The following is a 243,793-nucleotide window of genomic DNA, read 5'->3' as shown; positions in this document are numbered from 1 at the left end:
GAACGTCTGTTGGTGTGTGTGTGTGGGGTTGGGGACAGAACACATATGAGGCACATGTACATATCAGTATGTACATATGTTATCCAGTGGTGGGCTTCAAAATTTTTTACTACAGGTTCTGTGGGTGTGGCTTGGTGGGCGTGGCATGGCTTGGTGGGCATGGCAGGGGAAGGATACTGTAAAATCTCCATTCCCTCCCCACTCCAGAGAAAGGTTACTGCAAAATCCCCATTTCCTCCCGATCAGATGGGACTTGAGAGGCAGAGAATGGATGGGAGTGGGGCCAGTCAGAATTTCTACTATCAGTTCTTTGGACTACTCAAAATTTCCGCTACCTGTTCTCCAGAACTGGTCAGAACCTGCTGAAACCCACCTCTGATGTTGTCCCACTTCAGCCCCTTGGATGGTCAATTTTCAGACTTTTATTGAAGGTTTTAGCTTCCAGTCCCCTGATCATCTTTGTTGCTCTTCTCTGCATTCTTTCTAGAATCTCAACATCTTTTTTCTATAGCGACAAAGTAAATTGGATGCGGTATTCCAAATGTGGCCTTAGCAAGGCATTATAAACTGGTATTAACACTTCATGTGATCCACTGTTCATGCCAGCTCCCAAGAGTCTCCTTGGCATAGAACAGGAGTGTCAAACTCAAGGCCCCGGAGCCAGATCTGACCCGTGGGGTGCGTAGATCTGGCCCACGGAACCACCCTGGAAACAGCAAAGGACCGGCCTGCGGTGCCTCTGCCAGCAAACACGGAGCTCAGTAGGGCCGCTGTGGCCCTCGCGAGTTCCATTTTGGCTGGCAGAGGGCTGCAGGGGGCTGTCGCAGCCAAAAACGGAGCTCGCGAGGGCCGTGGGCAGCCCTCCCGAGCTCTGTTTTTGCTGCCAGAGTTTTGCAAGTGTTATGGAAGAAAGGATACAAGAGACATCCCTTTGGGTCAGCCAGAGCCAGTTTATTGCGCAGTAGATTCAGAGAGGTATGAGTACCAAAAAATCTGAACAACTTTATGATCCTGAGACCCCAGTTTTATACATTTTCAAACAAAGGATTCTGTTAACTCAGCAGTTTATATGGTCATATACATTTGTTATATTTAATTGACATTTCCTAATTACTAAGTTTTACATTATTCTTGCCAAACAATCATAATTCTTCTGTAAATTACTGGAGCATAGATTCAAATTATCTTCTGATGATAGACAACTTTTAACTCATGTGGATCCCCTTGACCTAACCAACCTTTAAGTTGTATGTCATTAGAATGTTCCTTTCTTCTGACAACTTAGAGGCCTCCTAAAAGTATCAAAAGGATTTTGGCTGAGTTTGTACTTTTTCCAACCGGATGCATTTCCTGCCTTTAGAATAGAGTGAATAGAAAGTTATCCAGTGGTCATCTATCAGAGCCCGCTTCATTTACATTACAAGAAGCTGTTGCAGCCAAAAACAGAGCTTGGGAGCCCATTTTTGCTGGCAGAGCACTTGGGCCTCCACAGGTGCCCCCGACACAAATGACGTTGAGCTGGCTATGCCCACTCTGGCCACGCCCTCCCCCCGAGGTCAAACACAATCCTGATGCGGCCCTCAATGAAATCAAGTTTGACACCCCTGGCATAGAATATGGTTAATAGAATTGATAAGTAAGTAAATATTTTCATTTCCTCGCTGCTAAAAATGGATCCTGAACTGATGAATGACACGAATAAAGTGCTAATACAGTATTATATTATTGTGCTAATAAGGATGGCGTTGTTGCACATTTATTTAATTTGTGCTATGACTTTTTCAATGATTTTTATGGTGCCTTGATTTTTTTTTTTTTACGGCATTCCAGGAATCATTTTCTAAATGGTTCGATCACTCCGACAATAATTTAAGGTGTTAGGGCACCATGCTTCTATCCATCTGCTGACTTAAAACAAGAAGAAAAAAAATGGATTCAATACAGATATATTTTCCTTTAAAAAAAAAAAAACAGATGAAAGGACTTGGGTTTATTTTTTTTTTTTTTAAACTGGTGGTACATCTTTCATTAGTTCTTTTTTAATAACTGCTTGCCTGCAGCTAAATATGTCTTCTCCGTGACAGTGTTATCATTTTTAGTTCTAGGTAATTAATCCTCCAATTGATTCCATTCTTCTCCAGAGCATAAGATGCTTGTTCTGCTGAACCAAGAAGGTTTTCCATTAATAAGATGGGGTTGTGTCCAACATGTGTAAGGGGAAACAAAATGAAAACAGGGAAAACTGTGGCATGAACTTTAATATACTCTCTTGAAAGCGCTGCTGATGTTGAAAAGGCTTCCCTAATAGCAACGACTTCATTTTATCAGTCGTACTCACAGATTAATACCTGAGTAGAGATATAAATGTAATCTGTTGTCCCTTAAGGAAACAAACAACAGTTAAGCAGGGAAGAAATGTGTGTTTGTGTTTAAATGACAAGGAGAAAGAGACTTGGAGGAACCTGCAAGGGTGATCGTAGCTGCAAAAGTGTGATCTTGTAAATGTGTCACATAGAACAGGGGTCTCCAACCTTGGCAACTTTAAGCCCAGCGGACTTCAACTCCCAGCATTCCCCAGCCAGCAAAGCTGGGATTCTGGGAGTTGAAGTTGGCCAGGCTTAAAGTTGCCAAGGTTGGAGGCCCTTGACATAGAACATAGAAGTCTGTATTATTTACTTATTATCCGAAGCAGCCATAAATCTACGCATCAGCAATCACAGAACTGAGGAAGGTTGTTTAGCTAAGATAATCTTATGAACTAGAAAATAATGAAGGAATTTAGTAATTAGAAAGTGTCAATTATAATGTAACAAATGTATGTTAACCATATATGGAAAACTGCTGTGCTCACAAAATCCTTTGTCTTGGGTATGTATAAAAGCAGTTGTATCAGAGCTCTTCTTGGTTCAGAATTGCAGATACAAATCTGATTCTGAAACTGCGCAATAAACTGTCTCTGGCTGACCAGGAATGTTGTTTGGTCCCATCATTCCATAACACCAGAAGACCCTGGAAAGATTTAAAACTCTCCCTTACTGTTTTCAAAATAGGTACATGTTATAAATAGATTCGTTGCTCTTCTAGCTATTCTAACAACAAATCTTGACAATGTCCGTAGAACATAATTTCTCCTTTTATATGCAAATCAGAGGTGGGTTTCAGCAGGTTCTAAACAGTTCTGGAGAACCAGTAGCGGAAATTTTGAGTAGTTCGGAGAACCGGTAGTAAAAATGCTGACTGGCTCTGTCCCCATCCCAGCTGATCGGGAGGAAATGGGGATTTTGCAGTAACCTTCCCCTGGAATGGGGTGGGAATGGAGATTTTACAGTACGCTTCCCCTGCCACGCCCACCAAGCCACACCCACAGAACCAGTAGTAAAAAAATTTGAAACCCAGCACTGATGCAAATGCTTCCTCGCCTTATAGCTCTTAGCAACTTTTCTGTCAATAATTCGTCTTAAATTCCCTTTATTCGGAGGACTATGGAGTAGAAATTTGATTATACTGCCCTACCAGCTATGCTGTGTGAGCCACAACCTCACATTAAGCCATAATATGGTTGATTTGCTCAGGCACAGCATGTTATGTGTACACAGAGAAAATAAGGAAGAGGTGGAGGAGTGATAATAAATTGGCTGGAGGTTATAGGTGTCTCATGTTAAATAAAATGAACATAAATTGGAAATCCACTCCAAAGGAGCCTAGAAACTAGGCCAAGTAAGAATTGTGCTTCGTGCTTTGTTAACCGGAGTTTATGGTTTTATCCTGTTGAGAAGCTACAGAGAACAATACGCTTTAAAAACCCTCGAAGCAAATTGCAGGTTGCAACTTTAGGTCCTCCAACTGTTTCACAAAATGTCAATTTCAGCCTGACAGCTTTTATGGATTTTAAAAGCAAACATTTTTTGGGGTCTTTCCTTTCTTCTGTATCATATATTTCACCTATTGATATCCTCTTGCAGAGTGAGAACTTATGGCCTGGTGTGGTTTGAAAGATCTGGAAATGGACGATGTATATTTCGTCCTCTGATTTTTATGTTTCTTTCCTCTGTGAGGTTGATAAAGTGGAGAAGTGGGAAAGGCAAAACATTTGATTATCTGGATTGGATTATATTTCCCTGCTACAAGCTGCTGTTGGGGAGACCAAACATATCCTGGGTGATATACAATACAGAATAACAGAATTGGAAGGGACCTTGGAGATCTTCTAGTCCAACCTCACTGCTGAAGCAGGATGCCCTATGGCTGTGATGGTGAATCTATGGCACGTGTGCCACAGGTGGCATGCCGAGCCATGTTGCCTGGCACACCAGCTCAGCTCTGGTGCGCCAGCTGATTTTCGGGTCTTCTGGACCCACCAGAAGTAGGGAAACAGGCTGTTTCCTGCCTCCGGAGAGCCTGGGGGTGGGTGGGGAAGGCCCGTTTTGTTGCTAGTTTGGTTATCCTGGTTAGGCCCATATATAAGAGACTGTAGGCTTTCTTGTAATAGTAATATTTATTTCTTTTCTTTCTCAGGAACACAATTAGACAAGCACTAATCTGGGAGGAACAAGAACTTATATACAGAGAAGGCGGGGCTAATGGTAAGTACTAACCAATGGTAAGTGACACAATGACATCACATAATGACATATAAACAAGCACACATATTTACAGATATCAGGTTAGGTATTTTCATCTGTAACAAATCCCCCTCTAAAATACCTAACTAATGGTGGGTTATTAAGATTATATATGCACATCAAGTTTGGAAGTCAAATACATATGTTGTTTGGTTGGCAATGGCTTAGTGAGGATATCAGCAATTTGTTCACTAGTATTGCAATGGATAGCTTTAATAAATCCTATACTTGACAGTTGTCTTACATGTTTATATTTTATATCGATATGTCGAGATCGTTGACCTATTGCTTCGGAAGCTGATATATCAATTGCTGCCTTATTGTCCTCATTGATAATAATTGGATAAACAGGTTCATCCCACACATTGGTTAACAAGTCATCGAACCAAGTTAGATTGTTGACCGCTTTGGATAAACAAACATATTCGGCTTCCGCTGTGGAAGTGGCAATTAAATTCTGTTTGCCTGTGTACCAGTGCACCGCACAGCCATTTATAAGAAAAACATATCCAGAAGTACTTTTTCTGGTTTTTGAATCAGTAGCCCAATCAGCATCAGCGTAGCAGGTCAAAGTTGGTTTTTCAGAAATGAATGGTTCTAAGAATAAGCACATATCAATGCTAGACTTTAGATATTTTAGAATCCTCTTAATTCCTTCCCAGTGGTATGAGTTAGGATTGCTTACATGTCTTGACAACAAATTTACAGCAAGGGTGATATCAGGCCTGGTCCAATTAGATATGTATAATAAGGACCCAATAATTGATCGATATAACGTGTTATCCTTGAATGGTTCGTACTCATTATACACATTCCTATAAAAATCAGTTGACATAGGAGTATCACAAATTTTTGAATTAATTAAGTTACATTTTTGTATGAGTTCCATAATCTTGTCTTTCTGAGATAATTTGAACCCCTTATCTGTTTTGTCAATTTGGACTCCTAGATACTTATTTACCTTTCCTAATATTTTTAAGTTGAAATTTTTGCCTAGTTGTTCAGCGAAATTATCACATTTAATTTTGTCGTGTCCAAAATACAATATATCATCAACATAAATCAAAACATATTCAATAGAATCATTATTTTTTTTTTTTGTGAAAAAACAAAAATCAGATGAAGTAGCTACAAAACCCATATTTTTAAGTATCTTTGATAAGCACTCATACCACCGCTTACCGGACTGTTTTAGTCCATAAAGGCTCTTGTTTAATAGCCAAATTTCTCCCTTTTTTGTATCCTTTCCTGGGGGTGCTTTCACATAAATTTCTTTATCTAGATCAGCGTGCAGATAGGCTGTCTGCACGTCAAATTGATATACTTCCAGATTTAAGATAGAAGCTAACACTAGTGCTGTTTTCACGCTTTCTGATCTAACGGTTGGGGAGTAAGTGTCTTCATAGTCATCCGGAAATCTTTGGGCAAAGCCTTGAGCCACCAACCTGGCTTTGTATAGGAATTTACCATCCTCTAGCTCCTTGATTTTATAGATCCACCTAGTGCCAATAGGGGATTTCTCAGTGGGCAGGTCTGTTGGTGTATATACATTTAGTTCTCTCAAACTGTCCATCTCTTTTTTCATTGCTTCCTCCCACTTACTTTTTTCTTCTAGGGGTAGCTTAAGTATGTCATCATATGTGTTAGGAGTCAGGTGTTTAGCTTGGATAGACAGTACGTAATCATCTAATCTTTTAGGAATTATGCCCCTATTGGATCTAATGGGCCTATTCTGGGGATGTTCATCGCTATGCATATACTTAGCTTCTTTTTCGGTTAATTGATCTACTTTCAAAGTGGGGTGTCCTTTTTTCCATTCATCATTAACTATTACTGGGCATTTGATTCTGTTAGTAGATGTGGATTTGGGGTTCGTATCTGATGTGTGATGTTTTGCGTGCGTGTGTGTAATATTTTTTGATTCTGGGTAAATTTCATTGAGATGTAATTTTGACCAGTTCATGTGTTCATGAAACACGGCAGATCTGGATACAATGAAGTGATTATTTTTATCAATGAAGCGATATCCCTTGGTTCCTGATTCGTACCCCATAAATATCAGTCTTTTGGATACTTTCTCTCCTTTGCGCCTTAACTGTGAGGGCACATATACATCAGCAGATACACCAAATACGTGTAAATGCCCAATTTTTGGTTTCCTTCCATACATGAGTTCGTATGGGGTCTTATTGATTGTACTGGACCATAAGCGATTTATAGTGTAATTGGAATAATTAAGGGCTTCAGCCCAGAATGACTGGTTTAAACCAGCATCATCTAACACACATTTAACCATGGTTTGTAGCAAACCATTCTTCCTTTCAGAGACTCCATTTTGGAATGGGGAAAATGGACAAGATTTAAAGTGCAATATTCCTTGTGATTTTAGCCAAATTGAAAATTCGTTGGATAGGAATTCCGACCCCCTGTCAGTCATTATTTGTTTGATTTTGGTATTGTGTTGTGTTTCTACCATTTTAAAGAACTCCTTAAATTTTTTGAAAACCTCACTTTTGTGGTTAAGGGTGTATACAAAACCAAATCTACTATAGTCATCGACTATGGTCAGGAAGTATCTTTTTTTGTATTTAATTGAAGGTTTTAATGGGCCTACTACATCCATATGAATTAGTTGAAAGGTTGATTGTGTGGTGCGAGTGGCTTTTTTGGGTTTTGGCTTGTTTTTAATTTTGGAAGAATTGCACACAGAGCATTCTAAGTAATTTTTACAGTTCTTTATCTTTAAATCTTCGGAACACTCTAACATTTTTCGTATGACTGGAAAGCTCGCGTGTCCTAGCTTTCTGTGGAGTAAGTGACTACAATTATCGTGAATAGGTTTTCCATTGTTTAAATTTTCAGACATATTAGTATCAGTGTTTGATGCATTCTTATCATTATTTTCATCATGGCTATCTGAATTTGGTTTTTCGTTTCTTAATTGATAGTTTGCATAGACTAGTTCGTTATCTTGTGGCAGTAGGTATGTTAGTCCATCATTTGTAAATAGTTTACCTATGTTTCTGTTGTTCTTAGTCATGAATACCTTTCCACCTCTGAAAGTGGTTTCTATTGCATTGTCTATGCTTAACTTTAGGGTTGCCAATATGTTATTTGGAATTTCGGGCACAAATAGTACCCCCTCTATTTTTCCTATACCTTTTATATGCGTGTCTCCTATTCCTCTCACTAGGACTCTATTTTGGTTTGCTACTTTAATATAATATTTCTTTTCAGTGAAGTTACTTAATATTTCTCTATTATGAGTTGTATGGCATGTGGCTCCTGAATCTATGAGCCAGGTGTTGAGTGAATCAGATATCAAAGTGTTATTATTTCTTATTCCATATAGTGATCCTTTCTTATTTTCTCTAGGGTTATTTCTGTATGTTTGTCTTTCTCTAGAGTGTGGTGATTCTCTTCTCTTATACCTGTAATTTGGGGAGGTTCTGTCTAAAAAGTGTATTCTTCTATCCTTGTGTTTATATGAGTCACTGTATCCTATATTCTTGGGGCAGTCTCTACTCTGATGTCTTTCAGATCCGCATGTGAGACATTCATGTGGGTATCTGTCTCTGGCCCTGAAATCAGTCCTTCTTTGATTTCTACCTTCTCTTTGTTGTGTATATCGCTCTCTTCTAAGTCTATCTTCAGTAATAAGCTTATTGGTAAGGTTTTCTAAAGTAATTTGCTCTATACTTAGGTTATCTATTAGTGTAATGTAGTTATCCCAGCTGTGATCTAGTGAGTTAATTATAATGCTTTTCATGGTGTTGTCAGAAATGGTTTCTCCCCTTTGAATAAGGTCTGCTCTTACAGCGTTTAAATTCAAGATATGCTCACTCATGGATGTATCATGTTTTAGTTTGGCAGAATAGAATTCCCTAGAGATTTTTGTGGTAGTGGCTACATTTTTGCTATAGAACAGTCTGAATAATTTTTGATATACTTCAAATACAGTTAAATTATGCTCTATACTGGGGAGTATACTTGGGGAAATAGAAACAATTAACATATAGTATGCTTTGTGGTGGAGGCAGTCTATTTCATAGGTCCAAGGCTTATTTGGTGGGTTATCAATAAAAAATAAAACATTTTCTTTCATATATACAATCTGTAAACACTGATCCCATTCCATTAAGTTGCTTCCATCTAATTTCAATTTTATAAAGTCTGGAGGTATTGTCCCTGAGTGTAGTGAGGTGTTATTCATGTTTAGTAGCTGTCCATGATTTAAGACCTTAGCATACTCACAATAAGGCCTGGGTATGGTAGATGTATGTCTGTATTTACTTATCTCTATGTTGCGCTGACTTGTATTTATGTTTCCTTCTTCTTTCTTTGCAGGCTCGTTCTGGGCATGCTCAGTCCTCATTTTTCTCCAGCAGTCGATGAGGGAGGTTCCTGTGTCTGCAGCTCCTGGGGTGAAGTCCCAGACGGCCTTCTGTTGCTCTGCTTTGTTTCCGGAGGGCCTCTGGTGACTGAAGAATGCCTGGGGTGCTGCTCTGCTCATCGGGGAGTCTTCTCTGAGGTCGTCAGTAAGTGGAGCTTGAGGCGGGCCGCCATTGCCAATGGAGCCGGGTTGTTCAGGGAGCTGCTCTTCAGTAGGTAAGTATGATTGCCAGCTTGTCTTTCTTCGGGTGGCTAGGCCTTTCTTTAGACAGTCTATTTCTTTTTGGCCTTTGGTAGATGGTAGTTTAGAATTTTCTATTTCATTTTCTGGTTGTTTGTTTGGTATTGTTAGTTTAGTCCCGAGTGCTGCAGTTAGCACCTGTATAGCATTGTCTATTTCTACTTCAGTAGGTTGAGCTTTGTTTTGTTTAAATAATTGTTTTTTATTTGTTTTTGGACTCGGGTAATCATCTTCTTGGTAGGTTTTGTTTTTTATTTCGTAGTTTGAGGTTTGGAATTCTTTTAGTAATTGGTCAGGCATTTTAGAGGTATTAGGTGGGTAAGATGGCTGCCATGAAAAAGGCGGGAAGCTGTCGCCATCTTTGGTGTCATTTTTGAAGTCAGGGGTTGAATTTCTTACCTTGCAGTTTTCTTGTTTGTTATTTTCGTTATCTGCTGCTGTTCCGTGGTCGTTTATTATGCTGCGGATTTTCACAAGCAGATTTGATTCAGCTGTAGTTGTTTCTATTAATTCTAGTATTTTTCTTTTTACCTCATCTTCTTTGTTTGGTGTTAGCAGTTCATTTTCTTGTAATTGCGTTTGTTTCTTAATATTTTCAAGTGGTGTATATTTGTCAGGAGTTAGTTGAGCTGCCATTCTTTTCGTTATGTATCTGGTGGCAGGTCTTCTTTTGTCGTTATGTGAGTCTTGCATCTTTATGTTCGGTTGGGCCTACCAAACCATCCTCTTGCTACCAATTTGTTGCTAGTTTGGTTATCCTGGTTAGGCCCATATATAAGAGACTGTAGGCTTTCTTGTAATAGTAATATTTATTTCTTTTCTTTCTCAGGAACACAATTAGACAAGCACTAATCTGGGAGGAACAAGAACTTATATACAGAGAAGGCGGGGCTAATGGTAAGTACTAACCAATGGTAAGTGACACAATGACATCACATAATGACATATAAACAAGCACACATATTTACAGATATCAGGTTAGGTATTTTCATCTGTAACACGTTTGTCTTTATCATCTGGCTCCAGATCCTCTCTATGCATCTGGGGAGGGCGAAAACAGCCTTTACCATCCACTTGGAGGCCCTCCAGAGGCCCAAAATGGCCTGTTTTCCAACTTTCGGTTAGACAGGAAGTGACTTTTTTGCGGTCCCCAGCCTCCAGAGCCCCTCTAGGGCCTCCAAAGGTGTGAGGAAGGCCTACTGGGCCATCACGTGCCAGAAGTGGGGGGGGAGGGGTCGCGTGCGCATATGCAGGGTGGGGCACATAGAATTATGGGTGTGGGCACGCGCACACATGAACCTCCTCTGCCCCCCCTTTCCTGGCACATGATGGCAAAAAGGTTAGCCATCACTGCCCTATGGCATTCCAGACAAATAGCTATCCAGTCTCTTCTTAAAAATTAGTTATTTTCACTGTCAGGAAATTTCTTCTTAATTCTAAGTTTGATCTCTCTTTGATAAGCTTTCATCACTTACTTCTTGTCCTGCCCTCAGGTGCTTTGGAGAGTAGGTTGACCTATTCTTCTTTATGATAACCTCTTAAATATTGGAAGACTGCTATCCTGTTACCTCAAATCCTTCTCTTCGTTTGACTAAACATATTCAGTTCAGAGGTGGGTTTCAGCAGGTTCTGACCAGTTCTGGAGAACCGGTAGCAGAAATTTTGAGTAGTTCGGAGAACCGGTAGTAAAAATTCTAACTGGCTCCACCTCCATCTATTCTCTGCCTCCCAAGTCTCAGCTGATTGGGAGGAAATGGGGATTTTGCAGTATCCTTCCCCTGGATTGGGGAGGGAATGGAGATTTTATAGTATCCTTCCCCTGCCACGCCCACCAAGCCATGCCACGCCCACCAAGCCAAACTCACAGAACTGGTAGTAAAAAAATTTGAAACCCACCACTGATTCAGTTCCCATCACTGTTCATCATACGCTTTTTCTTTGTAGGAAGTTAGCACCCACCCCACTCCTGGAAAAGTGAAATATTTTAGAAAATATTAAAAGGGCAGAATATTTCCCCTAAACAGGAGGCAGAAACTCAGCCCCCCCCCTTTGTCAATGGGCCATTAAGGCCTGGGCCAGTCTATTCGGCATAACAAAGATCTAGCTCCTTCAGGCAGAGCCATTTAAATTGTCCTTCATTGTATCACCCAGCAAGATTCAACCAAACTTAGCACCCAGACAACCTACAAAGCTAGCCATGACCTTTGAAAGCAACGAATCAGGATACTCTTCCTGTGTCTCAAGCCATGTGATCCTGTTCATCAATAAACCTTCTTTCCAAGCAACTTCCACGAATCCAGTGTCTTTTTTTCCCCACTTGGAACTGAACCCAAATGGACATTTCTTCCAACATCTTTCAGTCCCCTAATCATCTTTGCTGCTCTTCCCTTTTTAGCTCAGGGTTGAACTGTGGGTCCTTGGTACTGAGATACTATGTTTTTTGGTCTGTGTTCCTTTCTCATAGAAATCTGGATGCTTTTCTAACCTCTTTTCCATCCGAATATGCATTCTATAGGCATGCAATGTTTGGTGGCTGAGGAATCCATATTTATTTAGATGGCATGCAATTCAGAAATAATTTCCCTTTTTCCTGCACCCCAATGTGGGTGTTAGAGTCAGTTTTTTCAGTTTGAGTTAGAAGCCCCCAATCCTTCTTTACGAATGAGCTCATTAAACTGGGATCTGTTCGGAACTCTGGAATTTAGGTGAGAGGCTAAAATCCATTTCTTTGACAGACCTTGAATGGTTTGTCCATTCAGATGCTTCTCCCTGGCTCAGCCTGCTCTTTCACAAGAGTACAATTCACTCAATCAGAATAGAGCTGGAAGGGACCTTGGAGGTCTTCTAGTCCAGCCTCCCTGCTGAAGCAGGAAATCCTATTTCCGTGATGGCGAACCAATGGCACGTGTGCCACAGGTGACACATGGAGCCATATTGGTGAGAACATGAGCTTAGCTGATTTAGCCAGCTGATTTTCAGGCCTTCTGAGCCCACCGGAAGTAGGGAAACAGGCTATTTCTGGCCTCTGGAGGGCCTCGGGGAGGTGGGGAAGGCCCGTTTTTTGCTCTTCCCAGGCTCCAGAGCCTTTCTAGGAGCCTGGGGAGGGTGAAAACGGCCTTCCCCACCACCCCAGAGGCCCTTCGGAGGTCAGAAATGGTCCATTTGCTGACTTCCAAAGCTGTTTTCACCCTCCCCAAGCTCCTAGAAAGGCTCTGGAGCATGGGGAGAGCAAAAAACGGGCTTTCCCCCCCGAGGTCTAGAAAGGCTCTGGAACCTGGGGAGAGCAAAAAAGGGCCTTCCGGTCACACCGGAAGTCGGCAAATGGGTCATTTTTGCCCTCCCCAGGCACCTATATAGGCTCTGGAGCCTGGGGAGGGCAAAAAAACGGGCCTACTGGGCCCACTGTGCCATCATGTGCCAAAAGCAGGGGGAGCACAGAGGGGGTCACACACGCATGTGCGGGAGGGCGGGGCGCATAAAATTATGGGTGAGGGCACGCACACACATGACCCCCCCACTCCCCCTGCTTTTGGCATGCGATGGCAAAAAGTTTAGCCATCCCTGTCCTATACCATTTCAGACAAGTGATTGTCCAGTCTCTTATTAAAAACCTCCAGTGATGAAGCACCCACAACGTCTGACTGCAAACTGTTCCATGAGTTAATTGTTTTCACTGTCAGGAAGTTACTCCTTAATGCCAGGTTGCTTCTCTCCTTGATTAGTTTCCATCCATTGTTTCTTGTCCTGCCTTCAGGTGTTTTGGAGAATAGATTTGACTACCCGTCCTCAACAAGGCCTAAAGGATTTGCTTTAGAAGGCAAGATACAGACTGTGGTGAAAGAAAGGCTGTTTGGTAGGTTTGCTTCTTTCCTCAGTCACGAAATCAGATAAATATCTTTGCAGTTTCTTTGTGTATCTGAAATGACTCAGACTATGTTTCAAATAATGGCTAGCTGGAGCAAAAATTCTGTCACCCCAGAAAAGCACTTTCAATTATATATAGAGGAGCAGTAGGAGCAGAAGGTCAGCAGAAGGATGTGTGTGTTTGTGTATGTGTATTTGTGTGTGAAAGAGAAGAGAGGGAAAGGATTAATAAAGTGGATTAGACAGATAGATGAGCTGGATTAAGCTCACAAACGAGAGGCTCTCTGTGTCAGCACTTCAAGCTGCATTTACTCTAGTGCTGACATAAGAAGGAGAAGTGGAGGCGTCTGGAAAGGGACGTTTGACTTTTCACCTACTTATTTTCCCTGGAGATAATATCCCCTAGGAGATGGGATGGGAGGGGGAAATTCCTTTGAGCTGGAGTGGTAGATTAGGGGTAGAATGACTTGGAAGATGGCCAATGAGTGCAGGGGAGTGGGGAACGGAAAGGGAGGGTTTTGGGTCTGGAAGTCAGTGTTGGCTTCGATGGAGTCGGGTTTTAGAATGTCGTGCTTAATAAATGGGAGTTTTTCATCAAAGACTTTGTTTGAAATGCAATTTATTTGAGACGACCTCGAAACTTGACACTTTGAACATGCTTTTGTTCAATCCAAATCTTTTTAGTGTAAAACTTATTTTTTTTTTTAATATAACAAATCTATTTTGGTCTCAGGACTGAACCAGACAGTTGCATTAAAGTGCAAACTACCTTGAACCAATAAAAGAAAAATAGGCCAGCACTGAATCTGCTGCCTGGCTACTGATAGGCTGTCCAGTCTTTTTTTAAAGGAAGCTCAGAACTCCTGCTGCCCTGATCATATTGATGAAGGCCATCATTTCGAGGAAGCTATTGGTAGATTTTGCTGACTTTGTCTCTCGTCCTACTGAGGATTACCTGCAGGTGGGGAAAAAACCAACCACCAACCATTTTCCTTAATTGGGGTGGGCTGGCACGGGAGGTGAGTTTCGACAGATGGCTAAGCCCCTGGTTTAGCCTTCTGTTAGAGCCAGGTGTTGAGATTTTGGATCAGTAGAGTGAAGTTGCCAAGGTTCAGGGGTGGTATTCTATCGGTTTAGACCGGTTCGCCCGAAGCGGTTCACTCTGACGATCAGCTGGGAGTGAACCGGTTCGCTCCAACAATCAGCTGGGAGCGAACCGGTTTACTCCAACAATCAGCTGGGCCTGCCCGCCCCTGCACTTTACTTACCTTTATCTTCGCAGTTGATTATTGTGACAGAGCGGATTGCCGTGCCTCAACTGTTTTAATTCCCTAGCACTAACGCAGAAGGTGATTTTTTGTTGAACCGCACACATGCACACGAAGTGCACGATCACCAAACCGGTTGTTAGACTGGACGGATCCCACCACTGCCAAGGTTCCTGGTCCCTCAGACTTCAGAGGCTTCCCTTATCTGCCACAACGATGAAAGTGTCAATCTATTCTCCAAAGCACCTGAATACAGGACAAGAAGCAATGGATGGAAACTAATCAAGGAGAGAACCAACCTAAGGATAAATTTCCTGATAAAACAATTAATCTTCAGAAGTTGTGGGTGCTCCAACACTGGAGGTTTTTAAGAAGTGGATTGGATGGCCATTTGTCTGAAATGGTACAGGATCTCCTGCTTGGGCTAGAAGGCCTCCAAGGTCCCTTCCATTTTTCTGTTATCATGTCCATGGCAAAAATTGTGTTGGTGGAAGAAGGAAAACACTGCAACCACCAAAGGTGCTTTTTCTGGAGGCAATTGGACTTTCCTTTGGGACAACCAAAGGAATCTCTACAGACTTCAACCACCAACGAATAGTTAAGCTGTCTACATGTAGTCCTTCACTTACGATCACAATTGGAACCGGAATCTAAGCAAGGCGATTGTTGAGTCGCATCCAACATTACCACCTTCTTTTGCCATGGTTATTAATAATAATAATAATAATAACAATAATAATAATAATAATAATAATAATAATAATAATAATAATAATAATTTTATTTCTATACCGCCCTTCTCCCGAAGGACTCAGGGCGGTGTACAGCCTATTTAAAAACACAGACAAAACAATGATATAAAATTTAAAATAATTAAATAAGTGGCTCAAATTTAAAACCCCAATAAATTTAAATACCCCAATTTAAAACTATTGTGTTGATAGTCCGGCCTGGTGGAACAACAGGGTCTTCAATGCGCAGCGAAACACCCGGAGGTCGGAGATCTTACGAATTTCCGGGGGCAGTTCGTTCCACAGGGATGGGGCTCCCACAGAGAAGGCCCTCCCCCTGGGCGTCGCCAGCCGACATAGCTTGGCAGATGGCACCCTGAGGAGACCCTCTCTGTGGGAACGAACTGGTCGGTGGGAGGCTATTGGTGGCAGAAGACGGTCTCGGAGGTACCCGGGTCCTATGCCATGGAGCGCTTTAAAGGTGGTAACCAACACCTTGAATCGCACCCGGAAGACCACCGGGAGCCAGTGCAGCTCGCGCAGGAGGGGTGTCACATGGGCATAACGGGTTGCGCCCATAACCACCCGCGCGGCCACATTCTGGACCAGCTGGAGCCTCCGAGTGCTCTTCAAGGGGAGCCCCATGTAAGGAAATCACTGCAGTTGTTAAGCAAATCCAATTTCCTCCATTGACCTTGTGTGTCAGAAGCTAGTCACATGACACCGGGACTCTACAACTGTTGTAAATACACACCTGTTCCAGTGATGGATTGCCTCTGGTTCAGACTGGTTCACAAGAACCGGTAGTAACACCAGCGGGAGGCCCCGCCCACTGCCCCAGATGTCATTATTGGTGATCTGCGTATGTGCAAAAGCTTCTGCACATGCGCAGAAGCAAGGAGCGCACACGAGTGAAACGAGCGTGCATGCACGATCCTGTTGCGAACCGGTAGTAAAGGTAAGTAGAACCCACCCCTGACCTATTCCCAAGCACCTGAATTTTATCATGTGAATGTGAGGAGGCTGCAATTGTCATAAGTCGAGGAGGGGTTGTAAGCTGTGGTGAAATCCAAATTTTTTTACTACTGGTTCTGTGGGCGTGGTTTGGTGGATGTGGTGTGGCTTGGTGGGTCTGGCTTGGGCATGGCAGGGGAAGGATACTGCAAAATCCCCATTCCCTCCCCACTCTGGGGCCAGCCAGAGGTGGTATTTACCAGTTCTCTGAACCACTCAAAATTTCCGCTACCGGTTCTCCGAACTGCTCAAAATTTCCGCTACCGGTTCTCCAGAACCTGTCAGAACGTCCTGAATTCCACCCCTGGTTGTAAATCACTTTTTTCAGTAACTTTTTGTAACTTTGAAAGTCACTAAACAAATGGTTGTAAATACCATTTAGAACATGACATCTAAAAGTGGTTCACACAACATGTTTGTGTTGGAGTTAGGTGTGTGTCAAGATCAGCCCTTAGAAATGAGTGAGGTGTTGCTTTAAATTACTATTACATGCCTAAGCTTGTGAGATGAGATCCAGGAAAAGTATTTTTGAACAGAAGGGCTCCAGGTTAAGGCTGGTCATCCCAGCAGAACTTCCAAATAATTCCAGGAGTGTGTTCCATTAATTCCATTAATTGCTCATTTGGAAGACTCGAAGACACCCTTTTCAAGGAGCTGTTTGAACTTGGGGGAATGAGAATGATGTTTGAGCCATTCCTTTTCACTGGATTTTAATTGCTTTATATTTTATTTATGACAGTTAGCAGTCGTAAATAAAATATAAGCTTTCCACTGAAATAATACATTGAGTCTACAGTACAGTAACACAACCGTGTGTATTATTAGCTCCATAATCCTTTTCAACCTGATTAGTTCCCTATTTGCTGCCCCATTCATTTTAAAATGAATTTGTTGTGGTTATTGTGTTAATGCAGCCAGCATTAGAAGCCAGGAAGCACTCGGCAAACATATTTATTTTTAATGAAATATGTATACCAGATTAAAACATTTGGTAGACAAAGGAAGATAAAGAATTACTTTGGTCTAGTGTCTAAGGCAGCAGGCTAGAAAGCAGGAGAGTGTGAATTCTAGTCCTGCCTTGAAAGCTAGGTGGGTGACTTTGGGTCAGTCACTCCTTCTTTGGGCCAATTACCGGGAGACTGTGAGTTCTAGTCCCACATTAGGTACTAAAACGAGCTAGGACCAATTACTAGGAGACTGTGAGTTCTAGTCCCAGTCTTCGTTCTTAGGCATGAAAGTCAGCTGGGTGGCTTTGGGTCAGTCACTCCCTCTTTGGGCCAATCACCAGGAGACCCTGGTGTGAGTTCTAGTCCCGCATTAGGTGCTAAAACAAGCTGGGTGACTTTGGGCCAATCACTAGGAGACTGTGACTTCTAGTCCCAGCCTTAGGCATGAAAGTCAGCTGGGTGACTTTGAGTCAGTCACTCCCTCTTTGGGCCAATCACCAGGAGACTGTGAGTTCTAGTCCCGCATTAGGCACGAAAATGAGCTGGGTGACTTTGGGCTAATCACTAGGAGACTGTGAGTTCTAGTCCAAGCCCTAGACATGCAAGTCAGCTGGGTGGCTTTAGGCCAGTCACTCCCTCTTTAGGCCAATCACCAGGAGACTGTGAGTTCTAGTCCTGCATTAGGTGCTAAAACGAGCTGGGTGACTTTGGGCCAATCACTAGGAGACTGTGAGTTCTAGTCCAAGCCTTTTGGATGAAAGCCAGCTGGGTGGCTTTGGGCCAGTCACTCCCTCTCTGCTCCACCCACCTCACTGTTTGTTGTTGATGTTGGGAAAATAGAGGGAGGAAAGTGTATTGGATATGTTTGCTGCCTTGAGTTATTGGTAAAAATAATAAAGACGAGATGCATACAAATAAGCTAATAAATAAAACCCTACTTCTTGGTGAGGCTGTAACTATGGCATCTGTTCAAAAGTTAGTCCTGCTGAATTTAACGAGGCTCAATCCCAGAAAAGGTTGTTCATTTAAAAATAATTTCTATCTTCCCCACTTTTTTTTTTTACTCACTTCAATGTAATTTTAGGTGAGAAACAACTGTTGGCGATCCTTAGCTGTGAAAAATTGCTTGCTTAGCTGTGAAAAATTACTTCTACATTCAGCTGATAAAGCCAGAGCACTTTCAATAAGAGAATGACAAGTGCTACTTAGGGTGTCAAGGCAAGGAACGAAAGAAGAGAAGTCACTGGAAGCGATGCTATTTCGGTTCACTTTGTGGAACATATGAAATTATATCGGAAAGTTTGACAACCTCTGTTGTGTAGGAGAAGATTCAGAGCAGAATTTGGTGGCAACACAAAATGAAGTGGAAAGTTTTGCCGTTCAAGGCAGGGTTTCGCACAACTTCGGCAACTTCTAAAATGCAGATTTCAGCTCCCAGGATCCTCAGTGATGGTCCTACTGGCAGAGGAATTCTGGGGATTGAAGTCCATACATCAGCCACTTGCCAAGGCTGGGAAATTTGCTTAAGAATATATAGTCTGAATGGGTTTCCTGTTCTCTACCTTAATTCCTGAAGTTTGATGCCTAATGCCCCTGCTTTCAGAAATTAAATCAATTGTGGTTTCTATTGTTTCACTGTGTGATGCGGAAAAGGAGATTCTGGGGGCGGGCGGGGGGGGGGAATCAGAATTTACCTGTTTGGTAGAAATACTATGGGGTCCTTCATGCTCTCTGAACTTTGTTGCTTTCTGGCAGACGTTTCATTACCTAATTAGATAACATTATCAGTGCTAGAAGGAAGTGGGGTTTGCTCAGGGGTGAAATGTAAAATGTGTTACTACCAGTTCTGTGGGTGTGGCTTGGTGGAGGGGATAATGTGACTGGGTGGGCGTGGCCAACTTTTTTTTTTTTTTAACTTTTCAAAGCATTTTTTCGAATGCTTTGAAAAGCCTCTGGCGATCAGGCAATTCAGCTGGGATCGTTAGAGACTTTTCAAAGCATTTTTTTTTTACCACCTCTTCAGCCAAGAGGTTGCAGAAAAAAAATGCTTTGAAAAGCCTCTGAGGATCCCAGCTGAGCCATGCGATCATCAGAGGCTTTTTTTTTTTTTTTACTTTTAAAAGCATTTTTTCATCGGAAGAGGTTGTAGAAAAAATGCTTTTAAAAGTTTTTTTTAAAAAAAAACCTCTGATGATCGTGTGACTCAGCTGAGCATGATGGTGGTGGTGGGGGGGAAGGCAGGGATTTTTGCTACCGGTTCTCCGAACAACTCGCTGCCATTGCTACCGGATCGGGCGATCCGGTCCGAAACGGGAGCATTTCACCCCTGGGTTTGTTCTCTGTTACATATACTGGCTTGCCCTGCCTATGGAGATGCTATTCCAGAGGAAGGGGACAGCAACTGCAAAACTATTGTTTTTATGGCCCCCTGATGACAACAGTCTCTGATTGAGGGAACACATAAAGACTCATCCCTATTAGATCTTAGCAGCTTGCAGAGGTTGCTGGAACAAGGGAATTTCACAATTATGTGGGCCCTGAACCCTGATCAATAATATTTCCACTCAATAATCAATAATCTTTCTGAAGGATTCTTGGTGCTCTCTGAGCTTCTTGATTGGGGTATTGTTTACTTGATTGTTGGTCTGGTGTTAACCTTGGAGTTAATCTATGCTGATCTGAGTGCTGATGACTGGTGGGGAGGTGCTGGAGTCTGTTTGTTCTCTTTTGGTATGGTTGATTGTCACTTTTGCACAGTCTCTAAAGATAAAGGTAAAGGTTCCCCTCGCACATATGTGCTAGTCATTCCTGACTCTAGGGGGCGGTGCTCATCTCCATTTCAAAGCTGAAGAACCAGCGCTATCCAAAGACGTCTCCTTGGTGACATGTGGCCGGCATGACTAAACGCCAAAGGCCCACGGAACGCAGTTACCTTCCCACCAAAGGTGGTCCCTATTTTTCTACTTGCATTTTTTATGTGCTTTCAAACTGCTAGGTTGGCAGAAGCTGGGACAAGTAACGGGAGCTCACCCCATTACGTGGCACTAGGGATTCAAACCGCTGAATTGCCGACCTTTTGATCGACAAGCTCAGCGTCTTAGCCACTGAGCCACCGCGTGCATAGTCTATAGATGTTGTTGATGTCTATGTGTCTATCGATGGCTGATTTGTCAGAGTGCCAGGCTTCTAAAAATTCCCTGGCATTTTTGGACCTGGCCTGGTCTAGGATGGTCACATTTTCCCAGTTTGAAACTGTGATTAAATCTGTCTATATGTTGTGAAATTAAAGAATTTTCATCATGCCTTCTGACTGCCAGTTGGTGTACATGGATGTGTTCTGCCGGTCTTCTGCCTGGTTGCCCTTCATAGTAGTTATTGCAGTTCTTACACTGTAGGTTGTAGATGACTCCTGTTTTTTCTTCTGGGGTTGCTGGGTGTTTTGCTTAGGATGTTTTGAAGGGCTTTAATCTTTCAATTTCTAAACATCCACTCACCAGCAATCAACACCCAGATAAGCATATTTACCATGATGTTAAAAAAAAAAAGCGGAGACTCTAGAAAGAGTGCAGAGAAGAGCAACAAAGATGATTAGGGGACTGGAGGCTAAAACATATGAAGAACGGTTGCAGGAATTGGGTATGTCTAGTTTAATGAAAAGAAGGACTAGGGGAGACATGAGAGCAGTGTTCCAATATCTCAGGGGCTGCCACAAAGAAGAGGGAGTCAAGCAATTCTCCAAAGCACCTGACGGCAGGACAAGAAGCAATGAGTGGAAACTAATCAAGGAGAGAAGCAACTTAGGAGCTTCTCCTAAGATCCTTAGGACCTAAGGAGAAATTTCCTGACAGTTAAAACAATTAATCAGCGGAACAATTTGCCTGCAGAAGTTGTGAATGCTCCAACACTGGAAGTTTTTAAGAAGATGTTGGATAACCGTTTGTCTGAAGCGGTGTAGGGTTTCCTGCCTAAGCAGGGGGTTGGATTAGACCAGGTGTCAGCAACCTGCAGCTCCGGAGCTGCATGTGGTTCTTTGGGCCCTCTGCTGTGGCTCCGTCAGGTGATCCCACCACTGGATGGCTCTGCCTCTCGCCCTCCCCTCCCAGTCACTCCTTGCCTGGCCTGAGAAAGTAAGGGCGATGCCGGGTGATGGAGAAGTGGTTGGGGCAGAGACAGAGAGACATAGAGAGGGGGAGAGAGAGAGACATAGAGAGATAGAGAGAGAGAGGTGGGGAGGGAGGGAGAGAGAGATGTCAAAAGGGTTTTGTGGTTCCCGGTGTTTTTTAACAACCGGTTCTCTGCCCTAATGACCGTCTGGGTAGGTGTGGCTAAGGGATGGTGGTCATGTGACTGGTGGAAGTGAGTGACGTCGAGTTGGCCACGCCCACCCAGCTTTTGTGGCTCCCGGTGTTTTCATTTCTGTGGGAAACAGGTCCAAATGGCTCTTTGAGTGTTTAAGGTTGCAGACCCCTGGACTAAACGACCTCCAAGGTCCCTTCCAACTCTGTTATTCTATTCTACCCCAAGATATTCAGTTGTTCTATGCAAAGTAGGATCTTTAATCTAGAGACTATTTTACCAGCCAATGTATTGTTTGTTTGTATTGCAATAAGCTGCCCAGAGTTATTTACTCTGTGGTAAGATGAGTGGCCAATAAATTTTTAAAAAGGTAAAAGTTTCCCAACCAGTCATACCCAATTCTAGGGGTTGGTGCTCATCTCTGTTTCTTGGCTGCTGGAGCCACTGTTGTCTGATATTGCTTCTGTGGTCATGTGACTAGCATGGCTATATACAGAGGCACATAGAACTCTGTTACCTTCCCATCAAAGTGGTACCTATTTATCTACTTGCATTTGCATGCTTTCGAACTGCTAGGTGGGCAGGACCTGAGGCAAGGAATCGGAGCTCAACCCACTTGTGTGGCACTCAAATCTCAAAACTGGTCCATCAGTTTTCCATCTGACAAGCTCAGCATGCTCCTTTGATACATTTTACAAATAAATAAACAAATGATGAGGCCTATGCAGTATCTTCACATACATTCAGGATTCACACTCTGCATAGTGTGCACTTGCTTTATGCACTTGCTTACTGCATAAAGGAATAGCACGAATAGGTAGTTAGCCCTCAAGTTATGACCAGTCACTTAATGACAGTTCATATGTATGCTGGATCTACCTAGGGGCTTATCACCCTTCTACCCGTGGCCCAGCTTTGAGTGTTCAGAAACAGGGCTGCATTTACAACCATTTGCAGCATCCTGCGGTCATATGACCAATGTCTTAGGATGGTTTTGCCCAAACCTGGCATTTCTTTCCTTTTTTCAGCAAAACCATGCCCCATAGTGAACCATTCATCCACTTAGTGGTCCTTAAGCGAATATGACATTAAGGACTGTGGTGCTGTTTTACAGTCACCATGTTTGCTTAATGTTGGCTCAGCCTTCCCTCCTTCCGAGGTCGGTAAAACGAGGACCCAGATTGTTGGGGGCAATAGGCTGACTTTATAAACCGCTTAGAGAGGGTTGTAAAGCACTGTGAAGCAGTATATAAGTCTAAGCGTTATTGCTATTAATGTTAACATATTTAATAGCTGAAACAGTAAATGTTATAATGGCCCGCAACACGCAGCTGGAATTGATTGATTGGAGAGTGTGGACTCCTGCACGAGGCAATCTATGTTATGATTGGTTGTCAGGGGTAAAGGAGGTGTTTCCCTTTTTCCCGCCTTTTTTTCTTCTGGGTGCCGTTCTGCTATTTACCTGACAATTTACCTCATGATGTAGTGAAGTGACTATCTTGTTTGCTGCAAATATAAGTGTAAAATATATTTATTTATATAAAACTACAAATTCATCTCAGCACCCTTGACTCCATTTGGACACTGGCTGTTCAATTCCCTGACACTTAATGACCACTGCAAACATGGTTGTAAAATCAGGCGGTGATTGTTTTATGATTGTCACAATTTATGACCCTGATGGGCAGGCTCCATTACGGTTGTATGTTGAGGACTAGCTGTATGTTGAAACCTCAGAGGCTGGAAAAACATCTAACCTTTTCTACCCATCTTGGTGAATAGTTAAAAAAGGACTTTAGATCTTTTCAATTCAAAGCTTAGTCCAGTCACCGTCTGCCTAATCCCTACCACATGGGGTTTTTTTAGCACGGAAATGTGTGGGAGGGAATCAAATCTCAGATGTCCCAACTCCAAAATCAGAACCTGGATTTTTGAATTGGAGAGAGACCTTTGAAGCATTGCTAAAAGCAACTTTGGATGAGCCACCGCTGGAAAACTGTGCGGCTGTGGATGCCACGGACCCCTTTTAAAGAAAAAGAAAAAAAAAAGCTTGTTCTAAAAAAAATTAAAACATATTTATTTATATATTTATTTCATATATAAAAGAAATTAAAAAAAAAAGGAAAGGAAAGAAATCACAAGGAAGATGCAGGCTTATGGCAAATCCGTCTTGTCGGCGGCTTCTGCTTGGGCAGCTGACTCGGACCCGCCCGGAGTTAGTAAAGTCCGCCGATTGTAATGACCCTTAATGATGCCCGAATTATTGTTCTCATTTAAAATTTGCTTCTGCTTTTGCCTGTTCAGAGATTGCACGAGCCCCAGCACGACAGCAGCTAAGGAATATTGTCCTGTTAGTTTTCTTGGTTGCATGGTCAAAGGGTTGGGCTGGACTCTTTCCAGGAGGAAGTAGGTTTTGATTTTGCCTTCTTGCTCGCTGATGCCCTTGACGTAAATCTCTCCCCGATAGTCAAAGGCGAATCCCCGGTCCTTCAAGATCAGATAGGTGTCCTCAGGCACTTGTATTCGGCCACTAATTCCAGTACTGTCCATTCGACTAGCTAAATTAACAGTTTTGCCCCAGATATCATACTGTGGTTTCTTAGCACCAATGACCCCAGCTACAACTGAGCCCTGGCTGATACCTAAAAAGAAGAAAAAAGCAAATTACGGTTATGGTACAGAGCAATCCTATGAAATTTGAGGTCTCCAGTGAACCAGCATTGCATATCGGACATTAATACAATTGAGCGAGTCCAGAGATATTTCACAAGAAGAGTCCTCCACTCCTCTGCTCGCAACAGAATAGTTTATGCCACCAGGCTTGAAATTTTGGCCTTAGACAACCGTCTTCGGTCTGACCTAAGCGTAGTACATAAAATTATCTGCTACAATGTCCTACCTGTCAATGACTACTTCAGCTTCAGCCACAACAATACACGAGCACACAATAGATACAAATTTAAGGTAAACCGCTCCAAACTTGATTGCAGAAAATATGACTTCAGCAACAGAGTGGTCAATGCCTGGAACGCACTACCTGACTCTGTGGTTTCTTCCCCAAACCTGCAAAACTTTAACCTTACACTGTCCACTGTTGATCTCATCCTATTCCTAAGAGGTCTTTAAGGGGCGTGCATCAGCACACCAACGTACCTACTGTCCTTGTCCTACTGTCCCCATTTATTCGTATCCATTTCATGTATTCATAATCATGTTTATACTTATATCTGTTATCTAATACATGCTTGACAAAATAAATAAAAGAATAATCAATCAATCAATCAATCAATCAATCAATCAATCAATCTAACTATATTGTGACGACTTGCTTGCTCACATCAAGGGGGAAGTAACTTTAGGTTTTCAAAGGAATGCATCTGTACGTTTCGGTGACATTTCTACCTATGGCAAGCAGCACTGAAGCGATTCAATAAATAAAGGCTTTCTTTTCAGCTGATGGGAACCCTGCTCATCTGGGACACTGTGGAGGTCACTTAAAAACGTTCAGCAGATACCTACCAATGCGAAGTTCAAAGTTGTTAAAAGAATGCTTGTTAATCTCTTGAATGCTTTCATTCAATGCAATGGAGAAATCTGCCAGGGCGCATAAATGGCCCCACTTATCTTCACACTGCTGAGGAATGAAAGACAGAATCAATGCATCATGTGTGTTGGCTGATCAGCTGCTCCATCAAAATGGAGCCACATTCTGAAACAGTTCAGAGAATTGAAGTTAAAGGTTGCAGAATATTAGTCAGGAGAGAAGCTTTTCTCTTTTTGGAATACCACAATATCGCAACACCACAACAAAGAGAGCTTTCTTTGAAACATAGGAAGATTCTAGTCCTCTTCGGTTCATCTATCTAATTTGTCCTTGGATGCCATTTTATAATAGAATAGATTAGAGCAGAGTAGAGCAGAACAGAACAGAACAGAATATTGGCCAAGTGTGATAGACACACAAGGAATTTGTCTCTGGTGCATAAACTCTCAGTGTACATGCAAAACAACAAAGTAATTATAATCATAACATCCAAGTAACAATAATCATAATAATGATACCAAGAAGAGAAGGTAGTGGAACAGTTGTGAAGGATAAAAATAATGCAGCCACACTACACGGGTAAATATACTTAGACATAAGACCGTTTTTGGGGAATTAGGTTTCTGAAGAAATATTAAAGCAAACAACCCCTCTGCGCAATTCACAACTCTGCTTTATTAGGATCTCAAACTGGCAAAGAGTAAGAGATGGGACCGGAACAAAATATGCAGCTCTACCCCACATCTGCTTACAAATCTTCCTTCGTCGGTGTCTTAAATCAATGACGAAAAAATAAGAAATGGAAAAAATGAAAAAAAAAATGCTGGCAATAGAAAAGTATTTGAAATCCATAGTTGGAAATCTATGTAGCTCAGATTTCAACTGTTGAGTTCTTGGTGTGCTCCAAGCTTGTTGTTTCCTATATGTTATCAGGCTAGGTGACTTCATTTGTGTGAGGGAGAGTGGAATTTGTGGGTTGTTTATATACAATGCTTTGCCCTGCTAATCTTGGTTGGGCTGTGACTTCCTTCTTGTCCTTCTATTGAAACAAGACAAATATGTGTTAGAAAATCAGATTAGCTCCTTACCTGTTTTTCAGGCGATAGCCCTGATACCGCCATATATGTGCTTCCAATGGTTTTAATTTTCTCAATATCCTGAAATCGTTCTTCACCTAATAACTGAAAACATGGATTACAAAGTCATGGTTATGAGTTATATTCTTGCTAAATGATTTCATTTTACATCCTTCACCCCAGGGGTGAAATCCAGCAGGTTCTGACAGGTTCTGGAGAACCGGTAGCGGAAATTTTGAGCATGGGGATTTTGCTGTATCTTTTCCCTGGAGTGGGGTGGGAATGGAGATTTTGCAGTATCCTTCCCCTGCCATGCCTACCAAGCTACGCCCACCAAGCCATACCACGCCCACCAAGCCACGGCCACAGAACCAGTAGTAAAAAAATTAAGATTTCACCACTGCTTCACCCTGTGATTTATTGCTTTTGAGTAATGGACAATATAGGCAGTCCTTGACTGATGATAAGTGCTGGTAAGTGAGACAGTTGTTAAGAGAGTTTTGCCCCATGTTATGATTTTCCTTGCCACAGCTGTTAAGTGAATCACTGCAGTTGTTAAGTTAGCAACACGGTTGTTAAAGGTGGCTCAGTGGCTAGGACACTGAGTTTGTCGATGAGAAAGGTTGGTGGTTCGTATCCCTAGTACAGGTCTCCTGCGTGAGCTGGGGGTTGGACTAGATGACCTCCATGGTCCCTTCCATCTCTGTTACTGTTATAGAATCTGGCTTCCCCATTGACTTTGCTTGTCAGAAGGTCACAAAAGGGGGAATCACATGACCCCAGGACACTGCAACCGTCATAAGTATGAGTTGGTTGCCAAGTGGCCGAATTTTGATCACATGACCACATGGGGAAGCTGCAACGGTTGTAAGTGTGGAAAACGGTCACTTTTTTCAGTGCAGTTGTAACTTCAAAGGATCACTAAACAAACTGTTGTAAATTGAGGACTATCTGTATTGTATTGACCCAAAAGAAAGATGATCAGTAAGCCTGAAGGATGCCATTCCCCTTCATAAAAGGAAGAAGAGCTACAAATAATTATTAACAGACAAATTGTTGCATAGTACTTACTACCCCTATTGAGTCTGAAAGCAATAGTGAAAAATTCTCTCTCTTTTTTCAATGAAAATGTGAGAGTCAGTTTGATGTTGACTGGAAGCTCAGGATTACAGTATGTCTTCTACATCCCATTGTCAGGCCTGGAAGCCATCTTTTTTCGTTGGGCCTTCAGGCCTGCCACATTTATTACTGTGGGAAACTGGGAGGGGGGAATTGTATGGAGCCAGGATGATATGTAGGCAAAATAACATTCCTTTCTCTGAAAGTCAGGACATCTTGCCCTGCAACTGGAGGTCTGGAACTGGGAGGCATCTCCAGTTGGGACGGGGCTTGGATTAGACCATTTGATGGACATGTGGATGCAGGGGGAAGGGACTTGGACTTTCCTTTGGGTGGGGAAAACCTGGAAGCGTTCAGATTTGGGTTTTCCCAGATGTGCCAATATGACAACTCTAATAAAATGTAATTTTGAGGAAACTTAAGTCTCAGAGTTTTCTTTCATTTGGGGGTGTTACTTGGAACCATGGCACCCATACTGACCAAAATCATAGATCACGGACCATAACCCTCAATGAAAAAAACCTTCCGTTTATAGTTGCCCAATTCAGGCTGATCATGAGAAAAGTAATAACGATAAACTTGTGCACATCTGTGCATCCTTGTGTAGCAATCATCTTTCCACGCAGATGTTACCAGGGAGGTTTTCATGAGATGTTGGAATATTAGTGTTGCTCGTTGTTACAATGAGGGCTTGTGGCGGCTCTATTTTGTTGCTTATGAGCTTCGTTTAATTATTCTGTTGGTTGGGTTTATTGCCTGGTTTTAATTGCATTGCGGTTTTTATGCTTTAACCTTTCAGCAGCCCATGTAGGTTGCGAGAGAAATAAATAAGGAACCCGGGGTCTTTTCTATAATCCTGCAGAACATCTAAACTGGATGGGGAGGAACAGGCTTCGGCTCAACCCTTTCAAGACCGAGTGACTGTGGATGCCGGCGTCCCGATATAGCCAGCTGGTGCCATCGCTGGCTATTGGGGGCGAGTCATTGACCCCCACAGAGGGGGCTCGCAACTTGGGTGTCCTCCTGGACACACGGCTGTCTTTAGAAGAGCATATGACGGCCCGAGGGGGGGCGTTTTATCAGGTTCGCCTGATACGCCAGTTGCGCCCCTTTCTGGATCGGGACTCCTTATGCACAGTCACCCATGCCCTTGTCACATCTCGCCTGGACTACTGCAACACTCTCTACATGGAGCTCCCCTTGAGGAGCACCTGGAGGCTCCAGCTAGTCCAGAATGCGGCCGCGCGGGTGATAATGGGAGCGACGTGGCGCTCCCAATTAACACCTCTCCTGCGCGAGCTGCACTGGCTCCTGGTGGTCTTCCGGGTGCGCTTTAAAGTGTTGGTTCTCATCTTTAAAGCGCTCCATGGCTTAGGGCCAGGGTACTTATGAGACCGCCTGCTGCTACCGATAACCTCCCACTGGCCAATACGCTCTCACAGAGAGGGCCTCCTTGGGGTGCCGTCAGTCAAGCAATGTCGGCTGGCGGCCCCCAGGGGGAGAGCCTTCTCTGTGGGGGTACCCGCCCTGTGGAATGAGCTTCCTCCCGGAATACGACTGATCCCGGACCTCCGGACCTTCTGTAAGGCCCTGAAGACTTATTTATTCCAGCAAGCCAGCCTAGCCTAAAGGGTTTTTAATGGGATTTTTAAAATTTTATAGACTTGGGGTTTTAAAATGGGAGGCCGATTGATTTAATCTTTTTTAATTATCTTAATTTTTGTATCGTATGTATTTTAATTTTGGCTGTTCACCGCCCTGAGTCCCCTTGGGAGAAGGGCGGTATACAAATATAATAATAATAATAATAATAATAATAATAATAATAATAATAATAATAATAATAATAATCATCATCGTGGTTGTTTCATTAAATTATGATGCCACTGGACCTTTGAGATTTTTTTTGATAGTATTCAATGAAGAATGAGAGAACTATCATCTCTTTCCTGACCTTGAGAGAATTGTGTCCATTAATTGTCTTTTATTTTTCAATCTAGGCAATGTTTCTCGACTTTGGGAACTTGGAAGATGTGTGGACTTCAACTCCCAGAATTCCCCAGTCAGCATGGCTAACTGTGGAATTCTGGGAGTTGAAGTCCACACATCTTAGAATTTCCTAAGGCTGAGAAACATTGATCTAGGCTCTTTCCTAGGTAGACATTGAAGTTGGATGGTAATTAATTGGCAGATAATGAGGAAAATCAAAGCAGAAATCTATTTCTAAGGCTCTTTAGAATAATTCAAACGAATACAAGTATCTTATGACCACAAATGAGCCCAGAATTTATGTGGCTAAGTGAGAAATTTGTGAAGTGAGTTTTGCCTCCGTTTTACAACTTTTCTTGCCACATTTGTTAAGTGAGTCGCTGCAGTTGTTAAATTAGCAACATGGTTGTTAAGGGAATCTGGGTTCCCCATTGACTTTGTTTGTCAGAAGGTCTCAATACATTGCTTCTGGCATTCTTTTTTCAGCTTTCCTAACCCATATCCTTGTTCTTAATTGGATTATAGAATTGAATAGAATAACAGACTTGGAAGGGACCTTGGAGGTCTTCTAGTCCAACCCCCTGCTTAGGCAGGAAACCCTACACCACTTCAGACAAATGGTTATCCAGCATCTTCTTTAAAACTTCCAGTGTTGGAGCATTCACAATTTCTGGAGGCAAGTTTTTCCACTGATTAATTGTTCTAACTGTCAGGAAATTTCTCCTTAGCCCTAAATTGCTTCTCTCCTTGATTAGTTTCCACCTATTGCTTCTTGTCCTGCCCTCAGGTGCTTTAGAGAATAGCTTGACTCCCTCTTCTTTGTGGCAGCCCCTGAGATATTGGAGATATTATCCTAGCTGCTTTCCACCATCTACTCAAGCTGGACTCATCTCCATCCTGGAAATCAAACTGTGTGCCTCAGAATTAAAAAGAGATTAGCTGCTAGCTAAAATGGCACAAACGCAGAGGTTAATGTAATCGATTGGCTGACAAAATGCCAGGGCCTATTGGCTTGGCCAGCTGTTCCTTAAATCTCTCTCCCTCCCTCTCCGGGTCCTAAAGGTTGCAAAATTACCTCGTCGAAGTCAGCGATGATTTCGTTCAGCAGTCGTAGGCATTCCACGCCCTGGTTGTTCATTTCGGTCTGGGAATAGAAGTCGGCAAAACCGGGGATAGAGGCAAACATGACGCCAACAGCATCGTAGGACTGAGAGTAGAGATCCTAGAAATGATGAGTAGAGCAGAGGAGAAAAAAAGATGCCGTTAAGGGACATTTTGGAGGGGGAGAACATGGGCATTTTTTTCTTGCTGTTAATATGTGTTTATTTTGAGCGGCGTGGTGGCCTAGAGGTGAAGATGTTCGCCTACCACTCGGAAGGTTGAGAGTTCAGTCCTAGGCAATGGCAGATGTTTCTCTATTAGGGAGCTAAGAGAAAATATCTGCTGCGAACTCCGTATAGGTGTCACGAAGGGCATCCGGCCAGTAAATGCTCAGCTCCACCCGGACTCAACCCCGAATTAAGGATTACAGGGTTGCAAAAAGGAAAAAGAAAAGTGCTTATTTGTTTGCTTTAGGTAGCTGCTTATCTCATTTGACCAGGATGGTATAAGATATCCTCCTTAAGTAGAGGGTTGGACTAGAAAACCTCCAAGGCCCCTTCCAGTCCTATGATTCTATCTTCTGTGTTCACCAAGGTGATACTTAGTGATATAGGAAGATGAAACCCAAACAAACAATAGAACTGTCCATAAAAGAATATACTAAAAAGCAGGGGTGAAATCCAGCAGGTTCTGACAGGTTCTGGAGAACCGGTAGTGGAAATTTTGAGTAGTTCGGAGAACCAGCAAATGCCACCTCTGGCTGGCCCCAGAGTGGGGTGGGAATGGAGATTTTGCAGTATCCTTCCCCTGCCATGCCCACCAAGCCACACCATGCCCACCAAGCCACGCCCACAGAACCGGTAGTAAAAAGAAATTGGATTTCACCACTGCTAAAAAGCCAAAATATATTTAGAGGCTATAAAAAAAAAATCACATCATCATTACAACAATCATTGAACAGCCAATGGTGCTTCCTCAACCTCCCAACCACAGTTTCTGTAGGAACATCTAGGCTTTAAGATGTTATGAAATGTCAAGAGTTGGCACTATCCCGATCTCCAGGAGAAGGCTGTTCTACAGGGCCAACTTGCAACCTTGCTTGCAGAAGAGAAGCCATTTATTTAATTTGCTCATCAATCTAACCTTCAAGAAACCACGCTGGTTGGCCTGAGGTTCAATCTTACAACACATGGTTAAACATCCAAGAAGAATTAGGAATTTGTTTGGGGGTTAACCATCTAGCACTGATAATGCTACCTATCATTGGGTAGTGAAGCATCTACAAGAAAACCACCAAGCTCAGAGAGCCTTAAGGAGCCCACGGTTGAACCCGGAGCTACAAAAATTCTCTTCTGTTGGTAGAACAGTTTGTTTTTTGCATACACATTTCTTGATCGTGATCATGTGGGAACTTGTTGCTAGCTTCCCAGGGCAAATGCATCTATATTTAGAATCTATTGCTGGTAAGCTCATGGTTGGGGTGCTGATCCTTATACAAACAAAATAGCATCAACCAGGAACAGGGATGAGGGTACTTGGTTGAAATATTCCACATCGCCATCAGTAAATAACCGCAAAGAACAGAAGATCACAAACACCAGTGAGTGTGCACAGTGGCTATTGAATGTTGTATGAGCATGCATTGTGAGTAGAGTAGAGTAGAGTAGAGTAGAGTAGAGTAGAGTAGAGTAGAGTAGAGTAGAATAGAATAGAATAAGAGTTGGAAGGGACCTTGGAGGTCTTTGAGTCCAACTCCCTGCTTAGGCAGGAAACCCTACACCACTTCAGACAAATGGTAATCCAACATCTTTTTAAAAATTCCAGTGTTGGAGCATTTACAATTTCTGGAGGCAAGTTGTTCCACTAGTTAATTGTTCTGTCAGGAAATTTCTCCTTAGTTCTAAATTGCTTCTCTCCTTGATTAGTTTCCACCCATTGCTTCTTGTCCTGCCCTCAGGTGCTTTGGAGAATAGCTTGAGTCCCTCTTCTTTGTGGCAGCCCCTTAAATATTGGAACAGTGCTATCATGTCTTCCCTAGTCCTTCTTTTCATTAAGCTAAACATACCCAGTTCCTGCAACTGTTCTTCATATGTTTTAGCCTCCAGTCCCCTAATCATCTTTGTTGCTCTTCTCTGAACTCTTTCCAAAGTCTCAACATCTTTTTTGTACTGTGGTGACCAAAAGTGGATGCAGTATTCCAAGTGTGGTTTTACCAAGGCTTTGTAAAGTGGTACTAGTACTTCACATGATCTTGATTCTATTCATTCGCGGAAGCAGAGAGTGCGTGTGTCCGCTGCTCACACAAATGGAACTGTGTGCGTGCACCTGCCACTCACATGCCCCCCCTCCTCACCCCCTAGGCTTGGCCCCCAAACTGGAAAGGTTGGGGACTGCTGCCATGGCCCACAGCTGCATAATGGGTGGAGAAAAAACAGTGAAGTGACACCCTCTTTCCCCAAATTCTCAGACTGTAAAGAAGACAGCGGGAGATTTGTACTTTCAGACTTGCAAGATTGTGACAATGTGACCTTACAATTAGGTAGAATTAGCTCATGTGGCCCTGTCTGGCCTACTTGGGAAATCTGACAAAATCTAATTTTAGTTCCCAAAAAGGCAGAGTCCAAGAATTAACATCCTATAAAACACCTGACTCCCTTACATAACTGCGGATTAAACAGGAGCTGCCCACACATCTGGAGAGGCTGGGAAAGGTTGAAATGCAATCTGTTTGCAGTCGCTTGTTTTATTGATTCGGAAGCTTTCATGCGGCGAGCCTTAAGCCAATCTGTGCAGAAAGGAAAGCATTCATTTCCCTATTCACTTCCCTGGGGAAGAGGGAGGTTAGCATATTACGTAAATAAGTGTTTACTGTATTGAACCTTGAATGATCCAGGCAGCTGATGCAGAAACTCTCTGCAGGTATGATTATTCAATGTAACAGCAGGAGGGGGAAAAGCCTGGGTGGGTTGGGGTGGGATGCTGGGGAGAGAGATCAAAGGCAGCGTTACAGAATTACTCTTGCAAATAGCAAGTATGCTTTCAGTGCTAAGAACACATGTGGCCAGGGGTGGGCTGCTGGGGGTTCGCAGGGGTTCGGGAGAACCTCTAGTTAAGATTCTGTGCAGTTCGGAGAACCCCCAAATCCCACTCCTGGCTGGCCCCGCCCATCCCATCCCTTCCAGGAGTCCCCACCCAGCCAATTTTGGATGCAGGTAAGTGCAGGGCGCGTGTGGAGGCTTGGGGAGGGTGAAAAACGGGCCTACCGGAAGTTCGGCAAGGTCAGAAATGGGCCTGTTTCCAGCCTCCAGAGGACCTCCGGAGCCTGGGGAGGCCGTTTTCCCCCTCTTGGAGACTCAAGGAAAGACTCCGGAGCCCGGGGAGGGCAAACACCCCCCCCCCCCGCTGTGTTGCAGGGGGCCAACTAGGCCACGCCCACCATGGCCACACCCACCCAGCAACCAGACAGAGAACCCCTTGCTAAAATTTTTGAAGCCCACTCCTGCCTGTGGTTTACCATAAGGAAGCAGGTGATGTCTTCTACCTATATACTGTAGCTACTTCAGAGGGCAGGAAAGAGTTAATATCGCAGGCTTGGAAGGGACCTTGACAGCTTCTAATTTATTTCATTTATTTATTTCTAAAATTTATCTGCCACTCATCTCATATCTAGTGACTATGGACAGTTTACAACATAAAAAAAAACATAATTTAATCCTTTGCCCAGGGCAGAAATCTGGATATCATCCTGGACAAACTGTGGCCCAACCTTTTGATGGTTCTCAGTTCTCCTATGTCTATAATCTGTAGGTGCTTCCGATACAAATAACAAAATGTCATTTTGCTTGGAATAACCAAGGAGACCACACCCTTATCAATACTGGCAAGGCAATTCCCATATATAAATGGAGCAAACCCCACTCTCACCAGACTGATGATGTTACCTAGTTGGGTAATGAAATGTCTGCAGGCAAACAACCAAGCTCAGAGAGCACCAAGGATTCTACTGTCCAAACTTTGTCTGAAAATGTTCAAGAATGGAACCCCCATAAACTCCAGAAGGTGGGCTATTCCAATATTTATAGAGGATTCCCCCCCCCTTTTTAAAAAGGATGTGTTTTAAGGTACAATGACAGAATGTTGACAGCCTGATAAAGATTCTCTTTTCCTCCCCTGCATCAAGACAGGCCAATTTTGAGTTTTTTCCTCAACCTTTCCTGTCTTTCTGGGTTAAGCTGATGTTTTGGCAAAGGGTGCCACATTACTTTCCTCAAGGCGCTATCCATTCTTCTTGACAGCCTGCCAACCTTTATTATTAAAACCAGAAAGCAAACTCTAAAAAGAAGCTTAGCTTTTTTTGCCATGTCCATTACTAGGACCCAGTTCTTACGTACTTCATTATCTCGATCCTTTTCCAGGAAGTGACGGGCCACGTGGCTTGGCAGGATATTGCGTAGCATATTTTCGTTGTGTTCTCTTAATTCCTTCATCTCGTTGATTTCTTCTTTGGCCTGGCCACGCCACAGAAAGTCAAGCCTTGCTGTGTATTCAAGCTGCAAAGACAAGAAGGACTCTTACATATGTGCTAGTTGTTCCCGACTCTAGAGGGCGGTGCTCATCTCTGTTTCAAAGCTGAAGAGCCAGCGCTGTCCGAAGACGTCTCCGTAGTCATGTGGCTGGCATGACTCAACGCCAAAGGCGCACGGAACGCTGTTCCCTTCCCATCAAAGGTGGTCCCTATTTTTCTACTTACATTTTTTACATGCTTTCGAAATGCTAGATTGGCAGAAGCTGGGACAAGTAACGGGAGCTCACCCCATTATGCGGTATTAGGGATTTGAACCACTGAACTGCCAAACTTTTGATCGACAAGCTCAGCATCTTAGCCATTGAGCCACTGCATATCGGTACTCTTAGCTTCTTTTTAATTGAACGTGGTCCATCCTTAAGAATAGGCATCTAAGAGAAGTGTGGGTAGATATCAAATCAATTCTAGGCTGACCCAGTAGAGAAGCACCAACTTCTATATTTGGGCTTAGAAACAGTCTGGCCCTTAATGAAACTTGGTTCAGAGATGTTCAAACTAGACCAGTGATGGCTAACCTTTTTGCCGTCGTGTTCCAAAAGTGGGGGGAACGCAGGGGTGTGTGTGCGCGTGCGTGCCCACACCCATAATTCAATGCACCCCACCCCCCGTGCATGCGTGCGCAAGCCACCCCACCCTCCCCATGCTTTTGGCCTGGTGGGCCCGGTAGGCCTGTTTTTCTCTCCTCCCAGGCTCCAGAGGCTTTCTTGGAGCCTGGGGAGGGCGAAAATGGCCTTCCCCACCCTCCCAGAGGCCTTCCGGAGACTGGAAACAGCCTGTTTCCTGATTTCCAGTAGGCACGGAAGGCCCGAAAATCAGCTGGCCGGTGCATGCATGTGCGCTGGAGTTGAGCTACGGCAACACTCGAATGCCCACCGATATGGCTCTGCGTGCCACCTGTGGCATGCGTGCCATAGGTTCGCCATCACGGAACTAGACTGTTGGGGGTGGTTTGTAGACTATCTTCAAAGACAAACACAGATCTAGTATATTGCAGGGTAAGAGAAGATCAGGCAGAGTTGGGTGATGGAGTGAAGTGCATCATCAGCTTAGAGATGTTACATTGCCACAAATGCTCCAAGTTCAACTCCTCTTGAATGTTGTTGACTTTTATCCATGATGCCAATTTGGTGTTGAGCTTTAGTTGACTAGATCTTGTTTATGGGCTTGTGCAGTGAATCTTGCTGAACTACAACTTAATGTATGGTCCTGATCCTTTGTGTCTGATATTAATCTAGTCAACTAAACATTTGGGATCAGAATCTTGGGGCATAAGGAAATATATTTTAATTCATTCCTCTAAACATTAGCCATTTCCATGTGTGTGTTTTTTTTTCTTTGTAAAGTAAAAGTCAATTGAGAATCTCCATTGTCTATGGAGATTCTCTCTCTCTCTTTTTTAAAATAATTTTTATTGAGTATTTTACATTTTAAAACCGAACACACAATAGCAAAAGAAATAAGAGACAAAAACAAAAAACAAAAACACGCACCCATCAGACGTTAAAATACAATACTAACAACAGATATATACAATTTTACAACTTTCTGCATCGACTTTTGTCTTTACTCTTAGCTTTTATCCTCCCGCTCCTTCTCTTTATTTTTAAATATTCGTAATTAACTGTTTTGTTAGCAGGATCATTATTTACATTTATATCCAGTATGTTGATATCAAATTTCACTTTATATTCTTATTTCTTAATTTGATTTCTGTTTTCCAACCATGTATAAAACCTATTCCACACTTTATAATAATCCGAGTTTTCTCTTTCTTTGATCTCCATCATTAATTTATCCATTTCGGCGCATTCGAGGATTATCTTTATTATTGTTTCTTCCAATGGTGTATTGGTCAACTTCCACATTTGCGCTAGAGTAATTCTGGCCACCGTTAGAATATACAATATAATATAATAGAGATTTTTTTCCATTTCTCTATCAATCATTCCTAGGAGGAGCATCTCTGGTTTAAAATCTATCTTTTGGAGTGTAATCTCTTCCAACCACTCTGTCTATAGAGATTCTCAGTCATCCAGATTGTCCCAAAGGTGTTTTTTCAAGAAGCAACTGGACTTCCTGGTTTTTCTTTGAAGATGTTTCACTTCTCATCTAAGCTTCTCATCATTCTTCAGCTCTGAGTCCCCACCATCCAGTCAGAGCTGAAGAAACTTCTTGGATGAGAAGCGAAACATCTTCAAAGAAAAACCAGAAAGTCCAGTTGCTTCTTGAAAAAAACACCTTTGGAAAAGTCAATTACGGCGGCCAGATTGGCTATAGCACAATTGTGGAAAACAGATTGTATGCCAACAGATCAGGAAGTAATACAAAAAATGTATACATGCGCAGAAATGGATAAGTTAACTCTAGAATTAAAAGATAAGGAAGACTCAAAATATTTTATAGTATGGAACAGATGGTATAAGTGGATAAACCAAAGGAAAAAAGGGTAAAGATAAGAATTAGAGGAAATGCCAAAAAAAAAAAAAAAAAGCACCATCAGATAGATAGTAAAGGTAAATAAGTCACTGTTTGTAGATTTGTATATACGTGTTTATACAATTATATGTACTTAGTTTGTTAGTGTAATTATGGATCGAAAATGTAAATTTTAAGAGAGAGAAAATTTGTATATTCTCTCTTTTCGTTTTGTTTGTTAATATTTTTAAATTCAATAAAGTTCATTTTTAAACTTAAACAAAAAAGAAAAGGGAAAAAAAAAGGAAAAGTCAATTGAGTCAATTTTTCTTTCCTTTTAGCAGTAGGACTTAGACTTATATACCGCTTCACAGTGCTTTACAGCCCCTCTCTAAGCGGTTTACAGAGTCAGCATATTTCCCCCAACAATTTAAGTCCTCATTTTACCCACCTCAGAAGGATGAAAGGCTGAGTCAACCTTGATTCTGGTGAGATTTGAATTGCCAAATTGCAGGCAGCAGAAGTGGCCTGCAGTACTGCATTTTAACCACTGTGCCATCACGATTCATTTTAAAATGTTCCCTGGGGATAAGCTAGAGAGGAAAGGGTTAAAACTCTTCTCCCTCTCTGAAAAGATCCTGATATGGATCAACACGGCTGCATAGGTACTTTGAAGTAATTAAAATTAGAACAGAAGTTGCACAATATGTAATTCATGCTCCCGATCTCCGCACTTTCCGCGCTGGCCTGAAGACACGGCTGTTCCAGCAAACTCCCTGATCAACTACGAGGTTTTAATTTTGGGGATTTTAATTTTTATATTGGTTTTAGGTGTTATTGTTGTTGTTTTGTTTGTGTGAGTCGCCCCGAGTCCTTCAGGAGAAGGGCGGCATATAAATTTTAATAATAAAATAAATAAATAAATAATGTAATGTGCAATTTGTCCTTAAGAATAGCCATCTAAACCAAAGTTTTAAAAGACATCAAATGAATTCCAGTGTGAAAACTTATAAATGTCATTGCACCAATCATGGTGCAATGTCCTTTGAATCTCTGGATGTGTAATTTAGCAAAAAAAAAAAAAACCCATGGGCATCATTGCACTTTTACTGCACTCCATGTTAAACTAACCTTTTGTGCTGGAGTCACAGTTTAGTTATTGGCTGGACGAAATGAGCTGAAGATAAACAAGGAGTAACAGAGTAACAGAGTTGGAAGAGATCTTGGAGGTAACAGATTAACAGAGTTGGAAGGGACTTTATAGGTCATCTAGTCCAACCCCCGCCTAAGCAGGAGACCCTGCACCATTTCTGACAAATGGCAGTCCAATCTTTTCTTGAAAGTCTCAAGTGATGAAGCTCCCACAATTTCCAAAGGCAACTTCTGTTCCATTGGTTGATTGTTCTCAATGTCAGAAAGTTCCTCCTTATTTCCAGGTTGAATCTCTCCTTGATCAGTTTCCATCCATTGTTTCTTATCTTGCCTTTTGGTGCTTTGGAAAATAGCTTGACCCCCTCCTCTCTGTGGCAGCCCCTCAAATATTGGAACACTGCTATAATCTCTCCCCTGGTCCTTCTCTTCACTAGACTAGCCATGCCAAGCCATTCTTCATATATTTTAGTCTCCAGTCCCCTAATCATCTTGGTTGCTCTTCTCTGCACTTTTTCTAGAGTTTCAACATCTTTTTTATAGTGTGGTGACCAAAACCGAAGGCAGTATTCCAAGTGTGGACTTACTAAGGCTTTATGGAGTGGTATTAGTACCTCCCTTGCAGGGGTGAAATGCTCCAGGTTCGGACCGGCTTGCCCGATCCGGTAGCGATGGAGGCGGGTGGTTCGGAGAACTGGTAGCAAAAATCCCTGTCCCCCCCCACATGCCCAGCTGAGCCGCACAATCATCAGAGGCTTTTTTTTTTACTTTTAAAAGTATTTTTTCTACAACTTCGGCCGAAAAAATGCTTTTAAAAGTAAAAAAAAAAAAGCGTCTGATGATAGAGAATAGGTTAACTGTTAACCCCCCCCCCCTTTTCTTTCTGGCAGACCCTCAAATATTGGAACACTGCTACCATGTCATCCCTAGTTCCTTTTTTTCACATACCTAATTCCTGCAATTGTTCTTCGTATGTTTCATCCACCAGCTCCCTAATCATCCTTGTTGCTCTTCTCTGCACTCTTTGTAGAATCTCAACATATTTTTTAAATATCGTGGTAACCAAAACAGGATGCAGTATTCCAAGTGTGGGCTTACCAAGGCATTATAAAGTGGTATTATCACATCACATATTATTGGGGGAGATGGGTAATGCTTATTTATATACCACCAAATGTGAAGACATTTGAGTGCTAAAGTTAACTGGAATTTCTGGGTATTGCGTCCATAGAAATATTGCCTTTGTCCTTCTTATATTTGATACCATCTGTTGTGGCTCCGTTACCTGATCCTGTGTCATTGGCAGGAGAGGACTCTGAGAGTGAAGGAGAGGAGTTGGCAAGGCCTCCCTCTCCAGGACCCTCCTCTCTGGCAATGCCTTCGGTGTCTGCCGAAGGTCAAGAGATAGGGGCCAAGCACGTCCACGCAGCCACAGGTGGACAATGATGAGGGAAATGAGTCTTGGTTGGATCCTCGGCAGCGTCGCAGAGATAAGCGCGTGCAACAGAAGAAAAGGCGTGCCAGAGATTAAGCTGAGTCACTGGACCACACCCCACAGGGTATAAAAGGGGGTGAGGTGGCCATTCAGACTCTGTGATGGACAAAACTAACTACTATCGAGTCACATTGCATCTTTGGAAACAACATTATCGGCCTTGGATTTATTTTACGAACTGGACAATTCTTGACTGTGTATATTTTGTTTGTGAGTAAAGTTCTTGGCAAGCAGCTACTGGGTTGCTGCCAAGCTTCTTATCGGAAGAATTGGTTGTCTGCCAGTTTATTTAACCCCCGGCTGTCTGTTTGTGTGCGTGTGTGGGACGGGGACAGAACACCATCCCTTTTTCATATGTTATATTTCTGATTCCTAAGCAGAGATAAATGACAACTACAATGCTTAATGACTATGTGCCACAATAGATGTACAAAAACATAGGTCTAGTGCAGTGATGGCTAACCTTTTTGCCGTCACGTGCCAAAAGCGGGGGGAGCGCAGGGGGTCATGCATGCGGGTGCCCACACCCATAATCCAATGCGCCCCCCCATGCATGCGCGCACGACCCCCCCGCATTCTCCCCACTTTTGGCACACGATGGCAGGGTGGTGTTGTGACTCTGACCCCCAAGGCCGACTTATCGGAGGGAGAAGGCTCCGAACATGAAGGAGAGGAGTTGGCCTGGCCTCTCTCTCCAGGACCCTCCTCTTTGGCAATGCCTCAGGTGTCTCCCAAGGGAGAAGAGATTGGCCAGGAGCCAGGTATCTCCTCACTGTCGGACAGTGATGGAGATAAGTCTTGGCTGGCCAGCGTCGGAGAGACAAGCGTCAGCGTCAGCGTCGCCAGCGTCGGAGAGACAAGCGCACGCAGCAGAAAAGGAGGCGTGCCAGAGATTAAGCTGAGTCACTGGACCACACCCCACAGGGGATAAAAGGGGGTGAGGTGGCCATTCAGACTCTGTGACAGACAAAACTAACTACTAATGAGTCACATTGTATCTTTGCAACAACGATATCTGCCTTGGAATTAATACGGACTGGACTTGACAATTCTTGAACTGTGTGTATCTTGTTTGGCTTAATCTGTCGGAGGAACAACCCCTCCCTTTATGGATAAAGTTCTTGGCAAGCAGCTACTGGGTTGCTGCCGATCCTCTTATCGAAAGAATTTGTTGTCTGCCAGTTTTATTTAACCCCTGGATATCTGTTTGTGTGCGTGTGTGAGACAGGGACAGAACAGGTGGGCACGTGTTCTGCCCCAGCTACGGACCCCAAAGAACACAGCACACAGGCTGCTGACAGGCTACAACAGCCCGGTAGGCCCGTTTTTCGCCCTCTCCAGGCTCCAGAGGCTTTCTTGGAGCCCGGGGAGGGCAAAAACAGCCTCCCCCCCCCCATCCAGAGGCCCTCCAGAGGCTGGAAATGTCCTGTTTGCTGACTTCCGGTGGAACAGGAAGGCCCAAAAATCAGCTGTGCACGCCGGAGCTGAGCTAGGGCAACACTTGCGTGCCCACCGATATGGCTCCGCGTGCCACCTGTGGCACGCGTGCCATAGGTTCGCCATCACGGGTCTAGTGCATTACGTTTTTTTAACCATATCAACTTCTCCAAGCATGCTGACTGGGGAATTCTGGGAGTTGAAGTCCAGGCACCTTAAAGTTGCCTAGGGTGAGAAGCACAGGTGTAGTGGTTAAAGCGTTGAGCTAGGAATAGAGAAATGTGAGTTGTAGTTTTGCCTTAGGCACAAAGCCAGCTGGGTGACCTTGGGCCAGTCAATCTTTCTCAGCCCTAAGAAGGAGGAAATGGCAAACCACTTGCAAAGTCTTGCGAAGAAAACTGCAGGGACCTGTCCAGACAGTTACTAGGACTCAACATTGACTTGAAGGTTTCCCCCACCAACATATACAACATACACACAGATACATACAAACATACACAAACATACACACACATTTATCAGGGAGACTCCATACCACATGAAAACTGAGGGGAAAATGCTTGTCAGACATCCCTTGTCCAGTTCATAACTGGAATAAGTGGGGAGCAAAAAAACAGTACCTTATTTATGAGATTTTCACTGAATATTTGTTCTCCCTTGGCAATTTTTTATTGTCTAACAAATGGATAGAAAACCATCTCTCTTTAAAGAGCCACGAAAGTTTTACCAGACACTATTTCAGATCATTATGTGCTCTTTAAACAAAGTTTAAACAAAATGAAATCTCTTCCAAGTTGAACTTGACTTCTGGTGACTTTCATAGACACGTCCATGTTGTTTTGTTTTTGGCAACACAAAAGTGGTTTTCCATTATCCTTTTCTGATTCCACCCCCTTTTGTTACTTTATGTAGTTTACAAGCCTGGGGCCATCCAAATACTGACCGCATAAAAACCTTCTTATGCTATTGAGATCCATTAAGGTCTAATAGATGTTGCCAGCTAGCTAAACTTCCTTCTTGTTTGTTTGGAAAAATATTGTAGGTTTATGAGTTCCTTTTTGCTTTAGTGTAACTTGATTATGTTCCCAGACACCAGAGTGCAACAAAATGATTTTAGAAGCATATAATATTTAAGTTCAAAAGCCACTGCTTCTATTTCCCAACGACTGTTTCAAAGGATATCTGATTTACCACAAGGCTAATGAAGTCTAATACAGTCCTTGTTAAACATTATTTTTTAAAAAATATAAATTGAGGACTTTGCAGAAGACATCATGCAGACCTATTGACTGTGGGAGAAGAGACCTCTAGAAGAAATTACATTATGGTGGGGAAAAAAGTGCCAGTCTCAGGATTTTCTAAAAACAAATTAAATAAAAGTTTCTCATTAAGGATGAACCTGAAACCAAAGCAGGAACAAAAATAGCAGACTGAATAGAAGATTGCAGCTTGAGTGGGAAATCTGACAGTTGTTTGCTATGAACTCCCTTTGTGAATTATGGGTAGGACATTTTCTCCCTCAAAGGACTGGCTCGTTCCATTTGAGAACGCTTTGAAAACATAGAGCAACGTTCAGTAGCTAAAAGCTCTGATAAATCTCAGCATGGATAACAGCCCGAAAGAATCTTTTGCACCTGATTGTTCCTCTCATGAGAAATTCATTTCCTCCAGTTCTTTTTTTCACAAGAAGGAGAAAACGGTATGAGCAAATATCTCATTTTTAAAATGATTCCCTTGGGTCAAGCAGCAACATAGGCCAACGTTTTTCAACCTTGTCAACTTTAAGAGGGGTGGATTTCAACTCCCAGAATTCCCCAGCTACCCTCTTAAAGTTGTCAAGGTTGAAAAACACTGACATAGTAAAGGTAAAGGTTCCCCTCGCGCATATGTGCTAGTCGTTCCCGACTCTAGGGGGCGGTGCTCATCTCAGTTTCAAAACCGAAGAGCCAGCGCTGTCCAAAGACGTCTCCGTGGTCATGTGGCCGGCATGACTAAACACCAAAGACGCACGGAACGCTGTTACCTTCCCACCAAAGGTGGTCCCTATTTTTCTACTTGCATTTTTTACATGCTTTCGAACTGCTAGGTTGGCAGAAGCTGGGAGCTCACTCCATTATGTGACGCTAGGGATTCGAATAGTTGAACTGCTGACCTTTCGATCGACAAGCTCATCGTCTTAGCCGCTGAGCTACTACATCCCTTACTGCCATCTTTACCACCATCCTTTAATTTTTCTGGGCAGTGATGCGGAAATCATTTGCCCTTCTTCTCTCCATACTGGGAGGTTTTCCAATTTCCTAATCTAGTCCACAGCCTGTTTTTCCCAGTTGCAATATATGGCTGTGAAAGTTGGACCACAAGGAAGGCTGAGCGCCAAAGAATTGAGGCCTTTGAACTAAGGTGCTGGAGAAGACTCCTGCGAGTCCCTTGGACTGCAAGGTGATCAAACTGATCACTCCTAGAAGAGATCAACCCTGACTGCTCTTTCGAAGGTCAGATCCTGAAGAGGAAACTCAAATACTTTGGTGACCTAATGAGAAGGAAAGACTCCCTGGAGAAGAGCCTAATGCTGGGAACGATTGAGGGCAGAAGAAGAAAGGGATGGCAGAGAACGAGGTGGTGGCTGGATGGAGTCACTGAAGCAATCGGTGTGAGCTTAAATGGACTCCAGAGGATGGTAGAGGACAGAAAGACCTGGAGGAATGTTGTCCATGGGGTCATGATGGGTCGGAGACGATTTCGCAACTAACCACAAAGTCCACAGCCTGAGGATTTCATGATGGTCTCACATCTAAAACCAGGTCAGATCCTAACCGTGACTTAACCGTGTGGGCCAAGTCATCATGGAAAGCGGTTGACTAGATTTTATTTGGTTCTTGCAGGATGTTTGAAGAGAGAAACTACTGTAGGTTTTCTCGGCCTTCAGTGAGATTTTAGCTTATTGGCCATTCAATTCCTGCCAAGATTTTATACCAGGAGCCCTGGTGACACAGCGATTAGAATGCAGTATTGCAGACTGACTCTGCTCACTGTCAGGAGTTTGATCCTGACCAAGGTTGACTCAGCCTTCCATCCTTCCGAGGTCAGTAAAATAAGGACCCAGATTGTTGGGGGCAATATGCTGACGTTGTAAGCCAATCAGAGAGTGCTGTAAAGCACTATCAGGTGGTATTTAAATCTAAGTGCTATTCCTTCTCCCTATATTCAGAGAACGGGCAGGGTGGAGTGGGAGGCAAGTGCCAAAATATGTGTCACAGTGTCAACTTTTACCCTTTGCAACCTTACCTGTGATGCTGCCACTTAAAGAAGAAAGAGTAGAGCTTACATTATGACTTCACGAACCATAATTTGTCATGAAGGTACCACTGCAGACCAGAGATGGAATTTAGCAGGTTCTGACCAGTTCTGGAGAACCGGTAGTGGAAATTTTGAGTAGTTCGGAGAACCGACAAATACCACCTCTGACTGGCCCTACCCCCATCTATTCTTTGCCTCCCGAGTCCCAGCTGATTGGGAGGCAATGGGGATTTTGCAGTATCCTTCCCCTGGAGTGGGGAGGAAATGGGGATTTTGCAGTAATCTTCCCCTGGAGTGGGGAGGAAATGGGGATTTTGCAGTATCCTTCCCTTGGAGTGGGGAGGGAATGGGGATTTTGCAGTATCCTTCCCCTGGAGTAGGGAGGGAATGGGGATTTTGCAGTAATTTTCCCCTGGAGTAGGGAGGAAATGGGGATTTTGCAGTAACCTTCCCCTGGAGTAGGGAGGGAATGAAGATTTTGCAGTATCCTTCCCCTGCCACGCCCACCCAGCCACGCCCACCAAGCCACGGCCAAAGAACCGGTAGTAGCAATTTTTGAATCCCACCACTGCTGCAGACTATACTGGATATCTATACAATTAGTCCTCAACGTAGGGCCACAACGGAGCCCAAAATTTCCATTGCTAAAGCAAGACAATGAAGTGAATTTTGCACCATTTTACGACCTTTCTTGCCACAGTTGTTAAGTGAATCACTGCAGTTGTTAAGTTAGTAACGTGGTTGTTAAGTGAATCTGGGCTTCCCCATTGACTTTATTGGTCAGAAGGGCGCAAATAAGTACATGCCAGTTGCTAAGCAACTAAATTTTGATCACGTGACCACAGGGATGCGGCAATGATTGTGAGGAAAAACAGCCGTAAAACACTTTTTCCCAGTGCTGTCATAACTTTGAATGGTCACTAAACAAATGATTGTAAGTTGAGGACTACTTGCATATCCCATTTCTAAATATGTGATATAATCCCTTCCTCCTATATTCTTTACCTAACATTTTCTAAATTAAAACAGGCCCAAGAATGGCCACTCTGGGTCATAAAAAGAGTCGCTCCCAAAAGTTATTTCTGGAAAGCCTGCACTTCTCTAACTTTCTAAGAGTTTTGAAGAAAATCTGTAGCATAAAATGGACAGATTAGAAATCATTCCATCTGAAGTATCTGTTGGAGAGTCGGTGCGATGCAACGAAAAATGGGGCGGAGCTTTAACGGCATGATTGTGGCTGCCATCTTGACTTTTTTGACCTACACCCTTTGACCTACACCCAATCCCATATGTCAGGGGTGTCAAACTCGATTTCTGTTGTGGCCCGTCAGCGGACTGTGCGGATTGTAGCTGATTCGGACAGCGAGGAGGCTGGTGTGGTGTTGTGCCAGCAGCCTGTGCAGCTGGCACCTGAGTCAGACAATGAGGAGGCTGGAGAAGATGTGGTGCCAGAGGCAGGGATTCAGCCAGGACCTTCAGAACCTCCAGAAGCTCCTTTAAGTGAAGAGGACGAAGAGGAGGAGCCACTTCTCAATGCACGGGCGCGCAGAGCTGCCAAAGGCAGGAGTGGCTCTTCAGGAGGAGGTCTCCTCGAGAGTAAGGCTTGGGGCTAATTGGCCACTCCCTTAGCCTATTTCAGGAGGAATGCCAACTGAAGCAAGTTGTAGGGAACAACTTTAGTTCACTCTACTTCGCGTCTGGATTCTCTGCACATTGCTTCTGGGCTTTCTGCCAACCTTCGTAAGATTGTGATTACTTTATCTTTGGTTTCTTGTAGGCTGTTAAGAAAGCTTATTAACAGCCTTTGTTTTGAAAAAGACTGAGTTATTTTAGTAAATTAAGTTTTGTACAAACTTTGTGTATGCTGTGTTCTTTGGGATCCGTAGCTGGGGCAGAACAATTTCACTGAGAGCTGCATCAGGGTTGTGTTTGACCTCACAGGGCTGGGTGGGCGTGGCCAGGGTGGGCGTGGCCAGCTCAAGATCACTCATGTCGGGGGCGCCTGTGGTGGCCTGGGCGGGGTGGGGGAATCCACTGTCTCCAGCGGAGGAAGGCGAGACCAGGGAAGGCGCCAAACCCTTATTCTCCAGAGGAGCCTCCCTGTCTCTCTCAGGCCACATGGAGGACCCCGAATGGCAGTGCAGGCTGTCCAGAGCCCTAGGCAGCAGAGGGCAAGTGCCCAGCTTGGCTGTAAGCTCCCAGGCCACTGGGACCCCTCAGTCCCAAGCTCAGTTTTCGGCTGCGACAGCCTCCTGCAACAGTCTGCCAGCGAAAACGGAGCTTGGGAAGGCGGTGCGTGGCCCTCCCAAGCTCCATTTTTGCTGGCAGAGGCACCGCGGGCTGGTCCTTCGACGTTTCCAGGGCAGGGGTGGGTTCTAAATTTTTTTAATACCAGTTCTGTGGGCGTGGCTTATTTTGTGGGTGAGGCTTGGAGGTCATGTGACTAGGTGGGCGTGGCTAGCTGGTCAGAGTCATTTCTGGAAGGTCCTCGCACTTACGACCAGTCCTCGCACTTACGACCCGACTCATTTGTTTGCTTTTAACACTGATCAGCTGTAGGGCGGCCCTTTGAAGCCCCGCGGCAAGAGTTTAAACAGTTTTTTTCCCTCTAGTCATCAGCTGGGACTCAGGAGGCAGCAATAGATTGGGGGGTGGGACCAAATAAAAGGTAAGAATAACGGGGGTGGAGGGGTGGGGGGGAGAACTGGTTCGGTGACGTCATACCGTCACCGCTACCGGCTCTGCCGAACTGGACCGAACCGGGAGGAACCCACCACTGTTCCAGGGAGGCCCTGCGGGCCAGAACTAAGCACCCCGCGGGCAAGATATGCCTTGAGTTTGAGGCCCCTGCCATATGTAAATAAGATATTAGCTTCCTGCAATTTTAATTTTTTTTAAAATCCTTTTTTCTACAGATCCCTAACAGGAAATCTGCCAAATCTTGTAGCATCTGTGCGCCCTTGGATTTTGTGTTCATTTTGAATTTCCCAACTAGAGCAAATTGAAATAGAGACAGATAAGATGTTCTGAAACAGCTTTCTATTTAAAAATATTTTCACAGCAATAAAAAAAGAAGCTGCATGGACCTGGCTGCGTGTGTTCATTTTAATTGGCCCTTTCATTAAGGTTAATCAGGTCTTCAATTATTGAAGGTCATAAAATACTCTAGACTGATATTTAATTATTTGCTTCAAAGGGGAGCCGTGATTGGCAGGTTCTAGCAGAGCAAAGGGAGATATTTTCTGCCGGGAGAATGTGCAAATGGAAAAGAAACATTTGCCTTACCTGTTGGCCGTGATAGAACACAGCTAACAGAAACATGGCCATGAGGAGCAAGGAAGCTTCTTTCGTCCCCAGGAAATCCGTGCTATAAAGAGAGGGGGGGAAAAAAAGAGAATGAGGAGGCGATTAAAAACAAAATAGAGAAGGAAAGCTTAAACTAAAACACATTTTCTATTGTTTTGTTTTGTTCAGGTGTGAAAGTGGGCTGGGTAATTTTGGGCCAATAGAATAGAATAGAATAGAGTAGAGTAGAGTAGAGTAGAGTAGAGTAGAGTAGAGTAGAGTAGAATAGAATAGAATAGAATAGAATAGAATAGAATAGAATAGAATAGAATAGAATAGAATAGAATAGAATAGAATAGAATAGAATTCTTTATTGGCCAAATGTGATTGGACGCACAAGGAATTTGTCTTGGTGCCTATGCTCTCAGTGTACATAAAAGAAAAGATAAGTTCATCAAGAATCATAAGGTACAACACTTAATGATAGTCATAGGGTACAAATAAGTAATCAGGAAACAATATCAATATAAATCGTAAGGATACCAGCAACAAGGTTACAGTCATAGTCATAAGTGGGAGGAGATGGGTGATGGGAACGATGAGAAGTTGAGAAGATTAATAGTAGTGCAGACTTAGTAAATAGTTTGACAGTGTTGAGGGAATTATTTGTTTAGCAGAGTGATGGCGTTCGGGGAAAAAACTGTCCTTGCGTCTAGTTGTTCTGGTGTGCAGTGCTCTATAGCGTCGTTTTGAGGGTAGGAGTTGAAACAGTTTATGTCCAGGATGGGAGGGAATATCTGTAAATATTTTCACAGCCTTCTTTTTGACTCGTGCAGTATATAGGTCTTCAATGGAAGACCGTGAATTCTAGTCCAATCTTAGGCATGAAGCTGGCTGGGTGACTTTGGGCCAATCACCAGGAGACTGTGAGTTCTAGTCCTGCCTTAGGCCTGGTCCAGGGGTGATATTCACTTACCTTCGCTACTGGTTTGCAAATGTGAGCGTGCGTATGCAGGACCTACCGCACATTCACAGAGCATCAAAAGCGAGATGTGATGATGTCCGGGAGGGTGGGCGGAGCCTCCCACCGCTGCTGCTACCAGTTTGTCCGAACCGGATAGAACCGGCTGAATACCACCACTGGTCTGTTCATGTGTGAATGCAGGAAGGAAAGCATCAGAGAATAGGGTATCGAGTGCATATGGAGGTGTTATCAGGAAGTGGATGCATTGGTTCCCTCTCAGACAGGGGTGAAATCCAGCAGGTTCTGACAGGTTCTGGAGAACCGGTAGTGGAAATTTTGAGTAGTTCGGAGAACCAGCAAATACCACCTCTGGCTGGCCCCAGGGTGGGGAGGGAATGGGGATTTTACAATGTCCTTCCCCCCGGAGTAGGGAGGGAATGGGGATTTTGCAATAGCCTTCCCCTGGAGTGGGGAGGGAATGGGGATTTTTCAATATCCTTCCCCCAGGAGTGGGGAGGGAATGGGGATTTTGCAGTATCCTTCCCCTGGAGTGGGGTGGGAATGGAGTTTTTGCAATATCCCTTTCTCAGGAGTCGGGAGGGAATGGGGATTTTGCAGTATCCTTCCCCTGCCACGCCCACCAAGCCACACCCACCAAGCCATGCCACACCCACCATGCCACACCCACCAAGCCACACCATGCCTACCAAGCCACACCCACAGAATGGGTAATAAAAAATATTTGGATTTCACCACTACTCTCAGATTCTATTTATTCGCAGAATAACAGAACAATAGAGTTGGAAAACCTGTCTTGGTTTTCCACCTGATGCTAAAAAAAACAACAACCCTCTCTCCATTTCCATGTTCCTACTGAGATGACAGTCAATGAAAAGCCCCTGACAATAAAAGATTGACACATCAAATACAAGATTGACACATTAAACCAGCCGTGATATTGCTTCCCACTTTGGGGAGCCATTATAAAGGCTTCCCACCCCCCTTTCATTTCTGCCGATCTTTTTTTCCGGCTGATGAGATATTTCTAGCATCTTTGCAGAATTATCTTGTCTAGGGATGAGACAATTCAGGTAAGGCTCTCTGCTGGTCGAGGCTATTTTGGTTCCATTGTTCTGACGAAATAAGAAGAGGCTGCGGAATAATTGCAGGCTGATATGCATGGCATTTTAGCACACTTTTTTTTGGGGGGTAAATTATTTCCCTGCATATAGAAACCTAGCATGCCAGATACCACCCCTCCCTGGAAGGTTACTGTAATGTAATAGATGTAGCTGGAAGGCATTTGGCTCCAGGCAACTGTCATGAAAATGAGTGACAGGCTGGGGGATGTGGAAAATTGTAGTGACTCTGTTTTTGATAGTTGCATTTTACTGTGTGGAACTATTTTATATAAGGAATATTATGCAGAGCAATGGAATATCCATTCAGGGTTATTTACTTATTAAATGTATATTGCCACCAATCCCAGTATGTATGTATGTATGTATGTATGTATGTATGTATGTATGTATGTATGTATGTGTTTATGTATTTATTTATTGGTTTGATTTATATGCCGCCCTTTTCTGGAGACTCAGGGCGGCTTACAATGCGTTAAGCAATAGCCTTCATACTTTTGTATATACCTGCTTAGTAGGGCTTTTGTCCCCCCCCCAGCGGTGTTCTTTTTTATACAAAGTCAACTTATTGCCCCCCCCCAATCCGGGTCCTCATTTTACCTACCTCGAAAGGTAGGTAAAATGGCTGAGTCAACCTTGAGCCTGGTGAGATTTGAACTTGCAGTAATTGCAGGTAGCTGATGTTACTTAAAGCACTTAACAGTGTTTGAGTCTGCTGTGCCACCAAGGCTTCTAAAGTGCTTCTGTGTGGCTAAACCTTTGTTAAACAGGTCCAATTAAAAACAGTTATGCCCAGTTAAGCTGCAATTTGGTGTAGTGGTTAAAGGTCCTGGATTAGAACCAGGAGACTGTGAGTTCTAGTCCCTCCGTAGGCATGAAAATGTCAGGGTTTCCCATCCCCGCCCGGCTTATGGCAACTCGAGAGCAGGCCAGGGATGCTTTGAGAGTTGACAGAAAGATGGCTGGGTGACTTTGGGCAATCATCATGAGACTGTGAGTTCTAGTCCCTTCTTAGACATGAAAGCTAGCTGGATGAATTTGGGCCAGTCACCAGGTGACTGTGAGTTCTAGTCCTGCCTTAGACATGGAAAGTTGGATGGGTGAATCTGGGCCAATCATCAGGAGATTGTGAGTTCTAGTCCCTTCTTAGACATGAAAGCTAGCTGGATGAATTTGGGCCAATCTCCAGGTGATTGTGAGTTCTAGTCCTGCCTTAGGCATGAAAAACTGGATGGGTGAATCTGGGCCAATCACCAGGAGACTGTGGTTCTAGTCCCTTCTTAGGCATGAAAGCTAGCTGGATGAATTTGGGCCAATCATCAGGTTAATTGTGAGTTCTAGTCCCTTCTTAGGCATGAAAACTAGCTGGATGAATTTGGGCTAATCACCAGGTGATTGTGAACTTTAGTTCCATCTTTCCCACTTGATAAAAAGTGTCCACAAAAGAGACCTAAAACAAGATGGATCGATGACATCAGCAAGTATTGCGGGCCCAATTGGCAAAAGAAAGCTCAGGACCATATTGGTTGGGAACATGTGAATAGACAATGGTTAAAATGTTGTTGATGATGATGATGATGGGTTCCACCTGAAAGTCAGCTGGATGATTTGGGACCAATCATCAGGTGATTGTGAGTTTTAATCCTGCCTTTGGCATGACAGCCACTGGATGACTTTGGACCAGTCCCTCTCTCTTGGCCCAGCCTGCTTCATGGGATTGTGTGGAAAATAGGAGGAGGAAGCAGTATTACACATGTTTGCTCCCTTGAGTTACCGTATTTTTTGGAGTATAAGACACACCTTAGTTTTTGGAGAGGAAAATAAGAAAAAAGCTGATTGATGGGTGGATCGGCCTCCCGGAATACCCCCAATCAGCTGTTCCCAGAGGTGAATTTTAGAAACAGGTTCATGGGTTGTGAGCTCTGCGCCTTGCTTTTTTTTCTGCCTCTGAAAGCCTCTGAAACAGAGCTTCAGAAAAAAAGGCTTTTTTTTCTGAAGCTCTGTTTGGAGGCTTTTTTTCTGAAGCTTCTTTCAGAGGCTTTTATTCTGAAGGACTATCTGTACTCTGTTCAATCTCCTTTCTTTGGTATTGGTATGTAGATTAACCTCTTCCGATCTGTTGGTTAATTGTGTCATTCTCCAGATTTGTTAGCATAGGTTGGTTAGAACCTTTACTGATTCTTCTTTTGTTGCTTGCCATATTATTTTAGACAAAAGCCTTTCAGAGGCTTTTTTTTCTGAAGCTTCTTTCAGAGGCTTCGTTCAGTCTCTGAAATCTCCATTTGGAAGGCTGGGTGGGGCTACATTCAGAGTATAAGACGCACCCAGATTTTCACCCCCTTTTTTGGGGGAAAAAGGTGTGTCTTATAGTCCTAAAAATATGGTATTTATAAAAATAATAAAGGCGGGATAAAAATCTAATGAATAAACCAATAAGTAAAGAAAGACTTACTCTCCGTTATGATTGATGTCATCGTACTGGAGAAAAAGGGAAGCATAAATGGACTCGGTCAGGAAGCAGTAGATCGCAATCATGATGAGGAGCACGGCCAACTTAAGGACCGAATTGAGACGGAGAAACACGGCACAGGTCACCATAGCCAGGATACCAGTAAAGACGAAATACTTAATAAAGAAAATTGGGAGAAACATCAGCCTTTAGCTCAGCGACCTAAACTAATATATTCAATATCTCATATAGAACCATGTAAGTCTTTCAAGTATTGGAAGATGGCTATTATTGACTCAGCCTTCCATCCTTTCGAGGTAGGTAAAATGAGGACCTGGTTTGTGGGGGCAATAAACTGACTTTGTATAAAAAAGAATACCGCTTGGGGAGGTACGAAAGCCCTACTAAGCAGGTATATACAAAAGTATGAAGGCTATTGCTTAACGCATTGTAAGCTGCCCTGAGTCTCCGGAGAAGGGCGGCATATAAATTGAACCAATCAATAAATCAATAAATAAATATGATGTCTCTCTTAAGCCTTCTCTTTGTTAGACTTCTATGCCGCTTCACAGTGCTTTTACAGCACTCTCTAAGCGGTTTACAGAGTCAGCATATTGCCCCGCAACCATCTGGGTCTTCCTTTTACCAACCTCGGAAGGATGGAAGGCCGAGTCAACTTTGAGCCTGGTGAGATTCGGACTGCCAAACTGCTGGCAATCGGCAGTCCGCGGAATTAGCCTGCAATACTGCATTCTAACCACTGCGCCAACACGGCACATGTTAGGCTAAAACATACCCAGTTGACTTAGCCATTCATCATACGATCTAACTTCCAGACCCTTTATCAACTTCATTGCTCTTCTCTGCACTCTTTCTAGGGCCTCATAATAATAAGCAACTTCATTAGACTAAATTAGACTTTGCAAGAAAAAAAATATAGAGGGATTTCTCCGCTAACATATATGTCTATGAAGATTCTCAGTCATCCAAGTCATGGTTGTCCCAAAGATGCTTTTTCAAGAGGCAACTGGACTTTCTGATTTTTCTCTGAAGATGTTTTGCTTCTCACCCAAGAAGCTTCTCCAGCTCTGACCTTCCCTACTCTCCAGTCACAGCTGAAGAAGCTTCTTGGATGAGAAGCAGGGGTGGGTTCCTGGAGGTTCGGCAGGGTTTGGGTGATCCTCTAGCCAAGGATCGCCGGAGTTCGGTGAACCCCCAAATGCCACCCCTGGCTAGCCACGCCCACCCCTTCCCTCCCCTCCCCTCCCAGGAGTCTCTATGCAGCCCGTTCAACATTCCAGGTAAGTGGAGGGGCCGCGCGGAGGGTCTGGGAGGGCAAAAAACGGGCCTACTGGAGGTTCCAGAAGTCTGGAAATGGGCCTGTTTCCAGCCTCAGGAGGGCCTCCGGACCGCAGGAAAAGCTGTTTTCACCTTCCTGGAGGCTTGAGCAAAGCCTCTGGAGCCTGGGGAGGGCAAAAAAAGAGCCTCCTGGCAGTTCTGCAAGTCCAGAAATGGCCCTGTTTCTGGCTTCTGGAGAGCCTCCAGACACCGGGGGAAGCAGTTTTCGCCCTCCCAGAGACTCGAGGAAAGCCTCCGGAGCCTGGGGAGGGCAACCCCCACCTCCCGTGGTGCAGGCAGCCGACTAGGCCACGCCCACCATGGCCACGCCCACCCTGCAACGGGGCAGCAAACCCTTTGCTAAAGGATCTGAAGCCCATGCCTGATGAGAAGCGAAACGTCTTCAAAGAAAAACCAGAAAGTCCAGTTGCCTCTCGAAAAAGCACCTCTGGGTCTGCTAACGTATACATGTACAATAGCTGATGACATTTTGAGAGCTCTTGAGAATGTACGAATGTGCTGAAGTTACTGAATCAGCCCTAAAAGTCAGCTGCCAGAAGGCCTTCTACCACAATGAGATTATTGATCACTGACAATCTGTTTTTTTCTCTCTTATAGAGGAGAATTATAGAGGGGAATTCCTGCATTTTAAGATTGGAATATCATGTCCCTGCCCTCTGGCTGTTTTGAACCACACTCCCTATATACCCTGGCAGTAGACCATGGGTACTCCAGAACATCTGGAGAGCATCAGGATGCAAATGGTTTGAGTTAGAGACAGTTTGGAAGGGATCTTTCAAACCCACTTGAAATGAAGCAACGTGATATGGGTAGTCCTCGACTTACGACCACCATTAAGTCCAAAATTTATATTGTTAAGTGAGACATTTGTTAAGTGAGTCTTGCCCGGCCTTTCACGGACACAGTTGTTAGGTGAATCTGGCTTCCCCGTTGATTTTGCTCATCAGAAAGTCACAACAGCGGATCACGTGACCCCTGGAACACTTTCAACCATCATAAATATGAATCTGTTGCCAAGCAACTGAATTTTGATCACGCAACTATGCGAATGCTACAAAGCTTGTAAGTGTTAAAATGGTCATAAATCCCTTTTTTTCAGTGCCATGGTAACTTCGAACGGTCACTAAATGAACTGTTGTAAGTCGAGAACTACCTGTAGCTTTGCTTTGAAGGTTCACATCATCCTAAAATTTGTTATCAGCCATCATTGCCTAGCCTAACATATTGCGTTGGCTTTTCTCTGTGCAAAATGATATGCTTAGGATTACCTCTGGATACGAGCAAATATCTGTAAAATATACTGAAGAGTTGAAAGTTTGATTCTTAAAAGGCAGTTGTTTGTCCAAGTCACACCAGAGCTGTGGATGAAGAAAAAAAAAGACGAATAAGAAAAGCAATGCAATTGTTTTGTACAGTCTGTGTTGAGAAACGAAGGAATGAGAATACTTTATTGGGAGAAGGAGAAGGAGAAGGAGAAGGAGGAGAAGAAGGAGGAGGAGGAGGAGGAGGAGGAGGAGGAAAAGAAGAAGAAGAAGAAGAAGAAGAAGAAGAAGAAGAAGAAGAAGAAGAAGAAGAAGAAGAAGAAGAAGAAGAAGAAGAAGAAGAAGAAGAAGAAGAAGAAGAAGAAGAAGAAGAAGAAGACGACGACATTAGTGTTAATGCCTCCAACCTCTGGAATAAAGAACCACTTGAGAAAAAGCAGAAAAATAACCCTGTATCTTTTTAGAAGTCATATACTGAGGGCAAGAGCGAACAACTCTTTGGAAAGGATGAAGAATCTGTATGGGTTTACAAAATGCTTCCATTGGAAGACATACAGTATTAAAAGCATCAGCCACTCAGGCATATTAGAAAGCAAATCAGACAGTTCCCAGTTTCTTTCCTCCCTGTGGGAATTTTATGAGGCTCACAGACAACCTTTCCATGCTGCATGGTTCTAGGACTGGGATTTCCCCCCCCCCCCTTGTATTATGTCAGATTTCTATTTTAATATTTCAAATATGTATGTATGTATGTATGTATGTATGTATGTATGTAGGTCTTTGGTTATTCGGGTTTTCTCCCGCGTAAAATTGGAGGTGTCTTGGCAACGTTTCGACGAAGTCTCATTCGTCATCTTCAGGCTGGTGTTCTCGGCTTCGTGCTTCTAGGAGCAATGTGTGTGATCACAGCTGTTTCTTCCTTTTAACTGCCAGTGGTGGTGTGAGCTGATTGGGTGGGAGCTTGGCTGTGTTCTGATTGGGCGGAGGTGTGTTCTGATTGGTTGGGGGTTTGGCTGTGCTCTGATTGGATGGGGGGTTGGCTGTGCTCTGATTGGCTGGGTGTGTGTTCTGTTTAGGTGGGGGCTTGGTTGTGCTCGGGTTAGTCTGAGTAGCAGGGGGATTTGAGCTGGTGAGCTGTGTTGCTGTTGTTTGGCTTCGTGTTCGTGGCCATGCCATCTCTTCATGTTGGGTGTCAGTCTGCTTCATGTATGGATTGGAGGGGTTTAAAGTGGCTAATGATGCAGCTGTGGTCTGGCTTCTGGTCCGTGGTCATGCCTGATCATCACCCAATCAGAACACAGCCAAGCTCCCACCCAATCAGCTCACACCACCACTGGCAGTTAAAAGGAAGAAACAGCTGCGATCACACACATTGCTCCTAGAAGCACGAAGCCGAGAACACCAGCCTGAAGATGACGAATGAGACTTCGTCGAAATAAAGAATGTTTTTTTTAAGCCACACTCTTGTGAAATGGGAGGCCATATGATACATGATAAATAGATGATAGATAGATAGATAGATAGATAGATAGATAGATAGATAGATAGATAGATAGATAGATGGGTGGGTGGGTGGGTGGGTGGGTGGATGGATGGATGGATGGATGGATGGTTGGGTGGATGGATGCATGGATATGATGACAGCTGACAGCTGACAGATGACAGACAGACAGACAGACAGACAGACAGACAGACGGGTGGGTGGGTGGGTGGGTGGGTGGGTGGATGGATGGATGGATGGATGGTTGGGTGGATGGTTGGGTGGATATGATGACAGATGATAGATAGATGATGGATAGATGATAGATAGATAGATAGATAGGTAGATAGAGATGATAACAGGTGATAGATAGATGATAGATTAGATAGATAGATAGAGATGATGACAGATGATAGATAGATAGATAGATAGATAGATTGATGGATGGAAGGATGGAGATGATGACAGATGATAGATGATAAGTAGATGATAGATACAGATGTTTGATAGATGATAGGTACAGATGATTGATAGATGATAGATACAGATGACTGATAGATAAATGATAGATGATAGATGGTGATGGTGATAATGATGATGAATAGATAGATAGATGATAAATAGATAGATGCTAGATGCTAGATAAATAGATGATAGATACAGATGATTGATAGATAAAAGATGATTGATAGCTGATAGATACAGATGATAGGTAAATGCTAAATGATTGCTAGATTATGATGGTGATGATAATGAATAGATAGACTAAATTGGTTGCCTACATATGAATCCACATTCAGAAATATTAGTTGTGTATAGAGCAACAGAGAATTAGGGCCCTCTGCCAATTTCAGCTAATTTGGATTAACAGTCAATTTAACAGTAGCAGAGTTGGAAGGGACCTTAGAGGTCATCTAGTCCAACCCCCTGCTGATGCAGGAGACCTGTACTAGGGATTCGAACCGCCAACGTTTCTGATCGACAAGATCAGTGCCTTAGCCACTGAGCCACCTAGTCAGGATTATATTTATTCTACGGTAGTTCTTGAGAAGTATTATCATGGCTGACCACATGTAGCTGGAAATGCCAATGTATTGTATAGAACAAAACCATAATTAGGGAAGCAAAATCTTCTCAAAGGACAAAGACGTCAGTGTGTCATCTGAGGCCCCCTGAAAGACTGAATAATCTGGGGTTTGATTTCCTCCCTCCCTCCTCCTTTCACTTTCCAGAGGGAAAGTATATTTAAATGCTTTCAAGTACAAAATATCAGAAGCTACTATCCTGGGAAATCAGCTTTTTTTCCAATCTTTCACTTTGCCGATTTTTAGATAGAACAGAATTATTTGTAGCTCAGACCTCACAGTATAATGAAAGGTTTATAGTCCAGCATATCTGAAAGGCATCACTTTGAGTAAAGTTGCTTTTAATAACTAGTTTCTGCTTTTTCTGCTCCCTTCTCCATTCAGACAATCTTTCCCTTCTGAAATACTTACAATATTGATGATGGCTCCCAAGAAATTAATCATAATTGAGGCAAAGATGATGACATTTCGGGCCAGGTAGGTCTCATTAATCCAGCAGCAAGTTTTCCGGAGCACCAGGGGTAAGCATTTGTAATCCTCTGCAGTGGTTATCAGCACGAGAGATGAATGTAATATAATTAGAATTGAAAACTGGACAATCATCGGAATCATTCTGGAGAAGGAAGACAGACACACATCCTTAGAAGACAGAAAAACAGCCTTCTTCTGCATTTATAGGAAGAGTAAAATCTAACATTTCAGGACTTCATAAAATCTTCTAATTTCATGTTCTCAGGACAGGTCATCCTGGAGAATGTCTACCCAGATAGTCCTTAGGAGTTGATGCCAACTTAATAGCACTTAATCTGTTAGTTTTTATTCTTGTGCATCTGCATGCAATATACTTGTAGATGTAGGAGAGGAGAAGGCAGAGCTGGTGGTGGTGGGGGAGTTAAGTGTGCTATCAGCCTAGAATTGCTATGTTGCCACAAATGGTCCAACCCTCTTGAATTCCATTGACTGCCAATTTAGTATTGAACTTTAGTTGACTAGATTTTTGTTTACAGGTAATATATGGTCTGATCCTTTAGCTTGACTGCAGGAGACCCATGCAAATATAACCTGTTCTTATATGACAGGATGATTTAAAACAGTGCTTCTCGAAGACAAAATGAAGTATATACATAAAGAGAAACATTACCAGATAAACATAATACTGCTTTAGAACTAAGATTCTAAGTCTGTCATCTGCACCTCCATAACTGTCTGGTTTGGCTCTGCAACCCAACAAGACAGACACAGACTTCAACATATAATTAGAACTGCAGAAAAAACAATGGCTACCAACCTGCCTTCCATTGAGGACCTGTATACTGCACGAGTCAAAAAGAGGGCTGTGAAAACATCTACATCCTGGATACAAATTGTTTTAACTTCTACCCTCAGAAAGACTCCATAGGGCACTGCACGCCAGAACAACTAGACACAAGGACAATTTTTTTCTCCGAATGCCATCACTCTGCTTAACAACTAATTCCCACAACACTGTCAAATAATTTACTAAGACCGTATTACTATTATTCTTCTCTTCCTTACTAGTATCTATCTCCCCACTTACTATAACCATGTTGCTTGTATCTTTCAATTATATTGTTTTTATTAGTTTCCTAGTACGATTTGATAGCTTATTAGTAACCTATGACTATCACTAAGTGTTGTATCTTTTTATTCTTGATGAATGTATTTTATTCTCCTTATGTACACTGAGAGCATATACACCTAAGACAAATTCCTTGTGTGTCCAATCACACTTGGACAGGAAAGAATTCTCTACATGGGGCTCCCCTTGAAGAGCACCCGGAGGCTCCAACTGGTCCAGAATGTGGCCGCGTAGGTAATTATGGGTGCAACACGGCGCACCCATGTAACACCTCTCCTGCGCGAGCTGCACTGGATCTTGATGGTCTTCCGGGTGCGATTCAAGGTGCTGGTTACCACCCTTAAAGCGCTCCATGGCTTAGGACCTGGGTATGTACGAGATTGCCTTCTGCCACCGGTTGCCTCCCACCAGCCAATACACTCCCACAAAGAGGGACTCCTCAGGGTGCCGTCGGCCAAATAATGCCGATTGGCAACACCCAAGGAGAGAGCCTTCTCTGTGGGGGCACCTGCCCTCTGGAATGACCTGCCCCTGGAGGTTTGTATGCTCCCCGACTTTTGTACCTTTTGCTGTGCCCTTAAGACCCTTTTGTTCCAACAGGCCAGGCTGGCTTAGAATATGAATTTTAAATTGGGTTGTTTGTCAATTTTTAATTTTATGGGCCAAATTTTATATATTCATTTTAAATTGTTTTTAAATTTTGTGAGTTTATGTGTGTTTTAACATGGCTGTAGTCATCATTGAGTCCTTCGGGAGAAGGGCGGTATAGAAGTTTAATAAACTAAACTAAACTAAACTAAACTAAAACTATTGTTCAATAAATGAACTTTGGGGTGCTAGCCAATGGACCCTGCTCCTGGCAACTTTTTTGAAGCTTACTAAAACCACCTTTGTACTGTTGTGTGCTTCTAAGCCAGTCCTATCTTCTGATGACCCCATGGACAAGTTCATGGAATCTTCTCAGTTGCGTCTGTTCTGACAGTAAGAAAAGTCAACCCATGGAACAGAAGTTGCCTTCGGAAGTTGTGGGAGCTTCATCACTGGAGGCTTTCAAGAATAGATTGGACTGCCATTTGTCAGAAATGGTGTAGGGTCTCCTGCTTGGGTGGAGGGTTGGACTAGATGACCTACAAGGTCCTTTCCAACTCTGTTCATCTGTATCTGTATCTTCAGATGCAGTGTGCCACTGACTTCTTTCGAGAACTGTTGGACAGTGACTGGCCCAAAGTCATCAAACTGGCTTAATTTCTCAGTTTCTAGCATGGTCATTCTAGTGACCGTGCGGGGGACTATGGGAGCGACTGGGCGCTCCCATGTGACTCCTCTCCTGCGCGAGCTGCATTGGCTTCCAGTGGACTTCCGGGTGCGCTTCAAGGTGTTGGTGATCACCTTTAAAGCGCTCCATGGCTTAGGGCTGGGGTACTTATGGGACCGTCTTCTGCCACCAATTGCCTCCCACTGGCCAGTTCGCTCCCACAGAGAGGGCCTCCTCAGGGTGCCGTTGGCCAGACAATGTTGGATGGCGACCCCCAGGGGGAAAGCGTTCTCTGTGGTGGCACCTACCCTATGGAACAATCTACCCCCAGAGATACAAGTGATCCCAGATCTCCGGACTTTTCGTCGGGCCCTTAAAACCTACTTCTTTCAGTTAGCCGGGCTGTCCTGATTTTATGGTGGGTTTTTAAAATTTGAAATTGGTTTTAAATTGAAATGTTTTAAATTACGGGCCAAACTTATTTAATTATTTTAAATCTATTTTAACTTTTGTGTACAAATGTTTTACTTTGGCTGTTCACTGCCCTGAGTCCGAAAGGAGAAGGGCGGTATAGAAATTTGATAAAATAAATAAATAAATAAATAATGGTGCCTTTAACCACTACACCAAACTGCCCTCACTGCAACCACCACAAAGAGGTGCTAAATGGTAACTGTCTTTTGCAGGAATCCAGTTTTCCTATGCTATAGAAACTGCCATAAAAAAAAGAGAAAGCTTATCCCAACTCAGATTAATCTCTCCATTCCAAACCATGAAACTCACCTCGAGGACGGAAGTAGACTTTGGATGGCGGTGATAAACACCAAGACAATTAATGCACACACCAAGTTTGACTTGAACACCTCATCCCTCATTTGGGAGTACTGAAATAGAAAACAGAACACAAAAGGGAATCAAGTAAGTGAAGTTTCTAAATTAGTTCTAGAAACAGAGCAAGGCAAGTATATGAGGCTTCTAAGAAATTAGCAAACACAGCTCAGTAAAGGAAGCATATTGCTGGGATAAGTATTCAGTAGATTTATAAATGAGAATATTTGTAGCTCAGGGTTGGAATGGGAGGGGTGGATCTTTTGTGCTCTCTGAGCTTTGTTGTTTTCTTTCAGACATTTCATTACCCAACTGGGTAACATCATCAGTGCTAGTAAGGAGTGGGTTAACTCTCAGTTTATATTCTAGCGGCAGTTTATATTCTAGCTACTAGAATATAAACTGAGAGCAAACCCCGCTCCTTACTAGCACTGATAATGTTACCTAGTTGGATTAGGATCAGAGGTGGGTTTCAGCAGGTTCTGACCAGTTCTGGAGAACTGGTAGCGGAAATTTTGAGTAGTTCGGAGAACCGGTAGTAAAAATTCTGACTGGCCCCGCCCCCATCTATTCTCTGCCTCCTGAGTCCCAGCTGATCGGGAGGAAATGGGGATTTTGCAGTAACCTTCCCCTGCAATGCCCACCAAGCCATGCCATGCCACGCCCACCAAGCCACACCCACAGAACCGGTAGTAAAAAATTTTGAAACCCACCATTGGTTAGGATATGTCTGCAAGAAAACAACCAAGCACAGAGATCACCAAGGACCCCCATCCATACAAAGAAATATCCCATCAAAACAAACATGCTTGCAAGACCCATTAAAGAATTGCGTGCCCCCAACCCTAGGAGAGCAGTAATTCCACGTTTGTGCTGGAGCTTTACTAAGATGGCTTTGTCACCTAATCAGGTGCACATTTTTTTTTTAAAAAGGATGGGTGGCCCATTGAAGGGAAATGGTGATCTAGAAATGCAATGAGACAGTGGTGGGTTGCTACCGGTTCGCACCGGATCAGGCAAACTGGTAGCAGCAGCGGCAGGAAGCTCTGCCCACCCACCCGGATGCTTCTGCGCATGCTGGTAGTAACAGGATTTGGAACCTGCCCCTGCAGTGAGATAAGTAGGAAGGAGGGCATCTAATGGGAATATCTTTAGGAGCTGTTGTGGCTCCGTTGCCTGAGCCTGGGCTATCGACAGATGCAGACTCTGAGAGTGAGGGAGAGGAGTTGGCAAGGCCTCCCTCTCCAGGACACTCCTCTCTGGCAATGCCTCCGGAGAACACCGAAGGCCAAAAGATAGGCCCAGAGCCAAGCACGTCCCCGCAGCCACAGGTGGGCAGCGACGAAGGAGATAAGTGCTGGCTGGACCCTCGGCAGAGGGGCAGGGAGAAGCGTGCGCAGCAGAGGGGAAGGCGTGCCAGAGATTAGCTGAGTCACTGGACACACCCCACAGGGTACAAATGTGGGTGTGGTGGCCGGTTCAGTTTGTGATGAGCAAAAACTGGAAATAATCCATGATCTCTGTGTTACTGGACTTCTGCCTGCCTTGTCGGACTGCATTTGGACTAATCCTTGTATTGTTGAAACTTTGCCTGCTTTATCGGAATGCTTGCAGTCTAATCTTTGTTTTGTGTGAGTAAAGTCTGAATTGGCAGCTAGCCACTGGGTTGCTGCCAGCTTCATCTTCAAAGATTTTGTCATGTGGCTTATTAACTCCGGGCCATCTGTGTGTGTGTGTGTGTGTGTGTGTGTGTGGGACAGGGACAGAACATGAGCTTCCTTGGATTCTGCAGTCTCATCAATAATAATAATAATAATAATAATAATAATAATAATAATAATAATAATAATAATACAATTAATTTTTCATGCAGTCCTAAACACTTGGGAAGTGTTCGACTAGTGATTTGGGATACGAAATCCAGCACGGTCATCTCATTTGCTGTGTATAAAAAATATTTTAATAATAATAATAATAATAATAATAATAATAATAATAATAATAATAATAATAACAACAACAACAACAACAACAACAACAACAACAACAACAATAATGGTATTCCATTATTCCATCTTGATAGATGATAGAGATACATAGATTGAGATAGATCAATACATCTATCATTCTAGTAGGTAGATACATAGATTGATCAATACATAGACAGACAGTTGACAGAACAGAAAAAGGGCGGTTTGTGAAATGCACAAAAAGAATGAACTGATCTCCATATTCAAAACAGCTTCTCTTCTATGTATTTAGCTCTTCCCCCCCCCCCCAAAAAAAAAGGAGAGAGAGAGAAAGGCTAAAGGCCAGGTTGGGGGTGTGTCAGTTGCCCCCAGTTTCGACCGGTTCGCAAGAACCGGTAGTAAAACCAGCGGGAAGCCCCGCCCACCGCTCCGGATGTCATCATCAGCAATCTGCGCATGGGCAGAAGCTTCTTGCGCAATCCCGTTGCGAACCGGTAGTAAAGGTAAGTAGAACCCACCCCTGGTGTGTTTGTGTGTGTGAAAATCAGGATGGGCTGGGGCCACTTCCACACACCGAACTCTGAACGTGACGAGTACATGAAGTGAAGATTACAATGCTATCAAAATGTCGTCTCCTGCCTCCGCTGTGCAAATTTTGTTTTGATCTAAAAATAAGCCTCCCGAGAGCTGTTGTGACAGATTGTTCACCCCCGTCAGCCCTTTAGCTGATTCTTTTTACCTTTTTTTTTAAAAAAAAAAAAAAGAGGGGAAAAAAGAGAAAAGAAATCAGACGGGCTGACACGTTTATAGCTGTGAAGTCATTTGCTGCTCCCTGAAAAGGTTGGCCGTCGAGATGACCGTCGAGATGGCCGAACCGGCCATCTCTTCTTTTCCGTACTTCAGAAATTGATGGGGTTTAAGTGGTTTTGGATGTCCTTGGAGAGCACTCGGCTGTCATCAAGATAGCCCCGAAGCACTGGAAGAGGCTTTCACGAGGGGATACTGTAAGAACCTGGAAATAACAGGCTCCTGGCCTGAAGAGGGAGATGGAAGATCTTGGTAGGATAAATTACCCATCCATTTTGAAAGCTTTAAAATAGATAGGTCTGCTGCAGTGGTGAAATCCTCCATGGATTGCCACCGGTTCACTGCCTGTGCATATGCCAAATGCACGCTGTGCGTGCACGCATGCACAGTGCATGCCAAATGCACACTTTGCACAGAAAAAGGAGGCTTAAAAGGTAAGTAGAACAGCGAGGGGGGAGCGAAGCTGTGCCGTGTGATTTAAATTAGCTAGAAATCAGGATTTCCTGCTTTCTAGCAAATATAAATTGCGCGGCACAGCTGATCGTCAGAAATACCGGTTCGAATGAACTGGTAGCGTTTTTTTTTTACTGCCAGTTTGCTTGAACTGGTAGCTTTTATCACTACTGGTTCGCTTGAACCGGTGTGAACCGGTAGCATTTCAACCCTGGTCTGCTGTGGAGAAGGATGGTAGAGGACAGGAAGGCCTGGCGGAATGTTGTCCATAGGGTTGCGATGGATCGGACATGGTTTCGCAACTAACAACAACAAAAAATACCAAACTGACTGTTTAATCTCCTTCTTCTCAGGAGAAACAAAACTTAATTCCTTGAAGTAGGTTCTAACTTCTTTCCTGAGCTCAACTCATGTTTGGTCACCTAAGAAGGGACACTCAAAGAACATCTGTCCCTTTTCTCTCTGTCTCAACAGAGAGGTGGTCAGTGATCATATCTTAAAAGAAAATCTGTATCATTGTTAATAAAAAATAGTGTCATTGTGTCTGAAAGTAATATATTCCAATAAAGACTTTTTCATGGAATACTTTCCCAGATCTAAGTGGATTTAAGGTCTCAGCAATTCTAATAACAATATTAAAGATAAAGTCAACCACCAGGAGTATAATTCATGTGTAAAATGGTTAGAAAATTATTTAAGGGCACTGTTCTATTGCAAAAAAGATGGTGCCCACAGAATCAGAAAGAAGCATCTCCTCCCATTTTCATCCTTATTTTGGGAAAAAGAAAGAAAAGTAGCAGAGAATAAACCATTCAACACTGTATTTTAGCAGCATATTCTTAGGTGCTGGGGAGGGGGCACAGAATCAGGGCTCAGGGGGCTATTATGACCCTGAGCCCCAGATGTTTCAGCCCATAACTTTGAGTTGCTGGTTTCTTACTATTCCTGCTCCTTCTATATATAATTTATATAGTTATATAAGCTCTGTGTAAGTGTTAACTACTCTGCTGTTCTCTTATCCATCACTTTGCAGTTAGGTTTACAAAACGTGCTAAACCTCATGCCCTACTCCACAAAATGTATATCACACCACACCACATGCTATGCCCAACAAAATAAATTACATTACAACTTCATCTCTTCTTAGTCTAGACTAGCACGCAATGCGCACCCAACCAAACTTTCCTGTTCATTTAACCTTCTTGTTTTCAGACCAAACTTGTTTTCATTCAAGTATCTGAATTCATAACAAGGAAAATTGTAGAAAAAGGGATGGAAAACTTATCTAAGCGAGATCCAACCTAAAACTAAGAAGAAATTTCTTGACAGTAGGAACAATGAATCAATGGAACGTGTTGCCTTCAGAAATTCTGGATGCACCATCACTGGAGGTTTATAGGATGTGATTGAACAACCGTTTGTCCAGGATGGTTGCAAGGTTGAGCAGGGGGTTGGACTCGGGTGAAATCCAGCAGGTTCTGATAGGTTCTGGAGAACTGGTAGCGGAAATTTTGAGTAGTTCAGAAAACTGGTAGTAGAAATTTTGAGTAGTTCGGAGAACTGGCAAATGCCACCTCTGGCTAGCCCCAGAGTGGGTTGGGAATGGAGATTTTGCAATATACTTCCCCTGGGGTGGGATGGGAATGGAGATTTTGCAGTATCCTTCCCCTGCCACACCCACCAAGCCACCCCATGCCCAGAGAACCAGTAGTAAAAAAAATTGAATTTCAACACTGGTTGGACTAGAAGACTTCCAAGGTCCCTTCCAACTGGGTTTTTCTGTTCTTTTGAACCCCGGGGAGAGACCTTGGCTAAATGAAAAGAAGGGAGCTTCAGGGAAGCAAAGACACCTCAAATGAGACCAAGAAGTAAAGAAGAAATGAGGAAACTGTAAACTTGTAAGTGTGATTGTTTATCCAAATGAAATGACAGAAATTGTAATAATGGCAAGGAGACGCAAGAACAAGGTAGTACATCAGATGTTTACATAGTCTCATCTGTGGTACCTTTGCTTCCCTGAAGCTCCCACTCTTTCACTTACCCATGATCTCTCTCCTGGGTTCCTTGTTCCACAATAACAAGTGAGTTGTCCCAGTGGTGGGATTCAAATAATTTAACAACCGGTTCTCTGCCCTAATGATTTCTTCCAACAACCAGTTCACCAAACTGCTTAGAAGGTTAACACCGGTTCTCCTGAAGTGGAGCGAACTGGATGAATCCCACCACTGAGTTGCCCCCAATCTTACCACTCCCCCCCCCCATAGTCATTAAGCACATCACTGCCGTTCTCACATGAATCATGAAGTAGTTAAGCAAACCCTTCGACTCAACCCAGCCAAGACTGAGTGGATGTGGGTTCCGGCATCTTGTTCCGATCGAGATGTTCCATCGTTGACCATCGGGGGTGAGGTGTTACCCCCTGTGGATAGGGCCCGCAACCTGGGTGTCCTCCTGGATTCATGGTTGTCTCTGGAAGTCCATGTGACGACCGTGACCAGGGGGGCATTTGCCCAGGTTCGCCTTGTGCGACAGTTGCACCCTTACTTGGACCAAGGTGCCCTACGCACCATTACTCATGTGCTGGTCACCTCCCATCTTGACTACTGCAACGCTCTCTACCTAGGGCTGCCCTTGAAAACCACTCGAAGGCTTCAGCTGGTGCAGAATGCGGCCGCGTGGGTTGTGATGGGAGCGCCCCGGCACTCCCATGTTACACCCCTCCTGCACGGCTTGCATTGGTTACTGGTTGTCCTTCGGGTGAGGTTCAAGGTGCTGGTTATCACCTATAAAGCCCTTCATGGCCTAGGCCCGGGATATCTGTTGGACCCCCTGCAGCCAGCGATAATCCCCAATTGCCGGTGCGTTCCCACAGACAGGGCCTCCTCAGGGTGCGGTCGGCCAGACAGTGTTGGCTGGCGACCCCCAGGGGGAGAGCTTTCTCTGTGGGCGCACCCACCCTCTGGAACAAACTTCCGTTGGAGCTCCAGACGGCCTCTGACCTTCGCTCGTTCCGCCGTGAGTTGAAGACCTGGTTGTTCCGTAGCCTGGACTGATGGGGGGGGGGGTGTTAATGAATTTTAAACTGTTTTAAATTGGGTTTTAATTTTATATCGTTTTAATAAGGAATTATGCATTTTACCGTTGTGAGCTGCCCTGAGTCCTCGGAGATAGGGCGGCATATAAATTGCATAAAATAAATAATAAATAAATAAATAAACTCAGCTTACGCCAATGGCTTTGCTTGCCAGGAGATGGCTGAGAAAGTTGCCAATGGCAACCACATGACCCTGGGATGCTGCAACTGTCATAAATAGATGCCATTTGTCAAGCACCCGAATTCGGATCACATGACATGGGGAATGCCGCAACAGTTGTTAAGTGCGAGGGCCAGTTGTTGAGTCACTTTTTTTCAGTGCCGTCGTAACGTCAAACAGTCATGGTTGTAAGTCAAAGATGATCTGTATTCCATTTTGGGGTTCGCACCATAGATCAGGGGTGTCAAACTCGATTTCATTGAGGGCCGCATCAGGGTTGTGTTTGAACTTTGGGGGAGCAGGGTGGGCGTGGCCAGGGTGGGTGTGACCAGCTTGACATCATTGGTGTTTGGGGGTGCCTGTGGTGGCCCGAGCGCTTTACCAGTGAAAACAGGCTCCCAAGCTCCGTTTCTGGCTTTGACAGCCTCCTGCAGCCTTCTGCCACCCACGGCCCTCGCAAGCTCTGTTTTCGCTGGCAGAGGCACCATGGGCCAGTCCTTCATTGTTTCCAGGGTGGGTCAGATCTAAGCACCCCGCAGGCCGGATCTGGCCCCCAGGCCTTGAGTTTGACACCCCTGCCATAGATTAAACTATAAGTAACCAAACATGTTACACTGTTGCACAAAAAGGTCTATCACCATCTTTCTGCATCTCACTCTGCATCTCTTTCTCTCTCTCTCTCTTTCTGTGTCTCTGTCTCTCTCTAGCTTTCATTCTCTTTCTCTCTCTTTCTGTCTCTACCTCCATCTCTACCTCTACCTTCACCTCCGTTTCCATTTCCACCTCCTCCTCCACCTCTACTTCAGTGGTGGGTTTCAAATTTTTTTTACTACCGGTTCTGTGGGCGTGGTTTGGTGGGCATGGCGTGGCTTGGTGGGCGTGGCAGGAGAAGGATACTGTAAAATCTCCATTCCCTCCCCAATCCAGGGGAAGGTTACTGCAAAATCTCCATTTCCTTCCGATCAGCTGGGACTTGGGAGGCAGAGAATAGATGGGCCAGTCAGAATTTTTACTACTGGTTCTCCGAACTACTCAAACTTTCCGCTACCGGTTCTCCAGAACTAGTCAGAATCTGCTGAAACCAGTCTCTGCTCTACTTCCACCCTACACTATCCTCGACAAATGGCTGTCCACCCCCACCTCCACCTCTATCTATCACTCTAAGTTTAGCCTGTTGTGCAAAGGCATCTCTTAAGTCTTTATCTGACCTAGCTAAGCATGTGCAACTTTTCCCAGGGCCACATTTAGCTTCTGGAGGTCACCTGCTGATGACAAAGAAAGACAAAGTTGTCCCTGGGGAAAAGAAGGAAAACCCTACATCTTGATTTAACTAAACCATAAATTTATTAAAAATGCTGACCACCACACCTTCCATATCTTTCAGTTTTCCTTCTCTGATCCCATCCAAGACATCTGGGGGCAACATGTGTTGGGAGCTTTCAGCTTTCATTAAGCTATTTAGGAGCTGCCCACAGATCCCAGATCTCAGGATCTGCGCCCTTTGTGTTCTGAAGGAATCTTAATAGCTCCATCTTTGAGAGATGGAAAGAAAGGGAAGGGGGAAATTTAGAAGTCAAACCCACCGCCATTTGGTCTTTGCTAATCAACGGTCACTGCAAGTCAATCTGAGATGGCAAAAGTCAATCTATCAAGACCCAGCTACCTTATGTTCCAGGCCAGAGTCTTTAAACATCAGGGAAAAAGGCTTGATATGCTCTCTTCGCAATTTATCGCCACTCCGCAAGTCGATGGTGTGTTCTATTCGCTTGTTAATTTCCTCAGGCCCAGACTGGACATGCAAAGCTTGTGCAAGATGGTTTGGAAGCAGATTTATTGAATTTCTTGTTAGGGCAGCCAGAGTCTAGGGGAAAGCACATGCAAAAAGAATAAACCGGCTAGTCCCCTTGTGGGTTAAAAAAAATGCAAAATGTTCTGTTCTTTTCAAAACGATCATGTCGCATTGCAAACGGTTAAACAGCATCCCATGCAATTCATTCATCCAGCCATCTGAACGTTTTAGGAGGAGGGGGAGGAGGCTCAGCTAGCAAAGGGCATCCGAGAAGAACAAGCAAACTCTCAGGGTGGCATCTTTTCAAAGTGGCATCGAGCCTCTTAGCTTGTCTGCTTAACATTCATCTTGCCATTCATCGCTTTAAAAGAGAGAATGAAATTGGGTATGGAATGGGACAACTCACCGCGGCCAACTCGCCATGGTGAACTCACCATGATAAACTCATTGCGGCCAACTTGCCATGGTGAACTCACCATGATAAACTCACCGTGGCCAACTTGTCATGGTGAACTCGTCATGGCCAACTTGCCATGGTGAACTCACCATGATAAACTCACCGCGGCCAACTGGTCATGGTGAACTCGTCGTGGCCAACTCGCCATGGTGAACTCACCATGATGAACTCATTGCGGCCAACTTGTCATGGTGAACTCGTCATGGCCAACTTGCCATGGTGAACTCACCATGATAAACTCATTGCGGCCAACTTGTCATGGGGAGCTCGTCATGGCCAACTCACCATGGTCTATTCTATTCTAACTCTGGTGCAATCTTGAGCTTTGTGGTTTGCTTGCAGACGTTTCATTACCTGACTAGATAACATAATCAGTGCTAGGAGTGTGAAGTTTGCTCCCTGTTTCTATGTAGTAGTTTGCCCTAAATAAGAAGAACTCACCCCAAGCAGATTCTGTGCATCGACAGCCTTGAAACAAGACAGAGACAACCACACCCTTTGACTTTGATCAAAAGACAGGTCTGACCATACTTTCATTGCATATCAAGTCAATGTTTTCCAGGGCTGTGAATTATGGTCTTTTTTTTTTTTTGAAGCATTTTAGATGATTTACGTATCTGGTCAAGGCTGACTCTTTCTAAACCTCTCTGTGAGCATGCACCAGAAGAGTGTACTGGTGGGAACAAGCCTTGGACTTAATGTATCTCTAAGATCTTTGGGCAAAGAGTCATTCTGTGAATGAAATCGGTGGATTAATTAATTAATTGATTGATCGATTGATTGATTGATCAATTAAATAAGCAATTAATTAATTAATTAATTAATTAATTAATTAATTAATTATAGCTAGCTACCTAACTTGCTTGCATAGGTCTCTAAAGTTTTTTTTTTAATTTATTTAAAGTTTTTATTTTTATTTTTCATAAACACATTTACATGTACAGTCATTTCCATCATTTTTCATTCATCTTTTCTTTTAACTTTCACCCTTTATCTTTACTCCAACTTTTCTTCTTCTCCTCCCCTTCTCTTCCTTCCTGTTTCTCCTCCTACTTCCTTCGTTCTTCCTCTCCTTCTCTTTCCTACTTCCCCTTCTCTTCCCCCACTCCTTCCCCCCTTCTAACCTTCTCCTCTACTCCTCTCCTCTCCTCTCCTCTCTTTTCCCTTCCTCTCTCTCTACTCCTTTCCCTCTCTCCTATTGTTTCCCTTTTCAGTTCAATCTAAAGTGGTATTTGAGCAGCCCCGATTTCCTAATTATCTTTATTCTCATTTCAATTTCTTATTCAGTTATTATTTATTTTTATTTCATCATTTGCGTACATTTTTATAATATCTCACTTTTTTCCCTTTTACCCCCCTCCCCTTTCTCCTTTTACTTGACATCATTTGGGTATCTATTTTTCTAATTGTTTTCTCCCATCTATTCTCTATCTATTTTATCTCTATGTCCTTATTCAATTTCTTTTCTAACCAATCATAAAATTTATCCCATGTCTTGAAATACATCAACTCCTCTTTATCTTTTATTCTCAATGTTAATCTATTCATTTCTGCACATTCTAAAATTTTCTTTATGATTTCTCCTTCCAACGGAGCTTGCATAGGTCTCTAGAAGGGTTATAGGCAGCCCTCGACTTCCAACTACCCAACATTTCCATTGCTAAGCGATGATTAAGGGTTAATGATTAAGTTAGTTTTGACCCCATTTTATGACCTTCTGCTGTTAAGTGAATCGCTGCAGCTGTTAAGGGATCCATGCGGTCATTAAGCAAATCTGGCCACTTCTCACATTGACGTTGCTTGTTAGAAACCAGCTGGGTAGGTTTACAAAAGGTGATCGCATGTCAGGTGCCACGAGCCTGAATTTTGATCACCTGACCATGGGATGCTGCAACAGTCATCAGTGGAAAAACCAGTCACTTTTTCTCAGTGCCGTTGTAACTTTGAACGGTCAATAAACGAATGGTTATAAGTCGAGGACTATCTGTACAAATATGATAAAGGGAAAATGCTTACAAATATTCTGTATTGAGGCACCTTCCTGAAGTTCCTGACCTATAGGAATTTCTCAACACCTCCTACTGAATGCACCGTGAACCTTTGTCCAGACCTTCACACTTCAGTGCACAAAGATCTATGCACAACCTTCTGTGAATAGACACACTCCTTCTGTAGGAGTGTGTCCATGCACTGGCAGCACTCAAATGTGTGCTCTGGTTGTATATTGGGAAGCGGGCAGTATCATGTTTTTAACCCTTGTGCAACATTTATGCAAGATTTCTAGCTGGCTTCCTGATTATTTATGTATCTGGAGATGCTATGACCTGGCAGCTTCTCCATATTCTTATGCGAATAACCAGAGTTATTCGTTTTGCAGAGTGAGATGGGAAGCATATAAATTACAGTAAATTACATAGATGATAGATAGATAGATAGATAGATAGATAGATAGATAGATAGATAGATATACATAGACAGAGAGATAGAGATGATAGATAGAGATATGATAGAGAGATAGAGATAGATGATAGATATAGGATAGAAATAGATAGAGATGATAGAGAGATAGATGATAGATAGATAAGATAGATGATACATAGATAGTTGATATATAGAGAGATATAGATGATAGATAGAGATATGATAGCGAGATAGATGATAGATAGAGATGATAGAAATAGATAGATAGAGATGATAGAGAGATGATAGATAGATAGATAGATAGATAGATAGATAGATAGATAGATAGATGATACATAGAGAGATAGAGATGATAGAGAGATATGATAGAGAGATAGAGATGATAGATATATACGATAGAAATAGAGATGATGATAGATAGATATATGATATATATATATATAGAAGGATGATAGATATAGATGATAGAGAGATATGATATAGAGATAGATAGATAGAATGATAGATAGATAGATAGATAGATGATACATAGATAGATATAGATTATATATATATATATATATATATGTTTTCTCAGGTTTTCGCGGGTGTTTTTATGTAGGTCTTTGGTTATTCGGGTCTTCTCCCACGTAAAATTGGAAGTGTCTTGGCGACGTTTTGACGAAGTCTCATTCGTCATCTTCAGGCTGGTGTTCTCGGCTTCGTGCTTCCAGGAGCAATTGCTCCTGGAAGCACAAAGCCGAGAACACCAGCCTGAAGATGACGAATGAGACTTCGTCGAAACGTCGCCAAGACACTTCCAATTTTACGTGGGAGAAGACCCGAATAACCAAAGACCTACATACAAACACCCGCGAAAACCTGAGAAAACATATATATATATATATATATATATATATATATATATATATATATATATATATATATGATAGAGAGATACATAGATAGAGAGAGAGAGATGAGAGATGATTGATAGAGAGAGAGAGAGGATAGAGAGAGATGATAGAGAGAGATAGATGATACATAGATAGAGCGATATAGATGATAGATGATAGAGAGATAGAGATACATAGAGATATGAGAGAGAGTGAGTGAGTGAGTGAGAGAGAGATGATAGATAGATAGATAGATAGATAGATAGATAGATAGATAGATAGATAGATAGATAGATGATAGATAGATCAGTGAAACCCAGCCGGATCTATCCAGCTTGTGCGATCTGGTAGGGCAGGATTCAAAAAATTTGTTTGTATGCTTGTTTGTTTCTTTTACAGATAGAAGCTTATGAGAGAACCACTGGGAGAACTTCAGAGAGTTTAATTTAAAAGCAGTTCAGTCTAATCGCTAGATCAAATTGAATTGGAAAGTTGAATGGTATCATCAAATTAAATGGGATGCCTTTTAGATGGAATCAAACACGCTGGGCTGCTTAACGACGGCACTATTTTTTTTTTTTTACATTTGATATATATAAATACAAGTATACAAAACCAATTCAAAATTCAAAATCAAATCCACCCAATTTGACGGGATATTCAAATCAGACCAATTTTCTGCATGGGTTTGAAGTGTTGAATCGTATTGATTTTCCAAAGCACCAGAAGGCAAGACAAGAAACAATGGACAGCAAATAGCACTTAGACTTATATACCACTTTACAGTGCTTTTACAGCCCTCTCTAAGCGGTTTACAGAGTCAGCCTATTGCCCCCAAGAATCTGGGTCCTCATTTTGCCCACCTCGGAAAGATGGAAGGCTGAGTCAACCTTGAGCCTGGTGAGATTTGAACTGCCAAATTTCAGGCAGCCAGCAGTCAGCAGAAATAGCCTGCAGTACTGCACTCTAACCACTGCGCCACCACGGCTCACGGAAACTATGGTACGATGGAAACTAATCGAGGAGAGAAGCAGCCTAGAACTAAGGAGAAACTTCCTAACTGTGAGAAAAATTAACTAGCGAAATGTCTTCTGAACTTGTGGGTGCTCCATTCCCGGAGATTTTAAAAAGAGATTAGACAATCATTTGTCTGACATGGTACAGTGTCTCCTGCTTGAGCAGGGGGTTGGACTAGAAGACCTCTAAGGTCCCTTCTGACTCTGTTATTCTGTTCTGTTAAAAAAAGAAATGCTTCAAACTGGATGTGGGCTGATTTGCCCATCTCTCCTAATTATGCACAGCCATGCCTGCTGAAATTCCCCATTCTACACATTTATTAAAAGCATGCTGCATTTTAAGCCATGCTTCTGGCTAGGGTTTATTCCCATAACATACCTAATGTTTTTTTCTGAATGTGAATGACTTCTATGTAACTCCAAATAAATAAATTAAGAAGCAAAAGAAGAAAGGAGGAGCGGGAGACGAGAGGGGAGATGCTTGTAAAAACACCTAGAACAGTGTTGGCGAACCTATGGCACGCGTGCCGGAAGTGGCACGCTGAGCCATGTTGCCTGCATGCCAGCCATGTTGCCATTCCTCTTCCGGGTTTCCAGGGTACGCATGTGCACCAGCCAGCTAGTCTGAGGGTTACTGGTGTGCATGCGTGCATGACAATCAGCTGGCCTTTAATGCGGGTGCGCACCGGCCATGCCATCGTTGCCCGCATACAGCCCCGGGATCACCCCTTCCCAGCCAGGAGCACTGCCACCAGTCACTCCCCTATGCCCGGCTGCCTGCTTGCCTCATCACGCCATCGCCACTGCGAGGAAAGGCCCTGCAGCTGCGCTGCCTGGAATCCACGTGGGCTGTCGCAGGGGGAGGACAGATATGGCTGCCTGGACGCTGCCTGGAGCGCGAGGGTGGCAGGAGGAGGAGCCGCTGCTGCCTTATAGCCAGCGCGACCAGCCTGCTGCTGCAGCCTGCCACCACCCTCTCTCCCTCGCCAACTGCTCCTGCCATCGCTGGGAAAGGGGAGCGCAAGAACTGCTGCCGGGTGCAAGGGGGTGGTGGGAAGGATCTGCGATCTGCGGCTTCCCTGTCTCCGCACCCGAGCAGGCTGTCCAGGGAAAGGGATTGAAGCCCCAGCCCGCTGCTTCTGGCGCTGGCACCCCCTCATCCCTGGCAACAGCGGTTCTTGTGGTGCCAGAAGCAGCAATTGGGGGCTTCAATCCCTGCCCCTGGACAGGTCTGGAGCTCAGCTGGGGAGAAGGGAAGCCCCAAAGCAGATCTTTCCCCCACCCCCTTTTTCCCAGCCGAGCCGGTTCTTGCGCTTCAATCCCTGCTTCCGAAAGCCCAAAACAAGTCGCGGTGGGGAGGCACGAAGCGCATGTGGGGGACTGCGCATGCACAATGCAGAACGTATGCATGGGGGAGTGTGCGCAATGTGGGGTGCATGTGTGGGGTGTCATGTGTGTATGCGCATGCGTGGGGGGTCGCATTGCATTATGGGTGCTGGCACGCGCGGGCGTTATCGCGCACACACACACACACTTCCGGCACGCAACGAGAAAAAGGTTCGCCATCACTGGCCTAGAACAACATTATAGCTTTATAAAATGAGGGGGGAAAATAATATTGGTAACTCAGGGTTGAACTGTAGAGTCCTTGCTGTTCTCTGAGCTTGGTTGCTTTCTTTCAGACTGATAATGTTACCTAGCTGGGTAATGAAATATCTAAAAGAAAATAACTAAGTTTAGAGATCCCCACAAAATGAGAAAGCTAACGGGCGCAACCTGCTGTGCCCATGTGACACCCCTCCTGCGCGAGCTGCACTGGCTCCCAGTGGTCTTCCGGGTGCGATTCAAGGTGTTGGTCACCACCTTTAAAGCGCTCCATGGCATAGGACCCGGGTACCTTCGAGACCGACTTCTGCCACAAACAGCCTCCCACCGGCCAGTTCGTTCCCACAGAGAGGGTCTTCTTAGGGTGCCATCTGCCAAGTTATGTCAGCTGGCGACACCCAGGGGGAGGGCCTTCTCTGTGGGAGCCCCTGCCCTGTGGAACGAACTGCCCCCGGAAATGCGCAAGATCTCCAACCTCCGTGTATTTCGCTGTGCCCTCAAGACCCTGCTGTTCCGCCAAGCCGGGCTATCAATTTAATGATTTTTAAATTGGGTTTTAAATTTTTGCGGTTTTAAATTTCAGCCGAATTATGTAATAATTTTAATTCTTTTTAACTGATGTTTGTCTTTGTGTTTTTTAATAGGCTGTACACCGCCCTGAGTCCTTCGGGAGAAGGGCGGTATAGAAATAAATTTATTTATTTATTTATTTATTTATTTATTTATTTATTTATTTGTTTGTTTGTTTGTTTGTTTGTTTATTTATTTATTTATTATTTATTTTTTATTTATTTATTGCATTTAAGGTTTCAAAAAATCAAAAACCAAAAGCCCAATGCAGCATGATTTTGTTCCTTCAAAATGTTTAAACAACAGAGCATGACAGCTACCCAATGGTGACTTGAATGAAAGAGGTAAATACTTCCTTCTCATCAGTGGTGGGTTTCAAAATTTTTTACTACCGGTTCTGTGGGTGTGGCTTGGTGGGCGTGGCATGGCATGGCTTGGTCGGCGTGGCAGGGGAAGGATACTGTAAAATCTCCATTTCCTCCCCACTCCAGGAGAAGGTTACTGCAAAATCCCCATTTCCTCCCGATCAGCTGGGACTTGGGAAGCAGAGAATAGATGGGGGTGGGGCCAGTCAGAATTTTTACTACCGGTTCTCCGAACTACTCAAAATTTCCGCTACCGGTTCTCCAGAACTGGTCAGAACCTGCTGAAACCCACCTCTGCTGCTCATACTGATTAATATTTATCTTTTGAAGGCAGGATGTTGCAAAAACCTGGAGAATTAGCCAGCGTGCTGATTAGAGAATTCTGAGAGTTGAAGTCCGTAAAGCTTAAAGTTCCCAAAATTGAGAAACACTAGCTTGAAACCATCTCCATTCAAAATGAAGATTTTAAAACCCAGGGCTTTCCAAGTTGTGGACCTCCAACCCACATCACTTTTAGCCAGCATGACCAACAGTGATAAATCCCAAAGGTGCTTTGTTCAAGAGGCAGCTGGACTCTCTTTGTTCTTCCTTGAAGATGCTTGGTTTCTCATCCACGTTCAGAACTGAAGAAGCTTCTTGGATGAGAAGTGAAACATCTTCAAGGAAAAGCAAAGAAAGTCCAATTGCCTCTTGAAAAAAAGAAACACTTCAGGGACAACCATGACCTGGATCAGGGGTGGGTTCTACATTTTTTTACTACCGGTTCTGTGGGCATGGCTTATTTTGTGGGTGTGGCTTGGAGGTCATGTGACTAGGTAGGCGTGGCTAGCTGGTCAGAGTCATTTCTGGAAGGTCCTCACACTTACGACCAGTCCTCGCACTTACGACCCAACTCATTTGTTTGCTTTTAACACTGATCAGCTGTAGGACGGCCCTTTGAAGCCCCACGGCAAGAGTTTAAACAGTTTTTTTCCCTCTAGTCATCAGCTGGGACTCAGGAGGCAGCAATAGATTGGGGGTGGGACCAAATAAAAGGTAAGAATAACATGGGGGTGGGGGGGTGGGAGGGCAGGGGGGAGAACCGGTTCGGTGACGTCATATCGTTACTGCTACCGGCTCGGCCGAACCGGACCAAACCGGGAGGAACCCACCACTGGGTGGGACCAAATAAAAGGTAAGAATAACGTGGGTGGGGAGGAGGTGGGAGGGAGGGGGGGAGAACCGGTTCAGTGATGTCATATCGTCACCGCTACCGGCTCGGCCGAACCGGACCGAACCGGGAGGAACCCACCACTGACCTGGATGACTGAGAATCTCCATAGACAACAGTAATAAATGATGAGATCTGACATTTGAGCTACAGAAACAACAATAAACAACAACACTGACCCTAAAAATCACACTATTTCAGTATTGTTCTTCCACTGCAGTTCTACCTTGGAAACACATTTTGCTGTGATCTACAGTTCCTTGAGTTTTCTTTTCACTCCCAACCTTAAAAAGTTATGCTTCATAGCCACAAAGAAGACTGTGCACCTCGGCATATTTGCACAGACCCTATAGATTTCACCTATCTCATGTGTATATTCGACCTTGCTGTAAAGGGAAGTCCTTGAACAATACTGGGACAAAGTATCACTACTATTTTTTTACAGCGCCATTTGCTCCTAACCGTTAACCCTGATTTCAATCAAATTTTCCACACTACAGCACCAACCGGAGGAATTTACACATCGTAAAGGACACAAGCACAGACATTTAAAGCAGAATAATGAATAACAACGGACCCTGTATGAATATCAGATTTGAGCATGGATGAGTCTTTCATGCAGGTATCTTATTAGAATTGCTAAACACATTTCTGCTTTCAGCTGCGTATCCGTGTAGATCTACAAAGTGGATTTTTCAACCTTGCGGGAAAAAGGGCTTCTCTTTTTAATGTTTAATTTGTTCCTGTAATGGTATGTGGGACCTTGGGAGACAGGAGAAAAGGACTTCGGGAGACAGAAGGAAGACTCTAGTCTAGTGAAGAGGGAAGACAGGATAGCAGTGTTCCAATATTTGAGGGGATGCCAACTAAGACAGGGGTCTGCAACCTTAAACACTCAAAGAGCCATTTGGACCTTTTTCCCACAGAAAAGAAAACACCGGGAGCCACAAAACCCTTCCTGTGCCTGACTGTTTCTTGAGCAGCCACAAAACTAGCATATGTAGTTGAATTAAATGTTCTGTTTTCTTCTGAAACTTAACTTTTCTTGGATTTATCCATGGTTGGCCAACCAGGGGTTGAAAAGCTAAATAAATATCATGCCGGCGGGTGTCGCACATTGGCAGTGGTGACACATATTTTGAGTGACAGGGAGCCGCAGCAGAGGGGTGAAAGAGCCACATGCGGCTCCAGAGACACAGGTTGCTGACCCCTGCACTAAGAGGAGGGGATCAACCTGTTTTCCAAAGAACCTGAAGACCAGACAAGGAAGAATGGATGGAAACTGAACAAGGAGAGATTCAACCTGGAAATAAGGAGAAATTTTCTGACAGTGAGAACAATCAACCAATGGAACAGGAGTTGCCTTCAGAAGTTGTGGCAGCTTCATCACTGGAGGCTTTCAAGAAGAGACTGGGCTGCCATTTGTCAGAAATGGTGTAGGGTCTCCTGCTTGGACGGGGGGGGTTGGACTAGATGACCTACAAGGTCCCTTCTAACTCTGTTAATCTGTTAAAGACTCACAGCCAGGGTAAAGGTTAGATAAGCAGCAACATAGCCTGCAGAAGGAATGTGGGCTTGGCAAATATCTCATAAGGGTTACAGAATAACAGAATTGGAAGGGACCTTGGAGGTCTTCTAGTCTAACCTTCTGCTCAGGCAGGAAACCCCATTCCGTTTCAGACAAATGGCTGTCCAATTTCTAAAGAGGGACCCTCTTTAGTTTCTGGGACTGTAAAGATGATAGGGGAGAAATAAATCTCTTGTCTTGCAAACTTGATTTTAGCCTTGTTACGTAATCCAGACAGGAAGCGTGCCCAGATGAGCTAATCTTACTTTATTGTCATAGGATTATTATAGGATTAATAGAATCTTGCAAGTTTGAATGTACATTTATCTCCATCACCTCTACAGCGCAAGAAACTAGGGAGGGTCCCTTGTGAAATATTTGCCATATCCGTTTTCCTTCTGTGGGCATAGCTGTCTCTTATCTAACTTTTCTCCTGACAATGGCTTGCCTCCCAAGGCCATTCTCATTTACAATTACAGTTCCTTATCCCTGTAATCTTCCCAAACTTTTGCTTCTTTTGAAAATTAATCTTCAGCCTCTGAAATCTTTAGCCTCTGGGGTGGGATAGATATTCTGGAGAAATGGTTCTACCTATAGGAGAAGGAGCGGCAGAACCTGAGGGGCAGAGTTAAAAGAGGGACCAGCTGAGAATCTCTATGTAGCCACAAGTAGTCTAAGTTTAACCTCCCTTGGATTTCATGGACCCTTATCTAACTCCAAGCAGATGCTAACCACTAGTTGAGAAGATACTTGTGCATAGGGGTAATTAGCAATAAATAATTTTAATTGGACTTTCACATGTGGACCTGATCGTTCGCTCCTCACACTACCACTGACTTTGTATAGAGCAACCTAGAACAGATATGAAGTCCGTTAATTGAACTTAAGACTCTCTGTCATCTTGAATTGAAGCAGCCTTCTAATAGATATAGAGGGCCGAATTCCAAATTCCAATTCCCTGGGAACCCCTTTCAAAATGACAGCAATCCTTATGGGAAAGGGGCCCCGCCATTAAATGTCATTATCAATGTACAGTATTGAGATTTTCTCAGCAGGCAGGAAAAGAAATAAAGGAAATAAAGGAAGATCCTCTTCCAAGGAAGAGGATCTTTGGACAGGAAAGACAAAAGTGGGTGCCTGATTTTTAAGTAAGGAAAGATTAGAGGGGAATTAGGGTTAGAAAAGGAGAGAAGCTGAGTAATGAGTATTATCACCAGTGGTGGGTTTCAATTTTTTTTTACTACTGGTTCTGTGGGTGTGGCTTGGTGGGCGTGGCAGGGGTCTTACAACAGTTTGTTTAGTGACCATTCAAAGTTACAACGGCACTGAAAAAAGTGACTTATGACCATTTTTCCCATTTACGACCCCATAATCATGCCACCAGAACTCAGATGCTTGGCAACTGACTCATATTTATGACCATTGCTGGGTCTTTCCCAAGATCACGTGATCACCTTTTGCGACCTTCTGACAAGCAAAGTCAACGGGGAGTCCAGATTCACTTAACAACCCGGTGACTAACTTATCAACTGCAGTGATTCACTTAACAACCCGAGACGAGAAAGGTCGTTAAATGGGGCAAAATTAACTTAACTGCTGCCTCACTTAACAACAGAAATTTTGGGCTCAATTGTGGTCGTAAGTCAAGGACTACCTGCATATCACAAATGCAGGAGTGCATTGTTCATGCTGCTGGGGGAAAAAAAAAAACATTTGTTGTGTTGCTGATTGCAGGGAGAACGAAAACAATGCACGTAGAATGCACACAGATGGCTTCTAATCTGATGTTCAGATGAATGCACTTAATCGGAGGCAAGGAGGATATCATGATCCCACTGCTACCTTCCCCTACATAATGAACCCAAAGAACTCAGTCTGATGTTAAATTTATATTTACCAACAAAGAAATAAAGGGAGACTAGTATAGAACTATTTCAAGCTATTTAGCCCTCATAAGCTAGCCAACCCTCCTGAATGCAATAGGTCATCCTGAAACTCAGTTTTGCTTGGACTAGCAATCCTGCCAGTTGGAATCATATTTTTTAAACTATTCAGTTAAAATAACTATTCAGGCCTGCATATTTTATTATGCTTGAGAGGAATTATCCAGTTATCTATGCCATCCTAGGGGACGCGGTGGCTCAGTGGCTAAGACGTTGAGCTTGTCGATCAAAAGTTTGGCAGTTCAGTGGTTCAAATCCCTAGTACCGCATAACGGGGTGAGCTCCCATTACTTGTCCCAGCTTCTGCCAACCTAGCATTTCGAAAGCATGTAAAAAATGTAAGTAGAAAAATAGGGACCACCTTTGGTGGGAAGGGAACAGCGTTCCATGCGCCTTTGGCATTTAGTCATGCCGGCCACATGATCATGGAGATGTCTTCGGACAGCGCTGGCTTTTCGGCTTTGAAACGGAGATGAGCACCGCCCCCTAGAATCGGGAACGACTAGCACATATGTGAGAGGGGAACCTCCACCTTTTACCTTTAACCTTTACCTTCTGGGATTCGGATTGGGGCTGAAAGGCGGAAGTGGAAGCAGTATGCTCCAACCGATATTGTGTAGGCCAGGTTGCCCTGATAAAGAACATTTAATCTCTCTCCCCTGGTATAGCCGTCAAAGCAAGGAGAGCCCGTGGCTTAGAGGTTAATACATCTATCTAGTATGTAAGTATCCCGGGTTCGAATCGAAGAAAGGGTATGGCTAGCTAACGTGAGCTACATAGCTTGAAATAGATCTATACTAGTCTCCCTTTATTTCTTTGTCGGTAAATATAAATTTAACAGAAAAATAGTTTGTGGTGAAAGCAACTGCCTGAGAAGCCTCCTGGATTGGGGCTGAAAGGTGAAAGCGGAAGCAGTATGGTCCATCCCATATTTAGGTAGATAAAAAATCTGATAATTTTTTTTTTATTATTTAGCCCTGATAAAAAATACTTAACTCAGTCTGATCTAACACCCAGGACTGCTAGGATAAAAAGGTGGAGAACTCAATATATCAGCCTAAAGTCTTAAAAGGAAAACCATGAGAGAAAAGAAACAGGTCAGGCATAGGTAAGATTACCAGAAGCAGGAAGAATTAATAGGAAGCATTTATATTCCGTTTGACGCCCTGCAAATGAAGGTGTCTGCAAATCGGCAGACAAAATTGCCCAGCAATCTGTTCTCAATTTTCTCCACTTTTATAATATCTAATTACAGCAAACCACGCTCAATGCAGGAAGCCAGTAAGGAGAGTTGGTCATGCATAGAATGAAAAGGAATCAAAAAAGATTCTTGGAAAGAAATAAAAATGAACCTGGGATAAACCCAGGTCCAAGTCCACTCTCAGTTATGGATGTTTCCTGGATAATTTTGGATCAGTTCAACTCTTGCGGGGGTGGGGTGTGTGTCTTCAGCTAAGATCTATCTCACAGGGTTGTGTTTATAAAGAAAAGTAGGAGGATGGAGGGCTAGATGTGCCATTTTGAGCTCCTAAAGGAAAGATGGGATAGGAATCTAATAAATAAAGATTTTACAGATTAAGACAACAGTACCACCAGCTCTGGGGAGATGTTCCTCAGAGAGTTGTGAAGGTTTCTTACTTCCTGTTGTGGCTCGCCAGCAGATCTGACAGCAGATTCAGACAGTGAGGAGGTTGGGGAAGAACATGGGCCAGTCCTGGAGTCTGGGGAAGGCTCTGATGGGGGGGTCTGCATTGGAGGCAGAGAGGGGGCCAGGGCCGTATGCCAGCTATTAGCTGCCTTCGGAGTCAGACATCAGTGAGGCAGATGAACAGTGTGCGCATGCGCAGAGTTGCCAGATGAAGGGAACAGCTAAAGAACAAGGGTCGACTTGGGAGTAAGGCCACAGGTGGACGAATGGCCCCTCCCAGAGGGAATAAAAGAGGAGCGAAAGGGGAAGGGTGTGTTAGGATATGGTTTGAGCCTAACAAGTTGTCCAGGCAATATATGTGTTCTGTGACTTTAATATGAATATGTATTGTGTGACTTTAAAGTTTTTCTGCTGATTCATTGTAATGCTGAGTCATGCTGTAATTAGTTGTGAACTATTTAAGAAAGGTACTGTAACATATTCAGTTGATGATAAGCTACCATAGTGTGTGGAGTTGCTATCCATTGTGCTATCATCGTTGGATGGATCTGCTACCATCGTGGTTTGTGAACCAGAGTGAGTTTGTTATTCTAACCAACTACTGTTTGTGTGGTAAGAAAATTTTGTATCACTGGACTGATTTAACTGGCAAAGACCTGGATTGATTTAAAGACTATGAGATTGTTTTTTCACTATAAAGTAAACTTTTGATAAACCAGTTTGCACATCTCTTATTCATTGCTCTCAGCAACGTTTCTCTGTGCCCTACACTCTGCTGGTTGGTAACACAACAACAATATCCTTAACAGGGTGTTTACAGGAGACAATTAGTTCATTACTGCATTCTTGCCAAGTATTGCTGCGTCTGAAAGATACTCTCCAAGCCTGATAAAGGTCGGTAATTGTGAACTATCTTGAAAGACTGTGGGAGAGGAAAGACGTCGCTGGAGAGGAATTCACTGTAAATTAAAGGGGTTTATCAGGACGAGGACTCAGCTTCGTGCTGCTGTGGAAGCCTAGGTCAGAACAGAAGGAGGGAGGGCTAGCTGTGCCATTTTGAGCTCCTAAAGGAAAGATGGGATAGGAATCTAATAAATAAAGATTTTACAGATTAAGACAACAGTAGCACCAGCTCTGGGGAGATGTTCCTCAGAGAGTTGTGAAGATTTCTTACTCCCAAGTCAAGGCATTGGATATAAAAGAGCAAAGCAAGATGGCTTACATGACAAAGCTTTAATATCAAGGCATGGAGACATTTCAAAAAAGTAGGACTAAGTTCATGCAGAGAAGGAAGACTCCGATTGTGTGATTTTTGAATCTGCCCTAGCAAAAAAATGGAAGCGATGTTCGGTTGACTTTCTTCCAGACTGACTCATAGTCCATCAAGTGTGGCAGAAAAGACTTGGTGTCTTAGGGCATTTTAACCTTTTCTGCTTTAATTTCTCTCGACAGCCTTCAAAAGGGATTTTGATGAGATAGCTCATAGAGGAAGAGAGAGAGAGAGAAAGTCACAACCCACTCATGTTGAAGCTGCCAAATTTTCTAGTTATGAGGTCAGAAATCATGTCTCTATCTGGGCTGTACAAATTGTTGAAATTGCTTGCCGGAAAAACACAACCACACCTCCAGTGAGCTTCAGGCACTGTTGGGAGAGATATCTGAGATGAAAAATTGCCTTGATCAGAACTTCTATCTCTCTCCCTTCATCCCTGAGGAATTTCAAAGTGCTTGCTTCTGTTTCCATCACCCTAAGTGTTGTGGACTTTTGAGATATCCGTTCCCCCAACTGTTCATTGACTGAACCCAAAGGTTTCTTCAGAATGAGAAGATAGGTGTCATGATCTCGTGGGACAAGATCCGCCCTTTAGGCATGTCCGTGAGATGGCAGAAGACAGTTATAAAAGGGGCATAGATCATTCTCATGATGTAATGATTTACAATTTGACATGTGTATCATTTTCTATCCCTGCCTTGGAGAAACTCAACCACGTTCTGCCATACATTCCCTGCTTGTCACAATGATGGGCTTCAAAGCTGAATGAAAAAGTCCTAAAGGCAGCATTTATATAAAGAAATCTCTCTCTCTCTCTCCCCCCTCTCCTTCTCTCTCTCTCCTTCTCTCCTTCTCTCTGTCTCTCTCTCTCCTTCTCTCTCTCTCTCCTTCTCTCTGTCTCCCTCCCCCTCCCTTTCTCTCTCTCTCCTCTCTCTCTCTCTCTCCTTCTGTCTCTCTCTCCTCTCTGTCTCTCTCTCCTTTTCTGTCTCTCTCTCCTTCTCTCTGTTTCTCTCTCCCTCCCTCCCCCTTTCTTTCTCTCTCTCTCCTCTCTGTCTCTCTCCTTCTCTCTGTCTCTCCTTCTCTTCTTCTCTCCTTCTCTCTGTCTCTCTCTCCTTCTCTCTCTCTCTCTCCTTCTCTCTGTTTCTCTCTCCTTCTCTCTGTCTCTCTCTCCCTCCCCCTCCCTCTTCCTTTCTCTCTCTCTCTCTCTCCTCTCTCCCTCTCTCAGGACAACAAACCTCAAGACAATCAGAATGAGGACAAATGAGGATGTCTTCAGTTTGGGTAAAAAAAAAAGAGACAAAAATCTACCCAACCATAGTGGTAAACAATTTTTTTTTTACGTCTATAAGTTTGCACATCAGTGAAGGTAAGTGGAGGAATCTGGGAGTGATTTTACAGAATAGGAGGTTTTTTTGAACCCAGAGAGCAGATGCTTTCATTCGGTCTATCAGTTCATCACATAGATGGAAAATCATTTTTCTTACCTTTTGCCATAACCCAGAACCATTCAGCTACTGAGCAAAACACCATTTTCAACCAGAGGAAGCTTGAAAACTTCCATTTGTGCTGCAAAATTTATGGGACGGATGGCTGAGATTTTACAACAGGCTAAACCCAGATGAACAAAACTCAGTGCCTGGGTTTTTATACTTTAGGCCAAACAAATGAATGAGATTGATTTAATGTACTGGCTTGATTCATTTTATATAGTAAGAAAAAAACCAGCAACTGGTTACTAAAGCACGCTGAACCACAAATTACCTACCTCCATTTTAGCTTGGTCTAAGCAAAGCCCAAATAATGATTGGATGGCTTGGAATTCCTTGAGATGGGATAGGGGCAGTGGGCATAGAATATAATGCATACCCTAAATATGCCATTTAGTTATTCTTGGGAGGAAAAATCTCTGCAAAGATATTAAGGTGAAATTTAGCAATTATTATAGCAAATGCAGCTATTTTCTGCTGAGTTAAACATAGTTCATATTTGCTTTATTATGCATGGCTGCAGTTCCGCAAAATCTCATCTACGTGAAATCTGCAAATTAGGATCTAGAGCCAGTGTGATCTAGTGGTCAAAGCTCCAGCCTAGAAAATGGGAGGGTGTGAGTTCTTTCATGCCTTAGACATGAAAGACAGCTGGGTGACTTTGGGCCAATCACTGGGGGACTGTGAGTTCTAGTCCCGCCTTAGGATTCAAAGCCAGCTGGGTGACTTTGGGCCAATCACTGGGGGACTGTGAGTTCTAGTCCCGCCTTAGGATTCAAAGCCAGCTGGGTGACTTTGGGCCAATCACTGGGGGACTGTGAGTTCTAGTCCCGCCTTAGGATTCAAAGCCAGCTGGGTGTCTTTGGCCCAATCACTGGGGGACTGTGAGTTCTAGTCCCGCCTTAGGCTTGAAAGCCAGCTGGGTGACTTTGGGCCAATCACTGGGGGACTGTGAGTTCTAGTCTTGCCTTAGGCTTGAAAGACAGCTGGGCATCTTTGGGCCAAACACCGGGGGACTGTGAGTTCTAGTCCCGCCTTAGGCTTCAAAGCCAGCTGGGTGTCTTTGGGCCAATCACTGGGGGACTGTGAGTTCTAGTCCCGCCTTAGGATTCAAAGCCAGCTGGGTGACTTTGGGCCAATCACCGGGGGACTGTGAGTTCTAGTCTTGCCTTAGGCTTGAAAGACAGCTGGGCGTCTTTGGGCCAATCACCACAGGACTGTGATTTCTAGTTCTGCTTTAGGCATGAAACCAAGCTGGGTGACTTTGGGACAATCACCGGGGGACTGTGAGTTCCAGTCCCGCCTTAGGATTCAAAGCCAGCTGGGTGTCTTTGGCCCAATCACTGGGGGACTGTGAGTTCTAGTCCTGCCTTAGGCTTGAAAGCCAGCTGGGTGACTTTGGGCCAATCACCGGGGGACTGTGAGTTCTAGTCTTGCCTTAGGCTTGAAAGACAGCTGGGCGTCTTTGGGCCAATCCCATCTTCGGCTCTGGGAAAAATCACCCTGGTTTAGAGGATGGATCACTGGATGTGGCCCTCCCAAGCTCCGTTTCCCCTGGCAGAAGCACCACAGGCTGGTCCTTTGCTGTTTCCACGGTGGCCCCATGGACCAGATCTAAGCATTCTGTGGGCCGGAAACAGCCTCCAGGCCTTGAGTTTGACACCCCTGCTTTACAAGATCAGGTTGCAAGCAATGCTCCAAGCAACACCAAGAGCCTTGGTGGTGCAGCAGACTAAAGTGCTATTAAGTAGCACCAGCTGCCTGCAATTACTGCAAGTTCAAATCTCACCAGGCTCAAGGTTGACTCAGCCTTCCATCCTTTCGAGGTAGGTAAAATGAGGACCCGGTTTGTGGGGGCAATAAGCTGACTTTGTATAAAAAAGAACACCACTTGGGGGGGCCGAAAGCCCTACTAAGCAGGTATATACAAGAGTATGAAGGCTATTGCTTAACGCATTGTAAGCCGCCCTGAGTCTCCGGAGAAGGGCGGCATATAAATCGAACCAATACTGTAAATAAATAAATAAATAAATACTCTGTGTGATCCTGAAAATGCCCATTTTCTATCATTTTCTATCATCTTTTAGAAACCTGCTTTTTAAACTTAGTCATCCTTTGGCTCAACATCTTTATTCTAGTTTTAAACTCTGTGATTATTTTAATTACAATTAAAACTCTCTTTTTATCTATATTTTTTAATATTATTTTTAGCTATTTTGAACACCGTTTTTGGCATCAAGGGGAGAAGAATTTCCATAAAGTATAGTACTATGGCATTCCTAATTTTATTTTTTTTATCTAATAGGCATGCATAGGATTTTCACTGAGGTTTGCGAGGGAGGAATAAATCCTGCTGGAATACAATTTCTAAACTATAATGCCAATTTTGATTTCTAATAAAACTCAGAAATACCAGAATAGTAGATAGTGGGGGATGTTCAAAAGAGCACAACCTCTTTCTAAAAAGAGCCTTGGTAGTACAGTAGTCTAAGGCACCCTGTTATTAAGCTGGTTATTAAGACCAGCTGCCTGCAATTACTGCAGATTCGAATCTCGCCAAGGCTCAAGGTTGACTCAGCCTTCCATCCTTTCTAAGGTAGGTAAATTGAGGACCCAGTTGTGGGGGCAATAAGCTGACTTTGTATAAATATACAAAAGTATGAAAGCTATTGCTTAACGCATTGTAAGCCGCCCTGAGTCTCCGGAGAAGGGCGGCATATAAATCAAATTAAAAATAAATAAATAAATAAAATATTCCAGAGGAATTTTCCCACCCAAAATGGGCCAGTCTAAATATTCCATGGTCCTTCATCCAATTTGAAGCCATGCAGAACAGGAGTGGGTTCTAATTTTTTTTACTACTGGTTCTCTGGGCGTGGTTTGGTGGGGTCATGTAACTGGGTGGGCGTGGCCAACTTTTTTTTCTTTTTTACTTTTAAAAGCATTTTTTCTACAACCTCAAGAGGTTGCAGAAAAAAAATGCTTTGAAAAGCCTTTGCTGATCAGGCAACTCAGCTGAGATCGTCAGAGGCTTTTCAAAGCAATTTTTTTACCACCTCTTCAGCTGAAGAGGTTGTAGAAAAAATGCTTTGAAAAGCCTCTGACAATCTCAGCTGAGCCGCGGGATCATCAGAGGCTTTTTTTTTTACTTTTAAAAGCATTTTTTCCACTGAAGAGGTTGTAGAAAAAATGCTTTTAAAAGTAAAAAAAAAAAAAAGCCTCTGATGAGGTGGGCGGGGTAAGCAAGTGGCGACCGGGCCGGGGACCAGTGCGGGGGCGTGGCCAGCCAATGTTATTACCGGTTCTCCGAACTACTACAAATTTTTACTATCGGTTCTTGTGAACCAGTGCGAACCGGGAGCAACCCACCACTGATGCAGACATAGTTAACAGATTCCTGAACACACAACTACTGTGGTCACCCAACACACTAAACTGTAAATTTGGATTCACAAGCTCCAAATGCTCTATTTAGGGAATCCTAACCGTAACCCTAACCCTAACCCTAACCCTAACCCTAACCCTAACCCTATACCCAAATAGTAAAACCCTATTATGGTTTCAATGGTGGCTGAAGTCACTCTGAATTTTAAGGTGAGGCTGGATAGCCACAATGTGACAAAGCAAAAACCATCCAGTCCAGTGGTGGGTTTCAAATTTTTTTTACTACCGGTTCGGTGAGTGTGACTTGGTGGGCGTGGTTTGGTGGGCGTGGCAGGGGAAGGATACTGTAAAATCTCCATTCCCTCCCCAATCCAGGTGAAGGTTCCTGCAAAATTCCCTCCCGATCAGCTGGGACTCGGGAGGCAGAAAATGGATGCAGGCGGGGCCAGTCAGAATTTTTACTATCGGTTCTCCGAACTACTCAAAATTTCCGCTACCGGTTCTCCAGAACTGGTCAGAACCTGCTGAAACCCACCTCTGATCCAGTCTCATTTTAAATCATAATAGTAACAACAATAAACTAGGGGTGACATGATAGTAAATATAAAAACTAAGAGTGACATGGTCACAGTATTCTGGTATTTGAGGGGCTACCACAAAGAAGAGGGGACCAGGTTATTTTTCAAAGCACTTGAATCAGTGGTGGGATGCTGCCGGTTTAACAACCGGTCCGGTGATTGCGTGCTTCACGCGCGCACCTAACATGCACACACATGTCTAAGGCACGCTGTGCGCACATGCACAGTTTTACAAATACTATTCTTCCGTGTTACCACTTGGGAGTAACACAGCTGAGGTGCGGCAATCGGTTCTGCCATGCCAATCAGCTGAGAAGTTAAAGATAAGTAAAGCGCAGGGGTGGGGGTGGGGCAGACCGACCTGATCCTCGGAGCAAACCGGTTCGCTCCCAGCTGATCATCGGAGCTATCGGTTCGTCCGAACTGGTTCGAACCGGTAGAATCCCATCCCTGACTTGAAGGCAAGACAAGAAACAATGGATGGAAACTAATCAAGGAGAGAAGCAACCTGGAATTAAAGAGAAACTTCCTAACAGTGAGAACAATTAATCAGTGGAACAGAAGTTGCCTTCAGAGGTTGTGGGTGCTTCGTCACTGCAGGTTTTTAAGAAGAGACTGGACAATCACTTGTCTGAAATGGTATAGGATCTCTTGTTTGAGCAGGAGGTAGGATTAGAAAACCTCCAAGGTCCCTTCCAGCTTTATTCTGATTGAAAACAACAACAACTGGAGCACCTTTTAAACACCATCGGCATTGAGAAGTTTACCATCGGTCAATTGCAAAAGGCAGCTTTACTCAGGACAGCTTACATCCTGTGACAATATCTGTAATACCATCAAACATCCACATTTGCCTAGCCCAGGTCTTTGAGTAGGGCTCGATAGGTGGACAAAAATGCCAAATCCAGTCTGAACTTCTGGCTGACTGAATGACAAATAGTATAATAACTTCAGTGTATATTTCCACTCAATTGTAGGAGATGACCAGGCTGAGCCAGATGGAGAGGGTCAAATGCATCATAAGTCACGAGTCCCTGTGCGCCCACAAGAGAGCTAAATCCACAAAGAAGTGGGAGTCAAACTATTCTCCAAAGCCCCTGAGGGTAGAACAAAAAGGAATGGGAGGAAACTAATCAAAGAGAGAGGCAACTTAGAACTAAGGAGAAATTTCCTGACAGTTAGAACAATTAATCAGTGGAGCAACTGGCCTCTAGAAGTTGTGAATGCTCCAACACTGGAAGTTTTTAAGAAGAGATTAGATAACCATTTGTCTGAAGTGGTGTAGGGTTTCCTGCCTAAGCAGTGGGTTGGATTAGAAGACCTCCAAGGTCCCTTCCAACTCTGTTATTCTGTTCTGTTCTGTTCTGTTCTTTTCTGTTCTGTTCTACTCTACTCTACTCTACTCTACTCTACTCTACTCTACTCTACTCTACTCTACTCTACTCTACTCTACTCTATTCCAGCCCACCTTGAATGCCTTTCATTTCCCTTGACCATTAGTCATTCAGATTCTTGTAGAGAACCTAAGCTTGCAATCAATCTTTATACTCATTTGAACTGCCCGAATCTCCTGGTTTACCCAGCATTTAACATCATTTCCCCAAATCATTCTGGTGGCCAACAGAGATAGTAATACCAGTATTATCATAAAAATACAACAAAAATAAATAACTACATGACAAAAATAAAAAAAGAATAGTAGCTGAGAACAACCATTGAAAATAAATATATAATTATATTATAATGAATTAATTATAATTATGTTATAATTAATTAAATATAATTATATAATATATATTAACTATAACTCACAGGGTCAACTAACCTGCCAATCTGTGTGCCTAGGAGAAGAGCGAGTCTTAAGGTCTTTTGAATAACCACCAAGATTGGGGTCAACCTAATCTCATGGAAAAATCAGGGTGACAGACAAGCCATCCCTAGTATATTGCACAAACCCAGCCAGTATTTTCCCTGTCGGATTATGGTTTAGTTTCTAACATAAAGCAGATGAAGCAACCAATTGTGTCATGACTTGACAAAATCAGTCAGGAAGTGTTCATAAGAGATTGAACAGAAACGAAGCCCTCTCTTTGCAGAAGTAATCTTCTCTCTCTCTCTCCCTCCCTCCCTCCCTCCCTCCCTCTCTCTCTCTCTCTCCCTCCCTCCCTCCCTCTCTCTCTCTCTCTCAAAATGGCTCTTTCTATCTGTGTGTGTATGTATGTTCCAGCATAACTCTGGAATGCCTCGAGCAATTTCAACCAAACTTAGTACACAGATAACTTACTCTCTGGAAAAAAATACTGTGGGGATAAGACACCCTAAAACCCCTTGAGGTGTGTGTGTGTGTGTGTGTGTGTGTGTTCCAGCATAACTCTGGAATGCCTGGGCCACTGAAATGAAAAGGAATGAATTATATCTATAGTGTCAAATCACAGTACTTTTGACAGTGATAGTGTGCATTTTGGATTCAAGTTCTGTTAAGATAGCCTGTTGTGCCTTAAAATGGCTTCTACTGTACAGCACAGTGGAGTTGCCATGGCTTCACATTACTCCACAAGGGGGCTCCCTCTGGTAAGGGGATTGGTTCTGTAAAAAAAACACAACACCCCTAGGCCCTCAGCTTCAAGCAAAGACGGCAAGTTGTCGGGGGAGGTGCCTGCTAATGCAGATAATTACCTCAAAGGCAGGATTGGGATAAATAAATACCCGGGCAATGCCAGGTTATCAACTAGTGAGTAAATAAATCCCTATATGAGACAGGAAAATGGAACCTAGATTTTTCCCCATTGTAATAATCTTCTGGATGTAGAGAAAATGAGCATGTAAATAACGCTTTGTCTCTACATATGTCTCTTAGTACACAGAGGTGACCCTTTTTAGAAATCTGGATGGACCTCCAGAAATGATGAAAATCAGCTTGATGTGAGGGCCAGGTTAGCCAAAATAAATGGTCATTTATTTTTATATTTAATGAGGGGGGATTGGCTTGTTTTCCCCCCCTCCTATTCTATATATTGTAACAGAATTTTTCTTAATTACAAGAAACGGTTGAGAATCTTGATTCATTGCAATGGGTGTTAATGTGATGAAAAAATGGAACAACAAATATGCCACACTGTTTTGCTGCAACTGCCTCCCCTTACTACTTGCATGTTGACATCGCAACACAGGTAGGAGAGGGGTGGAGTTTGTAAGGCAGTAACATGCTCTTTTTGTCAAGTGTCTCTCCTCAGCCCCATGAGGATCTTCTTCATGATACTGCATTGCAGGGAAACATTCTGTTCCCCATCCGCTATCTGAAGAGCCTTCAAGGGTACTTACCATTTGCCCATCTGGGAAGATTATGGCTGGCTTTATGACATTTATGTTGTACTAATAGTTAGGAGTTTAAATTGGCATCTATCTCTCTTTCCATCAATCCAGCTATCCATCATCTACGTATCTACCTAACCATCTTTCTCCATCCATCCATCCATATTCATCCAACCCTGTCTGTCTGTCTGTCGGTCTGTCTGTCTGTCTGTCTGTCTGTCTGTCTGTCTGTCTGTCTGTCTGTCTGTCTGTCTCTTCCATCCATCCATCCACCCATCCATCCATCTCTCTATCCATTTATCTATCATCTATCTACCTAAGCCTCTTTTGTCATCCATCCATTCATTCATCTACTGATCCATCCATCTAGCAATCATGTTCTCTCTCTCTATCCATCCATCATCCTTTTACCTCTTTCCCTATCTATCTATCTACCTATCTATCTATCTATCTATCTATCTATCTATCTGTCATCTATCTATCCATCCATCTATCCATCCATCCCTCATTGATCTACCTCACCATTTCCATCCATCCATCCATCCACCCCCCCCCCCACCCACCTATCATCTTTCTTTCTTTCTCTTCTTTCTTTCTCCCTCTCTCTCTCTCATGCATTAGTATCTAATCTCTCTTTTCATCTTTTCATCCACCTCTAACTACTTATCCATCCATCCATCCATCCATCCATCCATCCATCTATCTTTCTCTCTCTCTTTCTCTCTGGCACCCATGGGTCCACCAAAGTAAAAAACACATTAAGCTTAAAACATGCCTAAAATCTACAGCCCACCCCATTTCAGAGTCTGGAATGACAAGTTTTCAGCCACCGTGTTTTGATGGTGCCTCTCGCGCTTTCTGTGGAGCAGAGCTCTGATATGTTTCCAGTTCAACTAACACTCAGAGAAAAGGGACATTTGGATACCTAGGTTAAATTCTGCCCAGCGGCAGCATTTTTAATTAGCTCTTGTCATTTAGCGGAAAGGCTAAGCCTTTCCTTGGATATGGAAATCAAGTCAAACCTAGGTGGCAGGTAGATATTAAAGAGGAACATTAAACTTACATGCTGCTTTCCCACGATGTTATCAAAAGGCAGCTCGGGGCTCCAGGATCCTTCCGTGAAGGTGGGTCCACTGTTTCTCCTATCCGAAGAAGGGATAGACTCTTTGACAATGTCTTCGGGTAAAGTCAGCAGGTTTTCCTCGGGCTGTTTGATCAAGTAGGTCTCGATGTTGTGCTTCCTCAAAAATTCGTTGCGTTCTTTGCCGTGTCCTTCCTCCACTTTGTAATCCCCATTGAGACAATCCAAAGTCGCCTTGGATATGTGGATTCGCCTACACGGAGAGGGAAAGAAGGAGCAGGATGGATGGAAGGGAGGCACAGGTTGGGCAATTCTGAGGAACGCCAAGTGGCAAAACGTTGCCAAATGCTTTTCTGCGGCTGAAAAAAGTTTTGCGGCAGATTCTGTCAGGAGTGGATTTGCATGTTTGGCTCCCAATAAATCGCTAGGTAGAGTTATATTGTATGTACCGATCAGGAGTGGGATTCAAAAATTTTAAAAACCGGTTCTCTGCCCAGTTGCTGGGTGGACATGGCCATGATGGGCGTGGCCTATTCGGCCTCCTGCATCACGGGGGTGGGGGGGTGTTTCACCCTCCCCAGGCTCCGGAGGCTTTCCTTGAGCTTCTGGGAGGGTGAAAACGGCCTCCCTGGGCTCCGGAGGTCCTTCAGAGTCTGAAAATGGACCCATTTTTGGATTTCCAGAACTTCTGGGATGCCCATTTTTCACCCTTCCAGAGCCTCCGCGCAGGAGCTGCACTTACCTGGCATCTAAAATGGGCCACATGGAGACTTCTGTGAGGGGTTGGGTGGAGAGGGTCAGCCAGTCCTTGCAACTATCAGTTCGGCGAACCAGATTTTAAATTATTGGGGTTTTAAATTTGTTCAGCCAAATTATTTAATTCGTTTTAATCTATTTTAAATTTTGTATTTATATGTTTTATTCTATGGCTGTTCACCGCCCTGAGTCCTTCTGGTACTGATAGTCCCCCACTTACAACCGTTCATTTAGCGACCATTTGGAGTTACAACGGTGCTGAAAAAAGTGACTTATGACCGTTTTTCACACTTACAACCCTAGCAGCATCCCCTTGGTCACGTGATCAAAATTCAGATGCTCAGCAACTGACTCATATTTATGATGGTTGCAGCTTCCTGCGGGTCATGTGATCCACCTTTTTCGAACTTCTGACAAGCAAAGACAACGGGGAAGCCAGATTCGTTTAACAACCTAGCTGAACAACTGCAACAACAATTCATTTAACAATTGTGGCAAGAAAGGTCGTAAACAGGGGGCAAAACTCTCTTTAACAAATGTCTCACTAAGGGACAGAAATCTGGGGTACAATTGTCATCGTAAGTCGAGGACTACCTCTATGTGCCTACTCAATGTTGATTCCTGGCAAATGCCTACACCAGTCCCTGTGGTTTTCTCGGGAAGTGGTTTGCTCTTGCCTGCTTTCTAGGGCTGAGAGAGAATGACTGGCCCAATTTCACCCAGATGGTTTCGCACCTAAAACGGGACTAGAATTCACAATCTCCTAGTTTCTAGCCTAACACCAATATTAGCTGAAACAGTTAGCATTAATTGTTCTCCTTTAAAAAAGCTTCTTTTTGGAAATATATAAAGTCCTTATAGTGGGGTAAGAAAACTCTTGAAGTTTCTTCCTTTTTATTTATTTTATTTATTTAATTTGTATACCGCCCTTCTCCAACAGGACTCAGGGCGGTGAACAGCCACGGTAAAAACATAACATATAAAATTTAAAAGCAATTTAAAAAACATTAAATAATTTTGGCCATCAATTTAAAATAACCCAGTTAAAACCAATTATAAATTTAAACAGCCAAAATGCCTCACATGCTAATATGAGCCACTCTGGAAAGCAATTTATTCTTTTTTTCTTTTGGTACTTCCTGGGCTGATCAAAGAACCACTTTTCACCCTCTCTTTAAATTTTATTTTATTCAAGAAAATGTATAAACATGAAACGAAACAAAACAAAACATTTTAAAAATGGTGCATGTCCTGGATGGATCAGAGATATTGATTGTGGTAATGTGTGGTAGATGAGAAGCCACTATGGACTTTCTGCAAATCATATACAATAACAAGACTGTTAACAGAAGATTTTAAAGTTTTCAAGAGTAATGCTCCTTTCAAGGATTGGGACCGTTTTCTGTATGATGAACCACACATGGCTGTTAGAAAGTAGATAAAAAGATAGAGATAGAGATAGAATAGAATGGGATGGGATGGGATGGGATGGGATGGGATGGGACGGGATGGGACGGGATGGGACGGGATGGGACAGGACGGGACGGGACGGGACAGGACAGGACAGGACAGAACAAAACAGAATAGAATAACAGAGTTGGAAGGGACCTTGGAGGTCTTCTAGTCCAACCTCCTGCTTAGGCAGGAAACCCTACACCACTTCAGACAAATGGTTATCCAACACCTTCAAAACTTCCAGTGTTGGAGCATTCACAACTTCTGGAGGCAAGTAATTCCACTGATTAGTTGTTCTAACTGTCAGGAAATTTCTCCTTAGTTCTAGGTTGCTTTTCTCCTTGATTAGTTTCCACCCATTGCTTCTTGTCCTGCCCTCAGGTGCTTTGGAGAATAGCTTGACTCCCTCTTCTTTGAGGCAGGCCCTGAGATATTGGAACACTGTTATCGTGTCTCCCCTAGTCCTTCTTTTCATTAAACTAGACATACCCAGTTCCTGCAACCCTTCTCTATATGTTTTAGCCTCAAGTCCAGATATTGTGATATGGGATTTTCCCACTTGCTGTTGATCTTCTAATATTATTAATTTGTTTTTTTTATCCTCCCTTTATTATTTTTATACATAACTCAAGGCTTTCATGCTTAAGGCAGAACTACAACTCACTGTCTCCTGGTGTCTAGCCTGGTGTCTTAACCCACTAGATTAAACTGGATTTTATTTTTATTAGTGGTTTTTATTGGTTTTATTACGACCCTATGTAGATAAGAACCACTTTTGAACTATGCCTGCATTACTAGCAGTAACGCTGAAATGGGACCGGTGGGCTATGTAATTTTGAGCATATGGCAGCTTTCCGCCTGGGTAGTAAGTATCGTTATTAAGCTATCAGCATCTTTTGCAGAGAGGCGTTCTTGTTCCGATGACTGCAACATTTCTGATTATGCAGAGATCAGTGACAAGCAGTTGAGTCCGGCCGGCAGGGAGATAAAGGGCTTTGTCCGAAATTATGAAATGCCAGAAAGAAAAATGGAACAGAAGATCAAGCAGTCCAATGTCTTGACGCTATTATACTTCAGAGCATTATTATAACATTGCAAGAGCCTTGGTGGTGCAGCAGACTAAAGTGCAGTTAAATAGCACCAGCTGCCTGCAATTACTGCAAGTTCAAATCTCACCAGGCTTCCATCCTTTCGAGGTAGGTAAAATGAGGACCCAGATTGTGGGGGCAATAAGCTGACTTTGTATAAAAAAGAACACCGCTTTGGGGTGGGGGGCCGAAAGCCCTACTAAGCAGGTATATACAAAAATATGAAGGCTATTGCTTAACGCATTGTAAGCCGCCCTGAGTTTTCAGAGAAGGGCGGCATATAAATCGAACCAATAAATAAATAAATAAACATTGTGTGTTGCAGCAAAGCGAGATGGATTTTATAACAGAATCATGTTTTTGGGTTCTGCAAGCATGGAATTCTAAAGAGAATTTTGCAAACTCTGCACTATAGATTGCTTCGTCGTCTTCTCCAGAGTGACATAGGAAAACATGTGAAGAAAGGTTGCAGGAGTTGGGTATGTCTCGTCTAGTGAAAGGAAAGATGGCGGTGTTCCAATATTTGTGGGGCTGCCACAAAGATGAGGCGGGGTCAACTTCTTTTCCAAAACACCAAAGGGCAAGACAAGAAGCCATGGATGGAAACTAACCAAGGAGAGAAGCAAGCTAGAACTAAGGAGAAATTTCCTGACAGTGAGAACAATCAACCAGTGGAACGGTTTGCCTTTAAAAATTGTGGGTGCTCCATCATTAAAGGCTTTTAAGAAGAGTCTGGACAGCCATTTGTGTGAAATGATATAGGGTCTTCTGCTTGAGGAAAGGGTTGGACTAGAAGACTTCCAAGATCCCTTCCAACTTTGATGTTCTATGATGTTCTGTGATGACGTTCTATGACAGTCACTGACTTCCCTGATGAGAAAAGATGTCTAATAAATCCATGGCCCTCTGTGATATGTATGTACAGGAGAACCCAGGGGTGAAATGATCCCGGTTCGGACCGGATCAGCTAATCCGGTAGCGATGGTGGTGGGTTGTTCAGAGAACTGGTAGCAAAAATCCCTGCCCCCCCCCCCCGCCCATGCCCACCCAATCGTCTGGTCACCCGCTTGCCCGCTTCTTTTAAAAAATGCTTTTAGAAGGTTAAAAAAAAAAGTCTCTGATGATTCCAGCTGAGCTGCCTGATCGTAATACTCTGTATTACGTACGACCCCACCATCGAGGACTTCTACCGCAAGGAGATCGAGGTGGACTGCTCGCCCTCCGTGCTGGAGATCCTGGACACGGCCGGCACCGAGCAGTTCGCCTCCATGCGCGACCTCTACATCAAGAACGGCCAGGGCTTCATCCTGGTCTACAGCCTCGTCAACCAGCAGAGCTTCCAGGTGAGGGAGGGGGAGGGGGGGAGGGAGGGGGAGCAGGGGGGGGCCTCGCCCCTCCCCCCCTCATGCACAACACAGACACACAACACACACACACACACACACACACACCTCTCTCTCTCTCACACACACACAATACACACAATACACACCCCTCTTCTCACACACCTCTCACACAATACACACAAACACCTCACACACACACACACACACACCCCTCTCCTCTCTCTCACACACACACACAATACACACACACCTCAGACAATACACACCCCTCTTCTCACACACCACCCGGCCTGCCTTGCATGGGGATAGACCCCCCACACACACACTGTTCACCCCCCCCACCCACCATGTGCGCACACACAATACATACAAACACACACACGCCCCCTCCACCCCCGGATGGGGAGGGACTGCTAGGCTGTCCTGGTGGGGAAGAGTGGGGGGGGGTTGAGCCTACCCGGCCTGCCTTAGACACCCACCCACCCCACGTTCCCCCCCCTGCCCTCCACAGGCCTGTCTGGAAGGGCCTGGCCTCTCCCCTCCCCCCAGCCCGTGTGGGGAAGGCTGGGCCCCATTTGGGGACCTGGGAAGATGAAGCCTCCCCCACCCCCCTTCCTGGGGATCTGGGTTAACCCGAGGCCACATTACAGTAATACTCTGACAATGTCAGCAGATGGCTGACGAAAGCTTAGTAAAATAAAATTTTAATTATTTTAAAATTTTAAGTTCTGGAGCTCGCAGGATGTCTGCTTCTTTTTTTACTAATATACCTGGAACTCGTCTGCTTTTTTCTTTATATGTATGTATATGTATATGTGTGTATGTGTATAAGTATGTATACACATACACACATATGCATAGAAGGAAGGACTCACTGGAGAAGAGCCTAATGCTGGGCCTTTGAACTCTGGTGCTGGAGAAGACTCCTGCGAGTCCCTTGGACTGCAAGGCGATCAAACCGGTTAGTCCTCGAGGAGATCAACTCTGACTGCTCTTTAGAAGGCCAGATCCTGAAGATGAAACTCAAATACTATGGCCACCTAATGAGAAGGAAGGATTCACTGGAGAAGAGCCTAATGCTGGGAACGATTGAGGGCAAAAGAAAAAGGGGACGGCAGAGAATGAGGTGGCTGGATGGAGTCACTGAAGCTGTAGCCGTGATCTTAAATGGACTCCAGGGGATGGTAGAGGACAGGAAGGCCTCGAGGAACATTGTCCATGGGGTCATGATGGGTCGGACAAAACTTCGCAACTAACAACAACAACATGTATTTACATACACACACAAAGCCATTTCAAGAAGTTCTCGACTTACAAATACTTGCTTAGCAACAGGCTGGCTTGATCCCACAGTTTTGGGTTAAATTTTAATTGATTTTAAATTGGGTTTGTTTTAAATTGCGGCCAAAAATATTTAATTATTTTAACCTGTTTTTAAATTTTGTGTGTTTTGTTTTTATTTTGGCTGTTCACCGCCCTGAGTCCTATTGGAGAAGGGCGGTATACAAATTGAAACAAATAAATAAAAATAAATAAACCATCTGAGGTTACAACAGATTCTTCTAGAAGATACTGAGATAGTGTTCGACGTGTGACCAAAATTTCTGCTGCTAAGCAAGATACTTGTTAAGTGAGTTGTGCTTCATTTTATGACCTTTTTTTTTTACCATAGTTGCTAAGTAACTCACTGACATTATTAAGTGAACCATGCCGTCGTTAAGTGAATCTAGGTTCCCCCATTGGCTTTGCTTGTTGGAAGCCAGCTGAGAAGGTTGCAAATGGTGATCACATGACCCAGGGACAGCGCAAACATCATAAATAATAAATAAGAGCAGTGGTGGCACAGTGGTTAGAATGCAGTATTGCAGGCTAATTCAACTCAGTGCCAACAGTTCGATCCTGACCAGGCTCAAAGTTGACTCAGCATTCCATCCTTCCGAGGTGGGTAAAATGAAGACCTAGATTGTTGGGAGCAATAGGCTGACTCTGTAAACCGCTTAGAGAGGGCTGTGACGCACGCTGAAGCGGTATATAAGTCTAAGTACTATTGCTATAATACATGCCAGTTGCCAAGTGCCCTAATTTTGAGTACATGACCATGAGGATGCTGCAAAGGTCATAAATGTGAAAAATGGTCATAAGCACTTTTTTTCAGTGCTGGGTGACTTCAAACCATCATTAAACAAATGGTTGTAAATCAAAGATTACCTGTACCTGATTCTGAAATTCTGATGTCTGCCCCCCAGGATAGGTGACCACATTTCAGGCGCTTGGTAACTGGCCCACATTTATGGCCATCCTTAGTGTCCTACAGTCATATGATCATAATTTACAATACTTTGGCCAGAAACTGGGTTTATTTCTGGTTGTGGTAAACATGCCTCATAGCAAACAGTGGGTTTACTTACCGTATTTTTTGAAGTATAAGACGCACCTTTTTCTCCCCTAGAAGGGGGTGAAAATTTAGGTGCATTTTATACACCAAATGTAGCCCTGCCCACCCACTGGCCCCCACCTTTTGGCCTCTGCCTCCCAGCAATTTACCTCCCAGCAAGCAGCAAGAAGAAACAGCTCCTTTCAGCTTCAGCACAGCCTAATTAGCTCAAGTTGATTGGATCGGCCTCCCGACTCTCAGCTGTTTTGCTCTCAGCTGTTTTGCAGGGGCCTCTGCTGCTTGCTGCAAGGAGGTAAATTGCTGGGAGCAGATTTTTTTTTTCTTGTGCTAATCAGGCTATGCTGAAAATGAAAATGAAAGTAAAGCAGGCTGTTTGCTGTTTGCTGCAATGTGGCAAAATTGCTGGGAGGCAGAGGCAGATTTCTTTTTCTTGTTTTCCTCACCAAAAAAAGAAGACGTGTCTTATAGTTCGGTGTGCTTTATACTCCAAAAAATATAGTAATCATCTTCTTTTAATGACCCCATAATCCCTTGTGGGATGGAGTTTGGGCAACTGAATGGAGCTGAGTGTTTATTGGCCGGATGCCCTTCCTGTCGCCAATGTGGGGTTATATTCAGCTGATATATTCTCATCGTGCCCAGAGAGAGAAATATCTGCCTCTACCTAGGATCGAACTCACAGCCTCCTGATTGTGAGGCGAGAGCTCCACCTCTAGGCCACCGCACCACTCAATGGGTTTACTTAATGACTGTGGCATTCATTTAACATCACAAAAACAGGTTGTAAAATCAGAACCATCACAGCTTACAACCATAATGGAAAAGTTCCTTTACAGTCATAAGTCAAGAGCTATCTGTAAAGTTTAAGAAGGGAAGCTATGAAGAGGCTAGATTTCAGGAACTTCAAGCGATGTACATATGATGCCCATGTTTTTGCAACTAGAAGTCTGTGATATGGGCTGAATGACACATCAAGACTTCTGTCCAAATCACCCAGTGAGTTTCCAGGGCTGAAGGTGGACCTGAATTTGGATTTTCGCAGAATGTCCAAATGTCCACCACTAGGCCATCCTTGCAGATCAAGGTTCTCCAAACTTGGCAATTATAAGACTTGTGGACTTCAACTCCCAGAATTCCTCCGCCGTTCCTCAATTGTGGGAGTTGAAGTCCACAAGTCTTAAAGTTGCTAAGTTTGGAGACTCCTGCTGTAGACCACTGTTGGCATAAAGCTTGATTGAGAAAATCCTTCCTTATCAGAACGATGAGCAAATCCAAGAAAACAATGCTTATAACCGAGAGGTTGATTTTGATTTTGTCTGGTTTTGATTCCAGACAGACAGGGCCTGGGAAAAGCCCAAACTTCAGTATTCTTGCTGTAAGAGTAAGACTCAAAATCTAGAACATGATGACGTCATTTGACCAGATCCCACTTACCCAGGTATTCCACCTGACTCAAGTTTGTTCGCAATGTCTACATCCCACGACCAGACATCAAATTGCCACTTCCGCAGACCCAGGACCCCACACAGCACAGATCCAGAGTGTATGCCGATCCTCATGTCCACATCATGCTTTGTCCTTGACCGAACATACCTAAGAAAAGATTCAATTCAATGATATGAGATATATTTATTTATTTATTTATTTATTTATTAAATTTATATACCGCCCTACTCCCGAAGGACTCAGGGCGGTGAACAGCCATAAAAATAAAACATGGAAATACAAAATTTAAAATAGAGATAAAACAAATTAAATAAATTTGGCTGAACCATATTTAAAACCCCAATAATTTAAAACCAAATTTAAAATTCCCATTTAAAAGCGGAGAAGTTTAGGTCAGGCCGGCTTGCTGGAATAGGAACGTCTTAAGCGTGCGACGGAAGGTACGCAGATCCGGAATCCTCCGTATCTCGGGGGGGAGCTCGTTCCAGATAGTAGGTGCCCCCACAGAGAAGGCTCTCCCCCTGGGGGCCGCCAGTCGACATTGTTTGGCCGACGGCACCCGGAGGAGCCCCTCTCTATGGGAGCGTACTGGTCGGTGGGAGGCTATTGGTGGTAGCAGGCGGTCCCGTAGATAACCAGGTCCTAAGCCATGGAGCGCTCTAAAGGTGATAACCAAAACCTTGAAGCGCACTCGGAAGACCACCGGGAGCCAGTGCAGCTCGCGCAGGAGGGGCGTTACATGGGAGCGCCACGTCGCTCCCATCACCACCCGCGCAGCTGCACTCTGCGCCAGTTGGAGCCTCCGAGTGCTCCTCAAGGGGAGCCCCATGTAGAGAGCGTTACAGTAGTCCAGACGGGAGGTGACGAGGGCATGAGTGACCGTGCGTAACGAGTCCCGATCCAGAAAGGGACGCAACTGGCGGATCAGGCGAACCTGATGAAAAATCCTCCCGGTCACGGCCGTCAAATGCTCTTCTATACATATAGAATATTGAATAACAGAGTTGGGAGGGACCTTGGAGGTCTTCTAGTCCAACCCCCTGCTCAGGCAGAAAACCCTATACCATTTCAGACAAATGGTTATCCAACATCTTCTTAAAAACTTCCACTGTTGGAGCACACACAACTTCTGGAGGCAAGTAGTTCCACTGATTAATTGTTTTAACTGTCAAGAAATTTCTCCTTAGTTCTAAGTTGCTTCCCTCCTTGATTATTTTCCACGTATCATTTCTTCTCCTGCCTTCAGGTGCTTTGGAGAATAGCTGGACTCCCTCTTCTTTGGGGCAGCCCCTGAGATATTGGAACATTGCTATCATGTCACCCTTAGTCCTTCTTTTCATTAAATTAGACATATCCAGCAACTGTTCTTTATATGTTTTAGCCTCCAGTCCCCTAATCATCTTTGTTCTTCTTCTCTTGACTGTTTCCAAAATCTCAACATCTTTTTTACATCATGGCGACCAAGAGAGAGAGAGGGAATCTATAATTGCAGGACCATCATGATATTTAAGATGGACACCTCTGTCTATCTAAGGAACAGGCAATATTTCTCAACCAAGAATTACATTTAGTGTTTCAGCTGCATGCTGAAGTTGTCTTCCAAAAAGACAGATGGTTGCGTCCATGTGGTTATAACACAGAACGTAGAGTAATAGGGTGGGAAGGAACCTTGGAGATCTTCTAATCTAACCGAATGCCCATGGCAGAAGACGCTACACCATTCTGAACAAATGTGTCAGATGTAAATGCCTTATTCTCTAATGTGTAAATAATGTATATATGGAACATCAGGGGTTAACTTATTCTTTGGACTTTAATGTATTCATAATTTACCACTCCCATTCCTGGCTCCACCCCTTGTATATATAAGGAGCCATCCTCCCCATTTTTCCTTGCTTCTATCTTGAATATTCAGCGAATATAGAATGCCTATTATGATTAAAGAGAGATATATTTAAATCTTTAACTTCTATTATCTTTATTGAGTCTGATCCTGAAAATATTGCAACAAGCTGGTAGCAGAGGATGGTTAATTGACTCAATAAGTAATTAAAAATGTCCAAGAAAGATAGGCCCAACACCAGGGCCTACAGCAAAGAAATAGAAACTGATCAAGAGATGATCAACGAATCCACTAATGCGATTTCGAGAGAATCCGAAGAATACACCACTGAAGAAGAAGAACTGATGAGTGAAAACAACGACCAAGAAAAAATTGAGATAGAAAATAACGAACTCAGGTCAGAGATATTAAAGATACTAAAAAGCCAAAAGAATGATGAAAGCCTCATCGCGGACCTCCAGGAGATGCTGAGGAACAGCGGAGCAGCGAGAGAGAAAAACGTCATTAAAGAAAAACCCAAAGATCAAAAAACTGTGAGTGAAATGACTACTGAGAAAATAGTTGTAAAAAAGAAAAGATGTGACCTCGCGCGAAATTTTGAACGGCAGCCATCTTGGTTTCAACGAACTTCAAAAGAGAGTGAAGCAGAGCCAATCAAAACGCTCAGTTCAAAATTTCTGGCGCGAAAAACGCTATCAGACGAAGAAAGTGAAAAAGAAGTCTCAAACTCTTCAGATGAACCAAAATCAGAAAGTGAAGACGATTTAACAAAGTCTCAAGTAAAGTCAGCAATGAAAACGCTTTTTGCTGCTTTTGGGCCAAGATTGAAAATCTCCAAGACATCAACGAAGAAGCAAGAAATCAAACCGACAACTCAAGATCTGCACGCTCCCATCCTGACTTCGAAAACGACGACACCCGAGCCCAGAGAGCCATGCCGATTCCGTCCTACACCGCAGACAGAATCGAGTGCCAGCGCACACAAGAGAAAGAGAAGAACCGTCGCCATCACCAAAGCCCCAAAAACCGAGCCAGAGACCGACTCATCTGAAGAGGAGCGGATCGAGAGAGCTGAAATGGAGAGAACCTTCCACAACGGCGCCAAAGAAGAAATGAACAACGCGCATGTGCAAAACTACGTAGACGGCCCCGAAAGACTTGAACTGGCCAGAGAACCGCGCAGACTCGTTACAAGCATCCCAATGCCGTTCTGTAATTTCCTGCACTTGAGAGACCACGGACTGCCTCAGGTTGTAAGTAATGGACAAAATAATGTGGGGAACTTACCCAGTGACTTCCCAAAACTTAGAATTGATGGCATTAATTTACAAGAGTGGTACCAACAGCTTCAGGTTATTTTCATGAAAGAAAATTTACTATTCTTTATAACTAGTCCTCCAAGAAGACCTTGGACTTTAAAAATAGATTGTTTACATCATAGAGCATTTTTCATAATAATTTCTAGCGTGTCTCCTGCAATGTATCATAGCATCAAACCAAACCTAACTGTATCAGAAATAATTCAGTGCATGTTTAATCTATTTCACAGCGATAGCGTAGCCACAACCACAAGAATGTCTAAGGATTTCTTTTCTTCTAGAGTGAAGCCAGGGGTTTCTATAAGTGAGCATTTGATAAATCTAAACAAAATAAGAGCTGAGCTGCAATTGAGGGGGGAAGTGATTTCAGATCAAACAATGAAAAGTGTTATTATCAATTCACTTGATCCATCATGGGATAGCTTTATGTCACACTTAGATACCATTAATTTGGGATATTTATCAATAGAAAGTCTATCTAACAAATTGATAGCAGAAGACAATTTAAGAAAAAATCGTTCCAGTAACCAAACAGAACACAAATCTTTTAGGAAAGTAGTCTTTCAAGATAAATATAATGAGGCCTTTAGATGCCACAATTGTGGATCCAGGGAACACAGTAGAAGAGACTGTCCCAAAGTCCCAAGGGAGAGACATAGGCCAGAATATAGGAGCAAATACAATTACAGACAATCTTCCACAGATAGACACAAATATAGAAGTCCACCAAATTACAGAGAAAGTAGAGGGGGTAGAGAAAATTCAAAAGAGAGAAAATCTGGGTCACTAAATGGGCTAAATAAACAAGACAGCACCAGAACACAACAAGATGAGAACAATAATTGGCTTATTGATTCTGGTGCAACAAATCACACCACTAACAACAAAAGTATATTAACTTCATTTACAGAAGATAAGTTTGTGATAAAGGTAGCTAATCAAGAAAAGGTTCAAGTATTAGGCAGAGGAAATGTGACCTTGCCTGGTTTAGGGAAAATAGAGGGGGTATTATTAATCCCAGAAATACCTCACAACATACTGAGTGCTATAAAACTAAGCAGAGAATCTGACATCAATATAGTTTTCTCAAAGGGGAAAGCAACTATAGAAAAGAACAAAACAAATGTAGGTACTGTGATGATAAAAGGGGGTCTACCCTATCTGATAACCAAAGAAAGATGGTTACATAACATTGATTCAAATATGGAAGATTGTATTGAAGCAGATGATGAAAATGTCAGTAACAGTGACAATGATGAATGTAAAATAACTCATGATAACAAAAATACACACAATGAGAAGAAACCAAAAATAGGTAAACCAATTCATGATGAGTGTGCTCACATCTTACATAGGAAGTTAGGACATGCAAGCTTTCCCGTAGTACAAAAAATGACTGAACACGCAGAAGGTGTCAAAATAAAAAATTGTGAAAATTATTTGGAATGCTCAGTATGTAAATCCACCAAACTAAAAACCAGTCCCAGACCAAAAAAATCTAACAGATCAACTAACAATATTTTTGATTTGGTACATATGGACTTAGTTGGTCCATTAACTCCATCAATTACCTATAGAAAACGTTACTTCCTAACAATAGTGGATGATTACAGTCGCTATGGTTTTGTTTACACATTAAAGCACAAGGATGAAACCTTTCAGAAATTTAAGGAATTCTACAAACGCATAGAAACACAGCATAATATCAGAATAAAACAAATTATGACAGATAGGGGATGTGAATTCATGTCTAAAGAATTCTCCCAATGGTTAAAGGATAGAGGGATGCTACATTTCACGTCCAATCCATTTTCTGCATTTCAAAATGGGATTGCAGAGAGAAAGAATTCCACACTACAAACCATGATTAGATGCACATTAGAGGATGCTGGTTTAGGCAAACAATTTTGGTCAGAAGCCTTACATTATTCAAATTACACTCAAAATAGAACATGGTCCAGTATTGTGAATAAGACACCATATGAGGTGATGTACAATAGAAAACCCAAATTAGCACACATGCACATATTTGGAGTTACTGCAGACGTACACATACCTAAACAATTGAGAAGAAAGGGAGAAAACGTATCCAGGAGATTAAGATTCATGGGATACGAAACTGGAACCAAAGGGTACAGATTCATTGATAATAATAACAAATTTATAGTATCCAGAACAGCTGTGTTCCATGAGCAGGCCAATTGGTCTAAATTGCACCTTAATGAAATATTTCCTAATAAAAGCAAAGATAATATATCTTGCGAGGAAGGAACAACAGAAAATCAAAATATTAACAAAAGTAGGAACAAAACCAAAACTTGGACAAATAGTCAGCATAAAATAAAGACAGACACATTAACAAAAAAGGAAGCCAGATATTTGCATGACAACCATAGCAAACCTGAAAGAAATATTAGAAACAATAGAAACCAAATACCAAATAAATACAAAGATTACATAATGCATATGGATGGAGAACAAATAACACCTAATACATATGAGGAAGTATTGAAACTTCCCCGTGAAGAAAGAGAAAAATGGGAACTAGCTATGGAAAAAGAGATGAAAAGTTTACAAGAATTAAATGTATTCACACCTGCGATCGCACCTAAGGACAAAACAATTATAGGTACCAGGTGGATTTATAAAATTAAGAATTTGGAAGGAGGTAATACCTTATACAAGGCCAGACTAGTTGCACAAGATTATGCACAAAAATATCCAGAAGACTATACTGACACTTATTCACCAACAGTGAGAACAGAGAGTGTCAAAACAGCTCTTGTAGTAGCATCTGCACTAAATCTGGACGTGTTTCAATATGACATACAGACTGCATACTTACACGCAAAATTAGATAAGGAAATATATGTAAGAGCACCACACAGTCAATACACTAATAAGAACGAAATTTGGTTATTAAATAAGAGTCTGTACGGATTGAAGCAATCTGGCAAAAGATGGTACGATTGCTTGGTAAAAGTACTTAAGACCATGGATTTCAACGCCACCACTGCTGATAACTGTTTCTTTGTAAAAAAGAGTAATGATCATATTGAATTTGTATTAATTTATGTGGATGATATTTTATATATTGGAAAGCATAAAGAGAGCAGGGAAATCTTTGTAAATAAGTTAAATGAACATTTCTCATTGAAATCACTAGGTAGAGTGAATAAATACCTTGGTGTACAAATTAACAAAACTAAAAGAGGATTCAAACTTACTCAGAAAGATAAAATTATTGAACTCCTAAACAAATGTAACTTAAATAATGCCAAAACATGTGACACACCTATGCAAACTGATTTTCTTAGAAACACTGATGAATCTTCCCCTGAGTTTAAAGACAACACATTTTACAGATCAGTTATAGGTTCACTCCTTTATATATCTAATTGGACTAGGCCAGATATTGCATTACCTCTCAATTTATTGTCAAGATATGTTAGCAAACCAACCTTGTATCATTGGGAAGCTGTCAAAAGAATTTTAAGGTATCTGAAAAGTACATTAGATTTTTGTTTAATATTGGAACCAAATAATGACAAAGAACCAAAAATTACTTGTTATGCTGATGCAGATTGGGCTGGTGATACATCATGCAGAAAGAGTACCTCTGGTTATGTTTTTCTATTGAACGATTGTCCAGTTTACTGGTATACTGGTAAACAAGAACTGGTAGCCACTTCTACCACAGAAGCGGAATATGTTTGCTTGTCTAAGGCTGCAAATAACCTTGTATGGTTCAATGATTTGATCACAGATGTTTGGAAGAAACCTACTTTACCATTTATTATGCATGAAGACAATAAAGCGGCAATTGAAATATCTAGATCCGATGCAATTGGACAAAGGTCCAGGCATATTGATATAAAATTTAAACACGTGAGACAACTATCTCAAGACGGATTCATCAAAGCAATACATTGTGATACTTCTGAACAATTAGCTGATATATTAACAAAACCCTTACCTTCTAAACAACACAAATATTTAACTTCTAAATTATATGTATTATATTGTCCTGAATCTGAATGTAACTGGTGTTGTATAACGAACCGGCATTTAGAGGGGGATTTGTCAGATGTAAATGCCTTATTCTCTAATGTGTAAATAATGTATATATGGAACATCAGGGGTTAACTTATTCTTTGGACTTTAATGTATTCATAATTTACCACTCCCATTCCTGGCTCCACCCCTTGTATATATAAGGAGCCATCCTCCCCATTTTTCCTTGCTTCTATCTTGAATATTCAGCGAATATAGAATGCCTATTATGATTAAAGAGAGATATATTTAAATCTTTAACTTCTATTATCTTTATTGAGTCTGATCCTGAAAATATTGCAACAAAATGGCTGTCCAGTCTTCTCTTGAAAACTTCCAGTGATGGGGCACTTACAACTTCTGAAGGCAAGTCCTTCTACTGATTAATTGTTCTTACTGACAGGAAATTTCTCCTTAATTCTAGGTTGGATTGCTCTTTGATAAGTTTTCATCTTTTACTTCTTGTCCTGACCTCTAAACTTTGTAAATATAGACACATCACAGCACTGGAATATTTTTACCAAGGCCTTCATGGTGGGTTTCAAAAATTTTAGCCAGGGGTTCTCTGCCCGGTTGCTGGGTGGGCGTGGCCATGGTGGGTGTGGCCTAGTCGGCCTCCTGCACCATGGTGGGCGGGGGCATTTTTGCCCTCCCTGGGCTCTGGAGGCTTTCCTTGAACCTCCAGGAGGGTGAAAACGGCATCCCCAGGCTCCAGAGGCCCTCTGGAGGCCAGAAACAGGCCTGTTTCCAGCCTTCCCAAACTTCCGGTAGGCCCGGTTTTCGCCCTCCTGAGCCTCCGCGTGCGCCTTGCACTTATCTGCATCCAAAACAGGCCGTGTGGGGACTCCTGGGAGGGGCGGGGCATTATGGGTGGGGCCAGCGAGGAGTGGGATTTGGGGGTTCTCCGAACTGCACAGAATCTTAGCTAGAGGTTCTCCTGAACCCCTGCGAACCCCCAGAAGCCCACCTCTGCTTTCATGGCTGCTCTACCAAGTGAGAGTCTATGACATATTTCTTGACTTTTCCTTTAGTGCTGATCCTAAAATACAGAAGCGATCCATCACTTTGATACCTTCATTGCCAGTTTTAAACCGATTATATAAAACACTTTTATGTTCCCCAAAACATTTCTCAATATGTGAAAGTAAATATGCGGAAACTTTTAGAAAGTTGAATCGGATATGAATAGAGGCATTAAGATCCCACTATGCCTATGGGGTTAATGTTATTAACATGGATATTATCCCTTATTTGATTGATGTCCTTAGAAGTGTTCTAATGTTAATACCTAATGCAAATTTTCTCCACATTACGAGGTTATTTAGGAAATTTATTTGGGATAGTAGGCCCTTGAGATGTTCATTAGTTAAATTGAGATTATCCTTGGAGGAGGGCGGTTTTAATATATCTAATTTACAAAAAATATAATTGGGCTTATTTTATCAGCCATGAATACTTAGAATGACAATTTATGGAACATTGTTTTTTATAGCCCATATTGGAAAGCTATTTTTCATTCCCTTTGTAGTCATGGCAAGTTCTTTGAACAACGTAAAGCAGAAATTGTGTTTTTATTTTGAGGAGTGCAGGCTATGAGAACGTATATTGGATTCCTGGAAGAATATACTTGGACAGAACAGAACAGAATAACAGAGTTGGAAGGGACCTTGGAGGTCTTCTAGTCCAACCCCCTATAGGAAACCCTACATCACTTCAGACAAATGGTTATCCAATCTCTTCTTTAAAACTTCCAGTGTTGGAGCATTTACAACTTCTGGAGGCAAGTTGTTCCACTGATTAATTGTTCTAATGCTCAGGCAATTTCTCCTTAGTTCTAGGTTGCTTCTCTCTTTGATTAGTTTCCACCCATTGCTTCTTGTCCTGCCTTCAGGTGCTTTAGAGAATAGCTTGACTCCCTCTTCTTTGTGGCAGTCCATGAGATATTGGAACACTGCTATCATGTCTCCCCTAGTCCTTCTTCTCATTAAATTAGACATATCCAATTCCAGTAACCGTTCTTCATATGTTTTAGCCTCCAGTCCCCTAATCATCTTTGTTGCTCTTCTCTGAACTCTTTCTAGAGTCTTTTTTACATCGTGGCGACCAAAACTGGATGCAGAATTCCAAGGGTGGCCTTACCAAGGCATTATAAAGTGGTATTAACCCTTCATGTTATCTTGATTCTATCCCTCTGTTTATGCAGCCTAGAACTGTGTTGGCTTTTTTTGCTGCACACTGCTGGCTCATATCTAAATGATTGTCCTCTTTGAAAAGAAGGACAACAGATTTTCTCTGCTGGAAATGTAAAATCAGGGGGTTGCGTTAACCCATATGATGTGGTCCTATGAATTCTTGACACTTTTCCAGAATTGCATTTTAATGGACATAAGTTGATCTATGGGGAACTCTTTAGACCCTCAAGATGTTAATGTGCAGGTTGAATTATATACCATAGCTCAAGAATCGGATTGTGAGGACTCATGGTTGCATCATGCACAGGAAGATCTTTACTGTGAAATTGGAAAAGTGATATTGTTCCGAATATAATGGAATGGGCTTTCGGAAATGTGTTGCTGTTGTGCTTTTATTGGTGTTCTGCTTATATTTGGTATTAATACATATGGTCTTAAAATAAATTAATAATAACAATGATGACTAGCTTGTCTCGTGGGCACTCCATCAGTGGATGTTGTTAAGAAGAGTCTAGACAGTCACTTATCTGAAAGGGTATACATTCTCCTGCTTGAGCAAGGGGCTGGACTAGAAGACCTCCAAGGTCCCTTCCAGTTCTATTCTATTCTATTCTATTCTATTCTATTTTAGACTAGAGGACCCAGAGTGCTGAAGGCAATGTGCTGACTCTGTAAACTGCTTAGAGAGGGCTGTAAAGCACTGTGAAGCGGTCTATAAGTCCAAGTGTTATTGCTATTACATGGGAGCAAGTGCAGATAATTGACAGGTTAGTAGCTGGAGATTGAAGGGTGAATGAGAAACCACCGGGGGTGGGGTGGGGGGAATATGGAAATAGAAAGATCTTCAAATAGAGATTTAGCAAATGTGGAAAAAATAAAGCTGTAGTGGTGCTAATAGTAGTTGGGGCACTGGGTGTCATCCCAAGATGGCATCATAGGAATGGATAGGATCGTAACGAAACATGACAAAACAATGCATTACTTTGAATAAAATACTTATTACGATAGCATCTTTAGATATCCTGAAACCTTAGGAAGGATGTGGTAGCCAAAAGTATTAAATATAGATAAAACTATCTGGTAAACCATACGTAAACAACAACAATAAAAACATTCCTATAGCAGAAGCAAGTAGTTGTTGCTTCCATTTTAAATATATATATTTATACATATACATATACATATACATATACATATACATATACATATACATATACATATACATATACATATACATATACATATACATACGCGCGCGCACACACACACACACACACACACACACACACACACACGTTACCGGTTCTGTGGGTGTGGCTTGGTGGGCATGGCATGGCTTGTTGGACGTGGCTTGGTGGGTGTGGCAGGGGAAAGATACTGCAAAATCCCCATTTCCTCCTGATCAGCTGGGACTCAGGAGGCAGAGAATAGATGGGGGCGGGGACAGTCAGAATTTTTACTACCAGTTCTCTGAGCTACTCAAAATTTCCACTACCGGTTCTCCAGAACTGGTCAGAACCTGCTGAAACCCACTTCTGATATCTATATCTATATCTATATCTATATCTATATCTATATCTATATCTATATCATCTATATCTATATCTATATCTATATCTATATCTATATCTATATCTATATCTATATCTATCTATCTATGTTAAAGAGTTATGTGATGGAAAATTTCAAGTCAGGCTGCTCCATTCCTAACTTTGACCAAAATATCCCTGCTCTAAACTAGATTCCAACAAGAAATAGCGCTTAGCAATAGCATTTAGACTTGTATACCACTTCACAGTGCTTTACAGCCCTCTCTACACGGTTTAGAGAAAGAAAGAAAGAAATGGTAACCAGGAATAGTTTTCTGGCTGTAGCTGAATTGCAAGCTATACTCCGTTCTGCAATACTCCGTACACAATCCTGAATCCAAGTTTCTGCTCAAATGTCTTTTGCAATGTGGGTTAGTTCTTTCTTTCTTTCTTTCTTTTTAAAGTGGGTAGGAGTGGGGAAGACAAAGTTCCTACAAAATATTCTATTGTCCCAAGGTCAGAGCTGTAAAACCACAGACCGCAGCACAGTATGAGGGCAGCAATAAAACCAAACACAACTTACCTGATGGTTTTGATCATGCTGAGTCCCATCTCAACGCAACAGTGAGCGTGATCCTGCCGAGGCTCGGGAAGACCAGAGACACAGTAGTAGCAATCTCCCAGGATCTTAATTCTAAGGCAGTGATGTTCCTGGAGATAAAAAAGAAGAAGAAGAAGAATAGCAGCTCTGAAATTATTTATACAAAAGGAAGATGGATAGGATGAACACCGGGGAGAAAAGGATGGACATGCTTTTCTGTATCCGGAAAGAAACAAGTCTTGCTATTTTCCACAAAGAACAGGATCTTAATTCCTTTCAAGATCTGAGACCAGTAGTGATATTCAGCTGGTTCAGACTGGTTTGAGCGAACTGGTAGCAGCGCCCTGTGGGTGCCCTGCGCCCTGGCATTATGCTATCCTGTTTAGCCATGTTTTCTAAGCCACGCACATACCTGCAAGCCACGCGTGCAAGCAAAACGCATGCACGGAAGGTCGCCACATGTGTGGAAGGTGCGTGCTCACATTTTCAGTGTGCGGCGAACCGGTGGTAAAATTATGTGAAACCCACCTCTGTCTGAGACCCTTGCTAAGTTACCCATATCAGAACTCAACAGGAAAAATTCCCCATGTTTAGATTATAATAAGAGGAATCTAGTAATCGGACAATGATGAAGATGGCAATCTGAATGCAGATTAGAGTTCTCAGATTACAAGGTATTAGTGATCTATTTGGGCGATGACGAGCTGCTGTTGTTATCCCACTGTAGGGCACTTTGTTTGTTTATTTGGATCTGGTCCTTAGTGGGCAGAGAGAGAGAGAGAGAGAGACAGAGACAGAGAGAGAGACAGAGACAGAAAAGGAGAGAGAGAGAAGGAGAGAGAGAGAAGGAGAGAGACAGAGAGGAGAGAGAGAAGGAGAGAGAGAGAAGGAGAGAGAGAGAGAGAGACAGAGAAGGAGAGAGAGAGAAGGAGAGAGAGAAGGAGAGAGAGAGGAGAGAGACAGGGAAGGAGAGAGGCAGAGAAGGAGAGAAGGAGAGAGAGAGAAGGAGAGAGACAGAGACAGAGAGAAGGAGAGAGAGAGAAGGAGGGAGGGAGGGAGGGAGGGAGAGAGAGACTGGCCCAAAGTTACACAGGCAGCTTTCTGCCTAAGGTGCGACTAGAACTCAGTCTCCTAGTAATTGGCTCAAAGTCACCCAACCGGTTTTCATGGGTAAGGTGCAATTTGAACTCATGATCTCCAGTCTTTTAACCTGGCACCTTAACTACTAGACATTTCTTATTTGGAACAAAGTTTTGGCCAAACTGTCTCTAATTGATGTATCTAGAGATGATCATAAAGATGATCAATGATGATGTAGATTTAGTCAAACTCATCTGGGTGTTGCCATTTAAATTACAATGCACTCAGTCTACTGTAAACAGCAGTTTCTTGGCAGAAACAAAGGGCAAAAAATAATGCTTTTTTTGTGATACTATAAGAAATTTTAAAAACTTGAAGGAGGCCCAAGATGTGGTAGTAATGCTTTATATCATCTCTCCTAACCCTGTTAATTCTAAAATGTGATGTGTGTTTCATAATCTAGGAAGACTGGGAATATTGTACTGGATAGAATCCAACTTCTATTCTGGTCTAATAGAAGATAAGGAAAGTAAAGATAAAGGAGTCCCAGAGGATTTTACTCCTTTGGTCATTGTGATGCTCATCTCCATGTGAAGGCCATTGAGCCAGCTCTGTCCGAAGACATTTCTGTGGTCATGTAGCCAGCATAACATAACGGAGCACAGTTAACTTCCCACTGAAGTGGTACCTATTTATCTACTCACGAACTGCTAGAGTGGCAGGAGCTGCAGGAAGGGACGAGAGCTCATTCCATCATGTGGCATTCAGGTTTCGAACCTGGGCCAACAAGCCCAGTAACCTCTGAGCCACAGTGCCACCCGAGGATAAGGAGAACTATTCTATTCTTCTTATCCTCTATTAGACCACAATAAAAATCGGATTAGCCCATGCAATGAATTGGATATCTTCCAGACAAAGATGATGTAAGGGTGTATGTCTATGAGCCTGCTCTAGAATAGGTTACAATCCCTGGAAAGTTGGCTGCCTAGCAGGACAAAGATGACAGATTTCCATCTGTGCTCTGATGCGTCTCCAGATGGTCTCCACACTATGTGTAGTAATGGCAGCTTGGAAAAAAAGGCCATAAGAATTACATCACGGAGACACAGAAATCATAAAGATGGGGGTGAATTTTTTTTAAAAAATATCTGTTTCTATCAGAGTATGGCTCAAACTATTAGAAAATCTTTGCTCTTGTTTACTTGATGGTCCTCCAGTTTTCATGTTTCTTGGTTTTATTTTTCCTGAAAAAAATATGTCTGTTATTCTGATGACTCATTTAATGACTGCAATCACTTAGCAAGCCAGCTTCTGATCCAAACTGTGATTGTAAATTGAGGACTATCTGTACATCTCACCGTCACTACCACCACCAATCATCACCTAAGCGTGTAAACATAGCAGAGACAATACAGTTTTTTGACAATACAATTTTCTGCACTTCCAGCTTCTCCCTACATGAGCAGAATCCTGGAGGGGAATGTCATGAACTCCGATAACCAAAGCTGTAGGCCGCTAACCACAGGACAGCATGCCAGATTGAACCCACTAAAATTAGTTCATAATAGCAGATGCATTCCTCGATGATTCAGCGAGATGTTTTTCGTTCATTGAATATTTACACATTTAATATGATGGATTAGTAATAGCTCGGTCATGTTATGACTTAATGAATGAAGATGAAATATGAATCATTGCAGCTTAAGAGGTTTTTGAAGGCTATTTAACTGAAGATTACTCTTGACCAGTGGTGGGATTCAGCCGGTTCGGGTCAGTTCGGGTGAAACCGGTAGTTAAATTGCTGGCTGGCCCCGCCCCTTCCTGCCCCGCCTTTTCCAGGAGTCCCCACGCACCCCATTTTGGCTCCCAGTTAAGTGCAGGGAGGCCTCCTAGGCCAAAAATGGGGCATGAGGGGGAACGTGCCCCACCCGCGGCCCATTTTTGCTCTCAGGAGGCTTCAGGGAGGCTTCCTAGGCCCATTTTCGCTTCCCAGCAGGCTTCAGGAAGGCCTCCTAGGTTCAAAATGGGGCATGGGGGTATGCAGCACGGCCCCCCCATGGCCCGTTTTTGCTCCCAGGCGGGTGCAGGGAGGCCTACTAGGCCCAAAACGGGGAATGGGGGGGCAGTGTGTCCCTTCCCCCCGGCAGCCCGTTTTTGCTCCCATGGGGGTGCATGAGGCCGAGTGCTGCCTGTCACCCCCTGGACACGCCCACCACGCCCACGCCCACCACAGCCATGCCCAACCCAGCCACTCCCACCACGCCCATCCAGCCAGTCATTAGGGCAGAGAACCAGTTGTAAATTATATGAATCCCACCACTGCTCTTGGCCCACAGAATGCAAGAGAACATCTCACCTCTGCATGAAAATCTAAGCGAGGAGAAAGTTCCATCCTAGGAGATGGATGTTTAATGTACATTATTGCTGGTGAGAACAATTCTGAATGCTAGAAGATACATGTCAGATTAAAAGAATGTTTTTTTTTTTTACATAGGGCACAGTATAATTAAACGGTGGAAGTCTCCAATAGAAGATGTATTGCGTTTTGTGTTAGAGAATTTTAAAAGTTACAAAGGAGACTAATTTATGAAGAATAGCCTTTTAAACAATATCAGTCTCGATAATCATTGATGATTCAGACTACAACAACCAGATGACAGGAAGTTGAATTCATGTCCTATTTTTTGAGCTTTGAAATAATGAACAAATTAAAGACTAAGTAAATTTTTGTTTAATCTGATTTCCCCCCCCCAACTTCTTATAACCTATGACAAAATTCCCAGGCATGATTTAAAGCAAGCTTGAGAAACATGAAAAATACAACATGTCAGAAAACAAGCAAGAAAAACTGGCATCGAATAAAGTCAATGAACTTCTGCACCATTCCTCCCTGCTTCCCTCCCTCCTATGTCCTATGCCATATTATGAATTGTGCAGAGTCTTTCAACAAGGGCTGGTATGCCAGATTCTTGGCAGATGCTAAGAGCGTGCTATTAATCTCAGTTAGGAAACTTGGCTCTGAAGAAAAATGGAGGAAGTTGGATACCATATCTCCAAAGAAACCAGAGAAGAGGACAACTCATCTGTCAATTAAGCAATCAAGTCCTCTAATAGTCCTAGGGCTTAAACGTTGTGACTCCCTTTTCTATCCTTTAAGAGTAACAGTCTTCTTATTGATCATTTCTCAGCTGTGGAGGTTACTTGCACCATCTGTTGATAACAAACTTAGCTTCTTTGCCAAATTCAACCCTCTTGTTTAGTATCTACAGCAGTTTTTTCAACCTTGATAACTTGAAGATGTGTGGACTTCAATTCTCAGAATTCCCCAGCCAGCCAAATGCTGGCTGAGGAATTCTGGGAGTTGAAGTCCACACATCTTAAAGGAGCTAAGGTTGAAAAAGATTGGTTTACAGCAGGGGTGTCAAACTCGCGGCCCACGGGCTGGATGCGTCATGCACTGGCCACACCCTCCCCGATTTTAGCAAAGGGGAAAAAAGTTGTGATACATCATGTGATGACAGTGGTGAGTTGCTACCAGTTCGCCCCGGATCAGGCGAACCGGTAGCGGTGGCGGGAGGCTCTGCCCACCTGCCCGGATGCTTCTGTGCATGCATAGAAGCTTACATTCGCACGTGCCCATGAGCGAACCAGTAGCGATGGATTCTGAAACACACTACTGCATGACGACAATGTGACAACGCGAGTTTGACACCCTGGTTTACAGAGTGGTTCTGATTGCAGGAAAGACTTCTCTCCAGTAAAACTCAGTTTCCCCTTTAAGATTATGCAAATAGACCACAATATTTAAAGCATTTATTTTCCCACTAAGGAGTCCGGAGATTTGGGTACATCAGGAGAAATGGAGAATAAAACTTGCTACCTGAACTGGTTTGAGTTGGTTTCTCAAGGAACATTATCTAATTTCATGAGACATGTGATGGGAAGGAAACATTTGCTTCAAATGAAGAAAAAGGCAATTTGGCCAGGCAAATAAATGGAAGGAACAGTTCCATTAATCCAGCAAGATTAAAATCAGGGATATTTCAAGACTGTGCAACCACTACAAACAGCCTACCGAGCACATGTTAGCTGTGCCTGCCTTAGACTGAAAAACTGAGATGCACTCGGAAACTAAAAGCAAAATTTTGCATTTGGCCTTTTGAGTCACCAAATGTGCAAATTTGATTTAAGTATCTCTTTGTGAATGCATTTCTTTTTTTTTTTTCCATCGTGATTCTCTACCGAAGTTCAGGAAAAAGACATCAGCAGTTGGACTCACGTGTGCTAAGCGATCGAATCTGGCAAAAAGTTCATTCAGCATCCGTACCAGCTCTTGAGCCGATAATGTTGTAGAGAGATTGGTGAATCCTTTCACATCTGCAAAAAGAATGCTGAACACAGAAAGGAGATGAACAATCAGATTAGTAAGGAGATAGTAGGGCAACTCAAAGAGCAGTGCTACACAGAGAAGTATTCATGTATGATTGATCCTCTCATCAAGAATGGAATGGAATGGAAATGGAAATGGAAATGGAATGGAATGGAATGGAATGGAATGGAATGGAATGGAATGGAATGGAATAGAATAGAATAGAATAGAATAGAATAGAATAGAATAGAATAGAATAGAATAGAGTTTTATTGTCATTTTAAATGTACACTAATCAGGACACATTTAAATGAAATTTCGCTGCATTCAGCTCTCAAAGGATAACCATTATGGATATACCCACATAAACTCACACACATATATGACACACAGAGAAACAACACAGTCTAGTTCGGATGTAGACATGTACATGGTGAGAAAAACGAATCTTGCAAGCTTACTAGATGGATGTCACAAGGAACAAAGCTGTTACAGAATCTAGTAGTTTGCTAGAAATACTTTGAAACCTCCCCCCAGAAGGGAGCAAGAGAAACAGACCATAAAGTGGCTGTGTGAGGTCTCTAACAATGCTTTGAGCTCTAAGCACATAGCGCTTATAAGCAGTATTCTGAATAACAGGAAGCGAGCTTCCTATAATGTTCTCAGCTGTCCTCACCACTCGCTGTATGGACTTTCTATCTGAGGCACTTCAGTCACCAAACCAAAGCGAAGTTTTAGTGACTATATAGATTTTTTCCAGAATGATTTTTCCCCAACCTGATCCTTCGGTTTTCCAATGATGTAGATTAGAAATAATGTTTGTGGCAGAATCAAGTTTGGGGGAGACAGAAGAGAGAAAAGGGAACAGATAAGGTGAAGGAACAGAGGCATTAATACATCTAGAACTCAACTCACAACCATTTGCTGACCATTCAAAGTTGCAACGGCATGGAAAATAGTGATTTACGACCGTTTTTCACACTTCTGACCACCATAGCGCCCCCACTGTCACATAATCAAAATTCAGACACTTGGCAACTGATATATATATTTATGACGGTTGCAGTGTCCTCGGGTCATGTGATCACCTTTGGTAGCCTTCTGACAATCAAAGACAATGGGGAAGCCAGATTCACTTAACAAATGAGTTACTGACTTAACAATTGCAGTCATTCACTTAACAATTGTGGCAAGAAATGTCATAAAATGGGGCCAAGCACACTTAACAGCTGCATTGCTTAGCAACAGAAATTTTGAGCTCAATTGTGGTCATAAGTGAAGGACTACGTGTAGTAGTTAGGCTGGCAACATTTGTCTCTACAATCACCAAACGTCCACCTAACCCAATGGCCCTTAACCAGTGGTGAGTTGCTACCGGTTCACCTCAGGTTGGGAGAACTGGTAGTGGCGGCAGCGGGAGGCTTTGCCCACCCGCCTGGATGCTTCTGCGCATGAGCGAACCGGTAGCAAACTAAATTGAATCCCACTACTTCCCTTAACCCTAACCATGGAGAGGGAGTGGGGAAGAGAGAGAGGGAGAAGGATTAATTTATTAAGACTATGATAGGATGGCATAAAGGTAAAAGTTCCCCTTGCACATATGTGCTAGTCGTTCCCGACTCTAGGGGGCGGTGCTCATCTCCGTTTCAAAGCCGAAGAGCCAGCGCTGTCCGAAGATGTCTCCGTGGTCACGTGGCCGGCATGACTAAACACCAAAGGCGCACAGAACGCTGTTACCTTCCCACCAAAGGTGGTCCTTATTTTTCTACTTGCATATTTTACGTGCTTTCGAACTACTAGGTTGGCAGAAGCTGGGACAAGTCACGGGAGCTCACCCCGTTACGCGGCACTAGGGATTTGAACCGCTGAACTGCAGACCTTTCGATCGACAAGCTCAGCATCTTAGCCACTGAGCCATCGCGTCCCCTAGGATGGCATAGATAACTGGATAATTCCTCTCAAGCATAATAAAATATGCAGGCCTGAATAGTTATTTTAACTGAATAGTTTTAAAAAATGTGATTCTAACTGGCAGGATTGCTAGCTAGCAATCCAAGCGAAATTGGATTTCAGGATGCCCTATTGCATTCAGGAGGGTTATTTCTTTCTCATCCATGCTTTGATAGCTCTGCTTTTCTTTCCGTTTCCTGGCAGTTGCCCAGCCGGGGATAATTCAGTCTTCCATATCTTGAATTGTGCACATCTGTGCGATTGCTGCAACGGCCTGGGCATACAGCAGTAACTGAAAAGATTGTAGCTGAAGTTTAATCGTATTTACAAGGAAGCAAGTCCCATCAATTCTGTCCATACATCCTTTGAAGTTAGCATGCTTGGGATGGCAGACTCAGAGAGCTACCATGGAAAACTGAAGCGCTAAAATGAAATCAAATCCCCTCTCATTTGTAACAGAAAGTGAAGCGAGCAAAAGAAGGCTGGGATATTTTGAGGAATTCGACCAGGGACATTTTCCTGGTTTCAAACAGGAAGAAGAAGCAAAGAATAACAACAACAAGAAGAAGAGAAACTCAACAATTCAGGAACGTCTCCTAACCTTCCAAACCAATGAGGAAGAAATTGACCAAAAGACAAACATGAATTCAGCAGAAGGAGACACGGTTAATCCGGAAAAAAAAGAAGAAGCACCTGACGTTTTCATAACGGTGAATATAGATCTTATGGAACTGGTGTTGTAAATGTTCGCCTTCCACATTGCTCATGTCATTAATCATTTCTAGCACGACAAATCGAGGCAACACAGACAGAACCAGCCGCTCCTGAAAAAACAAACAAAAACAGGGAGAGGACGAGTTAATAGTCTCTGGATTGAATGAACCAATCAAATTGCAACCAACCAAAAGCAAAAAAACTGACTTTCACCTGAAGTCTATTGATTCAGTGGAAAATATTTAGACATTTGAATCTTTCATTGGTGAAGATTCTGGGGAGATGGGCAGCCATATAAATGAATGAATGAATGAATAAAAATATAAGCACTTGGACTGTTGTTTTGAAATGTATTGAATTGTTTTTCCTTTTTTACGAAAAACAACTGTGCATGGAACATTGTTTAAAAGGAGATATCTCAGATATTAATGTTTTTTTCCCCCCAAAATCAACTTGCAGTGAAAAGAAATGTAAAAATCTTCCCTTGTGTCAAAATAGCTCAGGAAATATTCTAAAATATTTGGAATCTTCAAACATTTTAGAGAAAGGTATAGAATAGAATAATAGAGTTGGAAGGGACCTTGGAGATCTTCTAGTCCAACCCTCTGCTTAGGCAGGAAACCCTACACCACTTCAGAGAAATGGTTATCCAACCTCTTCTTAAAAACTTCTAGTGTTGGAGCATTCACAACTTCTGGAGGCCAGTTGTTCCACTGATTAATTGTTCTAACTGTCAGGAAATTTCTCCTTAGTTCTAGGTTGCTTCTCTCCTTGTTTAGTTTCCATTCATTGCTTCTTTTTCTGCCCTCAGGTAGAAAAAGTCAAGCTATTCTCTGCTTTGGAGAATAGCTTGACTCCCTCTTCTTTGTGGCAGCCCCTGAGATATTGGAACACTGCTATCATGTCTCCCCTAGTCCTTCTTTTCTTTAAACTAAACATGTCCAGTTCCTGCAACTGTTCTTCATATGTTTTAGCCTCCAGTCCAGATATTGTGATATGGGATCTTCCCACTTGCTGTTGATCTTCTAATATTATTAATTTGTTTTTTTAAAACAAATTATCCTCCCTTTATTATTTTTATACATAACTCAAGGCTTTCATGCTTAAGGCAGAACTACAACTCACTGTCTCCTGGTGGTCTATCCTGGTGTCTTAACCCACTAGATTAAACTGGATTTTATTTTTATTAGTGGTTTTTATTGGTTTTATTATGACCCTATGTAGATAAGAACCACTTTTGAACTATGCCTGCATTACTAGCAGTAATGGGGCCGGAGGGCTATGTAATTTTGAGCATATGGCAGCTTTCTGCCTGGGTAGTAAGTATCATTATTAAGCTAACAGCATCTTTTGCAGAGAAGCATTCTTGTTCCGATGACTGCAACATTTCTGATTATGCAGAGATCAGTGACACGCAGTTGAGTCTGGCCGGTAGGGAGATAAAGAGCTTTTTTGGGCGAATCATCTTTGTTGCTCTTCTCTGCACTTTTTCTAGAGGCTCAACATCTTTTGTACATCATGGCGACCAAAACTGAATGCAGTATTCCAAGTGTGGCCTTATCTCTGATTGTTAAAACTATTTTTTATTGGTATCGCCTTTGTCTTCCAGCTTTAAAAAAAAAAAAAAAAAAAAGTTAAGCGCATGCAATTTTGGAGGCGAGAACTCACTTCACAGATCAAAGACTTTAGATCAAGATCCATTTCCTCATTCGCCAAAACGTCCCCCTGGGGTAGAACAAACTTTTGCTGTTCCTTTGGACCAGTGCTTATCATATATCTCATTCCATTGAAAGAGGAGAAAAATTAAACTCCCTGTGCTATGCCCAAATGTTTGAATATAAATAGTTATGGATGATCTCGCATTTTAGCTTAAAGCAAGATGACTCACACATTTCTATCTAGAGGTTTTCAGCTGAATGAATGACTCTGGCCACCAGTAAACTCCTATTCAAAGAATATTCAAGAAAAAAAGTACCTATTTTCTCCTATGGTGCTTAAGAGTTTGCTCCTTTTTTAAAAGCCATTTATCACAGCACTAATAACCCCTTTTGTCTTCATTCCAAGTGCATTTAATGTATTGTTGCTAAGTTCTTATTAAGCATGGAACTTATTTTAAGGCGAGAAAAGCGAAGCATCAAGTAAAGTGTTTTTCACTAAGAAGAACTGATGCTTTAATCCTAAACCTGAAGATTGGATGAAAATATTCAGTATTCTTAATCTTCTGCAAGAACGAAAATGCTGCCAGAAGTCTTCCACTGTTGCAAAGCCAAGGGCAGAATGGAGAGCACCAGTAGTGGAATTCAAATAATTTAACAACCGGTTCTCTGACCTAATGACCGGCTGGGTGGGCTTGGCCATGGTGGGCATGGCCAGGGGGTGTGACAGGCAGCACTCGGCCTACTGCACACCCCTTGAGGAAAAACGGGCCCTGGGGGGATGCACCCCCCCGGTGCCCCGTTTTGGGCCTAGTAGGCCTCCCTGCAGCCTCTTGGGAGCAAAATCGGACTGGGGGGAGCAGTGCCGCACTCCCCCGTGCCCCGTTTTGGGCCTAGTAGGCCTCACTGCAGCCTCCTGGGAGCAAAAACAGGCTGCGTAGGGGCCGTGCTACACTCCCCCATGCCCCGTTTTGGGCCTAGGAGACCTCTCTGCTGTCTCCTGGGAGTGAAAACAGGGCATGTGGGGACTTCTGGAAGGGGCGGGGCGGGGAAGGGCCAGCCAGCAATTTAACTACCAGTTCGCCCGAACTGGCCCGAACCGGCTGAATCCCACCACTGGAGAGCACACAGGGGAAGTTCTTTAGATGTTCCCTCTTGCCTTACCTGACGCTGATTTTCGGTTTCCAGCCGCAGTCGAGCTTCTACACATCTTCGGGTCTCTAAGAAAGCTTGGCGTTGAGCTCGATCCGACAGGTAGCTAATGAAGATCCCAGCGGTATTCATGCACATAAATAAAACCGCCTGAGCTGCTGTCTGCAGGGGGCAACAGGAAATGAACACAAATGAGAGGCCCGTATTCAAATTTAGTAGTACATTTTTTTTTCTTTTTATGACCTGAAATCCCTTTCTGTTGAGGTGACTGAATGGAGCTGAGCATGTTTACTGGATGGATGCCCTTCCTGACGCCTATGTGGAGTTCGCAGCAGATATTTTCTCTCTGCTCCCTGATAGTACAAACACAAGTAGTCCTCGACTTACAACCACAATTGAGCCCAACATTTCTGTTCTTAAGTGAGACATTTGTTAAGCGAATCTTTTGCCCCATTTTATGACTTTTCTTGCTACAGTTAAGTGAATCTCTGGGGTTGTAAAGCTAGTAAAAAATGAATCTGGCTTCCCCATTGATTTTGCCTGTCAGAAGGTTGTAAAAGGGGATCACATGACCCCAGGACATTACAGCCGTCATAAATGTGAACCAGTTGCCAAGCATCTGAATTTTTATCACATGATCCTGGGGATGCTGCAAAGGTTGTAACTATGAAAAACGGTCATGTCACATTTTTCAGATCCGTCGTAACTTTGAACAGTCACTAAAGGAACTCTTGTAAGTTGAGGACTATCTGATATTCTCCACATTATCTCCACATTCAGGCTATGGAAAACTAAAACAATACTTAGTTGGTCAACCAATGAGCTGAAATCGCTCTGTACATTCCCCAAACTATACTATGGGTATCTATTTGAGATGTTGAAGAAAGTGTAAGATGTAGTGCTTACATGAATGAAAACTAGCTGTCCCAGTTGGAGCAATTAGTTCCCAATCATTTCATGCTGTAATATAGTCACATACCAGAATCCCACATAATTTAGGATTTGCAAACACATGCATGCTTTTTTAATTGATCCCATTAACACCCTCAGATGAATAAAAACTTAGGGCGGAATTGATTAATGTACTTAAGAAATACTTCTTATATGTTAATCTATGTTTGTCTGAAGGGATGCGGTGGCTCAGCGTCTAAGATGCTGAGCTTGTCAATCGAAATGTCAGCAGTTCAGCAGTTCGAATCCCTAGTGCCACATAATGGGGTGAGCTCCTGTTACTTGTCCCAGCTTCTGCCAACCTAGCAGTTCAAAAGCACGTAAAACATGCAAGTAGAAAAATAGGGACCACCTTTGGTGGGAAGGTAACAGCATTCCGTGCACCTTTGGTGTTTAGTCATGCTGGCCACATGACCATGGAGACGTCTTCGGACAGCACTGGCTCTTTGGCTTTGAAACGGAGATGAGCACCACCCCCTAGAGTTGGGAACGACTAGCACATATGTGTGAGGGGAACCTTTACCTTTTACTTATGTTTGTCTGGAAAATCTAGCAGAGGAGTACCATTTTTGTATATCCTCGACCAAGAACAAGATATTTCTTTTATCTGGGATGGACATCCTCTTCTACCAAGCATTCAATTCCAGAGGGAAATCCATTTACAACACCCTGAATACTCATTCCAACTGGTTGAGTCAAAATTCACAATCAATGGAGTGACACAAAGAAGCCTTTCCTAAATGAGATATGAACATACCAACTTTCTTTGGATCACTGTCAAGAGTTGAATATTAGTACTAACACCACTTTACAAAGCCTTAGTACGGCCATACTTGGAATTCTGTATCCAATTCTGGCCACCACAATATTAAAAAAGATATCAAAAGTCTGGAAAGGGTGCAGAGAAGAGCAACAAGAATGATCAGATGGTTGGAGGCTAAAACATATGAAGAACAGTTACAGGAATTGGGTATGTCTAATCTAATGAAAAGAAGGACTAGGGAGACATGATAGCAGTGTTCCAATATCTCAGGTGGTGCCAAAAAGAAGAGGGAGTCAAGCTATTCTCCAAAGCACCTGAAGGCAGGACAAGAAACAATGGGTGGAAACTGATCAAGGAGAGAAGCAACCTAGAACTAAGGAGAAATTTCCTGACAGTGAGAACAATTAATCAGTGGAACAACTTGCCTTCAGAAGTTGTGGGTGCTTCATCACTGGAGGCTTTTAAAAAGGATTGGACAACAATTTATCTGAAATGGTACAAGGTATCCTGCTTGGACTAGAAGACCTCCAAGGTCCGTTCCATGTCTATTATTCTATGTTCTATGTTCTAAAAAGAAGTCAACATTTGGGCTATGAATAATTAGATCTGGCTGGCAAGAGCAGCGGTGAAATGTAACAATGGATTTTGATGAAAGCCCCTAATGCTGACTCTGCGTGGAGATAAAAAAAAAAGAGAGATAAGAAGTACTTGGAAGCATTAAACTCTCGCTGAACTACAAACGTTTGCAAGGAATGAGTCATGGTACCAGAGTCAGGACTGATTGCAAACACAATTAGCCATTTTTAATATATTTTTATTTCATTTACTTTCACAGAACATCTTGTGACTTGCTTGGCAGTCTGGTGTAATATAGGAGGAGAGGGGTCAGGAAAAACATACATCATACTCAGCATGGCACTGTTATCACTGTTGTTATCGCTGTCGGTTTATTTGGGGAAATAATGAACACAGAATGAAATCATTCGGCAGGCCCAGATTTAGGCTTTGTTGCGCAGTAGCTTTTTGGGAGGGGTTGGGTTGGTAATAAGGGTTGGGTTCTCTTTGGTTACACAAAAGTGCCCCAAAGTTGTAGTAATAGATCTTGGCCACCAAACTTAGCATTCTTGGACATTTTGAAAATAGCAATAGCACTTAGACTTATATATCACTTCGTAGTACTTTTACAGCCCTCTCCTAGTGATTTACAGAGTCAGCCTATTGCCTCCAACAATCTGGGTCCTCATTTTACCAACTTCGGAAGGATGGAAGGATGAGTCAATCTGGAGCTGCTCAGAATCGAATTGCTGGCAGTCAGCAGAGTTACCTGCAATACTGGCCTGGCCTAAATCTTCTCCCCTTTTTAAATGTAAATTTTAATTTGTTTTAAATTATGGGGTATTTTAAATTTGTTCAGCCAAATTATTTAATTCGTTTTTATTTTATTTTAAATTTTTGTATTTATGTGTTTTTATCTTGTGGCTGTTCACCGCCCTGAGTCCTTCGGGAGAAGGACGGTATAGAAATGTAATAAAATAAAAATAAAATAAATAAATACTGCATTCTAACCACTGTGCTACCACAGCATCATATGAGCCACGGTGGCGCAGTGGTTAGAATGCAGTACTGCAGACGACTTCTGCTGCCTGCCGGCTGCCTGCAATTTGGCAGTTCAAATCTCACCAGGTTCAAGGTTGACTCAGCCTTCCATCCTTCCGAGGTGGTTAAAATGAGGACCCAGATTGTCTGGGGAAATAGGCTGACTCTGTAAACCACTTAGAGAGAGCTGTCAAGCACTGTGAAGCGGTATATAAGTCTAAGGGCTATTGCTATCAATAGAATAATGAAAGTTTCTAAATGTCAATGTTGCAAAGGTACAAAGTACATGGACTGAGGTCTTCTTAGAGGTCTGACATGATAGCAGTGTTCCAATATTTAAGGGACTGCCCCAAAGAAGAAGGAGTCAACCTATTTTCCAAAGCACCTGAAGACAAAAGAAGAAGCAATGGAGGAAACGAATCAAGGAGAGAAGCAACCTAGAACTAAGGAGAAATTTCCTGACAGTGAGAACAATTAATCAGTGGAACAACTTGCCTCCAGAAGTTGTGGATGCTCCAATACTGGAAGTTTTTAAGAAGAGATTGGACAACCATGTGTCTGCAATGGTATAGGATTCTCTGCTTGAGCAGGGGGTTAGAAGATTTCCAAGGTCCCTTCTAAATCTGTTATTCTGTTAGAATTGCAAATTCAAGAGGAAAAAGAATTTTGCAGGATCTGGCAAGGGCTTCTTCTGTTTTGTACTTGGGGTACACGTCAGCATTTGAGGGACATTATTTGCATCAGAATATCACATCAGACCTTTAATCATAGTTCCCTTTCCGTGGACATCATGAGTCCCATTGTTCAGAGATCAAATAAAATTATAAAGTATAATTTGTTTCCCAGAAGGGTGATGACGTGATCCAAAATGAGAATAAATTTTTAAAAATGAGCAACTGAAACTCTGAAAGCCAGGCATACTTGTTGCAGTCCTATCAGTCTGGACTCCCAGCAACTGCCTGGAGAAGTTCTTGCAGTTTTCATGGCAAGATTCCAGAAATAGTTTGCCATTGACTCTTTCCTAGAGTTGAGTGAGATTATGCCTCTCTGTTTCTAGTCTGGTACCTTCACCACTACACCAAACTGTCTTTGAAAACAGGCATGGGGTCAGTGGTGAAATCCAAATTTTTTTACTACCGGTTTTGTGGACATGGCTTGGTGGGCATGGCAGGGGAAGGATACTGCAAAATCCCCATTCCCTCCCCACTCCTGGGGGAAGGATATTGCAAAATCTCCATTTCCAGCCCACTCTGGGGCCAGCCAGATGTGGTATTTGCTGGTTCTCCAAACTACTTAAAATTTCCACTACCGGTTCTCCAGAACCTGTCAGAACCTGCTGGATTTCACCCCTGCATGGGGTCCTCTAAAACCAGGAAGCTAGATGAAAACACAAAACATCTTCTCTGATGGATAGATAACATCATTAAACAAGGTTGTCTTCAGGAGCCAAAAGGAAGACAATGCAATCAAAGTTCCAGCCCCATTTTACATGTGCAAAATGTACAACATGCCAAGGGAACATGGAACATAGAGTAATAAAGTTGGAAGTAACCAGAGGTGGTTTCAGCAGGTTCTGACCACTTCTGGAGAACCAGTAGTGGAAATTTTGAGTAGTTCGGAGAATTGATAGTAAAAATTTTGACTGGCCCCACCCCCATCTATTCTCTGCCTCCCAAGTCCCAGCTGATTGGGAGGAAATGGGGATTTTGCAGTATCCTTCCCCACCATGCCACGCCCATGCCCACCAAGACATGCCACGCCCACCAAGCCACACCCACAGAACCGGTTGTAAAAAAATTTGAAACCTACCACTGCTCCAAACCCTGTTAAGGCAGGAAACCCTATACCACTTCAGACAAATATTTGTCCAATCTTTTCTTAAAAACTTCCAATGATGGAGCACCCACAACTTCTGAAGGCAAGTTGTTCCATTGCTTAATTGTTCTGTCAAGAATTTTTGCCTTAGTTCTACATTGGTTCTCTCCTCGGTTAGTTTCCATTCATTGTTTCATGCTGGCTGTGAGGAATTCTGGGAGTTGAAGGGGTTGGGTTTGGGTTGCTTAGCTGCCATCTTGCCTTTTTTTTGAAATCCCCTGTCATGGAAGACAATCTTCATTCTGAAAGATGAAGCAATTATCGAAGAGCACTGTTCTGTTATGGCTGCTCAGGTCACTGATCTCATAAAGCTGACAAATTGCAGAGAGTGGATTGCAATTCTTTACTTCAATTTCTTTACTATCTCCATTGGAGGAGGAAGAAGAAAGAGAAGGAGGACAGCGAGGAAGAGGTGGTGGTGGAGGAGGAGGAGGAGGAGAAAAAGGAGGAAGATAAGAGGGAAGGAAGGAAGTACCAGAATGCAAAAATTAGCTGGAGACCTACCAGTATATGAGTCAACATTCCTAGCACTGAGTCCCCTCATATTTTTGCCTGCATATATTCTCCATCCCCTCAAAAATGGTTGAACTACAACAATGTCTCATCGCATATCTTACAAACTTTGATCTTCTCATTCAAGGTTGTGTGAGATTTTGGTGAAACGTTAGCCCCATTTGGAGCATTCAGGATACCATTCAAAGTTCAAAAAGGTGTGCAAGTGTTCATATGTACCACATTTCTGACTCCCATAAAGCAAAATGAACATACAGTGCTCACCTACCAATATGGTATATATATTGTGTGTGTGTGTGCGCGCACACACACACAGTGTTCTTAGGAGGCAAACTTTATAGACACAGTTAATGTATTTATGATAGAACAGAGAAGGTAAACACTGCAGGAATGCTATTCACTTACTTTCCCTACCCGTTTGCAAATGTGAGCGCATGCGCCACTTCCGTGCGTGCACACGGCCTTCTGCACATGTGCTTTGCTCGCACACGTGCCTTCCGTGCATGCACCCGGCCTCAAAAACGTGCCTAAATAGGATGGCATAGAACCGGGGTGGGCCCACACTCGATTTCTGCTACTGGTTCGGGCGAACCGGTCTGAGCGAACTGGTCCGAACCGGCTGAATACCACCTGTGACTGTCTGCCATTTTGTCAAGCTGTCAGTGTGATAACCCGAGTCTGGAATAGTGCTTCAAGAACAACAGATAAGCACTTTACATACTGTAGAAATAGTCTCTCATAGCAGGGAAAATATTAAAATGGGTGAAAACCTGAGAGAAAGTTGGAGAGGTGTGGATGTTGGAGAGGGGAAGGATGAGGGGAAGGAAGAGGAAGATGGCTAGCTGGCAAGCAAGGTGAGAATTAAGTACTCTTTGTTGCTAAAGGAATGCAGGCTTCAGGGTGACTCAGAATAAGCAAAAAAGAGTCAGCAAGAAGACAACACAGTATGGGATCTGTCTCTCCTGTGCAGATTCCCAAAGACTGAAAAAAGAGACCCAAAGAGGAAGAAAAATCTAGGTTTTGCCAGCCTCAAAAAGATTGCCAGCTAAGTTTGAAATGATCTTGATTAACTCCTATGGAAAATTCAGTGGCAATTACATTACATGAGACTGGAGGCTCCCTCCATTTAGCAGAAGCTGTATGATTGTTGACAGATAATTAGTCCCCAAACTGTTGGAGCAGTTAGCTCATAAAGTAATTTTCTACACTCCACACTTCTTTAAAGTCAGATGCCCAGCAACAGGAGAGAGAATTGTGAGTTTATTTATACCCCTTAGCTGAATCTCCTTCGCTCTGGTATCTGTCAGGAAAAGCCAGTCTTTCAAAGAAAATGATGCCTTTTCCCCTTGGTTGATTGATTGATTGATTGATTGATTATGTGTCACCAAGACCTTGTGGCTCTTGTTACTCTTGCTACACTAAGAATAAAGGCAAACAAACAAACAAATAAACAAACAAACAGTCAAGAAACAGTCAAGAAATGAGGACCCAGTTTGTGGGGGCAATAAGCTGACTTTGTATAAATATACAAAAGTATGAAGGCTATTGCTTAACGCATTGTAAGCCGCCCTGAGTCTCCGGAGAAGGGCAGCATATCAATCAAATTAAAACAAAACAAAACACTTTGCATGCTATATTCTTCCAGCTCTATTCTGATTCTATTTTGTCTGCTTAATCTGAAATCTCACAACAGTGTCTTACTGTGTCTTACTGTATATGGGTCTCAGGGGTGGGTTCTAAATTTTTTTACTACCGGTTCTGTGGGCGTGGCTTATTTTGTGGGCATGGTTTGATGGTCATGTGACAATTATTTAGGATTTAGCAGAGGTACTGGTCTACCAGGCTTTTAACTGCTTGCAGAGCTGTACTGGTCTACCCATTTCTTCTTGGAGCGTTCCAGTCTACTCATTTGTTTTTTAAGGCACCGGTCTACTCATTGCTACTCATAAGGTCAGTAAACACTCAGCTGCATTCAGTTGCCCAGATTCCAACCCGCAAGGGATTATGGGGTCGTTAAAAGAAGAAGATGATTTGCTATTTACACAACAATTGAAAAGAGTGAAAATTGGGACAATCCAGCCAAAGGAGGATTATCAGATGGATGTTACCATCACCTGTGCCTAACCTTGCGGATGTGAACATGATCACTTTCAGAATGTGTAATCAGCATTGGATGGCTGTAGATTTTGAAAGAAGTTGAGACAGTAGAAAAATTCCAGAGAAGAACAATAAAGATGCTTAGGGGATTGGAGGTTAAAACATACGAAGAACTAGTTTAGTGAAAGGAAGGAACTAGGGGAGACATGATAGCAGTTTTCCTATATCCGAGGGGCTCCCACAGAGAAGAGGAGTCAACTCTAAAGCACCAGAAGGCAGGACAAGGAGCAATGGAGAGAAGCAACCTAGAACTAAGGAGAAATTTTGTGATGGTGAGGACAATCAATCAGTGGAACGGCTTGCCTTCAAAACTTGTGGGTACTTCATCACTGGAGGATTTTTAAGAAGAGATCTCTCTAAAATAGTATAGGTATTCCTGCTTGAGCAGGGGGTTGGACTAGAAGATCTCCAAGGCTCCTTCCAACTCTGTTATTCTGCTATTCTGAATTTACACAATTACAATCCCAACACATCGGTTAGAGTCTCAGATTAGGGCTACAGTAGGCTGGTGTACAGAAATGCATTCCGCCTACATAAATGTAAAGGTTCCCCTCGCACATACGTGCTAGTCGTTCCCGATTCTAGAGGCCAGTGCTCATCTCCGTTTCAAAGCCGAAGAGCCAGCACTGTCCGAAGACGTCTCCGTGGTCATGTGGCCGGCATGAGTAAACGCCAAAAGCGCACATAACACTGTTACCTTCCCACCAAAGGTGGTCCCTATTTTTCTACTTGCATTTTTTACGTGCTTTCAAACTGGCAGAAGCCAGTTGGCAGAAGCTGGGACAAGTAATGAGAGCTCACCCCGTTACGCGGCACTAGGGATTTGAACCGCTGAACTGCCGACCTTTCGATCGTCAAGCTCAGCATCTTAGCCACTGAGCCACCGCGTCCCTTCATCCCCCTACATACTTGCAAGCAATTTCCATTTTAATTCATTCTCATTTTATTATAGCAAGCCTATCTAACCCTGACCTGCTCCTGCCTTCATGGGAGGCAGTGGAGGGTTCCCCCCACCCATTCTCCCAACAAGATGCTTCTTCAACAAGCATCAAATTCATCAACTTAATGTTTCCTTGTGGGCGTTTGCTCCCATATGTATCTAAAACAATTATTCCAGATAACGATATGAAATAATTTGGCAAAGTGTTTCAGAGATTTGGGAGATTGAAACCAGGGGTGAAATGCTCCCGGTTCAGACCGGATCGCCCCATCTGGTAGCGATGGAGGCGGGTGGTTCGGAGAACCGGTAGCAAAAATCCCTGCCCCCCCCACCCCCATGCCCAGCTGAGCCGTACAATCATCAGAGACTTTTTTTTTTACTTTTAAAAGCATTTTTTCTACAACCTCTTCGGCCAAAAAAATGCTTTTAAAAGTAAAAAAAAAAAAGCCTCTGATGATCGCGTAACTCAGCTGGGATCATCAAAGGCTTTTAAAAGAAAAAAAAGGGTTTTTTTTCTTTTAAATGCCTCTGACGATCCAAGCTGAGTTGCCTGATCGTCAGAGGCATTTAAAAGAAAAAAAAGTCTCTGCCCCATCAGGCAACTCAGCTGGGATCGTCAGAGCCTTTTGAAAGCATTTTTTTTACAACCTCTTCACCAAAGAAGTTGTAGAAAAAATGGTTTTAAAAGTAAAAAAAAAAAATGGCCATGCCCACCCAGTCACATTATCCCCCCACCAAGCCACGGCCACAGAACTGGTAGTAACAAATTTTAGATTTCACCCCTGATTGAAACACATACACACACATATACTCCAAAAGCCCTTTAACAGATCGGGTAGAGCAGATTGGAACAGTGGCATCGCTCCTGGGATTATTCCGTTATATCATGTCCCAGGTTGATGCACCCTTTGTGATATCTTAAATGGGTTCGTCAACTGTAATCTCTCTGACATCTTTGCTGAAGGCCTCTTCCCCCAGGCCCAGCCCGAAAGTGCTCAAATAAATATTAACTTGTTCCTTTCCCCCTCATTTAGTGCTCTGACACATGTATGGAGTTATACAGGAGTTATAAATAGTTCTTTATGACAACGTGTCTGAGATTCTGCTCTGCATGTATAACGGAAGAGAAGAAAGGCAGAAAGAGAGAAAACAGATTGAAAAAAACCCCGTAAAGTTGGCTTTTTCTTAAGGGAGATTCTGAACACTATTCCATATTTTTTAGAATGGAATGGAAGGGAAGGGAAGGGAATGAAATGGAAGGGAAGGGGAGGGGAGGGGAGGGGAGGGAAGAGAAAAGAAGAGAAGGGGAGGGGAGGGGAGAGGGGAGGGGAGAGGGGAGGGGAGAGGGGAGGGGAGGGGAGGGGAGAGGAGAGGAGAGGAGAGAAGAGAAGAGAAGAGAAGAGAAGAGAAGAGAAGAGAAGAGAAGAGAAGAGAAGAGAAGAGAAGAGAAGAGAAGAGAGAGGAGGGAAGGTGAATAGGATAGGATAGGATAGGGTAGGGTAGGGTAGGGTAGGGTAGGGTAGGGTAGGGTAGAATAGAATAGAATAGAATAGAATAGAATAGAATAGAATAGAATAGAATAGAATAGAATAGAATAGAATAGAATAGAATAGAATAGAATAGAATATTTTTTATTGGTCAAATGTGATTAGGCACAGAAGGGATTTGTCGGTGCATAAGCGCTCAGCGTACATACAAGCAACAAAGTGATAAATCATAAATCATAAGATACAATCATAAATCATAAGATACAAACAACAGACAGGCAGATAGTCATAAGATACCCATAGGAGTAGGTAAAAGGAAACACGAGAAGGATAATCGTAATATAGCCCTACTACATGATTGAGATATCCTTAGGCATAAGACAGGGCAATGGGAATTAAGTGTTTAGCAGAGTGATGGCATGAGGGGAAAAACTGCCTTTGTGTCTAGTTGTCTTGGCATGCAGTGCCCAACAGAGGCAGCCTAAGGGAACGAATTGAAAAAAAAAAACATGTCTAGGATGTGAGGGGTCTGTAGATATTTTCTCAGCCCTCTTTCTGGCTCATGCAGTATACAAATCATCAATGAAAGGCAGGCTGGTTGCAATTCTTCTTTCTGCAGTCCAGCTATCTGTTGAAGTCCAAATTGTTGTACCAAACCAGACAGTTACTTATAGATGATTATGTTTATAGATAATTTTCAACCATCAAAGGCAGGAGTGTCAAACTGGATTTCTTCAAGGGCCGGATCAGCAATCTACTTCTCTTCCGTGGGCCAGCCGGGGGGTGGGGGGGAGAGACGGGACAGATTGCCTCCTGCAGCACTTTGCTGGCCAAAATGGGTTGCGGGGGGGGACTGTGTGTAGCCCCCCACACCAGTGGTGAAATCCAATTTTTTTTTACTACTAGTTCAGCAGCCGTGGCTTGGTGGGCGTGGTGTGACTTGGTGGGCGGGGCTTTGGTGGGCATGGCAGGGGAAGGATACTGCAAAATCCCCATTCCCTCCCCACTCCTGGGGGAAGGATACTGCAAAATCTCCATTCCCACCCCACTCTGAGGCCAGCCAGAGGTGGTATTTGCCGGTTCTCCAAACTACTCAAAATTTCTGCTACCGGTTCTCCAGAACCTGTCAGAACCTGCTCGATTTCATCCCTGCCCCATACCCCATTTTGGTTGCCAGAGGCACCGCGGGCCGGTCCTTTGCTATTTCCAGGCTGGCCCCGTGGGTCAGATTTAAGCACCCTGCGGGTCAGATCTGGCTCACAGGCCTTGAGTTTCACACCCCTGATCAAAGGAATGTATTCCTCATATTGCCTTCACAGTCTCAATCATGGGTATTTATTTATCTATTAATGTATGATATGGTTTTACATCCTATCCCTTTCCACTGGAGAAATTTTGGGGGCAGCATTTTTAGAAGTCATTCGCCACTGTCTTCTTCTTGGTGAAGAGAGACGAACTGGCCCAAAGTGACACAGATGGCTGTGTATCTCCAGGCCACTGGAGATTAGTGGTTAGGCCACTAATCTAATGCCTAACCACTGCACCAAGCGATCTCTTTAAAAAAAATATTTAATGGTTGCTTGAATATTAGTCACCCAAAACATTAAGTTATAGTTATTGATAGAAGAGCATATTTATAGCTCAGGGTTGAACTGAATACAGCTCATCTATCTGGAACCCGCACTGCATATCGGACATAAATACAATCGAGAGAGTCCAGAGATATTTTACGAGAAGAGTCCTCCATTCCTCTAACCGGAATAAAATACCTTATGCCACCAGACTCCAAATTTTGGGCTTAGACAACTTAGAATTACGCCGACTTCAGTCTGACCTAAGCGTAGTACATAAAATTATCTGCCACAATGTCCTACCTGTCAATGACTACTTCAGCTTCAACCACAACAATACACGAGCAAATAATAGATACAAACTCAAGGTAAACTGTTCCAAACTCGATTGCAGAAAATATGACTTCAGTAACAGAGTGGTTAATGCCTGGAATGCACTACCTGACTCTATAGTTTCTTCCCCAACCCCCCAAAACTTTAACCTTAAACTGTCTACTGTTGACCTCACCCCATTCCTAAGAGGTCTGTAAGGGGCGTGCATAAGTGCACCAGCGTGTCTACTGTCCCTGTCCTAATATTCCTTTTTACTTACTCTTTTCATGTATTCCAATTATGTTTATACTTTTACCTGTTGTCTTATATATGCTTGACAAATAAACTTATGATTTATGAATGATCCTTGGTTCTTTCTGAGCTTGGTGGTTTTCTTGCAGATGTTTCATTACCAAACTAGGTAACACCATCCATTCACTGATAATGCTACCTAGTTTAGTAATGAAAATAAGAGCCTTGGTGGCGCAGCAGACTAAAGCACTGTTAAGTAATACCAGCTGCCTGCAATTACTGCAAGTTCAAATCTCACCAGGATCAAGGTTGACTCAGCCTTCCATCCTTTCGAGGTAGGTAAAATGAGGACCCGGTTTGTGGGGGCAATAAGCTGACTTTGTATAAAAAAGAACACCGCTTTGGGGGGGGCGGGCGAAAGCCCTACTAAGCAGGTATATACAAAAGTATGAAGGCTATTGCTTAACACACTGTAAGCCGCCCTGAGTCTCTGGAAAAGGGCGGCATATAAATCGAAACAAACAAACAAACAAACAAACAAACAAATAAATAAATAAATAAATAAACAAACAAACAAACAAACAAACAAACATCTGCAGGAAAACCATCAAATTCAGAGAACACCAAACCCCCAAAATTCTTGCTATTTGCAGTTCCGAGATGCTGACCAGCGAAGATTTGTCTTTCCTTCCTTATATTTTGTTCTACCAAACCATCTCAATACAACACCTGTTATATATTCTCAAGGCCCATCAGTTCAATTTATACCCCTTGTAGCCAAATCCAGATACCTAACCCTATTTTGTCACAAACGTGAGGAGATGGAATCAGTTTGCAAACACTTGTCTTCTTTTCTCCAAAGAATCCACGGAAACTAAACAGATCAATTACAGTAAGTCACATTATCAATTTTCCAGAGGCTAAGAGCACCGATCTCTCTCTCTCTTTTTTTTAATCCACATAGAAACTCAATGAGGGATTCAATCAAATTTATATTTACAAGATAACCTTCACAGGGGGACCTTGAAGCACTTAACAAAGTCAATATTAAACAAAACCCACGATCTCTGTGGCCAACGCGGTAAGGATACGTCAAATAAGTCAAACGGGGTAAGATAATTTTATATTTGGAAATGGATTTTAATTCAAGCGTAATTCGTTTTTTATCTGCAACCTGTCATAGGGAATATGGCAAGAGTTTTGCTAGATGACATTACAATATGTATTTTAATCAGTCAGAAAGCAGGGAGTTTCTGGCAAGAAGGAGATAGGCTATTCACAAAAAGAGCAAGATTAAAAAACAGGGATGTGAGAACTCTTTTTCCCAAGACAGTGCCCTTCCCCCACCTCCCCAATGAAACAGAGATTTTGCAGACCTGTGACAGTGAAAAAAAACATTTATTGCATACTTCCTGATGCAATGGAAACAATGGATCAAGTGAATAGACATGAATTATGGGTCTTTAAGGCAGGGACGTGGTGGCTCAGTGGCTAAGATGCTGAGCTTGTTGATCGAAAGATTGGCAGTTCAGCAGTTCGAATCCCTAGTGCCGCGTAACAGGGTGAGCTCCCGTTACTTGTCCCAGCTTCTGCCAACTTAGCAGTTCAAAAGCACGCAAAAAAAAAAAATGCAAGTAGAAAAATAGGGGCCACCTTTGGTGGGAAGGTAACAGCGTTCCGTGTGTCTTTGGCATTGAGTCATGCTGGCCACATGACCACGGAGACGTCTTCAGACAGTGTTGGCTCTTCGGCTTTGAAACGGAAATGAGCACCGCCCCCTAGAGTCGGGAACGACTAGCATATATGTGCGAAGGGAACTTTTACCTTTATGGGTCTTTTGAGCCAAGGTTGATCAAGTAATAATAGATCCCACCTCCCCTGCCCATTCCACCTCAAATCCTCCCCACATGTTTTTGATTTTCATCTTGGTTTTATTTTACTCTTGTTTTAATGTAGATGTATTTCTATGTCTGGAAGCTGCTCAGAGTTACTTTATGGTAAGATGGACGGCAAACAAACAAACAAACAAACAAACAATGTGAAATTGAATCACAGTTGCTGAATGTGATAAGAATAATAATGATGGAACAAAAACATCCATGAGAAGAAATCAAGGTGAGAAGCAACCTAGAACTAAGGAGAAATTTCCTGACAATTAGAATAATTAATCAATGGAATAACTTGCCTCCAGAAGTTGTGGCTGCTCCAACACTGGTGGTTTTTAAGAAATCTAGTTGGCCTCCTGCACCATGGCAGGAGGGGTGTTTTTGCCCTCCCCAGGCTCCAGAGGCCCTCTAGAGGCTGGAAATGGGACCATTTCCAGCCTTCCTGAACTTCTGGTAGGCCCGTTTTTCACCCTCCCTGAGCCTCCACGCATGCCCTGCACTTACTGTCAGCATTCCAAACTACATTCGTTCCAGTGCTGACATAAGGAGGAGAAGAGGGGGCAGCTGGCAAGAGGACGCTTGACTTTTCACCTACTTATTTTCCCTGAAAATAATATCCCCTAGGAGATGAGATGGGAGGGGGGACATTCCTGGGAGCTGAAGTAGTAGATATGGGGAGAGTGATTTGGAAGATGACCAATGAGACGCAGAGAATTGGGGAACGGAAAGGGAAGGTTTGGAGTCAGGAAGTCAGTGTTGGCTACGACATAATCGGGGACAGATTGTTGTGCTTAATAAATGAAAGATTTCATCAAAGACTATTTGTTTGGAAATGCAATTTATTTCAATTTATTTGAGACGACACCGAAACCTGACACTTACCTGCATCCAAAATGGGCCGCTTGGGGATTCCTGGAAGGGCCGGGGCAGGGTGGGAGGAGCCAGCCAGGAGTGGGATTTGGGGGTTCTCTGAACTGCACAGAATCTTAGCTAGAGGTTCTCCCAAATTCCTGAGGACCCCCAGCAGCCCACCCCTGAACTGCATGAAGGAGACCAGAAGTCATCAGAGGAAGAGAACAACTAAAAACAGTCCCGTCTACTCCCAACCCCATGTAACGGGGTCCAGATAATCAAAACAGTTGTCCTTGACTGAGAAAATGGAGTTACATAAAATGGTAAAAAGCAGGAACAAGCAGATAAATTTGTAGATTGTTTATTATTAAAGAGGAGAAAATGGATGCAGAAATTTTAGACATGCAAATGTTGGTGGAAACTGTCACAGCATTGCCCAAGGCAGAGCAATAAATATATTTTTTTCCAGAAACTCAGCCAGCACTGTTAGAAGACTCAAGGACAAATCTTGGGGCCATCCTGATCTTCTTTATTAGGGACTTAATTGCTGATACAAGAGACTCTGATAAAGAAGATGAACTACCGTAGAATCAAAGCAAGCAGCTTCCCTTCCTTTATGATTGTTTGCGTTTAAATCTCAATGCTGGCTTTTGTTCCTCAGTTTTACATATGGATGGCATATGAACTGTGATTTGATAGTTTGCCTGTATGGTCTTAAATGTTCTTGGCTTGTTTTATTGATTCAGCCCTCACCGAAGGGTAACAGAGTACATCTCATTTTTATCATGAAGAATGAATGTTCGTCTAAAATAGGAATCCAGAAACTCTTCAGGTCATCGGCCCTTTCGTGAGGTTTCAGATTGTTCCCTGACTCCCAAAGATTTATTATATAAAAATAATGTTGTTAGGAAATGGTTATTTGTCTAACTAGTCGGTCAGGCAATATATAAACCAACTATGTATGTTTGCAGTTAGAAAGGTATTATATTGCTTTAAGACTGTATTGCATCATCCTGTATCCTGATTGGCTAAGCTCTGTAGCCAATGTACTTAAGGGAAGTCAGGATCATGGCTTGGGTGGATACTACACCATTTTGCCTGCTTATTTGCTATAACTCTCTACCTGATCTCTCTGCATGATCACTGTTTGATCATAGCTACATGTTGTTTTCTACTATTTATTAAATGTTTTGATATTGAACTTGTTCCTGTTCTGAAACTCAAGAAGAACTGTTTTAATGTGTATGACCACAACTGGTAAGAAGACTTTGTACTTGAAATATCCCTGGATTGCTCTATTAACTCTCGTCTTATCTGTGTATGACTTGGATTGTTTTTAGACTTTGCTTTACTTTTTCTAAAAGTAAAAGACTACAATAACTCAGTGTGTTTGTATGTTGACTGTTCACAACTACTACTAGTCACTTTTCATGCGTTTATTCAAAGGGTACTCTGCTCAATAACCCACAACATCGGTTACGAGCCAAGAATATCCTTAACAAATGTAATAAATACTACTTGAATGAATAGGACTGTGAATAATATTAAAAAGAAGTGGCAGTACCTAGAGACAACAGAAGAGAAGAGAATCAATCAGACTAGAGATGGAAGGGACCTTGGAGGTCTTCTAGTCCAACCCCCTGCTGAAGCAGGAGATCCTATACCATTTCAGACGGGTGGCTGTCCAGTCTCTTCTTAAAAACCTCCAGTGATGGAACTTCTGGTGGCAAGCTCTTCCACTGGTTAATCCACAACTTCTGGTGGCAAGCTCTTCCACTGGTTAATTGTCCTCACTGTTAGGAAGTTTCTCCTTAATTCCAGGTTGCTTCTCTCCTTGATTAGTTTCCATCCATTGCTTCTTCTCTTGCCTTCAGGTGCTTTGGAAAATAAGTTGATCCCCTCTTCTTTGTGATGGTCCTTCAAATACTGGAAGACTGCTATCATGTCACCCTCTAGACTAACCATACCATATCATGTTAGATCAGTATTTCCCAAACTTGGGAACTTTAAGAAGTGTGGACTTCAACTCCCAGAATTCCCCATCCAGCATGGCTGGCTGTGGGATTTTGGGAGTTGAAGTCCATACATCTTGAAGTTCCCAAGTTTGGGAAACACTGTGTTAGATGTTTAACACCCATAAAAATGGATGGAGCTTTGATCACAACAGTGTGGCTGCCATCTTGACCTTTTTGGGCATTCCCTATGGAAAACCTCCCCCCACTCCCCGCAGATCTAGAATCACTAATTCTTTACTCTACATCCCAAAGATTGGGAGAAATAAGAGTGCCAAGGATGTCTATGTAGGAGTGGCAGAGCCTGGGGGCAGAGTTAAAAGAGGAATCAGTTGTAAGTCCAACCTCCCTTGAGTATTGTTGGCTCTTATCTAACTCTGACCAACTCTAAATAAGTTAATTCCCTCTTTTTTGTGGCAACCTCTCAAATACTGGAATACTGCTATCATTTTCCCCTTAGTCCTTCTTTTCTCTACAGTAACCAAACCCAAATCCTGCCACCATTCTTCATATGTTTTAGTCTCCAGGCCTTTAATCATCTTAGTTGAAAGAACTGGAGAAAATCACAAAATATAAAGACCTGAAAATAGTAGAACAACGGTGGCAAAAGAAAGCCACGGGTGATTGGTGCCTTGGCTCCAATTTCCAAATTATCTGGAGAATTACTTGAACACCATCGGCATTGACAAAAATCACCATCTGTCAATTGAAAAAGGCAGCTTTATTTTGAACAGATCACATCATACAATGATACAATTAACACCATCAAACAACATCCGCCTATCTCTGTTCCTTGAGAAGGACTCAAGACGTGAACCAAAATGGCAATGGTGGGCACGCAAACTCAGCTCTGGCATGCATGCGTGCGCTGGCCAGCTGATATTTGGGCCTTTCGATCCCACCGGAAATCAGCAAATGAGCCGTTTCCGGCCTCCGGAGGGCCTCCGGGAGGTAGGGAAGGCCATTTTTGCCCTCTCCAGACTCCTAGAAAGCCTCCGGAGCCTGGGGAGGGCGAAAAATGGGCCTACTAGGTCCACTGTGCCATCGCATGCCAAAGCGTTGTGAGTGCGGGGGGGAGTGTCACACATGCATGTGCGGGGGGGCAGGGCACATAGAATTATGGGTGTGGGCACGCGCAACCCTCCCGTGCTCCCCCCGCTTTTGGCACACGATGGCAAAAAGGTTAGCCATCACTGTCCTAGGATGTTAGCTTGCTTGCCAGGTTCAACCCTCATAGAAAGGTAATTATTAAATATCAGCTGGGCGTTAATGACGACTCCACAACAAGAGGTTGACACCTGAGGTAACTTCTTTTATTTAACTCATGACAGGAGACACGGAACACATTCTCCTCAGAACAGAACAGAGAACAACCGCTGACAGCTCTTATATACTGGCTGTCAGCCCTGCTTAACCAATCACAATGCTTCAACCATTCTGTACACTCCAACAGGGGGCACAACCCAGGGAACCTGCTCAGTACACAACAGTAATGGAGCATATTACAAAGAATGCACATTGGTCTAAAACAGGCATCCAGAATCTCTTCAGCTCATTGGTCTCTTCATGAAATTTCACATGGTCTGAAAAGGTGCTTTTTCAAAAGGCAACTGGACTTAGTTTTTTTTCCCTGAAGACGTTTTGCTTTTTACCCAAGGAGCTTCTTCAGTTCAGAACTTCAAAGTTCAGATGCCTTTCAGACAATCATGACCTGGATGACTGAGAACTTCCATTGAAATTTCAGATTGTTCATCAACTACCAAACATTTATTATATAATAATAGATACTATTTAATTCCTTCCTTTCTCCTCCTCCTTCTCCCCCCTCAAAAAATCCTTCCAAAACATGGGATCATGGAAAATGTTGATGGCCCTGAGAGCATAATTCTTTTTCTCTGGAACACCAAGATCCCCTCCTCTCTTTAGAAAATGTACTTCCAGAAATGACAAACTGCCCCTGGAGCACTGGAGGAGACCATTCTCTGAAGAAGACAGAATGTTCCAAGGGAACATTTCATACCCAGAATAGAGAGTCCCACAACCTTGATTAATAATACAAGGAAGACATCTCCATAGTTTTTTCCATTGTGTTCATCAATGAATGATTCCAACATTTCAATTTATCAAAAAAAAAAAAAAATCTTCCTGAATGCCAATTTTGTTCGTATTATATCTCACAGCATTGTAAATTTTTCTTCTTTTGTCTTTCTGATCTTATCATTCATAGTATGGATGGATGGATGGACGGATGGACGGACGGATAGAACGACAGACAGTTATTGAGAAATGTGGATTTCTGTTACAAAATCTTCTTCCTTTTTAACCTTTGGTTATTATTTACTTCTCGTCGCATTTGCCTGCTTTTAACCCCCCCCCCTTTTTTTTGCCAGTTAACTGGATTTGATGTTTGTCGATTTTTATAAACATATTTTTGCTAGCTGAAGAGACTGCTGTTTGTGTTTGCTCTGATCTGAATATTGGAAGGGTGCTGGGAGCCAATTAAATTGGAAATTACTGTAAATTTCCCAATTACTGTATTTATTTTTATCTTGGGTCATCTATGTATGTCTATGACTGGGTCTCCCCCAGTCTTTTATTATCCATCCTCTTATCTATCATCATCTATCATCTGTCATCTATCATCTATCTATCATCACTATGGATTGCTATTAGTGAATTTTCTTTGCATTTCTTTTTATTGATTTGATTTTTTTTATACTCACCCATCTGAACAACTGATTCTGGGCAATATACATGATTCTGTACCTGTATTTTAATGCCATTAAAAAAAAACACCTGTCTTTTGACATCTTTCAAAATGCATGGTTTTATTTCAGAACAATGCCAAGCAAACCTGCTTTACAGGAATATCTATATCTATATAAATGGCTCTGTGTTTGTGTGTGTTCCAGCATAACTCTGGAATGCCTCGAGCAATTTCAACCAAATTTGGTACATAGATGACTTACTCTCTGGAAAAAAATACTGTAGGGATAAGACACCCCTAACACCCCCCACAGGTGTGTGTTCTATTAAGATACAGCCTGTTGTGCCTTAAAATGGCTTCTACTGTACAACACAGTGGAGTTACCATGGTAACGGCTTCACAGTACTCCACAAGGGGGCTCCCTCTGGTAAGGGGGAAAAATCCAACATTAGAAATTACATTTGGTCTGGACATTTTCAACAAGTCTTTAATCCTGTCTAATACAGGATTGGGGTAAATAAATACCCGGGCTACGCTGGGTTATCAGCTAGTTCTAAATAAAAAGAAATCCAATAAACAAGCATTTTCCTAGACATTTATTTTTTTCTTCTTTAGATACTCAGCTATCCGTTGTTGAAAATGTAAACTTAAACTAATTTTTTTCTCTCTCTCTTTGTGTGCGCGCGATGCAGTGTGATAAAATCATATTGTTTTTATCTTCTTTATTCAGCACAAGATTTTTACCATGGCTCAAAGGAGCTGTTTTGTAGACAGAACAGAAAAATGGCCTGGGCAGAAAAATGTCTCAGCCAATTAAGAATGCACATGTACATGTCTCAAGCTTGGAACAAAATGGCCTTAATTCAAAGTAATCCATCAAAATGTCTCATGGTTGTATTTCAGAAGAATACTTGAAAATAGCACAAATGCTCCTTGTTCTGAGGTAGACAAAACTGAAATTCTTTGAGGTGGTCCCATTAAAAATAAACAGGAATTTAGAGCTTATTTTTTTAGCTGTGGATCATAAAAGAGTAGTAGTAGTCCATGCTGATTGATCCTATGCTACCAAGAGGCAGAAAAAAATGCCAACAGGATGATTTTAAATTATTATTATTATTTTTTTAAAAATAAAACATGAAACTGTTCAGTTCAGTTTTGGAAGTTAGGGGAACAAAAGAGCTATTGTCTCAACCATGGAAAAATGGACTGCTTTAAATTGCAACGTTACCAGGAAGACACTCCCTCTTCTCACTTAAACAAAATTTATGTTCAGGTATTTAATAAAACCTAAAGTGTGGAACCCATTCATTAACCGGAGAAAACAGCTAATATTTTCACACATTTCTTTCAATGAATGCTGCATCAGGCAGGCATAAATTATATTCCTTATGGCTGTGTCCTTTTGGTTTTCAAAACATTTAAAAAAAACAAAAAACCTCCCCATGGCTAAAGTTTCTCTACCTGTAGACACCTTGTCTACATATCATGATGAAGTAAAGGTAGTCCTTGACTTATGACCACAATGGAGCCCCAAAATTATGTTGCTCAGTGAAAAATTTGTTAAGTGAGTTTTGCCCCATTTTACGATTTTTCTTGCTACGTTTGTTAAGTGAATCACTGCAAATTGTTAAATTACTAACAGGATTGTTAAGTGAATCTGGCTTCTCCATGGACTTAGCTTGTCAGACGGTCGCAAAAGCAGATCACATGGCCCCAGGATAATTGCAAGTGTCATAAATACATAGGTGAAATCCAGCAGGTTCTGACAGGTTTTGGAGAACCGGTAGCGGAAATTTTGAGCAGTTTGGAGAACTGGTAGTGGAAATTTCGAGTAGTTCAGAGAACCGGCAAATGCCACCTCTGGCTGGCCCCCGAGTGGGGTGGGAATGGAGATTTTGCAGTATCCTTCCCCTGCCATGCCCACCAAGCCAAGCCACACCATGCCCACCAAGCCATGCCCACAGAACTGGTACTAAAAAAATTTGGATTTCACCACTGCATAAATATGAATCAGTAGTCAAATATCAAAATGTAAAATCATGTGACCATGGGTAACAGGGATGCTGCAATGGTCGTAAGTGTGAAAAAGGGTCATGGGTCATTTTTTCCAGTGGTGTTGTAACTTTGAATGGTCACTAAATGAACTGTTGTAAATTGAGGACTACCTGTAATACCTTTTTGTTTTTTTATGGGAAGGAAGGAAGGAAGGAAGGAAGGAAGGAAGGAAGGAAGGAAGGAAGGAAGGAAGGAAGGATTGTTGGTATTTGTTAAATTCCAACAACTCCCTTGAAATATATCATAATGGAATACTTGATATTTGATGCAAACAATCTCTTGCATTAAGAGAGGGATACAATCAAGATCAAGTGAGGGACTAATACCACTCTATAAAGCCTTAGTAAGACCACACCTAGAATACTGCATCCAGTTTTGGTCACCACACTACAAAAAAGATGTTGAGACTCTAGAAAAGATGCAGAGAAGAGCAACCAGGATGATTAGGGAACTGGAGACTAAAACATACGATTTTGGGAACTGGGCATGGCTAGTCTAGTGAAGAGAAGGACCAGAGGAGACATGATAGCAGTGTTCCAATATTTAAGGGGCTGCCACAGAGAGGAGGGGGTCAAGCTATATTTCCAAGGCACCCGAAGGCCAGACAAGGAATAATGGATGGAAACTGAACAAGGAGAGATTCAACCTGGAAATAAGGAGAATTTTTCTGACAGTGAGAACAATCAACCAATGGAACAGATTGCCTTCGGAAGTTGTGGGAGCTTCATCACTTGAGACTTTCAAGAAGAGATTGGACTGCCATTTGTCAGAAATGGTGTAGGGTCTGCTTCTTGGGTGGGGGAGTTGGACTAGATGACCTACGAGGTCCCTTCCAACTTTGTTAATCTGTAAACTTGCTATCTTTTCTGTGAAGTCATTTTCATTTATTTAAGCGGAGATACCGCTATTCATGCCTGCTCTATCAAAGGGAATGAAGACGCCCGAGATCTCTCTCATCACCGGTTTTAGTATTATTTTAATGTAATTTGCTGGATATTGTGATTCAGTACCACTTCTAAGCACTACTTATACATCAAAAAGATCGCTGCCTCGGCTGCGCGACTGAACTCAACACGCACGATGATTTGGCTGAGCCAGAAGAGCTGAATATAAGATGATATATCTTCATCTGGGAAGCTAAATTAAGCAGCCCACTCACTAAGCAGAAGTCAATCAGACATTCAGGAGCAATTGTCTCCAGCTGGAGTCCCCACTGTATTGTCTGCAGACAACTTACTTGGCATCTGCCGGTATCTTTGTCCCATCTGACTTTTTAAAAACGCTTTCAATTTATTTATTTTTTAAAAAAATTAGGGAGCTGGGAGGCTGCAGAACAAGTGCCAGCAACTCAACAGAATAACAAGAGTTGAAAGGGACATTGGAGGTAAAATAGAATAGAATAACAGAGTTGGAAGGGACCTTCTCCAAGTCACCTAGGTTAATTAAGGCAGAGTTAGGTATTCTGAATCTTCTCACATTTTTCTTCTCACCTGGATCTGCTCCCTCTTTTGATTGGACAACTATTTGTCTGAAATGGTATAGGGTCTCCTGCTAGAGCAGGGGGTTGGACTAGAAGACCTCAAAAATCCCTTCCAACTCTTATTATATTAATTTGGTGAATTAATTTAGACAGGCCAAAAACTCCTGAGCCAGCCCAACCTCACAAAAATAGACTTGTAAGGCTATTAATACCAACAGGGGAGGGGATTACAACAGGTGAGCGGATACCATAGCGCCCCCCCAAATTTACACTTAGGAGCTTGGTTAGAGATGTTGCTAGGTAACAGGGTGGCTGCCATATTTGTTTGGGTGGTTTAGGGGTAGGGAATTGTGGTGGGTGGTGGGGGGGGTGTTTGGAGATTTTGTGTGTGGGACCTGGTCTTTGGGTGTCAAGTAAATTTCGTTGTATGTGTATACTGTGTATAGACATACAATGACAATAAAGTTTATTTATTTATTTATTTATTTTATATTTGCAAGATCCCTAAACTCCCCTTTCTTACATTTAAATGTAAGAAACCCCCCTTTAAATCAGAGCTACCATCTTCATTTAACGACCCCATAATCCCTTGCGGGGTGGAGTCTGGGCAACTGAATGGAGCTAGCAGAGTGTTTTAATGGCTGGATGCCCTTCCTGTTGCCAATGCAGAGTTTTTGTTCAGCAGATATATTCTCGGTGTGCCCAGAGAGAGAGAAATGAGCCTGGTGGCTCAGCAGACTAAGCATTGTGATTAACACCAGCTGTCTGCAATTACTGTAAGTTCAAATCTCACCAGGCTCAAGGTTGACTCAGCCTTCCATCCTTTCTAAGGTAGGTGAAATGAGGACCCAGATTGTGGCTGCAATAAGCTGACTTTGTATAAATATACAAAAGTATGAAGGCTATTGCTTAACGCATTGTAAGCTGCCCTGAGTCTCCAGAGAAGGGTGGCATATAAATCAAATTAAAAAAAAAAAAAGTATTTGCCTCTACCTAGGATCGAACTCACATCCTCCTGATTATGAGGCAAGAGCTCCACTTCTAGGCCACCATACCACTCCTATACTATGCACTATGCACTATGCCAGTGATGGCGAACCTTTTCAGCAATGAATGCCCAAAAGGTCACGCGGAAACATCACACATGCGCTCGTCGGGGCTGCATTCCAGAAAAGCCAAACTTCCGGATTCTAGCGTGCATGCGTGCCCGATGATCAGCTGGCTGCTGCACATGGGCACTCTGCTTTTCGGCACTGCCACATGTGCGAAGCATAGCTGATCGTCGTGTGCATATGCGCACCAGAAACCCGGAAGACAAACAGGGTAGGCCAGTGATGGCTAACCTTTTCCGGACCGAGTGCCCAAAGTGTGCACGCGCATGCTTGCATGTGCAAGTGCGTGCCTGAACGCCCAAAATGCAATGTGTGCGTGGCTCCCATGCATGCACCCCACCCCCATACATGTGTGTGCGGCCCCATACATGCGCCCCACCCCCCTGCATGCATGTGTGGTCCAGGGGTGGGTTCTAAATTTTTTTACTAACGGTTCTGTGATCGTGGCTTATTTTGTGGGTGTGGCTTGGAGGTCATGTGACTAGGTGGGCGTGGCTAGCTGGTCAGAGTCATTTCTGGAAGGTCCTCGCACTTACGACCAGTCCTCGCACTTACGACCCAACTCATTTGTTTGCTTTTAACACTGATCAGCTGTAGGACGGCCCTTTGAAGCCTCGCGGCAAGAGTTTAAACAGTTTTTTTCCCCTCTAGTCATCAGCTGGGACTCAGGAGGCAGCAATAGATTGGGGGTGGGACCAAATAAAAGGTAAGAATAACGTGGGAGGGGTGGGAGGGCGGGGGGGAGAGAAAACCGGTTTAGTGACGTCATATCGTCACCGCTAGCGGCTTGGCCGAACCGGACCGAACCGAGAGGAACCCACCACTGATGTGGTCCCTGCACACACCCATGCATGCCCTTGCACGCACCTCGTCCCCTGTGCATTCACAGCAGAGACCCAAAGACCAGCTGGCCAGTGGGAGGCATGTGTGAATGCATGCATGAGCTGAATTGCTGCGATGGATCACATGCCCACAGAGAGGGCACTGTGTGCCTTCTCTGGCACGCGTGCCATAGGTTCGCCATCAGCGGTGAAATGCTCCCAGTTCGGACCGGATCGCCTGATCCGGTAGCGATGGAGGCGGGTGGTTCGGAGAACCAGTACCAAAAATCCCCGCCACCCCAACCCCATGCCCAGATGAGCCACACAATCATCCGAAGCTTTTTTTTTTACTTTTAAAAGCATTTTTTCTACAACTTCCGCCAAAAAAATGCTTTTAAAAGTAAAAAAAAAAAGCCTCTGATGATCATGCGGCTCATCAAAGGCATTTAAAAGAAAAAAAAACCCCTTTTTTCTTCTATTTATTTATTTATTTATTTATTTATTTATTTATTTATTTATTAAATTTGTATAGCGCCCTTCTCCTTTCGGACTCACGGCGGTGAACAGCCAAAATAAAAACATTTGCACACAAAAGTTAAAATAATTATTAAAACTAATTAAATGAAATTTGGCCCCTAATTTAAAACATATCAATTAAAATCAATATCGAACGAATTAAAACCAACATGGAATCAGGCCAGCCCGGCTAGCTGAAAAAAGTAAGTTAGTTTTAAATGCTCTGACGATCCCAGCTGAGTTCCCTGATCGGTAGAGGTTTTCATTTTTTTACCACCTCTTCGCCGAAAATGTAGAAAAAAATGGTTTTAAAAGTAAAAAAAAAATAAAAATTGGCCACGCCCACCCAGTCACATTACCCCCACACACACACCACGCCACGCCCACAGAACCGGTAGTAACAAATTTTAGATTTCATCCCTGTATCACGGCACTATGCTATGCAGCTATACACTCTTTAAATAAGAATACAAGTGGAATGTAACAGAAGGCAAGTCATTTAGTAAGGAGAAAGAGGCAGGAACCAGAGAAGATTTAGAGCTCCTTTTGTTTAACTCTACTGATCCTCGCTGGCTTTTCTTTTTTCGGTTTTTGCAGTAGACTTTGGTTCAAAGTGGAGAATATTGAAGAGTTGTTGTCGTTTTCTTCTCTCCTCTTTGCAACATATTTAAGAAGTGCCGTCCAAAACCCTGTTGTCATGGACACTGTTGATTAATAAGGTTTGAAGAACTGTGTTGATTTGCAATTAACACCTCAGTTAAAAATAGCAGGTATTTTATTTAGTGGAGAAACTAGCTAATATTGTTTCATTATTTTTTTTTAATAGACATGGCGGGGGGGAGGAAATGAATGCTTCACTTATGTAATTCTTTTAACAACAATTCAAATCATGCTCAGTGCACAATTCATCTGTTATTGTATTTATATGGGCTAATAATGGAAATATGGTAGAGCTGTCCTGGGCTGCATTAACAGAGGGATAGCATCAAGATCATGTGAAGGGTTAATACCACTTTATAGTACCTTGGTAAGACCACATTTGGAATATTGCATCCAGTTTTTGGTTGCCAGGATATTAAACAGATGTGGAGACTCTAGAAAGAGTGCAGAGAAGAGCAACAAAGATGATTAGGGGGCTGCAGACTAAAACATATGAAGAACGGTTGCTGGAACTGGGTATGTCTAGTTTAGTGAAAAAAAAGACTAGGAGAGACATGATAGCAGTGTTCCAATATCTCAGGGCCTGCCACAAAGAAGAGGGAGTCAACCAGTGGTGGATTCCTCCTGGTTCGGCCCGGTTCGGCTGAGCTGGTAGCAGTGATGATATGACGTCACCGAACCTGTTCTCTTTGTTCGGGAGCTGAGCCCTCCCGCCCGCCCCCGCGTTATTCTTACCTGTTATTTCTTCTTTTTTAGCCCAGCTGATAGGTGCAGCAGAGTGGATTGCTGCACCTCAGCTGGGCAGATTCGTAACACGCTTGCATGGAGCGCAAATTTGGCGCGCATGTGAGCGAAGCGCATGCACGAAGAGGTGATCGTGCACGAAGCATGTGCACAAAGAGGCGATCACGTGTGAAGTGCATACCCAAAGAGAACCGGTAGTAAAGCCGGTTAGAACCCACCACTGGAGTCAACCTATTCTCCAAAGCACCTGAGGGCAATGGGTGGAAACTAATCAAGGAGAGAAGCATCCTATAACTTAAGGAGAAATTTCCTGACAGTGAGAACAATTAATCAGTGGAACAGCTTGTCTTTCGAAGCTGCGAGTGCTCCAACCTTGGAAGTGAGGAAGAAGAGATTGCACAATCATTTGTCTGATAGTATAGGGCAGGGGGTTCAAACTCAAGGCCCACGGGCCAGATTTGGCCCAAGGGGGGCTTAGATCTGGCCCACAGGACCACCCTGGAAACAGCAAAGGACCAGCTGCGTGCCCCCCCCCGGTTCATTTTCATTGGCAGAGAGCTATCAAAACAAATTAAAAACAGAACAAAAGGAGAAATGTTTCCCCTTTTGCATTTGAGCATGCAAGAAGGCAGTGGTGGTTTTCAAATATTTTTACTACCTGTTCTGTGGGTGTGGCATGCCTTGGTGGGTGTGGCTTGGTGAGCATGGCAGGGGAAGGATACTGTAAAATCTCCATTTCCTCCTGATCAGCTGGGACTTGGTTGGCAGAGAATAGATGGGGGCGGGGCCAGCCAGAATTTTTACTACCGGTTCCATGAACTACTCAAAATTTCCGCTACTGATTCTCCAGAACTGTTCAGAATCTGCTGAAACCCACCTCTGCAAGAACGGACAGGAAAGGAGAAAGACAAAGAAAAAGAAGAAAAGATGGGAAGAGAGCAAGGAAGGAAAAATCAGGAAAGAGGGGAAGGAAGAAGTAAGGAGAATGAAGAGGGAAGGAAAAAAAGAAAAGGAAGGAAGGAAGGAAAGAAGGAATATTATAATGAGAGTGAGGGAGGGTCTTGGGGAAGTTTTTCCTTAGCACTTGGCCTCCAAAGGTGGCCACCGACACGAGTGATATCAAGATGGCCATGCCCACCTTGACAACATCCTGGCCAGGGGTGGGTTCTAAATTTTTTTACTACCGGTTCTGTGGGTGTGGCTTATGTTGTGGGCGTGGCTTGATGGTCATGTGACAATTCTTTAGGATTTAGCAGGTATAGGGTCTCCTGCTTGAGCAGTGGTTGGACTAGAAGACCTCCAAGGTTCCTTCCAACTCTGTTATTCTGTTAGTCTTTGTTGAGCATGGGTTAGAGGTCTGAGCCCTTAACGTTCAGCAAAAATATAAATCCCTGCTTTCTTATAAAATATGAGGAACTGGAGGAAAAACAACAGGTAAATCCTGAGAATCTTCTGGGATATGATCAATTCTCTAGAATTTATGGGTAAATGCATAAGAAAGGCTAACCGTGATATTAGATGTACGTTATTAAGAAAGTGAGCATAGATATGCTTTTATATGCAAATGCTATGTTTTTAATTCAGAATCACAGCGATAATAGAGTTATGCAATTGGAGAGAACCTTCAATGCAACCTTGCCAACTTCCTGTTTAACGCTGGATTTGCTAGGACATCTTTAACAATCTAACTTCTGTTTGAAGATGTCCAACAAAGAAGAATTCACCACTTCACAGAGCAGCCTGTTTCATTGTCTGGCAGCTCAGACAGTTGTGAAGTTTCTTTTGATGTTTAGCTTGAATCACTTGCCTTTTACAATTTCAACGTATTGAGTCTAATTCTGCCCCCTGGGACAACTGAAGTTAAATTAACTCCCTCTTGTGTGACAACCCTTCGGATAGCTAAAGATTGCTCTTATTATAGCTGATCTCTCTTCTGTAGGCTAAATACACCCAGTTACTTTAATTGTTCCTCAAAGGGGAATGGGAATTAGCAGATTGCATAGACTTGAAAATTAGTGAATCAAAGACCAACGGTAGAGCAAATGGAGTGAACAATTGTAATCTAGATAAGAATGGTGACAATAGCACTAGCACTTAGGTACCATATTTTTCAGAGTATAAGACGCACCTTTTCCCCCCCTAAAAGGGGATGAAAATTTAAGTGCATCTTACACACATGGCTTTTTCAACAAATTCCCTGATCTGTTGTGAGGTTTTAATTGTCTGGGGATTTTAAATGGATTTGTTTTAGCACTGTTTTATTGTTATGCTATTTTTATTCTGTGAGCCGCCCCGAGTCCTATGGGAGAAGGGCGGCATATAAATTTGATAAAATAAATAAAATAAATAGACCGAATGTAGCCCTGCTCACCCACTGGCCCCCACCCTTTGGCCTCTGCCTCCCAGCAATTTACCTCCTTGCAGCAAGCAGCAAGAAGAAACCGCCCCTTTCAGCTTCAGCACAGCCTAATGAGCACAAGTTGATTGTCCCTTGGATCGGCCTCCCAACTCTCAGCTGTTTCAGGCTGCAAGGATTGTCATTGCCTATTGCTGTGAGGGCCTCTGCTGCTTTCTGCAAGGAGGTAAATTGCTGGGAGCAGATTTTTTTTTTCTTGTGCTAATCAAGCTATGCTGAAAACGAAAATGAAAGTAAAGCAGGCTGTTTGCTGTTTGCTGCAAGGAGGCAAAATTGCTGGGAGGCAGAGGCAGATTTCTTTTTCTTGTTTTCCTCACCAAAAAAGGTTGGTGCGTCTTATAGTCCGGACCATCTTATACTCTGAAAAATACGGTATATACCACTTCGCAGTGCTTTATAGCCCTCTCTAAGCGGTTTACAGAGTCAGCATCTTTCCCCCCAACAATCTGGGTCCTCATCTTACCCACCTCAGAAGGATGGAAGGCTGAGTCAACCTTGAGCCTGGTGAGATTTGAATTGGCAAATTGCAATTAGCCGGCAGTGAGCAGAAGTAGCCTGCAGTACTGCACTCTAACCACTGCGCCACCATGGGTCATCTGACAAGGGAGAACAAGGAGCTGAATTTGGGATATTTGGTGGAATGCTTACTCAAAAGGGGGAGAGGGAAAAATGTTATATTGAACAAGTATTAGCAGAAAGAAGAAGGGGGTCAACTTATTTTCCGAAGCACCAGAAGGCAAGGTAAGAAACAATGGATAATAATAATAATAATAATAATAATAATAATAATAATAATAATAATAATAAATGGACCAACGACATGTAATCCTAAACCTCAAAGAAGATGAATTAATAGCAATAGAAGAGAAAGCAATTAATGGTCTGAATACATCAACAAAGAAGAGTAACATCAAGAACGATTTGCAGACTCAAAAGCAAATTGAGGAAGAAAGGGAGGCAGAGGATACTGAAATGGATGAAGATAAAGAACAAGGAAGCACCAAAGAACAAACACCAACAGATAGTGCTCAATTAGCTGGAAAAATAAAGCACCAAATGGAAGATGCTGAAAGAACACGTTTGCCAAAGCTGAACCAAGTGAACCGGAAAGAATTGAGAAATGTACTAAAAATGGTCAATGAGGCTGTGCAAACTATTTGAACCACTACACTTGCCGAAACAAACCAACTGATGTATGCAGCAGCCGTCATAACCACCAAAGAACTGGGGTTGAAAATACAAAAGAACCAAAGAGGCAAGAAGGGGAAGCCTAAGTGGAAAATTCAGTTAGAATTGAAGATCAAAAAAGTACGTGGAGATTTGAGCAACTTGAAGAACCTAAGGCAAGGTCAGCTAAAGAACAAGCAGGTCAAAAGCAGCCTGGAAGCAAGATACGATCTGAGGAATAAGGAGATTGCGGTAGTAATTGAAGAGCTGAAGCAGAGGGTTGTTGCCATCGCTGAAAAAATTAAAAGGTATGAAAACCGAATAACTCAGTTCAAGGAAAACTCACAGTTCAGAGCAAATCAGCACCAGTTTTATAAGAGCTTAGAAAATGGAGATGGAGTAACAACAAATGAAAAGCCTGATAAAGAGAAAGCTCTGAAATTCTGGAAGAATTTGTGGGAAAACAACAAGAAGCACAACAGAAATGCAAAATGGATCAAACAGATTGAGGACTCTATTAAAGTGCATAAAATGGAAGACGTGAAAATAACAAAAGCAATGGTGCAAAGACAGTCAAGAAAAGTGAAGAACTGGAGTGCACCTGGACTGGATAAGCTGCATGGCTTCTGGTTAAAGCCATTTACAAGTGTGCACAAAAGATTGGCAACCCAGATGAACCAGATCCTAAAAACACCTGAAAATGATGAATGGATGACAACTGGAAGGACATTTTTGATCCAAAAAGATAAAGAAAAAGGAAAGGACCCTGGAAACTATAGGCCAATCACCTGTTTGCCAACAACATACAAGCTTCTTACTGGTATCATTGCAAACCAAATCTATGGATACTTGGAAAGAAATAACTTGCTTCCTGTAGAACAGAAAGGATGCTGCAAAAACTCAAGAGGAACAAAGGATCAATTGCTGATTGACAAGGTAATCCTAAAGAACTCAAAGAAAAGACGAAGCAACCTGTTCATGGCTTGGATATACTATAAGAAAGCGTTTGATTCAGTTCCCCATAGCTGGATCAAGAAATGCATGGAAATCTTAGGCATCAGCAGCAACATACAAAAATTCATGGAATCTTCAATGAACCTCTGGAAAATGAAATTTATGGCTAATGAAGAAGAACTGGGTGAAGTTGAAATTAAACAAGGGATTTTCCAGGGCGATTCCCTTTCACCCCTACTTTTTATACTCTCAATGTTACCACTGACAATCATTTTGAAGAAGACGAACTGTGGATACGAACTTGCAAAGAAAGGACTGAAAATCTCGCACTTGATGTACATGGATGATTTGAAGCTGTTTGGTAAAACAAAAGCTGAACTGAATTTATTAATTGAAAACACAAAAGAATTCAGCCAAGACATCGGTATGCAGTTTGGAATTGACAAATGTGCAACAATAGCAACCAAAGCAGGCAAGATCATAGAAGAGGATGGAATAGAACTAGAGAATGAAGAAATGATAAAGGCAGTAAAATCAGAAGAAGGCTACAAGTACTTGGGGATTTTAGAAGCCTCTGACTTAATGCATAATAAAGTCAAGGAATCAACTTCAGCCAAGTACATTCGGCGAATTCGTAAGATATTAATGTCCAAATTGAGTGGAGGAAACATCATAAAAGCCATAAATACCTGGACTATACTTGTGATTAGATCCTCTGCAGGAATAATTGACTGGACCCAGATGAAGTTAGACAATTTCGACAGAAAAACAAGGAAGCTTATGACAATGAATCATGCCTTGCACCCTAAAAGTGATGTTGACCGATTATATTTACTAAGGGCAGAGGGTGGTCGAGGACTCCTACAAGTAAAGCAGACTGTGGAAGAAGAAAAACACAGCTTGAATGATTACATCCAGAAAAGTGAAGAACCAATGATTAAGGAAGTAAATAAAGGAGGCTTTTTAAAGACAATTAAAACAAAAGCAGAATATAAGAAAGAAGTAATTGAGCAGCGAGCTGAAAATTGGAAAAGCAAAGCTCTGCATGGTCAGCAAAGCTGACCAGAAACTAACTTGGAACTGGTTAAGATCAGGAGTACTGAAAAAAGAAACAGAAAGCTTTATTTTGGCAGCTCAAGAACAAGCCCTAGCCACAAACTGCTTGAAGGCAAAAATTCAACATGTTACCACCAACACCAAATGCCGCCTCTGCAATGAGAAAGATGAGACAGTCGACCACCTGATCAGTGGATGCAGCAAAATTTCACAAACTGACTATCTACAATGCCATGACCGTGTTGCTAAGATCATTCACTGGAAATTGTGCCAGAAGTTTGGATTTGAGTACAGCAAAAACCACTGGGAACATCAGGTTGAGAAAGTTTTAGAGAATGAGAAACTCAAGATCTTGTGGGACTTTAGGATTCAGACTGACAGGCACTTGGTCCACAACACACCTGACATAACAATAGTTGAAAAGAAAGAAGTATGGTTCATTGACATTGCAATACCTGGTGATGCACGGATTGAAGATAAGCAGCAAGAAAAAATCACAAAGTACCGGGACTTGCAAATTGAAGTTGAGAGACTGTGGAGAAAGAAATTGTGTGTTGTCCTGATTGTAATTGGAGCCCTTGGAGCAATACCCAAAGGGCTACCCCGCTATTTAGAAATTCTAAATTTGCCGGACTTGAACATTTTGACTCTACAAAAAACCACCTTACTCGGAACAGCTTACATCCTCCGACGATACCTTAACAGTTCCTAGGTCCTTGGTTAGGACTCGAGCTGCTGAGCTATTAACCAGCCTCAAAGGCTGTGAATTTCACTAAAGATTAAATAATAATAATAATAATAATAATAATAATAATAATAATAATAATAATAATAATACCTAGGACGCTGGCAGCAACCCATATCAACCATTAGCACCAGTCAATGGTATTTGTGACACATTTTTAAATGTCCAGTTGACTGAGTTTCATTTTTAATGAATAAAAGAGAATAATAATAATAATCGTAACAGTGATACCCATTGTCATCGGGGCACTTGGTACCATGTCCAAGAATTTTATAAGGTACACCAGCAAATTGCAGTTTCCTGCAATCATCATCATCATCATCATCATCATCATCATCATCATCATCATCATCATCATCATCTTTATTGTCATTGTATGTGTATACACAGTATACCCATACAACGAAATTCACTTAACACCCAAAGACCAGGTCCAACACACATAACAATCCCCAAACACCCCCCACCCACCCACCACAAATTCCCCACCCCTAAACCACCCAAACATCCACACAACAGACCAAGTAATGCTGTCCAACAGCTCACTGATGGTGGCTAGAGTTGCCAGGTGTCCACTATTTGAGCGGACAGTCCGCTTTTTTCACATTATGTTCACTATTTTTTTTCACAAAATAATGGACATTTTTTTTATTCAAAAGCTTTATGATGAAATGGTACGTAATCTAAAGCTGTACAGTCTAAGAGAATAAGGATAGGAGAATTGCGTTTTGTCTTTTTTTTCATAAGTTAGAATGAGACAAAGATCGAATATCCATTGAACTCGATTCTCCGAAAAAATTAATGATGAGATTAAAATAAAAATATATTATAAAATTATGTACAGTTCACATTTTTAAAATGTATTGTAGCTTGTGTCGACTGACCTAAAATGGCGTCGAGTGATGAGAGTGACAGCGGCGAGATTTCGAATCCTTTAAAACGAAAGAGAGGAGTGTGCAAATACACCAAAGACTGGGAAGCTACTTTTGCATGGATTACCAACAACGAAACCGACAGAACAAATACGACGGCCTACTGTAAATTGTTTGTAAGAAAATATATAATTTAATTGTAATTTTTTTACATTTTTTTACTACTTAACACCCCCCCCCCCCCCGCTTGTCCGCTATTTTTTGGAAGCAGACCTGGCAACCCTAATGGTGGCCTTTTAGTTCATCATTGAGTGCAATTATAGCTCTGGGATAAAAACTATTCAGAATGGATGGAAATGAATCAAGGAGAGAAGCAACCTGGGAACTTCCTAACAGTGAGAACAATTAACCAGTGGAACAGCTTGCCACCAGAAGTTGTGGGTGCTCCATCACTGGAGGTTTTTTAAGAAGAGACTAGACAGCCACTCGTCTCAAATCGTACAGGATCTCCTGCCTGAGCAGGGGACTGGACTAGAAGACCTCCAAGGTCCCTCCCAGTTCTCTTCTGATTGATTGATTGGAATCTGTGTTTTTGAAAAAAGCACAGGTTTCAAGATGATTTAGAAACTAATGCATTTGCAGCTAAATCTGCAAATCTTCGAGACCGCCTTCTTCCGCATAGCTCCCAGCGATGGTAAGATCCCACAGAGTTGGTCTCCTCCGGGTCCCGTCAGCTAAACAATGCTGGCTGGCGAGCCCGTGGGGGAAGGCCTTCTCTGTGGCTGCCCCAGCTCTCTGGAACCAGTTACCTCCTGACGTCCAGACCATCCCCACCCTATTGGCCTTCCAAAAAGCGGTGAAGACCTGGCTTTTCCGGCAGGCCTGGGGCCGTTGATCTCACTCTTGTGATCTGGCGAGATCCGGCCATGAATGGCGTGAATGAGTTTTTAATGTTTTTAATTTTTCAATGTTTTTTTATAATTATTTTTTAAAATGTATTGTGAGCCGCCCTGAGTCTTCGGAGAGGGGCGGCATATAAATTTAATTAATTAAATTTAATTAAATTAAATTTGGAGAAACCTGCATTCATATGAGAATCAGAGCCTGCAGCATCAGAATTGGACCAGAACATCTAACCAAGATGATTCTCAAATGGAACGCAGAGGTGTCTGTAATACAACAGAAATAAACATTTATATTTAGCCCTCCGCATACTCGACTGCTATTTTAGAAACAGTGGGGAAAAAAAGCTGAGATCTGAGAGTGTGAAGTTTTGTTAAAATAAACTTGATTCCCTTCCTTTTCGGGAACAATTTGTACAGTTCAGAATGGAGTCTTAAGTGCACTTAGGCGATTGGTAGTTTGCTGCAGACATTTCATTACCCAACTAAGGAACTTCATCAGTGCACTAGGACTGGCACGGATGATGTTACCGAGCTGGGTAATGAAACGTCTGCAAGCAAGCTACCAAGTTCAGAGAGTGCTAAGGGAGTCTAGGACAACTTGCCATGGGATCATAATTGTGTGAAATCCTTGTCTGAACGAAGCTTGTTCTTCCAACTACAAAAAGAGATGTAACCTCTTGAAAAATACAGCCATTTACTTCTACCTATACATGAGTCTTTGATTAGCTGAGGGCATAATTTCACATTATCTGGATCTATTTTCTGGCTCCAAGTTACTATCCCTCTTTACATACCCTCTGACAAACTATTCATAATGGCCTTATACTGTCTCCATCAAGTAAGGAAGTCTGTACGTGCTATTAGTCATCTCTACTTTAAGCCAAAGTGCCCTTATCCTGTCAATGAAATGCTTATTTGTTTTGAGTGTCCATTGGGTATTTCTACGCATATTTAAAACATGATTTCTAGCCAATAATTCTTGGTAAATCAGATTTGTCAGTTCAATTTGGCAGCCCCTGTTGACTGGAACTATCTCCCAATCAGTGGTGAAATCCAACATTTTTTACTACCGGTTCTATGGGCGTGGCTTGGTGGGTGTGGCAGGGGAAGGATACTGCAAAATCTCCATTCCCACCCCACGCCAGGGGAAAAGATACTGCAAAATCCCCATTCCCTCCCCACTCCTGGGGGAAGGATATTGCAAAATCCCCATTTCCACCCCACACTCGGGCCAGCCAGAGGTGGTATTTGCCAGTTCGCTGAACTACTCAAAATTTCCACTACCGGTTCTCCAGAACCTGCTGGATTTCATCCCTGCTCCCAATACTGAAACATTGAATTGAAGATTGGATCCTGGTTTAAACAGAAACTTGAGAAAGTGTCCATATACAAGAAGGACTCTGATCTCTCATTTTCACCACTCCCACATTGGAGGGAGGGATGGAGGGAGGGAGGGAGGGAGAGAGGAAGGAAGGAAGGAAGGAAGGAAGGAAAAGAAAGAGGGGCCAATGAAGGAAAGAAGGGGAGGGAAAGGAGGGAAGGGGGAAGGAAGCTTAATGGCCTCACCCAAAAGCAAGCTATAGGTCCTTTGGTTTTCATATTCTGTCAGTCAATTAACTGGTGTTAATTGTTGTTGTTTGATATTTTAGGAGATTTTTCTAGTTGCTTGTACTGGATTTTCTTCCAATAGTAAGTGAGGAAAATAATTACTTGTTTGCATATGTGTAAGTGTTGGAATCATATTTTAAAACCTCAATCTATATAACCACTGTATACAGGCTAGGATCAAAGAAGCCAAGATGGCAATTAGACTTCCTTCCTTCCTTCCTTCCTTCCTTCCTTCCTTCCTTCCTTCCTTCCTTCCTTCCTCCCTCCCTCCCTCCCTCCCTCCCTCCCTCCCTTCCTTCCTTCCTTCCTGTTAAGTCCGGACATGAAAAGAGAGGCAGGATGATTGCAGTGAAGTAAAACAACCGTTTATTGCAGGCAACAGGAAACAACAACAACTAACTACAAACTGAGAACTGTCCTAGGCTGCAGCTCCTTTTACCAGGAGCTGTTCAGCCTGTCAGCCAGTGACGCTTGTTCATTTTCCAGCCGGTGGGAAAATGAACCAATGAGTGAAGGCTGATGTAAGACTCACTCCTACTTGCATATTCAATACCCCTCCCAATGAGTCAAGGCTGATGTAAGACTCACTTCTACATATTCAACACTTCCTTCCTTCCTTCCTTCCTTCCTTCCTTCCTTCCTTCCTTCCTTCCTTCCTCCCTCCCTCCCTCCCTCCCTCCCTCCCTCCCTCCCTCCCTTCCACACCATCAAGTCTGCCATTCCATGTGGATACCCTTGGCTCATATTATGTGTTATGGAACTTTCCCATCGTGGTTAAGTTTTTGCTCCCCCTGCATGTCTGTGCAATCACACATCCCTTACTCTTTATATTAAGAAAAGACCTTTATCATGATCAGTTCTACATTTCTTGTTGCTTCTGAAATTAATCTGTTGCAATCAGCTGTAGGCTGAGGTGTTACAAAGCAACTGTCATCATTGCATCTTGCAACGTATCTTGGCAATTAAGAAAAGCCAGATGGAAACTCTGTTCAACAGCCAAGAAATAAAGGAAAAAGAAAATGTTCAAGCAAGATAAGTTGCAAAAAGATGAAATAATCCATTTAAGTACCTGTCAGTGGCAAATAGATGATCACCATGCAGCTGATCAAAAAAAATTTTGCTTCTAATTTATTCAGCCCGAAATGGCAACCCACCCTATTTTATCAATTGCATATTTATCTTTAATTGGCCAGCAAGAAATAATTCTTTACAAGCTTTATGTAAAGACGGTGAATACTAGAGTAGAATGTCACTGGAATTCCACTCTATTTTCTTTTTCTTTTCACAAAAGAGGATGTAGAGTAAAATGAATTACAATAGAATGTAATGAATTGCAATGAATTCAATTTCCTTCTGATTGCATTAGTTCATAAATAAATTGTAGGAAGTTAGCACCCACCCCTCTCCTAGGAAAATGAGAGATTTTAGGAAATATTAACAGGGCAGAATATTTCCCATAAAAGGGAGGCAGAAACTCAGCCCCCCCCCACCCTCCCACCTTTGTCAATGGGCCATTAAGGCCTGAGCCAGTCTAATCTACATAACAAAGATCTACCTCCTTCTAATAGAGCCATAATAGGAGTTGCCCAAAGTCCCTTCATTACATCATCACCCAGCAAGGCTCAACTAAGCCTAGGATATAGACAACCTACAAAGTTACCCCTGCATGGCCCCATGAGAGTCTGACAACCAATCAGAACACAAGCTCAAATTCAAAGCCCAACAGAGGGCATAAAACCTAGGCACTCTCAGCATCTCTGCCCCTTTTTTTCACCCAAGATCTCCAAGGCATGTGATCCTGTTCATCAATAAACCTTCTTTCCAAGCAACTTCCATGAATCCAGTGTCTTTTCCCCCACTTGGAACTGAACCCAGATGGACATTTCTTCCAACAAAATCTACCGGCATTTTATTTTATCTAGTATTCAATTGGTGGAGTCTGAAAATGTAACGGGTAAAAAAGGCTTTATTCTAGCAACGGAATGTGAGACCTTCAAAATATGTTGTTCGGGCTCATCTTATAAGAATAAAAAAAACATTAAAAGCCACATTTTCTCATTATGGTGTGATAGCTGTGAGCAACTGAGAAATCGTAAGCTCTGTTTTTGAAGCAACAAGGTTGTAAATTCAGGTTTAGCCTGATTTTAATTTTTAATGAAACTGTCCTTGAGTGCAAAAAATAAAATAAAATATGGATTTCTGGTATTTTTAGGAAGGTTTTGAAAACACTTGTCAAGTTGCTGTTGAAAAATGATACGACTGAATGATCTGATTTAAGGTTCGGCGATTTAGGTCTCCCCAAAGAGATAATTAAAGGGAGCATCTTCCAAGGTATTGGAAGGAAAGCAAAAAAGAAGAGGATAACGGCACACGAGATGGATGGACAAATTCACAGCGGCTATGACTGTACCATCAAGAGACTTGAGAAACAAGGTTAGGGGCAAATCACCATGAAGAAAATGTATCTAAATGGTTGTTTGCACCTGACAGTGATTTGATCGTACATAATGCATCAAAGAGATAGTATCAGCTTGGGGTTTTTTGCTTTACTTTTCTTTAAACTAAATCTTATTTGGATGTTCTACACTGTAATGAGGATCATTAAAAGAACTTTATTTGGCTTGTAAGAATCTCCCAATTCTGAAATGCACTTCTTGGCTCTAAAAGCTGCGTTTAAAAACACACATCACAGGGAAAATCAGTCTTATGGTTCAGATGTATGGTTTGTTTGTTTGTTTGTTTGTTTGTTTGTTTGTTTGTTTGTTTGTTTATTTGTTTGTCGAGTACATATTAGATAATATATATAAGTATAAGCATGAATTGAATATGTAAAATGAGTACAATTAAAGGGAACATTAGGAGAGGGACAGTAGGCACGCTGGTGCTCTTATGCACGTCCCTTACAGACCTCTTAGGAATGGGGTGAGGTCAACAGTAAGGGCCTGGTGTTAACAGTAAAGGCCTGATGTAAGGGCCTGGTGGCCTGATAGCATTATGATTAACACCAGCTGTCTGCAATTACTGTAAGTTCGAATCTCACCAGGCTCAAGGTTGACTCAGCCTTCCATCCTTTCTAAGGTAGCTAAATTGAGGACCCAGTTTGTGGGGGCAATAAGCTGACTTTGTATAAATATACAAAAGTATGAAGGCTATTGCTTAACGCATTGTAAGCCGGCCTGAGTGTCCGGAGAAGGGCGGCATATAAATCAAATTAAAAAAAACAAAACAGTAGACAGTTTTAGGTTAAAGTTTTGGGGGTTTTGGGATGAGACCACAGAGTCAGGTAGTGCATTCCAGGCATTGACAACTCTGTTACTGAAGTCATATTTTCTGCAATCGAGTTTGGAGCAGTTCACTTTTAAGTTTGTATCTATTGTGTGCTCGAGTATTGTTGTGGCTGAAGCTGAAGTAGTCATTGACAAATTGACAAAGAGATTCAGAAGCTGGGGCCAGAGAGACTTAAAACTGAAATACGCACGCCGTAAGCGTCAGTGTAACGATGGTATCTAGTAATTGTAAGAAGTAGAAATCTGACGGAGATCACAAATCTTGCAAGATATTGCTAATCACACCAAAGTTCTTCTGGCAGCCCTTGTGTGTGCTGTACACTGAAATCTCAAGCGATTGGGCAAGCTTATTTGGAGCATTTTAAAAAAATAATAATTTATTTCAAATGTTGGGCTCTGTGGATGCCTTTTAGCAGTACCATTATTTGGTGATTTGTGTTACCTTGAATTTCAGTCACTTTCAGTCACAAGATTTATGCTCATTTTTTTCCCCCTGCTGAAACACAAACAGGAACTTTGCACGTGGGCATTGGATGGCATAAAAATTGCCTAGAACCTGAGGTAAAAACTTCCCAATCTCAGTGGTGGGTTGTCCCTGGTTCCGACCGGTTCGCAAGAACCAGTAGTAAAACTGGTGGGAGGCTCCGCCCATTGACCCGGACGCCATCATAGGAGATCTGCGCATGCGCGGACACTATACGAACCGGTAGTAAAGGTAAGTAGAACCAGTGGTGAAATCCAATTTTTTTTACTACCAGTTCTGTGGGTGTGGCTTGGTGGGCATGGTGTGGCTTGGTGGGTGTGGCTTGGTGGGCATGGCAGGGGAAGGATACTGCAAAATCTCCATTCCCACCCCATTCCAGGGGAGAATACTGCAAAATCCCCATTCCCTCTCCACTCCTGGGGGAAGGATATTGCAAAATCTCCATTCCCACCCAACTCTGGGGCCAGCCAAAGGTGGTATTTGCCGGTTCTCCGAACTACTCAAAATTTATTTCATTTATTTTTATTTATTTAATTTAATTTATATGCCGCCCTATCTCCATAGGACTCAGGGTGGCTCACAACAATTAAGAAATACAATCTCAATCCAAATAAAACCATGTTAAAAATACATATTAAACGCATATTAAAACACATTAAAAATAATCAAAACCCCATCAGTCCAGGCTGATTTCCGCTACCGGTTCTCCAGAACCTGCTGGATTTCACCCCTGAGTAGAACCCACTCCTGCCCAATGTCAACTTGCAAAGCTTTCAAGTTGCCATGAGCAGGAGGGAGGGAGAACTGAAGTGAATTCCATACATTCTTTCTGACAGCAATCAGAAGGAGGGTGTTAGGTTTCGCAGCCAGCCAAAGTGGGTAATTGGAGAATGTGATTTATGACATGGCCAGAGAGGAGGGGAGGGACAGGGTCATAGGGGAACGTAAATCTATGTAGGATCAGTCCTAACTGCATCCGAGTATTGCCGAAATGTTGCTCCTAATAAATTACTATATTTCCTTTGAAGTTTGGATCATGGCACATGAATTAATTAGGGCATCTTTCGGAAACTTGACAGTTAGGACTGATCCTACGTAGATTTACGTTCCCAACTTGACACCCAATCTATATATCACCAGCCTTGCAGAATCCAGTTTGAGACTAGACTAGAGTAGACTAGAGTAGACTAGAATAGAATAACAGAGTTGGAAGGGACCTTGGAGGTCTTCTAGTCCAACCCCCTGCTTAGACAGGAAACCCTACAATACTTCAGACAAATGGTTATCCAACATAAGCTAATATAGGCTATAAATAGTCTCATGTGAAAAATCTTTAGTTCTTCCATGCACTGTTGAAAAGTCAAGTCCCGAATTAAGAAATGAAATTACCAGTGTGTGAATAATTTGGCGGTGAACTTAGTTTTAACTCTTAATATAGAGTTAATATAGACTCTTAATAAGAGCCTTGGTAGTACAGTGGTTTAATGCACCCTGTTATTAACACAGCTGCCTGCAATTTCTGCAGGTTTGAATCTTACCAGGCTCAAGGTTGACTCAGCCTTCCATCCTTTCTAAGGTAGGTGAAATGAGGAGCCAGTTTGTGGGGGCAATAAGCTGACTTTGTATAAATATACAAAAGTATGAAGGCTATTGCTTAACGCATTGTAAGCCGCCCTGAGTCTCCGGAGAAGGGCGGCATATAAATCAAATTAAAAAAAAAAAAAATCCTCCCAGCTGCAAAACTAGTCTTCTAAGCCATTTCAGTTCCTATTCTGTAAAACTCTTTAATTTGCTAGCAGGTTTTAAACAGCATAAGCCAAAAGAGAAGATTTCACATCTTCACCAATCTTAAGGGAAGCAAAGAATATCTGAATTTTTTTAAAAGCAAGATGAATTCCTGTCCATAATGGCACAAAAATAGACTTTTATTTCCCTTCATAATGGATAAAAATTAGCAGAGATGTTCCAGAAACTAATTTATTTCAATTGAACATTTTCTTGGAAATTGATAGGAATGTAAGAAGCTGCTTTATATGACATGAGACTCATTAACCATCTGGGAAGTATTATCTCTGTTGGCGGGCACCATCTTGCCAAGGGGAAGAGTCATTTTCATTCAAATGAAAGGCCATTTTTTTTTCACCAAAAATCCAAAGAGGTGTGGACCTCTCTGAGGGAATGGATGGTGTTTGAGGACTTGAAGGAGGCTGTGGTGCCCCTACTTCTCCAGAGGCTGCCTTGGACACAGCTATGGTAGGCAACTATCATTCAGTCTCCAATCTTCCTTTTTTTTTTTAGGGAAGTTTATTGAGGAGGTGGAAAGGCAACAATTATAGCCATTTGAACAAATTTTAATTGGAATTCAAGATGGGATTCAGTACAGAGACAGTACCTGTTGTTTTGTTGATGACCTATAGTGGAATCGGGATGGAAGTAATACACCATCCTTGTCTTCTCTCTCTCTCTCTTCTTCCTTTCCTTCTTTCCATTTTCCTCCCTCTTTTCTTCTTTCTTTCTTTCTTTCTTTCTTTCTTTCTCTCTTTCTTTCCCTTTCTTTCTCTTTTTCTTCCTTCCGTCCTTCCCCTCCCTTCCTCCCTTTCTCTCGCTCTCTTTTTCTTTCCTTCCTTCCGTCCCTCCTTCTCTTTCTTTTTTTCTCTTTTCCTTCCTTCCTTCCCATCCTTCCCTCTTTCTTTCTCTTTTTCCTTCCTTCCTTTCTCTCTCTCTCTTTCTTTCTCTTTCTTTCTTTCTTTTTTCCCTTCCTTCCTTCCCTCCCTCTCTTTCTTTCTCTTTTCCTTCCTTCCCCTCCTTCCTTCTTTCCTTCTTTCTCTTTTTCCTTCCTTTCTCTTTCTCTTTCTTTCTTTCTTTCTTTCTCTTTTTTCCCTTCCTTCCCTCCCTCCTTCCTTTTCTTTCTCTTTCTCTTTTCCTTCCTTCCCCTCCTTCCCTCTTTCTTTCTTTCTCTCTCTTTTTCCTTCCTTCCTTCCTTCCTTCCTTCCTTCCTTCCTTCCTTCCTTCCTTCCTTCCTTCCTTCCCCTGCCCAACTTAACCAAGTGATTCTGGGCAGCTTACAATTCTAAAATTCAAAAACAATTTAAAAGAATTAAACCAATAAAAATGACCCATAGAATAAATAATTTCTCAGTGTCTTTTGACACCAAGACCCACTGTAGCCTTTTGAGTCAGCTCCATGGGTTGGTGATCGGGGAGGGGGGGCATTTGCACAACTCCACCTGGTGCATCAGTTGTACTCTTTCCTGCACTGGACATTTCTCCAGGTAGACCCTGTTATCTTAAGTCACAACTACTCTTAACATCCTTCACACAGGGCTGCTCTTGAAGACCCTATGGAATCTTCAACTGAGAGAGAGGGCGGAGGGGAGGGAGAGGGAGAGTGTGACTGGCCCAAGATCAAAAAGAGCCGAGGTGGCGCAGTGGTTAGAGTGCAGTACTGCAGCTACTTCAGCTGACTGCTAGTTCAGCTGATCAGCTGATCAAATCTCACCGGCTCAAGGTTGACTCAGCCTTCCATCCTTCCGAGGTGGGTAAAATGAGGACCCAGATTGTTGGGGGGCAATATGCTATTTAGTATACTGTCTTTGGTGTAAGCCACCCAGAGTCCTCGGAGAGTGGGCGGCATAGAAATATGACTAATAAAATAATAAATAAACTAGTTGGCTTTGTGCCTAAGTTGGGGCTAGAAATCACACTCTCCTAGTTTCTGGCCTGGTGCCAGGTAACCACTCACTGTCAATTTCATTTTAATTAATGTTAAAATCAAAGGAATGTAAGTTGCAGGTAACAATAACTGATCCCATTGCTTTACAGTTTTTTGGTAGTTAGAATTCAGTGGTACACTCACTAGAACATAGTACTGCAGGCTAACTCTGCCCACAGTCTGGAGTTTGATCTTGACCAGTTCAAGTTGACTCAACCTACTATCCTTCTGAGGTCAGTAAAATGAGGATCCAGATTGTTGGGGGAAAATACACTGACTCTGTAAATCACCCAGGGTGGTATATAAATCTTAAGTGCTATTGCTAGGCAGAGGTGCAGTTGGTTGCAATTTATCACCATTTTCTCCTTAAGACTGCAACACAAAGAAGAAAAAAAAAATAACCCAAAGGTTTGTTGTGATTTTAGGCTCTATAGTCCTTGTGTGATAAAGCACCACCAGCTGTCTGAGAAATACATCTCTGTGCTTTGTTTTTCCTCAAGAAAAATCTTCAATTCATGCTGAGTCACAAGCCAGTCCATACAAATGCTAGCTAATTTTATCTAGACGGGGTGGCCCCTGATATAAATACCATTCCCTTCATGAAGTCCATCGAGTTTGTCGGAAAGAAGAATTTAACCATCCTGGCCTTCATGGAAAAAAGGGGGATCTACACTCAGAAAAGGGAGAGAATAAATCCTTCAGCCTTTAGGCAATTTGCTTGAAGCAGATACCAAATAACGTTGCAGAATTATCCGTGCCATTTGTGGGTTGAGAATTGGGGAGAACGGATTCACTGAGTTGTAATAAGGAAGGAGAAATTCCCCCCCAAGCATTTCTGAGGAGTGTGATTGCCCATTACCAAGAGCAACTGCATTGTAGCTTTTTCAAAATGTGTTTAATTGGAAAGGAAGGATGGTAGAATAGAAAACATATGAAGAACGGTTACAGGAATTGGGTATGTCTAGTCTAGTGAAAAGAAGGACTAGAGGTGACATTTATTTATTTATTTATTAGTTCGACTTCTATACCGCTTCACGGTTTAGAAAGCGGTTTACAAAGTTAGCATATAGCATATTGCATACTAACATATTGCATTAGCATATTGCCCCCAACAATCTGGGTCCTCTTTTTACCCACCTCGGAAGGATGGAAGGCTGAGTCAACCTTGAGCCGGTGAGATTTGATCTGCTGATCTGCTGAACTAGCAGTCAGCTGAACTAGCTGCAGTACTGCACCCTAACCACTGCGCCACCTCGGCTCATTCCAGTATTTGAGGGGCTGCCACAAAGAAGAATGGGTCAACCTATTCTCCAAAGCACCTGAAGGCAGGACAAGAAGCAATGGATGGAAATCAATCAAGGAGAGAAGCAACCTAGAACTAAGGAGACATTTCATAACAGTGAGAACAATTACCCAGTGGAACAGCTTGCCTCCAAAAGTTGTAGGTGCTCCATCACTGGAGGTTTTTAAGAAGAGATTGGACAGTAATTTGTCTGGAATGGTACAGAGTCTCCTGTTTGAGCAGGGGATTGCTCAAGTATGAGACCTTCAAGATTCCTTCCAGCTCTGCTTTTCTATTAAAACTCAGCTTTGTTTAGCTTCTATAATTGAGACCCTATCACGCTTAGTCTTCTGAATACAATTGCAATGAAAAAAAAATATTTCAGGGATTTTTGAGAGGATGGTCTGATGCATGGTTCAATGAATTTTCAGAGGCTACGACGACTCAAATTACACCGCATATTTAAGAAGAAAACTATGTAACATTGACTCCTATGAAAGGTAGGCAGTACACCACTACATAAATTATAAGAAATCAAATTGTCCAACTCGTTGGCCAACAGTGAATACACCACAGCAAGGTTTCAAGTCAGGCCATAGTCAGTTTGGTTTACAAGCACAGTTTTCCATCTGTCCTCAATTACCTGTTTAGATTGTGTACGGAGGTCTATAGCTTCAACCTAGCAAACTTTAAGAGCTGGTATAGAAGGGTTGATGCAATTGTGTGTGTGTGTGTGTGTGTGTGTGTGTGTGTTTGTGTGTGTGTGTGTGTGTGTGTGTGTGTTGAAGAGTGTGTGTAGGTATGTGCTGGCAAAGGGCTCACAAAATATTAGAAGAAGCTCTCTTCTTTTGAAAAACGATTCCCTTCATCCATGCTATTTTCCAAACATTCTTCCTGATACATCTCAATCAATATCCCATATTTCTGTTTTCTTTGTTGATATTCTTAGAAGAAAACACAGACAGGTGATATAAAAATCAGAAAATAAAATTTTCAATAGCTGGGTCCCAGTATTGATAAAGCAATTGTTGGGAAAAAAAACCCCTACCTTTTTATGATAGGAGCACTTGTAATAGACATAATGTTGGTGTTTTCTTTATCTGCAGAAAATGTATATGCTATTGCACTAGAGAAAATCATCCAATGCATAGAGTAAATATCGTCAGTTCTTTTATTTAGTAATATTCTGAGAAACAGCCCTTCACTCGCACCCACCCATCCTTGTTCCATAATTCTCATATTGGTCTCTCTTGTGAATCTTGAAGGTCAGGTTTGTTCCTGGAAAGGTTTGATCTGAAATGAAATTAACCTTCCGGGCGGCATCTACCCTTTGGATTGATGGAGAAAAGATTGCATCAAAGCTCAACAATTCAAGAACGGTATTCTAAGTGGTATTAAAACAAAAATAAGAATAAAAAAAAAACACTAGAGGGCGCCAAATGAAAATGCTGCAATTCAAACATACCTTAAGGAAGAGCAGATAAAATTTCAGCACCCAAATTGGGGACAGCTCCCGAGTCCCTGGCCAGCCATCAGTTGCAAACATAATTATCAACAGATCTCTTGATAATAGAATTGTAGCAGAAGATCTCACACGCCTTATCTTTCTCTCTTTGGAAAGAACGTCTTTCACATCTTCTATTCTTCTATCCTTCTATTCTTCTGTTATTTTGCAAATTCAGACTGAATTCTCAGTATTCTGAACTCTCTACCTTCCAATCTTTTGTTTGAATTTGCTGAACTGTCCTTAAATTCAAACTCGGTTATGACACTCAATGTGCATTCAAATAAATAAATAAATAAATAAATAAATAAAAGTCACCCAATGTTACCAACATTCTATTTATTAACTGTTTCCCTGATTGGGTTCCAGGTTCCAACAGCCCAATTCAGATTAAAGGAAGGTGAAAGAGTTAACCTTGCCAATCTTAAGAAGGCTGGTCTAAATCAGTTCAAAGTAGTGCTGCTTGAGAAATTCATGAATAACGTTTTGAATCTCTACATATAAAAGAGAGATGAAATATATACGGCATGGCCCTTCCTCAAATGAAACTCCCTACTGTGCTCAATAGAATTTATTTTCATGATTTAGCAAGGGGAAGCATTTTACTGACTTTCTCTGTCTTTGGAAGCTAAGGAGCCAGCTTGGTTACCTATTTGGATGGGCATCTACTTGGAAATCCCAGAACTGTAGGCTAGAGAAAGAGATTGGAATGCATCCTGCTAAAGGACAAACAAATCACTTCTTCTATTGCTGCCCAGAAAACTACACACAGAGAAACACACAAATACACACAATCATTTCACAGAATTAACTTTGATGTGAAAACTAAAGGGTGACTTTAGTTGCTGCACCAAATTTAGCAGTGCCAGCGACAAAATTTTACAGGGGTGGGCAGGCTGAAGAATATTAATAGTACTTATGATGTTCCTGATGTATACTACTTATGGTGTTTCTCGGATATGAGAGAGAGGATGGAAAATGTGACTCTGTGAACTAGTGATGTCTTGTCTTCTGTGAAATCTTTGTGCAGATAAGGAACTGTTCACCCAGCTGCAATGAACATTCCTTAATCATACTATCCATGATTAGTGTAATCTAAATTTAGGCCAACCGCATATCTCTTGGGGTGAACTGTGCCTTGTGTTAAATAAATAGAAATAGTATATTTCAGATTAATATTCATGATGTTCCTTAAAATGGGGAAGGGATTTTCTGGAGGCCAAATAGACTATTCTTTTCTGTTATATTTGCCTTCCTTCTCCTCCTTTAGAGCTACATGAGGAAGGCTCAGGACTTCCAAGAAGGAATTGGCAAAAAAAAAAAAAGGAAAGAAAAAAAGAAAAGAAAAAAGAAAAAGAAAAGGAAGAAAACTATTCATTGATCTCCATTAGCAGATGAGACTTTACTCCAAACAGATAAAGACCTCAACTCAGGGAAATCTACCTGCAGATTCAAATGACTGTGAGATAGAGATAGAGATAGAGATAGAGATAGAGATGGAGATGGAGAGGGAGAGGGAGAGGGAGAGGGAGAGGGAGAGGGAGAGGGAGAGGGAGAGGGAGAGGAGAGAGAGAGAGAGAGAGAGAGAGAGAGAGAGAGAGAGAGAGAGAGAGATGATGATGATGGATGGACAGGCAGGCAGGCAGGCAGGCAGGCAGACAGACAGACAGACAGACAGACAGACAGACAGATGGAATGTTGCTAATCTGTTTCAAGGCCTTTGAGCCAACACTGTCCAAAGACATTTCCACAGTCATGTGGCCAGCATGATGTCATGGAGCACAACCTTCCCACCAAAGTGGCACCTATTTATTTACCCACATTTGCACACTTTCAAGTTGCTAGGTTGTTTGCAGGAGCTGAGGTGAGGATGGGAACTCACCCCATCACGTGGCACTCAGGTCTCGAACCTGGGCTGCCGGCTTTCCAGCCAACAAGCCCAGAATCTTAACCTTAAAATGACATATTCCTGTATCTTCCTCAAACACGCTTTCCTTCCCCTTTGCCAAACAGAAGCTTCCTTGTTCTATTCAGTCTTGGGAATAGAAAATTGCTGGACCTTAGTTACCCATGTGGTAACCAAGAAGTCGGCGCTTACTCTGAAATCATTACTCATGATCTGGAGACATCTCGGTGAGATTTATTGCAAAATCTGCCGCCTGCGAGGCTGCCTTGGATGGTCATTTGTAAAATTTAACCAGTTAAGAGTGGACATTGATTAATATGGGCAGGCCCCCTGGCAAATATAACTCTGCTGTCTACTGTCTGTACCATCTGCCCTGATTTCCAATCGGTTTCTGAGTCTAATTCATTGTAGGGCGATCCAGATGCTTTGGACAACAACTCAAGTTGGGGTTACAGCCTCGTGGAAACTCAGGGGAGGATGCCCAGAGGTCACCAAGCTAAAATCTTTTGCTCCATCTACCAATCTTTGCAATTAACAAGATATACAGTATATTGGTCACTAGGAATCAAAAATCACCTTGAGATATATAAAAAAATTTCCCTGTTCTCACCCTTCTTGGTGGTCTGTGCCTTTGTCAATCTTGGAGCCTGGGACTTTGAGGGTTCGGCTGAGTATCTTAGCTGTTCCTAGCACTGTATTTTTCTGGACAGAAAGAGTTCTGCCATCATTCCTGGGATCTGTTAGAACCACTCTCCCACCCATGGAAAAAAATTCCAAAGCTGTTTATTAAAACATTGTAGATTAGCTTGAAGCTCTTCAGAGTGGAGTGAAGTGGAGTGGAGTGGAGTGGAACGGAACGGAATGGAACGGAATGGAACGGAACAGAACAGAACAGAACAGAACAGAACAACAGGCATGGTGTCCTCTAAAACCAGGAAGCTAGATGAAAATACAAAATATCTTCTCTGATGGATAAATTGCCCTAAAGAACAGTCTTATACAAGGTTGTCTTCAGGAGTCAAAAAGATGACAATGCAATCAAAGTTAATAGAACAGAACAGAACAGAACAGAACAGAACAGAACAGAACAGAACAGAATAGAATAGAATAGAATCATGATGGCGAACCTATGGCATGCGTGCCACAGTTGCCACGTGGAGCCATATCTATGGGCCCACGAGCGTTGCCCTAGCTCAGCTCCAGTGCACATGCGCATGCCGGCCAGCTGATTTTCAGGCCTTCCGGGCCCACCAGAAATCAGGAAACAGGCAGTTTCTGGCCTACAGAGGGCCTCTGGGGGTGGGTAAGGCTATTTTCGCCCTCCCCAGGCTCCAAGAAAGCCTCTGGAGCCCGGGGAGGGCAAAAAACGGGCCTACCAGGCCCACCGGGTAACTTTTTTGCTGTCACGTGCCAAAAGCAGAGGGCAGGGGGCATTGAATTATGGATGTGGGCACATGCACGTGCAACCCCCCACACACACTTTTGGCACGCGACGGCAAAAATGTTAGCCATCACTGGAATAGAATAAGAGAGTTGGAAGGAATCTTGGAGATCTTCTAGTCCAACCCCCTGCTTAGGCAGGAAACCCTACACCACTTCAGACAAATGGTTATCCAATCTCTTCTTAAAAACCTCCAGTGTTGGAGCATTTACAACTTCTGGAGACAAATCGTTCCACTGATTAATTGTTCTCACTGTCAGGAAATTTCTCCTTACTTCTAAGTTGCTTCTCTCCTTGATTAGTTTCCACCCATTGCTTCTTGTCCTGCCCTCAGGTGCTTTGGAGAATAGCTTGACTCCCTCGTTTCCACCCTAGAAGTCCCAGCCCTGAGTTTTCCTACCACCACTGGGATCATTTTGGCCTTTATTTTCCACATCTTCTTTAGTTCCCCCTTCAGGCCCTGGTACTTCTCTAGCCTGTCATATCCCTTCTTCCAGATGTAACTGTCACTTGGCACCACCAGCCATAGCAATTTATATACCCCTCGTTAGCGCTTTACAATATTCTCTGGGTGGTTTATATTGTCAGAGTATTGCCCCCGATGATCTGGGTCCTCATTTGACCCACCTCGGAAGGATGGAAGGCTGAGTCAACCTTGAGCCGGTCAAGATTGAACTCCAGCCTGTGGAATGCCGAGTTAGCCTGCAAAAGTCTGCATTCTAACCACGGTGCCATCACAGCTCCTACATTGGTCAACACCGCTGTCTTCTAGTCCTTGTCTACTACCACAATGTTTGGTAGGACATTATATATTAGGGCACAGCCTTGTAGCCTGAATTGACAATCTCTTTGGAATAGTTTATATATTAACTTGTACAGTTTGTATCATAGATGATGAGTGTGTAGGTTTATAGCCATGTATAGACATCATCATTTTTGACTCCTAGGAACCACATAGATCTACTCCATGAAATACAGACACACACACAGGAACATGTCTGTGTGTGTGTCAGCCCTGGAGACCATCTTTTTCTTTGGATCTTCAGGGCTGCCACACTTAGTGCTGTGGGAAATTGGGAGGGGGGGTTGCATGGAGTTGGTAGAGTTAATTAGCCATAACAACATTCTTTTCTCGGAGAGTCAAGGACGTTCAGCCTGCACCTGGAGAGACGTGGCTGGGAAGCATCTCCAGTTGGGACGGTGGATTGATTGGACCATGTGATGGATATGTGGGTGCAGGGGGAAAGGACTTAGACTTTCCTTTGGGTGAGAAAAACCTGGGAGCTTTCAGATTCGGGTTTTTCCCAGATGTGCCAATATGACCTCTCTAATAAAATGGAACTTTTTTATTTATTTATTTATTTATTTATTTATTTATTTATTTGTTTATTTGTTTATTTGTTTATTTGTTTATTTGTTTATTTGTTTATTTGTTTATTTATTTATTTATTTTATATGCCGCCCTTCTCCAGAGACTCAGGGCGGCTTACAATGCATTAAGCAATAGTCTTCATACTTTTGTGTATATGTATATATATTAGAGCTTGCTAGCTGTTAGAAAGGAAAACAGCCCAGAACCAAAACCTATGTAAACTTAGTTGTTCTTCAGCCCTAGGTTCTGTGAAATCTCATTCACAAGTTCTTGGGCCCTTTTTCTGCTGACAAACTGCAACTCTGTATTGCTTCCTGGGAGACCCAGATAGCTATTTCTGCCTCTTAAGGCGTCAGCAGAAAAAGGGCCCAAGAACTTGTGAATGAGATTTCACAGAACCTAGGGCTGAAGAACAACTAAGTTTACATAGGTAAAACCTGGCTAGAGAGAATATGCACATAAAAGCCTATGAAAAAAGAAAAAAAAAGATACATACATACATACATACATACATATATATATATATATATTATATACAAAGTCAGCTTATTGCCCCCACAAACTGGGTCCTCATTTTACCCACCTTAGAAAGGATGGAAGGCTGAGTAGACCTTGAGCCTGGTGAGAATTGAACTCACAGTAATTGCAGGCAGCTAGATGTTAAATGCTGCCTTAGTAGGAGGCATTAGCCTCCTACGCCACTCAGGCTTCTTTGAGGAGCTGCCAGCCTCGGAGTCTTCATTGATTGAGGGTGTTACTTGGAATCGTGACACTGTGTTTGTTTGTTTGTTTGTTTAATTTATTTCATGGAGAAAATCTATCTATAATATTTCTAGCACAGGAGAGCCGATGACAAAAGCTGGGAATAGCTGATTCCCACAATACCTTGAACCTTAACAACAAAACCCCACAAATCTTGACTACACATGATGGCTAGTTTACGGCAATGGTTCGGTTTCACATAATATGTTGAATACAATTTCCCCAACTCAAACTTCAATCTAGGCCAGCATGTTGATGAACCCAGCTGCTCTTTAGCAGACCAAGGTTAGGCAGGTGGATAATCGCTTCCCAACAATCCAGTACGAAAGTGTATCAAACGACAGACTCCCTCTCAACCAGGGGTGAAATGCTCCCGGATCGGACCGGATCAATCGCCTGATCCGGTAGCGATTTTTCCCTTTGGTTCGGCAATCTGGTAGTGATCGCTGCCCGGGTGTCATTACTTCCTGGTTTTAACCAGGAAGTAATGTGTTTGAATCTTCTGCACATGCGCGGAAGGTGTGGGCACGCATGTGACTTCCGGCATGTGCGTTTCCAAACCAGTAAGGAAGATAAATAGATTTCACCCCTGCTCTCAACACTGTGGTGCATAATAAATGGCTATGCAGCAGGGGTGAAATGTAAAATTTGTCACTACCAGTTCTGTGGGCATGGCTTGGTGGGGGGGTAATGTGACTAGGTGGGCGTGGCCAACTTTTTTTTTTTTAACTTTTCAAAGCATTTTCTCTAATGCTTTGAAAAGCCTCTCTGCCGATCAGGCAACTCAGCTGGGATCGCCAGAGACTTTTCAAAGCATTTTTTTTACCACCTCTTCAGCCAAGAGGTTGCCAAAAAAAAAATGCTTTGAAAAGCTTCTGACGATCCCAGCTGAGCCACGCGATCATCAGAGGCTTTTTTTTTTTACTTTTAAAAGCATTTTTTAGTCGGAAGAGGTTGTAGAAAAATGCTTTTAAAAGTAAAAAAAAAAAGCCTCTGATGATCAGGCGGCTCAGCTGGGCATGGGGTGGGGCGCAGGGATTTTTGCTACCGGTTCTCTGAACCACCCACCGTCATTGCTACCAGATCGGGCGATCCGGTCCGAACAGGGAGCATTTCACCCCTGCTATGCAGCCTTTGGCACAACTTCCAAAGCACCAGACTGAGGAAGTCCGATCTATGGCCATTAGCTTATCCACTCTTGTGACTGGTCATTGGACAACTGACCATCACTGACCACCTTTATGGACCACAACGGAAGATAAATACGGATTGCTCATACATCACGAGAAAGAGGATGTTGAGGCAGTATCACAGTAACCTGAAAAAGAGTGGCCTCATTTGTGAACCCAAAGGTGCTTTTTCCAAAAGGCAACCGGACTTCCTTGATTTTTTTTGTTTCTTTGAAAATGTTTCACTTCATCATCCATTCTTCAGTTCAGCTTCTTGGATGAGAAGCAAGACATTTTCAAAGGAAAAACAAACAAACAAACAAACAAGAAAGTCCAGTTGCCTTTTGGAAAAGCAGCTTTGGGAGAACCATGACCTGGATGATTGAGACTCTCCATAGATCTTCATTGATGAATTGAGCTAGTTCCTCTTTTCATCCTTTGGTGACACTAGATACACTAACTACATCCACATGGCATAGGATGGGATGGGATGGGATGGGATCAGTGGTGAAATCCAATTTTTTTTACTACCGGTTCTGTGGGCGTGGCTTGGTGGGTGTGACTTGGTGGACATGGCAGGGGAAGGATATTGCAAAATCTCCATTCCCACCCCACTCCAGGGGAAGGATACTGCAAAATCCCCATTCTCTCCACACTCCTGGGGGAAAGATATTGCAAAATCTCTGTTCCCACCCCAGTCTGGGACCAGCCAGACTGCTGGTTCTCCGAACTACTCAAAATTTCTGCTACTGGTTCTCCAGAACCTGTCAGAACCTGCTGGATTTCACCCCTGGATGGGATGGCATGAGATGGGATGGAATAGGATAGAGTAGAGTAGAGTAGAGTAGAGTAGAGTAGAGTAGAGTAGAGTAGAGTAGAGTAGGGTAGGGTAGGGTAGGGTAGGGTAGGGTAGGGTAGGGTAGGGTAGGGTAGGGTAGAATGGAATGGAATGGAATGGAATGGAATGGAATGGAATGGAATAGAAAAGAATAGAAAAGAATAGAAAAGAATAGAATAGAATAGAATAGAATAGAATAGAATAGAATAGAATAGAATAGAATAGAATAGAATAGAATAGAATAGAATAGAATAGAATAGAATAGGAATAGGAATAGGAATAGGAACATAAATAAAAATAAAAATAGAAGAGGAGGAAGGGACCTTGGAGGTCTTCTAGTCCAGCCCCCTACTCCAGCAGGACACTCTATACCAGTGGTTCTCAACCTTCCTAATGCCGCGACCCTTTAATACAGTTCCTCATGTTCTGGTGACCCCCAACCATAAAATTATTCCTAAAACCATTGAAAATATGTGATCCCTGTGAAAGGGTCATTCGACCCCCAAAGGGGTCGTGACCCACAGGTTGAGAACCATTGCTCTATACTACTTCAGAGAACTGGCTGTCCAGTCTCTTCTTAAAAACTTCCAATTTTTAAGCACCCACAAATTTTGAAAGCAATCTGCTCCACAATTGTCCTCACTCTTAGGAAGTGTCACCTTAATTCCAACTTGCTTCTCTCTTTAATTAGTTTCCATCCATTGTTTCTTGTCCTGCCCTCTGGAGCTTTGGAGAATAATTTCACCCCTTCTTCTTTGTGGCAGCCCCTCAAATACTGGAATACTGCTATCATGTCCCGCACAGTCCTTTTTTTCTCTAGACTAGCCAAGCCCAAATCCTGCAACCGTTCTTCATATGTTTTAGTCTCCAGGCCTTTGATCATCTTAGTTGCTCATCCTAGAAGAGGCTTTTCTTTCTTCATACAATTGTTGAAGAATTCCTTGTTGGCCTCGGCCAGGCCTGGCCAACACATGGCCCACAAAGCAATCTTGCATAACCTGTGCAGAAAAGCCAATAAATTCACCGACACCACTGCCATCCCCAGAAGACCTCCAGGCCTCACTGCCACCACCCCTACCTTCACTCGTGTCCCTGCTCTGCTACCCACCAAACAGGTGACGGATGTGCTCAGTCTTAATCTGCAGCCCACAAAGATTTTGAATTTTTAATTTAAAATCTTTAATTATTGAGTCTGTCATCTGCACCTCTGTAACTGTCTGGTTTGGTTCTGCAACCCAACAAGATAGACACAGACTTCAACAGATAATTAGAACTGCAGAAAAAGCAATGGCTACCAACCTGCCTTCCACTGAGGACCTGTAAACTGCACAAGTCAAAAAGAGGGCTGTGAAAATATTTACAGACCCCTCACATCCTGGACATAAATTGTTTCAACTCCTACCCTCAAAACGGCGCTATAGAGCACTGCACACCAGAACAACTAGACACAAGGACAGTTTTTTCCCGAACGCCATCACTCTGCTAAACAAATAATTCCCTCAACACTGTCAAACTAGTTATTAAGTCTGCATTACTATTAATCTTCTCATCGTTCCTATCACCCTATCTCTTCCCCCTTATGACTGAATGACTGTAACCTTCTTGCTGGTATCCTTACGATTTATATTGACTGTTTCCCAATATGATTCGATTGCTTATTTGTTCCCTGTGACTATCATTAAGTGTTGTACCTTATGATTCTTGACGAATGTATCTTTTCTTTTATGTACACTGAGAGCATATGCACCAAAGACAAATTCCTTGTGTGTCCAATCACACTTGGCCAATAAAGAATTCTATTCTAATATATTCTAATTCCTTAATGTGATCTCTTTCCCTCTTCAAGTTTCCCAGGCTTGCCCTAAACTAAAGAATATATATATATATATGTTTATGTAATATATTATATTATATTATATTAAATATATATATACAAAACCGGTTACCTACTTTAAGGGGAACCTGGCATATGCAGAGTTTGCAAATAGGAATGTTCTTTCGCTTCAACCTGGAAATAGGTTTCTTAGCCAATTCCTGATAGAGATTACTGATTTCTGTTTTCCACTTATTTCCCATCCCATCACCAAGTTTCCCTGTGACAAACAAATGAAAGCAGGTTTGTTTGTTTTTTAAAAAAATACAGAAATCTAGTCAAATCACAATCCGATCACAGCATCGCTCTAAAAGCCCAGCAGTGGAACAGAACAGAAATAAAACTCATTCAACCAAAGAGCAAAGTGACTGAGAGCTGTATGTTCCCTGGCTGCAATAAACTAGGAAGATTAAAATGTTTCAGGACTTTAACCCAATTTTAGAGAGCATTTTAAAAAGCTTGGGCCGGGGAAGAAAAAGCACAAGGAAGGGTGTGACACGTCGTGCAGTGTTAGAAGGCACTTCCTAAAACAGGGGTCTCCAACCTTGGCAACTTTAATACCTGTGGACTCAACTCCCAGCAAAGCTGGCTGAAGGATTCTGGGAGTTGAAGTCCACAAGTCTTGAAGTTGCCAAGGTTGGAGATCCCTGTTCTAAAAGATCTTCCCTTGCAGCTCACTTGGACTGCATTAATCTCTCCTATTGACAGAGTTCACCCTGCCAACAAAAGTGTGTATGATCAAGGCTATAGTTTTTCCAGTTGCAATGTAAGGCTGTGGAAGTTGGACCATAAGGAAGGCTGAGTGCCAAAGAATTGAGGCCTTTGCATTCTGGTGCTGGAGAAGACTCCTGCAAGTCCCTTGGACTGCAAGGTGATCCAATCGGTCAGTCCTAGAGGAGATCAACCCTGACTGCTCTTTAGAAGGCCACTTCCTGAAGAGGAAACTTAAATACTTTGGCCACCTAATGAGAAGGAAGGACTCACTGGAGAAGAGCCTCATGCTGGGAACGATTGAGGGCAAAAGAAGAACGGGACAACAAAGAATGAGGTGGCTGGATGGAGTCACTGAAACAGTCGGTGTGAGCTTAAATGGACTCCAGAGGATGGTAGAGGACAGGAAGGCTTGGAAGAACGTTGTCCATGGGGTCACGATGGGTCGGACATGACTTCGCAACTAACAACATTGACAGAGTTGTCACACGGTTCTCTCTCTCTCTCTCTCTCTCTCTCTCTCTCTCTCTCTCTGTGTGTGTGTGTGTGTGTGTGTGTACACAGTTATCTTTGTATACCTCCAAAATTTTGTCCAGAGGGTGTGAGACCTTACTAAAGCCAGCACGTGCCCATCATGTAACACTGGATGTCACTCACTGATGAAACTAATTGAAGACTTCAGCTAAAGACTTAGTTTTGAGGTCCAGCAAAAGAGCCTTTTCTGCCCTGGCTCCCAACCTCTGGAACATCGTGCCCCTCCCCCCAAGGTGAGATTTGCACCCATCTTTTGGCCTTCCAAAAGGGCTCAAAAGCCAGATTCTGACAACTGAAGGTGGTTAATGAACAGAGGTAAAATCCGCCACCCACCCTTTCCTCATGTGTATTTGGCTCTCTTCCTTGCCACCTTTGTTCATTTTTAAGTCAGTTTTAATATTAATATTAACCTAATGTTTTCTTGCATGGCTTTTTATTTGGCTGTAAGTGTAGGAGAAAGAGTGGCAATATCTGGGGATGGAGTTAAAAAGAGGGATCAGCCTTGAATCCCTACGCAGCATCAAGCTGAGTCCCCTTGTGGCTATGTAGGGATTCTAGGCTTATCCCTCTTTTAACTCCACCCTCAGATATTGCTACTCTCCTACGCTTACAACCGAATAAAAGCCACACAAGAAAACGTTAAAATAATAGTAATAACTAAAATTTAATATTAATATTAAAACGGACTTAAAAAGGACTACATAGGGATTCTAAGCGGATCTATTTTTTAATTCCATCCCCCCCCCCCAGGTTCCTTCACTTCTTCTCCTACAGTAAGCCGCCTAGAGTTGTCTCTAAGCAAAATGGCGGAGGGGAGCATACAAATTTAAGAAATAAATGAAGATTTTAGACCTGTCAAGCATCTGCATCCATGTTTTTTTTTTTCCCAGCTCACAAACTTCTAGGTCCATGATGGCAAACGTATGGCACACGTGCCACAGGTGGCACACGTAGCCATATTGGTGGGCACGCAAGCTCAGCTCTGGCATGCATGTGCATGCTGACCAGCTGATTTTCAGGCCTTCTGGGCCCACCAGAAGTAGGGAAACATGCTGTTTCCTGCCTCCAGAGGGCCTCAGGGGGCGGGTGGGTGGGGAAGGCCCATTTTTCTTTCTCCCCAGGCTTTAGAGCCTTTCTAGGTGGGACCAGAAGTTGGCAAATGGGCCATTTCTCGCCTCCAGAGGGCCTCCGGGAGTGGTGGGGAAGGCTGTTTTTGCCCTCCCCAGACTCCTAGAAAGGCTCTGGAGCCTGGGGAGAGAGAAAAACAAGCCTACTGGGCCCACCAGACCATTGTGTGCCAGGAGCAGGGGGAGCGGTGTGTGTGTGTCACACACGCATGCACGGGGGTGGGACATATAGAATTTTGGGTATGGGCACATGCACACGCAACCCCCCCCTGCACTCCCCTCGCTCCTGGCAGGCGATGGCAAAAAGGTTAGCCATCACTGTTCTAAGTGGTTAATGAGCCAGCTGAAAAAGTTGGGAACCTTGCTGCTACAAGAATCCAGTGTATTTCCCAAGCCACAAAGTGTATACATTTTGTGTAAGGAAAGTGTAAGGAATTCTTACCACTTCACCATCAAATACTAAGCTGAGTTACTCAATTCATCTCTTCTTCTGGGTTTGTAACATCATATGTTGAGCCATAAATTAAGTAGGTCAAGTGGGATTGCATAACAGACTAAACCACAATAAAATAAAATATCCACACTTTAAACTAACCCAGCTTACCCTATTATGCAATAGGTGCGTGCAAAACTCAGAAGTTTCAAGGGCAGAATATTCTGTTCTTTTCCAGAACATTCTGTTTTCCTCCTGCTCTAGTTTGCCCCGGGAGAAACTTCTTTTCTGGAAGGAATTGTTTTGGAATAGGAAATAAATCTGAAATGATAGCTTTCCCCTTCCTTATAAAATGCACCTGTTAAATCATTTACTGACCCATTGAAAGATTGTGTGTGGATGCCATTAATACGTGTCAGTCCGACCTTTAATCCTCCTGGCCAAACCAATTTCTAAGCTAGTATAGAGCTTTCTTACATTTGGACTGGATATTGTTGCAGCAAATTATATTGAATTCTGTCACAAGATGGTAACCTGTAGGAAGTTTTCAATCTGAGTATTCGTTCTTTCCTGGAATAAGCATCTGCATAAAATAAACAGCTAAATCGATAAACAAATTCACCATGCCTTCTGGAAGTCAAATTTTTAATAATTGCATTGTTTTAGTTCCCAGTCCTTTTTTTTTTTTAGTTCCCAGAAACCAAACCACAAAGTCTCAGCGTAATTTATCTCTGAATTACCAATTTACCAAATAAATGGCTGAACGATGGTCTACCTATTTCCCCCGAAATGAATCACAACTGAGAATCAGACCACCAGCCAAACTGGTTGTACTGAGCTCTATTTGATTCATATTAAATAGGGTTTCAGAGCTTTTGGAACAGGAACCTGAACAACAGCAGAACAACGCTGAATTCAACTAGCCTGATTTAACGGACAGATGAGAATTGATATAATCCCGAAGGCCTCAGCCACAGATTTAGCAGATATCTTGGGCCACCTGACTACATTCAAGCTGTCATTTGATAAACATCAGAACTAAACAGCTGGGATACCGATGGGAAAGTCCTACGGATACGACAGATAAATACGCACAAGTTTGAACTTGCATGACATCTCACTCCAAAAAATAATAATAATAATAACAACAACAACTGGAAAAAATCATGAAATATCGCAACCTGGCCATCGAAACTACACAGCTATGGATGAAACATGTAAGAGTGAGACCCATTGTCATTGGGGCACTTGGTACCATGTCCAAGAATTTTATAAGATACATCAACAAATTGCAGCTTCCTGCAATAACACCAGCGGAACTGCAAAAAACTGCGCTATTTGGAACATTGTACATCTTAAGAAGGTACTTGGTTGATACCTAGGATGCTGGCAGCAACCCGTATCAACCATCAGCACCAGTCAATGGTATTTGTGATGCATTTTTGAATGTTCAGTTGAGTGAGTTTCATGTTTAATGAATAAAGTAAATAACAACAACAACTGGCCAGTGATCCCAGCTAACAAAACACAGCAGTCAGACAACAAAAATTGGGAAGTATAAGAAGATTGTTATAAAGGCAGAAATCCTACATCCCAACTTGTCCCAGCCTGGGACATTCTAAATGTGTTCAAGTCCCATAATGCCTAATCTTAGCCCCAGCAAAACAACATGGGTGTTGAAGTACCAGACAGTTAGAGGGGAACTGACAAACACATGGCAGCGCCTGGGGAAGAGTCTTGACTAGGTGGCTCAAGTGACTAAGACACTGAGCTTGTCGATCAGAAAGGTCGGCAGTTCGGTGGTTCGAATCCCTAGTACAGGTCTCCTGCGTGAGCAGGGGGTTGGACTAGATTACCTCCAAGGTCCCTTCCAACTCTCTCTCTCTATATATAAAGCTACTCTCAAAACAGCTCTTCTTCCGCTTGATGAACTCTGCTGAATAATTGATCAAATACTAGGGACCCAATGCAGTACTGAATGAGAACTCAGAGGAGAGGGAATTATGTGACATTATCCGGGGACACCAAAACAATTTCTCTTCGTTCTAAAAGTCGGGATCTGTACACATTCCGATGCGATTAGCAGATCCCCTTCCTGGCCTTGGTGGCATTGAAGACTATTTTGAGGGGGGGGGAGCATAGGGTTGACTCAGAGACCCACTGCATCTGGGTGCCCAGATTAAAGCAGCTTCATTTGGTGTAGGAATCCTGTGCTCTAGCTGGGAATCTACAGGATATTTCTCCGCAATGATCTGGCAACCCAGAAGCAAGGAAGCCCAACTTGGGATGACCTTGTGTAAATTTTCTTCGGCCGTCCGTAAAAGAAGACCGGGACACCAATATGTTTTGTGGCTTCGCCCTCCGTTCTGATGCTCCCTGTAGTGGCTGGACTTCAACTCCCATGATAGCAGGAAAGGATCAACTTAGGATAAATGAGACTCGGGAAGGAGACTATCCTAAAAAGTCTCTTTCCCTTTGAGTAAGTAGCGCTATTAACCCCACTTGCTTTTGTAAAGGGTGCTGTGTTCCTCTCTCTACCATAACGACAGACAAAGATCTCAGAGTCCTACACATCTTAGGCTGGAGATGCCACATTGTGTCCTAGTTAGGTTTGCTCGAGCAATGATCTGCCACTGCTTCCAACTATTAACCCTGTGAACCAACTTGCCCAGTTTGGGGGGGGAGGAGGGGCGAGAAAGAAGAAGAATCCATAAGAAATACCTGATTGATGGAAATCACCACCTGTCTAGGGATGAAGGTCTGCATGATGAGCTGCAGGAGGGAGGTAACTAAGCCAGCCAAAATAGCCCAGGTGAGGGGCAGAGGGAGCATGCTGTAGGTAGCAAAGAGAGTGAAGAGCACGTAGCCAATGCCGTCGCCGAGGAGACCACAACCCAAGCCCGCAGCCAAGATTTGGGTGGCCATCGCCACCCAGGTGACCACACCGCTGTACTGCAGGTAGGTGTAAGAGGTCGTGTCCTTCCTGACCACCACTAAGGCACAGATGACCACTTCGATGCCCGTGAAGAAGCCCAGCAGAATGCCCTTGAGGGGGTCCATGGGGGCCGAGGCCAAAGTCAGGTGGAGCAACAGGAGAGTCAGCTTGGTGAGCACATCCAAGATGTTCACCACCACTTCTGACTTCCGCCTCTGGCCCAGGAAGTAGCGTTGGTAGAGGCGCTCCAAGTCCCGAGACTTGAAGGAGTTGCGTAAAGTGGGGAAGATCACACCCCGGTAAGTGTAGCCCCAGTTCAGGAAGAAATCGGAGTTGCTGGGAGCACAATCCAGGTGCAGGAAGCCCAGATCTCCACTGCTGCTGCTGCGCTCGGGGAAGACTTTGGTGCCCCCGTTGTTGTGGCCACTGAGGCTCTTGCCCGCGGACTGACGCCGGGAAGGGTGGCTGTGGTTGGGGCAGCAGGACTCTTCGGAACCGAGGGCTTTGCCACTGCAGTGTTCTTGGATGAAACGCTGCTCGGTGATGTGGCGCACGGCAGTCTGCCACAGCAGGCGTTGGGAGCGGGCACCGCCGCTAGGGGGCGTCTGGTTGATGGTGTACAACTCATCGCTGTCGCTCAAACAACGTACCTCGGACAGCTCCATCATTGGGTGGGAGGTCGGAGCAGGAGGAGGAAGGTCCCGTCACATTGAAAGGCAGCTGGGTTCTTTTTTTCCCCGTCCCCCCCACCTCTTTGGCAGGGGGATCAAAGGTCAGTCAGCGGCCGGCAGAAGACAGGGTCCTCCCCATGCCTTCGTTGGCACTGGATATACCTTGGCAGCAAGGCAGGGCTTCGCCAACTGCATCCCCTCCGGCTTCCAGGTCAGCTGGGCAGGATGAAGAGTAGGGCAGGAAGGCTGGTTAAGTGGAATCGGAGCCACAGGCCCCCAAGTCCCGGCTGGTAGCTTCCATGGAGCCCTACACCCAAAGTAAAGGAAAACCACAAACACCTGGGCGCCTTTGAGATGGTGGGGAGGGGCAGATCCCCAAAGAAGCCAGTTTGGAAGCTCCCATCCTACATTCTTGAGGAGCCACCACCGCCTCCCCGGCCCCCTCCTTGTTTTTCTTGGCAGCCTTCCAAGTTTCAGGCAGGAGGCTTTCCCATCCTTTGAAGTTCCTGAAGTTCCTTGCAAGCCTTAGACGGAATCCAAGGAAAAGAGAAAGCGCAATCCCCCAGACAGGCGGTGGAAGAGTATTTTTTTTTTTTTGTTATAAACCCACGCGGGGGGGCGGGGGGGAGATTAAAGAGAGCGCAGCGCAACTTTTCCAGGGCTGGAAGTTTCGAAGGACAGGTGGGCCAGGAGAAACAGCGGCGATCTCCGAGGCTATACAGGCGCAGCTGGGAAGGTTGAAGGCGGCCGTAACTGCGGGAGATCTGGGCCGTTGTCCGAGCGGCTGCTGAAAAGCGGCGACATCGGTCCAGCAAGGGGAAAGGAGGGACGGACGGACGGACTGGACGGGCGGCGACTGGAGGAAAGCCAACGGAGCCCGGCACGAGGATCGCGGAGGCTTCGGCGCCTTTCCAGCCACGGGAGCGGGCGAAGCAGCTTCAAGGCAGGCGGCCCAACAACGACGAGGCTTGACTCTCTCAGGGCCGGATCATCATCATCATCATCATCACCATCATCACTGGACGGGCGTCCCGACAGCCCTGCCGCGATCGCCGCCCCCCAAGGCTGCAGCGGTACCAGACGGGCAGGAAACGAGGACTTTTCCTTTTCTTGCGGGAGATCTTGAAGCGAGGCATGGCCCGGGGGGTCGGTGGATGGGTGGGTGGGTGGGTGAAATGCAGAGTCGAAGGGGAGTGGGGGGGGTTGGATGGATCCACTCCGGGCTACTCGGCCGTTTGCTCCGCAGCCGGAGAGCCACCGGCGGCGGCGACGGCGGCGGCGGGATGCATCACTGGCTTCTGCAACCCGCCGCCCGCCGTCCTCTTGGCGCTCCCACGCCGCGGGTGGACCAGCCGGCTCCCCCGGTCACGCGCGCCACAGCCGCCACGCAAGCTTCCTTTTCCCCCCACCAGGCGCCGGGCTGCCTTTTCCACGGAGGGGGAAGCCTCGGACGCAAAGACCGACCGACCGACCGACCGACGGTCGGGACGGGCCCCGAAACCGAGGCAGCTTCGTCGCCGGAACACTTGCCTCTCCTGGGGCAGGACTTTGCCGAAACGAGCCCCCCCCCTCCTTTTTTCCCCCCGCTCGTTAAAGTTGCTGCGAGCTCCGGGCTCCGCGTCTGCCGGCCGAGCTCGGCTTGCTTGCTTCGGTTCCTGCAGCCCGGAACGAACGGCCGGATTGGTCGAAATCCGAGCCGGCGAAAGGAACGATTCGGCCGGGCTTCTCCTCGCCCCAGCCGCCTCTTTCGCTTGGGAAGGGCAGAACCCAGCGCGGTCAGCTGATGGCCCGGTGACGTCAGGCTCTCGGCTCCCCTGGGCGCCCACTTAAAGAAGTACCAGCCTCCTTCTCTCCCCCCCTCCCCTCCCCTCCCCTCCTCTCCCCTCCCCGCCGCTCCTCTCCCCCAGCGAAGAAGCGACGGCTTGCCCGCGGGGGTCCCTTCACACCTGCCCCATCGCGCGCGCCCCACACCTGCTTGCTGGCCAAAAAAAAAAAAAAAAAAAACTCCGGCTCCGAGGCTTTCCCCCAACCCCCCCCCCCCGGCCAGGAGTTTGCCCGAACGCGCAGATGCGCAAACTTGGTCTCTTGGCTTTTGGGGAAGCTGCAGAAGGGACGTTTGTGGAGTTTTAGTGGGCAGGAGGAGGATTTTAAAAAAAAAAAAAGAAGAAGAACAAAAAAAGTCGATCCGAGTTGGAACCGGTTCAGCTCAAGGCAGAGAGAGGAGGGAGGAGGGAGGGAGGAAGGGAGGGAGGGAGGGGGGTGAGGGAGAGAGGGAGGGACGGAGGGGGGTGAGGGGGAGAGAGAGGTAGAGAGGGACAGAGGGGGATGAGAGAGAGGGGGGAGAGAGGAGGGAGAGAGAGAGGAGAGTGGAGAGAAGAGGGAGGGACGGAGGGGGGTGAGGGGGAGGGAGAGGTAGAGAGGGACAGAGGGGGGAGAGAGAGGGGGGAGGGAGGGAGGGATGGAGGGGGGTGAGAGAGAGGGGGAGACAGAGGGGGTGAGAGAGAGGAGAGTGGAGAGAAGAGGGAGGGAGGGACGGAAGGGGGTGAGGGGGATAGAGAGAGGGAGAGATGGAGAGGGGTGAGAGGGAGAGAGGAGAGAAGAAGGAGGGGGGTGAGAGAGAGGAAGGAAGGAAGGAAGAAAAAAGAAAGAAAGAAAAAGAAAGAAAAAGAAAGAAAGAAAGAAAGAAAGAAAGAAAGAAAGAAAGAAAGAAAGAAAGAAAGAAAGAAAGAAAGAAAGAAAGAAAAGAACAAACTGGGTATGTTTAAGCCCTGAGTAAACTTGACCATATTTACTTGGTCTGGTACCTGAAATTGAGTTGACATAAAAGATGACCAACACCTCAATCATCCTAGAGGACTGGAAGTCGAGCCTTAAATTATAGTGAAGCCGATTCTGAGTGAGTAGAAGATTCTTCACAACAGGATGATATCAATTTTCCAGAGATGGTGGGCCTTCCTTGGTTTGGAGCAGGCCATCCATCCATCCATCCATCCACTTAATTACACAAAGAAAATAGCAATAGCACTTGGATTTATAAAGTAGTTTTACCCAGTTTGGGATAATTTATCCAGGTTTGGAAAACACTGGATTAAGGCATCGGGCTAAAAACCAGGAGACCGTGAGTTAAGAAGGCTTTAGGGACTAGTCCAGGCGGTCTTCAGGAGTCAACAATGACTCAAGGGCACAAGGAAGGGAAGGGAAGGGGAAGGGGAAGGGGAAGGGAAGGGAAGGGAAGGGAAGGGAAGGGAAGGGAAGGGAAGGGAAGGGAAGGGAAGGAAAGGAAAGGAAAGGAAAGAAGGAAAGAAGGAAAGGAAAGGAATGAAAAGAGGGGAAGGAAAGGAGAAGGAAGAAATGGAGATGAGAAGAGGGAAGGGGGAAGAAAAGGAAAGGAAAGGAAAGAAGGAAAGGAAAGGAAAAGAAAGAAGGAAAAGAAAGGAATGAAAAGAGGGGAGGGAAGGGAGAAGGAAAGAAATGGAGATGAGAAGAGGGAAGGGGGAAGGAAAGGAAAGGAAAGAAGGAAAGGAAAGGAAAGAAGGAAAGGAAAGGAAAAGAAAGAAGGAAAGGAAAGGAATGAAAAGAGGGGAGGGAAGGGAGAAGGAAAGAAATGGAAATGAGAAGAGGGAAGGGGGAAGGAAAGGAAAGGAAAGAAGGAAAGGAAAGGAAAGAAGGAAAGGAAAGAAGGAAAGGAAAGAAGGAAAGGAAAGGAATGAAAAGAGGGGAGGGAAGGGAGAAGGAAAGAAATGGAGATGAGAAGAGGGAAGGGGGAAGGAAAGGAAAGGAAAGGAAAGAAGGAAAGGAAAGGAAAGAAGGAAAGGAAAGGAAAGGAAAGGAAAGAAAGAAAGGAAAGGAAAAGAAAGAAGGAAAGGAAAGAAGGAAAGGAAAGGAATGAAAAGAGGGGAGGGAAGGGAGAAGGAAAGAAATGGGGATGAGAAGGGAGAAGGGGAGAAGGGAAGGGAAGGAGGGAAGGGAGGAGCTCAGGAGAGAATTCGATTGGAAGTAGGAGTCATTAAGGATCCTAATTACAGAGTTCCAAACTCTGCCTCTAGAAATCTCTTCTCACTTGTCCTCTCTAGTTGGAAAGCAAAAGAGAGTCCAGCCTGGTTGAGAGAGCAAAGGGAAGGATTGGACAGTTGCTTAATGCAGGGAGAAGCTGCTGCAGATCCTCCTCACTGCAGAAGGAAGGAGACACCAGCTGGCCAAAATTCTGCTCCCCACTGCAGAAAGATGGAACTTGGAGAGGAAAAGTGTAAAGATGGAGCATCCCTAATGCTCATTTCTTTGCCTTTCATGAGGGGTGGGAAGAGATTGATTGGGAGGGAGGGAGGAAGAAAGAAGGAAGATAGGATGGAGGAAGGAAGGAAGGAAGATAGGATGGGATGGAGGGAGGGAGGGAGGAAGGAAGGAAGGAAGGAAGGAAGGAAGGAAGGAAGGAAGGAAGGAAGATAGGATGGGATGGTGGAAGGAAGGAAGGAAGATAGGATGGGATGGAGGAAGGAAGGAAGGAAGGAAGGAAGATAGGATGGGATGGGATGGGGTGGGATGGAGGAAGGAAGGAACAAAGGAACAAAGGAAAGAAGATAGGATGGGATGGTGGAAGGAAGGAAGGAAGATAGGATGGGATGGAGGAAGGAAGGAAGGAACGAAGGAAGGAAGAAAGGAAGGAGGTTAGGATGGGATGGGATGGGATGGGATGGAAGAAGGAAGGAAGAAAGGAAGGAAGGAAGGAAGATAGGATGGGATGGGATGGAGGAAGGAAGGAAGGAAGGAACGAAGTAAGGAAGATAGGATGGGATGGTGGAAGGAAGGAAGGAAGATAGGATGGGGTGGAGGAAGGAAGGAAGATAGGATGGGATGGGATGGGATGGGATGGGATGGGATGGGATTGGATGGAGGAAGGAAGGAACGAAGGAAGGAAGATAGGATGGGATGGTGGAAGGAAGGAAGGAAGATAGGATGGGATGGAGGAAGGAAGGAACGAAGGAAGGAAGAAAGGAAGGAGGTTAGGATGGGATGGGATGGGATGGGATGGAAGAAGGAAGGAAGGAAGGAAGGAAGGAACGAAGTAAGGAAGATAGGATGGGATGGAGGAAGGAAGGAACGAAGGAAGGAAGAAAGGAAGGAGGTTAGGATGGGATGGGATGGGATGGGATGGAAGAAGGAAGGAAGGAAGGAAGGAAGGAACGAAGTAAGGAAGATAGGATGGGATGGAGGAAGGAAGGAACGAAGGAAGGAAGAAAGGAAGGAGGTTAGGATGGGATGGGATGGGATGGGATGGAAGAAGGAAGGAAGGAAGGAAGGAAGGAACGAAGTAAGGAAGATAGGATGGGATGGTGGAAGGAAGGAAGGAAGATAGGATGGGGTGGAGGAAGGAAGGAAGATAGGATGGGATGGGATGGGATGGGATGGGATGGGATGGGATGGGATGGGATTGGATGGAGGAAGGAAGGAACGAAGGAAGGAAGATAGGATGGGATGGTGGAAGGAAGGAAGGAAGATAGGATGGGATGGAGGAAGGAAGGAACGAAGGAAGGAAGAAAGGAAGGAGGTTAGGATGGGATGGGATGGGATGGGATGGAAGAAGGAAGGAAGGAAGGAAGGAAGGAACGAAGTAAGGAAGATAGGATGGGATGGAGGAAGGAAGGAACGAAGGAAGGAAGAAAGGAAGGAGGTTAGGATGGGATGGGATGGGATGGGATGGAAGAAGGAAGGAAGGAAGGAAGGAAGGAACGAAGTAAGGAAGATAGGATGGGATGGAGGAAGGAAGGAACGAAGGAAGGAAGAAAGGAAGGAGGTTAGGATGGGATGGGATGGGATGGGATGGAAGAAGGAAGGAAGGAAGGAAGGAAGGAACGAAGTAAGGAAGATAGGATGGGATGGTGGAAGGAAGGAAGGAAGATAGGATGGGGTGGAGGAAGGAAGGAAGATAGGATGGGATGGGATGGGATGGGATGGGATGGGATGGGATGGGATGGGATGGAGGAAGGAAGGAACGAAGGAAGGAAGATAGGATGGGATGGTGGAAGGAAGGAAGGAAGATAGGATGGGATGGAGGAAGGAAGGAACGAAGGAAGGAAGAAAGGAAGGAGGTTAGGATGGGATGGGATGGGATGGGATGGAAGAAGGAAGGAAGGAAGGAAGGAAGGAACGAAGTAAGGAAGATAGGATGGGATGGAGGAAGGAAGGAACGAAGGAAGGAAGAAAGGAAGGAGGTTAGGATGGGATGGGATGGGATGGGATGGAAGAAGGAAGGAAGGAAGGAAGGAAGGAACGAAGTAAGGAAGATAGGATGGGATGGAGGAAGGAAGGAACGAAGGAAGGAAGAAAGGAAGGAGGTTAGGATGGGATGGGATGGGATGGGATGGAAGAAGGAAGGAAGGAAGGAAGGAAGGAACGAAGTAAGGAAGATAGGATGGGATGGTGGAAGGAAGGAAGGAAGATAGGATGGGGTGGAGGAAGGAAGGAAGATAGGATGGGATGGGATGGGATGGGATGGGATGGGATGGGATGGGATTGGATGGAGGAAGGAAGGAACGAAGGAAGGAAGATAGGATGGGATGGTGGAAGGAAGGAAGGAAGATAGGATGGGATGGAGGAAGGAAGGAACGAAGGAAGGAAGAAAGGAAGGAGGTTAGGATGGGATGGGATGGGATGGGATGGAAGAAGGAAGGAAGGAAGGAAGGAAGGAACGAAGTAAGGAAGATAGGATGGGATGGAGGAAGGAAGGAACGAAGGAAGGAAGAAAGGAAGGAGGTTAGGATGGGATGGGATGGGATGGGATGGAAGAAGGAAGGAAGGAAGGAAGGAAGGAACGAAGTAAGGAAGATAGGATGGGATGGTGGAAGGAAGGAAGGAAGATAGGATGGGGTGGAGGAAGGAAGGAAGATAGGATGGGATGGGATGGGATGGGATGGGATGGGATGGGATGGGATGGAAGAAGGAAGGAAGGAAGGAAGGAAGGAACGAAGGAAGGAAGATAGGATGGGATGGTGGAAGGAAGGAAGGAAGATAGGATGGGATGGAGGAAGGAAGGAAGGAAGGAAGGAAGGAAGGAAGGAAGGAAGGAACCTCAGAGGTCTTCTAGTCCAACCCCTTGCTCAAGGCAGGAGAACTTATACTATTGTGGTCAAATGGTTATCCATCTGGTTTTAAAAACCTCCAATAATGGAATACACAGAACTCTGGGAGGCAAGCTGTTCTCACCATCAGGAAATTTCTCCTTACTTCTACTATAGGATCTCTCTTTCACAAGCTTCCACCCATTACTTCTTGTCCTGCCCTCTGTGCAGGACAGGGAAAGGAGGAGTCAAGGACTGGGTTTTTTAGGAGTTCATTTACTTTTCCATCTTCAAACTTTTCCAGAAAGGGTGTTAGGTAGTCTCTTTAGGTGGGCCATTTAGGTTAACTGCCAACAGAATGGAAGAGATTTGACCTCCCTTTCCTCCTATAATATGCTACACTCAGCCTCCAAATATCCTGAGGGTCTCTCAGCCAAGGATTTATCAGGCCTGACTCTGCTTTGCCTTTTGAGATCTGCTTGGCTCAGGGATTTACAAACCTGTTCAGATTAACAGAGTTGGAAGGGACCTTGTAGGTCATCTAGTCCAACTTGCCACCCAAGGAGGAAACCCTACACGATCTCTGACAAATGGCAGTCCAGTCTCTTCTTGAAAGCTTCCAGTGATGAAGCTCCCACAATTTCCGAAGGCAACTTCTGTTCCATGGGTTGATTGCTCTCACTGTCAGAAATTTTCTCCTTATTTCAAGGTTGAATCTCTCCTTGTTCAGTTTCCATCCATTATTCCTTGTCTGATCTTCAGGTGCCTTGGAAAATAGCTTGACCCCCTCCTCTCTGTGGCAGCCCCTCAAATATTGGAAGACTGCTATCATAACAGGACAGAACAGAACAGAACAGAATTCTTTATTGGCCAAATGTGATTGGACACATAAGGAATTTGTCTTCGGTGCACAAGCTCTCAGTGTACATAAAAGATATAAGTGATAAATCATGCTCATACTCATCATAAATGTATTCATCATGAATCATAAGACACAACACTTAGTGATAGTCATAGAACTACTAAATAAGCAATCAACATAAATCATACTAGGAAACTAAATAAAACAATATAAATCATTTTCTATTTCAGCAGGCTGGCCTGGCCTAACTCTCCTCTTTTAAATTTTTAATTCGTGATTTTATAAATTGGGTGTTTTAATCTGTGTTTCGGCCAAAATATTTAATAATTTTAAGGGATTTTTAATATTTGTATTATCTGTATTTTATCTTGGCTGTTCACCGCCCTGAGTCCTTCGGGAGTAGGGCGGTATAGAAATTTGATTAATAAATAAATAATAATAATAAATAAATAAAGATACAAGCAACAAGGTTATAGTCTTAAGTAGGAGGATGGGAGGAATAATAGTAATACAGTCTTAGTAAATAGTTTGACAGCGTTGAGGGAATTATTTGTTTAGCAGAGTGATGGCATTCAGAAAAAACTGTCCTTGTGTCTAGTTGTTCTGGTGTGCAGTGCTCTATAGTGTCGTTTTGAGGGTAGGAGTTGAAACAATTTGTGTCCAGGATGCGAGGGGTCTGTAGATATTTTCACAGCCCTCTTTTTGACTCGTGCAGTATACAGGTCCTTAATGGAAGGCAGGTTGGTAGCCATTGTTTTTTCTGCAGTTCTAATTATCCTCTGAAGTCTGTGTCTGTCTTGTTGGGTTGCAGAGCCAAACCAGACAGTTATGGAGGTGCAGAAGACAGACTCAATAATTCCTCTTTAGAAGTTGTATCAGCAGCTCCTTGGGCAGTTTGAGCTTTCTGAGTTGGTGCAGAAAGAACGTTATTTGTTGCGCTTTTGGGAAGGAAGAGTTGGAAGCATCTCTTTAGACCTTTGCTGGCAACTTCTAGGTGAGATGATTGGCATGCAAGTCAAACAAACAAATCTGCTGTCTAGGAGAAGGACCCAAATTTCAGCATCCACACAAGCTAGCAGTCTAATTGAAGTTACACAGCAAAATGGAACATACTCATCATCTCTCTGGGTAATGATACTACTACTGAACCGTTCTTACTATTGGTTGAAAGTTGCCACCCTCGTAGTTGGCTTTCTCTGTGTCTCTTCCAGATACTCTGGATCTTTTTTAAAAGTACGGTGTCCCATTTTTTTTTTAAATTTGATTTATATGCCGCCCTTCTCCGGAGACTCAGGGCGGCTTACAATGCGTTAAGCAATAGCCTTCATACTTTTGTATATTTATACAAGTCAGCTTATTGCCCCCACAAACTGGGTCCTCAATTTACCTACCTTAGAAAGGATGGAAGGCTGAGTCAACCTTGAGCCTGGGGAGATTCGAACTTGCAGTAATTGCAGGCAGCTGTGTTAATAACAGGGTGCTTAAACCACTGTACTATCAAGGCTCTATTGAAATTATTTTCCCCCTAATTTGGAAATTACACTTCTGGTGATGTAGCCTAATTGCATTTAAAAAAAAAAAAAAAGGTCATACCACCAAAATACAGATATTTGGGGGAGGGGCACATTTATTTGATTTAAATATCTAATTTGAACGAGGTTTGATCGAGTCTCTGGGACAAATCGGGAAATCAATTTCAGTTGCTGAGTTGAACAAAATGTTTTCAAAAGGTTTCTGATTTATCGGCAGATGCAAGAACTGTTTTTTTTTTTTTTTAAGGAAACCAATTCAGAGAACCAGTTCAAACCAATCAGATAATTCAGTTTGGATGGCTGGACAGAATTGGATTCAAACTGAATCAATAGGATAAATATAGACTGAGATATAAATAGAGGTAGAAGCAGAGATATGTATCACTTTGGATGTTATGAACAACAAAAGAAGACATGATAGATGTTTATGAAATTTACAGACACGTGCAAAATGCCAATTTTGGGATGTTTGTGGAGAAAATATATATAGGGATGTTTTTCTTCCTGTCTCATAAAAACAAGAATCATTACATCAAGCTAGGGATTAGGGTGTGGGAAAGATTCAAGGCAGACAAAAGGAATATTTCTATGCATGTAACAGGGATTTTGTTGCATTAGGTTAAAATAGATCTGCTCTAAAAAGAGAAGATTTACCACGTCCTATATGGGTAGTCCTTGAATTACAGCAACAATTGAGACTTGAATTACAGTTAGGAAGCAAGCGCTTGTCAAGTCAGTTGTGCCCAATTTTACAATCCTTTTTGCCATGGTTATTAAACAAGTCACAATTGTTAACAGATTAACAGAGTTGGAAGAGACCTGGTAGGTCATCTAGTCCAACCCCCTGCTCAAGCAGGAGACCCTACACCATTTCTGAAAGATGGCAGTCCAGTGTCTTCTTAAAAGCTTCCAGTGATGAAGCTCCCACAACTTCTGAAAGCAACTTCTGTCCCATGGGTTGATTGCTCTCACTGTCAGGAAGTTTCTCCTTATTTCCAGGTTGAATCTCTCCTTGTTCAGTTTCCATCCGTTATTCCTTGTCTGGCCTTCGGGTGCTTTGGAAAATAGCTTGACCCCCCTCCTCTCTGTGGCAGTCCCTCAAATATTGGAAGACGGCTATCATGTCTCCTGCTAGTCCTTCTCTTCACTAGACTAGCCATGCCCAGTTCCTGCAACTGTTCATCATATGTTTTAGCCTCCAGTCCCTGTCATGTTCTTGAGTTCATCAAAGCCTGGCACTCTACAAGCAATTCCATCAACAGACATATTGACCTACAACCAGCCTATGAGCCCCTCGGAATCCAAATCAACAACATAGCCAACCATAGACAGCTCCAACCCTCACCCAGTCCTTGCAACTCCCTCCCCCACCAGCAGTTCTCCGCCCAATGGACCCTGACCTGATGTAACCTCTTTATCCCAAAACTCATCACAGGACTCACTGATGACTCACGCCTGACCCATCACAAGACTCCTCACTTGACACACCCACACCCAAAGCCCTTATTGTTGTGGCTCCGTTACCTGAGCCTGTGTCATTGGCAGGAGAGGACTCTGAGAGTGAAGGAGAGGAGTGGGCAAGGCCTCCCTCTCCAGGACCCTCCTCTCTGGCAATGCCTTCGGTGTCCGACGAAGGGCAAGAGATAGGGCCGGGGCCAAGCACGTCCACGCAGCCACAGATGGACAGTGATGAGGGTAATGAGTCTTGGCTGGATCCACGCCAGCGTCGCAGAGATAAGTGCGCGCAACAGAAGAAAAGGCGTGCCCAAGATTAGACTGAGTCACTGGACCACACCCTGCAGGATATAAAAGGAAGCGTGGTGGCCAGTCAAACCTTGTGACGAACAAAGCTGAAAGCTTCCATGCCATTCTGCATTGCCGGACTTTTGCTATAGACTTTGCTGGATTATCTCTGGACTTGATTAACTCCGTAATTATTGAGCTGTTTCTTCAGAAGTGGGGAGAAGTTATCTCTCCTCTTCGTAAATAATAAACTCTTGGCAGACAGCCACTAGGTTGTTGCCAAGTTCTGTTATAAGGAAAAGGATTTTGCCAGCTGGTTTGGTCTTTAACTCTTGAATATCTGTTGGTGTGTGTGCGTGTGGTTGGGGACAGAAGACTTATAAACAGAAGAACACCGACACTGACATCCCCTAAACTCCGCTAAAGATGTTACCCAGCCTGGTAACGAAATGTTCGGAAACCAACCCACGAGCTCAGAGAATGAACCTTCACCCTCATCCTACATCCGAGCGACAGATATTCGCCACTGTTGCAGAACAAGAGCAAAGTTGGTTTGAGAAGAGAATCGCACCCACAGCAAGATCACATTTGAAAAGTAGCTAAGTCTGAATGTGGGCTTCAGTAAAAGAAATGCAGAAGTATCCTCCAGTGTATCCATGGGGAGGACAGAGGTGGGCAGTGGCTCAGAATGTTGCTGACACTTGCATTCTAAACTCCTTTAGTCTCTCTTGCTCACATGATTATTACAAAAGGTTTGGAGAGAATTCCAGAAGATTCTCTCTCCCTCTCCCTCTCTCTCTTTTATGCACACACAACAGAGATGATATTCAGCCGGTTCAGATTGGTTCAGGTGAACAGGTAGCGGAGATCACGGGTGGGCCCGCTCACCTGCCCCAGTGCTATGGAGTCCTATTTAGGCACGTTTTTGAGGCTGGGTGCATGTGTGAAAGGTGCGCATGTGCGCTCAAAAGCCCGATTGGGCTTATTATCAAGGGATGTCTTATTTTGGGGGAAACAGAGTAGTTTTCCCAATAGTAATGTATGGCTGTGAGAGTTGGACCCTAAGGAAAGCTGAGCACCGAAGAATGGATGCTTTCAAATTGTGGTGTTGGACAAGAGTCTTCAAAATGCCCTTGGACTGCAAGGAGAACTGATCAGCAACTGAACAACAATACATTTATTTCATTTATTAAGTTTATGCAGCCACCCGTCTCCCTGGCATGTGACTCTGGATGGCATACCCAATTAAGACACTATTAAAAACACACGCTCGAGCACGCAAACACATGTGCCTTTGCAAAAGGCACGTTCCTCTCCTTGAGCGGATGATTTCCATTAAGTACTCGGTTCAGGAGTTTGTTCTGTTGGCACACAATTTCAGCAATTGTTTTCAAACAGAAGGAGGGAAAAGGAAAGCTGTCAGCCGAGAAACAGCCATTGTTTTCACCTGTATTGGGCTAAATATTGCATGCAGAGAATGTACTTGGAGCGATTAAATCCCAGATACTCTGTGTACAAAGATTGTTAAGGATAATTTATCCTCTTGTCGAGGATACTTCGAGACTAAGAGAGAAAAATTGGGCAATGCTTTTCTAATGCTGCATGCTTTTACTGTGTGTTTGTCTCTCAGTCTTTCTCTCTCTCTCAGTCAGTGGTGGGTTGGTCCCGGTTCAGCCTGGTTCGGCCGAGCCGGTAGCGTTGACGATGTGACATCATTGAACCGGTTCTCTGTGAATGGAAGCTGGGCCCTCCCACCTGCCCCCGCTTTATTCCTACCCTTATTTTTTGGTTTTTAGCCCAGCTGATAGGCGCGGCAGAGTGGATTGCCGCACCTCAGCTGGCCAGAAACCTAACGCGCTTGCGTGGAGCGCAAGATTGGCGCGCAAAGTGCATGCGCAAAGAGAACCGGTACTAACACCGGTTGGAACCCACCACTGCTCTCAGTGTGTGTCTGTGTGTGTGTGTGTGTTTGTACAACTGAAAACTAGAAAGGGAAAGAAAGGAAGTCGATCAATGTTTCCCAACCTTGGCCGCTTAAAGTTTTATGGATTTCAACTTCTGGGAGTTGAAGTCCTTACATCTTCAAGCAACCAAGGTTGAGAAACAGTGAAGTAGAACATTTTTCCCCCCCAATCTTAATGTTTCTGGCTTGGATACCGTATTTCTACTTGGGTGCGATTTTTGTGATGTATCATAATTATTTCTGCTTGGTCATTATGACAGATTGTTCGAATGACAGTTGTTCATTCTTCACTTCCCCGAATGGCAGAGTTTCAAAGGAGCTGCATTGCCACTAACCTTTTTGGGATTCATATTTGGAACCAACCAGTGGTGGGATTCAACCGGTGTAACAACCGGTTCGCTGAACGCACGCTTCACTCGCACACGCACCAAAGCCGCGCTCCGCACGCAGTGTGTTTGAAAACAGCTCTAAAATTTACCTTCTACTGCAGCCCCGGTGAGTAAAACAGCTGAGGCATGGCAATCTGTTCTGCCATGCCTATCAGCTGGGCTTCAAACAAAGGAAATATAGGTCGGTATAGTGCAGGGGCGGGCGGCTGGGCGGGCCCAGCTGATCATCGGAGTGAACCGGCTCGCTCTCAGCTGATCATCGGAGCTACCAGTTCGCCTGAACCTGTCCAAACCGGCTGAATCCCACCCTTGGAACCAACTCAATTGTTAAACAACAATAACATAAGACAAAGTCTGTCCTGTAAGGATGAATGCCTTGGCCAGGATTCTGCCAGGAAACCCACCCAATGAGATGCTTTCCACCAGTGTATGTTCCTCACATTCGCTTTTCCGTAATATACTTCCCTGCGACATGATGGTTGAATTGAAATGGATTTTCAGTTGGCAAAGGTGCTGGCCTAGAAACTAGGAGTCTGTGAGTTCTAGTCCCACTTTAGGCATGAAAACCAGCTGAGTTACTTCAGGCCAGTCACCAGGAGATTTGAGAGTTCTTGTCCTACATTAAGCATGAAAGCTAACTGGCTGACTTTGGGCCAATCACCAGGAAACAGAGAGTTCTAGTCCTGCCTTAGGCATTAAAGCCGTGGAGTGTCTTTGGGCCACTCATTTTCAGCTGACGTAGGTGTTGACTTAGAAACTAGGAATCTGTGAATTCTAATCCCACCTTAGGCATTAAAACCTGCTGGATGACTTTGGGCCAGTCACCAGGAGACAGGGAGTTCTAGTCCCACATTAAGGCATGAAAGCTGACTGGGTGACTTTGAGTCAATTATCAGGAGACCGAGAGTTGTAGTCCTGCCTTAGGCATGAAAGCCAGGGAGTGACTTTGGGCCAGCCATTCTCTTTCAGCCCAACCCACCTCAGAGAACTATTATGAGGAAAATAAGAGGAAGAAGAACTATTATGGTATGCACCTTCTCCACCTTGAATTCTTTCTAAAGTAATAAAAGCAGAATACAAATCAAATCAATAAATAAAATTTCAACCTGTTGAGCTCCCACCCGAAATTTAGAAAGGAACAAAGTTTGGTCTGTCAGAAGAACCAGCTCCATCATCATGGAATGTAAGGATACTCATATTATCTCCAAATTTGGAGTTGATATTTTGTTGTTGTTGTTGTTGTATCTTTGACTGCCAGAGATTGAAAAAAATCCTGTCTTTGAGGGGAGGTTTGCCTCTGGCTCCATAGCTACGATGCATGTTCTGATCCAGCTCCCCAAATAACGACAAACCCTCTGTAGTTGAAGCAATGATTCCTTTATTAGGAGCACCAGCAGCCATGGCACAGAGTTTCTCTTTCACCTCAGGCTAACAAGTCCACCCTATTCATCTCCGCCCCCTGCCTTTTATCCCCAGAGCTAAGGTGGGGCTTCGCTAGCAGCGGTAGCTCTTCCTTCCCAAGGATCGGCCCATTGATTTCCACTGCTCTCCTCTCCTCTGCCTTCTGCGCATCTGTGCATCAGGCACTGGACCCAGCTGTTCCTCCTCTTCCTCATCAGCCACCTCCAGACCTGGGGGCTGTTGACTCTCCATCTGAGGGCTGACGGACAGCCCAGGCTCTGCCTCTGTCTCTCTCTGTCTCTGCCAGCTCCATTCCCCCTTCCTCCTCAGAGCTCTCAGGTTGCCTTGATGCTGATCCTGACTCTCAGGCCTCCTCCTCCTCCTCTGATTTGGCTGCTGGAGGGGCCGGCAGCCGACAGGCCCCAACAATGCACAGGAGAAAGCTTGTCGGCCTTCTTTGGGGGTTTAAGTCCAGATGAACAACCTGAGGATTGCTCTGATTAACGCATTTAAAACAATGGGGCTGTAATTGTTCCGGAGAGCTCCCCGATGCCTCTAAAACCAGTTTTAACCAACCCACTTCAGTCTTTGATGGAAAGTAGCCATCTTTCCTCCTGGCCATGGCATTTCATGCTGGGATGTAGGAGGTGAGCTGAAATACACAAGTGGGAAGTTGCATCATTACGATTTGCAGTGGGCGAATAATAGTTTCACAGAATAGGATTCTGGAACGAGCGTGAGGTACTGATTAATAGCAGCAGGACTCCTCCAGGGCCAGATTGAACATTTCGGCTGCTCGCAAAACTTTTTGCTTTCCAAATCGTTCCCAATCACCCTTCTCCCTCAACTCCCCCCCCCCCCCACACACACACCCAAAAAATAAATAAGGAAAACCAGCAGAGCAATTGTGAAAGAGAGCGCAAGAGACGTAGTGGCCTTCCGCTTCACAAAAGCGGCACGAGAGGCAGACTTCCTTAGCTCTTTTGTTCAGTCTTGATTGTGTTGCGCTCCTGTTTTTGCACAGAAGAAAATGTCTTTATTTCTGCTGAAACCTCCTATGTTTAGTCAGAGGATATGGACCTGGGGTTCAACATCTTTTGTCAATGAATTCTTAAAAGAATTGCGGTAACCTAACTTGCCGTCTCTGTAGCTTTTGATCGTGAGAGAGACAATATCCAGTTTGGTCAACATCAAGCTATAACATGACTATAATATGAACATCTATGCTATTGGGATTCTGGGGCACCATACTACGGTGATTTTATCATGCTTTTACCATAGTTTAATTTAATTTAATTTACCCTAATCCTAATTTAGGGATGCGGTGGCTCAGTGGCTAAAACACTGAGCTTGTCGATCGAAAGGTCGGCAGTTCAGCGGTTCGAATCCCTAGTGCCGCGTAACGGGGTGAGCTCCCATGACTTGTCCCAGCTTCTGCCAACCTAGCAGTTCGAAAGCATGTAAAAAAAATGCAAGTAGAAAAATAGGGACCACCTTTGGTGGGAAGGTAACAGCGTTCCGTGCGCCTTTGGCATTTAGTCATGCCGGCCACATGACCACGGAGACGTCTTCGGACAGCGCTGGCTCTTCGGCTTTGAAACGGAGATGAGCACTGCCCTCTAGAGTCGGGAATGATTAGCACATATGTGCAAGGGGAACCTTTACCCTAATTTAACAATTTATCTTGTTTTGCCCTAATTTAACAATTTATCTTGTCTGTTTGCATGTGTAATATATTTTATTAGGGTTGTATATCAGTGATTGCATGACCTCTGTAGAGGCCATATGCTGAATGAATAAATGAATGAATGAAACAAACAAACAAATGGAGGAAAATAGCACTTAAACGGGCTAATAAGGAAACCCATGACAATTCCTTCATTCTCCCAGGTATATGCCCACTAACAGAAGTTAACCCAATAAATCAAGGGCACAAAGTCTTAGAGCAATGCAGGTGGTCCTCGTTTAGTGACCGCCTCATTTAACAGTCATTTACAGTTCATTTATTTGTTGTAAAGCAAAGGAAAACAGAAATCAGATCATAAGCATAGTTGTGCTTATGTGATTTAGCAATTGCTTTGCTTAAGGCCCAAGTTGCTGGTTTGCAATTGTGGTCATTAAAGAAGGAACACCTGTAAAGATACAGTTTCCCATCCACTCGGAGCATTCCCTTCAGCACATCAAGGGCTACCCTTCAAATGTAGATTGGGCTGATGGGAGAAGGCATTTAAAACCCAAAAGATTCATTTTGGCCTTGATGTCTCTAATTTCCCCAAATATAAATGCCCCAACAGCCACAAAAAAGGATTCTGGTAGACCCCAGTTTTTGTATCTCTGTCGTAAGTAATACTCATAGGATAAAATGATTGTTTAGAGTTTATGATGGCAGCTGCAGGCTTTTAACCTCAGTGCCAGAGCTACCAACTTCCTTCCTTGAAATCTGAAGACCAAGCGAAGACACGGCTCTCAATCAATTGCAGGCCAATTGTCATTTACCTTCTCTGTTATGAGGGCCTTTTTCCTTCCTTCCTTCCTTCCTTCCTTCCTTCCTTCCTTCCTTCCTTCCTTCCTTCCTTCCTTCCTTCCCTCCTTCCCTCCTTCCCTCCCTCCCTCCGTTTCTTACCAACATTAATATCTGAAAAGATCTTATGGATTTGCTGATACCATCTTACCTCTTTCTCATATGGGAAGTCATTGTCTTTTCTCCTCTATTTCTTTATGTCCTTCCGTCCTATCTGAATCAGCATGTCTGGATGAAACATGGGAAGGCATGGTTAACATTTAAATCACTCAGAATTGCTGAGAGTTGGGTGGCATATAAATTTAATAAGTTGATATTATGGTTGGTCGCACAGTCAGCCAGATGTTTAGATGGGATTTGGCATTTTTAGCCACCTACTGTGTCCTTCGTAAGGGCTTGGGATAGACAGAAGTTGTTTTGATGGTATTAAAACTATAGTCTTGGGATATAAGCTGTTTCAAGTGGAGCTGCCTTTTGCAATTGACTGGTGGCAAATTTGTCAATGACAATAGTGTTCAAGTAGTGCTCCAGATGTTTTGGGATTGCAAGATGATGATGATGATGATGATGATGATGATGATGATGATGATGATGATGATGATAGGAATCAAACCATCTTTTTATTAATTAGTTAAAATGAGTGGTAAATAGCTTCTATTCCCTTTACTATAAACTGTCAATCCTTGCCTTCCCAGACAACTAAATATATATATTCATAGACTTGTCTCAGACTGAAACCTTGGAGTTGGCATCTGACCTCCCCCTTCCCAACTCCCTTTCTCCTCAATTTCCTCACACCCAAAATATGTTGTGATTGACAATTCTAAAACCCAATCATTGCAATCTGTTAGAATGCAGTACAGCAGGCAACTTCTACTGACTGCTGACTGCCTGCAATTTGGCAGATCGAATCTCACCAGGCTCAAGATTGACTCAGCCGTCCATCCTTCCGAGGTGGGTAAAATGAGGACCCAGATTGTTGGTAGCATTAGGCTGACTCTGTAAACCACTTAGAGAGGGCTGTAAAGCAATATGAAGCGGTATATAAGTCTAAATGCTATTGCTATTTCTATTACATCACCCTTCCCCAATCTGCTGCTTGTAGATCTATTTAAATTGACCAACAGTAATGCAAAGAATGCAATCATTTTGTGTATAAGACTGAAGAATATAACGGTATATTGCAGAGGAGTACCTGTCCAGGTGTGCATATTAGGAAAATACGTGCGGAAATGCACTAATTGCCTTTAAATCAGTGAAGATTTTCTTCTTCCAGGTTTGCAAGAAAGGCCGACAAAAATTAATCTCTCTTAATGAGTAGGAGCCAGATGCTGCCCTTTTGCGAGGTCTGAAGTATACTTCCTAAATTATTTACAAAGCATGCAATGCCCTGTGGCATGTGTTTAATCTGAAAAAAAAAAGAGAAATTAAGGCTAGAGCTAAAGGCTTAATTTTGAAATATCTACTGGCAGATGGAAGGTGGAGTAAACTCCGTTTTGCTCCACAGAGGGAAGGCCTAATAGAATAGAATAGAAAGTGCCAAGAAACAGATTTCTGTTTAACTTTGGGATTTATTGGATAGTGGAACAGTGATGTCAGAGGAGGAAATGAACTCATTTTAAGCAACATTTATGTATGTCTATGGAGATTCTCAGTCATCCAGGTCATGGTTGTCCCAAAGGTGATTTTTTTCAAGAGGCAACTGGACTTTCTTTTGAAGACGTTTCGCTTCTCATCCAAGAAGCTTCTTCAGCTCTGACTGGATGATGGGGAATGGAAGGATTTATACTCCTTGCAGACAGCTGGTCATTTGCATTTTTTTAGTGAGCCATTGAGGTCACCTGGACCTTATCTGTGTCCTCAGGGTCACCTGTACTGTGCAAATGAATGTGGAGCCTTCTTGGAACTGATGAAAAGACTGTGTTGCAAACTGGAGATAGACCTCTCTTTCATGAGAGGTCAAAGAGGCCATCTATGTCAAAATTGAACAGCCCTCTCTCAATCTCCAATCTACAACACAATCCTTTCAACAGTTCCTAAAAGATAAACCTCCAGGTATCCTCAAAGACTCCCTAAAAGGATGCAAATGACCAGCTGTCTGCAAGGAGCATCAATCCTTCCAATTCCCCATCATGCAGTGAGAACTGAAGAAGCTTCCTGGATGAGAAGCGAAATGTCTTCAAAGAAAAACCAGAAAGTCCAGTTGCCTCTTGAAAAAAAGCACCTTTTGGGACTGGCATTTATGTAGAAGGTTGACAATCGTTAAGAGATGCACCATTTGCACCCTTGAGAGCATGATTGCCCTCCCAAAATTGCCACTGAATATGAATAGTTCTTAACTTACAACCATTTGGTTAGTGACCATTCAAAGTTACAATGGCACAGGGGTGGGTTCTAAATTTTTTTTACTACCGGTTCTGTGGGCGTGGCTTATTTTGTGGGCGTGGCTTGATGGTCATGTGACAATTATTTAGGGTAGACCGATCTACCCATTTATTTTTTGCAGGCATTGGTCTACCCATTTATTTTTGCAGGCACTGATCTACTCATGTATTTTTGCAGGCACTGGTCTAGTCATGTATTTTTGCAGGCACTGATCTACTCATGTATTTTTGCAGGCACTGATCTACTCATGTATTTTTGCAGGCACTGGTCTACCCATTTATTTTTGCAGGCACTGATCTACCCATTTATTTTTGCAGGCACTGGTCTACCCATTTATTTTTGCAGGCACTGGTCTACCCATTTATTTTTGCAGGCACTGATCTACCCATTTATTTTTGCAGGCACTGGTCTACCCATTTATTTTTGCAGGCACTGGTCTACCCATTTATTTTTGCAGGCACTGGTCTACCCATTTATTTTCTTTTAACACTGATCAGCTGTAGGGCGGCCCTTTGAAGCCCCGAGGCAAGAGTTTAAACAGTTTTTTTCCCTCTAGCCGATCAGCTGGGACTCAGGAGGCAGCAATAGATTGGGGGTGGGGCCAAATAAAAGGTAAGAATAACGTGGGGGGTGCGGGGGTGCGGGGGGGGGCAGAATCGGTTCGGTGACATCATATCGTCACTGCTACCGGCTCGGGAGAACCGGGCTGAACCGGGAGGAACCCACCACTGCAACGGCACTGAAAAAAAAGTGACTTATGACCGGGTTTTCACACTCAACAACTGTTACAGTATCCCCAGGGTCATGTGATCAAAATCTGTAAACTTCACAGCCGGCTCCCAACAAATAAAGTCAATGGGAGACACCCGATTCGTTTAATAACCATGTGATTCCCTTAACAACTGCAGTGGTTTGCTTAACAGCTGTGGCAAAAAAAAAGTTGCAAAATGGGGCAAATTCAACAACTGCCTTGCTTAACAACAGAAATGGGGAAGCCAGATTCACTTAACAACTGTGTTACTAACTTAACAACTATAATGACTCACTTAACAACAGTGGCAAGAAGGCTTGTAAAACGGGGGGAAACTCACTTAACAAATGGTTCACTTAGCAGCAGAAATTTTGGACTCACTTGTGGTCGTAGCTACCTGTAGCTATTAGTTAAAAGGTTACAACTTTAGTCTGGCAAGATTCTGTCTGTTAGGTGTAAGCAAATAAAGAATTGAACTTGATTGGATTTCTGTTGTGGCCCGTCAGTGGCCTGTACAGCTAGTAGCTGATTCTGACAGCGAGGAGACTGATGTGGTGCTGCACCAGCAGCCTGTGCAATTGGCACTTGAGTCAGACAATGAGGAGGCTGGAGAAGATGTGGTGCCAGAGGCAGGGATTCAGCCAGGGCCTTCAGAACCTCCAGAAACTCCCATAAGTGAAGGGGAAGAAGAGGAGCCTTTTCTCGATGCACAGGCGCGCAGAGCTTCAAAAGGCAGGAGTGGTTCCTCAGGAGGAGGTCTCCTCAAGAGTAAGGCTTGGGGCTAATTGGCCGCTCCCTTAGCCTATTTAAGGAAGGACGACGACTGAGGCAATTTGCAGGGAACAACTTCATTCACTCTCCTTTGCGTCCTGATCTTAGTTCTCTGCAAATTGCTTCTGGGCCTTCTGCCAACCATAGTAAGATTATGATTATTTATTCTTTGGATTCTTGTAGGCTGTTAAGAAAGTTAATTAACAGCCTTTATTTGAAAAAGACTGATTTAATTTAGTAAACTAAGGTTTGTACAGACTTTGTGTGTGCTGCATTTTTTGGGGTCCGTAGCTGGGGCAGAACAATTTCACAGTGTCATCCTTGGCTTGGACCTGACAGGAAGCACCTCTCACAAGTTATCAGTTGTAGCTGAAGCAGAAAATCTAGATTCAGTCACAGTTTTGTTCCGTATAGCATCAACTGTCAGCCCTGGAGGTCATCTTTTCTTTTGGATCTTCAGGGCTGCCACACTTAGTGCTGTGGGAAAGTGGGAGGGGGAGGGTGTTGCATGGAGTTGGTAGAGTTCATTAGCCATAACAACATTCTTTTCTCTGAGAGTCAAGGACGTTCAGCCTGCACCTGGAGTGGCATGACTAGGAGGCATCTCCAGTTGGGATGGTGGATTGATTGGACCATGTGATGGACATGTGGGTGCAGGGGGAAGGGACTTTGAGTTTCCTTTGGGTGGGGAAAACCCGGGAGTTTTCAGATTCGGGTATTCCCAGATGTGCCAATATGACATCTCTAATAAAATGGAACTTTTGAGGAATTGCTGGCCTTGGAGTCTTCATTGGTTGGGGTGGTTACTTGCAACTCTGACCTTTACCATTACCTTTATCTCTTCTCTTATGTTATATTTGTCCTACCTGGTTCTTTCTCATGGGCTTGCCTATTTTGAGAAGCAGAATTCCCCCTGCACACTAACCTCTGTGCATGTGCAGAAGCTCATTACTGAACTGTAGGAAGTTAGCACCCACCCCTCTCCTAGAAGAATGAAATACGTATTTTAGGAAATATTAAAAAGGCAGAATATTATGTTTCCCTGGTTGAGAAATGGAGAAATATGTTTTAAAGACAAAGCAACTCCCACCTTCCTGCCTCCCCACCTTTGTTAATGGGCCAGAGGCAGAAACTCAATCCTTTGTCAAAGGATCATCTGCAACACAATAGGACCCATCTGGGACAGAAACTCACCACATAGCACTTGGGAAAGATTACATCAGCCAGCAAGGCTAGCTAAGACCCCCACCCCCTGGGAGTTGGACAACCAATCAGGATACTCTTTCAGGGCCCCAGGAAGTTCAAAGCCAGAGAGAGCATAAAACCTGGGGATTCGCTGTGTCTCGCCCCCTTTTCTGTTCAGGAACTCAAACCGTGTGATCCTGTCCACCATTAAACCATCTTTCCAAGCAGTCTCCATGTTTCCAGTGTCTTTTTCCCCACTTGGAGCAGAACCCAGAAGGATATTTCTTCCAACAGAACTAAAGTAATCACCTGACAGTATGTGCCCCCCCTTCCTCCTCCCCGATGAAAAGTTGGTATTCAATTTTCTTCATCCACATGATTAAGTAACATTACCTTGAGATATACTTGGGCCAGTTTCCATGTGAACTTGGCATGGAATTCCAATTTATTTTTATTTTAACCACCAAGAAGTACACTGATGGCCTCAAGGCAATTTAGAACCTCCTATACCTCCCTCCCCTCCCTTATTTCTTTCTTGAAGAGGAACTGGGAGGGAGGAGGAATTCACACTGACATTTTCCAATTCCATTTCACCTGCTTCTACAGGATAGTCTAAAGATTATTGTTGATGTGAGAGGTCAGACAATAATTATAACCAAAGTAAATATAGATGGTGTGTTCCATTATACATACATACATTTTATGACATGTAAAGAATTTAAGCAGTGCTTTATGATTGAAATAGCTTTGATTTCCTTCCCTCCCTATAATAGCATGAAGAGGGAACATAGTGTCTCAGTGGTTAAGATGTTGGGCTTATTGGATGGAAAGCTGGCAACCCAGGTTTGAGACCTGAGTTCCACATGACTGGGTGAGTCCCCATCCTCATCCTAGCTTCTGCTGAACTAGCAGTTCGAAAGCATGCAAACTAGTGGTGGGTTGCCCCCGGTTCGGACTAGTTCGCAAGAACCGGTAGTAAAACCGGTGGGAGGCCCCGCCCACCAGCCCGGATGTCGTCATCAGCGATCTGCACATGCCGTTGCGAACCGGTAGTAAAGGTAAGTAGAACCCACCCCTGTGAAAATGGGTTGTAAGTTCTATTTTCAGGGTCTGTTGTAACTTTGAATGGTTAGTGACCGGTCATAGATGGAGAACTACCTATAGAGGCAAATGACAGAGCTACTAATTATACCCATTGGTTATTCAGCTCTGAATATTTGGGGATGCTCAAGAACAGGGCCGTACCTTTTTTTTTAAAGCTGAGGGTTGCATTTGGCTTTTGAGTGCAGGTAAACCTTGACTTAATGGCCACAATTGAGCCCCAAATTTCAGTTGCTATTAAGGAAGACACTTAAAGTCTGTAGAGATTCTCAGTCATCCAGGTCACGGTTGTCCCAAAAGTGCTTTTTTCAGGAGGCAACAGGACTTTCTTGTTTTTTCTTTGAAGACATTTCGCTTCTCATCCATGAAACTTCTTCAGCTCGGACAGGATAGTGGGAAATGGAAAGATTTATATTCCTTGCATTTATATTCCTACTCAGGTGACCCTGAGGACACAGATAAACCTCCAAGTGCTTCAAGGACCCTCTAAAAGGATGCAAATCAGGGATGAAATCCAGCCGGTTCTATACGGCTGAGGCGAACCTATAGCGGAAGCTGCGGGAGGCTCCGCCCACCCACGCGGATGTCATGACGTTGCTTTTTTGCGACATTTTAAACCTCTGTGCATGTGCAGAAGGCTTTGCGCATGTACAGACAACGTCGCGTTTGAGCGCACATTGGCGAACTGGTAGCAGTGGTGGGTTGCCCCCAGTAGTAAAACCAGCGGGAGGCTCCGCCCACCGACCCCGACATCATCAAAACGCTTCTGCGCATGTGCAGAAGCTTCTGCGCTTGCACGCGGCCCTGCTACAAACTGGTAGTAAAGGTAAGTAGAACTCACCCCTGACCGGTAGGGAAGGTTAGTAAATTTCACCCCTAATGCAAATGTTTCCATTCCCCCATTATCCTGTCGGAGCTGAAGAAGCTTCTTGGATGAGAAGTTAAACATCCTCAAAAAGAAAAAAGAAGGAAGTCCAGCTGCCTCCTGAAAAAGCACCTTTGGGAGAAGGAAGACACGTATTAAAGTGATTTTTGCCCCATATTATGACCTTCCTTCCTTCCTTTTTTTTTGAATTTTTTTTATTTAAAACAAAAACAAAACATAAAACCACCAACATTCAAATACAATCACAGACAGTGTGTCAATCGGTTAAAATTCTTTTGTGCACAATCCCGTATTTAAAGGATATTTATATCCTTTATTGGTCATAAATCAGCTTTTTTTCAGTGCCATTGTAACCCCAAACGGTCACTAAACGAAGTGTTGTAAATCATTCTTTTTTGTAGAATGATTCTCTAGTCTACTATAGCTAGTCCTCGTAGCTATAGTAGACTAGAGAATCATTCTACAAAAAAGGGGGCGAGTTTGGGTTTAAAATTTGGTTTTAAATTATTGGGGTTTTAAATTTGTTCAGCCAAATTATTTAATTCGTTTTATTTTATTTTAAATTTTGTATTTATATGTTTTATTCTATGGTTGTTCACCACCCTGAGTCCTTCGGGAGTAGGGCGGTATACAAATGCAATTAAATAAATAAATAAATAAATAAATAAATAAATAAATAAATAAATAAATAAAAACCAGGAGTCTGTGAGTTCTAGTACCGCTCTAGGCACGAAAACCAGCTGGATGATTTTGGGCCGGTCACCCTCTCTCAGCCCAACCCACCTCCCTAGGTTGTTGTTGGGGGGAAATAGAGGAGGAGGAGGAGGAGGAAGTATTATATATGTTTGCTGCCTTGAACTGAAGTAATAAAATAAACCTAATAAACCCAACCGACCTTTGGTGTGATGTTTGGGTGACTCAGCTAAACGTCAAGATGCGCCTCATGCAAATACCCACTTCATGCCTCAACTGAGGGAGGAGACAGCCTTCAACTTCCCTTGAAACCATCTTGCCGTGTCTTTTTTGGTCTTCTCTCCACATCACCCACTTTCCTTCGCCATCTTCCTTCTTCCTTCCTACACCCACAGAGACAGAACAGCTGCCTTCCCACCTGCCAATCTAAACTGAGCCAAGTGGTATATATTTCATTTTCCCTTTGCATCCATGCCTATACCAGAGGCTCTTTAATTATCTTTTCTGTGCTGTTTTTTTTTTTGCTTTCGCCTTCCAGTTTTTGCTTCCCCCACTCAGGCTGCAGAAACCTTTCAAATCCCTAAAGAGCAGAAAACGCTACAAATAAATTGAGGAACACACTTGTGAATGCCAATAATGCTCTTTCCCCAGTTCTAAATTCAAACAGGTGGCAGAAACTAAGCTGAAAAACAAGCTCAGTTTTGACAACTTGAAGGCAGGACAAGAAGTAATTGGGTGGAAACTAATCAAGGAGAGAAGCAACCGAGAACTAAGGAGAAAGTTCCTAACAGTTAAAACAATTAGGAAGTTGTGGGAACTTCATCACTGGAGGCTTTCTTATTCTTATTCTCACAAGGTCCCCTCCAACTCTGTTAATCTGTTAAAAGTCACTGGCTAGAGACTGCATGTCTACCAATTTTCTCTAGGAAGTGCTGGATGGCCTAATAATCTTTTGGCCAGAAGACTAGTCCTTATGGTTAGTTCCCTTCCCATATTCAGAGAGGCAGATGTTTGGACTCATTCATGGAGGACTTTGCTTTTTTTCAGTAGTACTTTCTCTCCAATTTTTTTTCATAGCTAGGAAAGCAAAATGGCTTAATTAGTGGTTAAGGCACCAGGCTAGAAAGCAGGAGACTATGAATTCAAGTCCTGCCTTAGGCATGAAAATCGACTGGGTGACTTTGGGCCAATCACCAGGAGACTGTGAGTTCTAGTCCTGCCTTAGTCATAAAAGTCAGCTTGGTGACTCTCTCTCTCAGCCCAAGCCACCTCACAGTGTTATAACTCTAGCCAAACATACCTAATACACCTTCCTCCTCTTCCCCCACAACCAGTTTATGAGGTGGGTCGGGCTGAGAGAGAGTAACTGATCTGCTGACCTTCATGCCAAAGACATGCCTAGAACTCACAGTGCTCTGGTGATTGATACAAAGTCACCTAGCCAGTTTTCATGCCTAAAGCAGGACTAGAACTCACAGACTCCTGGTTTCTAGCCTGGTGCCTTAACCACTAGACCAGACTGGTTCTATCTATCATATCTGTCTGTCTGTCTGTCTGTCTGCCTGCCTGCCTGCCTGCCTGCCTGCCTGCCACTCTATCATCTTCTCTCTCTCTCTCTCCCTACCTACCTATCATCTATCTATCTATCTATCTATCTATCTATCTATCTATCTATCTATCTATCTATCTATCTACCTACCTACCTACCTACCTACCTACCTACCTCTATCTATCTAATCTCTATCATTGTCCCATAGGCCACATTTCACCTTGTAAAGCAGTCTAACTCTCTAGACCTGTTTTTGAGGCATAATAAATAGTTGAGCTTACATAAACTCATTGTAAAATCCAGGGGCATAGATGTCCAAATTTAAAATTCACCGAAAGCCCCTTCCCATATTTACAATCCTTCAGTTGCATTCTCTATCTCAGACATCAAGCTCCTCTGATTTGGCAAGGCTAACTTTATTTTATTTCATTATTAAATTTCTAGGTCTCTCCATTCCAGATTTCCATCCAGCCTCTGTCCAGACAGACCAGCTGTCGGACGTAACCTTCCTTGCACCACCCAAGTCTGTTGTGGTTGACTTCATCGTGTCTGGAACGAACTGTGTCTATTTCACAAGATTGTTGTTAGAAGGAATTTAAGTGAGATTCCCCTGCAAGTTTCCTTGAACTCTCAGAGGAAAACAGGATGTAAGTGTAATAAATCATCATCCATCTTCTGTTAAAAAAAAAAAAAAACCAAAAAAAACCCAGACTGGTGAATGCTAATCATCATGGATGAGTGCATTGAGCATGTCAAGATTAATCACATCTTACAGATCTCTCCACCACCAACGACAGGATCTGCCTTTTTCAAGGCTCCCTCTCATATTTTAATCGGATAACTTCTTAATATGATCCCTTGGGGACAATTATGTCGGCTCAATGTGAACTATTAAGGCCATGTTATCGCAGATTAATTAGCCGTGTCTTGGAAACAGACATACTTGTCTACCCCTCCAGCGGCTTCTCAGCTGCAGCTTTCCTCTTCTGGACCCAAGGCCATTCCTCACTGTCACTCTTTCCTCCAACATGGCCTGTCAGTGGCTCACGTTCTCCAACCTTTCCTTCACTCTTCTTGCTCCGGAGACAAAAACGAATTTTCCTCCACCCAACACTCTTGCGGAATTGCCTTCCTCTGCATCCTTTACCGCTGAAGTCTTGTTTTCTTAAACACATCCAGTTCATTTTGTTTTTCTTGACAAAACTCTGTTCCAGCTCGGCTAAAACAGCTTCAACCTTTTTTGTTTTCTATTGTTGGAAGAAAAATCCATCTGGCTCAGTTCCAAGTTGGGAGAACGACACTGGAAACATGGAGGCTGATTGGAAAGATGGTTTATTGGTGAAGCAGAACCAGAGGTGGTATTCAGCTGGTTCGGACCGGTTCGAGCAAACCGGTAGCTCTGACAAACAGCTGGCCCCACCCACTCACCCCTGCCCTATCCTGTCCTTTATTTCCTGCTTTCTAGCTCATCTCAATAGCGGGCCACAGCTGATTCCCCCCCTCCCTTGCTGTTCTACTTACCATTGCTGACTTGGAAGGTAAGCAGCTGAGCTTCTAAATGCTCCATTTTCAGCATTGCGCGCACGGCACGGGCACCAGTGGTGGGTTGCCCCCGGTTCACACTGATTCTATAGAACTGGTATTAAAACCAGCGGGAGGCTTTGCCCATGCGCAGAAGAGCACGCGCACAGAAGAGCAAAGTGAGCGCGTGCGCGTGGCCCTGTTGCGAACTGGTAGTAAAGGTAAGTAGAATTCACCCCTGGTGCGCACTCACTGAACCAGTTCTTAAACTGACAGCATCCCACCTCTGAGCAGAACTACATGTGATTCTGTGCAGCTGACAAAATGGAGTTGGGAGTGAGTGGGTTTTTATACCTTCCTTTGGGCTTTGTATTTGAGCTTCCTGTTCCTGTGTAAGAACATATCCTTTAATATTCTATTGGCTGTTGTCAGATTCCTATGGGGGTCATGCAGGGGTCATAGCTGGCTCTACAGGCAAAAAAGGAAATGCAAATCCTAGGTGCTTGTCTGAGCTAATTGGTCAACCTCTGGTTTAATGGCTTTCGTCCTGTATTGGATCTTGGGTGAGGGGCTGCTTCTAATCCTACCACTCGGCTTTTGTTAGCTGTCAAACTTTGCTGCAAGCAAAGTTCGAAATATCCTGTCTTGAATGGATTTCTGCCTGCAGTATTTCCTTTGCTTATGAATAGAGCCATCTAGATAGTTGGCTTCATCTTTCAATTAGCTCTTAAGTGCTGACCTCTGCTGTGGGCTATTAAGAAAAAGTGGGGGCTGCTTTCTGTCTTTTAAGAGCTTGTTTCTCCATTTCTCCTTTAGGGAAATATAATATTCTGCCTTTTTAATATTTCCCAAAAGATTTCATTCTTTTAGGAGGGAGGTGGGGGGCTTCCCACATTATATCTCCCTCTTCCCGACAGCAAATTAGCCTCGTCCCGAAAGATTGGGACCATAACTCACCCAGAATTCTTAACCAGGGCAGATCTTCTGGGAACTACAGTCCTACTTAATTAATTAAGCATGGCCAATTCTTAATTTTAGCTTCTTTCAGTTTCTCCTTGCAGAGTTGGCTAGAGTTCTCCTTGCAGATTTGAGAAGGGCGGCATATAAATCAAATTAAAAAAAAAAAAGTAAAAAGGAATATTAGGATAGGGACGGTAGGCACGCTGGTGCACTTATGCACGCCCCTTACAGACCTCTTAGGAATGGGGTGAGGTCAACAGTAGGCAGTTTAAGGTTAAAGTTTTGGGGGTTTGGGGAAGAAACCACAGAGTCAGGTAGTGCATTCCAGGCATTGACCACTCTGTTACTGAAGTCGTATTTTCTGCAGTCGAGTTTGGAACGGTTTACCTTGAGTTTGTATCTCTTTTTTTTTATTTGTTAGCAATTTTTTTATTTGTTAGCAAACAAATATATATATTTTTATTTGTTAGCAAACCTCACGATAAAAACTCAGAAAGCTGCACATTTTGAATGCTGACAAGGTTACACTTTATGCGTTGATTCCTGCTTAAATTTGCGAAGTGCACATTCAGATGTGTCGTAAATGAATTTTCTTCTTATTCCAACCCGTTGCATCTACACAGCAACAGTTGAGACAAAAACTGATCCAACTAGTTTTCCAGTTGGAACAGGTTGTCTCGGCTCAAACCTTTGTTCCAGGAAGTCTAAGATCTTAGGCAGTACAAAGAGTCTCAAATGTTGGGTCATCCAAATTCAATTTTTGTTTGCTGTTCATGAGGCAGCCTTGGGCATTTTACATTCTCCCCCTACCCTCACCCTCATAATTCAGGCTTATACATATGACATGCTAAGCCAGGTTTTGACAACAGGGACTTAATAAAATTTTCATCTTAGGACTTCCTGCCTGGAGTTTCAAATATCTGGAAAACCGCTAAATGTAAAGAAAACAAAAGTCGGATCGACTGTAAGACTTTTTGAGGTCTCTCAGGAAATGTAGCTTAGTTACATCAATAAAGAAAAGCATCAGAATTTTTTCTTGTTTGTCTTCTTCAGCTAATTCCCTCCTGAAGAACAAGTTCTGCCATTCTCCAGCCTTTCACGGGCTTCCTATCTTCCCTTAGATTGTGCAAAACCATCGGCAGACGTGAAAAAATATCCTCCCCACTAAAAGATTAAACTGCCAAGAGAACCAGCATTTCTGTTGTTGTTGTCTTTTTACAGCCGAAATGGCTGGTAAAGTCCTCAACTTCTTAGTGATTCATTTAGTGACCGTTCAAAGTTGCAACGGCACTGAAAAAAGTAACTTACGACCGCTTCTTGCATGATTGTTGCAGCATCCCCATAGGCATGTGATCAAAATTCAGATGCTTGGCAACCAGTTCATAGTTAGACTTAGAATAACTTTCTAACTTTCTGTTAAGGAATTCTCAGAGAAACCCTTGAATAGCAAGGGTCTGCACATGAAAGCGATTGAGAGTAGATACGAATAAGCACAGTCAACACACAGATACACTGAGTTGTGTTTACTATCAGGAAATAGTAAGGCACAGTCCAATAAACAGTCCAGGTCATACACTTATAAAGCAGGAGATAGCAAAACGACAGTCCAGGGATAATCCAGTAACAAAGTCTTCTTACCAGTCGTCATAGTCATTCACAATAAACAGTTCTTCTGGATTTGCAAACAGTAACATACAGAGATATCAGAGAGCAAGAACAGCAAAGAGAAACAAACCATGTTTCTAGCTTCCTCTTAAGGAGATTGGCTACAGAGCTAACCAATCAGGACACAGTATGATGCAATACAGCAGTCTTAAAGCTATATTGATGGTTTATATATTGCCAACCCAACAAGGTAGGTAATACTCATTTCCTAACAATTGTCACTTTGACTGTACAATTGGCATACATGAAAATGAAATTTCGTTGCATATTTATGACGGTCGCACTTTCCCAGGGTCATGTGATCCCCTTTTGCAACCTTCTGACAAGCAAACTCAATGGGGAAGCCAGGTTCACTTAACAACCATGTTAATGACTTAACACCTGTGGTGATTCACTTACCAACTGTGGCAAGAAATGTTGTAAAATGGAGCAGAGCTCACTTAACAACTGTTTTACTAAGCAACAGAAATTTGGGGCTCAGCTATGAAGGGGAATTTACCAAATTTGCGGATGATACGAAGCTGGCAGGAATAGCCAACACCCTAGATCCATGAGGGTGAACCTATGGCATGCGTGCCACAAGTGGCACGCGTAGCCATATCAGTGGGCACGCGAACTCAGCTCCGGCCTTCTGGGCCCACCAGAAGTAGGAAAACAGGCTGTTTCCTGCCTCTGGAAGACCTTGGGTGGTGGTGGGGAAGGCCCATTTTTCTCTCTCCCCAGCCTCCAGAGCCTTTCTAAGAATCTGGGGAGGATGAAAACGGCCTTCCCCACCACCACCCAAAGTCCTCCAGAGGCAGGAAACAGCCTGTTTTCCTACTTTTGGTGGGCCCAGAGGCCCTCCGGAGGCTGGAAATAACCTGTTTGTCAACTTCCGGTGTGACCGGAAGGCCAGTTTGTCTCACTGGAAGTTGGCAAATGGGCCATTTCTGGCTTCCAGAGGGCCTCCGGGGGGGAGAGGCCATTTTCGCCCTCCCCAGACTCCTAGAAAGGCTCTGGAGGTTGGGGAGAACAAAAAACGGGCCTACCGTGCGATCACATGCAGGAGTGTGGGGAGCGTGGTGGCGGGGGGGGCGTGTACAGGGGCAGGGTGCATAAAACTATGGGTGTGGGCACGCACACGCATGACCCTCCCCCCGCTCCTGGCACGCGATGGCAAAAAGGTTAATCATCACTGCCCTAGATGATAAGGCTCAAGATCCAGATGGATCTTGACAGACTTGAACACTGGGCCCCTCATCTAAGAAAATGAAATTCAATGTAGAGAAAAGTCAAGTCTTACACTTAGGCAAGAAAAACCAAAAGTACACATATAGACTGGGTGAAACCAGGCGCAGTAGCAGTGACTGTGAGAGGGATCTTGGAGTCTTAGTGGACAACCAGCTAAATATGAGGCAACAGTGTGCAGCGACAGCCAAAAAACCTAATGCAATCCTAAATTGCATTAACAGAGGGATACAATCAAGATCAAGTGAGGTACTAATATCAACCTATAAAGCCTTAGTAAGACCACACCTAGAATACTGCATCACATTTTGGTCACCACACTGTAAAAAAAGATGTTGAGATTCTAGAAAAAGTTCAGAGAAGAGCAACCAGGATGATTAGGGGACTGGAGGCTAAAACATATGAAGAACGGTTGCAGGAACTGGGCATGGTTAGTCTAGCGAAGAGAAGGACCAGAAGAGACAGGATACCAGTGTTCCAATATTTGAGGGGCTGCCACAGAGAGGAGGGAGTCAAGCTATTTTCCAAAGCACCTGAAGGCCAGACAAGGAATAATGGACGGAATCTGATCAGGGACAGATTCAACCTGGAAATAAGGAGAAATTTTCTGACAGTGAGAACAATCAACCAATGGAACATCTGGTCTTCAGAAGTTGTGGGAGCTTCATCACTGGAAGCTTTCAAGAAGAGACTGGACTACCATCTGTCAGAAATGGTGTAGGGTCTCCTGCTTGGGCGGGGCTGGACTAGATGACCTACAAGGTCCCTTCCAACTCTGTTAATCTGTTAAAGACTAACTGTACAGGCATTGAATCATTAAGGAACTGAATGGCCTTTCCGTATATTTTGTCTTCTGTCTTAATTATAGATCCATCTCTCTCCAGAACCTTCATTATTATCAATGTCATACATCCACTGCAACAGCTGGAGGTTGAAAATAGAGGTCCCCAAATGAGATCACTTTTAGCTGATTCTCATTTTATTTTCTTGGGAGTAAATCCTCTTGAATTCAAGACAGGTAGCCCTCAACTTGCAACGGTTCATTTAGTGACTGTTTGAAGTTATACCGACACACACAAAAAAAAGGGAGTTGTGACTTTTTTTACATTTAACAACAATGGAGGTTGAAATGTCCCCATTGTTATGTGATCAGTATTGGGCTGCTTAGCAACAGGCATGTATTTATGAAGGTGGCAGTGTCCCGGGGTCTGTTGTGGTCCGCCAGCAGTCTGCGGAGCTGGCAGCGGAGTCGGACAGCAAGGAGGCTGGGGAGGAACATGGGCCAGTCCTGGAATCTGGGGAAGGCCCGGATGAGGGCTCTGCGTCAGAGGCAGAGATGAGGCCAGGGCCATCTGGGAGTGTTGTGCGGACTCTGGAGCCCCCAGATTCAGACAGCAGAGAGGCAGAGGAACAGAAGGAGCCTGTTCCTAGTGTGTGCATGCACAGAGCTGCCAGAAAGCAAAAGCAGCTAAAGCAAAAGGGACGATTCAGGAGTAAGGCCAGGAGATGATTGGACCTTCCCATAAGGCTTAAAAGAGAAACAGAGGCACTTGGGGCCTTTTGCAGGAAAGCAATGTTGCTAATTCTGTTTCCAGTTGGCATCTCTTGTTTGTTTCTGAACTTTGTGGGGCTTTGCCAAGTAAGGCCTTTGTCAGGTGTCAAAGAAGATAAAGGTTGGTGATTATCCCGAAGGACTTCTTCTGAAGGATTTGTTTTGCAACTAATTGGGACTCAGCTGGGAATGAATGTAATTCTCAGCTGTTACAATAAAATAGGTTTTGTTTGGGACTAATTGTGTGTTGTATTGACTCGGTAAGCCTAGGTCACAACAGGGTCATGTGATCACATTTTGCAACTTTATGACCAGCAAAGTCAATAAAGAAGCCAGATTTACTTAACAACCCTGTTATTAACTTAACAACTGATGCAATTCACCTAACAACGGTAGCCAGAAAGGTCGTAAAATGGAGCAAACCTCACTTAACAACTGTCTCTCTTAGCAACATAACTTTTGGGCTCAATTGTGTTCATAAGTCAAGAACTACCTGTAGAATTTACTTCTGATTAAACCTGCAATGGACTACCCTGCTAATTTCTGTTGCACCCTGTTCCCTAAAGCACACGCACCCCAAAAAAATGGCATTAATTGACTTTCAATGTTGGGTTCTTCTTTCCAAAAGAAGAGTTTTTCAACCTATTCTGACATCATATATGTTGTTGTATTTTTGGAAAACATCAACACATTCATATTGATACAAGCGGGCGGTAACATAATCACTGTCATCACCTCCACCATTACCGGTACACTGTTATAATTCATTTTTTTTTTCTATCAGATTTTGGCAGCCCAATTTTGCAGATCTGACAGTGCTAAACTGCTGCAAACGTATTTTGGAAAAATGTGAATTTTGACAGCCTTCCTGTTTGCGTATTCAAACCTGATCAGCTTTAGAAGAAGAAAAAACCTATACATTGCAAAATCGATCATTACCTGCTCCTAGTTTGCAAATATATGAGGTATTAGTACTTCTCTATAAAACCTTAGTGAGGTCACACCTGGAATACTCCATCATGTTCTGGTCACTAAGAGAAGTTGAGACTGGAAAGAGTGCAGAGAAGAGCAACCAAGATGATTATGGGACTGGAGGCTAAAACATACGATGAACGGTTGCAGGAACTGGGCATGGCTAGTCTAGAGAAGAGAAGGACCAGAGGAGACATGATAGCAGTCTTCCAATATTTGAGGGGTTTCCACGGAGAGGAGGGAGGTCAACCTATTCTCCAAAGCACCCGAAAGCCAGACAAGGAACAATGGATGGAAACTGATCAAGGAGAGATTCAACCTAGAAATAAGGAGAAATGTTCTGATAGTGAGAACAACCAACCAAATGAATAGCTTGCCTTCAGAAGTTGTGGGTGCTTCATCACTAGAGGCTTTCAAGAAGAGATTGGACTGCCATTTGTCAGAAATGGTATAGGCCGGTGATGGCGAACCGATGGCACATGTGCCACACGTGGCACGTGTAGCTATATCAGTGGGCATGCGAGCTCAGCTCCGGCGCACATGCACACACCGGCCAGCTGATTTTTGGGCCATCTGGGCCCACCAGAAGTAGGGAAACAGGTTGTTTTCTGCCTCTGGAGGGCCTCGGGGCCTGGTGGGGAAGGCCCATTTCTCTCTCTCACCTGGCTCCAGAGCCTCTCTAGGAGTCTGGGGAAGGTGAAAACGGCCTCCCCCCCCAGAGGCCCTCTAGAGGCCAGAAATGGCCTGTTTACCAACTTCCGGTGGGACCTGAAGGCCTGTTTTTTGCTATCCCCAGGCTCCAGAACCTCCCTAGGAGTCTGGGGAGGACAATAACGACCTTCCCAACCACCCCCCCGGAGATCCTCCGGAGGCCAAAAACAGCCCATTTGCCAACTTCCGGTCCCACCGAAGAGAGAAAAATGGGCCTACCGGGCCATCGCGTGCCAGGAGCAGGGGGAGGGGGGGCACGCACGCATGTATGGGGGCAGGGCGCATAGAAATATGGGTGTGGGCATGCATGCGTACGCGACCGCCCCCGGTCACCCCTCCTGGCACGCAATGGCAAAAAGGTTAGCCATTACTGGTATAGGGTCCCCTGATTGAGCAGGGGGTTGGACTAATTGACCTTCAAGGTCCCTTCCAACTCTGTAAGCCTGTTATCTATCATAAGCTTTAAACATATATCATAGTCCTACTGGGGATTATTCTTTTGCAATTCTAGATCAGCAGCTAACCTCTCACGCGTAAGCAAAACAATTAAATTATAATTTGCAAAACTTGGTTTTTCCACGCAGAGCAATCAAATATCATTGGCATGAACCATAAAGGGAAACAAAACGATCTTCAGAATCCAGTAAGCAAGCAATTGTGTCATTAAAAAAAAAAAAGAAGAAGAAGAACTTGGAGAAATAAAGAGATACAGGGAAGTATGAGCACAAGGGTTTACGGTTTCTGCTCTCACCTGCCTCTGCTTAAGATTCATTCCCAAATTTTTTTTTATTTTTTTTTTTAATTTGATTTATATGCCGCCCTTCTCCGGAGACTCAGGGCGGCTTACAATGCGTTAAGCAATAGCCTTCATTCTTTTGTATCTTTTATACAAAGTCAGCTTATTGCCCCCATAAACTGGGTCCTCATTTCACCTACCTTAGAAAGGATGGAAGGCTGAGTCAACCTTGAGCCTTGGAGAGATTCGAACCAGCAGAAATTGCAGACAGCTGTGTTAATAACAGGGTGCACTAAACCCCTGTACTGTCAAGGGTCTTGATTAGGGGCAGAATGTCATTTAATTGCAAACATGGTGTTTGCAACTGATCATTTTAAAAAAGGGCACCCTGTGTTTACAAATCAGTAAATATTGCAGGCCATTTATTTTTAAAAATACAACAAGTGGAGCAGTGACACGTTCTCTCTCCTTTAATGAGGTGATTGTGGTCTTCTTCTGTTGTAAATTTTGTTTGGCAAGCCCCAATCATTCCATATGAATTATTGTTGTTCGTTGCGAAGTCATATCCGACCTATCGCGACCCCATGGACAACGTTCCTCCAGGCCTTCCTGTCCTCTACCATCCTCTGGAGTCCATTTAAGCTCACGCCTACTGCAGGGGTGGGTTCTACTTACCTTTACTACCGGTTTGCAATGGGGCCGCGCGTGTGCACACGCTTTGCTCATGTGCGCAGAAGCATTTTGATGATGTCGGGGTTGGTAGGTGGAGCCTCCTGCCAGTTTTACTACCGGTTCTATAGAACTGGTGTGAACCGGGGGCAACCCACCACTGGCCTACTGCTTCAGTGACTCCATCCAGCCACTTCATTCTCTGCCGTCCCCTTCTTTTTTTGCCCTCAATCTTTCCCAGCATGAGGCTCTTCTCCAGTGAGTCCTTCCTTCTCATTAGGTGGCCAAAGTACTTGAGTTTCAACTTCAGGATCTGGCCTTCTAAAGAGCAGCCAGGATTGATCTCCTCTAGGACTGACCGGTTTGATCACCTTGCAGTCCAAGGGACTCGCAGGAGTCTTCTCCAGCACCAGAGTTGAAAGGCCTCAATTCTTTGGCGCTCAGCCTTCCTTATGGTCCAACTTTTACAGCCATCCATTGCAACTGGGAAAACCATAGCCTTGACTCTACGCACTTTTGTTGACAGGGTGATATCCATATGAATAAAGAAGGAGAAAGAGAATCAGCATCAGAGAAGGACACTTAGCAAGCAGTGTTTTCCAATAAATTGCCCGCTCACTTCTCATTTCTTGAGCAGACGATTGTTACTTTCAAAGTTGACAATATTAGAACACGTACTTCTCAACACAAGAATCCCATTCTCCCTGGCTCTCTGTTCATGGCAGGCCCCAAATGACGTGTGGCAGTTCTTTCAAGCTGTTCTTTGTTATCCTTCTCATCTTTCCTATTACCGATTCCTTTAGCTTCTTAGGACTGTCGCTTTGTTGTTTGTATCTTGTGATGGATGTTGATCGCTTTTATTTACTGTCTTATGACTATCACTTTGCGTTTGGATCTTATGATTTATGATGATTGTATTTTATGATTATGATCATGACTTATTACTTGTTGCTTTTATGTACACTGAATGCTTATGCACCAAGACAAATTCCTTGTGTGTCCAATCACACTTGGCCAATAAAGAATTCTATTCTATTCTATTCTATTCTATTCTATTCTGTTCTGTTCTGTTCTGTTCTGTTCTGTTCTGTTCTACTCTTTATTCATCTATTCTACTCTACTCTACTCTACTCTACTCTACTCTACTCTACTCTACTCTACTCTACTCTTTATTCATCTATTCTATTCTATTCTATTCTATTCTATTCTATTCTATTCTATTCTATTCTTTATTCATCTATTCTATTCTATCCTATCCTTCCACATCTATAGAAAAATATCTTACCAGACTGATGACTCTGCTATCTGCATCGTTAAAAATTAAAAATTAATGTTTTTAATTGGTTTGTCATTGTTTTTTAATTACGGGGCCAAATTTATATATATCTTTTTAATAGTATTTTAATGTTTGTAGTCTATGTTTTTATTTGGCTGTACACCGCCCTGAGTCCTCAGGGAGAAGGGCGGTATATAAATTTGATATAAAATAATAAATAAATAAATAAATCGATAAAAGACTCTGGGAACTGTCTTCACCCTCTTTCTCTCACATATAGTATCCAGGCTGAGTTGCTCTTACTTTTTTGTTTATCCCTTTTTGTAGATTGTCCCAAGTCATTTTTAACAATTTCCATCAAATTTGCCTTGTGTTTTCTCTGCTTCCTTCATTTTTTAAAAGCGCCCTGCTCTCTTTGACTGCATTCTGTGCCTTTTGCTTGGATTAAGAACTATAGAGCGAGATCTAAAATGTAGTTCCTCTATGGAACTAGGGGAGATTATGCTGTTTTAAATTCTTGCACCAGCCTCCCTGTCCTCATAGGCTACACCATTTAATTAAAACAAATTGAGCAAAAAAAATATAGCCAAGGTGCCTATACAAGAATTAAATTGCATACTGTACAATGAATGTTAACAATAGGAATAAACATAAAATGTTAATGCAGCCATAACCTCAGCAGTAGAAACAGCATCTCCATCTATTAGAGATCTCTGCATGAAAAAAGAATTTGTTTTATTTATTGTTTTTCCTCCATATATATTGTTTAACTGATTTGATGTTTTGATCTCTGGTTATATAGTATGCTGCCCAGAGTCACTTCGGTGAGATGGGTAGCCATTTAAATGTGATAGCTCAGGGGTCGACAACTCGCAGCTCTGGAGCCACATGTGGCTCTTTCATCCCTCTGCTGCAGCTCCCTGTTACCAGTCGGCTCCACAATTGATAGGGCTTTTGGTTAGGACAGGTAGAGGAAAAAGGATGTCATGCTAGGAGGAGACTCTATGGTGGGGGAACCGGATTTCCGGTCGGCAGAGGAAAAAAGGACGCCATGCTAGGAGGAGACTCTATGGTGGGGGAACCAGATTTCCAGTCGGCTCCAGAATTGAACGGGGGGGGGGGCGGGAGAGGGGTTTCCTGTTCAGGACCTTTGTGGCTCTTTGAGTGTTGCTGACCCCTGTGATAGAAAAACCAAAAGAATAAATACTAAAATCGATCTCAATTTTAGAGTAATAAAATCGTATCAGCAATTAAAACCAGTCAGGGCAATCCATCATGGTAGTTCCCTAAAATGTTGGCAATGCTGCTTCCTGATAAAACTCTTCTGTCAATCCAAACCCATAGGGGCCAGGGCAGAAAAGACCCTGTTTCTGATTTCTCGACTTCACAATTCGCAAAAGAGAGAAGCTGATAAATTAGAATAGTAGACAGAAACTCTCCATGTTATCTTTGGCATGGACAAATGGACAGATGGATAATATGTACAGATGTCAATTATTCTGGATTGGCAGCACAATGTGAAATTGGAAGGAATTTATTCCTAAAACTTGCCCTGGGGAAATCCGAGTTTTCTAGAATTTTTATCCAAACAGCAATATTCTTTGGTCCTTAACTTTAGAGAATATCTTCACAGCATTTCCCATGATGAAAGATTCCTATAATATATGTAGTCCTCAACTTTCAACCCCTCGTTTAGTAACCATTTGAAGTTACAACAGCACTGAAAAAAGTGACTTATGACCATTTTTCACACTTATGACTATTGCAGCATCATTGTGGTCACATGATCAAAAATTGGATGCCTTGGCAACTGGTTCAAATTTACAACAGTTGCAATCTCCCAGAGTCATATGATCACCTTTTGCGACTTTCTGACAAGCAAAGTGTTAGAAATTCTGTTTATATAAAGCACCACACAGACCAAACAAAGAGCACAGTCACCATGTGCTTTACTGCTCAACTATATTACTATAAGAGGAAATAGGAAACTCTACTTAGAACAAAGGAGCATATAAAGTATATGCCATAGATCCAAACTTGTAAACACTGCCACCTACTGGCTAAATACTACTGTAGTTGCATAAAAATATGTTCCAACAATGAATTCCAACACAAAGTCAAAGGGGAAGCCAGATTCATTTAACAATCCTGTTACAATCTTAACAACTGCAGTGATTCACTTAACTACTAGGGCAAGAAATATTGTAAAATGAGGCAAAGCTCACTTAAGAATTATTAACAACAGAAATTTTGGGCTCAATTGTGGTCATAAGTCAAGGACTACTTGTATGTATATTCAACCATTTTTCTGTTCAATCAGTTCTGCCTACCCTGGTAATATTTTTAAACATAAAGTTAAAAGTCTACATTTGTATCTATAAGGTACCTCTCTATGCACGAGTTCACCACATGTATATTCTTGCTTAAATATGTACTATTTTCAGTTTTGAGTTGGGAATATTTTTTCAATGGGCCTTAGTCCATAAATGCTTGGCAGTTTTGCATTGAATTCTGTTGAACAGATCGCTTCTGTTTTGCTTGAAGAGAAATCCATGGGTAAATTTCTCCAGTCTCTTTATATCTACACAGGCATTACGGTAAGACGGAAATTGCATATAGTTTCCTATGCAACCACATTCTTGGGAATTATTTAGATAGCTTGTTAAGCAATAAGATCCCAGCAGTAAATATCCTGAGCTTTGCCAATCAACTAAATGAGACTTTCACAGCAGCACTGTGCTTATTCTTCTTACTAAAATTGGAGAGATTTTCTTTTTCCTGGAATTGCTGCAATTGTCATCTGCAATATTTCTAAAAGATTGCTGTACAGCTCGGGGCAGGCAATTAATTTTCCCAGGGGGCCACATGAGAAAGAGGAACTGTGCTAGATAGCCGAATATAAGCCCCCGAAGTTGCTCTGGCATGCACACACATATTTTAAAAAGTAGAAGTTGCCTTCAAAGTAAAAGCAATCCACGCAGGAGCAGCCAAAGTGTTGGATGTAAACCGGGGGGCCATAAATGATCCCTGATGTTAAGGGGAAATACATTTTAATGGTTATGTTAAACTTTCACCATTTTAATTCTGATTTCTGTGGACCCCTCACTCCATATTTAAGAGGTTCCTAAAGGGGATATGCATAAGTAAACTAACGTGCCCGTCGTCCCTGATGCATTTTAATTGTTTTCATTTTGCTCATTCAAATTTCTCATTTCTTTTTGACTAATAAATAAAAATGAAGAAAGAAGGAAGGAAGGAAAAAAGAAGGAAGGATGGAAAGAAAGAAGGAAAGAAAGAAAAATAGAAAGAAAGATAGAAAGAAAGAAGGAAGGAAGGAAAAAGGAAAGAAGGAAGGAAGGAAGGAAGAAAAAGGAAGGAAGGAAAGAAAGATAGAAAGAAGGAAGGAAGGAAAGAAAGAAAGGAAGGAAAGAAAGAAGGAAAGAAAGGAAGATAGAAAAAGAAAGAAAGAAAGAAAGAAGGAAAGAAGGAAAGAAGGAAAGAAGGAAGGAAGAAAGAAAGAAAGAAAGAAAGAAAGAAAGAAAGAAAGAAAGAAAGAAAGATAGAAAGAAGGAAGGGAGGAAAAAAAGAAAGGAAGGAAAGAAAGAAGGAAAGGAAGAAGGAAGGAAGGAATGAAAGAAGGAAAGAAAGATAGAAAAAGAAAGAAAGAAGGAAAGAAAGATAGAGAGAAGGAAGGGAGGAAAAAAGAAAGGAAGGAAAGAAAGAAGGAAAGAAAGAAAGGAAAGAAAGATAGAAAAAGAAAGAAAGAAGGAAAGAAGGAAAGAAGGAAGGAAGGAAGGAAGGAAGGAAGGAAGAAAGAAAGAAAGAAAGAAAGAAAGAAAGAAAGATAGAAAGAAGGGAGAAAAGAAAGAAAGGAAGGAAAGAAAGAAAGAAGGAAAGGAAGAAGGAAGGAATGAAAGAAGGAAAGAAAGAAAGAAAAAGAAAGAAAGAAAGAAAGAAAGAAAGAAAGAAAGAAAGAAAAGAGAAGGAAGGAAGGAAGGAAGGAAGGAAAAAGAAAGAAAGAAAGAAAGAAAGAAAGAAAGAAAGAAAGAAAGAAAGAAAGAAAGAAAGAAAGAAAGAAAGAAGTTACAGTGTGTGCAAGCTGCTCAGAAGGTCCCAAAGATGGTTTTTCAAGAGGCAAATGGACTTGGTTTGTTTTTCCTTGAAAACGTTTCACTTCTTATCCAAAAAGTTTTTTCAGTTCTATTAAAAAAAAAACCCACCCACTTGCCTCTTGAAAAAGCACCTTTGGGACAACCATGACCTGGATCCAAGATCCCCAACTCCAAGCCATGGCCCACTCTCAGGCCACAACCTGTTCAAAACTGGGCCATGGGAAAGATGGGCAATCGTGAACACGAGAAACTCCACTCACACGAGAGGAGGCCACTAGCGCTCGCATGCAAAGGTCCCTTTGCACGAGTGGAGCTTTGTGCACGAGCGCCAAGTGTCTGCTGCTCACAAGAGTGGAGCTTTGCATGTAAGTACAAGCACCCGCCTCTTGTGCACGAAGCTCCATTCCTGCAAGTGGAGTGTGCGCACTCCACTTGCACAAATGAAGCTGTGTGCGCACGTCTGCCTGCCACTCACATGCCTCCTCCCCCCACCCCACCCCGAGCCAGACCAGACCGCCAAGCTGGGAAGGTTGGGGACCACTGATCTGGATGACTGGGAAAAGGCACAAAGGTCACACAGCCAGCTGAGAGTTCAAATTACCCTTTAATGCTCCAAATTTTCCCTCAAACACTCCCACATTCTTGGCAAGTCCCAGAGCATAGCACACACACACGACAGCCTCTGGTTGCGCCCAGTCCAGCAAAACAAAGGAACTGGGGAATGAATTCACAAACCAAGGAACAAACAATGAGTCCATCAAGTAAGGAACAAGGCACTGAGTCCACGAAGCCAGGAACACGGCACTTGAGTCCACGAAGTCAGGAAGAAGCAAGCAGTCCTGCAAACTCCAAATGTTTGTATCGGCACACCAAACTCTACCAATTCAGCATTTGTTCCTGACAAACGCCCCTCCCCACAGTGTCTTCTTAAATCTCAGTCCCCAGGTGTGCCTTGTGAAGAGGGGCGGGGCGCTCTCCTTCCGAGTTGTCGGGTCAGCCTGCACTTTTCCTGCCTTCTCTCCACTCTCCATGCTCGGGGATCAGGAGGGGACGGTCCTTGTTCATTGCCTGAGCTCTGTCATTCCTCATGTCCACTGCTTGCCCTCTCTTGGTTATCCTGCCCCTATTCCTCCCTGCTAACAAGCCTTAGGAAGACTCAGCAAAATAACTCAGATGCTTTATGATAGAATGCGATGCCTACAACGTTTCCCCCGATGTCAACTTTTCAAAGCATCAGATAATTTCCACGGCTGGCTCATTGTTGCTGTTCTATCTCTTGCCTGGCTGCAGCTGGGTTGACTAAAAATGGAAGCTTCTGTCTCTCTCTGTGTGTGAGCGCGAAATAAATAGCGTGAGTTGGAGTTTCCTGCTTAGACTGAAAAATGAGATCCACTTCTCCAAGGCCCTGGGCTTCGGCATGACAGTGTGAGATCAACAAATTGTTTATAAGGTGACCCAGTTTTCATTCACCGATTTAGAAAATATCGGAAGAGTTGGGTTGCTTGTTTTTTTTTTTTTTTTTTTGGCTAACTCTTCCTGTAAGACAGGAATACAGGTAGTCTTCAACTTAACAACAGTTTACTTGGGGATTGTTTGAAGTTACAACAGCACTGACAAAAGTGATTGATTAAAAAAAACATTGGACATAGATATGATATCACTGGTTCCAAACATCTTCCGCCACTGTACAATAATATTAGTACTCATATAAAGATATAGTTCTTAAGCTTTGTTCATTATTTTTATTTTTATTTTTTTAATTAGATTTATATGCCGCCCTTCTCCGGAGACTCAGATTGGCTTACAATGCGTTAAGCAATTATTTAAACATGATATGATATTAATGCTTTTTCCCTTATTTCTGTATATTTATTCATCTCTTAAACATACATTTATCTATAATAACATCTATATTTTTGTTCTAACACTATACATTTGTCTTGGCTACCCTCTTGTTATCTATCCAATCATAAAATTGTTCCCAGATTCTATTGTACTTAGTTTTGCTTTTATCCTTCAGTTCCAAAGTGAGTCTGTCCATTTCTGCGCAGTTAAAGATTTTCAGTAATATTTCCTCTTCAGTTGGAATATCTTTCTCGTTCCATTTGTGAGTGAAGGCTATTCGTGCCGCTGTGAGTATATGGAGTAATAAATAATTTGTATCTTTCTTATATTTTCTTTCTATAATTTTTTAAATTTTGTATTATTAATAAAAAAAACTTAAAAAAAGTGATTGATGATCATTTTTCACACTTATGATCAGCGGTGGGTTTCCAATATACTTACCACTGGTTTGCTGTGCACACGTATGCTTGCTTCGCATGCACCTTCTGCACGTACATCTGCCCTTCCACGCATCTGCCCATCCTTCCGTGCATGCGCTTTGCTCGCTCGTCTGCCTTCCGCTCATGCACCTGGCCTCAAAAACGTCCCTAAATAGGACGGCATAGAGCCAGGGCGGGTGGGTGCCCCCCCCATGATCTCCGCTACCAGTTCGCCTGAACCGGTATGAACCGGCTGAATACCATCTGTGTTTATGACTGTTGCAAGCATCCTCACGGGCATGTGAATGCAATTTGAACACTTGGCAACCGACTCATATTTATGACTGTTGCTGTGTCTCGGGGGTCACGTGATTGCCTTTTGCATCCATCTGATGAGCAAAGTCAGTGGGGAAGCCAGATTCACCTAACAATTGTGTTACTAGCTTAACAACGGCAGTGATTCGGTGAACGACTGTAGTAAGAAAGGGCGTAAAGTGGGGAAAATTCACAAATGTTTCGCTTAGCAACAGAAATTTGGGGCTCAATTGTGGTCATAAGTCAAGGACTACCTGTATCTATTGACCTACTTTATCTAGCCAGATAGGTTTTTCTCCCTTGAGCTGGGCCAATGGATGGACCTACTTTATTTGATTGCGCTCTGCTTTATGACTGGCTACTAAGTGGGTGGGGCTGAATTGCCTGATAAGCCTAAAGATCAGATAAGATCATGGAATCATTGCATTCTAGAATGCCAAGCGCAGGGCCGGATTTTCCTATAGGCTAACTAGGCTTCAGCCTAGGGCCTCAAGATCAAGAGGGGCCTACATTCAAATTGTTAGCAAAATTAAAATTACACTTTCACTATAGGTGAAAGGGCCTCATAAGTGGAATAGCCTAGGGCCTCTTTTCATCTATGTTTTATGTTTTGTTTTATTTGATTTGTATACCGCCCTACTCCCGAAGGACTCAGGGCGGTGAACAGCCAAGCAATAAAATACATAAATACAAAAATTTAAAAAACCAGTTAAAATTAGATTAAATCATTTTGGCCCAGACAAATTAAAACACCCCAATAATTTAAGAACAGATTTAAAATTTATATATTAAAAGAGGGAGGAGATTAGGCCAAGCCTGCTTGATGGAATAAAAGAGTCTTCACAGCGCGGCGGAAGGTGCGCAGATCCAGGATCCTCCGTATCTCTGGGGGGAGCTCATTCCAGATGGTAGGTGCCCCCACAGAGAAGGCTCTCCCCCTAGGGGTCGCCAGCCGACATTGTTTGGCTGACGGCACCCGGAGGAGTCCCTCTCTATGAGAGCGTACTGGCCGGTGGGAGGCTATTGGTGGTAGTAGGCGGTCCCGTAAATAACCAGGTCCTAAGCCATGGAGCGCTTTAAAGGTGGTAACCAAAACCTTGAAGCGCACCCGGAAGACCACCGGGAGCCAGTGCAGCTCGCGCAGGAGAGGTGTCACATGGGAGCGCCATGACGCTCCTATTACCACCCGCGCGGCCACACTCTGCGCCAGTTGGAGCCTCCGGGTGCTCCTCAAGGGGAGCCCCATGTAGAGAGCATTACAATAGTCCAGGCGGGAGGTGACGAGGGCATGAGTGACTGTGCGTAACGAGTCCCGATCCAGAAAGGGACGCAACTGGCGAATCAGGCGAACCTGATAGAAAATCCTCCCGGTCACGGCCGTCAAGTGCTCTTCTAAAGACAGCCGTGAATCCAGGAGGACGCCCAAGTTGCGAGCCCTCTCCGTGGGGGCCAGTGATTCGCCCCCAATAGTCAGAGATGGCATCAACTGACTATATTGGGACGTCGGAAACCACAGCCACTCGGTCTTGGATGGGTTGAGCCTGAGCCTGTTCCTCCCCATCCAGATCCGTACAGCCTCCAGGCACCGGGACATCACTTCAAGGGCATCGTTGGGGTGATCCGGGGTGGAGATGTACAGGAATAGGAATCTAAATCCGGCCCTGGCCAAGCGATTCTAGATTCCTATAGCAGATCCCTGTACTGTACTGATCTGATGTTGGGCTAGAACGCCTTCAGAAAGAGTCTGAAGATTTCCTAACCCAACTTAGAGTCAGAATAGGAATCTTGTAGCTAAAGCCAAAGCTACAAGTTCATAGTTGGCTGTTTACTCTTCGCTTGACTATCTCCAACAATGAAGATATTTTGGGCCAGATCTCATCATTAAGAATAGTTCCCCCTAATGTCTAGCAGAAGCATCTCCAAATCTGCTTCTCATTCCTTAACCCCATCTGGAATCTTCCTTGGCTCTAGTCTTTCCATCTGGAGATCATTTTGGATCTATTGCCACGTGGTGATCCTTCAGATATTTTAAATCGATGATCATGTATCTTTTCTCTGTCAAACTCAAGATCATCCCAACAGGTGCTGGCCAGAGACTGGAAGAGGTTACCAAGGAGATGCCAGAAACTGGACAATGTGACCTGTGACAAGGAAGGAGGGAGCTGTCTAATCTTTAATTATATTGAAACCGCGGGAAATAGTCAGAACTGGTTTGTTTTTCAACTGTGCCAAAATGATGTACTCAATAAAGCAATTCTTTGAGAAAGCTAAAAGTCTCAGAGTTGCTGAATGGATGGGGAGAAACAGGCTCCGACTCAACCCTTCCAAGACCGAGTGGCTGTGGCTTCCGGCGTCCCGATATAGCCAGCTGGTGCCATCGCTGACTATTGGGGGCGAATCATTGGGCCCCACGGAGAGGGCTCGCAACTTAGGCGTCCTCCTGGATCCACGGCTGTCTTTAGAAGAGCACATGATGGCCGTGGCCAGGGGGGCTTTTTATCAGGTTCGCCTGATACGCCAGTTGCGCCCCTTTCTGGATCGGGACTCCCTACGCACTGTCACTCAAGCACTCGTCACTTCCTGCCTGGACTACTGCAATGCTCTCTACATGGGGCTCCCCTTGGGGTGCACCCAGAGGCTACAGTTAGTCCAGAATGCAGCCGCGCGGGGGATTATGGGAGCGACGGGGCGCTCACATATGACACCTCTCCTGCGTGAGCTGCACTGGCTTCCTGTGGTCTTCTGGGTGCGCTTCAAGGTGTTGGTGACCACCTTTAAAGCGCTCCATGGCTTAGGGCCGGGTTATCTGCGAGACGCCTTCAGCCGCCAATAGCCTCCCACCGACCGATTCGCTCGCACAGAGAGGGCCTCCTCAGGGTGCCGTCGGCCAAACAGTGTCGACTGGCGACCCCCAGGGGGAGAGCCTTCTCTGTGGCAGCACCCGCCCTCTGGAACGACCTACCCCCTGAGATACGCACGATATCAGACCTCCGGATTTTTCGTCGGGCCCTGAAAACACACCTATTCCATCTAGCTGGGCTGGCTTGATCCCATCCTCTCAGTTTTAATTGAATTTGGTTTTAATTGGGTTATTTTTAATATCTTGGGCCAAAATTATTTAATTGTTTTTTAAATTGTTTTTAAATTTTGTACGCAATGTTTTATCCTGGCTGTACACCGCCCTGAGTCCCGCAGGAGAAGGGCGGTATAGAAATAAAATAATAATAATAATAATAATAATAATAATAATAATAATAATAATAATAATAATAATAATAATTGGTTGGGTTCATTACTCGAAAACTTGACACCTGCCAGTTAAAGAATTCCAATGATGGGATCCAGGAAGACAGTCCTCTGCCATTGTCCCCACCAAGTGGAACACTCTCCCTCCCCCCCACCCCGAGGTAAGGTAGGACCCCACTTTCTTGGCCTTCAAGAAATGCTTGAAATAATTATGCTGGGATTGACAGTAAACATGATGATTATACTCGGTGTAACAGTAAAATTTAAGAAGATTATGCTGTGATTAACAGCCAAAAGAAGATGACTAAGATGAAGATTATATACTGGGATAAACTTTTAGAAATAAAGATGACCATACTGGAATTAATATTAACAATGAAATGATTATGACTGCGTAAATACTTTGATGATTTATACTTTCAAGATAATATCCATTCATATTAAAAGGAAAAAAAATTGAAATGATATTGAATTAAGGACTTTAAGATTAGTGTAATGGGTTTTAAGAATTTTTTCTTGTATTAGATAGAATTTATGGCAACAATGTTAGAGACTATTAAGTTGTGTTATTTGAAAACTAAGATTTGTGGTGAAATAATAGAGGGTAATTGATTTGTGTAAAATGATATAAATTAGATAATTTCTTTTTTTTCTTTTTGCTTTTTTTTTTTTTTTAAAAGAAGGTGATTAGTGGGGATTTGGGAAAAGCTTTTGTTAAAGAGGAATTGGTAATTGTACCTATTTATGACCGGATCAATGGCTCGTTCTGAAAAGATTTTTGTATGTTTATGTGTTTTTAAAAAATTAAAAAATTTTGTTCAAAAAAAAAGAAAAAGAAAAAGAAAAAAAAGAAATGCTTGAAGACCTCCTTCTGTAGCATTGCTTGGGAACATAGAGGTCCATGCAACCATGGAGCTGTTAGCATCCTGAAAGCCCTACCTTTGCCTTCTTCTTCTTCTTTTTTTTATTTGATTTATATGCCGCCCTTCTCCGGAGACTCAGGGCGGCTTACAGTGCGTTAAGCAATAGCCTTCATACTTTTGTATATTTTATACAAAGTCAGCTTATTGCCCCCACAAACTGGGTCCTCATTTCACCTACCTTAGAAAGGATGGAAGGCTGAGTCAACCTTGAGCCTTGGAGAGATTCGAACCAGCAGAAATTGCAGGCAGCTGTGTTAATAACAGGGTACGTAGACCACTGTACTATCAAAGCCCTTATTAATTTTGGGCTGAGCCCTGGTGGCACAATGGTTAAAGAGCAGTATTGCAAGCAAACTCTGCCCACAGCCTGGCGCTCGATCCTGAAGGGCTCAAAGTTAACTCAGTCTTCCATCCTTCCGAGGGCGGTAAAATGAGGACCCAGATTGTTGGGGGGCAATATGCTGACTCTGTAAACCTCTTAGAGAGGGCTGTAAAACACTGTGAAGTGGCATATAAGTCTAAGTCCTGTTGCAATTGCTTAGGTCTTCTATTTCTCATATGGCTTGGCTTCAGACTTTTATTATTGTGGTTAATCTTATCTCTACACATCGAGTATGACCTTCTTTAACTGTGGCACTGAAAACGGAGAAAGGTCATTTATTCTATTTTTTTTAAAAAAATATTATTGAAAATTATTAAAAATGACAGAAAAAAGTATAGCAATATGAATAGAATTGCAGAGAGTAATATAATACATACAGAGTTTTAAAATATCAATTTTCGCCTAGAGATAGTACAAACCTCCATTAAACCAACTCATCAAAGAAAAAGAAAAGACTATCCAGAAGGGGAAAAAAAAATTCTTCATTGTATGGCAGTTGAGAATTTATTCTACAGTGCATTCGCACATACAGCTCATCACGCATATCCTTGTATAATATCGGTTTGATGCAGGGGTGAAATCCAGCAGGTTCTGATAGGTTCTGGAGAACTGGTAGCGGAAATTTTGAGCAGTTCAGAGAACCGGTAGGGGAAATTTTGAGTAGTCTGGAGAACTGGCAAATACCACCTCTGGCTGGTCCCAGAGTGGGGTGGGAATAGAGATTTTGCAGTATCCTTCCCCTGCCACACCCACCAAGCCACGCCCACCAAGCCACGCCCACAAAACCGGTAGTAAAAAAAATTGGATTTCACCACTGGTTTGATGGCTATGCTCTTTCCTCTAAGTATACAGATAGTCTTTGTCTTACAAACACAACGGAGCCCAAACCTTCCACCACTAAATAAGGCAGTTGTTAAATGCTGCAATTGTTAAATTAATCCCACACTTGTTCACTGAATCTGGCTTCCCCATCGACTATGCTCGTCAGAAGGTCACAAAACGGGATCACATGACCCCAGGACATGCAACCGTCATAAAATAACATGGCAGTTGCCAAGCATCCACATTTTGATAATGTGACCACGGGGAGGCTGCAATGGTCTTAAGTGTGAAAACCAATCATAAGTCCATTGTAACTTACAGTAGTGGCCAAAATTGTGGAAACCTTTTGGGAAAAGTGTATTTTTGAGGTTTGATGGCTAATAACACCACTTTTTGGGGGGAGTTTCAAGATAATCCTATTCCACTGCTGGAGTGGCCTGGGAATAGTCCAGACCTTAACCCAATTGAAAATCTAGGGAGCCAACTAAAGAAACTTGTTAGTCAGAAGCGACCCAGCAATAAAACCCAGTTAATAGAAGCAATCATTCAATCTTGGTTTCACATTAGAACAGCTGCAGAACTAAAAGGCTTGGTTCACTCCATGGGAAGACGTTGTAAGGCCGTCATTCATGCTAAAGGTTACCCAACTAAGTATTAAGTGACATGGTGATAATTTTTGTATATCTCATTTTTTCTATGGTGATAATTTTTATATATCTCGTATTTTCTATGTGTTTCACTTTTCTTCTTTATACTGTAACTGCAATTCTAATAGCAAATCCTTCATAAACGTTATTGCATTACATTCTTGATTACATTATCTTTCCATTGATACTGTATATAATTTTATGGTACTACTCCAAAAAAAAAAAAAAAAAAGTGGTGTTATTAGCTAATTTTAGAAAATACACTTTTCCCAAAAGGTTTCCACAATTTTGGCCACTACTGATCAAAGAAAGAAGCAACCTGGAATTAAGGAGAAACTTCCTAACAGTGAGGACAATTAACCAGTGGAACAGCTTGGTATAGGTCCATGATGGCGAACCTATGGCACGGGTGCCACAGGTGGCACGTGGAGCCATATCGGTGGGCACACGAGCTCAGCTCTGGCACTCATGCTTGCGCTGGGCAGCTGATTTTCGGGCCTTCTGGGCCCACCAGAAGTCAGGAAACACACTGTTTCTGGCCTCCTCTGGGCAGGTGGGGAAGGCTGTTTTTGCCCTCCCCAGGCTCCTAGAAAGGCTCTGAGCCTGGGGAGAGCGAAAAAACGGGCCTATCAGGCCCACTGTGCCATCATGTGCCAAAATCGGGGGGAGCATGGGGGAGCGGGGCACATAGAATTATGGATGTGGGCACGCGTGCATGTGACCCCACCGCGCTCCCACCACTTTTGGCACACAATGGCAAAAAGGTTAGCCATCCCTGGTATAGGTTCTCCTGCTTGAGCAGGGGGCTGGACTAGAAGACCTCCAAGGTCCCTTCCAATTCTATTCTATTCTATTCTATTCTATTCTATTCTATTCTATTCTATTCTATTCCATTCCATTCCATTCCATTCCATTCCATTCCATTATTCTATTCTATTCTATTCTATTCTATTCTATTCTATTCTATTCTATTCTATTCTAGTCTAGTCTAGTCTAGTCTAGTCTAGTCTATTCCATTCCATTCCATTCCATTCCATTCCATTATTCTATTCTATTCTATTCCATTCCATTCCATTCCATTCCATTCCATTCCATTATTCTATTCTATTCTATTCTATTCTATTCTATTCTATTCTATTCTATTCTATTCTATTCTATTCTATTCTATTCCATTCCATTCCATTCTTCTATTCTATTCTATTCTATTCTATTCTATTCTATTCTATTCTATTCTATTCTATTCTATTCTATTCTATTCCATTCCATTCCATTCCATTCCATTCCATTCTTCTATTCTATTCTATTCTATTCTATTCTATTCTATTCTATTCTATTCTATTCTATTCTATTCTATTCTATTCTATTCTATTCCATTCCATTATTCTATTCTATTCTATTCTATTCTATTCTATTCTATTCTATTCTATTCTATTCCATTCCATTCCATTCCATTCCATTCCATTCCATTATTCTGTTCTGTTCTGTTCTGTTCTATTCTATTCTATTCTATTCTATTCTATTCTATTCTATTCTATTCTATTCTGTCACTAAATGAATGGTTGTAAGTGGAGTATCACCTGTATTTCTTTCTTATAAATCTTTCTGGGTCAAAGAATTAGATGTTTCTATGCAGTGTGTTCCACATTCAGGGGGAGTTACGTTGGTGCCTATCAACAGAGCAGAAAGTTGCCTTGGAGGATTCTTCTACTGGGAGTAGCAAATGGATGAGCAGAAAATAGCTTGCTCTGCACGTAGGAGGCTATAAAATGTACAGTAATGTGATTCTAGAATGGGTTTATTTGGAAGTAAAATCAGTAGGACACCAATAAAGGACTGCAGTCTTAGGAAGTGAAAAAGTCATAATGTGATTCCTTTGGGGGGGGGATGTCTGTCTGACTCTACAGACAGAACATCAGCAATCCAGCAGCCAATACTTATATAGGTAGTCCTTGATTTACAACCATTCGTTTAGTGATCATTCAACATTGCAATGGCATTGAAAAACATGACTTACGACTGGTCCCCACAGGTATGACCATCACAGCCGCCCCAGAGTCACATTATTAAAAATTAGGTGTTGGTCAACTAGAAAGTACTTACAGTGGTGGCAGCATTTTGGGGTCATGTGATCAGCATTTGGGACCGTCCCAATTGGCCTCTGACAGGAAAAGCAAATGGGGGAAGTTGGATTTGCTTAACGACTAAGTGGTGGGTTTCAAAATTATTTACTACTGGGTCTGTGGGTGTGGCTTGGTGGGCGTGGCATGGCTTGGTGGGTGTGGCAGGGGAAGGATACTGTAAAATCTCCATTCCCAGTGCACTTCAGGGGAAGGTTACTGTAAAATCAAGAGCCTTGGTACTACAGTGGTTTAAAGCACCCTGTTATTAACACAGCTGCCTGCAATTTACTGCTGGTTCGAATCTCTCCAAGGCTCAAGGTTGACTCAGCCTTCCATCCTTTCTAAGGTAGGTTAAATGAGGACCCAGTTTGTGGGGGCAATAAGCTGACTTTGTATAAATATACAAAAGTATGAAGGCTATTGCTTAACGCACTGTAAGCCGCCCTGAGTCTCCGGAGAAGGGCGGCATATAAATCAAATTAAAAAAAAAAAAAAAAAAAAAAAAAAAATCTCCATTCCCTCCCCAAACTAGGGGAAGGATACTGTAAAATCTCCATTCCCGCTCCACTCCACGGGAAGGATACTGTAAAATCTCCATTCCCTCCTCAATCCAGCTGAGACTCAGGAGGCAGAGAATAGATGGGGGCAGGACCAGTCAGAGGTGGTATTTACCAGTTCTCCGAACTACTCAAAATTTCCGTTACCGGTTCTTCAAAACTGGTCAGAACCTGCTGAAACCCACCTCTGCTGCAGAGGCCTTTCCTGAAGGCCTCTGACAGTGAAACAGGGGCTGGGGGCGATGCGCATGTCAGTCTGGATCCTGTTTCTCAGCTGCAGAGGCCTTTCCTGAAGGCCTCTGACAACGAAATGGAGACCAGAGGCGGCGTGCGAAAGTGGCGACAAGCAACTGCAGAAGAAGTGTGCTGGAAGCGTGCTCCTGCTGGGTGGAGCTGTCCGAGGTGAGTCAGTGAAAATAAAACCTGGTGCCTTTTTTTTTTTTTTTTTTTTTTTGGTGGCAAACAAAAATATATAAGACCGGAACTTATTTTTTAGGGAAACACAGTATTTGTGGCCCTCTTGACGTCAAAGGGGGACACATTTAATGCATTCTTGTGCCGGCGCTGGACAGCTTCTTTTCCCATCTTATTTTGTACGCGAGCCTTTCCGTCCGACGTCAGGTTCTTTACCTTCCTTTTCAGAAAGCCAAAAATAACACAAGCAGTGCTCCTTACACAAAGGAAAGGTTTGCAACAAACGAAACCGGTTTCAGATGAAGCTCGTCAGAGGCTTTGCAAAATTCACCTCACTTTCCAGTGAGCTTTTGAAGGTCAGAATTAGGGTTTCCAGGTGTCCACTATTTGAGCGGACAGTCCGCTTTTTTTCACATTATGTTCACTATTTTTTTTCACAAAATAGTGAACATTTTTTTTTATTCAAAAGCTTTATGATGAAATGGTATGTAATCTAAAGCTGTACAATCTAAGAGAATAAGGATAGGAGAATCGCGTTTTGTCTTTTTTTTCATAAGTTAGAATGAGACAAAGATCGAATATCCATTGAACTCGATTCTCCGAAAAAATTAATGCTGAGATTAAAATAAAAATATATTATAAAATTATGTACAGTTCACATTTTTAAAATGTATTGTAGCTTGTGTCGACTGACCTAAAATGGCGTGTTAAATGTTTGTAAGAAAATATATAATTTAATTGTAATTTTTTTTTATTTTTTTACTACTTAACCCCCCTCCCCCCCGCTTGTCCGCTATTTTTTGGAAGCAGACCTGGCAACCCTAGTCAGAATTTAAACTTTTAATCAACAATGAACCTGAGCGATCTTAACGCTTCTCGTAGCCCCTACTACAGCTGTCATTTGTTGTTGACTTTTAAAATAAGGAAATACCCTAGTTGGGCAGGGCTACTTTTAGATATTCCTTCCCACCCATAGGTTAGTTAGATTAGCCTGGAGAATACAGGTAATCCTCGACTTACCACAGTTCATTTAGTGACCGTTCAAAGTTACAATGGCACTGAAAAAAAGTGACTTAACACCATTTTTCACACTTGTGATCGTTGCAGCATCCCGATGGTCATGTGATTTGACGCTTGGCAACTGGCTCATATTTACGATGGGGTTCTGACCCAGCTCCCTAAACATGACAAACCCTCTGTATTAAATCAATTATTCCTTTATTAGGAGCACCAGCGGCCCCGGCAAAAAGTTTCTCTCTCACCGCAGGCTGACAAGTCTGTCCCGCAGGGAGATGAATAGTTGTCTGCCACAGCTATTCATCTCTGCCCCCTGCCTTTTATCCCCAGAGCTAGGATGGGGCTTCGCTAGCAGCTGTGGCTCTTCCTTCCCAAGGACCAGCCCATAGATTTCCACTGCTCTCCTCTCCTCTGCCTTCTGTGCATCCGTGCATCAGGCACTGGACCCAGCTGTTCTTCCTCTTCCTCATCAGCCACCTCCAGACCTGGGGGCTGTTGACTTTCCATTTCAGGGCTGATGGACGGCCCAGGCTCTGCCTCTGTCTCTCTGTCTCTGACAACTCCATTCCCTCTTCC

The 243,793-nt window shown here is 43.2% G+C and overlaps 1 protein-coding gene across 1 annotated transcript; it reads right to left on the bottom strand.

The window, feature by feature from the left end:
• Window positions 1–23,529: 23,529 nt before the first annotated feature.
• ADCY8 (adenylate cyclase 8) lies at window positions 23,530–188,316 on the bottom strand. Its single transcript, XM_070942014.1, has 18 exons — window positions 187,438–188,316; window positions 125,309–125,458; window positions 122,469–122,599; window positions 119,736–119,847; window positions 114,359–114,486; window positions 102,828–102,986; window positions 94,336–94,606; window positions 69,436–69,633; window positions 61,244–61,344; window positions 58,017–58,218; window positions 55,047–55,136; window positions 52,423–52,595; window positions 47,868–47,949; window positions 34,596–34,754; window positions 30,179–30,325; window positions 26,008–26,100; window positions 24,895–25,009; window positions 23,530–24,017 (listed from the first exon to the last, which is right to left on the bottom strand). Exons 1-18 carry the CDS (start codon window positions 188,314–188,316, stop codon window positions 23,530–23,532), a joined length of 3,678 nt encoding a protein of 1,225 aa, XP_070798115.1.
• Window positions 188,317–243,793: the final 55,477 nt, after the last annotated feature.

The sequence above is a fragment of the Pituophis catenifer genome, unplaced genomic scaffold, assembly GCF_029215685.1.
Source record: "Pituophis catenifer annectens isolate HBS135680 unplaced genomic scaffold, rPitCat1.0.hap2 SCAF_3, whole genome shotgun sequence".
Classification (NCBI taxonomy): Eukaryota; Metazoa; Chordata; class Lepidosauria; order Squamata; family Colubridae; genus Pituophis; species Pituophis catenifer.
Note: the sequence above shows the minus strand (reverse complement) of the source record. Positions and strands in the feature narration are given on the sequence as shown.

Coding starts and splice junctions, on each gene's coding strand:
- ADCY8 (XM_070942014.1), bottom strand. CDS start 188,316: ATGGAGCTGTCCGAGGTACGTTGTTTGAGCGACAGCGATGAGTTGTAC. Junction 47,950..52,422: donor GACATCAATCATAACGGAGA/GTAAGTCTTTCT, acceptor CTCTCTTTATAG/CACGGATTTCCTGGGGACGA. Junction 24,018..24,894: donor CAACTTTGAACTTCGCATTG/GTAGGTATCTGC, acceptor TCTTCTTTTTAG/GTATCAGCCAGGGCTCAGTT.